The sequence below is a fragment of the Sus scrofa genome, chromosome 3 (genome assembly GCF_000003025.6).
Source record: "Sus scrofa isolate TJ Tabasco breed Duroc chromosome 3, Sscrofa11.1, whole genome shotgun sequence".
NCBI classification, from domain to species: domain Eukaryota; kingdom Metazoa; phylum Chordata; class Mammalia; order Artiodactyla; family Suidae; genus Sus; species Sus scrofa.
In genome coordinates this window covers 71279871-71535267 of record NC_010445.4, presented here as the reverse complement: position 1 = coordinate 71535267, position 255397 = coordinate 71279871, and the positions used below count along the sequence as shown (strand labels likewise).

The window sequence follows — 255397 nt, the reverse complement described above, 5'->3', positions numbered from 1 at the left end:
ACAGGTAAGTCCAGCAACCTTGGAAAACATGACCTGGCCACCCCTCACTCGCTTAATAGGGGAGCTCCATGATTAGATCTTTTCTACTGGGGCGTTTGTATTTGAGTCACAGAGGCATCAGAGGGTAGAAGCACAATAAAATCTCAGTTGGTCTTAGTTTTTCCTAAATATCATTCTCCCAAGGAGGGAGGAAAATGTGAAAGCATTCCCCCATCCCCTCCCCAAGATTGGAGATGAGGCTCATTCAGATGACTGATCCAGGACTATTATTCCAGAGCTGGGCACTTTCAGTTCCCCATAGTTTTAGAGCCAAAATTGACCCCCGGGGAACCAAGGCTGAGGATTGATGTTTCCTCTGGAGAGCAGGCAGGAAGCAGCCATGATTTCCTGAGTGTGGTGAGAGGCCAGCCAGAGGCACTGGCTCCCATCTGCTTGATGGACCCAACAAGGTGGGGCAGGGCTCAGGGAGGTAGGGGCTCTGGGCCCTGTGCTTAGGCAGGGGGTCACAAGGATGAAAAAACAAACAAACAAACAAAAAAACAGCCTCTTTGGAAGAAGGGATGGGAAGGAGCAGGAGGGCTCTGGTGTTCAAGGGTCTCAAGAGTGAAAAGATATGTAGATTCAAAGGTTTGTTGATTGACATATTGACAGGTCTCAGTAACTGCATACACTGACACCAATGTTACACCTACTCCTTTAATTTTACTGATCCACACACTTATGTGTTACCATTAGATGCCTCTGTGTGTGTGCAGAAACCAGTTCCCATTTATCTTTCTTTTTCTTTTTCTTTTTTGGCCACCCCATAGCATATGGAGTTTGGGGCCAGGGATCAAATCTGAGCCAGAGCTGCAATCTATGCCACAACTGTGGCAACACCAGATCCTTAACACATTGCTCGGGGCCAGGATACCCTGGATCTCATTGTGCCACAGTGGGAACTCCTCTCATATATCCTATGAGAATGTTCCAGGGAAGCTAACACTTTCCACATCATATTGATCTCTTCCTCAGAAACCAATAACTGCTTTTTGTTTCTTTTTATAGTATTTCCGTAACTGTACCCTCATGCATGTATAATGTTCTTACTCTGTACCAGACACTGTTCTAAGAGATCTGTAAGTTTTAACCCATTTAATACTCACATCTAGCATAGGAAATAGTTATTGCCATCTCCAGTTCACAGATAAGAAACTGAGGCTCAAAGAGATTCAGTACCTCATCTAAGGTCACACAGCTGGTACATGAGAAGCTGGGGTTTGAATCTGGACAGTCTGGCTCCAGAGCCACGTGGTTTTCTCTGGTCTCTTAGAGTCACCTGACTTGGCTATCAGGGTGATCCTGCCTTCTTGGTCATCATAAAGTGGGCTGGGCCCTGCTTTATCTCCCTGAAGGCTACTGAGTCCTCTAGCTCTTACTCTTATCCCTCTACCTTGATCCTTATAGGAGCTAATGAACACACCTCAGGGTTCTGGCTTTGGCCGCCTCTGTTCCCTCCCCTAGCTAATCTCACACTCTCACAGACTTACTCCTTCACTGCACCCAAGGCCAGAGACAGTTGGTTCTGTGGTCCTGGTGGCCATGAGGTTGAGGCCTGAGCATCCCTAGACTCTGGGAAGGGCTGGAAAGCTGGCATGAAAAGTCTTGGGGAGTGTTCCCCCAAGTCCCTCCCTGCCCCTGTGGCTATGTCCGCTGCCACCCTCTAGTGGTGGACAGAGGAGCTGAAGCCACCCAAAGCCAGAGCCCGTTCAAGGCTTACCCAAGGAGTTTCCAGGGACATTTGGGGGCTCCACTGCCAGTGTTAAAGTGAAGACCAGGAGGGTAGGCCCTGGCCTGGCCTGGCTACAAATGATTGTTGTGTGAGAGAGACACCATTAAGTCAGAGACAGGCGGGGACAGGCATAGACGGGAGACCCAGGCCCATCTTCCCGCCTCTTCCTCTCCTTCTGCTGTGTAGCTGTAGCCTTGTGGCTCTTTCCCAGCTCCCTCCCCAGCCGCAGGAGATGCACAATGTTGGGGCTGGAAGATTTAAGAACAACCCCCCTCCCCAACTCTACCCCAACCCTACCCCAACACATATGATATCATCACACCATGTCCCCTCTCTAAGGTGCCTGCACCCTAGAGGGAAGCTTTTCCTGTGACGGTTCCTGCAGTCCGCAGGTTTCTTGTTTGGCACCCTATCTCTCAGGCCTTGGGTCTGCAGCAGGTCAGCCATAGAAAAATTCTAGAAAGATGCAAACCACCAGCAATGAAAAACAGTGGCTCCTCCTATGTCCACATAATCTACAGACCCATGCAGGCTGATGAGACTAAGTCAAAAGACTAAGAAATGTAGGGGCCAAAGGAAGTTCTGCCTCCCACTTCACGAAGCAGGCCCAGGAGCAGCCTTTATCTAAACACCTTGGCAATTCACAACCCCATGATCTGTGAGGAAATATTTCCTTGTACGGAACAGAGTGGTTTAGTTTTCCCCTTTGGGGTTATCCAGAAAAGCCCTGCAAGGTGCCCCCCTCACAGAGGAGGGAGCACAGTCGCACACAGGAGAGAGGTCGTGTGGCACCATCTCCATGCTACAAATGGGGAAACAGACTCCAGCCTAGCCATGTGCCCAAGGTCACACAGCCAGTGGATGGAGGGGCTGGGACTTGAACTCAGATCCACTGGACACCAGACCTGGGCTCTTTCCTGTCCCCAACCCCCCTATATATCTGATATAATATCATTATTAATGGCTATTATTTTCTGAACATGTCCTTACTTCAGGCACTGAGCTGGGCCCCTTTATACAAATTCTCTCATTTAATCTTCACAAAAAATTTTTAAAGTAGTTATTAATTATTATTACTACTGTTATTATTATTGCTTTTCAGGGCCACACCCGCAGCATGTGAAAGTTCCCAGGAGAGGGATCCAATGGGAGCTGTAGATGCCGGACTACACCACAGCCACAGCAATGTGGGATCCAAGCCACATCTATGACCTACACCACAGCTCACGGCAATGCCGGATCCTTAACCCACTGAGTGAGGATCCTAGTTGGGCTCATTACAGCTGAGCTGCAATGGGAACTTCCACTAGGTATGAATTTTATGCCCATTTTACAGAGGAGGAACCTGGGGCAGAGAGAGATTAGGTAACTTGATCAAGTTCATGCAGCTAGTAAGCCCCAGATTGGGTGGCCAGCCCTGCTGGTCTGCCCAGGATGCAGGTTTCTCTGGGCCGCAACCAGGAAAGTCAGGGGCCAGCTGAGGTGAATTCATCACCCCAGTACCCAGTCTTCCTGGCACTGATACCTACATGCTTAACCACAGGACACCATGTCACAGTCACCAGTGCCACAGAGGACTCCAACTACACAGAGCACAGCAAAGGCCCCAGAACAGCAGTCCCAACACTTCTGCCCACTGCATCTTGGCATTGGAGTCACCAAGGAAAACACAGCACAGTCAAGCACTGAAGAGACCACGCTTTACTCACGTTGTGAAAGGACAGAGCACCACGGGCAGTGGGCCGCTGTCGTCCCTCCTGGCCAGTGGTTGGCGCTGATGACGTGTGCAGCTGACGCGGGGCAATTGGCCTGTGCACCCCCTCTTGTGCTGCAGCAGAAGGACCCCAACACTTCCTCCCTGGAGTTTGAAATCCTGAAATCGGGGCGGGGGGGGGCGTGCTGGGTGTGGGGAGGGGGGACCGACGGATGTACAGGTATAAACAGAGCAAAGGAGTGCACCCTGAGCTGGAAACAGGGACAGCGACTCCCACAGGAGGCCATATGCCCGGCACAGGCTGTGCGGGCCCTTTACCTCGGGATGAGAAAATGTTCCAGGCCCAAGGCCCATCCTCATACGGCCCAGGGAAGGTAGAAAGGCCACACAGGAGCATGCCATTCCCAACAGATACACTGCCTCATCGTAGCCTCTCTTCAGATCGTGCTCTCTCTCTCTCCCACACACACACAAGCCTCTCCTTGCTGTTGTTCGTTTTCATTCTCACATGAAACCCTTTGGCCTCCCCATGCCAGCCTCCTCCGCTTCTGCAAACTTCTCATGGTCTGCGCCCGTGGAGGGCAGAATCAGGGGTTGAATCTGTGGAGGCTGCTGGCTGCTGCCACATCTCCCTCGTTTCCTCTTTCCTTCCTAACAGAACTCCTGTTTTGTCTAGGGCAGCGCTGTGCCCTGCTTTTCAAACACAACACAACAGCGCTTTCTATTATCAGCCTCAGCCCAAACGCCGCCGGGGGACCGGCTGGTGGCAGTAGGCAGAGGAAGTCTGATGCATATCCAACCCGAACAAGGCGTGAGCCTGATGCCCCATCATGGATCCTGCCCTGCTCTGTTGTTCGTTCACACAGAGACTGCAGAGTTGGGAGGTTCCCTCTCTTTCTGTGATGTTCCTGCCTCAGATGCAGGCTCCTCAGTCTCACTCGTTTCACCCTGCCCCACCTTTCCACCTGGCAAACTCCTACTCATTCTTCAAGACCCAGCTCGAATGTTTCCTGAGAAAGCCGGGAGCATGTGCTCATTTCTGTGTTCCTCGGGCTCAGCACAGGGCCTACCATGCAAGAACCATCCCACCTACACGGCTGGCCCTTGCAGCCATATTTAGCCAGATCACACTACACCCTCAGAGGGGTGGATCTAGCCAGATTCTCTTTCCCAGAACTAGAAAGGTGCCCTGAGAGAAAGCTGGATCATCCTGTGGGTAGTATGTGGCACTTGGCCATTGAGATGTCAACTTGACAAGGGGAAGGGGGAGGGAGTGGGATGGACTGGGAATTTGGGGTTAACAGATGCACACTATTGCCTTTGGAATGGATAAGCAATGAGAGCCTGCTGTATAGCACTGGGAATTATATCTAGTCACTTGTGATGGAGCATGACAATGTGAGAAAAAGATTGTACACAAGTTAAAAAAAAAAAAAAAAAGATGTCCACATGAGAAACCATTATGTGGATGACAAATGAAGCCAGGCTGAGTTGAGAAGGCCCTGAGCTGATGTGTGGGTCAATACAGGTCAGTGCGGGAGTGACCTAGGCCTTTCAGATCCCAGTTCTGGGCCAATCCCATCCCAGCTTCCTCCCCACCCTTGAAAATTGCAGTTTCTTATAACTCAAGAGTTCTAACTGCCACTAAGTTTCTGTTTCTTGCAACTCACGAGTCCTAACTGTACCAGGAGAGGAGGTTACCAGGGTTCAACGGATGCTGATGCAAAGTTTGGGCCCTGCTGGTCCCTTGTCGGCTACATCAGCATTTCTCCCCATTCCCCCCCCCCCCCCCCGCTCCCGTTCAGTGTTTAACCCTGAGTCAGGGGGTTCTTTGTTCTGGCTGCACAGGGTAATGACTTCAGACCAACAGAATCAGACTCTGCAGCAGCTTTTCGAGGTCCCTCTTTGCACAGAACACCCCTCTGTTTGCATAGGGCTTCCACAGGCAGACAGCATGGGAACCCCTGCCCTGGGGGAGACTGCACAGGAGAGAACACGATACTGAGTCCTGAGTGCATGCCCATCCCCCACCCTCTGTCAGACGGAGCAGATGTTGGCTGTGGCAGGTCCTGCAGGTGTGGCCGGCCCTCCTGTCTACCTTTCTTCTTTCTCCCCTTCCTTCCAGCCCCTACTCAGCAAAGGGCAACTCCCTGAGGCTTTCCTAGCCCTACCCTCCTGGCCCCCAGACAAGACCCTGAGTCATGACTCTGGAACCCGAAGAACCCTGCTTGTTCCTCCTGGCCTCTCCCCTGCTCCCCCCCACCACAGTGTTCCTTCCTGCCCCTTCTCTCTGCCCATCCACTTCCTACTGGTCTTTCAAGACCCACTTAATATTCCTCCTCCAGGAAGTCTTCCTGAATGCTCCAGCCAGTTCTAGCCCCACACCTCCTCTGGCCTCCTGACTGCAGGCGGAGTCCATGGTCTTCACTGGGCTCATTACTGCCTCCTGGTGACTCTTACAGAAGTGGACACCTTGCCTCCGCAGCCGGTCAGTGAGACCCACATCTGCCCTGGTAGGGCCTGGTAGGGCCCCAGTGAGGCACGTGGAGAGGCTCAGACACCAGTGCCCTGGTTGCCATTCCCAGCCCCTTCCTCTCACCTCCCCAATCCCGTGAGTGCCCACCCTTTGGAGGGTCCTGAGAGAGCCCAGATAGTGGCACACAAAGATGCAACTGCAGCTGCCGGAACTGATAAATTAGGGATTTTTTCTTCTTTTAATTTTTAAGGTCAAATCAGAGCTGCAGCTGCCAGCCTACACCACAGCCACAACAAGGTGGGATCCCAGCCACATCTGCGACCTATACCACAGCTCACGGTAACACCAGATCCTTAACCCATTGAGCGAGGCCAGGGATCGAACCCGAGTCCTCATGGATGTTAGTCAGGTTCGTTAACCACTGAGCTACAACAGGAACTCCTGGGATGGATAAACTAGGGAGGGGCTGGATTACCTTTTAATTCCCTCCCAAATCTGAACTTTCTGAGCCCCACACACCAGTTGAACTGTTTGCCCAGCCAACCCACCTCCTTTCCTCGCTACCATGCTCCACGGCCCTGCAGGGTAAGGGCAGCAGCAGTGATGAGAGTCTGAAACCACAGCCAGAGGTCAGTAAGAGGTCAGGATCAGCATGGGACTTGTTTTAGGGACAGCAGCCATGCAGCAGTGGGTGACAGTGACAGCGAATGCAGAACTAAGTGCCGATCTCTGCCAAACAGCCCAGCACTCCGGCGTCTCCCAAGAGCGGCTGTCTCCCATCACCCCAGCCTTCACCTTGACGAGAATGGAGCCGGCAGCTTCTCCCCGAGAGCCTCAGAGTCACGCTGGGGAACAGGGTGTTACAGTTTCAGAGGCTGACAGGCGACAAACCTCAGGACACCTCACGCACTCACACCCAGAGTGGCCCCCCAAGGCCAGCAGTGCAAGGGCCACGGAGGTGTCTTCAAGCTGACATGCAGCTGCAGAGGCACAGGGGATGCACTCACAGACACACAACCAGGAAGGACCCAGGCAGACCCAGACACCTCACACACACACACACACACACACACACACACACACACGCAGACCCACAGACACAGGCTCCACACCTACTGTCACCCTGAGACAGCCCAGTCAATCTGGCAAAGTCGAAGGAGGCCTTTGGCTGGTTTGGCATGGTGACAGCTGTTCTCCACCCAACCACCCCCTTTCCTTGCATCCGCCCAACCTCTCCTGGGGACCAGTTAAGTTTCCCCTCCGGGGGTTGTGGGGCTCTCTGTCCAGGGCTGCGGGGTTTGGGGAATGGAGCACAAGATCCGAAACCAGCTTTCACCACCTTTGCCGGGGTCTAGAACCTGTCCCTCTGGGGAGGGGAGGAGCCTGGGGTAGCGAGGCCTCCAGCTTTCCCAAGGCCCAGTCCTGGCTGCTGCACCCTGCCAGCCCTCCCAAGGGAGAGCCTAGGCTGGGAGAGCCTGGTCCCATCTAGCCTTTTAGCGGTCCCACCACGCCATCTGCCAGTGGGACTCCTGCATCTTGTCTCTGGTCACTAGAAGGCAGCTTTGAGGCTTTCCAGCTCTGGTTCCCTGGTTGAGCCTGGCTAGGAGAGCCCTGTTCTCTGTCCCTGGGCAGTGGCCTCTCTTGTTGCTGGCCACACAGACACACTGGCAGAGCTGAGGGGAAGCCACTCTGTGCTGGACAGGGGGATTGGATTTGGGGAGCTGCCCTCAGGAGCCGAGCTGGGCAGGTAGGTTCTCACTGAGGGTTGTCCCCAGGTCTGGCTGTCGATGTCACCCCACTGTGGGATCTCCCTTTCCCTCCTGTCACACCACACATGCCGGCAGCAGGGTGGAATTCCAGCTCCCTCACTCTGGTCCTGCAGCCTGCCCTGTCTGCAGCCCTCCTTGTCCAGATACTCAGAAGCTGCCTCCTCTTGTAGGTCAAGATCACCTCCTCAGAGGGCCCCTCCCAGATCATAGTCTAAAATAGCAATGAAGTTCCCCTTGTGGTTCAGCAGGTTAAGAACCTGACTGGTATCCATGAGGATGCCCATTCGATCCCTGACCCTGGTGTAAGGATCTGGTGTTGCCATGAGCTGTGGTCCAGGTCACAGATGTGGCTTGGATCTGGCGTGGCTGCGGCTGTGGCGTAGGCCAGCAGCTGTAGCTCCAATTCCACCTGTAGCCTGGGAACTTCCATATGCCATGGGTATGGCCCTAAAAATAAAACAAACAAACTGAATGTAAAATGTAAAACAAACATCCCGTTTCCTGTTTTGCCTTTCCTCCTAGCTCTGTCCACGACTCGTCAATATGAGATGTTCACTCATTCTTTTCTGTCTCTCGCACTAGACTGGAAGCCCCGTGAGGGCAGGGACTTTGGCCTGCCCAGGCCTAGAATTAATTCCCAGCTGACATGAAGTAGGCACACAAAGGACCAAACATGCTAAGGGAACACAAACAGGCATGCACACACTCACTGACACATGAGCCCTGGATGATGACTGTATCACACGCACCATGCACGTGTACACACACCCGAGTTCTTAAGCAGAGGTGCACGTGCTCACACGCTCACATGGCCCGGCTCCCCCGAGCCCAGGGGAGGTGTTTTCACCCGCGTTCCCCCATGCAGGCAGCCTCCAGCCAGACTCCACTCAGCCCTCCCGGTGCTAACTCGGCCTGACGCGCCGCTTGCACGTGGGGCTTCTCGTGGAAGCCACGGCAAGCCCACGACCACTGTGGTGGCTGCTAATTGGCTCTGTGTTGGGCCTCGGGTCACCGTTCGGTCAGCCATGGCTGATACCTTCTTCCCACTTGTCTCAGGAAAGGCTCTGCTGTCCCCTCGGCTTAGGCCTCAGACAGCCGCTGAACCGCACATGCCCGGCCACATGGGACCAGCTGGGCCCGCCAGCCCCTCGGAGGGTGGCCCCCGCCCCTGTCACTCTTGCAAGAGAGCAGAGATGGCTCAATGCACAGGATCGGCCACGGGAGGCAGGGGTATCTGTCCAAGGTGTGGGCTGTGATGGCAAAGGTGCGAGGGAGGCGCCAAGCCCAAATAGCTCTGCAGGATGGCCTGTACCAGTGCCTTGCCAGCCACAGTGAGAGGGACAGTCCTCAAGGTCCAACTTTGCTCGCCCTCAGGGTTTCTCTTAAATTGCACATGCCCCGGAGTTCCCATTGTGACTCAGCAGGTTACAAACCCAACTAGTGTCCATGAGGATACGGGTTTGTCCCCTGGCCTCACTCAGTGGATTGAGGATCTGGCATTGCTGTGAGCTGTGGTGTGGGTCGCAGATATGGCTTGGACCCCCTGTTGCTGTGGCTCTGGTGTAGGCCAGCAGCTGTATTCGACGCCTAGCCTGGGAACATCCATACACCGTGGGTGCAGCCCTAAAAAGAAAAAGAAAAAAAAGTTGCAGATGCCCTAACAGGGTTGGGTGGGGAGAGAAAACACCTCTAACTGGAATGTTACCATCGGTCCTTGTTTATGTCCATCCATCTGCCAGCCTCTAAGCCTGATGCTGTTATGCCTGCAGCACCCCGTTTCCAGGGGTTTTCTGCTTCAAGTAGAAGCCGCTGCCCTGGCTTATAGCCATCTCTAGGTATTAGGGTTCTGGAGAATTTGAAATGGCTTTTCCTCCGCCAAGATTGGGGTCCCCAGTGGGTACTGGTTTATCTGACTTTCTTCCCAGTAAGGCTTGTGTGTGGCGGTTGGGACAGTGCTGGGGGCCATGCAAAAGCTTAAGACCTGGCCTCCTGCAAAGGGTGCCCACCTCGCACCCACATGTCTCTGGAGCCTAACTTGTCCTCCTTCACAGTTTTTCCAGGGTGTAAGCCTCCTCCCAGTTTGGAACTAGGATACCTCTCACTCTCTAAGCCACCCTCAAATCCTGCCTCCTCCAGGAAGGCCCCCTCCTACTGCTCTGGCTTAATCTTTGTTGGTTTGGTTTTGGCCACACCCATGGCATGGGGAAGTTCCCAGGCCAGGGATCTAACCTGCCCTACAGCTGTAGCCACAGCAGTGACACAGCAGTGACAATGCCAGATCCTTAACACACAGAGTCACAAGGGAAATTCTGCTCTGGCTTGGTCTTGTGACCTATTTCTACATCCTTGTCCCATCTTGCCTGCAGAGCTCTGGGCAAATTTGGCTGTAGTGTGTCTCTCCCGCCTTTTGTTCCTCATTGCCCCAGCTCGGGAGTTCATGACTGCAAAAAACCCATCTGGTCAACACCTCCAATGGCCTCCTTTGATATATTCCACCACTCAGAGAGAGGCAGGAGGCTAGAAAAGGGCCCCAAAAGGCTCTGGACAACACACTTCCCAAGCCAGATCTGCTTTGGGTCTAGAGGGCTGAAAGCCACCTTGCCCTTCCTCCTTAGGGGTCAGAAAAGGGGAAGGGGGGCAGCCAAGGCCTTCCTGAGCCAGTATCTGGGGGAGGATTCTGGGCTGCCTCAGGGAAGGAGCAAGAGGAAAGAGTGGAGGAGGCCTAGCCCCATCCTCTCGCCCCGCCGGGGCCTGGCTTTGTCCATCTTCTCCAGCCCTTGGGCCTCCAGCAGAGATGACCTGGCTCCAGGAAATGGTCTGGGGCTGCTGGGGCTTCCAATCCAGCGGGACACAAAGTCCAGACCTGAGGCTTTAAGATGAGGCATCTTGAATAGGTGAAAAATCCAGCTGCTTTTTTTTTTTTTAATTTAAAATATAGTCAATTTACCATGTGTCAATTTTTGCTGTACAGCAAAGTGACCCAGTTTTATATATCTATATATCTATGTATCTGTATATCTCCAGTTTTTATATATATCTACATATATATGTAGATACATGTAAATATATATACACATTCCTTAAAAGTCCAGCTTTAAAAGCCAGTGGATGATGAAAGAAAAAATAATAAAAGAAAAGAAAGAAATTGAACAAGAATAGAAATTACACTTCCAGCTGGATTATCCTTTAAGCCTGTCCATGGAATGGATTATTGAGCTGGTATAGGACCCCCAGGACCACAAAGTAGATAACCCTGTAGCTCTATATTCTCTTTCAGAGTTTTTCAAACTGGAAATAAGAGAAAGTGTGTGTGTGTGTGTGTGTGTGTGTGTGTGTGTGTGTGTGTGCGCGCGCGGCACCCATGTGTGTTGGGGAAAAGCAGCTGTACTGGGGACTTCATATCGCTTGAAAGACTAGACTCCCATGGGGCAAATAACCTTGTTTATTGAGCCATTAAACAGGATGAAGTGGGTTTCTCTCCTTTGGGGCTTTTCTGAGCTTTAATGTATTGATGGGCAATGAGACTCAGCAAGATAGGGGTGGAGAGGACTGGTTATTTCCAGGGGCCACAGGAACCCTTTGTTCTGGAAGCACCAATTAACATCTCTGGAAGAAACACCATTCAGGAGACCCTGCCCAACTGATCTCTGGGATAATAACTTGTTCTGTTATTTGCAGTGACACGTAAATTCTGCACTCCTGAAGACAATTTGATAGAACTGAAAACTGTTCATTTCTCCTCCTAAAAACACTTGAGCTTGAGCCATATAATCTGTCATGGGCCAGAGGGGTGCGCGACTCCCTCAGACTTGCCCTAGGACTCCTCTGCAAAAGTGCTTTTTTCCCACAGGGTAACCAACTCAGCCTGTTTTTATTTTATTTTATTTTTATTTATTTTTTCGTTTTTATAGCCACACCTGCAGCATATGGAAATTCCCAGGCTAGGGGTTGAATTGGAGCTGCAACTGCTGGCCTACATCACAGCCACACCAGATCCAAGCGCATCTGCGACCTAAGGCTTATAGCTTGCTGCAACACTGGATCCTTAACCCACTGAGCAAGGCCAGGGATCGAACCCACATCCTTACAGATACTACGTTGGGTTCTCAACCCGCTGAACCACAATGGGAACTCCTCATCCTATTTTTAAAGCTGAAAGTCCCATGTCTCAGGAACCCCCTCAGTCTTGAGCAAACCAGATCCGTGGTCTGCCTATTTCTTAGCAGGTATTGAAACAGCAAGGACTGGCTCCAAGAAGTGCAAGGAGCCCTTTGAGACCAGCAGGGCACCATGAAAGGGACTGTTTTAATTCATTAAGCTACCAGCCAGCCCTTCCTCTTCCATCTGTCCAGTCTCCCGCCCTGCAGGTCACACTGGCTGGCTCTCCTGGGCAGGTGGAAAAGGGAAGGGGAGCTGCCTGGCTCTACCCCTGGCCCCCACACAGGGCACTCTGAGTCATGGCTCTGGAACCCTAAAGGACCCTGCTCAACCTGGCCCCCTGCCCTGCACAGACCTTCCTCCCCCAACTCACAGTCTTCCCTCTGCCCAGTCTTTCAAGACCCACTCAACATCCCTCCTCCAGGAAGCCTTCCTGGGTGCTCCAGCCAGTTCTAGCCCCACATCTCCTCTGGCCTCCTGACTGCAGGCGGAGTCCTCAACACTCACTGGACTCCTTTGCTGCCTCCCTGTGACTTCTGGGCTTAGTGAACTCTCCAGAAGTGGACACCTTGCCTCCCCAACCAGTCTGTGAGATCCATGTCTGTCCTCCCCCGGCCTGGCTAGTCGCCAGGTGAGGCATGTGGAGAAGCTCAGAAGCCAGGGCCCTGTTTGCCACTCCCAGCCGCTCCCTCTCACCTCCCCACTCCCGAGTTGCAGTGAAACCCCACCCTTAGGAGGATCCTTCTGGCAGGAGGGAGCTTAGGCTGGAAGGTGAGGGTTTGGGGCAGGAGTGGCCAAGCCGGCAGGGACAGTGGTGCTCTGAGAAGTCTCCCAGCCTCTGCTTTCCTCCCACACCTCAACTCCCCCAAGCTCCACGTCCCTTCTCTCAGCTGGGCTCTCCCAGAGGCCCCGACCAGTCTAAGAATTGAGCTGCCACTATGCCAAAGGCAGAGACCGAGTGCTTGCTAAGGAAGTTCTAGCCAGGCTCAGCTCTAGGAACTGAGGAAAAATCTTCAGAGCTGTTTGTCCTGATTGTCCATCTCCTCCAGGGAGTCCTCCTGGCAGAGACCTATCTGATCCTGGGACTGCCCCTGTACTCATCCTGTCCCTGGGTAACAGAAGGTGATAGAACAGGTGGTGACTTGCTATGAGAAGGGTCTCTGCCCAGCCCCTACCGGCAGGGGTCTGCTCTGGCAGCGGTCTGCTCCAGACTTTTTTTTTTTTTTTTTTTGGCTTTTTAGGGTCACACCCATGGTATATGGAGGTTCCCAGGCTAGGGGTCAAATTGGAGCTGCACTTGCCAGCCTATGCCACAGCCATAGCATTACCAGGTCCTAGACACATCTGCAACCTACACCACAACTCACAGCAATGCTGGATCCCTAACCCACTGAGTAGGGCCAGGGATCAAACCTGCATCATTTTGGATACTAGTCAGATTTGTTTCTGCTGAGTCACGCTGGGAACTCCTGCTCCAGCCTCTTCCTACAACTTTAGGTCTGAGCATTAAAGGAGGGCCTAGTCTAGAAAGGGTCTAGTCCGGGGCTCAGGCCTGGTTTACCTCCTCTCTTAATCCTGAGGCTCTTATCAGCCCTCTCTCCCAGCAGAGAGTCCCTCCAGGCCCAGGAAGGGCTACTCAGGCACAAGGGCCTGAGGGCTGGTTCCAAAAAAGAGTTTATCCTCATTTCCAGGTTTTTCTGTCAGGCTCAAGGGTTTGGAGATAAGGAGCCATGACTTTATAACCTATGTACATTACATAGATTTCTGTACAAGTGAACTATTTAACTAAAAAGAAATATAATAGCACTATTACAATAGCTAAGATGTGGAAGCAACCTAAATCTCCATTGACAGATGAATGGCTAAAGAAGATGCATATATACATATGTACAATGGACTATTACTCAGCCATTAAAAATGCAATAATGCCATTTGCAGCAACATATAAGGACCTAGAGATTATCACACTAAGTGAAAGACAGAGAAAGACATACATAATACCACTTATATTTGGAATCTAAAAATGATACAAAAGAACTTACTTACAAGACAGAAGTACCAAAGACATTGAAAACAAACTTATGGTTACCAAAGGGGAATGAGGGGGGTGGATAAATTAGGAGTGTGGGATCAACAGATAAACACCACTGTATATAAAATAGATAAACAAAAAGGACCTACTGTATAACACAGGGAGCGATAGTCAATATCTTGTAATAAATTATAATGGAAAGAACCTGAAATAAATATATATATTTGTGTGTGTGTGTGTGTGTGTGTGTATATATATATATATATATATATATATATCACTTTACTGTTCATCTGACTCTAACACAAAATTGTAAATCAACTATACTTCAATAAAAATATAACAACAATGAAAAGAAATACACAACATCCATGCAGTGGAATACTACTCAGCAATCAAAAGGGACTATCACGCAGGACATGCCACAGCTTGGAAGAACCTCCAAGGAATTATGCTGTGTGAGAAAATGTTGCACACCATATGGTTCCATTTTATTTTCTGTTCTTGAAATGGCTAAACTTTGGAACTGGATAACAAATGAGTAGTTGTCAGAGATTAGGGGCAGGGGTGAGGTGAGGAGAGGGAGGGCAGGTACAGAAAGATGACTTAAGGTATCCTTGGATGGGACTGTTGAGTATCACAACTGAAGTGGTGGATACATGAACCTATACATGTGATAAAACTGCAGAACTAAACACACACACACGAACACACAGTTGTGAAAATGGGTACAAGTGAAATGGGAAATTAGACAGATTGATGTATTTATTTGTCAATGTAGGTGGTGATACACTATAATTGTGCAAGATGTTACCTTTGAGGGAAAATGGACTCTCTCTGCCAAATTCTTACAAGGGCGTGTGAATCTACAATTGTCTCAATAAAAACAATTATTTATTTATTTATTTATTTTTCTCTTTTAAGGCTGCCCCTGTGGCATATGGAAGTTCCCAGGCTAGGGGTCAAATTGGAGGAGCAGCTGCCAGCCTACACCACAGCAACCCCAGATCCGATCCCCATCTGCAACCTACTGAGCCCAAACAGGAACTCCTATTTATTTATTTATTTATTTTTTCTTTTGTCTTTTTTGTTTTTGTTGTTGTTGTTGTTGTTGTTGCTATTTCTTGGGCCGCTCCCGCGGCATATGGAGGTTCCCAGGCTAGGGGTTGAATCAGAGCTGTAGCCACCCGCCTACGCCAGAGCCACAGCAACGCGGGATCCGAGCCACGTCTGCAACCTACACCACAGCTCATGGCAACGCCGGATCATTAACCCACTGAGCAAGGACAGGGACCGAACCCACAACCTCATGGTTCCTAGTCGGATTCGTTAACCACTGCGCCACGACGGGAACTCCCTATTTATTTTTTAAAAACGAATAAAGGTTATAAAAGAGGAGGTCTGGGTTCCTCATACTCGTTAAGGTGCAAGACAGAAGTCGGGGAAAGAAGAGGCTCCCTGTTTACACATCTGCCCATCCTCCATCCAGAGGAGGATTCTGGGAGAATCCCATCTCTGGACTGGGTCACATAACCCGCCCCACCCTGAGTCCTTTGTCCCTCTTCTTAGGACAGAGAATGTTGGTGGCTCATAAAGTTCTGTGTCCAGGGCTCCAGCTAGGTAGGTGCCAAGGAACAAATCCTGCTGATGGAATGGGACAGGCTGGGGAGTACAAGCTGGTGAAACATGCTGCTGGCTTTACCTGTCACGGACATCCTAGAGGAGTTTCAGCTCACAGCCCACCCTCCACACACACTTATTTCTGGAGTTCTTGTTGTACTACAGTGTCGGGAGATGTACCAGCTGCTGCAGCATCAAATGATGGAACTGGAAAATCTATGATTATTTGGGTACCAGTGGCCTAGCCCATCATGACCTTTATACATATATGTGTGTATGTATATATATATATTTATATGTGTGCGTTTTTGTGTGTGTGTGTGACTGGGTCACTTTGCTGTACAGCAGAAATTGGCACAACATTGTAAATCAACTATACTTTAACAACAACAACAACAAAAATACGCTCAAGAAAAAAAATGGCAACTGGATGCTTCACGGGGCTGAGTGAATCGCAGGAGATGTCAGGAGACTGGATGCGAACGAGCAAAAGCCCTGATGGGAAAACTGCACATTTTGGCAGGTGCCTGGAGCTGCCCCTCCTCCCTGCTGCTGCAGTGCCCTGGCCCCCAGATGCAAACACATGGGCAAACCAAGAGAAGGATGGGTTCTAAAACTGAAACCTGAGATGACTGTGTTCCCCTCTAAGTGACTAGATTAAGTAAGAGGGAAGGATTGGGACAAATTGAGCTTAGTTGTTGGAAAATACTTTGTTGCATTTTTTGCATCCCTGAGTCTGTGTTCTATAAACATTTGACCCATTACACAGATACGCACTTTCTATACGTACCTCTACACTGATATACACAGACCATGGAAGCTCTCACATTCTCCTGCCTGGAAAACATCTATCCAGTGTGTGCCGGCAAATGTTCAACAGCCAGCTTTCTGGAAAACAGCATGATTTGTAGTAGTTGCTGATTCTGTGCTTTAAATACTCCCACCATGGTAATTGAGAGCAACCAACACCAAATCACTAAACAGAAGTTAGAAAGATGTGTGCAATGAGCTCTTCGTGAGCTGGTGCGGGCGAGCTCCCGCACAACCTGCAAGTTCCATTTGTACATCTGGGCATCTGCTCAAAGCTGCAGATGCTGTTGAGATCCAGTGTTGCTATGGCTGTGGCATAGGCCGGCAACTGCAGCTCCCCTAGCCCAGGAAATTTCATATGCTGTGGGTGCGGCCCTAAAATGAAAAAAAAAAAAAAAAAAGAAAAGAATTACAATGCTAATTCTAGATCTGTACATACACTAGGTATATTATCACAAATACATGTCCTTGTAGACACAGCCACTTAGAAACACATACAAAGACAAAATCAAATATAGAAATAAATATATACACATCCACATGTAGATCAACAAAAGCCAAAACATGCATATAAATAGACACGTAAATGCCCACACACCCAGGAAGAGGGAATGTACCAACCAGGTTTTCTGGGGTTGCTGCCTTGACCTAAGATCCCCCCGCCTCTTTCAGAATCATTTGAGATCAAGGCAGAGGAGACTTGAAGGGCAGACTGTGTACAGTCGGTCATCTACACCTGCTTCCTTGTATAGCCTGCCCCTTCTGGGTTGTCCCTGGTGGCCCTGCAGGTCTGGATGAGCTCTTGCCTTAGAGCTACCAGCCTCAGAGGCCCACATCCACCCCTAGTAAGGAAGCCCCTCACCCGTCTCTCTTTCACTGAGAAGAAGCCAGCTCCAGCCCCTGTCCCTGCCCTCATCCCAGATCAATAGAGGATGAGGTTGGCATGATCGCTGCTGCCCCCCACCACCACCCCGACTTCGATCTGTCCCCATGACTTCTGCCCTGTCGCTTATTTCTTCCTTGTTCATCTCTTGCCTGGACCATTGCCCCAGGCTTCTAAATGGCTCCCTGCTCCAGGCTCTTCCTCCCAGGTGTCCTGCTATAAGGAACCTGCCAGATTAATTCTCCTAAAGGTCAGTGCTGGGATCACATGTGGACTGGTGACTTGGTAGTGCAGGACAGATTAGAGGCCCCCTGACCACTAGTCCAGCTCCTGCTTCCCCAAGTCACAGTTTCTGTTCTATTTTCTCCAAACGTCTTTCTCTCTCCAGTCGGCTTTGCAGCTGGAACACAGAATCTGCTTCCTTCCTTCTTCTGTTCACAGTGGGGCATTTAGTACTTATGTTTGCAATACAGTGCTTTATAGCTTATAAGCACTCTTTTTTTTTTCTTTCTTTTTCAGCTGCATCCACTGTATATGGAAGTTCCCAGGCCAGGGATCAAATCTGAGCTGTAGCTGTGACCTATGCCACAGCCGTGCCAGGCTGGGGATCAAACCTGTACTGCTGCAGAGACAATGCTGGGTCCTTAACAAGCTGCAGCACAGTAGGAACTCCTTTAAACAGTCTTATAACCATTCACGGACTTCCTATCATGGGGCTGGTACTGAGATTAGCCATGGAAATACAATGTTGTGCTTTCATGAACCAATTCAACATAAGCTGTTGAATATCTTGGGCTCCAAAGTCCACTTCCCCAAACCATAAGTGGCTTTGGGAAGGAAGATATTTCCCGACTGTCCCTCTTATCTGCTCTCCCTCCCCTAGGAAATAAGGCTTTCTGGGGTCATGAGGACAAAATAGAGAAGACAAAGGGAATGAAAAGGTGGCTTGCAGATTCTTAGAGGACTTTACCAGCATCACAGGAGCAACGGTTCAGGTGTTGCAAACCAAGTACAAAAGGGCATTAAACTTTTACAAACCACACAGTGGTTTACACTTGTCTGTATTGCAACATCTTTATTTCCTTCCCATGACAGTAACAACTCACACGCATTATAAGCAACATCTCTTATTTGTGTGAGCCTGGGCTAATTGCTTTGATTTCAGGGTTTCCTCACTTGTAACATGTGGTTTGAAATCTGATGTTTTCATGGGATTATTAGAATGATCAAATGAGATAATGGTACATAAAAGAGCTTTAGAGAACTATAATGTACAGCACAAATGTATGTCTGCTTTCTTCTTTAAATCAATCATCTTTCATAAATAGGCACTTAATGACTTTGAAATATTCTGGCCCAGACAGCTAGGAGACAAAGCTGTGCAAAAAGAAATGTGCAAAAGAAATGTGTGAGCCACATGTGTCATTTATTATTTAAATTTTTTAAAGTTTTATTGAATTACAGTTGATTTAAAATGTTGTGATAATTTCTGCTGTACAACAAAGTGATTCAGTTATACATATACACATTCTTCATTAGTCAATTAATTTATTACACTTATAGTTGTACAATGATCATCACAATCCAGTTTTATAGGATTTGCATCCCACAACCCCAGTGCATCCCTCCACCCCCCGAACTGTCTCATTTGGAGACCATAAATTTTTCAAAGTCTGTGAGTCAGGACCTGTTCTGCAAAGAATTTCATTCTGTCCTTTTTTCAGATTCCACATATCAGTGAAAACATTTGATATTGGTGTCTCATTGTCTGACTGACTTCACTTAGCATGATCATTTCTAGGTCCATCCATGTTGCTAAAAATGCTGGTATTTCATTCCTTTTAATGACTGAGTAATATTCCATTGTGTATATTCACCACATCTTCTTCTTCTTCTTCTTTTTTTTTTTTTTTTGTCTTTTTGCCATTTTCGTGGGCCGCTCCAGCGGCATATGGAGGTTCCCAGGCTAGGCGTTGAATTGGAGCAGCAGCCACCAGCCTACACCAGAGCCACAGCAACGTGGGATCCAATCTGTGTCTGCAACCTACAGCACAGCTCATGGCAACGCCGGATCCTTAACCCACTGAGCAAGGCCAGGGATTGAACCCGCAACCTCATGGTTCCTAGTCGGATGCGTTAACCACTGCACCACGACAGGAACTCCATGTATATGTACCACCTCTTCTTGATCCACTCCTCTGTCGATGGACATTTAGGTTGTTTCCATATCTTGGCTATTGCAAATAGTGCTGCAATGAACATTGGAGTACATGTGTCTTTGCAAGTCATGGTTTTCTCTGGATAGATGCCCAGGAGTGGGATTGCTGGATCAAATGGTAATTCTATTTTTAGTTTTCTGAGGAATCTCCATACTGTTTTCCACAGTGGTTGCACCATATACACATTCTTTTTCAGATTCTTTCCCCATGTAAATTATCACAGAATATTGGGTAGAGTTCCCTGTGCTGTACAACAGGTCCCCATTGATCCTTCATTCCATGTACAATAGGCCACATGTGTAATTTGAAACTTTCTAGTAACTGCATTAAAAAAAAAATAAGATAGGAGTTCCTGTTGTGGCGCGGTGGTTAACGAATCCGACTAGGAACCATGAGGTTGCGGGTTCGGTCCCTGCCCTTGCTCAGTGGGTTAACGATCCGGCGTTGCCATGAGCTGTGGTGTCAGTTGCAGACGCAGCTTGAATCCTGCGTTGCTATGGCCCTGGCGTAGGCCGGTGGCTACAGCTCCAATTTAACCCCTAGCCTGGGAATCTCCATATGCCACTGCAGCGGCCCAAGAAATAGCAAAAAGACAAAAAAAAAAAAAAAAAAAAAAAAAAAGACAAGATAGATGGGAAAATTCGACTTTAATATAAAATGTTTACCCACTATCCCCAAAACAATATCATTTAAACATGTAATTCATATACAAATTTCATTGGAGATACTTCCATTATTCTAAAAATACGTGTGTTGAATTAAGGACTTTCCAGCTCTGACGTGTTTTGGATGTAAATTACACAGGTGGGCATTAAAAAAATCCTACCCTTGGAAGTTCTCTAGTGGAGCAGTGGGTTAAGGATGTGGTGTTGCAGCAGCTGTGGGGAAGGTTGCAAATATGGCATGGGTTTGATCCCTGGCCTGAGACTATCCACATGTCCTAGGTACATCAAAAAAAAAAAAAAAAAAAAAAAAAAAACCCGCCCCTCCACCTGATATTCTCTATCATGTAGTGTTTTACTTTTTAATTACTCTTGGGAGTCAAACTGAAGTGTTTCAATGTCCCAAATAGGTAAGAAATGAAAAGACTCCTCTCTTCTAATTTAAAAAGCACATATAGCAGTTCCCTTATGGCACTGCAGGTTAAGGATCCAGTGTTGTCACTGCAGTGGCCCAGGATCCCTGGCCTGGGAAATTCCATGCCTTGGGCGTAGAAAAAAGAAAAGAAAAGCACATATACACCAAATGTTCACACCAAAGCATAACCAGACCCAGCTGGCTATCAGAAAAGATGATTTCTCTCTAGCACAGGGTTTCCCTATAAAAAGATGGCAGGCACATCAGGGAGATGGAGATGGGGAGTGGGGAAAGGCCACCTTAAGAATGGCCCTGTGAAGGGCCCCCTCACTAGGCTGATGTTCCTGAAGAGAGGCCAGAGGCAGTGATTGCCCTCCTAGCTCAAGCTGCTGCCCTTCACAGGCCCACAACGATCGGAGTTGCTTTCAGAGGCCTGCAGGAGCCCCACCTTGACTCCCAGGCAGGGCTACTATTTTTCCCCTTCACACTCCCTTTCCCAGTCGGGCCTCTGTGTAAGAGAAAGAGAGTGCAGTGGCGCCTGGAGGGCAACAAAAGCTTGTAAAACCTGTGGACTAAAAATGAGTCGCTCTAAAAAAGAAATGGAAACTTTTATTTGAGCTAAATTTGAGGATTATAACCCGAGAAGAGCATCTCAGAAAGCTCTGTTCACTAGAGGTCAAGGGATAGCTATATATAAGCTTTTTGAGGCTGAACATTAAATAATGTATCATTAAGTTTACATAATCCAGATCTAAGTGCTATGTGACCCTCTAATCAAGAAAGAATGTTATCTTTTAGGAGCTGTCTCACAGATGCTAGGAGACTGTTGCTCTTTATGGTTCAGGAAGTATTTCTTCTGATGGGAAGGTTTGGCCGTTGCGTAATGCATGATTGCGTAATGCCAAAGGGCAGACAAAAAAATTTTTTTTCAGACAAAAATTTTTATGTTTAAATTTTTGTCTTACCAAAAAATGTGAATTTTTATTTCACACACTGAATCTGCTACTTGGTTCAGCAGTCTACAGCCTGCAAATATCCTCCACAGAGAACGGAATTTTCTTTGTAACGTAGTAAAAGCTGAACGCTCCCTACTCTGGGCTTACAAGCACAGCCTCCTCAAGTGGTCTCCTTTCCCATCCCACTTCTAGTTACTCCTGGTTACGCATATTCACAAGAGAGCACCATGAAGTCTGCATAGATGCTCGGGTATGCACGTGTGACTTTGTCATCGCTGCGCAGGTGTTGGATTGAAAAGTGCAATAATTTTTTTTAACAGTCCCAGGGGTCTCCTGGCTTGCGTAAGCGTCTTCCTGACCCCACACCCGGGTGGAGGTCTTGTTTTGGTCCTGCGTCAAGGTCTCATCCACAGTCTACGTGGCTCACAAGCACTGCGCACGCGCGAGGAGGGGTGGCCAGCAACTTCCGGGCAGCCAGGGGTGGGCGGGGCAGTGACATACCTAGCGGGTCGGACCCCAATACCATTTTCTGGCTCTTCGGCTTGGGATCCCACGTCCAACTCCAGAAGCAGGGCCCAGGAGGTGGGAAGGTGGTCCGGAGGAGCCGCTGAGGACCGCCCTCAGCCAGCCTGAGTCACTTTCCCGAGCCACAACCCTTGAGCAGGGGGTGGGGTGGCGGCAGGGGGTGGGGCGTGGCGGCAGGGGGTGGGCCACGACGCCACGCCCCGCGCTTGCGCACTGGGGTCAGCTGGACAGCGCAGGCGTTCACGTGACTCGGGGCGGTGCCGAGCGGCAGTAGGGAGGGGAGCGCCAGCGGGAGGGAAGCAAACGGCGGGACCAGCGGCGGCGGTAGCAGCAGTATGGCCGCGCTCTACGGGGGTGTGGAGGGGTGAGTGCGGTCCGGAGGAGGGAGGCCGGAACGGCTGGCCTGGAGGCGGTCTGGGCTACTCCCTGTCCCGAGGGCGGGCGGAAGGAAGACTGTAGCCAGTCCGGCAGGCTGGTGGTTTCCCACCTCAGTCAGGGTCCGGCCACTTTAGGCTCTTGGGCTGCGGGGCCTTGTGAAGGAGGAGTGTGTGCGCGCGCCGCGGTGCCCTTGCGCGTGCGGTCGTGTGTTTTGCAGACACTGTGTGTGTGTGTGCCATGGCCACACCCGGAGGGGTGTCCTTTGTGTTTTGCGGCAGAACCACGCCCCTTTCTCCCACTAAAGACCCAGTTTACCCAGCCACTCTAGGGAAGCTCCCCCTTTCCGTTCCAGCTTCCGGGAGAGAGTTTTGCAGAACAGGTGTCAGGTGTGAAGTTGCTGGGGTGGGGAGTGTCAGTGTGGTGGAATTCGGGACAAAGATCTTTGCTGGAGGGTATCTGGGATCTGAAGCTGGGGCAGTTCGGAGTGGTAGCCAGTTCTGACGCCCTCCATTCTTGTCGGCCCTCCAGGCTCCTCACACTACATCTTACTTTCTGTTATTGCTTATTTTCTGTTCGGAAGCTTGGCTACTGGACTTTTTATAATAGCTCTTCCCTTCGATATGACTATGGGCAAGACTTTTGCCATGTCTGGGCTTCAGTTACACACGTGTGGAGTGAGAAGAGGGGGGAACGGAATGATCGCCAGGTTCCCCCCAGTGACAACATTCTCTGAATCTGGGTGTGTCAGATCTGGGTGACTGTTGTCGCAGCCAGGGCACGCACTTTTGAATCTGAGATTGGATTAGTTCTATGAAAGTCTTTTTTCACTACTGATCGATGAACCCCAACGTCTTTTTTTCACCTACATTGTTATGATTGATTTCCCCTGCCCTGTTATCTACTATAAAAAAAAAAAAAAACTTAAGTACAGAAATTTGCATTTGCATTCACCCCAGTTACATTCATGGGTAAGATATGACCCATTTTTCTGGTTTGTCAAGAGATTCTTTGGGACAGTTAACCTCATGTATTACCTATCTTGTGAAACTTGTCATCTTTGAGTTTGATCAGCAGGTCTTCAGTGACCTCTTTCTGATATTCCTGAAAATGCTGATCAGTGAAGAAGCACTCATCACAACACCACAGACCTCGCTCCAAGCTACCATTTCCCCAGGTGATAAGCATTTGACTGTTTAGTAGCTTAAGCAGGTATTAACACTCTCCCTGCCAGCTGGTCAGCATTTCTCACAAGGATGTCTTGACCTCCGCAACTGGAACTGCTCAAGGCAGCTTCTAGCTATTGTGAGAGAAGTGGAGAGGCTTGCCATTCTTTTTAGTCACATTTACTGAGTGTTGCCTGTACCAGGCATGAGGGTAAATGAGTGATCCAGAGCTTGACCCGATGAAGTCCATAGTCTAGGGAGAGGCAGATAGAAAAACAGCTTAACACACTTTTAATATGGAGGAGTCCGTGGGGGCACTGACGGAGCTGAACTAATGGAGCTCTGGTGGTGGCTTTCAAGGACTAGGTGGTGGATAGGGTCTTGCAGGGTAAGTGAGACACCCCTAAGGGAAGCTGAATGGAAACTACATTTTGGAAGGCCAAGAGCACAGCAAACACCCGACCACAGAGGAAGGTTTGGGATGGTGATCTGGTTTGCTGAAGCTGTCTCCGTCACCCTGGGCTCTGCCTATGACAAGGACTACACAAGCTGAGCTGTATCTGCAGGTTTTTCCAAGCAAGACTGAGTGCCCCCTTGTGTTCTGTAGGGGAGGCACACGGTCCAAGGTCCTTTTACTCTCAGAGGATGGGCAGATCCTGGCAGAAGCGGATGGACTCAGCACAAACCACTGGGTAAAGGCCACACTGAGGGGACCAGTGGGCTTGATTGTGGTTCTGTTCTCTGTAACTCCTGTTAAGGTGGTGGCTGGGGGTTCACTTAGCAGCCTTTAGGGGCAGCGCAGGTCCTGCAAACCTTTGTAACTCCTCCTTCCCTTGATTGGGGCCAGCTGATCGGGACGGACAAGTGTGTGGAGAGGATCAACGAGATGGTGAACAGGGCCAAACGGAAAGCAGGGGTGGATCCTCTGGTACCTCTACGAAGCTTGGTGAGTCTGGGTAGAGCTTGGGAATTAGGTCACAGCAACACTGAGACAGCAAGTTTGAATTTGATGAGTCTAATGACTGCAGAGGGAGAGGCCTTGGGGCTTAGTCTCTGGTCTAGAAACTCCCTTGATCACATCCATTCTTGTGGCTGCAGTTGTCACCTCTAAGCCACAAGGGTTGGAAGAGCACCGGGCTTTGTTTTGAATCCCAGCCTTGTCACGCAACATCTGTATGACCCTAAGCAGACTGCTTATCTTCTCTAAGCCTCAGTGTCCTCATTTGGAAAATGCAGATAACAGTAGTTACCTCAGAGTCCCTGGGAAAGTAAAATGACAGGATGCATCCCAAAGCAGTTCGCATAGAGCCTGACCCCTGAGCACCAACTGAGTGTCAGCTGTCATTCCTGGCTCTGAGCTTTCTCCCAAGTTGCCGTAGCGCCAGCTGCTCCCTAGACACCTCCTCAGTGGGATGTCCTGCAAGTATAGCCAAAACCCACGCATTCCAAACCAAGCTTATCACTTCTCAACTTGCTCCTCTGCCTGATTTTTTTTTTTTTTTTTTTTTTTTTTTTTTTTGCTGAGGGCACTCCTGTCCTTCCCAGCTCCCAGGCTGGCATCGTTGAGTCCCTTCTCCCATCCAAGTTCTTCCTGCTGAGGCACTGTGAGGGGTGGAAAGAGTTTTGGGGCTGCATGAGCAGGCCAGGCCCAGCTGCAGGGGTCAGGGGGCAGACATCAGGAGGGGCGGGGGTGGAGAAAGGAGCTGGGTCTGGGGCCCTGCTCGGTCGCTCGCTCGCTCACCTCCCGCGTGGCCTAGGGCCTATCCCTGAGCGGTGGGGATCAGGAGGACGCGGTGAGGATCCTGATGGAGGAGCTGAGGGACCGATTTCCCTACCTGAGTGAAAGCTACTTAATCACCACCGACGCGGCCGGCTCCATCGCCACAGCTACGCCGGATGGTGAGGAGGTGGAGGGAGGGGTGAGGTCGAGAACTGGTTCTCTTGGGGAAGCCCCTGAGATAGAGCTGGCAGAACTGGACTTGCAAATAGCTGGGAGGCAGCCTCCATCATAACCCCCACTCCTTTCATTAACTGAAGTCTGCCGGAGCAAGGACTGCATAGGAGGCGGGAGGGCAGGAAGGGTTCCTTCATGGGAAACAAAGAATGGAGCCAAGCCTAAGACTCCATTCCAGAGGGCGCCCCTGGGCAGCGTGGTGAGGATGCCGGCCGGGAAAGCAGCAAGTGCCAAAAAGAAAACTGGAGGGAACTCTGGCCGGAGTGTACAAAGCGATGGCATTGTGAGACTGGCATTTGAATCTCAGCTCCCATTTTGCCAACTGTACCATCTTGGCAGAGTTACAGAACTCACTGAGTTTCGATTTTCTCATCTACAGAATGGGGATAATTGTACTCACAAGGTGGTTTAGGGTAGTGACTGAGTGTCGCTGTGTGAACAGGGTCTAATACCGTCCCTGGCACATGGTAGAGACTTTGGAGGGCGGGTAGTCACTTGAAGACGAGCTGGGCGAGGAGGCACAGACCCATTGTCCTCTTTGTCCCCCACCAACAGGCTCTATCAGATTGGAGTTTCTCAGAGACCCAGGTTCTCCACCTTCAGGCAGGAAGCTAGTTGGGCTTGGTTTTCTCTACAGAGCTGGGTGGTGATCCCTAGGTCAGAAGCTGTATGCTTTGTGTGAGGCCTCAGTCACACTGAGCCTCCTGTGCCCTTTCCCCAGGTGGCATCGTGCTCATCTCTGGGACAGGCTCCAACTGTAGGCTTATCAACCCCGATGGCTCTGAGAGTGGCTGTGGCGGCTGGGGCCACATGATGGGAGATGAAGGCTCAGGTGAGCTCACGCCAACTGGGTCTGGCTCAGGGTCCCAGATCTGCCCCTTCCTGCAGCTCCCCATCTTCCTTGCCCTCCCCTCAGCCTGCTGACCCCTGGGGGCTCTCTGGGAACCCTCCTGAATCAGTGTAGGATGGTGACTGAGAGATCATAGTGATGCCAGTGCTGGACTAGTGGCTGGCCTTGCTCTTCAGCAGTGATTGCCCCCAGGACTCAGATTCATGCCTTGGCGTCATAGCCATTGCCCGCCTGTGTTGACTTTTAGAGTCAGAAGTTGGCACTGTGAAGGTTCAGGCCATAGCTGTCAGGAGGTGCCGCGGCAGTCTGCTAGTGGGGAAGGCGTATAGAAGCTCCTACCACCATCACCTTTTGACAGGGAGCAGGTGTACATTTTCCTAAGGGGCCCTGGGGGTCCAGCTCCTGGCGGTAACTTTAGGTTCGTGTGACAGTTGACCGACCTTGTCTTTATCTGGGGAAGGGAGCTGCTGGGACACAGCTCTACCTGTTCGGCCTTCCCCCTCCAGCTTTCCCTTAAGTGAGTCAATCTGATACAGTTTAATTAGAGGACCCCAGGCTGGGAAGTGGGGCACTTGATTCTCTGTAATACCCAACCCTGTCTAGGTCTGAGTTTCCTTCCCTGTGACCTCAGGGAGGTTGCCCTATCCTCTTAGCCCTCTCTGCTCTCTGCAGCCTACTGGATTGCACACCAAGCAGTGAAAATAGTGTTTGACTCTATTGACAACCTAGAGGCGGCGCCTCACGACATTGGCTACGTCAAACAGGCCATGTTCAACTATTTCCAGGTAAACACGCACCCGTGGACTAAGGCAGTGGGAGGCCCGGAGGAGTGACTGCAGGAGAGGGTCTGGGTGGGTCCGAGGGAAGTGGGGGTGAATTGTGGGTCAGAGCTGGAGGACGGAGAAGTTGCCAGCGAGGACAGGATTCAGAATGAGGTGGGTGGTGCATTCCAGGAGGGTGTCGAGCATGGGGGTAGGTTGGGGACAAGCTAGACCTCATTCTTGGACAGCTAGACTCTGTGGGAAGAAGGCAGATGCCCTTTTAGGCTAGAACGAGAAGTGCAGGGGGAGATCAGAGGCAGTGCCCACAGACGCATGAACAGCAGGTAAAGTCTGAGCAGGTGCGTTGGACACCTGAATAACTGCCTCTGGCCTATGCAGGACAGGGAGGAGCGCCCGTTGAAGAGGTGGGCAGGGAGAGTTCTGGGGAAAGTCCAGCCTCCTCCCCAGGGCATCAAGGGATAGACTGCCTTTCCTGTCTGGGCTGTGCTCGTTTGTAGGTGTTTAGGACACAGCTGCCTTTAGCTGAACCAGAGGTGACAGGTGGGAGAGGAGAAGGGAGGTGAGCTTATTTGATAGATGTGTCTCCAGATGAAGGCCACTCAGGTGAGCTGGGGCTGGAGCCAAGGATGATTCAAGCTGCTGGAAAGTAAGGTTTGTGTTCTCTTGTGTTCTCAAGGCTTAGGGATTGATGATGAAAGAGGGATTCTGGCCTGGGCCAAAGAAAGGAATGGGGAGGGACCAGGAAGAGAACTCACTTCCTAGAGCGTTGCTGTTGCGAGTGGAGTTAAGCTGTCCAGACTCAGCAGATTGGATCTGAACTCCACTAATATGTCTACTACTGCTTCTCTTATCTTTCAACCATGAAGTTGTTAGAGGTTAGATGACATAGTGCGTCTAACACAATATGTTGCTGTAGATGCTCCAATTTTAGCCCCCTACTCCCTCTTCCATTTTGGTAATTATTCTAGGGAGTCTCTGCTTCCTGAGGACCTTCAAAGGCATTACAGGTGTGTTAACTTGTTGAAGTGGAAGATGGACCTTCGTGGTCAAATAAGTGTGAGGGGAACAGATGGATTTCTTGGGGAGTTCCCATCGTGGCTCAGCGGACACAAATCGGACTAGTATCCATGAAGCTCAGATCTGGCATGGCTGTGGCTGTGGTGTAGGCTGGCAGCTACAGCTCCGATTCTACCCCTAGCCTGGGAACCTCCATATGCTGTGGGTGCTGCCCCATAAAAAGATAAAACAAACAAATAGAAACAAAGAAACCAAATGGATTTCTTAGTTAGGACTCCTCTGAGCCCTTGGTCTGTACCATGACTCTTCAGGGAGAGGTGCAGTGAGCGTAGCCCCCTGACATTCCTTCACCAAAGAAACCTTTCCCAGAGCACATCAGGGAACCGCAGACCACTCTGGTGAGCTTAGATGTGTGCTCTTTTGCGCCCAAGCTAACCTCAAAAGCAGTAGAAGCCATGCTGGGGAAACAGAACTCTTCTCACATGAAAACTCAACTCCTTGGACTCCAGAGCTTCAACAAAATCCAAACGTTATTCCAGCTTTTCAAATAGCAGAGGCATCGGGAAGGTCATCTGGGTGGGCAGACGGGGACATTTGCTTTGCTCCTGATGACTGTCTTGTGCCCTTTCTCTGTCTCTCAGGTGCCAGATCGGCTAGGAATCCTCACCCACCTGTATAGGGACTTCGATAAATGCAGGTTTGCTGGCTTCTGCCGGAAAGTTGCAGAAGGTACTGGCGATGGGGCAGGGTTTTCTCTGGCTTTGTTCTGCAAAGACCCCTAATTGCAGGGTGAGGTGGCATTCAGGTGGGATTGGAAGCCAATTTCCCTTTGACCAAGTGACCTCAGTTCTCTGCCACCAGAGGCCCTAGTACTGAGGGACCTTGGGGTGACAGCAGCAGGACACACGGTTGTATGGACAGTTGTTTTATATCTGTTTCTCTTCCTGACAACTCTTACGGCTTGTGCAGGCTATATGTCTACTTCTAAGAGATTTATGAAGCCCTTATCCTTTGGGCAAATCTTTCTTTTTTAACCACTGATACCCAGAGGATAGGGAGTCGCGGAGAGGTTAGGCATATTTGGTTGGCTATCAGGCGAAGCTGAACCGTAGGGCTTGCTTGTCAGCATGTTGCACTTTCTCCCCTATTCCATTCTCCTTCCCTTTATTTGGACTTCAGGACCTTGGAGGGCCGGCCCCCTTAGATGCTGCTGGTCTGAGGCTCTTTCAGAGCAGAGCCGGGAAGGGGCTAGGCTGACCAACAGCTGCAACTGCTGGAGGTGGGTGGGGGTTCTGACAGGAGTGCCAGCCAGCTACTCCAGTAGGGTCCTGGGTCCCCAGAGCTGAAGAGATCTTCAGGGACAGACTGAATAACTCAGTTTTAAGTTGGAGGACAGGCCAGGTGCCATTGTGCTTCCCAGGGGGCGCCACCCTTTCTCAGTGCCTGGAGCAAGCCACCTCTCTACAGGCAGGATGCCTTTCCTAGAGTGGGAGCATCAGGCCGGGGGTGGGGGGATGTAAGGCTGAGAGGCGAGCATCTAGTCCTGACTGAGACCTCTGCCAGCCACGGCTGCTCCCACGGCTGCTGCCCTGGGAATAGGTGAGGGCTTCCGAGACGCTCACCAGCTCCATTCCCTCCACCACCCCAGGTGCTCAGCAGGGAGACCCCCTCTCCCGCTATATCTTCAGGAAGGCAGGGGAGATGCTGGGCAGACACGTTGTGGCAGTGCTGCCTGAGATCGACCCGGTGAGTTGAGGTGGGAAGTGGAGGTTGGGAGCTGCAGGGCCAGACCTGGCCCTTTTCCAGCAGGGATGGGACCACCCCATCCAGCTCTGTGTCAGTGGGATGCGATTTTAAAGGGACTTAGTGATCTGAGAAAAATTCCACAGGAAGTCTCTAGCACAAAAAAGTCCTTGGGCACAGTGCATCCCCTCTGTGGCTGGTCCCTCATCGGTATTTCTGCAGAGCATATTGGCTAAGTGTGGTGTGTGCGTCCCCTTCCTTTTCATCATGTTTCTGTCCGTTCCTCCGCGCCCCCCACTTCCTCTGTGTTGTTGCTTGACCCCCTCTGCCTTTCCCTTCTCTCCCTTGCCTTTATGAATCTCCCTGTTTTCCTCCCTTTTTTTCTTTTCTTGACCTCCCCATCTGGTTCTTGGCTAGAGGCAGAGTAGCTGGGGAAGGGCGGGCTGGTCTTAAGAGACTAACCCCCGGGCACTGGAGAGGTTTGGCTGCCCTCAATAGCCATTTCTTCTCTCCACCAGGTCTTGTTCCAAGGGGAGATTGGCCTCCCCATCCTGTGTGTGGGCTCTGTGTGGAAGAGCTGGGAGCTGCTGAAGGAAGGTGAGTATAGTGGGGGGGACAGGTAGGGATGGGGGGCAGGAAGGGGCTGGAAAGGGGGTGGCCTGAGAAAACTGCCTGCTCTGGGGAGGACTTGGAAACTGGGCCCTGAGGCCTAGACGAGCCACTGATGTCTCAGACCGAAATCCCTCCATTGGAGTTCCCCGGTGGCCAGCATTAAGGATCCAGCATTGTCACTGCTGTGGTTCGGGGTTGATACCTGGCCTAGGAACTTCTGCATGCTGTGGGCATGGCCATAAAACAAACAAAAAAGGACCCTTAACCTTCACTCCTCCAGCGAGCCCTTTACAGTGTCCCAGCCAGCTCCGTTGAAGTCTTAAAAAGATGATCTTTTCCAAAGGATTTATTAGATAAGCACCACCTTAAAAAAGTTAAGGACAAATCTAACTTGAAATCGGAGCTTCTGGACTTCCCCTGTGGCCTACAGCATAACTACGCAGTGTTGACTGCAGTGGCTCAGATTCTGGGTTCTGGCCTTGGAACTTCTATGTGTCACAGTGCAGCCAAGCATTAAAAAACAAAGAAAGGAGTTCCCCTTGTGGCTCAGCAGTTAATGAACCCCACTAGGATCCATGAGGATGCAGGTTTGATCCCTGGTCTTGCTCAGTGGGTTAAGGATCCGGCGTTGCTATGAGCTGTGGTGTAGGTCACAGACGTGGCTCAGATCTGGCGTGGCTGTGGCTGTGGTGTAGGCCAGCAGCTGTAGCTCTGAGTCAACCCCTAGCCTGGGAACCTCCATATGCTGTGGGTATGGCCCAAAAAAGCGAGAAAAAAAAAAAAAAAAAAAAAAAAAAGCAGAGCTTTTGATCAGCATGTGGTGCTATCCTAGTCACCATATTCCTAGCTAGAAGGAAAGAAATGTGCCTTCTGCACCCTTGCAGCTTGTTTCGGGTGGCCAAGTGGCTCTGTTATACACTCAGAAGCGGCTCAGGGACCCCTGATGCTGCCTTGGGTGTTGGGGGCTGCCTGCTCTAGAGCGCATAGCCATTACTAGGCTCACACACCCTGTGCCCCACCTGTTAGGGTTTGGCATGGGGCATCTCTACAGAATGCCTCAGGGCCTGGGCCTCTTCCATCTCTGTCCCCACCTTCTCCCAGGTCCCTCACCTCTGTCCTCTGCCTTCTTTCCCCCAGGTTTCCTTTTGGCGCTGACCCAGGGCAGAGAAATCCAGGCTCAGAACTCCTTCTCCAGCTTCACCCTGATGAAGCTGCGGCACTCGTCCGCCCTGGGCGGGGCCAGCCTAGGCGCCAGGCACATTGGGCACCTCCTCCCCATGGACTACAGTGTCAATGCCGTTGCCTTCTACTCCTATGCCTTCTCCTAGGGGGTGGCCCCGGCTCCACCCGCTCCAAGCCCAGGGGACATTGGGTGCCGGAAGACAGGAGGGTTTTTCTCCTTTTCCTTTTTTTTTTTTTTTTAAAGAAACATAGAGAAAATAAATGCACTTTACCCACTCCCCAGTTGGATTATGTTATCAAGCACATCTGCTGTGTACATCCCCAGCTCACCCACCAACAGGCATCCCAGAAGGCTCAGAAATGGGTTTAGCCCAGGGTTTACAGCCCTGCTCCCAGGCGCTTGGCCTGTGGTCTGTAATCTGCTCACCAGGCAGGTAGGCAGATAATTTATCTATATGCTGCCCCTGCCCCCCACATTAGGTACTTCTGCGCCTTGTGGCTGCCTGTGATCTCAATTTTCTCTTATCAAAGTGGGTTAAGAACCCTGCCTGACCATTTTCAGTGGAACTAAGTGTTCTCCATGTAAAACATGACCAGGAGTAACCTTAGATGTATCATGCCATCTCTGGATCGTCCCAGTAGGATTTAGGGAACAGGGTACAGTTCTAATCTGGAAGAATTTTTACCTCACTGGATTTGGTACTTACAGGTCAACAGCATATTTTGCAGTTTTTCTGCTTGAATGAGTTCTGAAGAGGCTGAGACCCAAGAAGTCCAACTAGGCACAAGTAGGTGACTTCCTTCTTCCTGGTGCCTGCCAGCCTGGCTCTGGTTACAGGATAACACTGTTGTGTGGCACCGGGAATGATGAACATCCCTGAAGAGCAGACCTGATTCCCGTCCTCTGGATCCTGCAGTTGGATCAGTGAAGATGAGCCCAAAGCTTCCTGTTCTGCTCATGCTACTTGGCAAAGACTGAAGACAGAGTTCTTGATCCACAGTGGCTGCCTCTCCAGGTGTCTGGAGTGTAAGCCTTTAGAAGGCATGTTCTAAACATCAGTTCTCAGACTTCTGTCAGTCACTTATAGGCTTGTTTTAAACTCAGATTTCTATTTTTCCCCCTTCCATAAGGTGTTTAATTCAGATGGGTCAAGGATGAGATGAGACAGGGAATTTTCACTTCTGCTAAATACCTTGGGTAATTTCTCCTGCAGATGTCCAGGATCTGCACTTGAGGGAGCTCTGCCCAGTCACTTCGGAGTTCGGATTAGGCTCTCAAGAGGGTTTGAATGTGTTTCCCAAGTCAGAGGACGCTGTTAATTCACTGTCTAAAACAGAATGGTAGCAGCTCTCCCATCAGCTCTAGCACAACACAGCAATGGGAACTCAAGCCAAGTCCCTTCTGAAGGAACAATCAGCCCTCTTCACATCTAGGTGTGGTCCAGACCGCTGGGGTCCAGCTCTCCGCAAGTCTCCAGTACGTCACCTGCTAAAAAGCCGCAGAACAGGAACACAGCAGAGTGCTTTGCTCTGTCTCACAGTCCTGGTAACACTTACTAATGAGCAGTGAGTTTTACAGGTCTCTACATGATCTCAGGACCAGGATCAAGCAGCATTTTATTTATTTTTTGTCTCTGCCATTTCTTGGGCTGCTCCCGTGGCATATGGAGGTTCCCAGGCTAGGGGTCTAATCGGAGCTGTAGCCACCAGCCTATGCCAAAGCCACAGCAACATGGGATCCGAGCCGCGTCTGCAACCTACACCACAGCTCATGACAACGCCGGATCCTTAACCCGCTGAGCAAGGCCAGGGATCGAACCCGCAACCTCATGGTTCCTAGTCTGGTTCGTTAACCACTGCGCCATGATGGGAACTCCTCAAACAGCATTAGATTTAGAATCTGAAACTATTGATGGAGTTCCCATTGTGGCTCAGCAGGTTAAGGACCCAACATTTGTCTCCATGAGGATATGGATTCAATCCCTGGCCTCACTCAGTAGGTTAAGGATCTGGCATTGCCACAGGCCAAGGCATAGGTCACAGATGTGGCGTCGAGCTGCTGTGGCTGTGGCTGTGGCGCAGGCCTCAGCTGTAGCTCCGTTTTGACCCCTAGCCCAGAAACTTCCATATGCTGCAGGTGTGGCCCTAAAAAGCAGAAAAAGAAAAAACAAAAAAACCCTGAAAAACAACAAACTATTGATGAAGAATTTATAAATAAGAGACATTTATGCTTTTCGGGGTGCAGCTGTCACTTCCATTGTCCAGGCTCTACTAGTCAATTGGACAATGGAGGTTTTAGAGCACAGAAAGGAGCACAGCTTGATTGATTTTTTTCAGTGCCAGCGAGGAAGTGTTCACTAAATATTCGTTGAAAAAATGACAGTTTTTTTTTTTTTTTAATCTTTTTGCCTTTTCTGGGGCCGCTCCTGCGGCATATGGAGGTTCCCAGGCTAGGTGTTTAATCGGAGCTGTTGCTGCCGGCCTACGCCAGAGCCACAGCAACACCAGATCCGAGCTGCGTCTGCGACCTACACCAGCTCAGAGCAACGCGGGATCCTTAACCCACTGAGCAAGGCCAGGGATCGAACCCGCAACCTCATGGTTCCTAGCCGGATTTGTTAACCACTGAGCCAGGACAGGAACTCCAAATGAAGACAGTATTAAAGCACACAAGGTCAGATGTGTTCCTGTTTCCTTTGGCTAATGGAGATGTGATGGGGTAGTTTATTCAGTTAGTCAGGCTCTGTTACACAGAGGTTGCAGTGCAGAAGGTCATAAGTGATTTTTGATGAGATTCTCCACCTTTCATTTTAAATTTATAATCTTCCCTAATAAGAGATCAGGAGCGATTAATGGGATTCTGTCCTACCATGGCATTGGATATGTATATAGTCATCTCATCTGAGCTTATAACAGCCTTTTGACACACAGGAGAGCTTGGGACAAGAAGTGGACTTGGAGAGGCCGGCGCTGCCTTCGATCTACCCGTGTGATCTTTGGACAGCACAACCTCATCTGTGCCATCCACTCAGCAAACATTTATTGAATGTCTTCTGTGATGCGTGTTCTATGGATTTTTAATCTAAGGATTAAAAATGAGTATATATCCTTACATATACCAACAGAAAGTTGGTGAAAATTTATGGAACTGCACTGTTTACAATAGCTACACTTTTCTGTAATGTGCTGTACTTAAGTTTAAATTTTAAATGAATGAATACACCACATCTTCAAAGCTGTGAATAGTTCTGGCCCTGTATACACCTAGCTGTCATATCTCAAAAAGCTATAAACTGGCAAGTCAGCTCAGATTTTTTCCTAAAACCTGATTATAGGAAGGAAATAAGGGAATGGCAGCACTCAAAGCAAAAACCCATAGGCTATGGTCTGGTCCTATGACTTTTTTTTTTTTTTTTTTTTTTTTTAACCATGTAATAAAGTCCCTCAGAGAATCGTTGGTAGGTTCAAACTAGGTGTAAACTGAATAAGCAGGAGTTACCAAACTGACCTCCACAAGACCAAAGATGATGCCTGCTTGCTAACCCCAGCAGTTCTGGTACCCACGACAGTGCTTGGTACCTAGCAGGCTTGCCAGCTTGTTCAGTAGTTGAAAGGCAGATACAGAATCCCTTTCCTTATGTTCATGATAGGAGGCGGTTTTGCCCAGGAACAGGAAATAACAGCTATCCAGTCTCCCTTCAAGCCCAAGGATACACACATTATTGCCACTATTACCACCATGAATTAAGTGCTTATTATATGCCAGGCAGTATTTTGAAGTTAAATTTGGTCTCCTTTTCTTAATAGCCCCAGGAGGAAGGTGTCACCCTTTTACAAATAAACAGGTTCAGGACAAAGGCACAAAAGAAATGGTGGAGGTGGGATTCACTCAGATCTGTGACTTTCAAGACAATGCTTTTACTACTTTGCAACACTGTTTAGAATGGGAAACTATGCAACTAAAACTAATCCATACAGAGACCAAAACAATCTCTCAAATATCCACCACATATTCACCCACTTGTAACATGAAACAATGACCCAACCATAGGAAAAGATACCACTGCTGGCAAGTGCATTTTATTCTCATTTTAATGAGATTTTCAACAGCTGCCATTTGGTTTGTATAGCAAATTTTTAAAAAAGTAACCTTGTTTCCATTTTTGATATTTTTATGAAAATTATTTAATTTGAAAGCCCTGCCCCATCCCCCAAAGAAGTATTAATAACTACCATGTAATGTGTATTTAGGAAAAAGAAGAAACGAAAACAGCTTTAAACACTTGAAAAATAGGGATGAAGGGCCGAAGTCCAGACCTGGGCCTGTTGGAGGTGCTAAAGCTGCCTGGCACCATCCACACCTCACCATCAGCCACACCAGCAGATGTGTCAGCCGTGCACAGACCCACTGGGATGACCACAAAGTCCACTCCCTCTCTCCTCTTGACCTCTGCTGGCTGGCCTCTTTTCTTCCAAATCGGTCTGACAAAGGCAGCATCACCTTTAATACATGTTCAGCTTTGTCATGGAGATGACAGAGAAGAGCGTTCAGAGATTCCTCCATAATCAGGGAGGAAAAAGTGTCCAACACAGTACTGATGGTTTCACTTTCTTCTCTGCTCAAACACATGCTCATTAACTTTTTAAATTATCAGAGGCTTCAGAAGCCCTGACAGGTAGACAGCACAAAAGTTTCATATAAAAAAGAAGTTGCAAAATTATAAAAATTTCTGCAGCGATTCTGGAGGTTCTGATGAGCAGTTCTTCTGAAACGCACAGCAGCTTCCCCATGAGTCCTATGTTCTGAGGGTTTCATTTAGAACACAAGAGCTTGAAATCCAAGTTTAAAAAACTCCCTGCTGACAAATGTGGTGTATTGATGGAACATTATTCACAATAAAAAAGGAGAAAGCTACTAACACAAGTTAGACATCATGGATGAACCTTGAAAATATGCCAAGTGAAAAAAGCCAGATACAAGAGACCACATTTTGTATGATTCCATTAAGATGATGTCCAGAAAAGGCAGACATAGATACAAATTAGTCGTTGCCTAGAGCTAGGAACAGGTATTATGTAAAGATGCATGAAAGATCTTATTGGAGGGAATGAAAGTGTCCTAAAACTGAGAACTGCATGGTTGCACCACTCAGGAAAGTTACTAAAATCACTGAACTGTACACTTGAAATGGGTGAATTTTATATGTAAGATGTGCCTCAATAAAGTTGCTGAAAAAAAAAGTCCCTGCTTCCCAAACCACCCATTAAGCATTAAACATTTCTCAAGGTTCATAATCAATAGGACAGGATTATCACTTAGCGTTGAGTTATGGAGTGAACATAGTACATAGTCTAGTATGTTACTTCATTATTTATAATATTAAAATGAAAGGAAGTCAGTGAGAAGGTAAGATTGGCAGAAAAAGCTCAGCGGGCTCCACAAATGAGACTCCAATAACGAAATCTAAAGGGGCTTTTTTTTTTTTTTTTTTTTAAGGCTGCATGTGCGGCACATGGAGGTTCCCAGGCTAGGGGTCGAACTGGCCTACACCAGAGCCACAGCAATGCCAGATCCAAGTTGCATCTGCGACCTACACCATAGCTCACGGCAGTGCAGAATCCTTAACCCACTAAGCGAGACCAGGGATTGAACCCCAGTCCTCATGAATACTAGTGGGGTTCGTTACCACTGCACCACAATAGAAATTCTAAAGGGAGCTTTTTCTTTTAGAATAAAGATGGCATGTCTGTCCCTTTGTAGATTTCTCTTCTGTCCCCCAAGGGTAGGGTGGTGAATCTCTTGGCTAACACGCTATTGAGATCACTGACCTATTGTATGACCCTCCTCTCCCTGCAAATCCAGACTGGGGACAACAGTAGGGGGTTGGGCAGTGAGGGCAGAGGCCAAACAGCAAGCAGAAAACTTGAGTGTTTCCTTGGTCAGCCTCCTGTCCCCTGTCCTTTGTCACTAAGTGCACCTTCAAGATGGAAGAAATAAAGACAGAAGATTAAAAACAAAGGCAAAAAAAAAAAAAAAAAAGAAAAGAAAAAGCCTTCAAGATTGTGACTAACCACGTCTGTGGGTGAAATTCACAAAGCAGTAGAGCAGTGGCTACAGAAAGTACTCTGCTACTGACTACCCACGTGCCAGAATTAATGATCTCTGTGTGCAATGAGAGGGGAAATGATTCACATGGGGGTGCTGGAGGCAGAGGCAGGAGGAGATCAAGGTTCCCAAGGTTCACCAGATCCTTGTCAACCCTGTTCTCTTTACCCGCTTCCCAAACTACTGAGGGCTGCGATTAGACCAGGGGAGGGTGGCTGGGGATAGAGCCTTTCCCAAAAGGTGCATGTCTCCAAATCCTGCTCAGATCTGTCAGGTCTCTGCCTAATCTCAGAACTCAGCATATCCTAAACCAAGCAACGTTATTAACTTGTGACGCCGGGACCCTTATCCAAGAACACCTGTCCCCTCCAATCCCAGCAGTGCAGATTCCTCGGCTCTTGATGTGTGTAAATGGGCTCTGCAGCAGCACTAATGCAAGAAGATCCAAGACGCAGTCAAGCTGTTTGCTTTGGCTGCCTCTTCACACAACTTCCCTCTCTTGACATGTACTAAATTCCACTCTGAGGTCAGAGTGTTTGACTGACCTTACTTCCCAGCCTCTCCAAAATCAAGACAGAACTTTGACATTACGGCAATACACAATTTGAAAAATGCTGATTATTTCACTAAAGACATTTAGTACTGTAACTGTAATTAAAGAGATCCTGGCTGTTTTGATTTGGGAAACTAAAGGTGTTGCAAAAGTCGAGCCTTTTTCTTACCATCTTTTTGGGTCTGACCTTATAGGATCCCCAAAATCAAATGCTGTGGTGGAAAACTTGTCCAAAGACCCAGAGCTGCAGGTGCCTAGGCTGTATCCATCAAGTGTTCTGCTACAGTTCAAAGGGCTGGAGAAACTGAAAACGTATTTCTTTTTTTCCTCCCCCTTGAAGAGCAAGAGATAAAAATGATTTTCATTTTGGAGTTTTAGAGTCCAGTAATCACAAAAGTCAGAAATCAATCACTAACAAAGTTGACACTTGGACCAGCCAGAATTGGCAACTGGCAATATTCTCTTTTTTTTTTTAAGGGCCTCACCTACGGCATATAGAAGTTCCCAGGCCAGGGGTCAAATCGGAGCTGCAGCTGCTGGCCTATGCCATAGCCACAGCAACGTGGGATCCAAGCCTCGTCTGCAACCTACACTACCACTCACGACAACACTGGATCCTTAACCCACTGAGCGAGGCCAGGGATTGACCCCACTTGGATACTAGTCGGATTCATTTCCACTGTACCACAATGGGAACTCCAGCAATATTGTTTCAAAATTCCAGTTGCCAGCTAAAAAAAAAAAAAAAAAAATTAGCTTAAACAGAGTAGTGGTTTAAATTCAACATTAAAATGATCACTTATAATACCAGCCTCACCCTTAAAGGGTGAAGATGCCTAGCGTGGCTTGTACCCAGAACCTCTCTTCTGAGGAAAAGTCTGAGACAGAGGTTCCCAGCCTTTCCCCCAGGAAGATCCAGTAAGATCTCCATGCATTTTCTGCTAGGGAGCTGATAAACTGACTAGAGCTGAGCCTGTGTCCTGGGTGACAATTCTGCTCCCACCCTACCATATAAAATAGATGGAGAAAAGAGTCAGGCTACAAGAGGAACAGCTGAAAGCACAAACCTGCACATTAAAAAGGGGTCACACTGCTTCCTGATCCTACAGTCAGCACACTGAGTCTGAACAGGACTGGAAAGGCCAGCCCTCAGCTTCCATTGCTCAGTTCCATTGCTCAACGACTGAAATTCAAGATGGAACCCCACAGCAGATGGAAAAACAAGCCCTGAGGACGATACCTCACACCTTAGCCTATCCTGGTGTCCGAAGAGCAAGCCTTCCTCAGGATAAAGAGACGGCTCCATCTGGATCCCTGTAGGACTTCCCAGTCCAGGAGCCACACAAGAATCCATGATGCTCTTTGTGATGGAGACAACATGGTCTAGAAAAAGGCTCTTCTGCAATCCCAACACATTTATAGAAGTCTTTAGAATTCTGAGCTTGGGCAAGATAATGGAGATGGAAAGGAGGAAAAGCAGTCCTGGAAGAGGACCTCTATTTCTGCACTTCCAGGGCCCTCTCCTTATTAGAGGCAACAATTCCGGGTGAAAGCTGAAGCCAGAATTAAGCTGTTTCTTTATTTACAGTCCACCCTGAAAACAAGAGTTTCATTCTCTCCAGGTAGAGGCTTTGGGAATTCAGGAGCACAAGTGGCAATATAAGCTCCCTAAGCTACCCTCCTATGACACGTGACCCAGCAAGGAAGGGCATTTTTTAAAAATGATGTCATCCTAAGGACTCCAATGAGGAAAAGATGTGGATTTGTATTTTCAACCTGACATTAACCTGTGGCTGTCCAAAACGTCAACAAGGGAGCTCATGAGAAAAAAGGAGAAACTCTTAAACCTTCCAAATCCTCATTCTTTTCTTTCAACCTCTGTCCCACATCCACATACTGAATTTACACAGACTTTATTTCAAGTTACATGATCTCCTCCTGATATAGGCCTATCCCACAGGACAGTGGCAGTCATACAGGAGCCACTGTCCCCCTCAGGTCCCTGCAAGTCCTTGCCTGTTCTGTGGGGATGGCCAGGACTGGACACACTCTCTTTTAAACCTGACTCTGCCACCGACATCTCTATCACTCAAAGGCAGCTGCTGGCGCCCGGTTTAGGTCCTTATGAGGATCGACAACAGCTAAAAAACTTCCTGTGACCTGTAGGCAGTAAAGACAAAAGGAATGTACCCAGAAGGTCCAACCTAGAAAAATGGGTGTGTGGGAACAGCAAAATTTTATAACTGCCAAAACTGTCCCAGTGGGTCACACAGTCACAGGGTCAAAAGCAGAACTCACTCGCCTAGGCTTTTTTGGAGTTCTTTTGCCTAATTCTGTAAAGTGGGGAGAAACATCCAAATTGTGAGTTCAGCTTCATGCTACCGTCCTGAAAAATACAATGACTTGTAAAAGTGCACAAACCAGTTTAAGGAAAAGAAGATACCAGGTGGACCAAGTTTTCATGGGGCTAATGAAAAACTGTCAAAATAAACTTAAGCCATAACTAAAAGGATTCAGGATGACTTCTCCAGAATGAAGCTGATGGCCAGCACAGCATGCCTCTTGTACACTTTTGCTAACGATATCTTTTTTAAAAAAACAGTAGAGTTGGGGTAGAAAAGAAACAAGGGACTAGACACCATGAGGGACTAAGTGGCAAATCCACCCTGGTGCTCTTTTGCCTGGTAAACGACGAGTCCGATGGTAGCTGTACCCACAGGTTTAAGAGCAGGCCAGCGGTAACTGGATGAACTGAAGGACTCGAGGGACAATCACCACCCCAGTCCTCTCCTTGAGTTACAACTCTTATCGACCATCTGAAGTTCATCTACCATCGAAAGTAATGGGGATTAGTACTTTAAGCCTGTGTTTTCTTGAATGGGGCTCAGGTAGGGACGTGGGCTCTGCAGGACACTGGTAATCCCAGTTCATCGTGGGAAAGCCCCAGGGGTTGGGGCGTTGGGTGCTCTGCTTTGCAATCCCTGCTTCTTCTACTCATCCCTCTTCTCTTCCAGCTTAAGAGACTGAATAAGTAGTTTTCCAGGTGTTCTCTGCCCTTGGTAAGTATACAGCAGGGTGAGAAGGGCATTCTTAAACACCCGGATTTTCTTGGTCAGCTTATTTTCTTTAAACACACACAGCAGAACATTCCTGATGAAGGGGGAAAAAAGACTGCAATCTTCCTAAGTCAAAAAGCTAACAACAACAACAACAATAATAATAGTTGAAATGAAAGTCAGTAGAACCAATGAAAAGTCAGTAGAACAAAAGGAAATACTCAGAGGCTGTAGAGAAAAACTGAGCACATAAGCTATGCCAGTCACAGTGTCAAGTTAAACCACTGTTCCCCTTCCCCCCTGTGCACCCCTCACCCACCCACCCCCCTCTTCGGCTCCGCCTTGTTGTGCAGCCCTGTCCCCAGATGTGGGGACATACAAGTCCTCCTCAAAGCTTTCTGTCAGCTCAGTACTTCACTCCTGGAATAAATTCCTTGGCATCCGGGTTCAGGTTACTTTTGCTCTGAAATAAAAACCAAGAGACAATAAATCCCAAGGCAAGCTGCGCTTTAAAACGTATTTCCTCCCTGCTTCCTTTATGACCAGTACCTTCCTCTCCACCTCAAGGAGGAAAAAAAAAACAGAATTTCATGCAACTCAGGCTATTATTGCTGGGCTATTCTGAAGCCCTGCTAACCTCATTTTCTCCTTCCGGCTTTAGTCTCCTGTTCTTTTCATGATGCTTTCATCAGGAGGCTTGTGAAATCTGGCTCCAAAAATCATTTTTCAATTCATTAGTACCTTAACTCAATGAAAATCACAGGACTCCATCAAGCCAGCTTGGTGGCCATGATCTCTATTTCTTTTTTTCTTTTTTCATCTTGCTGTACTCTCTGTGGTTGTCCACTCTCTTGTGACTAAAACCCCGGCAGCCGGCAGCACACCATCGTTCAGAACACAAGCTGTGTGAGGACTGTATCACTTACAGAATTCTGACATTAAGTAAACATGGAAGGCAGGGAATTCATTTATCCAGTGTTCTAATTAGAAGTGGAAAATGGTCTCTCAGGAGTATATTCCTTCCAAAATGAATAGGCAACTTTTAAAACAGCATCATCCAAAACTATAAATACGGATGTGAGGGACAGTAAAAGAAAAGGACAGCAGCAAGTGAAAATGTGAAACTGAACCTTTTCCGTGTTCAAATTTTTATCCTTAATCCCAATTCTGCTTTAAAAGCCCTTTGGAGAAAATGGAAGCTGGTGATGTTTTCACAGTAGTTTAAGAGGCCCAATGCAACTTCAGTGTTCCCTCTTATTAATTCCCAGGTGATGAGTAACGAAACAGCAGCTCAAAGGGCTCCAGAGCTTGCCCAAAGTTGCAGAGCCAAAGAGAGAGTCTGGGACTCCAAATCCTATATTCTTTTTACTATGTCACATGTGGAACTACATATGCTCTTACCAAAATATCTTCAGAATCATGACCATCACTGACCGACAGTCCGTTGAACTGCTGTTGCAACTGTCCCATGGCCTGAGGCAGGTCTCGAGATGGAATAAACCAGTCTTGGTCTTCCTCATCCAGCATCTCCTGGAAGCAGTGGTCCAAGAATTCTTGCTCCTGCAGCTCCTCCTCCACCTAGCAAGCAAGGGGGAAGAGCTCAGACCTATTGCCTGGTGGGACTCACACCTTTCAGTTTTTTCTCCACCTCTTTCTTTCAGAGGTTATTATTCTGTGATTAAGAATGGTCTTATAGGAGCTCCTGTCTGGCTCAACGGTAACAAACCCGACTAGTATCCATGAGGATGCAGGTTCGAGCCCAGGCCTTGCTCAGTAGGTTAAGGATCTGGCGTTGCCATGAGCTGTGGTGTGGGTCCCAGACGCAGCTCAGATCTGGCATTGCTGTGGCTGTGGTGTAGGCCGGCGGCTGCAGCTCCAATTTGACCCCCTAGTCTGGGAACTTCCTTATGCTACAGGTATGACCCTGAAAAAAAAAAAAAAAAGAATGGTTTTGTATGAGCTCTACTAAGAGTTATGATGTTTCTAATGACAGGCTAGAGAAAATACAATTTTTAATTTTTTCAACCAATTTTCATCAAAAATAAGACTGAGGGAGTTCCCGTCGTGGCGCAGTGGTTAACGAATCCGACTAGGAACCATAAGGTTGCGGGTTCGGTCCCTGCCCTTGCTCAGTGGGTTAACGGTCCGGCGTTGCCGTGAGCTGTGGTGTAGGTTGCAGACGCGGCTCGGATCCCGCGTTGCTGTGGCTCTGGCGTAGGCCGGTGGCTACAGCTCCGATTAGACCCCTAGCCTGGGAACCTCCATATGCCGCGGGAGCGGCCCAAAAAATAGCAACAACAACAACAAAAGACAAAAAAAAAAAAACAAAAAAACAAACAAACAAAAAAAAAGAAAAAAAAAATAAGACTGAGGAAGTAGTTACTCAAAATAGCAGAAATTCCACGTCTTCACAGATTTCCCAAGATCTAATATATGACTCAGATATTTTCTACTAATATGGCACCTACAAAAAATAATTTTAAAGCTTGAAATTCCTTTCTCAACCTTATTGACAAGCAGTTCTTCTTAAGTTTCCCATTTTAGAAGGACGAAAAAGGTAGAGGAACTAAGTAACTAGACCACTACCTGGATAGTGGGGATTAAATGAAAACCAACTCTCAGCTTCTGGCTTGCTTTTCTGGTAATGAGGCCTCTACAGGAGAAAAATACTCTCAAAACCTTAGAAATATATAAAGAACACTTTTTGGCATACCAACGGGCAATGATGTTATCAACATAGTGCTCTTTCAAAAGAAGAAGAAATAAAATGAATATTTAAACAACTGTGTAGTTCTTAAAGACTGCTTTAAACTAAAGCAATATATAGCTAGGATATTTTAGATTTCTTTGCAGATACTGTTAGCTCTTAGTGAAGCCCGTGCTTCACTCTGGAGATTAAGTGTGATTTTACGAGCCTCCCACTTCACATTTGACCATCCCTTTCCTGCAGGCAGCCTGTGACACATTCACAGCTCACTCACACCACCACCAGAGGGCCGGTCAAGCAAAAATAATTACCCAAACTAGCAAAGTCATGAGTTCAAAGGAAAAGTCACTGGTAGCAAGACTTCAACATACCATTTTAACATACAATTAGCCATACTCAGGTAAATGAATTATAAAGTACCTAAAATAGCAACTGGAAAACATTTCCAAGCCATAAGATTTAACATGACTGCTCAAGATCCGCCCTGACTCTCCCCAAGAGCATATCAACTCCCTGGTATGAAATCTACCCTCAGTCACAGGCACAACCCACAAAAAAGGTTTTACGTAGGCCTGGGTGGGGTTATGTGTGACAGTAAGAACGATCTATGTACTATTCCCACAGGCCATAACACAGAGAGCCCCGTGGGTGGAAACTGCTGGCTGCCCCCTAAACTTGCTTCCTTCTCCCTAAGCACCAGGCTGTTCCCTTAAAACCACATTTCCCATCTCCCATGCTGGATACTGCCATGCCACGGATCACACAATGTCTCCTGAAGGGATGTGAGTGCTTAGGCATTACTTGGTTAAAAGGAGATCCCCAGCCCTGACATTTGGCTCTCTCGCTTTCCTAGTGGCTAGACTTTCGGTTATCCTTCAGCTGCTCTGCTGAAAAAATGCCCTGGGATGGCAGAGCGACATCATGGAGGGAACCGTGTGATCACAGGATCACCTGTCTACTTGGAATGCTTACTTTGGGCTGTTAGCATCACAGAGATATGACAATGAATTACTGCTGGATCTCTGTGGAAGCAGGCCAGCCTTCCCCCACCTAATACACGCCTCTATCTCAGACCTGCATTCTGCCAGTCCTTGAGTTCCTATCTGGGACATGCCAGGTTGGCCATCTGCACACAGCTGCTAAATAAAATCCACACCAGAACACCACGGCATTAGACCTTCTTTTAATTATTGTGGTAGAAAGATCTCGATATCTTTCTCTAAGGTATCTTCAATCTGGTCTTTTACCAGGTGAAGTTGCTTTTCGGTCAGCCGAGACCAGGCTTCTATGTATTTTTGTTATTCTAAAGCCAATGAGGGAGTTCCTGTTGTGGCTCAGCAGGGTTATGAACCTGGCTAATATCCATGAGGATATGGGTTCAATCCCTGGCCTCGCTCAGTGCGTTAAGAATCCGGCATTGCCATGAGCTGTGGTTTAGGTGGCAGACTCGGCTCGGAAATGGCATTGCTGAGGCTATGGCTGTGGCCATAGCTGTAGCTCTGATTCGACCCCTAGCCTGGAACTTCCATATGCCTCAGGTGTGGCCCTAAAAAGCAAATAAACAGACAGACAAAGTCAATAAGCCCATTTCTCTTGTAGCAGACAGATGGTAAAATGTTAGAGCTGGTGGATTACATCTATCATTAGCTTTCCACTTCTTTACCTGTCTGTTGAAGTCCTCTTCATTCTCCATCCACATGTACTCTGCAAATGGGTTTTCCTTCTCATCGTGCCCACTTAAGCCCTGGTCCTCTTTGGATTTTATACTGGGTGATGTATTGGCCACACTGGATCCATTCATTATGACAGAGCCTAGACAGGAGCAAAAGAAAGGGTAAAATGATAAAGATTAAGGAAACGAAAAATTCTTGCAGATCAAAATGATGAACAGAAAGTGCTCGTCTGTAACTTTTACAAAACTAGCCATATCCTCTAGTGACCAACTATAAAGATGTACAATTCTTTAAGGGTTAAAAGAAAAAACATCTAGGCTTAGTTAGATGTTTCTAGGTAAATGGGTTGGGGTTGTGGGGGGTGGGGGAGGGGGAGGACTCCCTTCAAGCCAGATTTCTATAGGTTCTAGAACCTAACCAAGATCACTCAATTTCCTTAACATTATTAAGTAGAGAAAAATGCATTCTTTTATTTTTCTTTTATGGCCGCACCTATGGCATATGGAAGCTCCTAGGCTAGGGGTTGAATTGGAGCTGCAGCTGCTGACCTATGCCACAGCCACAGTAACACTGGATCTGAGCTGCATCTGCAACCTACACTGCAGCTTGTGGCAACATGGGATCTTCAACCCACTGAGTGAGGCCAGGGATAGAACCCGCATCCTCGCGGAGACTGCGTCAGGTCCTCAACCTACTGACCTGCAATTGGGAACTCCAAGAAAATGCATTCTTTTTTTTTTTTTTTTGTGCGGCATACAGGAGGTTCCCAGGCTAGGGGTCTAATAAGAGCTGTTATTGGCCTATACCACAGCCACAGCAACGTGGGATCCAAGCCACATATGCAACCTACACCACAGCTCACAGCAATGCTGGATCCCTAACCCACTGAGTGAGGGCAGGGATTGAACCCGCAACCTCACGGTTCCTAGTCAGATTCATTTCTGCTGCGCCATGATGGGAACTCCAGAAAATTCATTCTTAATAAACACTGTAAACAACTGCCCCTTATTCTGATTGTTAAGCTCTGTTTTTCTTTAAAACATATTTCAAAAAAGTATGCATGTTCATTATATTGAAAAGCAAAAAGGAGAAAAGGTCACCAGTTGTCTAATCATCCATAGTTAAAAATGGTTAACCATGTGGTTGATAGAAGTTTTCTGACTGCCCCTATGTTTGTACAGATACATACATGCACATCCATTCCCCAAGGACCCATTTTTATACTAACAGCATGAAGCGCCATCATTTGATTTGTCTCATTTCTTTGTTAATATAACCATACTATCATTTGGTGTGTTTCCAATCTTTTAAACATTGAAGGAACTTCTCCTCATTTTCCTAATGATTTCCTTAGAATAACTCCTAGAAATAGAAATGTTATATAGGAAAGAATGTCTGTGTCTTTTTAAACCTCTTGATTTATTGCCATGCTACCATAAGCATTTAAATTTCCACCAATAGCATGTAAGTGCCTGATTCTCTGCATGTATGAGTACTATAATCTTTCAAACCATTGCCAATTTCATAGGAGAGAACTTGAAAGTTACTGTTCACATTTACATTTCTTTGATTTTTTACTGAAGCTAAGGATTTTGAGATAAGGTTACTGCCATTCTATTTATTATTTTGTACTTTTTCTGCTAAAGTACTTCACCCATTTTTCTCTGAGTATATATGACTTATTTATCTTTTGTAAGAATTTTTATTATGTCATAATTTTTATTTTTCATAAACTAATTATAAATAAAAATTACTTATTCTATTTGCTTAATTTTTTGGTGGCAGTTTTGGCTGGCTTAATTTTCAACTCAGCTTGTGTTTCTGTCTGTCTATGGCTTTTAAAGTATATACATATTGTTAACAATGTTTGCTTGGCCTCCAAATCCATTTTGATGTGTTTGCTGTCATCTGGAAAGTGTCTTTTTTCTGCTCATTTAAATCTTAAACATTGTTAAAAATCACTGCAGTCCTTGTTCACTCTATACTATTTCCCCTAAATTCTTCTATGTAATGAACATGGTGTTAATACCACTTGTTCTGTTTCATATATATAATTTTTCTTTTTCCAATTAGATTCTTGACTCCTAAAACGCTAGATTTATATAAGTTCATGTATTTTGTAACCTACCTCAATATTAAGAACTCCATAAGTACTGTGGATCTTCATGTTTAGGTAACTTTCCCTTTCTAGCCTCTCCTCTTTTTCAATCTCAACTCAATCCCCTCCCCAACCCTGCCTGAAGCATAAATTATTTCCTCACTCATTTCTATCTTGGCAATATGCATGAAAAAGTCCTTCTCTGCTGCTGGGTACGCTAAAAAATTATTGCTTACTCCCCTTTAAAGTTTTTGCAATTTTCTAACCTGTTAGACATTAGAAAAGCTAATCTTCTTAAAAGACAAAGTAAAATTGGGAAGAGTAATGAGAATAGATGGAAAATAATTCATTGTTCAAAAAGAATTTAAGGAGTTCCCGTCGTGGTGCAGTGGTTAACAAATCCGACTAGGAACCATGTGGTTGCAGGTTCGATCCCTGGCCTTGCTCAGTGGGTTAAAGATCCAGCTTTGCCATGAGCTGTGGTGTAGGTTGCAGATGCGGCTCGGATCCCGCATTGCTGTGGCTCTGGCATAGGCTGGAGGCCACAGCTCTGATTGGACCCCTAGCCTGGGAACCTCCATATGCCAAGGGAGCGGCCCTAGAAAAGGTAAAAACAAACAAACAAACAAAAAGAATTTAAGGCAGAATCCATTTAATTCACTGCTGGTTTAATAGGGCACCTGGTATGAAATGCATCGGTTAAACGTATTTTAGATAGAGACAAAATACATCAATGATTATTCTAAATACTGTGCCAAAATAATCATTCTGTAAGGCAATAAAAGGGAGGAGAGGAGTTCTTTATTTTTACTGCTTCCATTTGTAGCATAACAATGATAGAAGCAAGTCTGCTCTAAATGCCAGGGCAACTGTATAAGCAGGTATTCCTAATCACAGAGACTTAGAGGTCTTGAGCCTTACTGGGCAGCAGATCACACAGTCCTCTATCTCCAAAGACTCATCTGGCAGTCGTTTACCACCAACACAGTGATTTCTCACCACCTTTATGGAAATCATCCACAGAGCATCAGAGTTCAGTTTTCTAAAACATCTGCCTTTGCCCAAAATATAAATCCTGAGTGCACGTGAGCATAAGGAAAAAGGGAAGGTGGAGCAAGAAAGAACAGAATAACCTTGCTAATTCAAGAGCACGGCCGAGCACAGAGAACAGACTGCAGGATTCACTTGTTCATGAGAAAGGGAATGGGAAATTACCACAAACTCAATATGGGGATATCACCTAGTTCAATGCAAACACTTTAGAAAAGTTGAAAACGATGCGATACAGGACTGTCAACACTAGGCAAGTGGTTCTTTCCACAGTAGGCTATATAGTGTGGATTTGTATCTTATACCATTCTACCTGTACCTTCCACACAATTGGGCAGTTTGGTTTCTCTAAATCACCACAATCCAACAACTTAATTAGTATTGTGTTTAACGATTTACAAAGTAAGTTTCATATCTATGCTGTAACTTAAGACACATAATCTGTCCAACCTCATTTAAAAAACAACAACAACAACGACCCAGACAATGCTACAGTAAGACCAAAGAGGTATTGGCTCAGGGGTTGAGCACACTGAGTTGCTGGGTTAGCTTAACAACAATACTGGTCTGTGGATCTACTGCGAGACAATGAACTAGTGTTTAACTCTCTATATTAGTTAGCAGTAGGGTGGGAATGGGCAAATTGTGCTGGCAAATGGTAACTCCTAGGTAAAGATGTTTGGGGAATGCCTTCCAACACGGGGAAGACACCAGGTAAGAAAGGACCATGGTCTGTAACTTCCATGACTTTCACGCTTTCAGAGTCACATGCAACATTCTCTTGTTTCCAGCTCCTCTCCAGCTCACCATCCATCATGCTTGCCCTCCCAGAGCACAGTGTTTCTCTAACCATCTCTTTTTGACATTTCCATTCTTTATTTCATTGGTCTTCCCACATCAAGGTACATCACCGTGAAATTCTAGTGTAGTGGAGGTAAAGAAAATACCCTCAAAGCTTCCAGAGATGGAGAAATGGTTGGTTACATAAGTGGAATCACAAATCAGAATGGCTACCATGTTGTCAGCTATAATATGGAGAAGTGCATGAGACAAGGAATTCAATCTGGTTAACAACCATGTGAGTGAGTTTATCTTCCCCCAATCAATCCTTCAGATGAGACAGCCATTCCAGTTGACAGCTTGCCTGTAACTTCATGAGAGAGAGACTCTGAGGTAGAGGCACCCAGTTAAGCTGCTCCTGCTCTGAGATTCCTGACCCACTGGAACTATGAGACAATAAATGCTTGTTGTTTTAACCCGATAAACTTTGGGGTAAGTTGTTATATAATGAAAACAACATAGGTAGTCAATAAACACTGACAACTAGCTTTGCCATACAAACCACCAGTTGCTAATTCTTTCCACTTATCTATCAAGAGAAAAAAAATGGGCAGTCTGAAGGAGGTCATTGCTCAAGAAGTTCTTCAAGAATTCAAGCATTAGACCTCAATAGTACATAAAGGAGTTGATGTCTGGTCTGTGTCTATACTGCATTATGAAATCTAATAACTATTTGAAACTTATTCCCCTTCCAATTCACTTTCACTCTTATACACATGACAAACATGCTGAAAATGGAAAATAACAATTGTTCATTTGGCAGAAGATGGGAAAGCATGTAGTGCTATCAAAACAGGAGTGCTAAGCTTCTGCCAAGCATTTGATTTAGCACTATACCACAGTCAAGGCTTTGTGTTTAAGATACCTGGCTTGAAATAGGGGCTGCAGTTCCCAGCCACAAAGACATTTATTCATGGCTTTTGTTCGTTTGTTTTGTTTTTTAGGGCCGCACTTGTGGCATATGGAGGTTCTTAGGCTAGGGGTTGAATTGGAGCTATAGATACCAGCCTACACCACAGCCACAACAATGTGGGATCCAAGCCATATCTGCAACCTACACCACAGCTTGCAGCAACACCAGATCCTTAACCCACTGATCAATGCCAGGGATCAAACCTGCATCGTCATGGATACTAGTTGGATTCGTTTCTGTTAAGCCACAGCAGGAACTCCCCCTTCACGGCTTTTAACATATCTAGGATACTTCTAGAATACATACTTCAGCAGTTCAATGCTTTGAAAAACCACAACTTTCAGATCCAACAAGCTCAGGCCAAAAACTGCTTATTTCTGAACATGAGATTTTTTTTTTTCCAGAAAAAACTAGTTTGTGCCCAGGAATAATAGTTTGACTGTCAAGAATACTTGTGGTTTTGACTGAAAAAGTCTACTGAGTAGTTGACATAAAAACTAGTTTCGGAACTCCTGTCATGGCTCAGCACAAGTGAACCTGACTAGTATCCATGAGGACGCAGGTTCAATCCCTGACCTCACTCAGTGGGTTAAGGATCCAGCATTGCTGTGAGCTGTGGTATAGGTTGCAGACTCGGCTCAGATCTGGAGTTGCTGTGGCTGTGGTGAAGGCCGGCAGCAGTAGCTCCGACTGGACCCCTAGCCTGGGAATCTCCATACACCATGGGTGCGGCCCTAAAAAGACAAAGACAAACAAAAAACAAAAAAAACTAGTCTCTACTCCTCTATTTCCTACAGTTCTGTTAATGTTATTCAGTCTGATTAATTCTATTTTAAAAATTAAATACTGTGGTAACAGTTTTATATTTTATTTTACTTCAAATATGCTGCAACTAGATTGAAGATCTGTCTTTTCCCAGTTACATCTTAGCAACTCAGGTAATTAGATGCACTCACTCACTAATATTCTGCATGCCTGTCTACCCTTGGCACTGTGCTCCACTGGCACTTAGATGGGGTGCACAGACTTTCTCTGGTGATATTTACATTCTCTCATGAGAGAGAAAACCACACAATTAAGAATAAGTATTACTGAATTGAAAGAAGTAAAAGGATTATTAGAGAACAACAGGAAGACCCAATCTGCTCTAGGAGTGGGGAAATAGTTAGAAAAGGAAAAGTTTCCTTAAACAACACTTAGGTTGATACCTGAAGAATTTCTTTCTTTCTTTCTTTCTTTCTTTCTTTCTTCCTTTCTCTCTTTCTCTCTTTCTCTCTTTCTTTCTCTTTCTTTCTTTCTTTCTTTCTTTTTTTTTCTTTCTTTCTTTCTTTCTTTCTTTCTTTCTTTCTTTCTTTCTTTCTTTCTTTCTCTCTTTCTCTCTTTCTTTCTTTCTTTCTTTTTTTTTTTTTTTTAAGGCTGCACCTGGGGCTTATGGAAGTTCCTGGACTAGGGGTTGAATCAGAGCTGCAGCTGCCAGCCTACACCACAGACACAGCAACACAGGATCTGAGCCACATCTGTGGCCTATGCCACAGCCTGCAGCAATGGCAGATCCTTAACCCATTAAGGGAAGCCAGGGATTGAACCTGCATCTGTATGGATATTATGTCAGGTTCTTAACCCACTGAGCCACAAAAGGAACTCCTGATAGGTGAAGAATTTAAGTTAGCTAGCAATGGGGAGGAGGGTGAAAGCATCTGGAGAGACTAAGAAGCAAGAGGGAACTTTCAAGAACTAAAAGAAGGTAGGTACGCATATAACTGGAGGGTCAAAGATGAACCAATGAGAAAATTGGCAAGGAAAAGAGTTGAGGTTGCAGAGGTAGATGGGGCCAGACCACACAGGACATTAGAGGCTACACGAAGGATTTTGGATATCATCCTAAAAGCAATGAAAGCCATTAAAAAGGGTTCTCAGTAGCATAGTGACAAGACTTGAATTATATTTTGAGATCGTGCAAGCTGCCATATGGAAAATGGGTTGGAGAGACCTAGTGTGGATAATGGGAGACCAGGAAGGCAGCTATGCACTCAGGTGAAAAGAAGAAAAAGGTAGCTTCTTGAACTAAGATAGCAGTAAGAAGAGAGTAGGCAGATACCAAAACTATCTTAGTTTGTTTTGGCGAGGAATTGGCTGTGGGGAGACAGGATGAGGGAAAGATCAAGGATAACTTTGGCACAAGCAGCGGGGTGGGTAGTAATGTCATTCACTGAGCTAATAAGGAACCCTGCGGGATGGACAAACATTTCTAGGGTGGTGGCGGAGGGGAGGTATAAAGGGTGACAAGTTCTGTTTTGGACACATTAAATGCATAAGGCCTCTGATACACTTCAATGGTGATGTAAGTAGGTGCTCTATATGCACAAATAGGGGAGGTATGGTTCAATGTAGAAATCTGGAGTCGCTGTTTATATAAATAGTAACAGAGGTCATGGGACTAGAAAATACTGCCTAGGAGAAAGGGCAGCATTGAGATGAGAAGAGGGTCTAAGACCCAGACCTAACACATGAGAACATTTAAAAAAATCAATTATAGAAGACGGATAATACAGAAAAGGAGACTGAGAAGGAAACTAGAAAAGTGTGCCATCACACAAATCAAGGAAAGACAGAATCCTAGCGTAGTGAGTTGAATGGTAGCCCCTGCAAAAGATATGTCCACACCCTCATCTCTAGAATGTGTGAAGCCTACATTAATTGAAACAGGGGTCTTTGTAGATATAACTCAATTAAGGTCTTTGAGATAAGTAGATCATCCTGGATTATCCCAGTAGGCTCTAAATCCAATGATAAATGTCCTTATAAGAGAGAAGCAGAGGGAGATTTGAGACAGAAAGGGAGGCAGAGATTGCAGTGATGTGGCTGCAAGTCAAGGAATGCCTACAGGCACCAGAAGTTGAAAAGGCAAGGAACAGATTCTTCCCCACAGCCTCCAGGGAAAGAGTGCAGCCCTGCTGATGTCTTTATTTTCTACTTTTGGCCTCCAGAATTGTAAGATAATAAATTTATGTTGTTTTAAGCCATCAGTTTGTGGTAATCTATTACAGTAGCCACAGGGAATGGATACACCCAGTAAGGTGAATGTGTTGAAGGCTGAGGTGTGTTGAAGGTCAAAAAGAAGGCTGAGGAGTATCCACAGAATTTAGGACCATGGAGGTCTCTGATGACCTTAATGAAAGCAGTATCCATGATGGAGAAAATCAAATGACTGAAGTATGAATTGCAAGTGACAAGAAGTATCAGATATTCTTTCAAGGAGTCCATCTGCCAAGGAAAGGAATAGGAATGAATAGGGACTTGAGGGCTGAGAGGTTCCTGGATACTTTATTTTTAAAGACTGGAGAGTGTAGAACATGTTTGAATCTCCATAGAAAGACTCTAGTGGAGATGAAGAGGCTACAAATAAAGGATAAAGAAGGAATAACTCAGTGTAGGCCATGAGAAGGTAGGAAGGGACACATTTATTTTTTAAAATAGTAATACATCCCCATAATTCAAAATTTAAATGTCTGGGATTCTTAATTAGTAACATATAGTTGCCTGGTGAGCATGAAGTGGGAACTGAGGGAAGGGCCTTGGGAGAGAGATTTTATCCATTTCAAAGCCTTATTCCATGAAATACCTTAACTCCATGGCAGGAGATTTTCACCTCCCTCGTGGCAGAAATGTAAGTCTCCTTGCCCAGACAGTTGCTTGATAAACCTACCAAACTCTAACTTTGTGACTTTTTGTTTTCTCTTCTAATTTTTTACAATCATATATGCATGTGTGTTTATACTGTTTAAAGCTATATGAGCAATACAGAAAATAATTTTATAAAGCCTCTTTTTCTTTTTTTCTTTCTTTTTTTTTTTTTTGTCTTTTTAGGGCCACACCCATGGCATATGAAAGTTCCCAGGCTAGGAGTTGAATCAGAGCTACAGCTAATGGCCTATGCCACGGCCACAGCAACTCCAGATCTGAGCTGCATCTGTGACCCACACCACAGCTCATGGCAACAGTGGATCCTTAGCCCAATGAGCAACGCCAGGGATCGAACCCATGTCCTCATGGATACTAGTCGCAATCATTAACCGCTGAGCCACAAAAGGAAGTCCCAAAGCTTCTTAAATTTATGTTGTCCACCAAAAAATAATGCAGGAGGCTGCAAATAGGAAGACTTTATTTGGAGTCTTAGGAATTGCAATTCAGGAGCTACGGATTCAGGTAACCAAAAAACTGTGTTCCAAGAAAAAGATAGAGTCAGGGGCTTATAAAGACAAAAAAGCATGAGGTTGTTACAAGTTGCCAGGGGAGGGGGGTGGAGAACATATTTGAAGACATAATAGCTGAAAATGTCCTTAACCTGGAAAAGGAAAGATATCTAGGTCCAAGAAACACAGATAGGCCAAAGCAGAATCAATCCAAAAGACACACTGTCATTAAAGTGGCAAAAATTAAAGATACGGTGGAAATATTAAAAGCAGCAAGGGAAGAAGCAATTAATTATGTATAAGGAAACTTCCATAAAGCTGTCAGCTGACTTTTCAGCAGAAACTCTGTAGGTTAGAAGGAAATAGCATAATATATTTAAAGTGCTAGAGGAAAAAACCTACAACCAAGAATACTCCACCTGGCAAGGCTTTCATTCAGATTTGATAGATGAAAAGTTTTACAGAGAAGCAAAAGCTAAAGAGTTTAGCAGCACCAAATCAGCTTTACAAGAAATGATAGAGGGACGTCTCTTAGCAAAAAATAAAAGGTCACAACTGGAAGCATGAAAATTACAAAAGGAAAAAGCTCACTGGTAAAATCAAATATATAGTAAAGGCAGTAAATTAACCACATATAGCAGTAAAATCACCTACATCTGCAATAACAGTTAAAGGATACCTAAAGTAAAAAGATGTAAAATATGATGTCGAAATCAGTAATTGTGAAGGAAAGGGATTTAAAATGCACAGTTGTTAAAAATGTGTTTGAAATTAAGAGATCAGAAACTTTAAACATGCGCGCGCACACGCACAACACACACACACAGCTAGATATGTCTCCTTGTAACCACAACCCAAAAATGCATAATATGTAATATTATGTAAACACACAAGAAAGAGGAATGCAAATATAACACTAAATATAGTCATCGAATCGCAAGAGAACAAAAGAACAAAAAAGAACCACAAAAACAATTAACAAAATGGCGATCAATGCGTAACTATCGATAATTACTTTAAATGTAAATAGACTAAATTCTCCAATCAAAAGACAAAGAGTAGCTGAATATATACAAAGCAAAACCCATACATATGCTGCCTACAAGAGATTCACTTCAGATATAAAGAACACATAGACTGAAAAAAAAATAGACGGAAAAAGGTATTCAGTGCAAATGGAAATCAAAATAAAGCCAGGATAGCAATACTTATATCAGACAAAATAGACTTTAAAGCAAAGACTGTAATAAGAGACAAAGAAGGATATTACAGAATGATCATAGGGTCAACCCAAGAAGATATAACAACTGTAAATATATATGGCACCCAACAAAGGAATACCTAAATACATAAAGCAAATATTAACAGACACAATGGGAGAAATCAACAGTAATGCAATAATAGCAGGGGACTTTACTTATATAGATGGACAGATCACCCAGACAGAAAGTCAACAAAGAAACATTAACCCATGACACATTCTACTAGATGGACTTAATAGGTATATATAGAACATTCCATCCAAAAGCAGTAGAATATATTCTTTTCAAATGCATATAGAACACTCTCCAAGACAGACCACATGCCAAGCCACAAAACAAACTTCAGTAAATTTAAGAAAACTGAAATCATATCAAGCATTTTTTTCAGACCACAATGCTATGAGACCAAAATCAACTACAAGAAAAAAACCGCAAAAAAACACAAATACGTGGAGGCTAAAAAAAAATACGCTACTAAACAACTAATGGAACATTGAAGAAATTTTAAAAAATATCTAGAGACAAATGAAAACAAAAACACAATGATCCAAAATCTTTGGAATGCAGCATGAGCAGGAAAGTTTATAGTTATAGAAACCAACCTTGGGAAATAAGGAAAAATCTCAAATGAAAAACCTAAACTCGGAGTTTGCATCGTGGCTCAGCAGAAACAAATCTGACTAGTATCCATAAAGATACAGGTTTGACCCCTGGTCTCACTCAGTGGGTTAAGGATCTGGTATTGCTGTGAGCTGTGGTGTAGATTGCAGATGCGGCTTGGATCTGGCTTTGCCCTGGCTGTGGTGTAGGCCAGCAACTGCAGCTCAGATTCGACCTGTAGCCTGGGAACCTCCATATGCCACATGTGCAGCCCTAAAAGACCAAATAAAATAAAATAAAGGAACTACAAAAAGAACAAACAAAACCCAAAGTTAGTAGAAGGAAAAACATCATAAAGATCAGCAAAAATAAATAAAACAGAGACTAAAAAAAAAAAAAATAGAAAACATCAGTGAAACTAAGAACTGGTTGTTTGAAAACATAATCAAAATTGATAAATCTTTAGCCAGACTCACCAAGGAAAAAATGGGGGGGGGCCAATAAAATCAAAAATCAAAAAGGGGAGTTCTCTTGTGGCGCAGTGGGTTAAGGATCTGGCATAGTCACTGCAGTAGCTTGGGTCGGTACTATGGCACAGGTTTGATCCCTGGCCTGGGAACTTCCATATGCTGCAAGCATAGTAAAAAAAAAAAAAAAAAAAGAAAAAAAAAGGAGTTCCCATTGTGGCTCAGCAGAAACGAATCCAACTAGTATCCATGAGGATGCAGGTTCAATCCGTGGCCTCGCTCAGTGAGTTTGGGATCTGGCACTGCCGTGAGCTGTGGTGTAGGTTTCAGACATGGCTCAGATCCCATATTGCTGTGGCCATGGTGTAGACCAGGAGCTGTAGCTCCAATTGGCCCCCTAGCCTGAAAACTTCCATATCCTGTGGGTGTGGCCCTAAAAAAAAAGAAAAAAAAAAGAAAAAGGAGAAGTGGAGAGGTTACTTCCAACACCGCAGAAATATAAAGGATCATAAGATATTACTACAAACTAGCTATATGCAAATAAAATGGCCAATCTAGAAGAAATGGACAAATTCCTAGAAATGCACAATCTCCCAAGACTAAACAAGGAAGACAGAAAATAGGTGGGAGAGGTGGGAGGGATGGACTGGGTATTTGGGATTGGCACATGCAAACTCAAGTATATGGAAAAACTGGCCAAAGGGGTCCTGCTGTATAGCACAGAGACTCTACCCAGCATTCTGTGTTAATCTATGCGGGGGTGGGGGGGGAATCAGAGAGAATGGATATGAGTATATATATGACTAGGTCACTTTGTTGTATGGCAGAAAAGATCATAGCCTTGTAAATTAGCTATATTTCAACAAAACTTTAAAAATTTTATGCAACAAATAATAAAAAAAAAAAGGGGGAGATGTTGAAGACCATGGAACAGTAGAACTCTGCAGAAGGCAAATATCTGGGGACTCAGAGTTTTAAAGTACAGTTTCCTTCAAAGACAAGATGAAGGACTTATGCATCAACCATGTTATTCTACTAACAGCTGCACTATGTCCTAGATACCCCCTTTTGATATTACCAAGAAGATAGTCTCATCATTGCCCATGCCTGTCCCTGCCCACTAATCTTGTCACCTTCATCAATCCATCAATAATAATTTCATCACCTTCCTTAATAAAAAGATGTGGGCTAAAGCCTAGGCCTTTGTTCTGCAGAACAGAGTGCCTCCTGGTCTCCTACTTTCTAAATGTAAAATAAATAAATAAGTAAATAAATAAAATAAAAAATAAATAAACAAAAGTTAGGAAAAAAGAAACTATGAATAGACTAATTGCCAGTAGTAATATTAAGTCAGTAATTTAAAAACTCAATAAACAAAAGTCTAGGACCAGATAGCTTCAAAGGTGAACTCTACGAAACATTTAAAGAATGTTCCCTTTCAAATTATTCCAAAAAAAGTGGCAGAGGGAGTTCCTGTTGTGGCGCAGTGGAAACAAATCCGACTAGGAACCATGAGGTTGTGGTTTGATCCCTAGCCTCGCTCAGTGGGTTAAGGATCTGGCATTGCCATCAGCTGTGGTGTAGGTTGCAGACATAGCTCAGATCTGGCGTCAATATGGCTCTGGCATAGGCTGGCAGCTACAGCTCCAATTAGACCTGGGAGCCTCCATATGCTATGGCTGTGGTCATAAAAAGAAAAAAAAAAAAAATTCATCCTATGAACCAGCATCACCCTAACACTAAAAATTGACAAAGATAATAAACACACAAAAATTACACGCCAATATCACTGATAAACACAGAGGCAAAAATCCTCAATAAAACATTAGCAAACTGAATCCAACAATATATTAAAAGGATCATATACTATGATCAAGTGGGATTTATCCCAGTGATACGAGGATGGTTCAATATCTGCAAATCAATGTGGTATACCACATTAATAAACTGAAGACTAAAAATCATCTGATCATCTCAGAAAAAGATTCTGACAAAATTGAACTTAAGCTTAAATTCTGGATGAGATTAAAATGGCAGAATAGAAGGACTGGAGCTCAACTTTTCTCCTAAAAAGAACAAAATTTACAACTAAATGCTGAGCAATCTTCAGCCAAATGGATCGGACTTTCAAAAAGATATCCTACTCCAGAAGACAAAGAGGAGGCCACATCAAGAGGTAGGAGGGGTGATTATGTGATATAAGCAACCCCATACCTCCTGGGTGGGAAGCCCCACAGACTGGAAACTAACTGATTCACAGAGACTCACCTGGAGGAGTGAGAGTTCTGAACCCCACATCAAACTCCCACGTGTGGGGATCTGGCACTGGGAGAAAGAGCCCCTGGAACATCTGGATTGAAGGCCAGTGGGGCTTGTGTGCAGGAGCTCCATGGGACTGGCGGAAATGGAGACCCCTTTCTTAAAAGGCGCACACAGACTTTCACATGCACTGGGTCCCAGGGCAAAGCAAAGTCTCCATAGGAGTCTAGGTCAAACCTGACTGCAGTTCTTGGATGACCTCCTAGGAAAACAGGGGTAAATGTGGCTTGTTGTGGGGGAAGGACATTGGAAGCAAAGCTCTCAGGAATATTTAGCAGCTGCCTCTCTCTGGAGGTGGCCATTTTGGGAAAATCTGGCCCCACCCGCCAATGCTGAGAAGCCCCAGGGCAAACAACAATCCAGGTGGGATCACACCCAACTCATCAATAAACAGGCTGCCTAAAGACCACCCAGGCACACAGCTGCCTCTAATCTCATCCAGAGACAAAGCCCCAGAGGGTTAGGAATCAGCCCACCTACCAGTGGGCAGGCAACAGTCCCTCCCAGCAGGAAGCCTACAGCAAGCCCCCCCACCCCCACCAACTTCAGCCACAAGGGGGGCAGACGCCAGAAGTAAGAGAGGCTACAACTCTGTTATCTATAAAAAGGTCACCACACCAAATACCAATAAAAATGAAAAGACAGAGAACTATAACTCAGATGAGGGAGAAAGGAAAAAACCCCAGAAATTCAGCTAAGTGATAAGGAGATTCTCAGCCTCCAGGAAAAAGACCTTAGACTGTTTATGCTGAAGATGATGCAAGACATTGGAAATAAACTGGAGGCAAAGATGGATAACTTACAGGAAACACTGAGCAAAGAGATACAAGATATAAAACTTAGGCAAGAAGAGATGCAAAATAAAATAACTGAAATAAAAAATTCACTAGAAGCAGCTAACAGCAGAATACTGGAGGCAGAAGAACGAATAAGCGAGGTGGAGGACAGATGAGTGGAAATTACAGATGTGGAACAGAAAAGAGAAAAAAGACTGAAAAGAAATGAAGAGAGTCTCAGAGAATTCTGGGACGAGGTTAAATGCACCAACATCCGTGCATTTAAATGCACCAACATTATAGGGGTGCCAGAAGGAGAAGAGAGAGAGAAGGGGACAGAAAAAATATTCCGAGATAATAGCCAAAAACATCCCTAACTTGGAATCACTCACTCAAATCCAGGAAGTGCAACGAGTACCATATAAAATAAACTCAAGGAAGAACACCCCAAGACACATATTAATCAAATTGACCAAAATTAAAGACAAAGAGAAAATTTTGAAAGCAGCTAGAGAAAAGAAATAAATAACATACAAGAGAACCCCAATAAGGTTATCAGCAGATTTTTCAGCAGAAACTCTGCAGGCCAGAAGGGAGTGGCATGATATACTTAACATGATGAAAGGAAAAAAACCTCCAACCAAGATTACTCTACCCAGCAAGGCTCTCATTCAGATTTGAAGGAGAAGTCAAAAGCTTCACAGATAAGCAAAAGCTAAGAGAATTTAGTAACACTAAACCAGCTTTACAATAAATACTAAAGGAACTTCTCTAGGCAGAAAAGAAAAGGCCACAATCAGAAACAAAAATACCACAAACGACAAGGCTCACCAGTAAAGGTATATATACAGTAAAGATACGAAATCATTCATGCACAACTATGCCACCAAAATCAGAAATCATGAGAAGAGGTGGGTACAAATGCAGGACACTGGAGATGCACTTGCAATTAAGAGACCAACAACTTAAAACAATCTCTTTTATATATATAAACTCTTATATCAAAACATCAGAATAACTGCAAACCAAAAATCTACAATGGATACACAAACAAATAAGAAAAATCAACTCAAATACCACACTAAAGATAATCATCAAACTACACAAGGAGAGAACAAGAGAAGGGAAGAAAAAAGAGCAACAAAAACAAATCCAAAGCAATTAATAAAATGGCAATAAGAACATACATATCAATAATTACCTTAAATGTTAATGGACTAAATGCCCCAACCAAAAGACATAGACTGGCTGAATGGATACAAAAACAAGATCCATATATACGCTGTCTTCAAGACCCACTTCACTTCTAGAGACACATACAAATTGAAAGTGAGAGGATGGAAAAAATATTTCATGCAAACAGGGATCGAAAGAAAGCTGGAGTAGCAATACTCATATCAGACAAAATAGACTTCAAAATGAAGAATATTTTAAGGGACAAGGAAGGTCACTACATAATGATCAAAGGATCAATCCAAAAAGAAGATATAACAATTTTAAATATCTATGCACCCAACAGAGGTTCACCACAATATATAAGGCAACTGCTAACAACCTTAAAAGGACAAATTGACAATAACACAATCACAGTTGGGGACTGTAACACCCCACTTACAGCAATGGACAGATCATCCAGACAGAAAATCAATAAGGAAACATAGGCCCTGAATGAAGCATTACACCAGATGGACTTAATAGATATTTCTAGGACATTCCATCCAAAAGAAACAGAATACACATTCTTCTCAATTGCATATGGAACACTCTCTAAGATTGATCACATCCTGGGCTACAAGTCCAACCTTGGTAACTATAAGAAAATTGAAATCATATCAAGCATCTTTTCCGACCACAACACTATACGAGTAGAAATCAACAATGAGAAAAAAACTGCAAAAAACACAAATACATGGAGACTAAACAACATGCTACTAAACAACCAATGGATCACTGAAGAAATCAAAGAGTAAATTAAAAAATACCTAGAAGCAAATGACAACAAAGATACAACACTCCAAAACCTATGGGATGCAGCAAAAGCCGTTCTAAGAGGAGAGTTTACAGCAATACAAGCCCATCTCAGGAAACAATAAAAAGCTCAAATAAACAAGCTAACTTTACATCAAAAGCAGCTAGAGAGAGAACAGACAAGACCTAAATTAAGCAGAAGGAAAAAAATCATAAAGATCAGAGCAGAAATCAATGAAATAGAAACAAAGAAAACCATAGAAAAAGATCAATGAAATGAAAAGCTGGTTCTTTGAAAAGATCAACAAAATTGAAAAACCCTTAGCCAGACATAAAAAAAAAAAAGAGAGAGAGGACTCAAATCAATAAAATTAGAAATGTAAAAGGAGAAGTAACAACAGACATCACAGAAATGCAAAGATCATAAGAGACTACTATATGCAACTATACACCAATAACCTAGAAGAAATGGACAAATTCTTAGAAAAGTACAATCTTCCAAGACTAAACCAAGATGAAATAAAAAAGATGAAAGGACCAATCACAAGAACTGAAATTGAAACTGTGATTTAAAAACTTCCAACAAACCAAAGTCCAGGACCAGATGGCTTCACAGGTGAATTCTATCAAACATTTAGAGAAGAGCTAACACCTATCCTTCTGAAACTATTCCCAAAAATTGCAGAGGAAGCAATACTCCCAAACTCATTCTATGAGGCCACTGTCACCCTGATACCAAAACCAGACAAAGATACCACAAAAAAAAGAAAACTACAGGCCAATTTTACTGATGAACATTGATGCAAAAATCCTCAACAAAACACTAGCAAACTGCATCCTACAAGACATTAAAAGGATTGTACATCATGATCAAGTGGGATTTATCCCAGGATGCAGTGGTTCTTCAATATCCACATATCCATCAGTGTGATACACCACATTAACAAACTGAAGAATAAAAACCATATGATCCTCTCAATAGACGTGGAAAAAGCCTCTGACAAAATCCAACACCCATTTCTGATAAAAACCCTTCAGAAAGTGGGCATAGAGGGAACCTACCTCAACATAATAAAGGCCATATATGACAAAACCACAGCCAACATCATTCTCAATGGTGAAAAGCTGAAAGAATTCCTGCTGAGATCAGGAACAAGACAAGGATGTCTGCTCTTGCCACTACTCTTCAACACAGTTTTGGAAGTCCTAGCCACAGCAATCAGAGAAGTAAAAGAGATAGAAGGAATCCAAATTGGAAAGGAAGAAGTAAAACTATCACTATTTGCAGATGACATAATACTATACCTACCTAAGGTATAGTAGCCTAAGGACTCTACCAGAAAACTGTTAGAGCTCATCCATGAATTTGGCAAAGTTGCAGGATACAAAATTAATACACAGAAATCAACAGCATTTCTACACACTAACAACAAAAGAGCAGAAAGAGAAACTAGGGAAGCAATCCCCTTTACCATCACATCCAAGAGAATAAAATACCTAGGAGCAAACCTACCTAAACAGACAAAAGACCTGTACTCTGAGAACTGTAAGACACTGATGAAAGAAATCAAAGATGACACAAATAGATGGAAAGATATACCATGCTCTTGGATTGGAAGAATTAATATTATCCAAATGACTATACTACCCAAGGCAATCTACAGATTCAATGCAATCCCTATCAAATCACCAAGGACTTTTTTCACAGAACTCAAACAAAATATTTTAAAGTTTGTTTGGAAGCACTAAAGACCCAGAACAGCCAAAGACATCCTGAAAAAGAAAAATGGAGCTGGAGGAATCAGGCTCCCTGACTTCAGACTCTACTACAAAGCAACAATCATCAAAACTGTATGGTACTGGCACAAAGACAGAAGTATAGATCCGTGGAAGAGGACAGAAAGCCCAGAATTAAACCCATGCACCTACAGCCAACTCGTCTATGACAAAGGAGGCAAGGATATACAATGGAGAAAAGACAGCCTGTTCAATAAGTGGTGTGGGAAAACTCGACAGCCACATGGAAAAGAATGAAACTAGAACACTCCCTACCACCATACACAAAAATACACTCAAAATGGACTAAAGACCTACATATAAGACCAGACACTATAAAACTCTTAGAGGAAAACATAGGCCAAACACTCTGTGACATAAAAGACAGCAACATCTTCTCAGAGCCACCTCTTACAGTCATGACAGTAAAAACAAAAATAAACAGATGGGACCTAACTAAACTTAAAAGTTTCTGCACAGCAAAGGAAACCCTAAACAAAACGAAAAGACAACCCACAGAATGGGAGAAAATCTTTGCAAATGAATCGACTGACAAGGGATTCATCTCCAAAATTTATAAATACCTTCTGCAGATCAATACCCAAAAAACAAACAACTCCATCAAAAATGGGCAGAAGATCCAAACAGACAATTCTCCAAAGAAGACATACAGATGGCCAAAAAACACATGAAAAGATGTTCAACATGGCTCATCATTAGAGAAATGCAAATCAAAACCACTATGGGGTTACACCAGCCAGAATGGCCATCATCCAAACATCTACAAACAATAAGTGCTGGAGAGGGTGTGGAGAAAAAAGAACCCTAGTACACTGTTGGTGAGATTGTAAATGGGTGCAACCACTGTGGAAAACAGTATGGAGATGCCTCAGAAAACTAAAAATAGAACTACCATTTGATCCAGCAATCCCACTCCTGGGCATCTATCCAGAGAACACCAGGACTCGCAAAGACACATGTAGCACTATTTGCAATAGCCAAGACATGGAAACAACCTAAATGTCCATCGACAGAGGAGTGGATCAAGAAGATGTGGTACATATACACAATGGAATATTACTCAGCCATTAAAAGGAAAGAAATACTGGCATTTTTAGCAACACGGATGGACCTAGAAACTATCATGCTAAGTGAAGTCCGTCAGACAATGAGACACCAACATCAAATGCTTTCACTGACACGTGGAATCTGAAAACAGGACAGAATGAACTTCTTTGCAGAACAGATCCTGACTCACAGACTTTGAAAAACTTATGGTTTCCAAAGGAGACAGTTTGGGGGGGTGGGGGGATGCACTGGGGTTGTGGGATGGAAATCCTATAAAACTGGATTGTGATGATCGTTGTACAACCATAAATGTAATAAATTCATGGAGTAATAAAAAAAAGCTTAAATTCTATTTTCATCATTATCTACCTATGTAAACATTGGCAATTTCTGCTCCTTGAGCTTCACTTTCCTCATTTGTAAAATAATATCAATACCTATTTGTTAGAGTTGTTGGGAGCATTAATTAAAATAACTAAGACATGGGGAAAAAAAAGATTCTGACAAAATTCTACATCCATTTATAACAAAAACTCTTCACAAAGTGGGTATAGAGGGAATATACTGCAACATAATCTAGGCTATATGAAGTAAGCCCAGGAGTTTCTGTTGTGGTGCAGCAGAAACGAATCCAATGAGTATCCATGAGGATGAGGGTTAGATCCCTGGCCTCACTCAGTGGGCTGGGGATCAGGCGTTGTTGTGAGATATGGTGTGGGTCACAGACACAGCTTGGATCCTTCTTTGCTGTGGCTGTGGTATAGGTCAGAAGTTGCAGCTCCAATTCGACCCTTAGACTGGGAAGTTCCATGTGCCGTGTATGCAGCCCCAAAAGGCAAAATAAATAAATAAATGAAAGAAAGAAGCATACAGTTAACATCATACTTAGTGAAAAGTTGAAAGCATTTTCTCTAAGATCAGGAACAAGACAAGGATCCCCATTCTTGTGACTTTTTATTCACCATAGTCTGATTATTCACCATTGTCTGATTGCTTGGAAGTCCCAGCATAGCAATCAGACAAGAAAAGGAGATAAAAGGAATACAAATTGGAAAGGAAAAGGTGAAATTATCACTCTTTGCAGATGACATGCACTATACATAAAAATTCTAAAGATATCACCAAAAAACTATCAGAGCTCACCAACGAATTTGTTAAAAGTTGCAGGATACAAAATTAATATACAGAAATCTGTTGCCTTTCCATATGCTAAAAGCAAACTATGAGAAAGAGAAATTAAGGAAATAATCTCATTTATAATTGCTTCAAAAAGAATAAAATACCTAGGAATAAATCTAACTAAAGAGGTAAAAGACTTGTACTTGGAAAACTATAAAACAGTGATGATAAGACCCTGAATAGCAAAAATGATCTTGAGAAAGAAGAACAGAACAAGAGGTATCACACTTCATGACTTCAAACTATACTACAAAGCCAGAGTAATCAAAACAGTATGGTTACTGTCACAAAAACAGACACACAACAGAAGAGAGAACCCAAAAATAAACCCATGCACTTATCATCAATTAATACATGACAAAGGAGGCAAGAATGTATAATGAAGGAAAGACAGTCTGTTCAATAGGTGGTACTGGGAAAACTAGACATACATGTAAAAGAATAAAATTAAAGAAGTTCCCGTCATGGCGCAGTGGAAATGGATCCTACTAGGAACCATGAGGTTTTGGCCTCGCTCAGTGGGTTAAGGATCCGACGTTGCTGTGAGCTGTGGTGTACTTCACAGATGCGGCTTGGATCTGGCATTGCTGTGGCTCTGGCATAGGTAAGCAGTTGTAGCTCTGATTAGACCCCTAGCCTGGGAACCTCCATATGCTGCAGGTGTCGCCCTAAAAAGACAAAAAAAGAAGACAAAAAAAAAAGAATGAAATTAGAAAAAGCTCTCACACTATATACAAAAATAAAATGAATTAAAGACCTAAATGTAAGACCAGAAACCATAGACTCCTAGAAGAAAACCTGGCAAAACACCCTTTAAACATAAATCATAGCAGTATTTTTTTGGACCTGTCTCCTAGGGCAAAGAAACCAAACAAAAATAAACTAATAGGACTTAATTAAACTTTTGCACAGCAAAGGAAACCACTGACATAACAAAAAGACAAACTACTGAATAGAAGATACTTGCAAATGACATGACCTACAGGGGTTAATATCCAACTCATACAACTCAACATCAAAAAAACAAACAAACAAAACAAAACCAACAAAGCCATTCCAATTAGACATTTTGGATACCCAAATAGACATTTTGCCAAATAAGACAAATAGATGTCCAACAGGCACATGAAAAGATGCCCAGCATCACTGGTCATCACAGAAATGCAAATCAAAAACCACAGTGAGATATCACTTCACACCTATCAGAATGGCTATGATCAAAAAGATCATAAATAAAAAAAGTTGACAAGAATATGAGAAAAGGAATCTTGGTACACTGTTGATGGGAATGTAAATTGGTGGGGCCACTGTGGCCACAGCTCCAACAACATATTATATGCTATTGACAAGGGAAATACCACAAACTGAAGACTTCAGCAGATAACATTAATCAAAACATTCCTATAGGAAATTATTACCTATGAAATATATGTAACTTTCTGAATAACAAAGGCTTCTAAATGTCTTAGAGTGATCTGTTGACAGTTTAACTTGTTTTTTAAATGAATAATGTTAGAAATGCCACTAGAGCAGCCTAAATACAATCTCTGCCTAAGGTCTCCCCCATCTCCAACCCCATTTTACATTTGATTAAACATACATTCAAGGAGTTCCCATCGTGGCGCAGCAGTTAACAAATCCGACTAGGAACCATGAGGTTGCAGGTTCAATCTCTGGCCTCACTCAGTGGGTTAAGGATCTGGTGTTGCCGTGTGCTGGGGTGTGGGTCAGACTCAGCTCGGATCCCACGCTGCTGTGGCTGTGGCATAGGCTGGCGGCTACAGCTTCAATTCGACCCCTAGCCTGAGAACCTCCATATGCCACGAATGTGGCCCTAGAAATGACGAAAAGACAAAAAAATAAAAAATAAACATATATTCAAGTGAGCATTACTATTTATTTTGGACGCAGTCTATTTATAACCTTAGAAGTTTCTCGAGGGCAAGAATCAAGTCTTTTATACTTTCTAACATGCTTTTATAGCTTCAATAAATAAGTTGTTGATGAACTGCCATTTCTCGAATGCTATATTTTACATCTAGGAAGGAAAGCCCATGCCCTTAGGGCCTAGATGTGGGCTGAGCATTCTTCACTGAGCATTAACAATTATCCCCCATAGGAGTTCCCATCATGGCGCAGCGGAAATGAATACGGCTAGGAACCATGAGGTTGCGGGTTCGATCCCTGGCCTCGCTCAGTGGGTTAAGGATCCAGAGTTGCCGTGAGCTGTGGTGTAGGTCACAGACATGGCTCAGATCTGGCGTTGCTGTGGCTGTGCCGTAGGCCGGCAGCTGCAGCTCCAATTAGACCCCTAGCCTGGGAACCTCCCTATGCCGCAGATGCTGCCCTAAAAAGACAATAGACAAAAGACAAAACAAAACAAAACAAAACAAAACAATTATCCCTCATAGCCAGCAACAATATCACTCAGGAATCTGTTTCTGACAGGTTAAATTACTCTTGAGGGGAAAAAAACCTCCTACTCCTACTCTTCAAAAATATTTTACATGTACTTGTTTACTATTGTAGGGTTTAATAATACCAAGTGGCTATAACATCATTTTCGGAAGCAGCAGGCTAGGTATAAAATCTTGCCAGAGAGGATGATCTAAATCAGAAGAAATCCACACCATGGATTTCAACCAAAATCACCAAAAAGGACCACGTGCTCAATTTCATTTGATGTATTTCTGGAAAAAAGAATTGTCTTTCAAAGCAAAGTGAGAGAAAAGCAGCTAAACGGTCTAAACAAACACATGTGTGATCCTATTGAGGTAAATGCGGGTTTTCCAGATGAATTCTGACTTTCAGAGATATGTCAAAGCAAGGTGCAATCTAGTGAGTGCCAGAAGAGGCTGAAGCATAGGTCTTTCTGTCCCCAAAGCCCATGCTCTTAGCCACTACTCTATACTCCCATGCTTCCTCGTGTTAGTTCCAGAATGGCTATGACCTAAAACTCTGATTTTTCTCACATAATGCAAATGGGAGTGGGGGAACCAAGCTGGAAGAAAAATGCTGCTCTTCTCAAAGGACCAAGTCTTTGGCAAGAAAATACAAATAAGATCTCATAACACACTAGTGTGTTAAATCAAAATAAATTATTCCCTGTCATAAACATACAAAGCTCCATTTCATGTGAAGCTTGTTGGTACTTTTAGGATGAGAAAAAGACCCCAAACAGGTCTATCCTATCCCATGTGCACAATTCAAAATCCAAAAAGCTCTAAAAACTAAAAATTTTCCATATGCTTCATGTCAAAACTCAGCTGATAGTAAAACTTGGCCTGAACTGATGTGAAACTATATATAGCCTTCATTTATCTTACTTAGTGTGAAGACTCTTGGTTTGCTCAGAAATATGTATGTGTGTGAGTGAGGACCAGATCCCTGAGGCATTATATAACATACAGAGAAATCACCTCTCTAAAATCTGAAAAATTCTGAATTCTACAACTTATCTAGCCAAAGATTTTGGACTCTCTGTGGACCTGTATTCCAAAGTATTTAAAAAACAATTTCCAGGAGTTCCTGTTGTGGCTCAGTGGTAACGAACCCAACTAGTATCCATGAGGATGTGGGTTCACTCCCTGGCCTCACTCAGAGGGTTAAGGGTCCAGCATTGCTGAGAGCTGTGGTGAAGGTCACAGACATGGCTCGGATCTGGCACTGCTGTGGCTGTGGTGTAGGCCACAGCTGCAGCTCTGATTCAACCCCTAGCCCCAGCACCTTTTACGGCCCAAGTGCAGCTTAAAAAGCAATTAATTAATTAAAAATGAAAATTTTAAAAATTTCCAAAAATGGGTAGATCAGAGGTACTCAATCTTTAGGATTTCACAGACCAGTAAATTTTTATAAGTATTTTAAGGACCACATAGATTAAAATGTTTTAACCTAAGGGTGATTAAAAACATCTTTATCGGAGTTCCCGTCGTGGCGCAGTGGTTAACGAATCCGACTAGGAACCATGAGGTTGCGGGTTCGGTCCCTGCCCTTGCTCAGTGGGTTAACGATCCGGCGTTGCCGTGAGCTGTGGTGTAGGTTGCAGACGCGGCTCGGATCCCACGTTGCTGTGGCTCTGGCGTAGGCCAGTGGCTACAGCTCCGATTTGACCCCTAGCCTGGGAACCTCCATATGCCGCGGGAGCGGCCCAAGAAATAGCAACAACAACAACAACAACAAAGGACAAAAAGACAAAAAAAAAAAAAAAAAAAAAAAAAAACTTTATCAACATAATTTTATAGAAGGATATTTTAACATTCTAAAGCATAGGAAAGCCTTATCTCAATGCAAAAAAACCCCAACTATTTGTATTGAATAAATGTAATTTTATGAGAAATACTATGTGATCCTACTTTTTCTTATTTTACCAGAGCTGGTAAAAATTCCCCTAGGACTGGTCTGGTCTGAGGCATAGAGCCCAGCTGTCTACATAAAATTACTTCAGAAAGTTGTTAAAAATGCAGCCCCCAAGCTCTGTTCTAGCAGATCAGAAATTCAGAAGGTCTCCCAAATCTATACTGTGCATTAGAAAGTTTGTAGCTTGTTTCTCTTGTTGCAACAAGCTTCAGAAACACTTGGTCTAGTCTGTAGGACCCAGTTCTACCCTCCTTTTCCTCACCCTAATTCTTCTCTCTGAGGGGCGGTCAGGGGAGTAAAACAGGAATGTTTCCAAGTAGGGAGTCTAGGCAACCTGCTGTCCATAATACCAGTTATTCCTCCAAGAGACAATGCTGAACCAGCTGGTCAACCTGCAAACCGAGGGTGTCAGCAGTGGAACAATAGAATTTAGGTAGCAGGCAAGTGAGAAAAACTTGTTGAAGCTAAACTCCTTCACACAAAGGTGTGGCTTCTAGAGGAGGCCTAAATTCAGCACAGGTATCTTGTCCTTAGCTAAAATAATAGTAATTTTAAAAGACATATGTGTATGTATGTAATTCTGTGTGTAAATGTCGTGCATGTATCTATCTATTCCTTCATAGCTGTGTCCTGCATCTAACTTCTGTGCCAGCACTATGATTTTGGTTTTCATTTTCATCCTCCGAGGGATTACAAAAATTACTGGTATTATCTCAAACAATGCAATGAGAAATCACTAAAAAAAAAAAAGAAAGAAAGAAAATCCATAGTGCTTGATGTTTTAGGAAGCAGACTACATTCCCCAACATATTATGATAAGATAAAATAATTCCAGTAATTTCTCCCTTTTTAAAAGGTAGTTCCAGAGTTCCCTTCCTGGCCCAGTGGTTAATGAACCTGACTAGGATCCATGAGGATGCGGGTTCCATCCTTGGCCTCGCTCAGTGGGTTAAGAATCCGTCATTGCGGTGAGCTGTGGTGTAGATCGTAGAGGTGGCTTGGATCCAGCGTTGCTGTGGCTGTGGCGTAGGCCAGCGGCTTCAGCTCTGATTTGTCCCCTAGCCTGGGAACTTCCATATGCCTCGGGTGCGGCCCTAAAAAGCCAAGAAAAAAAAAAAAAAAGATAGCGGATTTTATTCTCTTAAATTACTCATTTAAAAATCTTAAGAATAAATATGGCTATAATATCTTTAAAAACACACAAAACTTTCTGTTTAATAAGCACTCAAAGTTCTTTCTTGGTTAAAAAAAAAATCAGGCCCTTCTAAGGCAAGGCTAAATGTTAAGCAAGGAAGACAAAAGGGACAGATAAATAACCCTCCATTCTCATGGGATTAATCACTTAATCCTTTTTTAACCAGAATCCCTTGGTCTCTAAGCAGTGCAAATGAAACATAATTTCTCACTTGATGTTTGGCTAGGGCTTCCAATCATGAGACAAGAATTGTGTCACATCACTGAATATTGCTCATTACCTGAACTCAAACCCTATGATTCGCAGCAGCAGAGAGTTGAATCTTGATGATCTGCTCTGTAACCTGTGCACTTCTTATACTCCGTAATAATAATTCCTCTAATACAGTGGTAAGTTCAATGTAGAATACCCTATACTCCCAGATCATATCTAGCTTCTAGAACCAGATTTCTAGAATTTACATTTAGTACACAGCGATGAGCCTCAGAATTTAGTCCCTGGCCCAGTAGCATCAGTATCACCTGGGAACTTGTTAGACTCACAAATTATCAGGCCCCACCGCAGACCTGTGGAATCAGAAACTCTGGGTGGGGCCCAGCAATGTGTGCGGCAATAAGCTCTTTAGGGGATTCTGAAGCACCACCAGGTACACAGCAAGCAGAAAAACGTGTTTCCTTCTGTAGGTCCAAAGCTAGGGGTACTGTACATTCTATCTTGATATGAAATAAAGACATCCAATTAAAAGACATACTCTCCTCACAATTCCCACTCTCAATCCAATGTTTTATTTTGTTAATTTATTTATTTTTCTTTTTCCAGCCACACCTGTGAAATATGGACATTCCCAGGCCAGGGGTTGAATCAGAGCTGCAGCTGAGGCCTACACCACAGCCATGGCAACACCAGATCCAAGCCACATCTACAACACAGCGACCTACAACACAGCTTGCAGTCCTGGATCCTTAGCACACTGAGGGAGGCCAGGGATGGAACCCCCCTCTTCATAGACAATGCTGGGCCCTTAACCCACTGAGCCACAATGGGAACTCCCCAAACGTGTTTTATTTGAATGAGCTAAATAAGAAAACATACTGCAGTCAAAGATCTAGTCTGAAATAGATACTGAAACGGGCATCAGTTCCATCCAGCCTGATTTCATGCAATACCATTTACATCATCCTACATCTAAAGTTCTAAAAAAGGATCCTCATAATGTGTGCCTCACATACTTTATAGATTCTATAATAAAACATCAGCTAGGTCTGAAGATATCAAACTTACTAAAGAAGAAAAGTGGAATTATTTGCTATGTACTAAGAATCACATTCAACAGGGAGTTGAAATTTAGGATTTTTTTCACCTTCATACTTCCCAAGTTAATAGAATTAAACCAGAATACCCCATTCTTCACAAGCTTCCAGCTAGGTGGAGTTTTACTACAATACTTCTTGCTTTCAGTGGGGATAAAGCAGAGCCTTTGTAAGCCCAATTAGTGCATGTGTGCAACACTTCAGAATTGACAGTTACCTCTGTCCAATATTAAAACGAAGGTCCCATAAACCCTCAGACGGTAAGTGTAATAACGCCAGCACCAGCCTAGGTAAAAAAAGACACTGAGAACACCACTATCAAACAAAAGTCAGCTCTCATTGGATAATTAGATTCTCTCCTGCTCCTGTTTACACTAAAACCACTATGTTAAAACTTCACTTCCCTTGATATTAATGCATTTTAAAAGGGGGGCAAAACCAATCTATAGCCTACAAAGTACCTGCTTTCAAAAAGCAGGTCATTCCCATGCAACTGTTTCAGAACACAAGCAAATGAAGAGAGCATTCTAATGATTAGCATACAGGTAGCTCAACATATTAAACAGAACAAAAATAACAAAAAAGAAAATCACAGACCAGTTTCTATGCTACAAACATATAATTTCAAATAAAATGATCCAATAAAATCAAGCAGTTTAAAATTTAAAATAAAGCAAAACAAAATCACTTTGTTCAAATAAGAGTTCAGCCCAGAAATGTAAGAATGGTTTAAAATTAAGAAATATGAAAATGAATTTTATCATTTGCCTCAACAGGCAAAGTGGAAAAAACCACACAGGCATCTCAATAGTTACCAGAAACATACATAATTCTATTTTCTTTTCAATTTTAGGAGTTCCCACTGTGGCACAACGGCATTGGTGGTGCCTCTCTGCAGCTCTGGGATACAGGTTCAATCCCCAGTCCAGCACGGTGGATCTGATGTTGCCACAACTGTGGCATAGGTTGCAAATTCAGCTCAGATCTGATCCCTGGCTGGGGAACTCCATATGCCCCGGGGTGGCCAAAAAAATAAAAAGGAGTTCCCTGGTGGCTTAGTGGTTAAGGATCTGGTGTGGACACCACTGTGGTTAAGGCTCAATCCCTGGCCCAGGAACTTCTGCATGCCATGGGCATGGCCAAAATAAATAAATAAATAAAAAAGGTCTAAAAAGCAAAACACGGGAGTTCCCATTGTGGTGCAGTGGAAACAAATCCGACTAGGAACCATGAGGTTGTGGGTTCAATCCTGGCCTTGCTCAGTGGGCTAAGGATCTGGCATTGCCATGAGCTGTGGTGTAGGTTGCAGATGCAGCTCAGATCTTGCATTGCTGGGGCTGTGGTGTAAGCCAGTGGCTACAGCTCCAATTCGACCCCTAGCCTGGGAAGAACCTCCATAGGCTGTGGGTACGGCCCTAAAAAGACAATAAATAAACAAACATTTCCTTTTCCCTATTTTTTTCTCATGTATGTACATCACATATGATTAGAGGGCTTGAATTTTCCGCCTCTTGAGGTGGATCAGACCACTTTGGTGACATGCACTAGACAAAACTGCCCTACCTTCATTTTTTTAAAGGGTCCTCCTACAGCAACATAGAAAAAATACAATTAAGTTTAAAAAATATTAAAAGAGTAATTACAATAAAAAATAATATGTATGGATATGAAAAATACAAGTGAATATGAAAAAAGAGCAGCTACTGATGCAATAGGCAGTGCCATCTGGAAGTTTTAAATCATTTCATCTCTTTCTCTTATCTCCATATCATCCATTCATTCACTCATTTTTTGAAAAGGTAATACAAACACATGATTCAAAAATTTTTTTAATATATAAACATATAAAGGCATATGGTGAAATCCCATTCCCACTATTTCTTTTTTTTTTTTTTTTTTTTGTCTTTTGTCTTTTTGTTGTTGTTGCTGTTGCTATTTCTTGGGCCGCTCCCGCGGCATATGGAGGTTCCCAGGCTAGGGGTTGAATCGGAGCTGTAGCCACCGGCCTACGCCAGAGCCACAGCAACTCGGGATCCGAGCCGCGTCTGCAACCTACACCACAGCTCACGGCAACGCCGGATCGTTAACCCACATGAGCAAGGGCAGGGACCGAACCCGCAACCTCATGGTTCCTAGTCGGATTCGCTAACCACTGCGCCACAACGGGAACTCCCCCACTATTTCTTTCAATGGTCTCTTATATACCATTTCAGAATTTCGTTTTGCAATTACTAGCAATATATATTCTTGTTCTACCCTTCTATTTTCCTCACTCTTTTCAAAACTATGTAATATTCCATGGGTTGGATATACCATGGTTAACGAGCTCCTCACGGACACACTGGAGTCATCCTTAAGCTATTACCAACAATGCCAATCATAGCCACATACCCACATCAAGTCCATTTCTGAATGTGCCATTCATGAAGCTTTGGAAATGGTTTAGGATATTAGATTACCACAAGGTCACACGTTCACCAGGCTGAGAAGTTAGCTCTTTCTCATTATAGTTCTCATTATATACAAGAAATATGTAGCAAAAGATGGAATAATTCCTTGAATCAAGTAAATGTACTCTTAGGGGACTTACAAAAATAAAGTGACTAAACAAACCAACCAAGATGAGCCCATTTCTATTACACAATGCATACACATATACATACACAAATATGCATAGAAACTATATATATCCATCAAAATGGTAACCACTGTCTCACTATGGCAGATGTAGGAAGTTCTTTGTAGCCCCCTCCCTTGCCTATCTATGCTTTCTAATTTTATAATGGTACATATGCACTATTTCTATAATATAAAATTAAAAACTAAAAGTAAAATGTTAATTCAAATTAAGCTCAGCCTCAGCATATTCCTTCAGCCTTTTATTTGTACAGTGCTTCAGAGCTCATAAAGCATGCTTATAAGCATCATTTAATTCTTACACTAACCCTATGTATTTGCATTTGGTTAAAATGGAAAAGGAAGAAGTACTGGAAAAGGAGGCTAGAGATGGTTAGGCAGTTGTGTCCAAGGTCATCCAAATAGAAAGCTGGCCAAGATGAATTTCAAATGTAGATCTTCTCACTTCAAATTCAGTGAACTGTCAAAAGCATGACCATTGCTTCTTTAATTTTAACAATGCCTAGGAATTTAATCACACAATCAGAATTTGACAGATAATTAAAATTACACAGTAAGGCCTCAGTCATTATTTTCTCTTATTGAAAAGAGAACGCACAATTCCAAAGTCAGAAGAGGGTGTGGATTTCTGTTATGCTCTTAAATAAAATACCCAACAGCGAAATATATGCCTAATATGGCCTAAAATGAATGCATAATAAAAGTAGCATCCTCTCAGGTTGGAAGAGTCTCACTTCCAAGATGACCTTTGCCTTGGTCACCACTGTTCACTCCTGCTCTGTTTCTGCCACACCGCAGGGTGTCTCTGATCACCTTACAGAATTTCAAAATATGAATAAGCCATAGTTTTCAAGGGAGAGTGTGATCATATAAGAATTTTTATAAGTTTGGGATTTAATGACCAAGATGATAATAACTTGGCTAGAACGTATTTTTTCTCTCCAAATGTCCTTTCTTCTTTGCTCTAAGATTATGCAATTATACATTATTTTACAATGTACCTGGAGACTACTGATAAATTTTGGCTTGATAAAAATATGTTTTAATTCATCATCTCTCAAACTATGTCTTTTTGTTTGTCTTGGCCTTGCCTGCAGCATGAAGAATTTTGTAGAGAAGGGATCAAACTTGCACCACAGCAATGATTTGAGCCACAGCAGTGACAATGCTGGATCCTGTACCCACTGAGCCACCAGGGAACTCCTCAAACTGTATCTTATGTAATTTTGTTTCAAAAGATGTTTAGGTATGTTGCAAAGGGAGAAGGAGGAGAAGCCATAGTTAAATATAATGTAGTCCTTTTGGAGAGCCACAATTGACAAAGGATATTAACATAATAAAGGCTCTTGAGAAGACCTGCATTTCAGAAACCTTTGTTTAACCCAGTTTATTTTGACACAAAGTTCTACTGTAGCATAACTATTCACATTCATATGCTCAGAGAAACTGCTTGAATAAACAAAACTATTAACTGAGTGCCCAAAACAGAAATGGCAAACTGGATAATTCTTAAATCTCTCCTACCACAAATAGTCCCCATAAATCCTTACTTTCGGTCTAGTGAACTCCTACTTCTTTACCTACCAAGGCCTAGCTCAAACACCACCTCATTTGAGTAATCTCCTCCATTGCTCCATATTACTAAATACTCCTTTCTCCTGGTTTAGACAGCTTTTTTTTTTTCATATCTTTATTACCTTACATGACAAACCAGTTCCTCCATCTACTTGTGAGCTTGTGAGCCTTCTGAGAATAAGTTTCATTACATTTTTAGCACCTTGAACAGTACAAGATACACGTGAGCTTCATGATGAAGTAAATAATTTCACTACAGTGTAATGGTTCCCAAAAGTCAATACTTGTATTTCTAAACTCTATTTATTATTGATACCCTGCTAACACCTTGAGAGTATTACACTTTCTCCCTAAAATTTGCATCTGTTACTGGTCATGGTTATCTTCTTCTATCTCTGTTCTTTTGCACCTGCTGGTCCCTATTTGGAATGCTGCCACAAGGTTTTATTCACCTGGAAAACATTCTACTCATTCTTTAAGAACCAGTTTAAACTATACCTTCTCTGAAAAGCTTTCACATTATTCTACCCTTTCAGGACAAGTTAGGGAATGCTTCAATTCAGACATGTGTATATTTATTACAATGTATCAGGCACTGCACTCAATGCCAAGGTTAGAAGGATGAAGATGTTGACTCTCCCTCATGGAGCTCATAGTCTAGGAAGGAAGACAGCCACATGAACAAACAATCACACTATAATGTTAACGGCAACATCAAAAGGGAGCTCTATGCAATATTTGACATGTGTCAATTACTTTGTTAGGTGCTTTATTAAACATTGTCTATGAGCGTATCAGATAGGTTATTGAATTGGCATCCTAAGGACTGCTCTATCCTTGGTTGCTTTTGGAAGAATCTCTCTCCAAGGGGTTCTTTTTATATATGCTACAGTCTTTGCCACATATAATACATGAAACTAATCCTACTTCTTTGGCCACAAACTCCTGGACCAGACTCAGAGCCCTAATTAAGGGCTGAACTTGAGGGAGATCACCTAGGATACGGCTTTGGTTAAAAATTCTGCTCAATAGGGGTCCTCCATTTTAGAAGGTGGCAAACCAATCCAATCAGATGCTCTCTCCTAGGAAACACAAAGCTTGAGTGAACAAAGTAATAGAGGGCGGGTCTCCAGAGCTCAAATCCTATCCTAAACACTACTAAGTTAGTGCTCTTTAAGGTTTTTTTATTAAAAAGTTTTATTAAAGTATAGTCGATTTACAAAGTTGTGATAATTTCTGCTGTACAACAAAGTGATTCAGTTATACATATACACACATCCATTCTCTTTCAGATTCTTTTCCCACACAGATTATCATAGACTAGTGGGTAGAGTTCTCTGTGCTATACAGCAGATTCTGTTTTAAAAAGCACTAGGGCTAAGGGACAGTACGGTGGCTGAGATGATATCCCGTTCATGTTTACATTAAATCCTTGTCATCAAAGGTAATATGTGTGTGCCTCTCCCTTGCAATCCACAGGGGCTAGAACATCATATTACTACTTCTGACATCAGGAAACAGGTTTAAAAAGTTCAACAGTGTGACCAAAGTCACTCAGTTGGGAGGTGGCAAAGGCAGAAATCAAAGACCACATTAGCCTGTTTCTTCTACAATATCCTGCCAGTTTTATGGGTAAACAGCCTCAAAATAAACTAGTGACAAGTAAAGAGTTGCTCAAAAGAGAGGGTTTATGCAAAGAGCAAAACTGAAATGTTCTGGAAATCAACATGCTAAGGAATATGAAGTGGGAAGGACCACACAAGGTTGGTCAAGTCACGTTGGTCAAGTTACCCTCTAATTACAAACTAGATCTCTCCCCTGAGCTCCAGGCTTTTAGCTGGCTTATTCAAATTTAACATGCATAAGGACAGCAGCTTAATTTCCAGTTTGGTCACCACAGCCTAAAACGGCCTGGCTTATAGTAAGTGCTTAATGAATATCTGTTGGATAAAACAGCACATTCCACTGTTGATTGCAGGGACGGGTTACCATGAAACAGACTCCAGGGCTCATTCACAAATACAGTTGATCCTCATTATTTGTGGATCCTGTATTTGGAAATTTGCCTGCTTGCCAAAATTTATTTGTAACCACCAAATGAATACTGACGGTGCTTCCATAGTCATTCACGGACATGCACAGAGTGGGAAAAATTCTGAGTCACCCCTTAGCGCATGGTTCCCATCCAAGAAGTTTGAACTAGGCACTGCTCTGCTCATTTAAGCACTCATAGAGATAATTCAGGGCACAGCCAGGAGAGGGCAGTGCAGTGTAGTGCAAGAAGCTCTGGCTCAAGGGCCAGTAAGACAGGATTTGAATTCTAACTGGAACCTGTTACGGGGTTGGTTGGCCTCAGGCACGTCGCTTAACACTTCTGAATCTCATTTTCTTTTTTGTTAAATAAAGAAAATAGAATTTACCAGGATGAGTTGAATTTAAAATTTAAGATTAAAATGTATATGAGAAACATACCTATTTTCCCTAGGAGCAACTGTTCAGTATTTGCTAATTTAGTGTTCTGTGTGATTTTATGGACCATAATCACTGTGAATAATGAAAATCACTGTAATTATTCATAGCGAGATAACAGAAGAATATAGAAAACAATTATTTGGGTGGAGCGTAGGCAGTGGCAGACTTCAAGAAGATTTTGAAATTGGGACCTCACCAGGCACATAAGGTACGGAAAAGGCTTTCAAGAAGAGAGAAGAGCACCTATAGGGAGAGGACCAGGTTGTGAAACGAACAGTTAGTTAGGAAATGGCATTCTAGAAGGCCTAGAGCAGCAGGAGATGAAGCCAGAATACTGGGCCACAGAGCTTCTCCGGGCTCTGTACACAACTTATACTGCAGAACCTCTCCTGCATCTAATTCTTGGTTTACAGGTGTCTCTCCCATGATACTATGAGCTCTTTAAAAGTAAAGTATCTATGAAGAAATCAATAGCTACAGTGCTCTAAATTTGCAAACAAGAACTTTCTAAACAAAACCACAAACAAAAAGGCTGTACAAAAATAACTTTGTTTTCAACTGCAGCCTTATAATATCCCACAATAGTGACCAACTCATAGGTTTGAAATTTGTCTAGGACTCTTATTTGATGACTGCTAATAGTTCTGTCATAAATTCTTTTTATTGTTCTATACACCTGGGCATTTGTTAGAACAGTTTTAAGACCTTCCTCTTTTCAGTGTGATTTCCTGTATTAACAAGGATCAAACATATGGTCCATTAGACAATGCTGCCTCCTCAAAGATTCCTTTTAATTCACTCTATTAGACTTATTTCTCTATATACAAGATACAATCTTACCATAGTAAAATACAAGGAAGCATATTGATATATATGTCACAAATAGTGTAAGGAAAAAATAAGAATTTTTCACAAAAGCTTGCAAAATTCTGGCCAAAACACAGTGGAGATGATGTTAAACTCACTGCTTACATCGCCCCACTAAAAACTAGAAAAACCAATTTCAATTCACATAAAGTCATGGAACTAAGCACTGTTAGAATCTACAAGGTTTTGTACACGTGTGTGTTCTTTCTCCCTCACCCCATCCCCACGCACACAGGCTAAAGGACCCATCAGGCTTAACCCAATACTTCAATTTCCTCCATCCCTACCAACAAAATCCTCACTGTCAAACAAATACACTAATATTTTCAAAACTCTAAAGTCTCAATCAAAACTGAGTACAATAAGTTACCTTTTCCTCATAAAATTCTTGGCATATTTTATTTAGGCACAACATAATTGGTACTTCTATCTAGAAACATATGGATAGAACCAACACTATTGAAATCCAAACTGATAACTATGAAGGTGAACACAAATTGTGAAAGGGGAATAAACAATGCTGTTTTTAAACAGAGTCAATGCTATATTATCCACAGGCTGAGTGAGATCAAATCACATTGTGCAATACAGCTAATGTGTATCCTATATGTTATGACAAAGTAGGATGGTCAAGTCCTTACTTACCCTGCAAACTCTAGAAGCGCCGTTAAGCTGTTTCAAGTATAATCCAATTCTATCTACTTAAAAATAACATTTAAAATTTCTTGCTGCCAATAACCCTTCTCGTCTGCATGTTCAAAAATTATTACCAAAACAACTGTAATGGGACAAAGATTCCGGCAAGGATATAATGATCAGATGCCTTTTTAAGAAAGGCAAGAATGGTTTACCATTAACAAAACCGATTAAAAGTTCCCAACCTTGCAAAGTTCCCTGTACAGTGTATTCTTCCTCTCTCGCGTTCACCTTCCAGCTGCCTGTAAGGGGCGAGTGGAAAATGTTAGTTTCCATGAAAGGTGAGAATGAAATTTAGGGGGGTGGGAAGGAGTAAAGGACTTACTGGCTGAAAGGAAGAGAAGTGGCCAAGGTTCCTAACTCAAATTAGGTGTCAAGAAAGAGGACTAGAGTAGCAGAGGAAGCAGAAGGAGTTTAAGAAAAGCAAATAATGCGGGGGGGGGGGTCCGGGGGCGCCTTGAATGGGGGAGGGGCGAACGTGCGCGACTCCTCCCCCTTCCTATCTCTGGGAAGAGGACGCGAGGAGGCAGTACTAGCCAATTTGCTTAGCAGTGTAGCACCGGGGCAGTTAAGAGGACTCGCAAGACAGAGATTTTAGTCCGTTAGAAGGGGATTAAGAGGGTTCAGGGAAGTTGAGGGTGGAAGACTAGTGCGCCTGTTGGGGGAGAAAGGGACTAAAGACCGCCCAGCACCCCCGAGGAACAGGGGCTGATCCCAGCGACCGCCCCTTCTCGCCGATGACTGCGACATGGGACCTGTCTGCTAACCCTCCCCTCAGGAGCTCAGGAAGCCGCGCGCAGCCCCTCACAATCCCGACGGCGGCGGAAAAGGAGGCGCAGGGCACCCCCAGAGTCGACAGAACGGCGCTTCCCTCAGGTTTCCTCCCCGGCAGCCCGGGCGACCGAGCCCACCTGGGCAGACCAGAAGCCTCTCCTCCAGACCGTACTCCGATACTCCTCCGAGAACTTCAGCCGTTGCCGCAGAGGTCGCGGTCGCCAGAACAGTCCGGCCTCTAGTACCAAAGCGTGAGCCACAGGACCCGAGGAGCGCTGCTGCCACTCGCCAGGTTACCTCTTACACCACACTAGCTCCTCACCCCGCCCCCGAACCGAAGCCATTGGTTGCTGGGCACCGCCCCATTCGTCTATTGGACGTAGGAGGATGCCGCTCAGTCGCCTAGAACGGCACGTGTGCTTCTTATTGGTCTAAACGTGAAGCAATTCCCGCCCCCTCCCTCAGAAGTTCCAGCTTCCGATTGGTATTAATGTCTGTCTTTTCGCTCCCTTGGTTCTTTCCCTAGGGATGGAGCGTCGCCTTGCGAGAGACATGAGCTCTGATTGGCTGAAAAGACGCTACGCTAGTCCAGGATCGGCCCTGGGCCAGGGATCCCTCTGGCCCCCACGTGGGGGAGGAGCCCAAGGCGCAGCACCTCTGGGTTTGTTTACACAAGCTCTTGCTCCGGTTTCCTTCCATTGGCTGAGCCAGCAGCTCCTCCCACCGGTTGCGCCACTCAGTCTAGCGAAGAGGGGCCTGTGGGCGGACCTCAGTGGGATTTCCCCAGCTGTCAATTACCAAGGGAGGTGCCTTGAGCAAAACTGACTTAAAACTGAAGCAGCCTCTGTTGTGGAAATTTGGGGAGTAGGGCTCCTTGGAAAGGCTGGAGGGAAGCAGAAGGACTCCCACATTTCTAGAGACAAATCCTGCTTCTTGAGTGTTTTAAAAAATAAAACCTTACTTTCCCTTTGGACTTAAGTTGTCCAATCGTTGCTTCTAAGGACTTTGAATTTTATTCTTCTGGAAATGGGAATTTCTCCTTTTTCTTTTTTTGTAACTTGAGCCACAGCAGTGACAATGAGTTCTCCCTCCTCGAAGCGTATCTCTTTTATTTTTACTGTGGTAAGATACACATAACATAAATTTTTACTGTTTTAGATATTTTAACTACACGTTTCAGGGGCATTAAGTATATTCACATTATTGTGCAACCGTCCCCACTCTCTACCTCCAGAATGATTTCATCATCCCAAACTGAAATTCTGCACCCATTAAACAATAACGTCCCATCTCCTCTTCCCTCATCCCCTGGAAATCACCATTCTATGTTTTGAGTCTATGAGTTTGACTCTTGTAGATACTTTATATAAGTGGAGTTATGCAATATTTGTCCTTTTGTGTATGACATTTCACTAAATATAATATCTTCAAGGTTCACCCATGTTAGAGCACTATAGCATGTATCAGAATTTCATTGCTTTTTAAAGCTGAATATTTAATTGTGTACCACCTTTTATTTATCCATTAACCTGCCAATAGAGTTTGAGTATTGTGAGTAATGCTATTATGGTTGTATATGTTTATATCCTTTCATTCCTTCAGTTCTTTTAGGTATATACTCAGAAGAAGAATTGTTGGGTCATATGGTAATTCTATGTTTAATTTTTGGAGGAACCACTGTTTTCTACAGAGGCTACAACATTTTACATTCTCACTGTTAGTGAACAAGTTTCCCAATTTCTCCACATCCTGCCAACCCTTGCTATTTCCTGATTTTTTTTTTTTGAATAGTAGCTATTCTAATGAATGTGAAGTGGTATCTCATTATAGTTTGGGTTTACATTTTTCCAATTACTAGTGATGTTGAGCACATTTTCATGTGCTTTTTGGACATTTGTATATCTTCTCTGGAGAAATATCTATACAAATCCTTTGCACATTTTAAAATCAGGTTGGTTTTGTTGTTGTTTGCTTTTGAATTGCATGAGTTCTGTGTATATCTGAATAGTAATCCTTTATCAGATATATGATTTGCAAATACCTTCTTCCCTTCTGTGGGTTGCCTTTCTCTGTTGATAGTGTCCTTTGATGATCAAAGAGTAATTCTGATCGTGCAAAGATACTATGTGAACCTGAAGATCTGTTTTCCAAAGCTATATCATGTAAGCCCCTCTCGCACGGTGCACCTGAAGGATACCTTAGGAAAAGAAACCATGGAGGGTAAAGGGGAGGCTATCATGCAGACAGGCTTTTTTTTTTCTCTGAAAAAACTAAGCATTTCTTGCATGTTCGCTTTAGATTACTTAATCAGACAAAACTTCAAACCAGAGAGGATATTTATTTTGTTCTCTCTCTTCACAATCCAGAGACATTCCTGGGAGAAAACTAGATCAGCTAAAGTAATTACTGTACACACCAGCTGGATCTTGTACCAGCTGAAGCCACCCAAGAGGCCATCCTGGATATCTTTTGGGGTCCCAAGAATACATGGCTCAGGGAGTTCCCATCATGGCTCAGCAGAAATGAATCCAACTAGTATCTGTGAGGATGCAGGTTCGATACCAGGTCTCACTCAATGGCTTAAGGACCGGCGTTGCCATGAGCTGTGGTGAAGGTCACACATGTGGCTTGGATCCTGTGTTGCTGTGACTGTGGTGTAGGCTGGCAGATGTAGCTCTGATTGGACACCTCCCCCCCGAAGCCTGGGAACTTCCAAATGCTGACATTGTGGCCCTAAAAAAAAAAAAAAAGAAAAGAAAAGACTACTTGGCTCAGCATCGGGCTCAAGGGTAAGGGCTCTTTGCTTCTCCTCTCAAGATAATTGTACTATCCATTCATGGTAGAAACAAGAAGGGCGAGAAGATGCTACCCTGCTGGCTTCGAAGATGGAGGAAGGGGCCATGAGCCATGAGGAATGCTAGTGGCCTCTAGAAGATAGAAAAAGCCAGGAAATTAAGAGGGAATTATAAGTGCCAGAAAAAGACAAAAGAAAAGGCACGTAATCATACTACTCTTGGTGGCTTAGCTACAAACAATAATAGCAAACATATATATGGCCCTTACTGTGTGTGAGGCACTGTTCTACATGTTTTACATTTGTTTACTCATTTCATCCTCAATAACTCATTTTGCAGATAAGAATTCTTTGGTGAAGAGGTTAAAGCCTTGTCGAAGGTCACACAGTGTATTCATTCCCTCTTCTTGCTATAACAAATTGCCACCAACTTGTTTAAAAGAACAGCGGTTTATTATCTTACAGTTCTGGAGGCTGGAAGTCCAAAATTATTTCCATGAGCTAAAATCAAGACATTGGCAGTCCTAGAGTTCCCACTGTGGCTCAGTGGTTATCGAATCCAACTAGGAACCATGAGGTTGCGGGTTCGATCCCTGGCCTTGCTCAGTGGGTTAAGGATCTGGCGGTGCTGTGAGCTGTGGTGTAGGTCGAAGATGCGGCTCGGATCTGGCATTGCTGTGACTCTGGTGTAGGCCCGCAGCTACAGCTCCGATTAGACCCCTAGCCTGGGAACCTCCATATGCTGCAGGTGCTGCCCTAGAAAAGGCAAAAAGACAAAAGACAAAAAAAAAAAAAAAAAAAAAAAAGACATTGGCAGTCCTGTGTTCTACCTGGAGGCTCTAAGGGAGACTCCAATTTCCTGGCTTTTTCTATCTTCTAGAGGCCACTAGCATTCCTCATGGCTCATGGCCCCTTCCTCCATCTTCGAAGCCAGCAGGGTAGCATCTTCTCTCCCTCTGACCTCTGCTTCCATCCTTACATCTTCTCTCTCTGACTCTAATTCTTCAACCTTCTTTTTAACAGGATCCTGGTGATTACACTGGGCCCACCTGGTAATTCAAAAGAATTTTTCCATCTCTAAATCCTTAAGCACATCCACAAAGTCCCTTTTACCATGTAAAGTAAAATACTCACAGATTCTGGAAACCAGGGCGTAGGCATCTTTGAGGAAACATTATTTCGCCTATTACACACAACTAGGGGTGGAGGCAGGAATCAAATCCAGATAATCTCTCTCCAGAGGTCTTACTCTCACTCTGTTCTGTTGTCTCTATGAAAATATTTACACAGTTAGAATCATGTTGACACTGAATATGGCTTAACACTGGGAGGATAGGGAGAGGGAAAGTATGCAGTGGCATAGAAGAGTCACTTGCTTTTATTTCATAGCAGAAAGGCACTAGATAGACTAAACAGATAGTCTAAACCTAAAAAAAAAATCAAGGATATATATATAACCCAATGATTAATATATGAGGATACGTATATCAAAAGTTAAAAAGTTTAAAAAAAAAGTTTGCCTCAAGGATGGAGGAGGGGACTGGTAATTTTCATGGAAAACCTTGGAAAACCAAATGATTTTATAAAACATGTGTAGGCATTACTTTGATTAAAGAGATTTAATTAGAAAACCCTAAGGTGTGAATATGGGACCTTGTTTACGGAGTTTCTATTTGCGGCATCTGCCCGGCTGGCTTTTACTCTCATGTTCCCCTGCTCCCTGACCTTGTCTCAGGATCCTGTTTCTTTGCCTCTGGCTCCTTGCATGATGACTAGATGTGGCGGAGTTCCTCAGCCCTGGCACCCTTCCTTGGACACAGCTTTGGTATTTGTCCTCCAGCTGTAAATCTGGGCCTCTGGGTATCTAAATCTCCGCTTTCAGAAGGGGAGCAGGCAAGGACTGATTCAGGAGACTCATGGTAGTTTGCGGTTTTCTTCCACTTTTAAAGTTAGGCATGGACATGTGATTTGCTTTGGCCAGTGAAAGGTGATTGGAGGCAGTATGTGTTATTTCTGGGTATCTTAAGAGCCAGCACATTATATGCCACATTTTCCTACCACGGTGATCATGTAACAGGTGTTGAGATGGAGCCGCCATCCCCTTGGATCTCCTGAGTAACAACAATGAGCGGCGCCCCCTGGTGCATCATCCTGGACATATAGAATGAGTGGCAAACTTTTGTTGTCTTAAGGCTCTGTGATCTTGGAATTGTCTGTCACCACAGTCGGACCTCACCCATGGTCGCCGGTGTTCCAGAGCAGGGAGGACAAAGCAGAGTCTTTAAGAACTCGATGGGTCAAACTCAGAAAGCCAAGTTCATTCATTGATTCCAAAGGGAAAGCACAGAGCCTCAAATGGGAGTAAAGTCAAGAGTCAAAGCTGAGGGGGGCAAGGATGGAAACAGTTTGAAAGTAAAATTCAGAGGGTGCTATAGTTGATTCCCAAGGAAGGAATCAAATGAAAGTGAACAATCCTTGTCTCAATTATTGTCTCCGTTCTGAACCACAGGCTGATCTGGTGGGTTTGAAGGCTCTAGGTCGTGGCTATGAGGGTTGTTGCGGCATCATGACTATGCAGGTTAGTAGTTCAGGGGGATGTGGGAACATGGTGGGGGTGCCCTGATTGGAGCGAGGGAATAAACTGCTAAACACAAACCCTGCAGTGATGAGGAGCTCTGCAGAGGCAAAGAAACTCTGATGGTCAATTCTCCTTGAATCTCTGAATGAGATGCTCTGTTTGGTCATCACTGTGTGGCGGACAGTGTTCAGGTGGACGAAGATGTACTGGGAGGCAAACTTGGAGCTAGGGCATGAGTCACGTGACTCTGGAGTTCCTGTCGTGGCGCAGTGGAAACAAATACGACTAGGAACCATGAGGTTGCGGGTTCGATCCCTGGCCTCGCTCAGTGGTTAAGGCTCTGATGTTGCCATGAGATGTGATGTAGGTCACAGATGCGGCTCGGGATCTGATGTTGCTGTGGCTGTGGTACAGGCTGGCAGCTGTGGTTCTGGTTGGACCCTTCCGGTGTGGCCCTGAAAAGCCAAAAAAAAAAAAAAAAAAAAAAAACGAAGTCAAGTGACTCTGAAGGGAGATGACCTCACTGATTAACAAATTGGCTGTGGAGGCACAGATAGGGGCTAAGATGGAAAACATCCTTGACAGGAGGTTGGGTCAGAAACATGCAAGGAAGCACTGGGAGTTGGAGAGAATGCATTAATTCCTAACACTTCCCATGCATTCCTTGACTTCCAAATGGAAGTCTCAGGTAGCAGTAATGCACAGGGTGTCACTTTTGATTTTGTACTTTCTAGACTACATTTTAGGGTGAGTTCAAACTAGTCAAGAGAAATTCCCTTGTGCCGCAGCAGGTTAAGGATTGGTGTTGTCACTGCAGAGGTTTGGGTCACTTCTGTGGTGCAGGTACAATCCCTGGCCCAGAATCCTCCACATGCCATGAGCAAAGACAAAAAAAAAAACCTAGTCAAGAAACATGGTGACAGGTGTTCCCATTGAGCCTGCAGATGTGGGTTCAATCCCTTGCTTTGCTCAGTGGGTTAAGGATCTGGCATTGCTGTGACTTGAGGTATAGGTCACAGATGAGACTTGGATCCGTGTTGCTGTGGCTGTGGTGTAGGCTGGCAGATGTAGCTCTGATTCAACCTCTAGCCTGGGAACCTCCACATGCTTCGGCTGCAGCCCTAAAACTTGATGACAGAGCAAGTCACCACCCTGAATACATGCTCCCTGAACACAGGCAGTTTTCAGTGTGTATAAGAGTGAAAACTCAGAACATTAAAAAGAGGCGGCCTGCCTGGTGTGAACAGAACTTCCCTGCATGTGGCAGCTGCTACAGGCGATAATGGGATATGTGCCCTAGCGTCAGATGTGGGGCCGTTAGGAAACCATGACTAAAGCTGACTGTAGGCTGGAATTCCCATTTCCTGGGATAATATTTGACCTTCACTGGGTCATCTCCCCTGAGAAATGGGCACAGGGTCAAGGTTACCAGACCTGACATTCCCCCGAGATAGTCACCCCCATAACTTTGTTAGAAGCAAAGAGTCTATAAAATACCAAAATGAGGAGTTCCCGTAGTGGCCCAGTGGTTAATGAATCTGACTAGGAACCATGAGGTTTCGGGTTCCATCCCTGGCCTTGCTCAGTGGGTTAAGGATCCAGCATTGCCGTGAGCTGTGGTGTAGGTTGCAGATGGGGCTTGGATCCCACGTTGCTGTGGGGCTGTGGCGTAGGCCGACTGCTACAACTCCAATTAAACCCCCAGCCTGGGAACCTCCATATGCTGAGAGTGCGGCCCTAGAAAAGGCAAAAAGACCAAAATAAATAAATAAAATAAAACAAAATAAAATAAAATACCAAAATGGCTCAGTTAAGGTCAGAGCAGAGATAAAACCTGCAGCCTTTGGGTTAGAGGGCAACTTTCAGGGACCTAACAAATCACCTTGCCCTCTGAAAGGGTCCACTGCAGCGCTTTCAGAGTAGGAAAGAAGTGAACGAACAATAGTGGTATCAATGCCCAGATATGGTGATAAACTATGTCGAGGCCCGTAGTCGTGGTGGGAGTTTCTTACAAAGATCATTGGGGTCTCGCTGGAAAATCGTTGTCCTGGTTTGTGAGAAGGGTTTTAGCTTCAGGCTAGAAGAGGAAATGCAGCTGCTTGGCAAAAACTCAGGCTGGGCACACGTTCAACTGGGCACTTGAATTAGGGAGGGGAGTGATAACAGGCAGCTCCTCAGCCTCCCAGTAGGAGTTTCTGGCATTGAAGAGGCAGGGCAGCTGGGGTGCCACGGGTCCAAGCAAAGCTGGTGGCCAGCAGGCATGCATCCCTCAGGAGATGCTCTGGTTGTTGGTCTTGCCTGGAGAGGCCTAGGAACTCAGACAGTGTGGGCCACATGGGACAACACTGGCTGGCTTTGGACATATTGGCTCCAGGAACAGCTAGAAAAAAGTGGTCTTTTGGGTCACTGTCCTCTTTCCCTGCCCCTCCCTCCACTTCAACCTCAGCAATATTGCCTCCTCTCTTCTCAACTATTTCTAAAGATTGGGTCTAGTTAACTGCAAACCTTTGTTTTGTTGAGTCAAGTATGCAAGTGGTATGTGATACTAGGTCCTTATTTAGGACTCTCCACACAGTGCTTAACTCCTCCTCTAAAGAAACAGTGAAGAAGTTCCCATGAGGTGCAGTGGGTTAAGGATCAGGCATGACTGTAGCTGTGGCACAGTTTACACAACTGTGGCATGGGTACAATCCCTGGCCCAGGAACTTCCACATGCTGTGGGTGTGGCCAAAAAGAAACAAAAAACAAAGAAGCATTGAACAAAGTATTCCATAAGCATTGAATTAATGGAGCATCAAATCGTTAGTTTCCTCAGGCACCCGTGTGTCTTGAGTCAGCCTCTCTCTACTTACCCTAAGAAGGAAGACTCTGCCCAAGTACAAATGGAATGGAGAAAAATCCTTCTTATAGTTGAGGCTGGAGCATAGCACCAAACATATAGTTCAATGAAGTATCAATCTGAAGATGACAGGTGGAGAGATGAGAGCAGGAATGGGGCTATGGAAGAGTGGTTAGCCACAGCAAAAACAGGGCAAGACTGGCAGGCATGGCTGTACTATGATCGTCAGATCCTCCGTGGTGCTTGAAATCCCCTTCCACCCCCCTCACCATGAACTAAATGCAAGAGTCCCATTCCCCCTAGATGGCAACCTGGTAGACCGGAAGGACATAGTTAGGCTGATGCTGGCATCGGTTCGCTCAAGTAAAGCAGAACAGCCGAGGGAAAAAAAATCCAGACGCAGGGTCCAAAACCTGTCCAGAAGAGAGTCAAAGCCAAGACTGAAGAGGGCAGTGGTGTCAGGTCTAAGAGATGACAGAAAAAGGCAAAGTTAAAGATTTTGAAGCCAGGTGAAAGGCAGGTGAGGAACAAAGGCAAAAAATAGGGAAAGAGGTCTAGCCAGGACTTGTAAAAAGGGCTGAGATAGCCAAAGTTCTTTTGTGTTAAGTGTCAACCAAACAGAGGACACGAGGGACATTATGTAATTAAGAATATACTTGAGGAGTTCCCGCTGGGGTGCAATGGGATCGGTGGCGTTTTGGGAGTGCTGGGATGCAAGTTCTATCCCTGGCCCAACACAGTGGTTTAAGAATCAGGTGTTGCTGCAGCTGCTGCTCGGATCTGATCCCTGACCTGGGAACTCCATATGCAGTGGGGCAGCCAAAAAAAAGAAGAAGGTATGTGATACTAACAGTAGTAATTGAATGGTAATAATGAAGTCAATGATCATTTTTTTAATAAAAAGCTAAAATAGCTGTAAAATACATTTGTAATAGCTGGGGGGGAAATATGAATGTTACCAGATGTTAGCATTAGGGAATTATTGTTCATTTTGGTGGTGTAATGGTGGTATTGTGGTTAATAGGGAGAATGTTAATTTTTTAAGAGCAACAAGGTGAAATATTTAAGGATGAACTTTCATAACTGGATTAACTTTGAAATGATTTAGCAATACACACATATATACATAGATAAAGTCAATATGACAAAATGTTAACTAGTTTTGGACCCAAATAATGAGAATATGACAATCTAGTATACTCTTTTTTCTACTTTTCAGTTTGTTTAAATATTTTTTCTTAATAAAAGGTAAAAATAAGAAGACTAAAATACTAGCTTTAATAAATGGATCGATCAGGAGTTCCCATCGTGGCTCAGTGGTTAACGGATCCAACTAGGAACCATGAGGCTGCGGGTTCGATCCCTGGCCTCGCTCAGTGGGTTAAGGATCCCACGTTGCCATGAGCTGTGGTGTAGGTCCCAGACTCGGGTCTCAGATCCTGTGTTGCTGTGGCTGTGGTGTGGGCTGGTGGCTATAGCTCCGATTAGACCCCTAGCCTGGGAACTTCTATATGCTGTGGGTGTGGCCCTAGAAAAGACAATAAATAAATAAATAAATAAATAAATAAATAAATAAATGGATCGATCAGAAATGAAAATACAATTATGTAATAAATGATTATTCTAATGAGAAATCAAGACAATGTGGGTGAAAAATACCAGTTATTAGTGTTGACCAAAAACATTTGGCCAAAGGTCTTTTTTTCAGGGCAGGGGGTTCAGGGCCACACCCACAGCATATGGAAGTTCCCAGTCTAGGGGTCGAATTGGAGCTGCAGCTGCCAACTTAGGTCATAGCCACAACAATGTAGGATCCAAGCCTCATCTGCAATATATACGATAGCTCATGGCAATGCCTGATCCTCAACCCACTGAGCAAGGCAAAGGATCAAACACACATTCTCATGGATACTAGTCAGATTTGCTTCTGCTGCACCACCATAAAGAGACTTTGTAAACGTGAGGTTAGAGCCAACGGATAAAATTGTTTCCAAATTTCTCCGGCAGTTGCTTAGGTCTGTCCTGATTTCAATGATCCAAATATTCATTTGCAAATTCATCATTTTAAGGACATTGGGGGTAATGGGTTTTTTTTCTCCTGAGTGCTTGTCTCTGTTTTGTGACCCTTAGCATTTTTTTGTCTGGCATTGTGAGTGTGTGTGTGTGTGTGTGTGTGTGTGTGTGTGTGTGTGTGTGTGGCATTTTTAATCATGTGTTCTGACTGCCTGATTTATTCCTCAATAAAATTGCCACCTCTTTAAGGATCAGGTTTTAAAATTCTTGATTTCTCTACCCTGCACGTACATGCCCAACAAGTCTCTATTTATGGATGAACTTTAAAGATTCATGTTGTGAATACATGTGCAGAGCCCATAAACTCCACCACTACCCAATTTATCTTTTGCAAACCATTATGTTTATGTCGTAGCTTGCATTCTGAAAGCAAATTCACCCACATTCCCAATGATCAGAAGGGTTTCACTATACTCTGGGACCCCAAATTCCAAGAATGCCTCTAGGTTCCAAATTTACCCCTCCTGTAATGGAAAATCCAGAGCCGACCTCTCCTGCTGAGGTGGTGGTTTCTGATTGCACAATATTATGTCCCTGCCCTGAGGTTGCAGGAGCCCAAACACCCTTTTGAGAATCTCTCTTGTCACTCGAAACACAGACTGTTCATTTAGCAATTAGAGCTGTCAGCACAGCAAGCTGGCAAGAGAGGGAGCAGCTTCCGACCCTGGGCAGGGAGCCCTTGGCAGAACCAGGACTCCAGGGCCTAGGGAAATAGGTAGGACAGTGACTCTAATTTGTCACTTCCCCAGCACTTATTTCCATCTTGTATTTTGGCAAACGACAAATGAATTAAGCATACCTACATGGTAGAGAAGTAAATTAGGAAGCGTAGGAAGGAGGTAAGAACAGGGATGGTCTGTGGGTCTCGGAAAGCTTGTATCTACATGATGCCACCCCATCCATTCATCCCTTCATTCAGCACCCACCTCTGACCATTCATTCTATACCAGCTGTGAAGCTTGGCGCTGGGGACTCACTGGGAAATGTGACTGGGTTCTTATCTTTAAGGGACACACCGTGAATGGAAAAGACCAAAATATAAGAGCAACAACAGGTTTCAGAATTTACGGGGCGTAGAGAGGACATACAATTGGGACCAGAGTAAACTATAGGTCTCTACAGTTTCCGTCTGTCCCTTTGCCCCAGGGATCCAAATTCCTAACTGTTTTAGCATGTTGATACTTTCCAAGAGTCCTCTTTGAGGTTTTTCTATCATGTGAACAGAAAATCTTGAAATTCCTCAAATTTTTATGGTCCATGCTCTCTGTGCATTTTATTTTGTCCTGTGAGATGTGTTGAGCCTGGGATGGCTATTTAGGTGTTACAGGAATATAAATTTTGTCTCCCCGAGATCCCTTACTTGAGAGTGGTAATTATCCTGTACTCTCAGGTAATGGCAAACATAGCACTAATTGTATAATAGCTACTCAATATACATTTTGAATTGATTAGTTACTAGATTATCAAAAGGCCCCTCCTAAAACAGAATGGAAACAGAAGTTACCCATTCTCTTAGAACTTGGTTCAGAAGTCCCAGAATATCACATCCCCCTTGTTCTATTGATAAAAGTAGTCACAGGCTAGCTCAGATTCAGTAAGCGGTAAATAAACTTCACCTCTCGTTTGTTGTAAGGAGCACATGGAAAGAAAGAAGGAATTTCGTTACTGTTGGAGGCCATCGTTGGACACCACACACTGGCTACCACAAACATTTGGGCATTACCCTCATGTAATAACGTCACATATTTTTAATCTTTTAAAATATTTCCCAGTTGAGAGTCAAACGATATAATCTTATTTAAATTTACATACCTGGAGTTCCCACTGTGGCTCATTGGTTAACAAACCCAACTAGCATCCATGAGGATGTGGGCTTGATTCCTGGCCTTGCTCAGTGGGTTAAGGATCCAGCATTGCTGTGGCTGTGGTGTAGGCCGGCAGCTATAGCTCCGATTCGACCCCTAGCCTGGGAACCTCCATATGCCTAGGGTGCAGCCCTAAAAAGACAAAAAAAATTAAAATAAAATAAAATAAAAATTTTTTTACATACCCATAATTACCAGGGAGGTTATGAAATATATACATGCATATATAAACCCTAGAGCCGTGCACGCAGAGCAGCAACCCTGGCTGCTGTGGATGAACTGTCCAAAGCAGAACTAGAAGAAAGTGAGCCAGTAGTGAGGTCAGTGTAATTACCCAGGTGGGAGAAGAGAAGCATACGAGCTGGTTGGGAACATTTCAGAAAGCTCTCAGAGGCACATCTGGCAGAACCCTGAGGCAGACCCTAAGCCCGAGGTAGCACAAGGCCGGAGTGCCTCCCACGCATTTGGCTCGGCTTGTGGACGATGGTGGGATAACTACCCAGGTCAGGGACCACGGGAGAAGCAGCCCGTGTGAGGGGAGAGATAATGGTTAGGATTTGGATGTGTGACGTTTGAGGCATCTGAGGAAGGTCTGGGCATCTTTTGGACACATGACAGAGGGCTGGGCTGTAAATAATGCCTTTAGGTAACAATGGCTTATATTTAGTAATTAAAGCCAAAGAAGGGAATGATGTGGCAGTTGGAGAAGTTACACAATGAGAAGAAAGAAGGGCCTAGGACTGAACACTGAGGAATGAAGATATATAAGGGACCAGCCAAGAAAGAGGACCTCGAATGAGTAGTAAAAGAAATAGAAGAATCTGGGTCAGAAAAACCAATAGAGGGGAGAATTTTAATATGAAAGAAAACGGTCAATAATATGCCACAGAGCAAGGAGGGTGAACACTGAAAATTGGCCACTGAATCTGGCAATTATCAGGCCTCACGAGAAGGCAGTTTCTGTGGAGTGGTAGGAATAATGAACAACGGGCAGTGGACAAGGACTGACTGCAGAGTGAAAAGAAACACGAGTTCCCTAAACAGGCAGGCGCAGAGAAAAGAGCATTGACAGGGAAAATGGCAGGGAGAGGAGGGAGTAGGGGTGGCTGAGTGGGATGACTCAACCCTTTGTCATTTATCCTGCAGGCCTTTGTCTGTTGGAGAGGCAGGATGGGGCTGTGGTAAGGATAGGCTTTGGAGCCAGGCTGCCTGCATTTGTATCTCAGCTTCACCACCACTTACAAGCTACCTATACTTAGGCGAGTTCTGTAATTACTTTGCCCTTAGTCTCCTCATCTGGGAAGTATAATTGCAACCACTTTTTAGGATTTTTTTTTTTTCCCTGTCTTTTCTAGGGCCGAACCCGCAGCATATGGAGGTTCCCAGGCTAGGGGTCCAATTGGAGCTGTAGCCACCAGCCTGCACCACAGCCACAGCAGCTTGGGCGAGATCCGAGCTGCGTCTGCGACCGACACAACAGCTTGTGGCAACGCCGGTTCCTTAACCCACTGAGCAAGGCCAGGGATCAAACCCACAACCTCGTGGTTCCTAGTCGGGTTCATTAACCACTGCACCACGACGGGAACTCCGCTTCTTAGGATTTTTGTTTTGAGTGCTGAGAAAGCACCTAGTGGAGTTCCCGTTGTGGCTCAGCAGGCTAAGAACCCAACATAGTCTGTGAGCGTGCTGGTTCAATCCCTGGCCTTGCTCAGTGGGTTAAGGATCTGGTTTTGCTGCAAGCTACAGTGTAAAGCTGAAGATGCAGCTCAGATCTGGTGTTGCTGTGGCTGTAGTGTACGCTGGCAGCTGCAGCTCCAATTCAACTCCTAGCCTGGGAATTTCCATGTGCGGCAAGCACGGCTGTAAAAAGGAAAACCAAACCAAACAAAACAAAACAGAAAAGAAAAAAGAAAGCACATAGTAAGCACTCAATAAATATTAGCTATCCGTGATATTGTCACTATTATCATCATCATTACTGCATTTGCAAATTTTGGCTTTTTCCTCTCAGGAAGAGTTCTGGGTCAGTGATTTTCAACGTGTGGTCCAGGGACCTCTATGGGTCCCTGAAACTCTTTCAGGGGGTCTGAGAGATAAAATTATTTTTATTTTTATTATTTATTAATTAATTTATTTATTTCCTTTTTAGGGCTGCACCCTAGGCATATGGAAGTTCCCAGGCTAGGGGTCCAATTAGCGCTGCAGCTGCTGGCCTAGGTCACAGCCACAGCAATGAGGGATCCGAGCTGCATCTTTGAGCTACACCACAGCTCATGGCAATGCCGGATCCCCAACCCACTGAGCAAGGCAAGGGGTCGAACCCTCATCCTCAGTTTTGTTTCCACTGTGCCACAGTGGGAACTCCCTATTATTATTTATTTATTTAGTCTTTCCAGGGCCACACCCAAGGCATATGGAAGTTCCCAGGCCAGGGGTCTAATCAGAGCTGCAGCTGCCGGCCTACACAACAGCCACAGCAATGCCAGATCTGAGCTGCATCTGCAACCTACACCACAGCTCGTGGCAATGCCAGATCCTTAACCCACTAACCAAGGCCAGGGATTGAAATCGTGTCCTCATGGATACTAGTCCAGTTTGTTACCACTGGGCCACAAAGGGAACTCCTCAAAATTATTTTCATAATACGAGAAAACATGATTTGCCTTTTTTACTCTCATTCTCTCACAGTTTTCCAGAGGCAATGTGATGTGTGATACTGCAATGGATTGATGCAGAAACAAATATGAAAACCCAGCTGCCTTCCATTAAGCTAGACATAAAAAAAGATTTTCAAAAATACAAAAGAATGCCACTCTTCTCACTTATTTTTGTTGCATTTTGGAAAGTACAGTTAATTTTCATAAAAATATGCAATTTACGTTAACATATTATTATTTTTTTTATTTTTTTTTTATTTTTTTTTGTCTTTTGTCTTTTGTCTTTTGCTGTTGTTGCTATTTCTTGGGCCGCTCCCGCGGCACATGGAGGTTCCCAGGCTAGGGGTCGAATCGGAACTGTAGCCACCAGCCTACGCCAGAGCCACAGCAACGCGGGATCTGAGCCGCGTCTGCAACCTACACCACAGCTCACGGCAATGCCGGATCGTTAACCCACTGAGCAAGGGCAGGGACCGAACCCGCAACCTCATGGTTCCTAGTCGGATTCGTTAACCACTGCGCCACGACGGGAACTCCATATTATTATTATTTTAGATCATTTCAAACTAAATATTTTAAAACTTACCCATTTAAATTTCTAATAGAGTAAATATCCAAAATATGTTGTCTGGGAGTTCCCGTCATGGCTCAGTGATTAATGAACCGGACCAGGATCCATGAGGATTCAGGTTTGATCCCTGGCCTTGATCAGTGGGTTAGGGATCTGGCGTTGCCGTGAGCTGTGGTGTAGGTTGCAGAAATGGCTCGGATCCCACGTTGCTGTGGCTCTGGTGCAGACCGGCGGCTACAGCTCCAATTGGACCCCTAGCCTGGGAACCTCCACATGCCATGGGTGTGGCCCTAAAAGACAAATAAACAAACAAACAAAAATATGTAGTCCACATAAATAAAAGCTCTTTGAGATCTCCAATAACTTTTGAGTGTAAAGGGAAACTGACATTAGAAAGTTTGGGAATCATTGCTCTGGGGACTAAATCAGAATCAGAATAGGAAATGTTAACTAGTTTGTACACATTTGGTCACACGAGACTACCTGCTTCTCCCTAAAGAAATGACTTACGTTCATAGTTCTGAATTTCTGCTTGTGCTGATGACTCAGTTTAGAATGTCTCTTCAGTTCCCATTGTGGCTAGGCGGGTTAAGAACTGGACATGGTGTCCATGAGGATTTGCTCCCTGTCCTTGCTCAGTGGGTTAAGGATCAGGCCTTGCTGTAGCTGTGGTGTAGGCCGGTAGCTGCAGCTCCAATTCAGCCCCTGGCCTGGGAACTTCCACGTGCCACAGGTACAGCCCTCCAAAGGAAAAAACAACAAACAAAAACCCCCAAATGTATCATATTGGATTTCTCTAGTGGCTTAGCCGTTAAGGTGTCACCATTGTCACTGCTGTGGCTTGCTTTTGATCCCTGGCCCAGAAACTTCTGCATGCTGTGGGCCTGGCCAAAAAAAAAAAAAAAAAAAGAATATCTGTTTACCTTTCTGTCTTTCTTCTGCATGCTGTGGGCTTGGGCAAAAAAAAAAAAAAAAAAAAAAAAAAAAAAACCAACAAAAAAAAACTTGAAGCTTGAGGTTTTATACCTCAAGTTTCATTGGTTTATGAAGATGTAGGTCCTCAGCTGTCCTTCTCAGAAACTGCCCAGAATGGGCTCCCACACATCCTCCTAGTCTCTTTCTTGCTGTTCACCAGCCCCAGACACAGAAACAGCTAAACACCAGTCTCAGCAGAGGCGGGGGTGGGGGGGTCTTGTCACCTCCACTGTGGCCGGTGTCCTCCTCAAGAACCATTCCTCAGAGTTCCCGTTGTGGCGCAGTGGTTAACGAATCCGATTAGGAACCGTGTGGTTGTGGGTTCGATCCCTGGCCTTGCTCAGTGGGTTAAAGATCCGGTGTTGCGGTGAGCTGTGGTGTAGGTTGCAGAAATGGCTCGGATTCCACGTTGCTGTGGCTCTGGTGTTGGACGGCAGCTACAGCTCCGATTGGACCCCTAACTTGGGAACCTCCATATGCCGCAGGAGCGGCTCAAGAAAAGGCGAAGAAGACCAAAAAAAAAAAAAAAAAAAAAAAAAAAAAACCATTCCTCCCAGCCAGAGGTGCTGCTCCCTGTGCTCCCAAGGCAGGAAACCCTTCCCTTGAACAACCGTACTGTCCTGAAAGATTCTCGCTTTTCAGCTGGAGTCACATTCCAACCTAATCAGAAGTGGGCAAATGGCCCTCTCCCCAGTTCTTGGCTAAACTGCGTCGCCTGGGCCCCCCAAACACCATTTCTTGTTTGCCGACTTTCACAAACCTGCTACTTTCGTTTTCTCACAAGCCCGTTTCCATCAGTCAGACATAGTCTGGGCCTGAACGAGAAACACGACACCTTGTTCTCCATACCTTCATCTTGCTTGCACTCCTCCAGGGCTCAAGCACTAAAAATATCTTCTTCATGTTAGTAGCATTTCTGCCAGGTTATGAATTTTTTTTTTTAATTCTTTTCTTTTTACAGCCTGCGGTATATGGAAGTTCTTTCTTCTTCCTGCGGCATAAGGAAGTTCCCAGGCTAGGGGTCAAATCAGAGCTTCAGCTGCCAGCCTCCGCCACAGCCACAGAACGTGGGATCTAAGCCGCATCTGCGACCTACCCCACAGCTCACAGCAATGCTGGATCCTTAACCCACTGATCGAGACCAGGGATCAAACCCACATCTTCATGGACACTGTGTCGGGTTCTTAACCCTCTGAGCCACAATGGGAACTCCTATCATAATTTAAGTTTAGTTGGATCCCCTCTTGTCGTCATCATCATCTTGATCATCATCTCAATCTTCATATATATTCTGATCCTCACAATAATGCTGCAAGGAACATGTCGTTCATCCGATTGTATTAGTTATCTATTGCTATGTAACAAATTATCACCCAAACATAGTGTCTTTAAATAACATTCATTATCTCCTAGTGTCTGTGGGTCAGGCATCTGAACTGGTTTAGTTGAGTCCCCTGCTTCACAGGCTGTAATCAAGGTATGGAACAGGGCTGTGGTCATCACCAGCCTCAACGGGGAAACGATTTGCTTCCAGGCTGACTCACATGGTTGTTGGCTGATTCTGTTCCTCATGGGCTTCTGGCTGGAGGCCTCCCTCAGTCCTTTGCCATGTGGGGCTCCCTATCATGGCAGCTTACTTCATTAAAGCTACAAACGCAGTAGAGAAAATCCAGTAAGTGAAAGTCAGCTTTTTGAATCCCCTTCATTGAAGGAACATTGCATCACTTTTGCAGTTTTCTGTTTGTTAGAAGAAAAGTCACGATGTCCAGACCGCATTCAAGGTAAGAAGATTACACAAGGTCATAAATACTAGGATCATTGAGGGTTATCATGTTTTTGTGTTTTATTTTTATTTTTTTTGCTTTTTAGGGCTGCACCCGTGGCATATGGAAGTTCCCAGGCCAGGGGTCGAATCAGAGCCACAGTTACTAGCCTACACCACAGCCATAGCAACATGGGATCCGAGTTGGATCCACAAACTGTACTGCAGCTCACCACAATGCAGGATCCTTAACCCACTGAGAGGGGCTGGGGATTGAACCTGTGTCCTCATGGATACTAGTCCGGTTCGTTACTGCTAAACTACAATGGGAACCCATTTTTTTATTTTTGACTGTGCCCATGGCATGCGGAAATTCCTGAGCCAGGGATTGAATCTGTGCCACAGCAGTAACCTGAGCTGCAGCAGTGACAATGCTGGATCCTTAATTCACTGAGCCACCTAGGAACCCCATGAGGGCCACCTTGAAAGATAGCTGTCACAAGCATCTTCCTAGATAGTGCTGAAACTGAAACTCAGTGAGGTTCAATCATTTGACCAAGGTCACTCAGTAATTTCATATAGCACATCCTTATATTTTGTTTGTCACTTGGTCTTGTCCTTTATTCAACTGCAGCCTTATTAACAGCAAAAGAGGAGTTCACATTGTGGCGCAGTGGTTAACGAATCTGACTAGGAACCATGAGGTTGTGGGTTCGATCCCTGACCTTGCTCAGTGGGTTAAGGATCTGGCGTTGCCGTGAGCTGTGGTGTAGGTTGCAGACGTGGCTCGGATCCTGCATTGCTGTGGCTCTGGCGTAGGCTGGTGGCTACGCCTCCGATTGGACCCCTAGTCTGGGAACCTCCATATGCCATGAGAGTGGCCCCAAAAAAGGCAAAAAGACCAAAAAAAAAAAAAAAACCTAAAAAAAAAGAGCAGAAGATGTTCATGTTCCTTACAGTAGCAAAAATGTTGGTAAGGACATGGATGGATAAATACATGAATCAGTTAAAATAATCCATATGTTGGAACTGTGCAGATAGAAACTTCTAAGCCAGGGTTCAAAATAAAACAGAACATGAGTTCCCATTGTGGCTCAGCAGGTTAAGAATCCAACATAGGGCCCATGAGGATGTGGGTCTGATCTCTGGCCTTGCTCAGTGGGTTAGTGATCCATTGTTGCCCTTAGCCGCGGTGTAGGTTGTATTTGTGGCTTAGATGTGATGTGGCCGTGGCTGTGGTATAGACCGGCAGCTGTAGCTCTGATTCAACCTCAAGCCTGGGAACTTCCATATGCCACAGGTGTGGCTGTAAAAAGAAAAGAGAAAAAGCATAAAACAGCATGAGAATAGAGGAGTGGATGCAAGCAAAGGAGCAACCAGATACATTGCTGACCACTTGAAGTGTTTCACATTTTCTACCTTTTTTGTGAAACACAGCCTATGTTTTGGTGAACAGACACAAATCCTTCATACTGCCAGAATTTAGATGAAATGGCCAAGAATGTTCCAAAGGCATTCTGAATAAAGCTGGATCTACTTCCTACCTTTAACCAGTGTATTTATGTGTATTTAACCCAGAAAGTCCTCACCTATGTCACTGTGCTGCTTAAAAGGAAAGCAATGGTAGCAGCCAAAATATTTATGCCAAAAGAGACTGAAGGGAGTTCCTGTTGTGGCTCAGTGGTTAATGAATCTGACTAGGAACTATGAGGTTGTGGGTTTGATCCTTGGCCTAGCTCAGTGGGTTAAGGATCCAGCATTGCCGTGAGCTGTGGTGTAGGTCACAGATGTGGCTCAGATCTGGCATTGCTGTGGCTGTGGTGTAGACCAACAGCTGCAGCTCCAATTCCACCCTTAGCCTGGGAACTTCCATATGCCTCGGGTGTGGCCCTAGAAAAGATAAAAAAAAAAAAAAACAAAAAAAAGAGAGACCGAAGGAGCAAAACATTTCATGCAAATTTGAGTGTTTGGATTATGTAGTCACCTCACAAGAATTGTTATTAATATAGGGATAAAATATTGCTTGCATAAGGTAAGAGTTCTAATAACCCTGATTCTGTTGGTGGATATTTTGATATATATATTTTATCCATGTAGTTCCATTGTTCCTGCTCTTCATGGAGCCTCTCTGAGAGGCTTTCAAATATGATGTTAGGCTATGGAAAGGGGATTGGCTTCCACCACTCTTACCAGTTAAGTGAGAGCTCTGAGAAATAATTGTCAGACCTATCACTTCCTTTCTTCTACTATACAATTAGATTTTATGTTTTTGGTCAGGGTCCTGTAGAAAACACAACTGAAGAACTGAGCAGAAGCAGTAATGTTGCAGCGTCTTATATGAAGGGAAGGAAACTAGCCGTCAAGAAGCCCAGAGTCTGTGATTGTGATATTTCCACTTAGAGCTGGACTGAAAATATTCACCCGCTTTACATAGCAATCATCACACAGAACCTTTTTCTGAAAAGCAGGAATGGGATTGACAACACTCCCCAAGGAAACTTAAAATTTTAAAGCCTTCTGTTGACTAGATCAGTGTAATATAGAATATACCCTAGAGAACAGACACTTAACCAGTGGTACTAGTTTTTGGTGTTTGCCTCAAAAGATGGGCATCACACAGATAGAGCATAGCAGCTAGCTGGACAATTCCTTCATGGTCTGGGTAGTGAAACACAAAAATTGGCTGGCTAGGCCCTGGGGCTGTTAACCATCTGAGTGTCCAATTCTACTTTCTGGTTCTGTTAATTCAGTAAGGAAACTTACAGAACATTATCACTGAGGATCTGTCTCCAGAAAATCCTGCACTTACACCCTTCTGCCAGAATATAAGCTTGCTGGTATTACGGTGTTGAGAGTCATTCTTTGGAAGTTTAGTTTTTAGGGGAAAGGATCAAAGGTGACACTCTCTGCAGCTTAAACATTCCAAGTAGTGGCTTCATGATGGTGGAGCTGTGCATTTAAAAAAATTTTCAATTGTCAAAAAGAAATTTGTTTTTTTCTGAAACTTTTGCTTAAGTGCTCGGGTTGTTACTGTTTATAGGATTAGGTAGGTCATTTGCTGTTGGCAAGTTGCATTTGCAATTGTTGAGCAAGACTCCTTTAGCCATAAACCTATGCTAACCTCTCCAGGACATTCATTCCTCAAGTCTTTGCTGACAGTACACAAGTTATCGTATAGCCTGCGTGGGAGTGTGAGGTACAGTTCTATTTTCAGCTCACCCTCTGGCTTGCTCTATAACCTTGGGAAAATCACTTCTAGGCTGTGTGCCATAGACCTGCCATCTGTAAATTTGGGCTGGTTAGAAACTCTCCTCTGGCTAACTCAGTGGAAGTCATGAATTCTGGAGTTGGGCAATTAAGAACCTCAGTGTGATCACTGAGAGTCTTTTACATATTAATCCTTTTTTAAAAATTAAAAAAAAATTTTTATTTTTAAGGCCAAACCTCGTGGCTTATGGAAGTTTCCAGGCTAGGGGTCAAATCGGAGCTACAGCTGCCGGCCTATGCCACAACCACAGCAATGTGGGATCTGAGCCATGTCTGCGACCCACACCACAGCTCAGGTTAACACCGGATCCTTAACCCACTGACCAAGGCCAGGGGTCAAACACAGATACTGTGGATTGTTTCCACTTCACCACGATGGGAACTCCCATTTACATATCAATTCTTTTCTCCAGGAAATTTTCTCACAGATTGGTTCTTGGACATTTGACCAATGTCTTTGCTGTAATGAACATAGAGAACAATTTTTCTAGAATTGGACAACCCAACTGCATTCCTTCCAGCCCTGTCACCAAGAGAGAGTAGGTGTTAATTTCTTCATATTAATACTCATTTCCATTCCCCCCAGCCATAAGCCAGGGTGTACCCAAATGTCACCTCCACCAGATTTTGCTGTGGCCGGGGCTTAGCCAGGATCCATTCATTCTGTTTAGTCAGTGGATGGGCATCAATATTGTTAGAACAAATGAGAATTTTTTTTTTTTTTGGTCTTTTTGTCTTTTTCTAGGGCTGCACCCACGGCATATGGAAGTTTCCAGGCCAGGGGCCTAATCAGAGCTGTAGCCACTGGCCTATACCAGAGCCACAACAACACAGGATCTGAGCTGCATTTGCGACCATGAGCTGCCATGAGCTGAGTTGCCACAGCTCATGGCAACACCGGATCCTTAACCCACCAAGTGAGGCCAGGGATGGAACCCGCATCCTCATGGTTCCTAGACAGGTTCGTTAGCCACTGAGCCATGATGGGAACTCCCAAATGAGAATCTTTTATTTATTTATTTAACAAAATTTTTTTATTAGTCAATGAATTTATTACACTTATGCAATGATCATCACAATCCAGTTTTTTAGGATTTCCATCCCACAATCCCAGTGCATCCCCCCACCCCCCCAAACTGTCTCCTTTGGAAATCATAAGTTTTTCAGAGTCTGTGAGTCAGGATCTGTTCTGCAAAGAAGTTCATTCTGTCCTGTTTTCAGATTCCACATGTCAGTGAAAGCATTTGATGTTGGTGTCTCATTGTCTGACGGACTTCACCTAGCATGATAATTTCTAGGTCCATCTATGTTGCTAAAAATGCCAGTATTTCGTTCCTTTTAATGGCTGAGTAATATTCCATTGTGTATATGTACTACCTCTTCTTGATCCACTCCTCTGTCAATGGACATTTAGGTTGTTTCCATGTCTTGGCTATTGCAAATAGTGCTGCAGTGAACATCGGAGTACATGTGTCTTTGTGAGTCATGGTTTTCTCTGGATAGATGCCCAGGAGTGGGATTGCTGGATCAAATGGTAGTTCTATTTTTAGTTTTCTGAGGCATCTCCATACTGTTTTCCACAGTGGTTGCACCCATTTACAGTCTCACCAACAGTGTACTAGGGTTCTTTTTTCTCCACACCCTCTCCAGCACTTATTGTTTGTAGATGTTTGGATGATGGCCATTCTGGCTGGTGTAACCCCATAGTGGTTTTGATTTGCATTTCTCTAATGATGAGCCATGTTGAACATCTTTTCATGTGTTTTTTGGCCATCTGTATGTCTTCTTTGGAGAATTGTCTGTTTAATCTTCTGCCCATTTTTGATGGAGTTGTTTGTTTTTTGGGTATTGATCTGCAGAAGGTATTTATAAATTTTGGAGATGAATCCCTTGTCAGTCGATTCATTTGCAAAGATTTTCTCCCATTCTGTGGGTTGTCTTTTCGTTTTGTTTAGGGTTTCCTTTGCTGTGCAGAAACTTTTAAGTTTAGTTAGGTCCCATCTGTTTATTTTTGTTTTTACTGTCATGACTGTAAGAGGTGGCTCTGAGAAGATGTTGCTGTCTTTTATGTCACAGAGTGTTTGGCCTATGTTTTCCTCTAAGAGTTTTATAGTGTCTGGTCTTATATGTAGGTCTTTAGTCCATTTTGAGTGTATTTTTGTGTATGGTGGTAGGGAGTGTTCTAGTTTCATTCTTTTCCATGTGGCTGTCGAGTTTTCCCACACCACTTATTGAACAGGCTGTCTTTTCTCCATTGTATATCCTTGCCTCCTTTGTCATAGACGAGTTGGCTGTAGGTGCATGGGTTTAATTCTGGGCTTTCTGTCCTCTTCCACGGATCTATACTTCTGTCTTTGTGCCAGTACCATACAGTTTTGATGACTGTTGCTTTGTAGTAGAGTCTGAAGTCAGGGAGCCTGATTCCTCCAGCTCCATTTTTCTTTTTCAGGATGTCTTTGGCTGTTCTGGGTCTTTAGTGCTTCCAAACAAACTTTAAAATATTTTGTTTGAGTTCTGTGAAAAAAGTCCTTGGTGATTTGATAGGGATTGCATTGAATCTGTAGATTGCCTTGGGTAGTATAGTCATTTGGATAATATTAATTCTTCCAATCCAAGAGCATGGTATATCTTTCCATCTATTTGTGTCATCTTTGATTTCTTTCATCAGTGTCTTACAGTTCTCAGAGTACAGGTCTTTTGTCTGTTTAGGTAGGTTTGCTCCTAGGTATTTTATTCTCTAGGATGTGATGGTAAATGGGATTGCTTCCCTAATTTCTCTTTCTGCTCTTTTGTTGTTAGTGTATAGAAATGCCGTCGATTTCTGTGTATTAATTTTGTATCCTGCAACTTTGCCAAATTCATGGATGAGCTCTAACAGTTTTCTGGTAGAGTCCTTAGGCTTCTGTAGGTATAGTATTATGTCATCTGCAAATAGTGATAGTTTTACTTCTTCTTTTCCAATTTGGATTCCTTCTATCTCTTTTACTTCTTTGATTGCTGTGGCTGGGACTGCCAAAACTATATTGAAGAGTAGTGGTGAGAGTGGGCATCCTTGTCTTGGGAACTCCCAAATGAGAATCTTTTAAAAAAATTCATAATTTAAGCCTCTCATAATTTCAAAACAGCTGCATCTACTACATGTTATCTTTTCATCATTATGTAAGGCAAATGCCAACAAGAGCTTCCCTTCCCTTTGTAATCTACGTAAGATCCCCCCAAACATCATTTGGGTGTCTAGAGCCCTTTCCAAGATCACTAACTTCTTTTTTTTTTTTTTTTTTTTTTTTTTTTTTTGTCTTTTTGCTATTTCTTGGGCTGCTCCCACGGCATATGGAGGTTCCCAGGCTAGGGGTCGAATCGGAGCTGTAGCCACCCGCCTACGCCAGAGCCACAGCAACGCGGGATCCGAGCCGAGTCTGCAACTCACGGCAACGCCGGATCGTTAACCCACTGAGCAAGGGCAGGGACTGAACCCTCAACCTCATGGTTCCTAGTCGGATTCGTTAACCACTGCGCCACGATGGGAACTCCAAGATCTCTAATTTCTGAAGGGCTTTTTTGTCCATCTTTTTAGGGACGCACCCACAGCATATGGATGTTCCCAGGTTAGGGGTTGAATCAGAGTCGCAGCTGCTGGCCTGTGCCACTGCCACAGCCACAGCCATAGCAACGCCAGATCCAAGCCAAGTCTGTTACCTACAATGCAGCTCACAGCAATGCTGGATCTTTTAACCCTCTGAGAGGGCTGGGGATCAAACCCTTGTCCACATGGATACTAGTCAGGTGTGTTACTGCTGAGCCACAGCAGGAACTCCTGAGGGACTCATTTTCCTGTTTTCCCTGGCTCTGAGCCCCTGTATTAGCGGTGCTGTCTTTTTACCATTTCAACTGCTTCAACTTCAGTGTCTTCCTGTTTCTACAAATCTAAACTCCATTCACACGGAGCTTTAGTGAGACTTTGAGGTTTGAGAAAAAAGCTTAAAATGTATATATTAGACACTCCTATTCCTTGGAAGTCTAATTTCTGACCCAGTCACCAGAGATTTCTCACCAGCTTTCAGTCTACCCAGCAACCCAGACATCTCCTCTCAGCTCCCCTCCCCCATCCCTACCTGGCTTGGCTCATCTCTTCTCCCTACTCTCTCCCTTTCTCTCAGGAGCAAAAATAAATTCCTCTCATGCTTTCCTTTAAAGCAGCTTTTCTTGTGTTGCTAGGGCTGCTGCTTATGCCCCTGTTTTTAGTCTCATCTTATACCAGAAAGAGCTTATTAGGGTATTTTCCCAAACACAGATAGTTTTTCTTTCAAAGAAGAATTCTGGTACCATTTACCCCTAAATGTCCTCCTCTTTATACTCAGCCGTGTACAAGTATTTATGTATAGTCATCAGAATTTAGAAACCAATTTTCCACCTTCTCATTATTTTACATGTTCTCTTTCCCATTTATGAATATAGTCCATGTTTTCTACTTTCTTAAATACTCTTCTAATGATCAAGTATTTGAGTTGGCTCTAGTTTTATTTAGTTTTGCATTATGAATAGCATTGCTATAAACATTTAGTGAAACTTGATTTTTCTCATTTGGATTATTTTGAGGAAGTATATCCCCAAATGTGGATTATGGAAGAAATATGAATAATTTCATAGATCTTGTGTTTTGCCTCAGTGTTTTCAATAACATTTGTCTTGATACATAATGTTATCAGTTTAAGATTTTTGCCACTTTTCTTAGCTCTGCTAATATCCTCCTTTGTAATTTTCAAATAGCCTTGCAGCCAAATTAACTTCTCCGAATTTCTTCATGTATGAAATATTTGGTCATATGCTGTGACTTCTTGTTTAGTGAAGTATAAGTATTGATTCTGTTTTAACTTTTTTTTTTTTTTTGCTTTTCAGGTCTGTACCTGCAGCATATGGAGGTTCCTAGGCTAGGGGTTGAATTGGAGCTGCAGCTGCCACCCTACACCACAGCCACAGCAATGTGGGATCCAAGCTGTGTCTGCAACCTATACCACAGCTCACAGTAACGCCAGATCCTTTACCCACTGAGAGAGGCCAGGGATCCAACCCGCATCCTCACGGATGCTAGTTGGATTTGTTAACCACTGAGCCGAGACAGGAACTCCTGTTTTAACACTTTTATTGAGATATAATTCACATATCATATGATTCATCCATCCAAAATGTACAATTCAATGAATTTTAGTATACTTACAGAACTATGAAACCATCACAATAAATTTTAGAACATTTCATTACCCCCCCCCAAAAAAGAAACCCCGCACTTCTAGCCAATCCCTTCATCCCACCTCCAGCCCTGGGTAGCCACTAATCTTTCTATCTCTATAAATTTGGATATTTCACATAAATGGAATCATATAATATGAGGTCTTTAATGACTGGCTTCTTTCACTTAATATTTCCCAGATTTTTCCATGTTGTAGCATGTATTAGTCCTTCATTTCTTTTTATTGCTGAATAATATTCCATTATATGGATATATCATATTTCTTTATCCATTCACCAATTGACAGGCATGTGGGTTGTCTCTGCTTTTTGCCTGCTATGAATAATGTTGCTGTAATCATTGAGATACAAGTTTTTGTGTATACTTTTGTTTGGGGATATATATGTAGGAGTGTAACTGCTGCGTCATTTGGTAACTCTGTGTTTAACTCTTTGAGGAGCTACCAGACTGGTTTCCAAAGTGGGTGTGCCATTTTGCATTCCCACCAATAGTGTAAGAGGGGTCAAATTTCTCCACATTCTTGCTCTATGAGTTTGCTAGGGCTGCCAAACTAACCAAACAGACAGGGTAGCCTAAGCAGTAGAAATTTATTTTCTCACAGTTCTAGAAGCTAGAAGTCCCAGATCAAGATTATGAGCAGGTTTGGTTTCTTCTGAAGTCTAATTGGCTTGAAGATGGTTACAATCTTGCTGTGTCCTCACATGGCCTTTTCTGTGTGCATGCATATCCCTGGACACCAGGCGCATTAGGTTATGGCCCCACCTTTACGACTTCATGTCACCTTAGTTACCTCTCTAAAGGCCCCATCTCCAAATACATATATATAATCTCCAACAATTAAGACAAAAGACTAGAGCTCTTCCATTGTGGCACAACAGGGTCGGCAGCCTCTTGGGAGAGCTGGGACTTGGGTTCAATCTCTGGACTGGCCCAGTGGGTTAAAGGATCTGGCATTGCAGCAGCTGTGGCTCAGTTTGAGGCTGCAGCCAGGATCTGACCCCTGGCCTGGGAGCTCCATATGCCATGGGGAGGCCAAAACAAAACAAACAAACAAACAAAAAAAAAAACAAAACAAAGAAAGAAAAAAGAAAAAGAAAAGAAAAAAGACTAACATTACTGAATAGAAAAATGGGCAGAATGTTCGCAAAAAGGAAATTTCAAAGTTAAGTTTGAAGTGTATAGAGAGATGTGGTGAAACAGGCACCCTAATAAACTGGTGCAGGAGCATAATTGAAACAATAACTTGATGGAATACTATGCACTCCTTCAAAAGAATGAAAGTTGTCCAAGATATAGTGTTAAGTGAAGGAAAAGCAAAGTGGCAAAACTGCATAGAGTACAGTGTGTCTGTGTGAGATCCAGAGCAGGAGAGAGGAAGAGTTAAAAATAAACACAACCATGTGAAATGCAGAGAAATCTTTGAAAAGATATGCAAGGAATTTGTTAACAGTGTAGCGTAAAAGGAAAGAAAACTAGTAGCAGTGCCTGATGGAAACTTTCTTTTCAGTGCATATCATATATTCTTGACACTATTGGAAAATTTAACTGTCACACACAAGATCTAGTAGTCTTTAAGGAAAAAAGAAAAAGAAATATGTGTGGACTGTTCTCCACTGTGAATCATGGCCACTAGGATCCAGGGTAATATGCCTTTTGGTTCTCTCCCCTCTGTCATTGCAAAATGTGACTTTTGTTATTGGAATGCATCTTACCCGAGCTCCACTAGTTAACCTGTTTCCTTATCTACTGCATTTGACTGGGAGATCCTCTAAAGTAGGGGCAGTTTCCCATTGCCATGCGTCCCCAAGCACTGTGGCTGGCCATCCATAAACAGCACATGAAGAAATGTTTACCTAAAAAGGGAAAGAGACCTTGCAAAATTAGAAGTCTGTCTCGCACATCTTAGACGCTCACAGATCTTTTATTGGCGAAATGTGTTTTCCCTCCCCACTCCTCGTTCACTGAAACTCACTGTTCCAAACGGGGCCACACGTAAATCTGGACGCTAAGACCTCCAAGCCAGAGGCGTAGCTGGGAGTCAGGCCCGGCCCGGCCCGGCCCGGCCCGGCCCGGCCCGGCCCCGCCCCGCCCCGCCCCGCCCCGCCCCGCCCCGCCCCGCCCCGCCCCGCCCCGCCCCTGGCTTCCCGCGCTCCGCGCCCATTGGCCGTTTGGGACGGGGGGGCGAGTCCAAACGCGCGGTGCCGGGAGCGGGAGGAGCGGAAGGTTAGAGGTGTGGGGAGTGCGGAGATCCTGTGCGGATGCTGCCGGAGAGCCGCTGGCTATGCCCCGGGACTGCGTTCCTGCCGGGGCTACAACCCCCGCTGCAGCAGGGGCTGCGGCGCCGAGCTCCGTCTCCGCGACAGCCTCGGCGCCCCGGGCTACGGACCCGCTGAAGCGGTGAGAGCTCCTTGGGCTCCCTGCCCTCTCCCTTGCTGAGGGGCGGTTGGCACTGGGTGGGCAGGCAGGGGCGGGCTGGCCGGCAGGGTCCGAGCCAAGGTATCATTGCGTCGCGCGGTTGGGGCCTCACCCCCCTCGCCCCAACCCGGTGACTGTTACTCCCCAGTCGTCTGGTCTTTAGCGCTAACCAAGTTGTGTGTGCTGAAGCGCTCGGCGGGTCAGCTCGCGGTGGAACGCCTCACCGGCAGTTGTCGCTTGACTTCGCGGTCCCGGTCTTCTTGGGTTCTGGACAGGCTCCGTGGACGCGGCGCTGTGCGGACAGGTCTTGGGATTAAGTAAATGATCGATACGCTGCAGGTTATTGGTGTGGTGGGGTGATGAGGGGTGGGGTTCGTTTCGAAGTCAGTGAAATAGCTTGGATAACTCGAACTCTTTCTAAAGATTGCTCTTAAAAAAAAGTACATTATAGAATTTCATAATATGCTGTATCCCAGTAGTCGATGTCAGGGTAGTCATTTGAAGGAAACACTGACACTTTGGTTTCCTAAATAATACATTTTGAATTTTCCTATTTTAGGTAACAGATTTCTTTCTTTAATGGAATTTCTCAAAGTACAGGAAAATAAAAGAAGCTATGCATTTCAAAGTACAGAAAAGTAAAAGAAACCATGCGTACCCTTTTGAATCATCAGTATTTATTTTCCCCCTTCAGTTTGCTTAAGCTTGTTTTCACCCATTTCTGCACACCCGGGTTCCAGATTTTGGAAAGATGTAAAAAGCGCATGCGCCGGTCCCCCCCCCCCCCCGTCCCCGCCCCCGCACACCCAGATCCCACTGGATAGAGGAAGGAATTCGGTCATGCCCCCCGAAGCTGGTTCGGCTGCAGACTCGTGTCTGTCCTCAGGCGCCGAAAAGGATAGCTGTTGATTGCAGCGAATTGCATTTTCCAAGAGTCCCCAGGAAGCCGAGCTGCACACCTGTTAGGACACTGCTCAAGTTTCTGTCTGGGGGGCACTTCGTAGCAGCATCGGCTCTTTCTTTTCACTTTTGTGGCCTGAATCTGTCTCCAGTTCTTTTTTGGGGGTCCTGTAGAACCGACACTTAGAGTAATTAAGTGAATTGCTCTGACAACCCAATACCAGTACTGCACTGCCCTCTCTCAATCTCTGTGGATTTTGTTGCGAGTTGTTGGGAGCCAGGAGTGAAGAGAATGATACACATTTTGCAGACCGGAATCCTGTGATATCGTGTCATGCTTCTTGGCTCTGGTTTCCCGGTTCAAGTTCTGGTGGCATTGTTTCGGTCTGCTTTGCCCTTTTCCAAGCCCCCGTGGGTTGATTTGAGTCAAAAAGGAATGTTTATTGCCTTATCCCCTAAGGATTAGGAAAAGGGATTGCAGGATTGAGAAAAATGTGCTGGAATTTAGTCTGCCTCTTTCCGAGATTCAGATTATAGATATTTTTAAATGAAGGCATATTGGAGATTGTGGAATACTGTAGTTATTGTTCTTATTAGGGAGTTGGAAAATAGAAATGCTACTCTCTTTTATGTAGTAATTATGAAAAGTGTAAATGTTTTAAACACCTTTTAAAATTGCTTCTGTAGATTCTCTTGTAAAATCAAAATGGATCTTTTCTGTTTTTTTGTAAAAGGACTTGGGTTTTGTTAGTTGTCTGGATTCTTTTTTTTTTTTTTTTTTGGTTTTTGGTTTTTGGTTTTTGTCTTTTCAGGGCTGCACTCACGGCATATGGAGTTAGTTTTCCAGGCTAGGGGTCTAATCCGAGCTGTTGCTGCCGACCTACGCTACAGCCACAGGAACGCCAGATCGGAGCTGCGTCTGTGACCTACACCACAGCTCATGGCAACGCAGGATCCTTAACCTCCTGAGCGAGGCTAGGGATCGAACCCCGCAACCTCATGGCTCCTAGTCGGGTTCGTTTCCGCTGCACCAAGACGGGAAGTCTTTTTCTTTTTTTTCTTTTCTTTTTTTTTTTTTGGTTGTCTGGATTCTGAATGACTTCTTATTTGAACTTTAAGTGTATTTTAGGGAGGGGAGTTGAGGCAGCTGTAAAATACAGTGACTCTTTACCTTTTGCTTCTGGGAATATTTTACGGCTGACCAGAACTTACTTAGTACTGATCTATGAGAATAGAATGGTTTAAAGAATGTGTGGGAAAATTTATGGTCTCCAGAGGAGGCAGTTGGGGGGTGGGGTGGGGGGATGTGCTTGGGCTGTGGGATGGAAATCCTGTGAAATTAGATTTTTATGATCATTATACAACTACAGATGTGATAAATTCATTTGAGTAATAAAAAAATAAAAAAAGGAATGTGTGGGGATTGCTCTTTAGTTGATTTACAATGTTGTGCCATGGACTGTTCTTTTTTTAAAGTTATATTATTTTCATTATGATGTGTAGAATTGTATAGTGTGTTGGATCTCACCCAAAAATAGTTTGGGATGTCAATGGAGTCCTTGGAATGCAACAATGATGTTTGTTTTTAAAAATTTTGAACTTTCTAAATAACAAGGTCCTAGTGTATAGCACAGGGAACTATATCTAATCTGCTGGGATAGACTGTGATGAAAAAGAATATAAACAAAAGAATGTATATATGTGTACATTATATATATATACATATACGTATAACTGAATCACCATGCTGTACAGCAGAATTGGCACAACATTGTAGATCAACTACAATGTTATTTTTTACACTCTAGTAAAAAATAAAAAAAAGCTAAACAAAAACATTTGAGCTTTTTTTATTTTATGGTTATTAATATTACTATAAAGAAATTTTACCAAATACAGAAAAAATGTATATTGTTTAGATCATCAGCTTTTTGAAAGGTTATTTTTTTACTAATCTACTTAGGTCTGCTTTCACCCACAACTAAATAGGTTCCAGATTTGGAATGGTGTTAATAGTGTTGAGTATGTAATTTGGGAGAGTAGGGGCTTATTAAAAAAATGTTGTTTTTCTCCATTGAACTGTCAGCACCAGCAGAGATTATTAAGACATTTTCTCCTTCAAGAAAGGGATCTGGTGCTAAAATGCTTCAATAATTTTGAATATTGTAACCACTAACATTAAATGCTGCAGTTTTTGGTTTTTTTTCTTAATTTATCTTTTTGCTATTTCTTTGGGCCGCTCCCGCGGCATATGGAGGTTCCCAGGCTAGGGGTCTAATCGGAGCTGTAGCCACCGGCATACGCCAGAGCCACAGCAACGCGGGATCCGAGCCATGTCTGCGACCTACACCACAGCTCACGGCAATGCCGGATCGTTAACCCACTGAGCAAGGGCAGGGACTGAACCCGCAACCTCATGGTTCCTAGTCGGATTCGTTAACCACTGCGCCGCGACGGGAACTCCTGCAGTTTTTTTTATAATAGCCTTAAGTTGGAAGACTCTGAGAACTTGTATTTTCTGTCATCCCTCAGTGACATGTCACTGCTAAAAGAGTTTGTCATAGAGACCTCTCTTTGCGGCCTCAAGATTTTACTTGCAGCATTCATGTAAAAGCTGTGGTTTTGATATCAAGGTTTGTCACCTTTTTTTTTGACATGTTTTACATGAGCAAAATTTTGCAGTTTGAGTTTTGGGGATTTACTTGGTACTTGAGGCCTCACAGATGGAATTAGTAAAGGATCCTTTGTCATTTCCCCTAAGTATCTTATATTTACTTTCCCATTTATAGTTAATTAGGTTTTTGGAAGGCATATCATTCATACTTATTAAAATTTTTTCAATATTTTAGATATGTTTGACCAGCAATTCCACTTCTAGGAATTAGTTCTAAGGAAATAGTAATGGATATGTACACAGGATTAGTTACAGGAATGTTTGTTGCACTGTTGTTTATGATGATGAAACTTTGAGAAAACTAAATGCCTCTAAAAAGGGACATGGTAAAATAGTTTAACTCATAGAATATAATAACTCATACTGTATATGAATACAATGTAAATCTATACAACCATGATAAATCACGTTGTGGAAGAAATCTGACAAAACGAGAAGGTGATCAAAATAGAATATCAGGGTAAAAAAATAAATTCTTTAAAATTATGACTATTATCACACTTTGGCTAAAAGAAGCATCAAAAGAGTTAATTGTAGTAAAGATTAGACTTGATTCAGGTTTGCCGCTTTGAGAAATTCTTCTGCATGTAAAGTTTAAAAACCCTTGAGCTAGATTGTAAGAAGGAAAAAGGAAAGGTTATATTCATGCATCTGGGCAATGAAACCATTCCACCTTTGAAATAATCCTGGAATCCTTAGAGATGAATGGGAGTTTTCAGCTGTCCCTGCTTATCTACAAGGTTTACTCCTTTCTATGTTATTTGAACCTTTATAATCTTATTACAGATTAATAGATTATTGTGAGGATTAATAGACTGCTAGGTAGGTTCTTAGGTTGGCATGTAAGTGTGCAAGTTCAAATATGTGATGAGATTACACAAGTATATACATGAGAATGTTAAAAGTTGTTATCTCTGGAGAGATGGGATTTGGGGGTATTTTCCTTATTTTTACTATTTCCTAAAATATTGACGATAATTTTTTTTTTTTTTTTGCTTTTAAGGCTGCACCTGTGGCGTATGCAAGTTCCCAGGCTAGTGGTTAAATCAGAGCCACAGCTGCCTGTCTATGCCACAGCAATGTGGGATCCAAGCTACATATTCGACCTACAGTACACCACAACTCATGGCAATGCTGGATCCTTAACCCACTGAGCAAGGCCAGGACTCCAACCTTTATCCTCATGGATACTAGTTGGATTTGTGACTACTGAGCCATGATGGGAACTCTGAAAGTAATTATATTTTGATTTTACACCAAGATAAAGAGGTATAACAAAGTTAAAAATTTTTTTTTTGTCTTTTTCTAGGGCCTCACCTGCAGCATATGGGGGTTGCCAGGCTAGGGGTCTAATCGGAGCTGTAGCCACTGGCCTACATCACAGCTCATGGCAACGCCGGATCCTTAACCCACTAAGTTAGGCCAGGGATTCAACTGGTAACCTCATGGTTCCTAGTTGGATTCGTTAACCACTGAGCCACGACGGGAACTCCTTAAAAAAAACATCTATAGCCCAGTCACAATATATGAAGGTTCTCAGGCCAGAGATGGAACCCATGCCTTTGCAGCAACCTGAGCTGCTGCAGTTGGATTCTTAAGCCACTGCATCACAGTGGGAATTCCTAAAAAATGCTTTTTGAGTAGGCCATCATTTCACAGGGTTAAAGAGCAAAAAGTTAAAAACTGTGCAATGGAAAGCCTCCCTCTTTCCCCTGTTCCTCATCTCCTCAATTCCCATTCCTTCAATTTCACCTGCCCTGGGTAATCATTATTAGTGATTTATTGCTTGTTCTCCACAGATATTTCATGCATTTACATATCAAGCAGACTTTGTAGATATATTTGCAGTTTCTTCCATTGCTTTTCCACGTTGCAGTGTATCATAGAGATCTTTTCATATCAGTACATAGAGAGTATCCTCCATAAATTTTTTTTCTAGAAAATGATTAGCAACAGAAAGAGAGAATAAAGTCAGAAGATGGACCTGATCAAAACGTTGAAGAGACAATTAAAGAGTTTTCTTGGAATTCCTGTCATGGCTCAGCGGTTAATGAACCTGACTGGCATCCATGAGGACACAGGTTCAATCCCTGGCCTTGCTCAGTCGGTCGAGGATTTGGCATTGTGGTGAGCTGTGGTGTAGGTTGCAGATGCGGCTCGGATCCTGAGTTGCTGTGACCCTGGCATAGGCTGGCAGCTACTGCTCCCATTGGACCCCTCGCCTGGGAACCTCCATATGCCGAAGGTGTGGCTCTAAGAAAAAGAGAGAAAAAAAACCCCACACACACGAAAAAAGAGTTTTCTTAATGGTTGTTGGGTGTTGCATACAAGGCTCTCTTGCTGAGTGAAGAGGAAATCACTTGGAATATTGATGTAAGAAATTGTAAGAGTTCTCGTCCTGGCACAGTGGAAATGAATCTGACTAGGAACCATGCTGTTGCGGGTTTGATCCCTGGCTTTGATCCCTGACCTCGCTCAGTTGGTTAAGGATCTGGTGTTGCCATGAGCAGTGGTGTAGGCCGGCAGCTGTAGCTCTGATTGGACCCCTAGCCTGGGAACCTCCATATGCCGCAAGTGCGGGCCTAAAAAAGGCAAAAAAAAAAAAAAAAAAAAAAGGAATTGTAAAATCTTCCAGTTTAATTAATCATTACATTGTTTTTAAAATATTACTTCAAAGTAATAGGATACATCATTGAAAAAATAGCTATTCTTAAAAGTTTATCATAGAGATATGAGACACATTCCTCTTGAGTCCTTTTTTCTTTTCCAGAAGGCAACTACTTTCAGCTCTTATAATTTTTTCATCTAATATTTCCCTCTATTTTTCTAAAAAGTATATTTTATAACTACTTCTTGACTTAAATGATTTAGGTATTATTGATTAACTCTTTTGAGAAATTGAGAACTGATCAATCAAGATGAGGGTTTAGCTCTTTTTATCTCTATTTTGACTTCTTCCATCTTTTAGTTGAGATTTTATCTCAATATTTAGTTAAATCAGTAGTTAGGTTTTATACTATTATTATGATGAGGTAAATATGATTAGCCTTTCAGACAAAAGATCCGTTAACCCACTACACCAGGCCAGGCATCAAACCGGAGCCCTCACAGCCACTGGAGCCACTGCAGTGGCATTCTTAACCCACTGCGCCACAGCGGGATCTCTTAAGATTATTTCTTTCATTTACCTTATTTTCTATTAGTGTCTGGTTAATTTTTCCAGTTGCTCAGGTGCCTTCAAATGAATGCAAGAATCTATCAATTTCATTTTTTTTCTCAAAACTTCCATTCTCTAGATTTCGTTCTTCTTTTCCTATTATTTATTTAATAGATAATATTTAATTATAGGTTATACAAACTGTTGGGTATAAATCTCTGTGCTGTACAGTAATCCCTGTTGCTTATCTGTTTTATGAATAGTAGCTTCTAACTGTTAATCCCATACTTATAAGTTTTTTTCTCTAAGAATCTGTTTGTTTTGTATATAGACTCATTTATATTACTTTTAGATTCCACATATAAGTGATATCGTATAGTGCTTATTTTCTCCATCTGACCTGTTTCATTACCTGTAATATTCTCTAGGTCTGTCCATATTGCTGCAAGTGACAAAATTTCATTCTGTTTTATGGCTGAACAATATTCCATTGTATATATGTACCACATCCTTTTAAGCCAGTAGTCCTGCTGATGGGCACTTAAGTTGCTTCCATATCTTGGCTATTGTAAATAATGCCACTGTGAACACGGGGGGTGCATGTATTTTTTCAAATTAGAGTTTTCTTTTTTTTTTCTGGATCTATATTCAGGAGTGGAATTGCTGGCTCATCATTCTATTTTTAGTTTTTTAAGGGTCCTCCATACTGTTTTCCATAGTGGCTAAACCAATTTGCGTTTTCACCAACAGTGTAGGAGTGTTCCCTTTTCTCCACATCCCCTCCAGCATTTAATATTTGTAGACTTCTTGATTTGGCCATTCTGACCTGTGTGAAGTGATACCTCATTGTGGTTTTGATTTGCATTTCTCTAAAAATTAGCAAGGTCGAACATGTTTTCATGTGCCTGTTAGCTGTCTGTATATATGTTTTCTTTGCAAAATGTGTGTTTAGGTCTTCTGCCCAATTTTTAAATTTTTTTTTTTTTTTACAATATTGAGTTGTATGAGTGTTTATGTATTTTGGATATTAACATCTGGTTAGCTGTGTTGTATGCAAATATTTTCCTCCAACCTGTAGGTTGTTTTTTCATTTTGTTAATGGTTTCCTGTGCTGTGCAAAAGCTTTTAAGTTGATTAGGTCCCATTTGTTTATTTTTTGCTTTTATTTCTTTTGCCATGGGAGACTGATCTATGAAAATACTGCTATATTTAAGTCAAAGAATGTTTCACCTATGTTCTCTTCTAGGAGTTTTGTGGTGTCATGTCTTGCATTTGGGTCTTTAAACCATTTGAGTTTATTTTTGTGTATGGTATGAGGGAATGTTTTCATTTCCTTGTATTATATTTACCTATCCAGCTTTCCCAACACTACTTTTTGAAAAGCCTGTCTTTTCTCCATTGTATATTCTTGCCTTTTTGTCATAGCTTAATTGAACATGGACTTATTTCTGGCTTCCCTTTTGTGTTCCATTGACCTATGTTTCTGCTTTTGTACCAGTATTTTGCTTCTTTGATTACTGTGGCTTTGTAGTATAGTCTAGAAGGGTCTGGAGTGTTATACCTCCAGCTTTGTCCTTTTGTCTCAGGACTGTTTGGGGAATTCTGGGTCTTTTGTGGTTCCACAAAAATTTTAGGATTATTTTTCTAATTCTGTGAAAAATGTCATGGGTGTTTTGATATGGATTGCATTAAATCTGTAGACTGCTTTGGGTAGTATGGCCAATTTAACAATATTAATTCTGGGAGTTCCCTGGTGGCTCTGCAGGTTGAAGATCTGGCATTGTCACTTGTCTGATTGCTGTGGCTCTGGTTACAGGTATTGTACAGTTTCGATCCCCAGCCTGGGAACTTCTGCATGCCACGGGCATGGCCAAAAAAACCCAAACCAGTATAAATTTCTTCAATCCGCAAACATGGGATATTTTTCCTTTTCTTTGTATCATCTTCAATTTCCTTTATCTGTGTTTTATAGTTTTTAGTGCATAGGTCTTTCACCTCCTTGGGTAAATTTATTTTTAGGTCTTTTTTTAATGTGATTTTTTTTTTCCCCTTTTTACAGCTGCACCTGTGGCTTATGGAAACTCCCAGGATGGGGGTTGAATTGGAGCTGTGGCTGAGGCCTATGACACAGCCATGGCAACACCAGATCCAAGCTGCATCTACAACCTATGCCACAGCTTATGGCTACACTAGATCCGTAGCCCAATGAGCGAGGCCAGGGATTGAATCTGCATCCTCATATAGACTATCGTGGGTTCTTAACCCACTGAACTACAACAGGAACTCCCGGAAATGATTTTAAATAGGACTTTTTTTTTTTTTTTTTTTTTTACTTTCTCTTTTTCATATTTCATTATTAGTGTATAGAAATGCAATATATTTCTGTATATTAATCTTGTATCCCGCTACCTTGATGAAATCATTTATTAGTTTGTGTAGAGACTTTAGGGTTCTCTATAGAGTATCATGTCATCTGCAGATAGTAACAATTTTACCTCTTCCCTTTCAATTTGGATACCTTTTATATCTTTTTTCTTGTCTGATTGCCATGGCTAGGACTTCCAGTACCATGCTAAATAAAAGCAGTGAGAGTGGGCATCCTTGCCTTGTTCTGAATTTAGTGGGGAAGCTTTCAGCTTTTCACTGTTGAGTATTATGTTGGCTGTGGATTTGTCATAAATGACTTTTATTATGTTGAGTTATGTTCCCTTTAGAGAGTTTTTATCATAAATAGATGTTGAATTTTCTCAAATGTGTTTTCAGTGTCTTTCGAAATGATCATGTAGTTTTTGTCTTTCCCTTTGTTAGATCTCATTCTTCTCATTCTAATCTGGTCTGGTTCTAGGTTTGCACCCAACCTAAAGATTAGGGTCTTTAAAGAGATAACAAAGGAGACTGTACTCATAAAGTAAGAATTGGATACTATGGGAAGAAAAATCAGAGAATGGGAAAGTGCTCTATGAAATTAGAAATATGATAGCCAAGATAGGAGTTGCTGCTGTGGTGCAGTGGGTTAAGAATCAACTGCAGTGGCTTGGGTCACTATGGAGGTGCCAGTCCATCCCAGGCCTGGGGCAGTGGGTTAAAGGATCCCATGTTGCCACAGCTGTGGCTTGGATTCAGTCCCTAACCCTGGAACTTGCATATGCCATAGGTGGGGAGATTAAAAAAAAAAAAAAAAAAAAAAGGAAATATGATAGCCAAGATGGAATTCTGAACAGAAGTGAGAAGATAAAAGTTCTCTCTGTTTGGTGCACAGCTAGAGTTCTGGAACTTTCCTTCATGTCTCCTAGTTTGGATCCTTTGTTACTTAGGTCCTGGTTTGGTTTACTTACCACTTTGGTCAAACACTTACTAAGAAAGGATAAGTGGTGTTCCTGTCGTGGCTCAGCAGAAACGAATCTGAGTAGGAACCGTGAGGTTGCAGGTTTGATCCCTGGCGTTGCTCAGTGGGTTAAGGATCCGGCGTTGCCGTGAGCTGTGGTGTAGGCCAGCAGCTGTAGCTCTGATGTGACCCCTAGCCTGGAAACCTCACCATATGCCTTGGTGTGGCCCTAAAAAGCAAAAAAAAAAAAAAAAAAAAAAAAAAAAAAAAAAAAAAAAGAATAAGTTTTCTAAGTCCTTGCGTGTCTCAGAACTAGCTGAGTCTAGGTGTTTCCTCAGAGTTTTAAAGATGCAGTGTTAGTGTATCTACTGTCAGTATTACTAGTAAAAGTATGATGTTAAATTTTGTATGCTTTAAAAAAATGGGTTTTTTTCCTTTCTGATAGCTTTTTAGAGTCTTCTCTTGGGTATTCTGAAATGTTATGGTTATGTGACCTTAACATATTTATTTTTTCATTCATTGTGCTTTGTACTTGGAGGACCCTTTCAACCTGAGGCCTTTTTTTTTCTTAGTCTGGTTGTTTATTTCAATAAGTTCTTTTCTTCTCTCTTCTGTTTTTTTAATCTTTCTCTTTTTTCCTTTTTCACTTTCTCCAGGCAATTTTTTTAACTCTGTCTTCTAGCGCTTCTATTCAGTATTTAATTTTGATGTTTTTTTTTTTTTGTCTTTTCTAGGGCCACTCTCACGGCATATGGAGGTTCCCAGGCTAGGGATCCAATCGGAGCTGTAGCTGCCGGCCTACGCCAGAGCCATAGCAATGCGGGATCCGAGCCGAGTCTGCAACCTACACCACAGCTCACTGAAACGCCAGGTCCTCGACCCACTGAGCAAGGCCGGGAATCGAACCCTCAACCTCATGGTTCCTAGTCGGATTCATTAACCACTGTGCCACGATGGGAACTCCTTGATGATCATTTTTTAATTTTAATCTTTCTTGTTCTCTATTTGCGTCTCTTCATAGCATCCTTTTCTTGTTTTATGGATGCAATATATTTTCTTACCTTTTTAAAGATATTCATGGTAGTTTTATTTTTGGAGTTTTCTTTTGCTTTTTTCGTTGTTCCTGCCCTTTGTGGTCCTTTTTCCTGTTTGGATTTCCAGTTTCTTCAGGAAGAATCTTCCAATCCTTTGTCGTGTGTGATGTAATCCTGGGTGTTGACATTCTGGGAGCAGGGCCAATGAAGGGGAATATGTTGAAATTACCCAACACTACCCCCAGGTTCAGTGATGCACTAAGAGCCCTCACAGGACTGAGCGTGTAAGTCGTACTCACAGCTCTGATTTAATACAGAGGAAGGATATAAAGCAAAATCAGCCAAAGGAAAAGGAGTGTAGGGCAAAGTCCAGGGAAAGCAGGCACAAGCTTCCAGAGTCCTCTCCCACTAGAGTCACACAGACCGTGTGGAATTTCTCCAGCACTGAATTGTGACAACCTATGTGAAGTGTTGTCCATCAGGGCATCTCATTAGCAACTCAGTGCCCAAGCTTTTTACTTGGTACTGCTCTTATAGGTACCTTCCCCCTAGCACATATCAAAAAGCCAAACTCCCAGAAGGAAAGCAGGTGTTCGGCACAAACCGAATTGTTTGTGTTTATGCACATTGAGGTACTCTTATCAGGTAGGGAATGGTGGAAACTTTTCTGAAATCAGAGTTCCCAGTCATCAGCCAAGGGCTAGCCTTGCAAGTAGGCTGTTTAAAGGATAGCAGTCTCAGGCCCACTATGTGAATTCCTTGAGGGCCCCATGGTTTACTATACAGTTGATACTTGAACAACGTGGATTTAAACTATGCAGGTCCACTTATACAAGGAATTTTTTCAAGAAATATATTGGAAAAATATTTAGAGATTTATGACAATTTGAAAAACTTAGAAACTCTGTAGACTAGAAACATGGAAAAAATTAAGAAAAAGCTATGGTGTGAATGCTACATATATGTAGATACTGTTTATCCTTAGACAGGCATAAGGTGAGTGATAGTTAATGTAAAATTAATAGTGTGTTGGTTTTCTTACGTTTCTATAACTTTGATTTCAAAGAATTATATTACTGTATAGTTTGCCTCTCTCTCTCTCTCCTAATTGGAGAAACTGTGTATCAGCCTATCATCACAGTTAAGTCTTTTTTTTTAAGGTAACAATGTTTCCAATACTGTATTATGAATATGACTGTAAGACTGTATGCCATAAACATTTTATAATGATTTATTTATTAGTGTATAGGCTAGGCTACCGTGAAGTGATCATATTGATTGCACTAGGCTACCATAAAACAATCATGTTGCTGCTTCTTCATTATTAATACATAAATCATTATGCCTGTAAATAAATATGAATTTCTTTTTCACATCATCCTTTCATTTTTGATGTCTGGTATTAGTAATATATATAATATCTACAGTGTTTTACCATAGAAGACAATATGATGCTGTACTGACAGACGATTCTTCTAAACAGATGTAAATGTATAGTATCAGTAAATACAGTACTATAAATGTATTTTCCCTTCCTTATAATTTTCTTAATAACATTTTGTGTTCTCTAACTACTTTATGGTAAAAATACAATATATAATACATATGACATACGTATGTGTTAATCAGCTATGTTATTGATAAGGTTTCTGGTCAATAGCAGGCTATTAGTGGTTAAGTTTGGGGAGAGTCAAAAGTTATAGAAGGGGAGCGCCCTTCACGGCTCAGCAGTTAATGAGTCCGACTAGGATCCATGAGGACTCGGGGAGTTCGATCCCTGGCCTTGCTCAGTGGGTTAAGGATCCGACGAGCTGTGGTGTAGGTTGCAGACATGGTTTGGATCTGACATTGCTGCGACTGTGGCATAGGCTGGCAGCTGTAGCTCCAATTAGACCCCTAGCCTGGGAACTTCCATATGCCTCAGGTGCAGCCCTAAAAAGCAAAAAAAAAAAAAAAAGAAGAAGAAGAAGAAGTTATAGGTGGATTTTCCTTTGCAACGGGACAGGCGGTCTGTGCCTCTAACCCCATGTTGTTCAGGGATCACCTGTATAGGCTTTTTCTTAACTTGCTTATCTCTGCCTTGTCCCTTATCCTGGCCCTTGACTGGTAACCTGGAGGCCAGAGACTTACCTGCTGTGAGGCTGACAGAGTCACCTGTTTGCAATAGGGTAAGAGAGCAGCCCTAGGTGAGGGGGTATCCAACATTTTGCTGTTTACTTGTCCTATAACTAGGTGAGTGTTTCTCAAAGTGCACTCTTAGAAGTTCCCTTTGTGGCTCAGTGGTAATGAACCCAACTGATATCCGTAAGGACTCGGGTTTGATCCCTGGCCTCGTTCAGTGGGCTAAGGATCTGGCGTTTTGGTGAGCTATGGTGTAGGTCGCAGACGCGGCTCAGATTCCATGTTGCTGTCGCTGTGGCTGTGATGTAGGCTGGCAGTTTTAGCTCCAATTCGCCCCCAGCCTGGGAACTTCCATATGACGAGGGTGCAGCCCTAAAAAAAAAAAAAAAAAAAATAGTCTTAGGGGGTTCCTTAGACCCTTTTTTGTAATAATACTTACATGATATTTGCCTTTTTCTTATAAGCATATAATGGAGTAGCTATATACTATTGCAGTAGATTGGTTGCAGAAATATAAAGCAGTGCCATTGTTCCAATTTTTTGTTTTGGAAAATAGTTATTTTTTCATAAAAATTATGAGATTATTTTTAAATGGGCCAATAGGAGTCTTACTAAAATTTCTGTTTTTCTTAAGACAATAAATCTAGATAGATATGATCCACATAAGCAAAATTCTCTGGAGTCTCAAAGTTTTTTATTTTTTAAATATTTTATTAGTATTATTTGACTGTGCATTTTGGATGCAGAAGTTCCTTGGCCCTCACCAGAGCAGTTATCCAAGCCACAGCAGTGACAATGCCAGATCCTTAACTGCTAGGTCACCAGAAACTCCTCAGTGCTTTTTTTTTTTTTTTTTTTGTCTTTTTAGGGCCGCACCCAAGGTTCCCAGGCTAGGGGTGGACTTGGAGCAGCAGCTGCTGGCCTACACCACAGCCACAGCAACGCCAGATCCAAACCGCATCTTTGACCTATACCACAGCTCATGGCAATGCCAGATCCTTAACCCATGGAGTGAGGCCTCATGGATACTAGTTGGGTTTGTTAACTGCTGAGCCATGACGGGAACTCTTCCTCGGTGCTTTTCAAATATGTAGGTCCTTGTGTTGCGGAAACCGCAAAAACCGTGGCAATGGAAGGAGACAAACAGCACTCGGAGATATGGAAAAGCAAGGTTTATTCAGCACCGGTGAGGGCTCAGAGGAGTCACCTCCAGAGTCTGAGCACCAGGTCTTTGTTCCCAGTAACTTTTATACACTACAAGGTCTTGATTTTTCCATGTAAGCATCCCGGACCTCCCCCATCCCCAAGCAGACAGTGTTCCTCCCCAAGAAACTGAGCAAGCAAGGTTACAGAAGCGGAACTGATAAGCAATGCTGGGTACCTGATTAGCAGGGCTGCTGGCTTGGACAGAGGGCACACAGTTGTTACATTATTACAAGAAGGGTGGCATAGTGATGAGCACAGCTGGAAAGGCTTGTAGCTGCCTTCTTAGCCAAGGCGGGGTTGTTCTTGTTAAAACTCCATTTCACTTGGACCAAAAAGCTTGAGAAGCCTATGTTTCCTATTTTTCTGAGTCTAGCAATTTGTCCTTTTACTAGTTGTCTATACCTGTGTCGTCAGGTATGGTAGCCACTAGCCACATGTAGCTATTTAAATATAAGCTAATTAAAATAAAATTTAAAAATTCTGTTTCTCAGTCATGCCACCAACATTTCAGTGGTTCAGTAACCACATGTGGGTTGTGGTTACTGGGTAGGGCAGCACAGATGGAGAACATTTCCATCATTGCAAAAAGTTCTGTTGAACTGTGGTGAACAAAGCCATTAACATTTAGAAGCTGCTCTTGTCTCTTGCTTTTATCCTTTTCTACCCCCATGCTCTTTGCTCACATCATCATAGCTAAGCACATATATATCTTATTGGTTCATAAAACATTTCATCATCACCAAGGCAGAGGGGGCAGGACAGGCTTTACTAGTGCACACACCCCTGCATGCTCAGATTGCTTATGAAGTGGAGGTGGCGTTGCCCTGCACGCAATGCAGACCTGTGCAAAGCACTATGCAGTGAAGCACCTTTACAAAATCTGCCATGTGAATGGCTCCCACTGGAGGTGTGTGGTGCAGTGCAGTGCAGTGGTCCTGAGTGCCTCAAAGAACCAGGATTTGAATCCAAGTTTGTGTAATTCTAAGGGTCTGCTTTTTAAAAATTTGGAGTTAGGGGAGTTCCCATCATGGCACCGTAGTTAACGAATCTGACTAGGAACCATGAGGTTTCGAGTTCGGTCGCTGGCCTTGCTCAGTGGGTTAACGATCCAGCGTTGCCGTGAGCTGTGGTGTAGGTTGCAGACTCGGCTCGGATCCCGCATTGCTGTGGCTCTGGCGTAGGCCGGCAGCTACAGCTCCGATTAGACCCCCAGCCTGGGAACCTCCAGGTGCTGTGGGAGCAGCTCAAGAAAAGGCAAAAAGACAAAAAACAAAACAAAACAAAACTTGGAGTTAGCCTCTGTGGAGCATCACCCCAGAACTTCATATGCCACGGGACAGCCAAAAAATGAAAAGAAAAGCAAACAAACAAAACCTAGGTTAAGATTACCAATCAATCCTCTTGTCCTAGATATATATGCTGTTGGAGGAAAAATTTTCAAAAACAGGTAAAATCATGATTTTCATACAGATATAAAACAAACAAATGTTAAACATTTTATGTGACTCATTAATTAAATAAGGCAACTAGTAAGATGTTATAACTTAATTCAAAGGGAGAGTCAGAAGAATAGATCCATCTACAGATACATATTATGATAAAGGTACAGAAGATGGCAGAACTGGCTTCTTCTCCAGTAGAGGGAAGTCAATTGAACCTCCCCCAGATGGAATTTACATGCCTGGAGGCAAGGGATGTTTTGCATCACTATCAGTTTTCCGTAGAAACTAAGATACTAAAATAACTCCTGGGCGAAGGCTGGAATTAGATCATCTGGGAGGGTGTGATTTAAATGCAGCATAGCTTTCCTCTGAAACAAAGAATGCAGCTTACAAAACTCATCCAGCAAAGTTTTGATTTTAATTTGCCTGCCCAGGTAAAACGATTTATACGAAAATTCTGGATGACAGAGAAGTTACATCTACCATCGAAATGAGTAAATTCGTATTCTGGGTTTGTTTTGTTTGCTAGATTACTTGCTTGTTTTAAGCAAGTTGCTTAGGTTTGTAAGACAAATTAGTGATGAACTAAAGGTATTCTTTAGAAGACTTTTCACTTTGGTCCCAATTGGTTTCCCTACTGATCAATGAGAGTGACTGGCATTTTTTTTTTTTTTCTTCTGTGTTCAACACTGTCTGGAGCTTGGAGGGCAGCAAACTTAGTAAGCCTCAGTCCTGTATTTTCACTGGTGAGACAGCCTTTGTACATAGTGAACCATTAGACAGTGAGATAGGTACTGCACAGAGGTGGGAATAGTGTATTGTAAAATCACAAAGGAGGAAGCGATGAAATCTGGCTAGGGAGTTAACAACTTGTCAGTGCCTTGAAGGACAACTAGAATTGAACCAGAATGCTCTTCCCATTTATGAGAAATAAATATGAGAACCTGCGATTATACTTCCAAGTAAAAAGCTAATCTTCTAGGTGATCCCCAACCTAGTCTCCTGGTATTCTCAGCCTGTGAGCTTCTCTCAGCACTGTATTGGGATTGGTCTATACCTTCATAGATGGTGATGGAAGTGGCAGTGCATGGATTCCAAAACTTGTTCATAAGACATTGCTGCTTCCATTGTGGTCTTGTGGCTTGCTTGCTGAGTGCAAACAACTGTTAGATTGTGGGACAATTAAGCAGTACTATGAATAGGCTCATGTGGGAAGAAACCAAGTTTACTCTGGGCCAGCGGCCACCCAGCCAAAGAGTATTTCCTTTCTTCCCTGACATCTAGCTTTATCTCTCTGTGACTAAGTTCTTGGGAGTAGAAGAGATAGATGCAACTTCTGGTACCTGCCTTTAAAACATAGTTTCTTGGAGTTCCTGCTGTGGTGCTATGGATTAAGAATCCAACTATAGTGACTTGGGTTGCTGCTGCAGAGGCATGGGTTCGATCCCCATTTCTGGCACAGTGGGTTAAGGATCTAGTGTTGCTATGGCTTGGGTCTCATCGGTGGCTTGAATTCTGTCTCTGGCCCAGGAACTTCCATATTTCTCGGGTGTGGCCATAGAAAAAAAACACAAAAATATAGTCTCTCAATCTTTTGTTCATTATCATTTCCGTAAGGAGGCTCTTTAGGAGTTCCCGTCATGGCTCAGGGGAAGCAAATCTGACTAGTATCCATGAGGATGCAGGTTCCATCCCTGGCCCTGCTTAGTGGGTTAAGGATCCAGCATTGCCACGAGCTGTGGTGTAGGTCAAAGATGTGGCTCAGATCTGACATTGCTATGGCTCTGGTGCAGGCCGGCTGCTATAGCTCCGGCTTGACCCCTAGCCTGGGAACCTCCAAAAACCACGAGTGCAGCCCTGGAAAAAAAAAAAAAAAGACATAAGGAGGCTTCTTTCCTAATTGCCCCCGTGAAAATTTAATACTACAGATGTATTATTGTATACCTGTTTATGCGTTGTGTTTAAATATCTGTCCTTTATCTGTAAAAAGACTACATTTTTTTTCCCCTTCCACCTCACGTGAACCAGCTTTTGCCTCTTGGGGGTAATATGTCCTTGCTGAGAATGCATGCTTTCACTGGCTGGGTTTGCTGTCTCCCTCTCTTTCTTCCGCCATGTGGGCAGAATTGTGCAGTGAGCTAACTTCAACTAGGCAGACAAAAAGAGAATGTAAACAGCAAGGTAGAAGGAACCCGGAGGCTTAGGCACCATTGATACCAGAAAGATGATACCGGAAACCGGGTTCTGTTCACGGCAGTCGAAGAATGAACGCCCAAAACACACAGACAGCAAGCAAGCAAAGTCTTTATTAAAGGAAAGCAAATAGCTCCCAGGGCTGCTGGAAGGAGGAAGAAGAGCCCCCCTTCTCTATTGCCCTAGACGGGTTTTTATTCCTTAAAGATGGGGAGGGTACCAACTGTGGGGTCCCGAAAGATGTGGTTTTCTCCCACTGGCCTTGTTCTATTACCTGTATCAGTCCTTGTCCAGTAGGGTCTTAGGGGTGGAAATGTCCCATAAATCCCATAGTTTCTGTGTCTTTTTCTTCCCGTAAATGGAGTCACAGGGGATTAGGGATTAATGTCCATCTGGGCGTAGGTACACTCTCTATAGTAAACAAGGCCTGTGGGGATGTTACTCCCTGGAGCCCTTAAGCTTCAAATGTTAATCAATGGCCCATCAAATAATGCATCAAAGCCCATGCTCCTACACTGACTATCTGAGTTAATATTCTGCCTCACCATTACAGAACAAACCTACCAGCCTCTGTCTAGACAGTTGACTGAGAAAGAACCATACTCTGATCTTGTTTGAACCATTTTATTTGGGACCCTTTATTGCAGCAGCTTAGTCTGTGTACTAACAAATATGCATCCCATATCCTCAAAATTGCTTTAGAAATGTAAAAAAAAAAAAGTCTCTTCTGAGTTCCCTGGCAGCCTAGTGGTTAAGGATTCAGCATTGTCACTGCTAAGGCTCATTGTCACTCCTGTGACTTGACTCCAATCCCTGGCCTGGGAACTTCTGCGTGGCATGGGCACTGTCAGAAAAAGATTTAAAAAAATAATAAATTGAAAAAATAAAAGTTTCTCTTCTGTTAGTCCATATCATCAATCTACTTACCTATGATGTAGAAATATTATTTACCCTTCTGCCATCTGCAGGCATCTAATGATTACCAGTCTTGCAAACTGATACATACTTACATTATTTATTCAAAATTTGGGCATTTCTAAGTGATATCTCATAACCAATGAACCAAGGTATTAACCATGCTTCATCTCATAACATGTATTGCTAGTTTGCTCTAGTTTTATTTTGTTGGCTTCTTTAACCATAAGTTTTGAAGCAGTAGAGTGTATGAGGACCACATACAGGACTTTCATGAACTTTTTTTTTTTGCTTTTTAGGGCCACACCCTCGGCATATGGAGGTTCCCAGGCTAGGGGTCTAATTGGAGCTGCAGCTTCCAGCCTACACCACAGCCGCACCAGATCTGAGCCAAGTCTGCCACCTACACCACAGCTCAAGGCAACGCCGGATCCTTAACCCACTGAGCGAGGCCAGCGATCGAACCGCAACCTCATGGTACCTAGTCGGATTCGTTAACCACTGGGCCATGACAGGAACTCATTTCATGAACATTTTTAGGGCATATTTCAGAAATTTGGAAAGATAATATTTAATTCCCTAAACTTCAATAAAAGAGTAGAATAGGAGACCGCATTACTTTCAACCGATCTTTTAGAATATTGAAGTTGGGTTTTTTTTTTTTTTTTTTTTTTTTGTCTTTTTGCCATTTCTTGGGCCGCTCCCGCGGCATATGGGAGGTTCCCAGGCTAGGGGTCTAATCGGAGCTGTAGCCGCCAGCCTACGCCAGAGCCACAGCAACGCTGGATCCAAGTCGAGTCTGCAACCTACACCACAGCTCACGGCAACACCGGATTGCTAGCCCACTGAGCAAGGGCAGGGATCGAACCTGCAACCTGATGGTTCCTGCTCGGATTCATTAACCACTGTGCCACTTTGGGAACTCCCATATTAAAGTTGTTTTAGGAGAGTGATTCCCAAAGTGTGGTCCCTGCCCTGGGGCAGCAGCATCAGTGTCCCTAAGAGTTCCCTGGGAACTTATTGGAAATGCAAATCCTTGGGCCTCACCTCATACCTACTAAATCAGAAACCCTAAGGGTGGAGCCCAGTAATCTGGTTTAAAACCTCTCCAGGGGATTCTGATTTGTGTTCAAAGTTTGAGCAGCACTTCCTTAGAAGAATGGCGATAACCTTGAAAAGTAAGCCATTTCACCAGTAGTGTCCTTCCTCACCCTTCATGCTCAGTGTTTATTGGCACCATGGCAACAAGATGTGCAAGATCCCTTCATCTTGGGGTGGCTACCATTAACGTTCTGGTTACCGTCCTTTCGTGCAGCTCTGTAGGTACATATATGTGCATATATTTAATTGTACACATATGAGATCATATTGATTTTGTTTGTTTGCTTTTTAGAGCTGCACCAGCAGCATATGGAGGTTCCCAGGCTAGGGGTCAAATCGGAGTTGCAGCTGCCAGCCTCTGCCACAGCCACAGCAAGATGGGATCCGAGCCGTGTCTGTGACCTACACCACAGCTCATGGCAACATTGGATACTTAACCCATGGAGTAGGCGTCAGGCATGGAACCAAATCCTCATGGACACTGGTCAGGTTTGTTACTGCTGAGCCGCAGTGGAAACTCCATATTTATATTTTTTAGTAGTCACTTTTTGGTTAATCTTTCCCTTCTTATATTCCACATTTTAGCAATGTAATCTTAAAACGAGGAAATATATACATTTCCGCTATATGTATGTGTGTGTGTATATATATATAATAAATATAGCTACATTTTCTTTATGCTCATATATATACCACATAAAGATACAACACATGAGTTTTTCTCTTTTGAAGTAATTCATATAATTAAATTTTTTATTACTTCCTGAGTCTTTTTTTTTTTTTTTTTTAAGGGCCACAACTGTGGCATATGGAAGTTTCCTGGTAGGGGTCAAAACAGAGCTATAGCTGTTGGCCTATGCCACAGCCATAGCAACACTCGATCTGAGTCTCATCTGTGACCTATAGCACAGCTCACGGCAATGCTGGATCCTTAAACCACTGAGCGAGGCCGGGGATTGAACCTGCATCCTCATAGATACTAGTTGGGTTTGTAACCCACTGAGCCACAATACGAACTCCCTGAGTCAATTTTTATAACTTACCTTTTGCTAAGAAGTCATTTGTTTTCTTGGGGTTTTAAATTTGTTGTCAGGGGGTTGCATGTGATACTCCCTTACAGATTATTTAAGCTCTTTGATATCTTCTTTCTTATTTCTGATCTTGTGCATTTTTGTTCAGTTCTCTCCCTCCTTCCCCACTCTTTGCCAGAATCAATGTTTTGTTTTTCCAAAGACCAAGCTTTTGGATTTATATATCCTAGCTATTATTTCTTATATTTACTCTTAGGTTTATTTTTATTAATTCCTTCTTCCTAATGTATTCTGCTTTTTATCCATTTTCCTTTATTTTTTTTTTTAAAGCAAAGTGATTTTATTTATGCTATTGCAACAAGGAGAGCAATCCAGATCTGAAGTCCTTTTTCCTTATTTTGAATAATAATTTCTTTACATTTTGTTAAACCCTGTTTAATGATGAAGGTGCTAAAATTTCCTTTGAGGACCGTTTTTTTTTTTCTTTCTTTCTTTTTTTTTTTTTTCATGAGGTCCGTTTTAGCTCCTAGAATGGTATCTCATTGGTCTGAATTTTTCTCCTTTTCATCACCTTCTAAATGGTTTGCAATTTCACTTCTGATTTCTTTGATCCACAACATTTAGTAGTATGTTTGTTAATTTCCAAATATTTGTGATTTTCGAAAATCTTTTTACTGTTTGGAATTGTATTGAATGATCAGAGAATATGATGTGCATAATCCCTACTTCTTTACATTTTTTTCATCCATCGTTTATTTTATTTTATTTATTTATTTATTTATTTTTTGGGTCTTTTTGCTATTTATTGGGCCGCTCCCGCTGCATATGGAGGTTCCCAGGCTAGGGGTCGAATTGGAGCTGTAGCCGCTGGCCTACGCCAGAGCCACAGCAACGCTGGATCCAAGCCGCGTCTGCAACCTACACCACAGCTCACAGCAATGCCGGATCCTTCACCCACTGAGCAAGGGCAGGGACTGAACCCTCAACCTCATGGTTCCTAGTCGAATTCGTTAACCACTGCGCCACGCCCAGGATGGGAACTCCCATAGTTGATTTTAAATGGCAGAGTTGTTTGAACATTTTTGCCCTGTAGGTTTTTTCACTTTTCATAGAGAAGGATAGAATTACTAGTTGCTTCTCAGGTAGACAGAGTATGTGCCATGTATTTAAGAGTTTTTGGCATGAACTGTCTACAGAAATGGAACAAGAATTTCTCATCCCAGGAGTTTTCTTACTTGTTTGTTTATTTTTCTCTACAGGTTTAGTTTAGAAGAGCTAATCACCTCCATTTTGAACTCAGTTTTCTTAGAACAAGGGCCATTTAGATGACAAAAAAGTAGAAGGCGAGGCCATTAAAAAAAGCAAAACCAAAAAAACCTTAGGCTTTTTACATGCAACTGGGTGTTCCGGGCAGTTAACCAAGATTTAGTAGAAGACTGTTAAGCTCTAGAGAAAGAAAGGAAGCCTTTTTTATGTATAAAGACTACTGTATGCTTTGCTGATTTTACTAAGAATATACATGGGTGTTGATAGGAGTTAAATGTTATGATGGGTTGTCAGGGGGTGTGTGGGGGGGGGAAGGTGTCCCAAATCGATTGCATGTGGACCATTTGTTGGGCCTTTACAGTGTTTTACATGTTTTGAATTAGTTGCCAACACTTTAAAACAAGGTAGCTTCACAGCCCCCTCCCCCACCAGCATTTCCAGTGTTTAAAGACTCTGAAAACATTGAGACTACATTAGAACGCTGCTGCAATAGGCTGGACCTGGGGCATGCGTGCCTGTCCCTTTTAGAAAGGCATGTGCTCTCCACTTCTATGTCCCCCCCGTCATTCCCTCTTGCACCCAATATCTAGGCTAAGTGACAGTAATCATTTATCCTTTGTACTTGTGTTGCTTTTTTTCCACAGTAGCTTTAAAAAGCAAGGGCAGTATTGTCTGAGTCCACTTTTCTCTCAAATATGGGGAAAGAAAAGGGCCTTTTCATTTTTTTTTTGGTCTTTTTGCCATTTCTTGGGCCGCTCCCGCGGCATATGGAAGTTCCCAGGCTAGGGGTCTAATCGGAGCTGAAGCCGCTGGCCTACACCAGGGCCACAGCAATGCTGGATCTGAGCCGCATCTGCAACCTACACCACAGCTCACGGCGACGCCGGATCGTTAACCCACTGAGCAAGGGCAGGGATCGAACCCGCAACCTCATGGTTCCTAGTTGGATTTGTTAACCACTGCACCACGACGGGAACTCCAGGGCCTTTTCATTATTAAAAAAATTTTTAAGATATTTTTTGTTTGTGGAAATAAAGAATATTCCTGTTTTAGTATGCAAAGTGTATGTGTCAAAAGAATGCAAAGTAAGATGCCGTTTTTTTAAAACCAAGCACCGTAACTGGTGTATAGAAAAGATACATTAGGGTTTGAATGGGAATTGAATAAGGGGCACTACTATGATATGTAGTTATTTATTTGGTAAGAAAAAATTCCTGGTCATCAATACTTTATATTGATGTTTAAGTTCCCAAAGCAGAACCTTTCAAATAGATTAATACCTCAAATAGAAAAAGACAAAATAAATATAATTGGAAATACTATTTTATAGCATACTGAAGATATATGACTAAGAACTTAAAAGGCAGGTTACATTACAAATTTAAATTATTTGTGGCATCGTCAAAGCTCATGCAAATCCATACAGAGATAATATCATGTTTAGCAAAATTCGTGGTATGTGAAAATTTTAATGAGTTGAGAACTTCTGGATTTGTTGCCCATGAAAAGGCCAGTATCAGGTGACTCATTTATGTATGTTGGAAAAGTCTATCAAAATTTAATGAAAATGGGTAAAAATATATTAGTTTGATTATAGATAGTGTTCTTGGAATAGTGAATAGTTGGAGTTAACATTGGACCATGTTGGAAAGACAAGTCATGGATTTAATAATTTGTTTACTGCAGATTTTACTAGGAATAATTTTAGGACAAAAGTCCCCAAATGCAACTACTCTCGTAACTATCACCAACTAATATAACTATCACAATAAATTAGATACTGATTCATGAACTTCGGATATTTAAAGGCTTTGCAGGATTTATAATATGTACAACTCTAGTCTCCAATATGTAGTTTTGGGCTAATAATGCTTTTTAACTGTTATAAGAAATTAATCTGTGCTTGTCATCCAAAGGAAAATCTTTGCCCTCAGTGTACCAGGATGAGTGGCTCAATGATTGGCTTTTTTAGTTGAACCTACAGCTCATCTAACTACTGTAAATATTTTTTTACAGTGGCATTGGCAAGAAGTGCCACGTTTGTATGATTCATTTTTCCCATTTGTAATAAATATATGTGGTTTTTGGCAAACATTTTTTTTTTTTTTAAGGAATAGTCTGGATCACTTCATATGCTGAAGTTGGTTTCCAGAAATGAAAATTATGGCCTTACCTTTATTCCCCAAATTATGGAATTTAAGACTGAATTCCAAGTAGGCTCTTTGATTTTACACTTTGTGAAAATGAAATTTTTTTTTGTTAGTAGCAATTAACATGAATGGATAGCTACAAATGAAAGTATTAAAAACTGAGTACTAGAACATCAGAGCATCAGAATTATGCAAATACCTTTCCATTATCCTAAACTCAAAACTCACCAAAATTTCATCTTTGTTTGAAAATACCTGTGTATAAGAGGAGTTATTTTCTCTTATGAAGCTAAAAAACAACAACAAAAACAAAACAAAACAAAAACCCATACCACTCTTAGTTCAAGGATTCAGGGCTGAATTCTCTTTTACACATTGCATGGGACTCTAACTACATTGACATCTTGGTACAGGGGAAAGCGTCTCAAGGTTTTGTTTTCATGTAAAAAAAATACGAATTACAAGAAAAATTTAATAATTAAGTTCCTATTTTTTAATTTATATTTTTTGAATTTAAAATTTATAATCTCTAATATTATACATGCTTGCACTATGTTACATGCCTAAATCATTGTTCTTTTTAAATAATGCTGTTTTATTTTTTTGTTTTTTTAGGGCTGCACCCAAGGCATATGGAAGTTCCCAGGAGAGGGGTCAAATCGGAGTTGTAGCCGCTGGCCTACGCCACAGCCACAGCAACTCGGGATCTGAGACACATCTTCGACCTACACCACAGCTCACGGCAGCTTCGGATCCTTAACCCACTGAGCGAGGCCACGGATTTAATCTGTGTCCTCATGGATGCTAGTCAGATTTGTTTCCGCTGAGCTATGATGGGAACTCCTAAAATAATGTTTGATTCTAGTTCTGGCATTGAATTTTCTGTTATCTTGATCACTTCAATTATTTATGTGACTAGCTTGTCCCAAGTATTTGAGTTTGTGACCCTTGTCAGAGTTGAAAGGTAAAATCTTAGCAACGTCCTTGGGGAAGATGCCTATGAAAATACATCATCTAATTACTTTTACACTGTTGACACTTTTCCTTAACTTAGACATTAATTATATTTTCATGGTGGTTTGTTTCATGGTGGCAGTCATAGGAAATGAAAATTGAACATTTCTGCTGATTTCTTCAGACGTTGTAAGGACATATTAGACATGTTTCATGGTGCCAGTTACAGGATATAAAAATTTAGCATTTCTGCTGATTTCTTTACATGTTGTAAGTACATATTAGACAGCTCAGGATCATGTGACAAGAGCTTTTCCCTTCATTCTTCCCTCACCCCCCTGCTGAATCTTCAGTGAGAATTCCTTGTGAAATTCTCACTGAAGAGAACCATTGAAAAATAACATCCCTAAGCTTTGATAGGATCAGAGACTCCACCCAGACTGTTTAGACGGGTAATTTGTTCAGGTGAGCAATCAGAGGCTGTGCTGCGTTTGGTAATAACTCCTGAGTTTCTGTTGTTGCCTCATTGAAATTCCTTGGTTTACTACTCAGCCATAGAAAAGAAAAAAATAATTCCATTTGCAGCAACATGGGTAGAACTAGAGACTCTCGTACCAAGTAAAATAAGTCAGAAAGAGAAAGACAAATACCATATGATATCACTTATATCTGGAATCTAATATATGGCCTAAATGAACCTTTCCACAGAAAAGAAAATCATGGACAGACTTGTTGTCGCCAAGAGGGAGGGGGAGCGAGTGGAATGGGCTGGGAATTTGGGGTTAATAGATGAAAACCATTACCTTTGGACTGGACAAGCAATGAGATCCTGCTGTGTAGCACTGGGAACTATATCTAGTCACTTGTGATGGAGCATGATGGAGGATAATGTGAGAAAAGAATGTATATATGCATGTGTGACTGGGTCATCTTGCTGTACAGTAGCAAATTGACAGAACCCTGTAAACCAGCTATAATGGCAAAAATAAAAATCATTTAAAATAAAAAAACGAAATTCCTTGGTTTGGGATCAGATGTGTGCCGTCTGTGAGAGCCGCCTGGTACTCCTCTCTCCCTGGCAGTGCCATCCTCTTCTTGGCTCCAACGCAGCCATGGCTCTGCCTTCTCAATTGCTTGCTGTGTGTTGCCTTTTCATAGATTTATAGACTTCAGAGAGTGTAGTAAAGCTTTTGACCACAGAAGAAAAAGTTTTTGTCTGGTTTCTAAACTGGCCCAAGGAAAACAGAGAATAAGAGGATGGACAGAGTTTTTCTAAATCTTAAGTAATTTGTAGGCACTGAATTGTCACTATTCGTATTTCCTTTTTTCTTCCCTAATTTTCAGTGTCTATATGGGTGTTTAAGTTTTAATTTTGCTGAATGCTTAAGCATTTATTTTAAGGCGTAATAGTATCAAGGGGTAAATTAGCAATTCTCCACTCTTTACGATTCTCCTGCTCCCTTTTCATCCTTCTTTTGGGGTCAGATAGGTATAATAGGAGCTACATTTCTTTCTTTCTTTCTTTCTTTCTTTCTTTCTTTCTTTCTTTCTTTCTTTCTTTCTTTCTTTCTTTCTTTCTTTCTTTCTTTCTTTCTTTCTTTCCTTCCTTCCTTCCTTCCTTCCTTCCTTCCTTCCTTCCTTCTTTCTTTTTTTGCTTTTTAGGGCCGCACCCACGGCCTGTGGAGGTTCCCAGGCCAGGGTCTAATCGGAGCTGCAGCTGCTGATCTACACTCCAGCCATAGCAATGCCAGATCCGAGCCATACACCATAGCTCATGGCAACACCAGATCCTTAACCCGCTGATCGAGGGCAGGGATCGAACCTGTGACCTCATGGATACTAATCAGATTCATTTCCACTGAGCCACAACAGGAACTCCAGTTATTCTCATTTTGATTACTTAATGTAAGTAATTCACTGAAGAAAAAAAAAGTCTAAGTATATGACTCTGTATGTAAAATTGTGCATTTGGTTTCTTTTTATTGTGGTAAAATGTGCATCACATGAAATTTACCATTTTGACCATTTTTAAGTATATAATTTAGTGGCATTAAACACATTCACACTGTTGTGTTAACCATTACCACTGTTCATCTCCAGGACTTTTCCATCATCCCAAACTGAAATTCAGTACCTTTTAAGTGATAACTACCCATTCCTCCCTCCCCATCTAGAGCCCCAGATAACTACTACTCCACTTACTTTCTCTATGAATTGAATTATTCTAGGTTCCTCATATAAGGCGAATCATATAATTTTTGTCCTTTTGTGTCTGGCTTGTTTCACTTGGCATAATACCTCCAAATTTCCACCCATGTTGTAGCATGAGTCAGAATGTCATACTTTTATTTTCTTTTTTTCCTTTTTTGGTTGCCCCATGGCATATGGAGTTCCTAGGCCAGGGATCAGTTCCGAGCTGCACTTGCGACCTAAGCCGGAGCTGTGGCAATGCTGAATCCTTAGCCCACTGTGCCGGGCCAGGGAATCAAACCCTTGTCCCATTGTTCCCAAGAGGCTGCCAATCCCATTGTGCCACAGTAGGAACTCATGAATTTCATACTTTTCAAAGGCTAAATGCCATTGTATGTATATATGACATTTTGTTTATCCATTCACCTGTAGGTAAACATTTGGTTTGTTTCTACGTTTTGCTGGCTCTTGTGAATTGGTGTGCAAATACTTGTACAAATCCCTGCTTTCAGCTCTTTTGAGTATATACCTAGAAGTGGAATTACTAGATCCTGTGGTAATTCTATGTCTACTTTTTTGAGGAACTCCCATTTTCTTTTCCACAGTGACTACCTTTTTGCATTCCCACCAACAAGGCACAAAGGTTTCAATTTTTCCACATCCTCCCCACACTTGTTATTTTCTTTTTTTTTATAATGGCCATCCATTTGTGTGTGAAGTGGTATCTTATTGTGGTTTTGGTTTGTATTTTCCTAATGATTAGTAATATCGATTTCATGTGCTTATTTGTCATCTGTGTATCTTTTTGGAGTAATGGCTATTCAGGTCCTTTGCCCATTATTTTAATTGAGTTATTTTTTTTCCTTCTTTTTAGGGCCACACCTTTGGCATATGGAAGTTCCCAGGCTAGGGGTGGAATCAGAGCTACAGCTGCTGGCCTACACCACAGCCACAGCAACACCAGATGCTAGCCAAGGCTGTAACCTATAGCACAGCTCACGGCAATGCCGGATCCTTAACCCACTGATCAAGGCCAGGGATTGAACCCACATCCTCATGGTTACTAGTCAGCTTCGTTACCACTGAGCCAGGGCAGGAACTCCTTGAGTTATTTTTGTTTGTTTTTTGAGTTGTAGGAGTTCTTTGTATATTCTGAATATTAATACCTTTTTTTTTTTGTCTTTTTTTTGCCATTTCCAGGGCCGCTCCCCTGGCATATGGAGGTTCCTAGGCTTGGGTCCAGTGGCACAGCAACGAGGGATCTGAGCTGCGTCTGCGACCCACACCACAGCTCATGGCAATGCCAGATCCTTAACCTACTGAGCAAGGCCAAGGATCGAACCCGCAACCTCATAGTTCCTAGTCCGATTCATTAACCACTGTGCCACATTGGGAGCTCCTGGATATTAATACCTTATCAGATATACAGTTTGCAAATATTTTCCCCCATTCTATGGGTTGCCTTTTTGCTTTTTTCATATATATATATTTATTTTTTATGATTTGTTTGGGGCCCCAGGTGCGGCAAATGGAACTTCCTGGGCTAGGAGTCGAATTAGAACTATAGCTGCTGGCCTGTGCCACAGCCACAGCAACATCAGATGCTAGCCAAGGCTGTAACTACACCACAGCTCACGGCAGTGCTGCATCCTTAACCCACTGAGTGGGGCCAGGAATCAAACTCCCTACCTCATGGATACTAGTTGGGTTCACTACCACTGAGCCACTACGGGAACTCTGCCTTTTTACTTTTTATACTGTCCTTTGATGCACAAATGTTTTAATTTTAATAAAGTCCAATTTATAGGGAGTTCCTGTCGTGGCTCAGTGGTTAACGAATCTGACTAGGAACCATGAGGTTTCAGGTTCGATCCCTGGCCTTTCTCAGTGGGTCAAGGATCTGGCGTTGCCGTGAGCTGTGGTGTAGGTTGCAGCTCGGGTCCCGCGTGGCTGTGGCTCTGGCATAGGCTGGTGGTTACAGCTCCGATTAGACCCCTAGCCTGGGAACCTCCATATGCTGCGGGAGCAGCCCAGAAAAGGCAAAAGGACAAAAAAAAAAAGTCCAATTTATATGTATATATTTTCTTTTATTACCTCTGCATTGAATGTGTAGATCACTTTGGGTATTATTAAGATTTTATCAATTTTAAGTCTTCCAATTCATTTATTTGTTGAGTGTTTTTATCATGAAAGAATGTTGAATTTTGTGAAGTACTTTTTCTGTCAATTGAGATGATAATGTGTTTCCCCCTCTAATTTGTTTTATGAAGCTAGTATTACCCTGATACCAAAACTAGACAAAGAATTAAAAACAAGAAAAGTACAGGCCAATATCACTTATGATTTTGAAGATGCAAAATCCTTAGCAAAATATTAGTAATAGAAGTCAACAAGATATAAAAAGAGTTATACGCATGACCAGGTGGGGTTTATTCTGAGAATACAAGGCTGGTTTAATATCTGAAAATAAACCAGTATAATTAACCATATTAACAGAGTAAGAACAAAAATCACATGGTCATATTAATCGATGTATTAAAAAGTATTTGACAAAATGTAAACTCCATTCATAATAAACACTCGCAAGAAAATAGGAAGTGAGGAGAACTTTCTCAGCTTGGTAAAGAGCGTCTACAAAAAGCCTATGGCCAAAATCATACTTAATGGTGAAAGACTGAATGCTTTCTCTTTAAGACTGGAAACAAGAATGGTGATATAAAGCAGACGATAAAAGGCATACAGATCAGAGAACAAGAAATAGAACTGTCCCTATTTGCAAATGATAAAATAGTCTTCATACAAAATGCCAAGGAATCAAAAGAAAAACTAAGAGTTCCTATCGTGGCTCAGTGGTTAATGAACTCTACCAGTATCCATGAGGACTTGGGTTTGATCTTTGGCCTTGCTCAGTGGGTTAAGGATCTGGCATTGCTATGAGTTTCGGAACAGGTCACAGAAATAGCTCGGATCCTGTGTTGCTGCCTCTGTGGTATAGGCCAGCAGCTGTAGCTCTGATTTGACCCCTAGCCTGGGAATCTCCATATGCTGTGGGTGTGGCCTTAAAAAGACAAAAGATAAAGAAAGAGAGAAAGAAAGAAAAAAAGAGAAAGAAAGAAAAGCTAGAACTAAAACATGAGTTCAGCAAGGTTGCAGGATACAAGAAAAACATACAGAATTCAACTATATGTCTAAATGCTAGCAGTGAACACATGGACACCAAAACTAAGAATACAGTACCATTTATAGTTGCTTCAAAAATCTGAAATACCTAGGTGTAAATATAAAAAAAATGTGCTGGACTTGCTTGCCAAAAGCTTTACAACACTGATGAAAGAAATCAAAGATGATCTAAACATTTCTTTGGAAAGAAACTGTGGATTAGAAGGCTTTGTATAGTAAAGATGTTTCTTCTCCCCAAATTGATATAGAGGTTTAATGCAATTCCTATTAAAATCTCAGTAATTTTTTTGGAGATCCAGATAAGTTATTCTAAAATTTATATGGAGGAATTTCCGTAGGGGCTCAGTGGTTAACAAATCCGAATAGGAACCTTGTGGTTTCGGGTTCAATCCCTGGCCTCGCTCAGTGGGTTAAGGATCTGGCATTGCCATGAGCTGTAGTGTAGGTTTCAGACGCGGCTCAGATCCTGTGTTGCTATGGCTGTGGCGTAGGCCAGTGGCTACAGCTCCAATTGGACTCCTAGCCTGGGAACCTCCATATACCATGGGTGCAGCCCTAGAAAAAGACAAAAATAAAATAAAATAAAATAAAATTTATATGGAAAGGCAAAGGACGTAGAATAGTTACAGTTGTGAAGAATAAGATTAAAATGGGAAAAATCAGGCTATCTAATTTCAAATCTTACTATGTTTAGCTACATTAAGCAAGATTGTTGGTATTGCTGGAAGGAGAGACACATAGATTAATGAGACATAACAGAGAATCCAGTTATAGATGTACACAAATATACTCAACTGATTTTTGACAAGATGCAAAAGCAATTTAATGGGGGAAAGATAGCTTTTTCAACAATGGTGCTACAGCAAAGAGATATCCACTGGCAAAAATACGAACTTTGGCCCAAATCTCACATTTTATACAAAAATTAACTCAAAATGGATCACAGATTTAAACATAGAATGTAAAACTCTGAAACTTTTAGAAAAAAACCAAAGACGATGTTCAAGATCAGCGCTAGCCAAAAAGTTCTTAGAATTAATACCAACAGCACCATCTAGAAAAGGAAACATTGATAAATTGAAATCCGTTAAAATGAAAAACTTCTGGAATTCCTTAGTGGCCTAACAAGGATATGGTGTTGTCCCTGCTGTGTCTTGAGTCTCTGCTATGTCTTGAGTCACTGATGTGATGTGGGTTCAGTCCCTGGCCTAGGAACTTCCACATGACACAGGTGTAGCCAAAAAATAAAAAAATAAAAATAAAAACTTCTGCTCTGTGGAAGACCTTGTTAAGGGTATGAAAACAAGCTACAGAGTGAGAAAACATTTGCAAACCACATGTCATGTCATATATATTTAGAATATACAAAGAATTCTCAAAACTCACTAATTAAACCAACATCAACAGTCAAATTGGAAAGTGGACAAAAGGAGTTCTGCTGTGGCGCAACAGGATCAGTGGCGTCTTGGGGGTGCCAAGACACATGTTCAATCCCTGGCCTGGCACAGTGGGTTGAGGATCCGGTGGCTTAAGTCTCAACTGTGGCTGGATCTGATCCCTGGCCTGGGAATTCCATATGCCTCGGGTCGGGGTAGGAGGCAAAAAAGGAAAAAAAAAAAAAAGGGCAAAAGACATGAGACATTACAACAAAGAGGATATACAAGATGGCAAGTAAACACATGAAAAAGATGTTCAGCATTATTAGCCATTGGGGAAGTGCAATGTCTTAGTGGGTTAAGAAGCTGACCAGTATCCATGAGGATATGGGTTTGATTCCTGGTTTTGCACAATGGGTTAAGGATCTGGCATTGCCTCAAGCTACTGTGTAGGTTGCAGGTGCAGCTTGCTTAGTGTTGCCATGGCTGTGGTGTAGGCCTGCAGCTGCAGCTCCAATTCAACTCCTAGCTCTGGGAACTTCTACATGCGATGGGTTATGCCCTAAAAAGAAAAAAACAGAAGTTCCCATTGTGGCTTAGTGGTAATGAACCCGACTAGTATCCTCATATGAGGATGTGGGTATGATCCCTGGCCTCGCTTAGTGGGTTAACGATCTGGCATTGGCATGAGCTGCAGTGTGGGCTAGCAGCTCTTGCTCCAATTCGACCCCTAGCCTGGGGATTTCCATATGCTGCATTTGTGGCCCTAAAAAGCAAAACAAACAAACAAATAAAAACAAAAGACTGTGAGACATCACTATACAGTTACTAGAATGGCTGAAATAAAAAATAGTGAAAACACCAAATACTAGCAAGGATGTCAAGAAACTGGATCCTTCACATTTTGCTGGTGAGACTATAAAATGGTACAGTCACTCTGGAAAAGAGTTTGGTGATTTCTTGCCAAAATGAACCATGCATATAACCCAGCATTAGCACTTGGGTGTTTATGTACATGAACATTTTTCTACACAAAAACTTGTACTCTGATGTTCCTAGAAGCTGAATTCCTAATAATTAAAGATTGGAATCAACCAGGATGTTCTTCAAAGGGTGACTATTTAAACTGCAGTACATCCATACTATGGAAAACTATTCAGCAATAAAATGGACTGAATTATCGACACAAGCAACAACCTAGGTGGATCTCCAGACAATTCAGCTAAATGGAAAAAACCAATCCCAAAAGGTTACACAACATATGATTCATATATATAACATTCGTGAACTGATGAAATATTAAAATGGTGAACAAATTAGTGGTTGCCCACAATATGAAGTAGGTGATTGTGAGAGGGAGGTAGCTGTGGGTTAAAGGGCAACACAAGGGGTCCTTATGATGGAAATGCTCTGTAAGTCTTGTCAGTATCCTGGTTGTGATGTTGTGCTATAGTTCTGCAAGACATTACCATTAGGAAAAATGAAATAAAGTGAAGGGTCTTTAAGTATTATTTCTTACAACTACAATTATGAGAAGTTTAATTTAAAAATTAATCAGCAAAGTAGCAGGATACAAAGTCAACACACAAAAATCAGTTGCTTTTCTGTACACAAACAAAGAATGGTCTGAAAAGGAAATTACAAAAACAATTTCATTTACAATGGCATCAAAAAGAATAAAGCGCTTAGGAGTTAACCAAGGAGGCAAAAGACTAGTACAATGAAAACTACAAAACATTACTGAAAGAAATTAAAGACATAAATAAATGAATACATATTCCATGTTTGTGACTTGGAAGACTTTCCAATTTTTTTTTTTTTTTTTTTGGCCGTCCCATGGCATGCAGAAATTATGGGCCAGGGATTGAACCCATGCCACAGCAGTGACAATGCTAAATCCCTAACCGCTAGGCCAGCAGAGAACTCAAGACTTTCTATTTTTAAATGTCAGTGCTGCCCCAAATGATCACATTCAATGCAGTCCAAATCAAAATGCCATTTTTTTTTTCAGAAACCAAAAAACCCATCTTAATATTTATATGGACTATCAAGGGAACCCTGAATAGCCAAAATAATTTTGAAAAAGAAAAAATTGGAGGATTCAGACTTCTTGATTTTAAAACTTAGTACAAAACTACAGCAATCAAAAGTGTGGTATTGGCATAAAGACAAGTTATATAGATCAATGGAATAGAATAGAGAATTCAGAAACAAACCCTTGCATATATGATCAAATGATTTTTGACAAGGATGCCAAGGCCATTCAGTGGAGGAAGGGTAGGTGTTTTTTTTTTGGTTTTTTTTGTTTTTTTTTTAACAAATAGTGCTGGGAAAACTGGATGGCCACATTGCAAAAGAATGAAGTTGGACCCTTACTTAACACACCATATACAAAAGTAACTCAAAATGGATCAAGGACCTAAATGTAAGCCCTAAAGGAATAAAACTCTTAGAAGAAGCTTCACGACATTAAATTTGACAATGATTTCTTGGATATGACACCAAAAGCACAGGTAACAAAAGAAAAAAATAGGCTAATTTGGCTTGATCAACTTTTAAAAATTGTGTGCATCCAAAGATACTATCAGCTGAGTGAGAAGGCAACCCACAAAACGAGAGGAAATATTTACAGACTGTATATCTGATAAAGGGTTAATATCTAGAATACTTACAGAACTAAAACACAACAACAGAAGTACCCAATTCAAACTGGGCAAAGGACTTAAGTAAACATTTCTCCAAAGGTACACGAATGGCCAAAAAGCACATGAAAAATGCTCAACATCACTAAGCAGTAGGGAAATATATGTTAAAACTGCATTGCAATACCACCTCATAGGCATTAGGATGGCTACCATAAAAAAAGATCTTGGAGTTCCTGTCATGGCATAGGGGTTAACGAATCTGACTAGGAACCATGAGGTTTTGGGTTCGATCCCTGGCCTTGCTCAGTGGGTTAAGGATCCGGCGTTGCCGTGAGCTGTGGTGTAGGTCACAGACACGGCTTGGATCAGGTGTTGCTGTGGCTGTGGCATAGGCCGGTGCCTATGGCTCCAATTTGACCCCTAGCCTCGGGACCTCCATGTGCCGCGGTGCAGCCCCAGAAAAGACAAAAAAAAGAAAAAGTTAAAAAAACCAACAACTTTGTGTACTGTTGGTGGGAATGAAAATTGTATGGCTACTATGGGAAACATAGTGGGTCCTCAAAAATTTTTTAATTACCCATATGATCCAGCAATTCCACTTCTGGATATATGCCCAAACAAATTGAAGGTAGGGTCTTAAAGATATATTTGTAAACCCATTTTCAGGGCAGCTTTATTTTATCATAGCTAAAATGTGGAAGCAACCTTACTGTCTATCAGTAGATGAAGACAAACCAAATGTGACATATAGCGGAATATTATTTGGCCTGAAAAGGGAAGGAAACTGCAATGTGCTACAGTGTGGACGAATCTTGAGGACTTCATGCTAAGGGAAATAAGCTGTCACAAAACAGCAAATACTATATGATACCACTCATAAGAGGTACTTAAGAATTGCCAGAATCGGGAGTTCCCGTCATGGCGCAGTGGTTAATGAATCTGACTAGGAACCTTGAGGTTGCGGGTTCTGTCCCTGGCCTTGCTCAGGGGGTTAAGGATCCAGTGTTGCTGTGAGCTGTGGTGTAGGTTGCAGACGCGGCTCGGATCCTGCGTTGCTGTGGCTCTGGTGTAGTCCGGTGGCTACGGCTCTGATTAGACCCCTAGCCTGGGAACCTCCATATGCCGCGGGAGCGGCCCAAAGAAACAGCAAAAAAAGACAAAAAAAAAAAAAAAAAAAAAATTTCCTTCAAGAAGGCTTTAGGGCCAGATGGATTCCACAAGGAATTCTTCCGAGCATTTGAGAAGAGAATAACACCTATCTTTCATAAACCTTTCCAAAAAAAAAAAAAAAGAAAAAAGGGGATATTTCCCAACTGATTTTATGAGACCAGCATGACCTTGATACCAAAGCTTGTCAAAGATATTTTGAGAAGGGAAAATTATATATATGCAAAGCACAGGAATGTACATGGAAACATTGGAACATAGATGCAAAATCCCAAATTATTTGCAAACTGGATCTGGAAATATATAAAATCACAAATTGGTATTCCCTTCAACACCAGGAATGTTAGTTGATTTAACATTAATAAGTCAATTACTGTAATGTTCCACATCAACAAAGTAAAGAGAAAAATCATACGGCCATCTTAATAGTAAATGTATTTAGTGACGTTGAATACCCATTGATGAAAAGGTTCTTAGCAACTAAGAAATACAATTTCCCTGATCTTATAAAAGTGAAAGACAAACTCTACACAAACACCCTACTTACTGATGAAAGATTGAAAGCTTTCCTTTTAATTTTGGAGATGAGACAGTAATGTCCATTATCACCCCTGTGTTCAGTAATGTACTAATGATCCTAGGTTGTGCAGTAACCAAGAAAAACCAAACAAACCCAAACCTGAACTATACCAAATTTGGGAAGGGAGAAATAAAATTGTAATTACCATAGATCAAATGATTGTGTATGTAGAAAATAAAAAAGCATTTTATGTAGAGATAAAGCATCAGGAATATTTAATACCTAGGAATACACCTAACATAATATATATACTGTATCAATGCAGGAAGCTGCAGAATATTACTGTGAGAGATTAAAGTAGTTCTGATTAAATGGAGGGATATACCATGTTTATGGACTGGAAATCTCAGTATTATAAAGATTTCACTTTTTATCAAACTGGTCTAATGAGTCAATGCAATCTCAACCCAAAGTTGAGTAAGTCTTTTGAGCACTTGACAAGCTGATTCTAAAATGTACGTGGAAATACAAAGGGACAAGAATAGCCCAGAGAGTCGTGAAGAGTGGGAGGACTAGCAGTATTGGCTGTCATGACTTTATATAAAGCTGCAGTTGTTAAGAAAATAAAACACTTATGGAGAGAGAGGAAAATTAAGCAATAGACTAGAGTAGAATAGGATAAAATAGCATAGAAACAGACTCACATAAATCTGGATACTTGATATATGACAAAATTGACCCTAAAGAGAAGAGGGGAAAGAACTAATTCAGTTGTGGTGCTGAATTAGTTCCCCTATAGTCTTAGTGGGAATGTAAATTGATGTGGCCACTGCAGCAGTATTTACAATAGCCAAGAATGAAAGCATCCTGAATGCCCATTGACAGATGAATGGATAAAGAAGATGTAGTAAGGAGTTCCTGTTATGGTTCAGTGGTTAAAGAACCTGACCAGTAACCATGAGGTTGAAGGTTTGATCCCTGGCCTTGTTCAGTGGGTTAAGGATCTGGTGTTGCCATGAGCTGCGGTGTAGGTCGAAGATGCGGCTCAGATCTGGCATTGCTGTGGCTGTGGCATAGGCCGGCAGCTGTAGCTCCGATTAGACCCCCAGCCTGGGAACCTCCATGTTCTGCAGGAGTGGCCCTAAAAATGACAAAAAAAAAAAAAAAGAAAAGAAAAGAAAAGAAAAAGATGTAGTATGTATATATATCTACAACATTTTATATGTGTGTGTGTACACACAAATGGAATATTACTCAGCCATTAAAAGGATGAAATGATGCCATTTGCAGCAATATGGATGGACCTAGAGATTACCATACTGAGTGAAGTAAGTCAGACAGAACAAGACAAATATATGATATCAGATGCAGAATTTAAAAAATAATGCAAATAAATTTATTTACAAAACATAAGTAGACTCCCATACATAGAAAACAAATTTATGGTTACCAAAAGGGGAAGAGAGAAGGAATAAATTCAGAGAAGGAATAAATTAATGGAAACATACCACTGTATATAAAATAGATAAGCAATAAGGATTTACTGTATAGCACAGATAACTATATCGAATATGTTATAATAACCTATAATGGAAAAGAATCTGAAAAAATATGTATATATAACTGAATCACTTTGTTATATATCTGAAACTAGCACAATATTGTAAATTGCCTATACTTTGACCAAAAAAATATAATTTGGGGGGTCTTTTTAGGGTCACACCATCCACATGGAGGATCTCAGGCTAGGGGTTGAATAGGAGCCATAGCTGTCGGCCTACACCACAGCCACAGCAACGCATGATCCAAGCTGAATCCACAACCTACGCCACAACTTGCAGCAACGCTGGATCCTTTAACCCACTGAACGAGGCCAGGGATCCAACCTAAGTTCTCATGGATAGTAGTCAGGTTCTTAACCTGCTGAGCCACAACAGGAACTCCAAAAAATTTTAATTTTATAATAACTACAATCAAGGGATTTAAAACTGTAATGAGTGGATTATAGTTTCGTTTTATTTTATTTTATTATTTTACTTTACTTTATTTTGTTTTATTTTATTTTATTTTTTTGTCCTTTTAGGGCAGCACCAGCAGCATATGGAGGTTCCCAGGCTAGGTGTCAAATTGGAGCTACAGCTGCTGGCCTACACCACATCCACAGCAAAGCCAGATCTGAGCCGTGTCTGCGACCTACACCACAGCTCACAGCAACGCTGGATCCTTAACCCACTGATCGAGGCCAGGGATCGAACTTGCAACCTCATCATTCTTAGTTGGATTTGTTAACCACTGCACCACAAGGATGAAAACTCTAGTTTGAAAAGTACATGTATCCCAGTGTTCATAGCAGCACTATTTACAATAGCCAAGACATGGAAGGAACCTAAATGTCCATTGGCAGATGGATGAATAAAAAAGAAAAATACATAAGATGCAATATTAGCGTAAAAAGAATGAATTAATGCCATCTGCAGCAACATGGACGGACCTAGAGATTACCATACAAGTCAGACAAAGACAAATATCATATGATATCACTTATATGTGGAATCTAAAAAAAAAAAAAACATATTCACAAAACAGAAATAGATTCCCAGACATGGAAAACAAACTTATGGTTATCAAAGAGGAAACATGGGGGGAGGGATAAATTAGGAATTTGGGCTTAACAGATATACACCACTGTATGTAAACTAGATGGCCAAAGAGTTAAGAACCCGACTGCATTAGCTTGAGTGTCTGTGAAGGGGTAGGTTTAATCCCCACTGGACACAATGGGATAAAGGATCTGGTCTGGTGTTGCTGCAGCTTGGACTCAATCCCTAGCCTGGGAACTTCCATATGCCATGAATTCAACCATTAAAAAAAAAAAAAAAAGATAATCAACAAGGACCTATCGTATAACACAGGGAACTATATTAATTATCTTGTAATAACCTTTAATGAAAAAGAATTGAAAGTTTTTTTTTTTTTTTGGTGTGTGTATAAAACTTTCAGGATACATACAAATATATATATGTATATGTATAAATGCATACATTCCTATAAATTTACATGTATATATATAAATAACTGAATCAGTTTTCTATACAAATAATTTTAAGAGTTTTCCTGATCACTTATAAAGAAGAATTATGCATATTTCAGGAGGCCACCCAGGAGAGCAGCCAAGTTTTTTAAACTGTTGTGTAGGGTTATTAGCATTAAGAAAGTGTCTCACCCATTGCAGGATTTTAGTATATCTGGCCCTCAACCAGTAAATACCAGTAGTTCCTAAGTTATTGGGTAATCAAAGCATCACCCCCATAGGAGTTCCTGTTGTGGCTCAGCAGGTTAAGAACCTGACTAGTATCCATGGGGATTCGGGTTCTATCTCTGGCCTCTGCTCAGTGGGTTAAGGATCCGGCGTTGTCATGAGCTATGGTGTAGGTCGCAGATGCCGCTTGGATCCCACGTTGCTGTGGCTGGCAGCTGTAGCTCCAATTCAACCCCTAGCCTGGGAACGTCCAGGCTACAGATCTTCAAACATTAGTGGGTGGGGCAGGATAAGGAGCATGCCGTTTTAAGTTGAGCACCCTAGAAGAACGAGAAAGAGTGTAAGGTCATAGAGAAAGAAAGCTGAGTGAAGAATTAGAGGAAATGACCACCTGGTTTTTAGGATTGGACACCCAGAACTGTGAATGCTGTATTTGCATAAGAAATTTTCAGAGGTGATTTTGACCATAAGCAATGCAGAAAGGCAGGTAAGGTGGGTGTGCTCAAATTGGGCTGTCAGTTGCCAACACCAGGGGGCTACCAGGGAATGGACATTTGCCTTGGGACTGGCCAGCCTTCCTCCTGACCCTCACCCAGGAGTGCTTCTCTGGGACCTGCACTGGCCGGGTCTCCCTGGTCCCAGAGGAAGGGAAGAAGAAATACCCCTGACAGGGGAGACCAGCCTGAGGTGAATTAGGATAGTGACTAGTCTAAGAATTCTAATTTGATACAAAGTGTTGCTGGAGTAGACTGAGCCAACCCAGAATGATTTCAGCATAAAGACTGTTTTGAGACTGTTGACAACTGTGGAAAGTCACTCAGACTTCCCCTCCGTAGGGCCTTGGGGAGACAGCTTTCCTTTCTGGTTTTGGGCTTGGCCAGCCTTGATCTAGCATTTCAGTAACAAGACTGGATGATGCCCACTAAGGATCTCCACACTTTATAAAATATGTAGAGGCCTTCATGAGCCCAAAGAATGTGATCAGAATGATCAAAAGCAGGCAAGACATCAGCCCTAAAATTGTCATTGAAATTTTTTCCAGAACCCAGTTCAAAGATGTTCAGTAGCAATACTATAAAAGACCACAAGATGGCAACAAAAGAGCTCTAAAGGCTGCTTTTTCTCCCCTTCTTTTTTAAAGCTGTATTTGGGAGAGGCAATGATCTGATCAGATGTACCTCGATGAAAAGAAAAAGTTGAAGAATGTCTATACTTTAAAACTTATGGAATGATTAAAATCCTTGCTCGGCTAAATTTTTGCAATGTTTGCTTCTTGTTTAGGCGAAGGATTTCATACATGTTAAAGGACAAAATTGTGGTATCACTTACATGTGAATCTAAAAAAAAAACCCCTCAAACTCATACAACCAGAGAGGAGAAAATTGATTTCCAGGGATGGGGGGGGGAGGGAGGTGAGGGAAATATGTTGATAAAAGGGTACATACAAACTTTTAGATATAAGGGGAATAAGTTCTAAGAATCTAATATAAAACCTGACTATAGTTGATAACATTATATTATATAATTGAAATTTACCAAGAGAGTGAAACTTAAATGCTGTCACAAAAAAAATATATATGTGTATGTGTGTATTTAGTATATCTAACTTTTTTTTTTTTTTGTCTTTTTGCTATTTCTTTGGGCTGCTCCCTCGGCATATGGAGGTTCCCAGGCTAGGGGTCGAATCCGAGCTGTAGCTGCCGGCCTATGCCCAGAGCCACAGCAACGCGGGATCCGAGCTGCGTCTGCAACCTACACTACAACTCACGGCAACGCCGGATCATTAACCCACTGAGCAAGGGCAGGGACCAAACCTGCAACCTCATGGTTCCTAGTCGGATTTGTTAACCACTGCGCCACGACGAGAACTCCTAGTATATCTAACATTTTTATATAGTATATATAAAGTACTATATCCATCACTATATATAAATATCTGGAGTATAATATAAAGTTCTTAGTATTATATTTATGTATGTAAATGAGTTGGATATTATGTCTCAGACTTTAACAGACATCGGTATTGCCTCCTTAGCTTTCTACCCTACTTTTCTCTTTTCTCTGACCTCTGTCCCTCTCTCTGCTTCCACCGAGACATTACAATATGAGAAGCGCAATATACTGTAGTGGTTGAGGGCGTGGGTTACGGAGCCCCACCGTTTGTATTCTACTACCTTTCCCCACTGGAAGCGCAACTGCCCAAGGGTAGGGATTTTGTATGTCTTGTCCACTGTGGCATCAGCCCTAGCGCTTAAAGCAGTGTCTTATGTAACTTCAACAAAATCTTTACTGAACAGTATGAATCTCATGGAGGTTTCATTTGTATTTCCTTGATTATTAATGAAATTCAATAGATTTCTATTGGCTATTTGTTTCCCATCTGTGAAATGCCTCATCAAATCTTTTGCTTGTTTTTTGATTTTTTTTTGATTTTTTAATATTTTTTGATTTTTTTGATTTTCCTGAGTTCTTTATGAATTCAGATTATAAACCTTTGTTAATTACTTGTCTGATAGGCTTCCACTTTGTGACTTAATTTTTACCTTTTTGGAAATATTGATATCTTTTTTTTTTTTTTGCCTTTCTAGCGCCGCACCTGCAACATATGGAGGTTCCCAGGCTAGAGGTTGAGTCAGAGCTACAGCTGCTGGCCTATGCCACAGCCACAGCTACAAGGGATCTGAGACGTGTCTGCGAACTACGCCACAGTTTATGGCAATGCCGGATCCTTAACCCACTGAGTGAGGCCAGGGATCGAATCCGCGTCCTCATGGATATCAGTTGGATTTGTTAACTGCTGAGCCACAATGGGAACTCCTGATAAGCCGTTTTTAATTCTAAGAGGCAAAGTTCTTTATTATTTTCCTTTATAGCTATGTAAGCGGTTCTTTTCTCCTGATTTTAAAGCTTTTGATTTTAAAGCTTTCTCGATTTCAGCATCTAAGCTACCTGGAATGAATTTTGGGATATGCTGTTGGATAGGAGTCCTTTTTTTTTTTTTTTTTTTTTCATATGTAGAGATATCCTTCCCTCCACTGATCTGCATGCTACCTTATATATACATACATACTTACATATATATATATATATATATAAAATCCATAAACATAGAGTTTCTGTTTAGCTCAATGGAAATGAACCTGACTAGTATCCATGAGGATGCAGGTTTGATCCCTGGCCCCACTCAGTTCGTTAAGGATCCAGCATTGCCATGAGCTGTGGTGTAGGTTGCAGACATGGCTAGGATCCTGTGTGGCTGTGGCTGTGGCTGTGTTATAGGCTGGCAGCTGTAGCTCCTATTCGACCCCTAGCCTGGGAACCTCCATATGCCGCAGGTGTGGCCCTTTAAAAAAAAAATCTGTAAATGCTTAGGTCTTTTTCTAAGCTCTCTTTTTTGTTCCATTAATTTTTTGTCTACTTTTGCATAATGCCACATTTTCCTATATACCTTTAATACATCTTAATATCTTGTTTTTCCATAGGAGAGTCTTAGCTATTCTTGGCTCATTATTCTTCCATATAGATTTTAGAATTAGCTTACCAAATTCCAAGAAAATGTGCACTTGAGGTTTTTATTGAAATTCAATTAAATTTATACATGTCTTTGAGGGAGAATTGCTGTGTATATGATATTGAATGTTACTATGTATAAACATAGTAAATAGCTCATATTTATTTAGATCTTTAATATCTTTCAATAAAGTTTTATAATTTTTTTCTACATAGAATATTGCATGTAATTTTTTTTTAATGGCCACACCTGCAGTATATGGAAGTTCCTGGGCCAGGGATTGAATCTGAGTCACAGCTGTGACTTGCGCTGCAACAGTGACAGCATTGGATCCTTTAACCCACTGTGCTGGGCCAAGGATTGAATCTGGGTCCCCACAGTGACCTGAGCTACAGTCAGATTCTTCACCCATTGTTCCACAGCAGAAACTCCTTGCATGTCATTTTAAAAATTAACTCTTGGTAGCTTAATTTTTCTCACTACCATAAATAATTATTTTGATTACATTTTCTGACTTTGGTTGATGTAAAGACATACGGTTGATTTTGTGATTTGATCTTATATTGTTACTCTGATGAACAGTCTCATTAATTCTGGTTTAGCATCTATAGATTTTTTGGAGTTTTTTTAATATACACAGTCATATCTATCTTCACAGAGTGATCATTCTACTTCTTTTTCATCTTTTTTTTGCCATTTCTTGGGCTGCTCCCGCGGCGTATGGAGGTTCCCAGGCTGGGGGTCTAATCGGAGCTGTAGCTGCCAGCCTACGCCAGAGCCACAGCAACTCGGGATCCGAGCCGAGTCTGCAACCTACACCACAGCTCACAGCAACGCCAGATCGTTAACCCACTGAGCAAGGGCAGGGACCGAACCTGCAACCTCATGGTTCCTAGTCGGATTCGTTGACCACTGCGCCATGACGGGGAACTCCTCTTTTTCATCTTTATACTGTTTTTTTCCCCTTGTCTTAACTCATTAACTAGGACCTCCAACATAATGTCAAAAGAGCAGGGGAAATGGGTACACTAACTGAATACATCCCTCAAAATTCATGTCCATCTAGAAACTTAGCATGTAAACTCATTTGAAAATTAGGTCTTTGCAGCTATAACTAAGGATCTCAGTGAGATCCTACTGGATTAGGTTGGGGCCAAAACCCAATGAAAGCGTTCTGATAAGAGGCAGAAAAGGACACACATGGTTGAGTTCCCGTTGTGGCTCAGTAGGTTAAGAATGCACTGTAGGAGTTCCTATTGTGGCTCAGTGATAATGAACCTGACTAATATCCATGAGGATGCGGGTTTGATCCCTGGCTTTGCCCATTGAGTTAATGATTCAGAGTTGCTTTGAGCTGTGTATGGTGTAGGTCTCAGACACAGCTTGGATTCCATGTTGCTATGACTGTGGCGTAGGCTGGCAGATGCAGCTCCAGTTCTACCCCTAGCCTGGGAACTTCCATATGCTGCAGGCGTGGCCCTAAAAAGAAAAAAAAAATGATTTGAATAGGCAATGTATTCACATGGTTCAAATTTAAATGGTATAAAAGGTTCACCCAGCTACCCACTGTACACAGGATTCTGCCTCTTATTTTTTTATTGTCACTAAATATAGCTCAGTGATTATTCTTTATTACTATACATACAGATTCCTTGCTCATTTCTTCACATTGTAGTATTTTTGTCAGTTTTCTATACCATAGTTTAACTAATTCCTGATTGTTGGGACATTTAGGATGTTCTCTCTCTCTCTTTTTTTTTTTTTTTTTTTGCAATTACAAATAGTGCTCAGTGAGTGCTTTTGTGTTTGTACAATTAGGAGTACATCTGCAAGATAAATTCCTAATAGTGGAATTCCTAGGAATTGCTGTTTCAAAGAGTATATGCTTTTGTAATTTTGAATAGATTTGGCCAAATTGTCTTCCTTAGAGATCACAACAATTTACACTCCAAATAGGAATATATAGGGGTGCTGATCACCCACACTCTAACCAACATAGTCATATTTTTTGATCTATGCTAATCTGATAACAGGAGCAAAAGGGGTTATTTTCTTCCTTATCGATTTCTAGCTGCTATGTAGGGAAACTAGTCCTTTGTAATATATGTTACAAATATTTTCCTAGATACATTTAACTCTTTAATAATGTTCTTCACATTTTCTGATTTTGTGAATTTTTTTTTGGTAAATCATTTCTCCCCTTGGTGTTAGTTTATAATTATGGTAGGTGCCAGGCTAGAAAAAAAAAAAAACAAAAAAAACCAAAAAACCCACAAATTTAGCGTGCTTGAGAGACTGTGGTTTCAAAGAATCCTTATGCGACTTTGGCCATTTTTAGTCAAAACTTGAGGACTCTTATCCTCAATTGTTTCTGCAAGCTCATGCTTTTCTTCACAGTTATTCAATATTGCCCGTTCTCAACACCTGGCCTTGATCATCTCTTCTCAGTATTATCTCCCCGGGTAACCTCATCAATGGACTCACAGCTTTAATTATTAGATATAGGCCAGTAACTTCCAAATTTACGTGTCATAAGCCTCTCTTGAGCTGCCACCTAGGTACCTAACTGCCTATTTAGCATTTCTGCTTGTGTCAAAGACACCTCAAACTGTAGGTTTCAAGTTAGACAGAACTAATGCTTCCTCCTCCTCCTAAACCTGGCATCTTCCAGTGTTCCAAGATCATCCATCCCACTGAATAAGCCATAAACTTAGGAATTCATTCATTTTTCACGTCTTCCCCATGTCTGCTGTATTACCAAATCATACCCATTTTTCCTTCTAAATAACTCAAGTCTTTCCATTTCTTACTGTCTTCATTGCCATCATCTTAGTCTATGCTCTGATCTTTGGTCAGACTAATGGGTTTCCTGCACCCAATCAGGCTCGCTCTCATCTTATACATTCTCTGCATCAGTGCTTCTTAAGTCTCTGTAGTGAAGGTCCAGTTTTTTTTTTTTTTTAACATTTTACACCTGTTACAGACCAATATTTTTAGAAAATACAATAAAAATAAATTACTAGGAAAAATGAAATAAAAACCAAAGATATGCAAAATATAAGCCTCACATTTTTATTGGATTTAACAGATGTAAAACTGCTCTGTCAAATTGGTATAAAAGTTTTTGAACACTGTTATTGTTTTTCACTTAATTAGATGTGTTGTATCCCTAGAGCTTAGCATAATGCCTGGCATATAGAAGACATTTAATGTTTGTAAAATTCCCACTGCGGTGCAATCGGATGGGCGGCATCTCTGGAGCACTGGGACCCAAGTTTGATCCCTGGCTCAGCATAGTGAATTAAGGATCTGTTGCCAGCATATGGAAGTTCCCTGGCTAGGGGTCAAATTGGAGCTGTAGCTGCTGGCTTACACCACAGCCACAGAAATGAGGGAACCGAGTCTCATCTGCAACCTACACTGCTCCTTATAGCAACACCGGATTCCTAAGCCACTGGGTGGGGCCAGGGATTGAACCCAAGTCCTCATGCATACTCAGTTGGGTTCATTACTGCTGAGCCAAAATAGAAACTTCTTTCAGTTGACGTATTAGTCAGGACTCTGGTTTGCAAGTGACAAATACTCAACTCAAACTGGTTTAAAGAAAATGGGAATTGATGCATGGAACTGAAAAGGCTGTGGAATAGTCTGGGTTTGGACATGTCTGGATGTAAGACCTCAAGTGATGTCCTCCACATCCCACATCCTTTTCTAAGATTTTCTCCGTTTGGTAGTCATTAGGGAGGTCTCCAAGACTCACATCCTATCAGCTTAGACTCCTTGGCAGAAAGAGAGCATCTTCTCTGACAACACTGGCAGAAAAATCCCAGAGAAGATTCTGATTGGCTACATCCTCATTCCTGAATCAATTGCTATGACCATAGGAATGGACTGTTCTGACTGGTTATATGTCTAGAATGGTCAGGGGTGGCGGATCAGCCAAGCCTACACTACTTAGAAGTGGTTCCCTTCTGGAAAAGGGTTTGTTTACTGGAAGAAGGCAGGATGAATTCCGGGAAGGCGAAAACAACAGCTGCTCACTGTAATGGTATTTTAGTAGTTCCAAAGAGGCCAATTTGGTGAGAACAGTAGCTCTTGAATTTTGGTCCCCAGACCTACTAAATCTGAAACTCTGGGAATGGGACTAGCAATCTGTGTTTTAATAAACCCACCAGGTGATTCTAACACAGGTTGAAATATGAGATCCAGTGATAGACATTTCCCTTGGGGGCTGTGGATGTGCACTATAGCTACCAGTTAATTCTGGCCATGGGGGGATTCCTTAGTGGAGATGGAATTTTGGGTCCTAAAGCAGGAGATGGACCTCACTGTGTGAAGAGATTTCCATTTCTTACTCTCTTACTTCCTACTTTCCTCTTTCATTGAAGACTGGCTGATGCCAATTTACCATATTTATCCTGCCTCTTCAGCCCTTGTGTCTCATGTTGTCTTTCCTCTAGAATATTTTTCTCTCTCTCCCTCTCTTTAATGATTCAAACGCTAGCCATCCTTGAAAGTTCAGCTCAAACCCCCTTCTCTTCCAGGAAATCTTTCCTGGTAATCTCAATTTTCACACACTACTGATTCCTTATATACCGGGTACCATGGTAAGTACTAGAATTGTGTAAAAGATCTTTATTATCTGATTTAAAGTATATATGCATATTTTAAAGATGCCATCAGAATGTCCTCTAAGAAAGGCTCTACAGTTTACATATACCAGCAGCATGTGAGGTTGCTTAGTTTCCCGCATCCTCACCATCACTGTAGACACTATCAATCAGTCTTTCTCAGTTTTGCCAGACTGAGAGATGAACAATATCTTGTTGCTGTTTTAATTGCATTCTTTGATTTTTTTCTTTTTTCTTTTCTTTTGTTTTTCTTTTTTTGACTTTTTAGGGCCTCACCCACAACATATGGAAGTTCCCAGGCTAGACGTTGAATCCGAGCTGCAGCTGCCGGTCTACGTCACAGCCACAGCAACGCTGGATCCTTAAACCACAGAGCAAGGCCAGAGATTGAACCTGCATCCTCATGGACACTGTGTTGGGTTTTCAACCCAGTGAGTGAGCCACAACAGGAACTCCTCTTTGATTTTTAGTACATTGGAAGGTCTTATTGGCTATTTGTGTTTCCTCTATAATTTGTTTGTTAATAGTTCAGTTTGGGCTGCTTTGGCAGAATATCATAGAATGAGTGACTTACAAACAACAGAAATTTATTCCTCGTGCTTCTGGAGTCTGAAGTCCGAGATCAGGGTGCCAACATGATTGGATCTGGTGAGAACCCTGTTCCGAGTTGCAGACTTCTGCCTTCTTGTTTTTTCCCCACTGGCAGCAGAAAAGCTTAGAGCTCTCTGGGGTCTCTTTTGTAAGGACACTAATCCCATTCATCAGGGTTCCACCCTCATGACCTAATTGCCTGTCAAAGGCCCCACCTCCAAATACCATCACATTTGGGATTAAGAATTAAATTGCAAAATTTTGGGCAGGGCTGGGGAGGAAAGAAGGGAGTGGGAAGTACCAACATTCAGTCCATGACAACAGTCTTTTTTTTTTTTTTTTTTGCCTTTTTAGGGCCGCATGATGTGCGGCATATGGAAGTTCCCAGAATAGGGGTCTAATCAGAGCTACAGTCGCAGGCCTTTGCCACAGCCAAAGTAACGTGGGATCTGAACCAAGTCTTCAAACTACACCACTGCTCACAGCAATGCCGGATCCTTAACCCACTGAGTGAGGCCAGGGATCGAACCCAAAACCTCATGGTTCCTAGTCAGATTTGTTTCTGTTTCGACACAACAGGAACTCCCTCTTTTTCTTTTTTTCTTTTTGGCCTCACCTGTGGCATGCAAAAGGTCCTAGGCCAGGGATCAAACACGTGCCACAGCAGTAACCAGAGCCACAGCAGTTTCAACACTGGGTCCTTAACCCTGCTGAGCCACCAGGGAACTCCAACAATAGTCTAATCCTGTTAATTTTTAGTCTTTTGATTATCATACAGAAAAACTGATTTTTCTTTTTTGTGTACAGGCTTTTTTTTTTTTTTGCCTTTTAACACATGTATAGATTTGTGTAACTGCTACCATAATCAGAATAAAGAACAGTGTCATCATTCCAAAAAATTCCCATGTGCTAACCTTTTGTAGTCATACTTTCCCTTGACCCATAACTTCTGACAATTACCGATCTACTCTCTATCACTATAGTTTTGTGGTTTTGAGAATGTCAAATAAATGGAATCGTGTATTTTATAACCTCTTAAGACTGGATTCTTTCACTCAGCATAATGTTTTGAGATTCATTGAAGTTGTTGCACGAATCAATAATTTGTTCCTTTTTATTGCTGAGTGGTGTTCATTGTATAGATGTACCAAAGTTTGTTTATCCATTCACCTTTTGAAGAACATCGGGTTGTTTCCACTTTGGGGCCATTACAGATGAATTTGATAGGGACATTTGTGTGCAGGTTTTAGTGTGAACATAAGTTTTATTTCTCTAGGGTAGATACTCAGGCGTGGGATTGTTGGGTTATATAGTAAATGCATTTAGCTTTATAAGAAGTTGGCAAACCATTTCATAGAGTGGCTATATCATTTTGCAGTCCCATCAGCAATGTATCATATTACCTTACTCTCTTTGCCACAGCTAATTAAATCAGGGTTATGTGCCTTAGCAAAAGGTACATTATATTAGCTAGACTCGTGGCTTAGGAGAACTAATGAGAACTCTACAGAAAGGGGAAAAAGAAGACCCCAAAAATTTGAATTTGAGACTCTGAAAGCAATGCAGAAGCCAAGATTAGAAGTGAAGCAGAAACCTAGAAATATTGAGTCACCTGTGTGGTGGGCTTATTAAAAGTAGGGGACAACAATTTCCTATATTCAGAGGTGGTGATGAGGTAAGCCAGCAGGGCTGTTGTTGGATCACGAATGATGAAAAGTTCATATCCTATTGTTCCTTGAAAACTGGCCTTCAGGCAGCTGAGCTGAAAACTTGTACTTTTTTCTCTCTTATGCAGCCTTAAATAGTTATGAAAGGAATCTTTTTATTATAAAAGCTTTATTGAGATATAATTCATATACCATACAGTTCATTCATTGAAAGAATATCATTCAATCATTTTTTATTATAGTCATGGAGTCGTATACCCATAACCACAAGCAATATTAGAAAAATTTTCATCACTCCAAAAAGAAGCTCTATATCCATAGCTAAACAACCTTTCTTATCGTGGGAACCAGGTATAGTTGCTGCTTATCCCTGAGTAACAGGTTTCCATTTCTTGCAAGTCTGCAAAAGTATCAAATACAACCATCACAACTTACTGTAGGAACCAGATATTATCAACCCACCTTCTTTTTCTTTTTCTTTCCCTTTTTTTTTTTTTTTTTTTTTTTTTTGTCTTTTCAGGACCGTACTCGCAGCATATGAAGGTTCCCAGGCTAGGGGTCTAATCAGAGCTGTAGCTGCTGGCCTACACCACAGCCACAGCAACATGGGATCTGAGCCGCATCTGCGACCTACACCACAGCTCACGGCAATGCCGGATCCTTAACCCACTGAGCGAGGCCAGGGATCAAACCCGAAACCTCATGGTTCCTAGTCAGATTTGTTTTCACTGCGCCACGACAGGAACTCCGTCACCCCACCTTCTTTAAATTATAAAGCCTACCTCCCACATGTGATTGTCCACTCTGCTCTTGAGTACAATTCCCACGGGGCCCTGTGTGCTATATGATGTCTTCCTCCCCCAGGCTGTAAGTATATGTAATAAAAACTACTCTCAACCTCATTTTTCCAATGTTGGTTGTCATGTGTTCAGCCATGCCCTTAATCTTAGAATGGGAGCCCTATCCTCACTAATTAAAACAAGGTGTCTAGAAGTTCCCATCGTGGCTCAGTGACAACGAATCTGACTTGGACCATGAGTTGCAGGTTTAATCTCTGGCCTCGATCAGTGGGTTAAGGATCTGGTGTTGCAGTGAGCTGTGATGTAGGTCACAGATGTGGCTCGGATCTGGTGTTGCTGTGGCTGTGGTATAGGCCGGCAGCTGTAGCTCTGATTAGACTCCTAGCCCGGGAACCTCCATATGTTGAAGGTGCGGCCTGCAAAAAAAAACAGAAATAAAACCCCCAAAAAAACCCCCAAAAAACAAAGTGTCTAATAGCAGATTTGAGCAACTAAATCAGCAAACTTTAAAAGAGTTAATTGTGAAGTTACCTGTGGCTAGGGATCCACAAGGATCCAGCGTTATCACTGCTATGGCTCAGGTCACTGCTGTGGTATGGATTCGATCCCTGACCTGGGAACTTCCACATGCCATAGATGCGACCAAAAAATAAAAACAAAATTAAATAGTTAATGGAGATTATCCAGTCTGAGGAGCAGGAAGAAAAAAGAATCAAAACATGACAAAACAATGTCTAAGAGGTATATGGGACAGCATCGCATATAACAACATATAAAATAGGAATCCCAGAGGAAGAAGAGAGAGGAAACAGGGCAGAAAGACTTTCTGTTTTCTATTACTGTATAGTTTATAATGTTATTCCAATTTCTGCTCTACAGCAAAGTGACTCAGTTTATATATATATAAATATATATATATATATATGCTTTTTTAATACACACTTCTTTTTTATCCATATTACTTTCCATCATGGTCTATCCAAGGAGATTGGATAGTGTTCCCTGTGCTATGCAGTAGGACCTTATTGTTTATCCATTCTAAATGTTTGCATCTATTAACCCCAAATTCCCAGACCATCCTTCTCCCTCTCCCCTCCCTCTTGACAACCACAAATCTGTTTCTATGTCTGTGAGTTTGTTTCTATTGTGTTCATTTGTGCCATGTTTTAGATTCCACATATAAATGACATCACATGGTATTCGTCCTTCTCTTTCTGCCTTACCTCACTTAGTATAATACTCTCTAGCTGAATTCATGTTGCTGCAAATGGCATTATTTCATTATTTTTTATGGATCAGTAGTATGCTATTATATGTACGTACCACATCTTGAGCCATTCATCTGTTGATGGTCATTTAGTTTGCTTCCATGTCTTGGCTAGGTTGCTTCACAGTATGTATAATTCAATACATTGAATTATATTATTATAATTATATTAAACATAATTATTATTATAATTATATTGAGTATAAAATTCAATACATTGAATTATAGTTTTGTCTGGATATATGGCCAGGAGTATGATTGCTGAATGATACGGTAGTTCTATATTTAATTTTCTGAGGAACCTCCATACTGTTTTCCATAGTGGTTGTACCAGTTTATACTCCCACCAACAGTGTAGGAGGGTTCCCTTTTCTCCACATCCTCTCCAGCATTTATTTGTAGACTGATTAATGATGGCCATTCTGATAGGTGTGAGGTGGTGCTTTATTACAGTTTTGATTTGCATTTCTCTAATAATTAGTGATGTTGAGCATCTTTTCATGTGCCTCCTGAGGGCAGAAAGACTTTCTGAAGAAATAATATAGGAAAACTTCCCAGATTTGGTGAAAGCCATGAAACTACACATCCAAAAAGTTCAATGAACTCCAAGCAGGATAAATTCAAAGAGATCCACATGACAATTCAATATAGTTAAACTGTTAGAAGATGAAGAGAGAATCTTGAAAGCAGAATGGGGGAAAGGACTTATCTTGTGCAAGGAAGCCTCAAAAACATTGATTTTACTTCAGAAACCGTGTTGGGGAGCTCCTGTTGTGGCTCAGTGGGTTAAGAACCCACCTAGTATCCATGAGGATGTGACCTCACTCAGTGGATTAATGACCCAGCATTGCTGCAAGCTGTGGTGTAGGTTGCAGATGCAGCTCAGATCCCACATTACTGTGGCTGTGGGATAGGCCGGCATCTGCAGTTCTGAATCGACCGACCCCTAACCTGGGAACTCCCATATGCCACAGGTGTGGCCCTAAAAAGAAAAAGAAAAAAAAAAACAAAAAAAAAACGTGTTGGTTAGAAGGCAATGGGATGACATTTAAAGTGCTAGAAGAGGAGTTCCAATTGTCGTGCAATGGGTTAGGAACCCAACTAGTATCCATGAGGAGGTGGGTTTGATCCCTGGACTAGCTCAGTAGGTTAAGGATCTGGTGTTGCCATGAGCGGTGGTATAGGTCGAAGATGCGGCTCAGATCCCATGTCGTTGTGGCTGTGGTGTAGGCCAGCAGCTATAGCTCTGATTCAACCCCTAGCCTGGGAACTTCCATATGTCGTGGATGTGGCCCTAAAAAAAAAAAAGTGCTGAAAGAAAAAATTGTCAACCAAGAATTCTATATATGGGAGGTTTCAGAAGCTTTCAGCTTCCTCACCATTTCTATTTTTTTTTATTTTTATTTTTTTGTCTTTTGTCTTTGTTGTTGTTGTTGTTATTGTTGCTATTTCTTGGGCCGCTCCCGCGGCATATGGAGGTTCCCAGGCTAGGGGTTGAATCGGAGCTGTAGCCACCGGCCTACACCAGAGCCACAGCAACGCGGCATCCGAGCCGCGTCTGCAACCCACACCACAGCTCACGGCAACGCCGGATCGTTAACCCACTGAGCAAGGGCAGGGATCGAACCCGCAACCTCATGGTTCCTAGTCGGATTCGTTAACCACTGCGCCACGACGGGAACTCCTCTCACCATTTCTTATCCAATTTCTTTATTGTTCCTGAGATGTCCCTCAAGCTTGAACTTCCCTATACTTAAAATAAAGTTGCTTCCTCTGGGGAGAGCTTTAGAGCTCTGTGTTGTTATGGCCTGCCTTTCTCCCTGGGCAAAATCTCTGAGCCTCTGCTCCAGAGCAGACATTAGGGAGTGTGGCCCAGTTCTTTTGGAATGACAACCTTGCTCATGAGCAGGACTGGGTGGGGGCAGCTACTGGTCTTCTTGGCTTGACTTTCCTGGAGTAGAATCTCTGCCCTACCAACAGCTTGAGACAAAGCCAGTCACAGCCATGGTATTTGGGGCCTGTCACATCTGGGATAGAGCCTTCCATTTATAAGTGTGACTGGGTTTAAGAAGGGAGCCCTAAATCTCTCTGCTGTACTTGTCTGAAACTTAGCCTCTATAACACAGAGCTGGAAGGGAAAGAAAATGTTGTTGGCTCATCCTTCTAGGAAGGATAGCATATCCTTTGGGAGCTGGGAAGGGGGAGCCCCATCTTATCAACAGCATCTGGGGTAGAGCTTCCATCACCCGAGATCACTGGGAGTGGCAAGTGAGTGGGTCATGGGTCAAGTGCCACAAACTCTCATGTCTTACTAAGATTGAATAGATTTTCTTGAATAAATGTTTCTTCGTTTGCCATGTGCCCTTAGGACAATTTTCAGAGACTTTCAGTTGTTGTTTTCTTTTCTTTTTTTTTGTCTTTCTGCACCCTTGGCAGATGAAGTTTCCCATGCTGGGGGTCTAATCAGAGCTGTAGCCACTGGCCTACACCACAGCCACAGCAACACCAGATCTGAGCCGCATCTGCCACCTACACCACAGCTCATGGCAATGCCAGATCCTTAACCCACTGAGCGAGGCCAGGGATCGAACCTGAAACCTCATGGTTCCTAGTCAGATTTGTTAACCACTGAGCCATGATGGGAACTCCAATGGTTGTTTTCTTTAAAAAACTTTTCATCCGTATGTTTGGTTTACTGTGGAGTGTGTCTGTAGAACTCTCTGTGCTTCCACCCTTGAGATGGATCTGTTTCTCAAATTGCTTTTGTGGCTAGTATGTTTACTCTATACATGCGGTGAGGAATTCATAAGATGAAACTCCTGATGGTAAAGGATTATTCTCATTTTATGCTTGAGGAAACTATTTATTAATATTGCTTAAATTAGAGATCAAGTCAAAATTCTGTTGTGTCTATATCCCATGTTTTTGCTCACTGATTGATGTATCATGCTTTTGATTTGTATTTTTAGTAAACTGAGACCCTAATCTTCAGATAACAAATGCATTGGTTATGTACTACTACATTAAAAATTACTCTAGGACTTCCTGTTGTGACTCAGTGGGTTAAGAATCTGACTTAACCCCCATGAGGATGTGGGTTCGATCCCTGGCATTGCTCAGTGGGTTAAGGATCCAGGGTTGCTGCAAGCTTGCAGGTACTGCGCTGATCTGGCCTTGCTCTGTTGGAGGCAGAGGTTGGCAGCTGCAGCTCTAATTTGACCCCTAGCCTGGGAACTTCCACATGCTGCGGTTGGGACCCTAAAAAGAAAAAAAAAATTACTCCAAAACCTAATGGCTCAAAACAACAATATGCAGTTTTTATTACCATTTCCATGGGTCGGGAATTCAAAACTGGGCAGTTCTTCCTCAGGGTCCACCATGAGGCTGCTTTCAGGATGTTGACTTAAGCTGCAATCATTTATGCTTAATGAGGCTTAAGTTCTGTCTCCCAAGTGCTTCACTGAAATGGCTGCCAATTTTGGTGGTAGTTGTTGGCTGGAGGCTTTAATTTCTCTCCTTATGGGCTACTCAACAGGCTGTTTGGATGTCCATGACATCACGGCTGGCTTTCCCTATTGTGAGTAATCCAAGAGTGAGAAGGGAAAGTCAGTAACATGCTACTCTCTTCATAACCAAGCTTTGGAAGCTTTGGAAGCATCACTAGCACCCCATTCTATTCATTAGAAACAATTTGCCAAGTCTGATCTACCTTCAGGGAAAGTGGAATTAAGCTCCATCTTGTGAAGTGAAAGGTATCAAAGAACTTGTGGACAGATTTAGAAACCACCTTTTTTTTTTTTTTTGCGCTTTTTTTATGGCTGCACTCACAGCACATAGAAGTTCCTAGGCTAGGGGTTGAATTAGAGCTGCAGCTGCGGGCCTATAATCCAAGCAGTGTCTGCAACTTACACCTCAGCTCGAGGCAATGCCAGATCCTTAAACCGCTGAGTGAGGCCAAGGATTGAACCTGCATCCTCATGGATACTAGTCAGATTCTTAACTTGCTGAGCCGCAACGGGAGCTCCCCTAGAAACCACTTTTAGAAGAAGAGGCAAACTGATGTCTGGTCACTGATGTACTAGCTTTGAAAAAAATCTCAGAAAAATAACTGCCTGTTTTCTTGAGTTAGTTTCTAAAATTCTATATATGTTGTACCCAAGTAGTCTGGCACAAATGCTGCAAAATTCAAATATCAGTAAGAACCAAGTTTGAAATGGCTGGGGGATTTCTCAGACTTTTGATCATGGTCCTGTGTCTTTCCCAATAGTTAGGTTTGAATTCTAAAGACAGAAGTGCGATGCCTGCCCCCAAATCCCATTTATTAGGACAGTTGCAATTGAGATGAAATGGTGACAAGAGTCTTTATGTCATTGAAACAAAGCCTCATTTGTTTTAACAAATCACAGGGCAAAGTTTGTGATGACTATTCTTTTTCTAATATGTTTAGGCATTGAGCTGTGACTTTGCTGAACAAGCAGAAGCTGAGCTCTGGATAGAGCTGCTCAGTGACTGTCTAGCCAATCAGAAAACAGAATGGGTAAAAGAAGAGGATAGAGATAGTGATGGTGTGATGAGGATACGGGGTTGGATAGTTTTTTTTTCCATCAAGAATATTGACATTTTTTTGGAGTTCCATGGTGGCCTAGAGGTTAAGCATCTGACATTGTCACTGCTGTGGCATGGGTGGTTTTGATCTCTGGCCTGGGAACGCCTGCATACTGTGGGTATGACAAAAAAAAAAAAAAAAAAAAAGGCCAGCTCAGTTGAGGTGAAGGACAAGATGAGGATGAAGAGGAAGCAAGGAACTAGGTCATACAAAGCCTTATAAACCACTGAAGGTTACATAGGACACTGAATAAAACACTGGACTATCTTTCTAGCCCCTGATCTGACACTAACCTCACCAATTTCAATTTCTTATAAGGGAAGGGACTAGATTAGCTTGCCCGTAAGATGTGAGTCTGGAAATCTCCTGTAAACTGAATCATGCTCAGTGGTATTTATGGCATTCCAAAGAAAAATATTTTTTGAATCTTAGAGTCTACTATATTCGTGTAACTCCAAACTTTAATGTCATCTAGTCTCCTTGGGCCACTAACAGAAATTCTCATTCCCATCAAAAAAGGTCAATATTCTTTTTTTTTTTTTTTTTTTTTTGGCCAGCCTTCTTGTTATTCCTCAGACACATCTGACATGCTCCAGTCCCAGGGCCTTTGCACTCGTGTCCTCTGTTGGAAGGCTCTTCTTCCAAATGACTTTCCCCCTTTCTTCCTTTATACCTCTGCTTAGCTGTCACACCAGGGAGGACTTCCGGATTACCCTTTCTAAGGTGTTACCCAGCCCCTCCTTCATCATTTTCCCCTTGCTTTTTTTTCCTTTAAAGAAATGATTACCAGTTAAATGAGGTCATGTGGGTGGGTCGTAATCCAATGACCAGTGTCCTTATATGAAGAGGGAGAGCCCGCAGGGTTGTGCACGCATGCGGAAAAGCCCACATGAGGACAGAGCAGAAGGTGGCCGAGTGCCAAGGAGAGAAGCCTGAGGAGAAACCAAACCTGTCCACACCTTGGTCTTGGACTTCCAGCCTCTGCAGCTGTGAGAAGATAAATTCCTATTGTTGAAGCCACTCAGCCAGTGGTAGATTGTTAGGCAGCCCAAGTTGACTGACACAGCCGTACGTGTTCCCTTCCACCTCATCTCCTATGTCCCCTCTCACACACACGGTTACAGCCTCTTTGACTTTCTTGCTATTGCTCAAATATGCCAAGCTGACTTTCACCTCAGCGCTTTTATATTTTATGTTTCCTTCTGCCTAATACTCTTCCTCCTGGTTATCTCTACTGCTTATGCACACGTTTCAGTCACATTTCAGCAACTGTAGCAACACCAGATCCTTTAACCCACTGCGCTGGGCTGGGGATCGAACCCACACCTCTGCAGCAGCAACCTGAGCCGTGGCAGCTGGATTCTTAACCCACTGCGGCAACACCCATGCTGTCTTCTTAATGATGCCTTTCTTGACCATCCTATTTGAATTGGAGCATCCGTCACCTCCTTGTTCCCTGCATTAGATCCCTATGTTTGTTTTTCTTCATAGCACTTAACAATATCTGATATACGATGTATTGTTTATTGTCTGTTTCCCCCATCAAGGCTGTGTGTGTCATGAGGGCAGGATTAGTGTTGCTTTTTGGTTTGCCATTGATTCTTTGGTGCCCAGAAGAGTTCCTGGCACTGAATAGACCCTTGAGTAATATTTATTGGATCAGTTAATGAATGGTACTGGCCCATGGGCAGACAAATTGATTGGTAGGACAGCCTAGAGAGTCCATAAATCCATTTATATATATATAGGAGCTTAATAATTTGTTGTTGTTTGAAGGAAAGAAGCATTTCAATGAAGGGGGAAATGTTGGTTTATTTAATATCTGGAAACTTCACAATTGATTTAATACATTTGGGAGAAGATATTAGACAACTATTTCATATCACAAAAAGAATACATCTTAGATTAACCTGACAGCTAACTAAAAAATAAAATTATATAACTGTAAGCAAATTTTGGAAATTTTAGAATTTTGGGGTAAGCTCTGGGTGCATATGCTTCTGGAGGGTGAGATGAGTCTTCTTAGACAAAAAAAATTCAGAGGTCATAAAGGAATAGCTGACAAATTTGATTACATTTAAATTTTAATGGCAAAAGAAACTCAGAAGCAAAATTGCTGAAAAAATTTCAACATATTTGACAAAGGGTTATATTCTTTCTGTACAAACGCTATCTCCTGATAAAAAAGAGACAATTTGCTCATTAAAAATGCAAACAAAGAATATTAAACATTTTTTTAAAGGAATAAATGCGTGTGGCCAGTAGATATGAAAGGATGCTCAACAATTTAACATATACACACCTGCTCGTGTACTCACAGCCCACTTTTTTTTTTAATGTTCTTTCATCAAATATACACTGATTTTCTATTGTGTGCCAAGCATCATTCTAGGCATTGAAGATAAAGCAGCGAAGAAAACAAACGAATATCCTCGACATCACATAACTCATGTTCTAGGGGAAAGAGATTAAATAATAATAGATAAACCAAATGATATTTAGAAGGTGGTAAGTCCTATAGAAATAAAGCCATATAAGGGGGCAACATAAATAAAGAAAATGAAAAGATTTTAAGAGGTTAGTTTGCCCAACTGTAGGAAAATGAACTTGAAAACCTAGATAAAATGGGTGCTTTTCTGGGAGAATGTAAGTTACAAAAATGATTGTGGAGGGGAGAGAGAAATTCTAATCAAATTATATGTCATAAAATATCTACAGAGAGTTTTTCAAGGGAAGATCCTAGAAAAAGAGGAGATGTTTAAAAGGTGAGTTTTACCTAACTTAAAGAGCAGACATGATCCAATGAGTTTTAAGTTATTTCAGAGTTGAAAGAAGTGAGGTTGTAGAGAAATGGTCATTCTATTTCATATTTAGTGACAGTGGAAATCTGTATAAACTTTTGGGAAAGTATTCTGACAATATCTAGTGAAATTAAAGCTTTTGGGAAAGTATCCCGACAATATTTAGTGAAATTAAATATATACATATATATATGAATATATATATTGTCTCATTATTGGGATTCTTGCCTTTGGAAAGGAAAAATATCAGTTGGTAAGGCTGTTTGTATAAAGCAATGTTTGTAGTATCAAAAAGACTAAACAACTGTGGTGTTCAGTAACAGGTTAGAAGTTGCCGTGATGGCTCAGTGGTTAATGAACCCGACTAGTATCCATTAGATGGGGTTTAATCCCCGACCTTGCTCGGTGGTTTAAGGATCCGGGTTGCTGTGAGCTGTGGTACAGGTCGCAGACAGGGCTCAGATCTGATGTTGCTGTGGCTGCAGTGTGGGCGGGCAGCTGTAGCTCCAATTGGACCCTTAGCCTGGGAACTTCCATGTGCAGAGGTGAGGCCCTAAAAACATACACACACCAACCCCACCCCCAAAACCCCCAAAACAGTTTAAATTGATGATGGAACCATACTGTGAATATTATGCGACTATTTTAAAAAAAGGATGGTTTACTTGGACGAATGTCAGTAATCAGGAAAGCAAATAGAAGGTTAATGTGTAAATCTTTGGGGAAAAAAGTGTAAAGAATGTTTACTATTACAGGCAAATAACACATTTGTGTATATTTGTATGAATATAAAGAAGGAAATAATATGGAAGGAAAGAACCAAACTTTAACGTTGGTTATTTGGCTTTTTCTTTGTTGTTTTTGGCATGTTGCCTCTAGCAGGACTTTTAGCTTGAAATGAAAATCTGGTAAGATACATTTTATAAAAGACTTTCTTTCAGCCTTTTCTATGCTTATTTTAATGTGAATAAAAGAAATACATCCGCTTGGGTACTAGGTAAAGCTGTTGCTTGAGACTCAATGTAGGTGATGTGAATTGTGTGGAATCCACAAGGCAGAACTTGTGAGTTTTACCAGATTTTGCCTAATGATTGAATTTTTACGTTGGTGTGGTAACCTTGAGAAGTTACTGAAATTCTCTCCACCTAAGGTTTTTAATCAGTAAAATAAAGGTTTAAAGTATTTACCACATTAAGTAGGTGTTTTTATTGTGAAACGAATCAAGAAAGGATTTTCGATCCTTTTAGCTCAATAAGCCTTAATTGTATTTAAATATCCTGAACCTTGTCACTGCTTATGATACACCTCGCATCATTGCTAAAGGGATGCAAATCTATATATCTGTATCTAGAGGATAAAGACAGGCAAGATCTTAACAGTACAAAACAATAAGATACCCAGTGCCAGATGGAATATACGTATTTTAATGTATTATTGAAGGCAAAAATGATCAGGGAAGACTTCATGGAGGAGGTGAGACAAAGCAGATGTTAAAAATGCGCTTGATTTGGACAAGACAATTCAAATCTTGCACTGTACCGTCAGACGCACTGTTACCTGTGCCCGAGTTTTCCCCGGGGAGGCCTGGAACACCGCACGGGAGAGCGCCCCCTTCCGGAACCAAGTTCCCCCGGCGCCTTTCTCCTGTGCCTCCGGGCGAGCGCGGTGCCGACGGTACGCAGGCGCCGGGAGCAGATGAGGGCTCGCAGAGGCTCGACAGGCGCGCATGCGTGCAGCTCTTCGGAGGCGGTAGCTTCTTCGGCGTCGAGACTGGAGGCTGAGTGCTAAACTGTGTGGGGCGCAAATGGGATCCGGCTGTTAGTCGGGTAGGCATAGGTAGGACAGCTGCCTTGCGGGGAGCAGGGGGCTGGAAGGCGGGAGCCCATAGCGTGGGGGTCCTGAGCCTTTCCTGTGCGATCCGGGCCGACTATTGTATCTGTGTCGCAGCGGCTGCGCACAAAATGGCGGCGGGCAGACGGCGGGGGCGGGAGGAGGTTGGGGGACCCCCGGGATGGGAAGGTAGCTCGGCTGCCCCGCCAGCGCGTCGGCTCACCGCACTACCCCGGAGGGCCGGGTCGGGCGCCGGTGCTAGGACCCTGCTTCAGGAAGAGCCGCCTGACGCCGTTGCACTGGGCCGAGGAACGAAAACAGCCCTTTGGCAAGGCCGTAGCGGCCCCTTCCCCATCGGCGCGGGGCCTGCGGAGACCGCGCCAGGCCTGACAGGCGGAGGAAGCGGTGGTTGAGGGAGCGTCGCGGAGGGAGGACCCATTCCCGTCGGGCCTGGAAAAGAGGCGGCGGAGCTCGAGCTGAGCGCTTTGGCAAGCGACATTGTGCAAGAAGCGTGGAGAGAAGAGCGTGTTTGGGGTTGGGGAAGGGGGAGTTGGGGTGAACGGGGACGGTTACGGTCGAGCGGCTTTTGCTGGTCGGTGTTTCCTCTGCCAGCCCGGCGCGAGCGTGAAAGCAAAGAAAATGTCACCTCTGTGCGGGATACAGAGGGCGCGTGAACTGCTCTGATACTTATTTCCAAATTTCTCAGAGGAATCGAGAACGCGGATCGTTAGGGATTTCGTTGTGTGTGGTTCCTAGCTTGGGCCCCGTTCTGTTAAAGGGGGGGGGAGGAAGAATGTACCACGTACTAGAATCCTTGACATCTGAATCAGATCTTCCGTTGTTTTGAGATAACTGTGAATGAGGGAGACTTATATTGTTACAAACTCTTTAACTGAACTAGACAATGAAGGCTGCCTCAAGCTGTTTTTTTTCTTAATCTTAAAAATTTGCTCTTAGGCGAAATTTGGGACGAAATACCTCTTTTAATCTGGAGGAGTTCTCAAGAAAAATTAGTAGCAGGATCCGGCTGCTTATGTGGATTCAAATGCTTTTTCTAACCAGCTTTGGAATTGTGCATACACACAGTTATTTTTCTTTATGTGTTGTAAAGGGTTAAAATTTTCATGGATGTTTGCTGGTTCTGTTTTGCAGTTAATATCTATAAATGAAAAAATTTACCAAAAAAATGAGTTTAATGAACTTATTCGGGAAAATGAACGCATAATTTATAGTATTTCAAGGTAACTTTAAATATTGTTGATGATTAGGTAGTCTCGACTTAGTGGGCTTATGTTGCATTCTTTTTCTTTTTTCGACAGCATTTCATATACACATTATTTTGTATTCTCATTCTGTAATATACATTTTTAAATAATTATGTGGAGTCAGCATGTTAATACACTAAAATATGCCAGGCCATTCCCTTCTTGATTGTGTTGGAACCAAGTGATGGTAAAGATAAAACAATGGGAAGAAACCACAAAATCTCATTTGTTTTTATTAACTGGTTTTCAGAATGTATTTATTCACGTCACACATATCTATTACCTTGAGTATTGGTTATATTTTAGTTTTGTAATCTCTTGTGTTTTGTTATGAAGGGTGTATACAGCAGATACCCCCTGCCTGCTTATGGCATCAGACTCTTTTTTTTCTTTTCTTTTTCTTCTTTTACAGCATATCTGCTGTAACGCTTCTTACAGTCGCTGATCATTTTGTACTTTCATGGCAGTTGTAAAGATTTTCTCTTGGGTGCTCTTAGGGTGATGTCTGGAAATTTTGTTTTTATGTAGTGAAAAAGAATGTGAGACAAATAGTTTAGTGGAAAGAGAATAGACTTTGGAATCAGAAGATTTGGCTTCTAATCCCTGTTTTCCTCTTATTGTATGAGTGAGATTTTGGGTTTTTATGAACTTTTCTTAGGATTATTATGAGGATTAAGTGAGACAGTGTATGAAAAGCCCCTGTCCCTTGACACATACTAAGTGCTTAGTAAATATTAGCTGTTACTGCTGTTGCAAATTTTTAAGTGCTTAGGTAGCATCTTTTGATAGAAAATTGCAACTGTGGATACTCCCTTTTAATGAAAAAGAAGAGGCTTTTTGATTAAATCAGGGATTTTGATTAAATTGGAGTTGTAAGGTCATCTAATCTCATTAAAATATTTAGTTCATCTATAAACTTTATGCCTCTCGTAGTAGCACTTATCAAAATACATTGTGACCATTTATTTATATGATTGTGTCCTTCATCTTTGTACCTGTCCCAGCACCTGGTGTGTATTAGATGCTCACATGTTGAGTGGATGAACTCAGCTTCTGGTTCCCAGAGTCTGAATAAGAATAGAGGCCTTTGGAGTCCAAATTGTGCATTTTCTACTGTAACTTAATATATACTGATCAAAGTTTAAAAATTATCTGTCCAGGAGTTCCCGTCTTGGCGCAGTGGTTAACGAATCTGACTAGGAACCATGAGGTTGCAGGTTCGGTCCCTGCCCTTGCTCAGTGGGTTAACGATCTGGCGTTGCCGTGAGCTGTGGTGTAGGTTGCAGACTCGGCTCGGATCCCGCGTTGCTGTGGCTCTGGCTTAGGCTGGTGGCTATGGCTCCGATTAGACCCCTAGCCTGGGACCCTCCATATGCCACGGGAGTGGCCCAAGAAATAGCAAAAAAACAAAACAAAACAAAACAAAATTATCTGTCCAAATAGTTAATAAAATGCTTATATACTAAGAAACAGTGTTTCCAGTATGGGTATTCAAAAATATATTTGGCTGTTTTGAGAGGAAACAACCTACTGAATGTTGAAGTGTGGTGGTTTAGAGATCCTCCAAATTGAAAGTAATTATATTTGTGGTTAAAGCCAATAAGCCCTCTTTGTATCCAACTTTACCTACTCTGTCATTGCTTCAAGTTTATTTACTGTAGTTTGAAATTTGTGGTGGAAATGAAGATGGAAGGAAGATAGGTATGTCGAAAATAAGAGAATAATGGAAAAGAAGAAATAATGGTAGGGAAAAAGTGAGGTATAGAAATAAGACACAACTCTAAGAATAATCAGTGAGAATCAAGAATAATGGGTTTTGTATTGAAAAGAAACATTTGGCGAGAATAGGAGAAGGATTTTTTTGTTTGTTTGTTTTTTGTCTTTTTGCCTTTTCTAGGGCCGCTCCCAAGGCATATAGAGATTTCCAGGCTAAGGGTCTAATCGGAGCTGTAGCTGCTGGCCTACACCGCAGCCACACGGGATCTGAGCCACATCTGCAACCTACACCACAGCTCACAGCAATGCCGGATCCTCTACCCACTGAGCAATGCCAGGGATCGAACCCACAACCTCCTGGTTCCTAGTCGGATTCGTTAACCACGGAGCCACAATGGGAACTCCAGCAGGAGAAGGGGTTTTAAGATAACCCATGTTGATATTTTCTTAGTGCTTATTTGGGGTACACATATTTTGAATTATTTTTTAACTTGGTATTGAGCCCCTCAGATACCACAATATATTTATGCTGCAGTCATTCTTACCTTTTTATACGTTTTTCCTGCCTTATTTCCACAGTCTTCATTTTGTTAAACTTTCAGCTGATCTCCGTGTTGTATCTGCTAATGAGTAAATGTTGCCAACTTTTTTCCTTTTGAATTTCTTCACTTAAAAAAATTTTTTTATTCATTATGGAAAATTTTAAACATATACCGAAGCAGCTTATTAGATAATGATTCACCCATGTACCTGTCACTGAGCTTCAGCAGCTACAACCAGTGATCAGTCTTTACCTTCTACCCTGTTTTTAAGCAAATTCCATATCATATTATTCATCTATCATTCAGAATTTTTTTCTAAAATATTTTAGGAAAAAACATGCTTATCATACCTAAAATAGTAATAGCTCCTTAATGTCAGATACTCAGTCAATACTCAGATTTCCCCATTTTTATATACCACAAATGTGTGTATATATGTATTAATTTAATTTTTATTCCTACTATCATTTTGACATTTTCAGATATTACCCAAGACTTAATAAAAGGAAAGAATAACTACCTGCTTCTTAAGTAAAGCGTTTTGTTTACTAACATTTTTTGAGCATCTATTGCATGTCGGGGGTATGATTTTAATCAGTCTTTACATCAGTATGTTGTGTGGTACTGAGGCTTGGGATAATCAGCTTGCCCAGGCTCACATTTTTAGCAAGCAGCAGGGTCTGAATTAAAACACTGATTCTAGGGTCTAAGATCTTAAAAACACTATGCAACATTAGTGTTAAATTTTACTTACGGGAGTTGCCCAATTTTGCATGAAGTCACTTGCTGGCACCCCTCCTAGCAGGGTGGATATCTTCAGATCAGTGGAAATTTCCCCAAAGATCAGATTATTATGGATTGCATAATGGCCTAACAGTCAATAGTTAGGGAGTAAACATGATACGGAGAGACAATAACCAAATCCAAAAATGTGCTTAAGTCTGGTGCTCTTTATCATATTGCCAGCTTTCTGCATGTCACCTTACTTGCTTATAGTCCTCTTTTGACTTAGTATATGAAAGAGGTTAGATAGTACGGTGTTGGGTCATTAACGATTTTTTTTTAAATGAATTAAAGTGCTGGCTGACAGGAATTCCCTGTTTCACTTCCCTCTATCCTTTTGTGTGCTGAAATGCATACACACACCCCTATTTTTTTTCCTGAACTATCTTGAAAATGTTGTATGTATTGTGCTCCTTTACCCTTTATTAGTTGTTAATTAGTTTAATAGTTGATTTCCTTAAAATTAGGTATTTTTTATAGTGCAGTTATCAGTCTCAGTAAATTTAATATTCATCAAATTTTTTTACAATATTCTGGGAGTTCCTGTTGTGACTTAGCAGGTTAAGTAAGGTGAGGATGAAGGTTCCATCCCTGGCCTCTCTCTTCCAGTGGGTTAAGTAAGGATCTGGTGTTGCTGTAAGGTGCAGTGTAGAGGTTGAAGATGCGGCTCGGGTCTGATGTGGCTGTGTAGGCCTCACTCAGATGCAGCTCTGATTTGACCCCTAGTCTGGGAACTTCCATATGTCACAGGTGCGGTCGTAAAAAAGAAAAAAAAATGTTTTTAAACCATATTCTGATTTTGTCATTTGGCCTAGAAATGTTTCTTAACCCCCACTCCAGTACGGCATCAGTCTAGGATTAGGTAATTGCATTTCTTTAGTCTTCCTTACTCTGGAATATTTCTATTGTCTTTTTTATGAGGTTGACATTTTTGAAGAAAACTATCTGCTTTTTTAAAAAAAATTAGAAAAGTTCTCATTTTAGATTATTATTTGTGTGTGTGTGTTGTTGGGGGGATGTTTCTTCTTGAATAGATTCAGATTGTGCATCCCTGGCCAGAAAAATTAAATTGCAGTGTCCCCCATGGTATCAGACAGATTTGGAGATGCACAAAGACCATATGCCCCTCATGGGTAATATGATGTTTGATTCCAAGGCCATGCCAGTGTGTATTCCTCATTAAAATTTCACTGTGGACTTAACATGTATGGTTGATTCTTGCCTGAACCAATCTTTATATTACTATGATGGCTACAAAATGATTTTCCCACTTAGCAGTTTCTCTGCGTTTATAATGGTTGGTATGTAGTTATGGACGCCTAGTTTTCTCTGTGGTCCAGTTCTTACTTATCGCTGTCCAGTTCTTACTTGCTTTCTCCCATTACATTTTTTCCCCACAGTGAGAGCCCTGTTTTTGCACACTATCAAAATATTTATTTCTTTACTCACAGGAATATCTAAAGTAATTTAAGAATTGCTTCACCCATACCACTACCAAAAAAGCAAAAAAACAAAACAAACTACTGAAGAGAGTAAGAATTTGTAGTTCTCCCTTTCTAGCTCCACCAAAGTTGAGGGTGAATCAGTCAAGTATGAATTTATAAATTACTTGCAATGGTTTTCTTTTTCCCCATCAGTGAGTTATGGTATTTGTGTGCAGAGCAATTTAGTTTGCTTTCAGTTTTAGCTTTTTTCCCGTCTTCCCATCCTTCTTTTAATTTATTAAAAAAATATAGGTTATTAACATGCTTCTAAAAGTCAAAACTGTATAGTAAGATGTACTCTATGAAACATAGTTCCCATTTTCTTCGTTTCAGTCCTCTATTATCCCTTATAGATAACCAGCTTCATTGTTTTCTGTTATCCTACCTGTATTTCTTTTTGTAACTGTAAGCAGGTATATGTGTTTTCTTATTTCTAGTTTTTATGTAAAATAACATAAGGCTTTAAGGTATTTGGCCAGATTAGGTATGCTTAATTGAAGATTTTGAAAACCCATTTAAGGCAGATTGGAAACATTTTTTGGCTCATGGCAACTTCATGAAAAAAGTGAACAACCAGATGTCAGGGAGGGCAAGTATATAGTTTGATCTCAAGAACATTTGGAACTAGGTGGTGAATTACTGTATTTATCTCTTAGTCCTGCTTACCTGCTGTATTGGCTTTATTTTGTATCAGTGTTTGTGCTTTCCCACTTAAGCAGTAAGTTTTATCACCCGCATTTGAGTCTTATTAACATTCACCACTTTCTCAATTCTAGTTTAAAAAAAAATCGCAGAAAAGATTTCTTTATTCCAACTTGGATCTGGTGGTTTCTCTTGGACTAATGCTTCGTATTTCTTGAGGATAGCAAAGTAATAAGCTGGACCACTTGTGAACATCTCAGGGGAGTATCATTTACTCTGAATACTGTTGTCTCTGGAGACCCATTTATGTATTTTATTTATGCAGTGCACATAATCCTAAACAACGAAAAAGCAACTGATTATACATCACATATCTTGTTTATCAGAAAAAAATATTTTCCTGGAAATATTAATTATTAAATCATTGTATATAAGGTTGTTAGTGGTTCTCATGGTGATTTGTTCCTGGTACTGTGCATTGTTAGCAAGTTGATCTTCATTTTCTTTCAGATCTGAAGTCATGGTAGTTACCAATCCTTTGAGGTAGCAGTGAAGTTCGTGATGCCCTTCATGATAAAAGTGTCTGATTTTCTTCTAGTTTTTTCATTCTGTTTCTTTGACAATTTCATTGAAGTACCACATTTTGGACCTTTTTAACATCTAGCATGATACTCTCTGTCCACACTTGTGGCACCTTCAGAATTATGACTTGCATACCTTTTGAGAAATAAGGGGATAAAACAAATGGTAGAAAAGAGTTGGCTGAGTAGATCTAGCTATATACTAGCGGAAATTAGAAGACTCGGTACCAGGAATTCCTGTTGTGGCGCAGTGGAAACAAATCTGACTAGTGTCCATGAGGATGCGGGTTGGATCCCTGGCCCTGCTCAGTGGGTTAAGGATCTGGCATTGCCATGAGCTGTGGTGTAGGTCGTAGACTCCACTCAGATCCTGCCTTACTGTGGCTGTGGTGTAGGCCAACAGCTATAGCTCCGATTCAGCTGCTATCTTGGAAACTTTCATATGCCATGGGTGTGACCCTAAAAAGCAAAAATAAAGAAAACTCAGTACCACTTAAATTGAGAAAAGCACAGAATGATATGTACTCACTCAGTAGATTGACTGACCAGTGTAAAACTTGCATTCTTAGGTGTGAAACTGTTCTGAGACAGTTTCTCTAACAGAGTATCAGATGAGGTATGTAGGTACCTCGAAAAGTAATGTTAATGGTACTTTTCCCTTTGTGGTAAGATTATAGAAAATTTTTTTCTTTTCTGCATGTCACGAGCAATGATTTTTCTTTCTGTTGGGAAGGGTGGAAATGAACAGGTATTGCTTTTTTTTTAATAATTAGAAGAAACAGTTTATATTTTATATACATTTAAATTTTATATATCTAGAATAAAACATGGAAAGAACACCAAGGTGGGGGGGAGTTCCCCTGGTGGTGTAATGGTTAGGATTCATCACTTTGACCACTGCGGTCCGGGTTTAATTCCTGGTCTGGGAACTGAGATCTCAGATTAAGTTGCTGCTTGCTGTGGCCAAAAAAGAAAAAAAAAAAGAAAAAGAAATCAACTTAACAGCAACAAAAGAGATACCATTTCTTGGAGTTTCCTTGTGGTGCAATAGCTTAAGGATCTGGCATTGTCACTGTAGCGGCTTGAGTTGCTGCTGTGGTGTCGATTTGATCCTGGTTCCTGGTTTGGGAACTTTCCACATGCCGTGGGCACAGCCAAAAAAAAAAAACCCCAACAAAAAAAACAGCAAGAGGAATTGTGGGTTCTATTTGTGATCTTGCCACTTAGTTTTAAGGTTTTACTTATCTGTAAACTTGGATTCCCTTGCTCACAGGGTTGTTGTAAGGCTCAAATGAGATAATGAGTATCAAAGCTTTTGAACCATGAAATGCTGTAAAGTGCAAGTATGGAGTTTGATATAAGTCTTTTCATTATGAATCTAATGGAGCAGTTTTGATCTGGCTGACCAATTTTTGATGATGCTTTTGTATTTTTAGATTTCAGATTTTTTTTTTATCAATATCTGTAAAGAAAATTAAGGATTCTCTTCCTCTCCAAGACTTGATTTTAAATAGCAGACGGGTTTTGATTGTCAGTGGTAGTGGACATCTCAGAAATACCTCGGGATGTAATGGCAATATCTTCATGTGTGCCTTAAGAACTCAGTTTCTGTTAGATGCTTCTAAAAGAATTTTTATGGTTGACATTTTGTTTAATTTCTTGCTTTTAGAGTGGCATATTTTAGTTCTTAATAGGACATAGAAGAGTTTTTAACTGCTACTTGTCAAAATAATAATTCTTCAGGAGTTCAGAATGTTTTGTGATCATTAATATTCTGTTTTTGAAAAATATTAAACATAGGAAAATAAAATATTGATTGAAAATAGCAAATAGGATAGTTCATACAATAAAGTTTGGTATACTGTCTTCCCCTTCCCATCCATGTATGAATGTACATATACAAAACTAGAAATAGAGCAAAACATTAGTCCACTGTAAGTGATGGTTTTATTGGTAAGGATTTCATTTTCTACTTTTTATTGTTTTCTTTAACAAGCATATGTTATTTTTATAATCAGGAATAAATATTTGTTTTAAAAATTTAGTGTTATTTAACTGCAGTTTTCAAAGAAGTAACTGAGAGCTCAGATCTCAACTCAGATTTTTGCAAGTCAGTCTAATGATAAGTTAGATAATGATAAGTTTGCTCTCTGTAAGTTCCATTAGGTAAATGAACTTCTTTATGGCCAGAACTCCTGGAGATAAATGAGAAAGACTTTATAATTGTTGTCTTTATTTATTCAGTTATTTTCCAGGTGTTAATGCCAAATTTACCCTTGTTTTATTGGTTCTTATTTTTTAATCACATTGTTCTTAGGCTATATCAATTCCATTCTCAAAAGACCGAAGTGGTATAACTTGATTCTTAATGGGGTTTTGTATTAAGAGCCATTTGCTTATTTTGCTTAATTTTACTTTCTTCATCTCACAGATAGTTTTTTCCCCCACCAAAATGTATAATGAAACAGAGAAAGAGTGAAATACGAAACTACTTAATAATTGATAGTTGTGTCAGCTGGGAAGGAAAGATGTGGGGTTAAATGAACTAAAGTGAGATTTTAGATTTATATCTGCATGTTATTTGTATATTGCCTCTTAGTCATAACAAATTAGCTCATGTTGGCTTATGTTAGACCTTGGTGTGATAATGATAGATTGAGAAGTATAAAATTATGTTGGTTTTAATATTCTCCTATTCCTCCTTTTTGTTTAAAATGCCACACTTAATAATATTAGCACTCTGATTTTTTTGGGGGGGCGGGTAGTGTTCAAGTATGTGAAAAAGTAGAGAGGAAAGGAAATAAATTCTTATGGACCCGTCACTCAGCTTCCACAACAAGTATTTTGGCCAGTTGAACTTCATCAAACTTCTCTCATCCACCAGACTCCACCCCACCTCTACCAACATGCACCCTTTGTTTTCTAGATTATTTTAATGAAAATCCCAAATTCATCATTTTGCTTGTTAGATACTGAGTCAATAGCATTTGATTCTTTAAATGTCAATGCAGCCATGACTCTGGGTATATTTAACTGTAGGTTTTCAGTTTATAATAGACAAGGAAAAAGTGTTAACTGTTGTGTAATTGGGGAGCTTGCCTTTTTCTAATCTTTTTACAGTTTTTAAAAGACTTTTGCATTATTAGGATTAATTGCTTCAAAACACTGTTTTATAAAGCACAACTGGGATTTTTCCATACATTGCAGGCACAGCCAAAAAAAAAAAAACTTAAAAAAAAAAAGGGAAGTATTTAAAGGTTTTTAATCAGTAATGACAGAATGAATTGGGATGGAGGCCAACTGTGGTATAGAATGGCGAGAACTTGTAGTAGGATGGTGATGTTGGTGAAAGGAAAAAGAAAAGTAGGTATTATTAGAGATATAGACAAGAATACATGGACTTTTAAGATTAGTTAGAAATGGAGAATAAAGTGTTTTTGAGCCTTATTGAAATTGATAGTTTCAGAGGGAAAGTTCGTAAGTCAGTAAAAACAGTAGCTAAGGGAGATAGGTTCTTGGCAAATTTTTTTTTTCTGTCTTCCAAGATGATTTTATTAAATAGTCCTGAGGTTATTGAAGATTGAAATGTTTTCACTTAAGCTATATTTTGTCTTGGTCCAGAATTTTATAGTTTTGTCAGAAACATGCAGTTAATAAGTTTAATTATGTATACATTTTAAAATCATTTCCAGCAAGCTGTTTTCATTGTATTATAGTAATCAGAAACCTTAACTTAAGATATTCTACATTTTCTAAAATTCTATAAACACATTTAGTAAGACTTTGTTATCTGGAATTGCTCTTCTCCCAGTTGCCTTAAAACTCTAGAAGATACTTATCCTATAAAACTCAACTTAATCATTCATGACCTCTTCCAGAAATCTTTTCCTGATACTTTTTAGCATTGTTGTAATACTGACAAACTACTACAGTTGATTTATTTTGTTTTCTTTGTTAGATTGCTTGCATTTTGGCTATAGTAATTGTTTTATTCTTTAAAACTCCAGAGACTAGTGTGACTGTCAATATTAGACAATAAATATTTAATAAATTGAATGAATGATTCCGAACTCATTCCTTTCCATTAAAATCAAAAAGAAGGGGGGAAAAGATCTATGGTGATAAAGAAACAACTTCTGAGAACTTACTGACCACAGCAACTGAATGTATATCCTCACCCCATCCCCCAGTGGCATGCAGGATTTGGACACTTCTAAGAAGTTTTAAAAGGAGTTGTTAATTTCTGCTCAGCACCTAGGACAGCACCCAGTGCAACACAGTGTACATGAACTCTGGCTTGAGGTTTGGGGTTTGTGTTCTGGATTCAGGAAAGAAAAGAAGATAAAATTTTTGGGAAAGTTTGAAATCCTCATAAGCACTTACTCTAAAAATTTATGAAATGCAGAATGGTTTCATGGCTTTGTTTCAAAATGTTTTACACTGGCTGTAGAACCCACTTCATGAAGTAGTTTGAGTTAAAATGATCTAATATTTGTGTTTTAACTTTCAGCTTTGTGTTATTCTTGGAAAATTTCGCACCACTTGTGAATTCCTTGAACCTGGGCATTGCAAACCCACTTCTGTTGGGCCCATCTCCTTTACACTTTGCTCAGATTAAGACTCAGTTGGCGCTTCAGCAGCTGAATGCCGTTGCCTCACATAGTTCAACACCACCTTATACTTTATTAAATCAGGCTTTCTTGAAAATAGCCATGTCGAGACCCAGGTTTAATCCTCGAGGAAACTTTCCACTTCAGAGGCCACGAGCACCTAACCCTTCTGGGATGAGGCCTCCAGGACCATTTATGAGGCCTGGATCTATGGGTCTTCCAAGATTTTACCCAGCAGGGAGAGCCCGTGGAATTCCACACAGATTTGCTGGCCATGAATCCTATCAGAACATGGGACCACAGAGAATGAATGTTCAGGTAACGCAACACCGAACTGACCCAAGATTGACCAAAGAAAAACTGGATTTTCATGAAGCACAGCAAAAGAAGGGGAAGCCTCATGGTAGCCGGTGGGATGATGAACCTCATATATCTGCATCAGTGGGAGTGAAACAGAGTTCTGTACCACAGGTTACAGAGCAGAGTCCTAAAGTACAGAGTCGCTATACAAAAGAGAGTGCCTCAAGTATCTTAGCAAGTTTTGGATTATCTAATGAAGACCTAGAAGAACTCAGTCGCTATCCTGATGAACAGCTAACTCCTGAAAATATGCCATTAATTTTGAGGGATATAAGAATGCGAAAAATGGGGCGCCGGTTACCTAATTTACCTTCTCAGAGCAGAAATAAAGAAACACTTGGTAGTGAGGCAGTTTCAAGTAATGTGATTGATTATGGGCATGCAAGCAAATATGGCTACACAGAAGATCCACTGGAAGTACGTATTTATGATCCTGAAATTCCAACTGATGAGGTCAAGAATGAATTTCGGTCACAACCAAGCATTTCTGCATCTGTTCCCACTCCAAATGTGATATGTAATTCTATGTTTCCTATTGAAGATGTGTTTCGACAGATGGACTTCCCCAGTGAATCCTCCAGTAATCAGTCCTTTTTCCCAGTTGAGAGTGGAACCAAGATGTCAGGCTTACACATTTCAGGAGGACAGTCAGTCCTTGAACCTGTAAAACCTGTCAGCCAATCCATTAGCCAGACGGTTAACCAGACAATGAATCAGTCTCTGATTCCTCCATCTATGAACCAGCAACCTTTTTCATCAGAATTAATTTCAGCTGTAAGCCAACAAGAGCGGATCCCACATGAACCTGTCATAAATTCATCTAATGTCCATGGATCAGGAGGAGGTAAAAAGAGTTACCAGTCAGAGGCTGACATTCCCATTCAGTCTCCCTTTGGGATTGTGAAAGCATCATGGCTACCAAAGTTTTCACATGCTGATGCCCAGAAGATGAAGAGACTTCCAACTCCTTCTATGATGAATGATTATTATGCAGCGTCTCCAAGAATATTTCCACATTTGTGTTCTCTGTGTAACGTAGAATGTAGTCATTTGAAGGTGAGTGTTTTTAAAAGATCACTGTATCATGATGCTCAGCGCCCAAGTTTCCTCTAAATTCTCATATGTATGCCGGTGTTAACTAGTCATTAAGGAAATGACAAAATAATTTTGATTGCAACATCAACACTTAGTTGTAATATAAGTAGCCTGGCCTAAGTACTCAATTGAGTGTTAGGCTTCCTGTATTCCTGTGATTGGGCACACTACATGGATTTATCCATTTGTTTTGAAGTTTGATGAGTTATCCCAGAAAAATGCAACATAAAATTTATATGACATAAACTGTGTATTTGTAAGACAATGACACATGGGTTACTTTTATCTAAGTAAGAGAATGTATTAGTATAAAAATAAAAAGTTGGAATAAAACATTTAAAAGAGACAGTGTATTGTAGCCTGGCATGTATCTACCAGTCTTGGGCTAAAGATAGTTAATGTTGATTTAAATATTTTCTGGCTCTATCTTGAATAGGATTTTTAGTGTTCCTGAGAAGGCGGTTCCTAAGATAACTTACTCCATAGCAAAATTGAGTCAAGATGAATTTTTAGGTGTTCATCTGTGGGCTCAGAGCATAGCATATACAACTTTAAAGAGTCTTTAAAAAGCGAAGAAGCCTCAGGTGTCTTCATAGTTAGTATAGTTAGAGGGAAGTATTTTACGGAGATGCCAAAAAGTAATATAGATTATACTCTTTCATAGTAATCATTTGGTGGATTTGAATAGAAATTTCTAAGTGTGTTTTATTTACTTATGTATGTTTGGAAAAACCACTGTTCCTTATATTTACTAATGTGATTTTAAGATTTATATTACAAATGGTCAGAAAGGAATGTACTTCCCATGGGAACAAGCTTTGATTCAAGGCCATAGCATTGGTTGTATACTTGGAATAGGCTTAAATGTCTAAGGGTGTTAATTCTCTTCGTTTTTTTTTTTTTTTTTTTTTTCCCCCTCTTTCCAGTGCTCCCCTTTTATTGTCTATTACGCACTCACCAGCTTTCAGCCAACAAAAATCTAATACCTAGAACTGATGTTTTTGTCATAAAGGTTAACTGCAGCAAAGGAAAGCCGCATTCTACCTCATTTTAGCCAGATATGCTGAGTTCTAATAAAATAATTATTGCTTTCCCCCATCAAAGGGGATCACATAGCCTTGGAAAACCTAGAATAATTCATAATGCTTAATTAAAATCTGTAAATAGCCCTAGCCTAATCACTGAATTGAGTGTTAGGCTCTCTGTATTCCAGTGATTTTGAACTTTCAAGTAGTCATGATGAAGCCAGGAAAAATATCTTTAAGAGTTTTAACTTTTAGTCTGTAGAATAGAAATGATATACATTTTTTTCAGTAGTTGTTTACTGGCTTTGTACATGACTGTATTAGGTGCAGGGATGGAAATGAACTGTATAAAACTGTTCTTCTACATAGTTATTAACAGTCTCATTGAAGAGAAAAATTACACACCTAGAAAATTTTTTAAATATTGGAGGGGAACAAATGATTCAGTGATCGTAATTAACTTGTTTGGGTATGCTATAGGGGGAGAGAGATTTAATATTTTTATCCTGATTACAGGCTTATATCAGTCCAGGCCAGCATTATCAATTTATTAACATCTCTTGTGTATTTAGCAGTATATAATTAAAAGTGTATTATACTTTCTGACACCAGAAGACTTCTGTAGTCTAGTTAAAGAAGACTGAGTGACGAGCTGCACTAAGTCTGTCTGGAGTGATGTGGGGGGGAAGACTTCATGGAGTAGGTTGAAGATGGGTCTTGAATGATGAGTAAGCTTAGATATACTCAAGGGAGGAGGGATGACATTTCAGATAAGAGCAACAATAAGTATGAAGGGCCCTGAAGAGCTAGCCTAAGGAGTTTAGACTTGAAGTGGAAGGCATTAGGAAGGTAATTAAGGTTCTTAATCTGTGAAGTGACACGTTAAAAATTATTTTAGGGAGGTAAATCTGGCTGATGTATTCCGGATGCATAGGAAATGAGAATTGATAGGTTAGGCACCTGACTGGAGGCTACCTTAGTTATTCATGTGTAAGTTGGGGAAAATATGGGTTAATATGGTAAAAGTAAAAATTAGGGAAAAAAGTGCATCATCATTAGAGTTCGCAGAGATTGTCATTTAAAACAGACCTTTTAACAGAACAGCTCATTTTACCTAACTAATGAATTCTTCACTACTGGATGACAAATTATAGGGATTTGTGGATGTGGATTTAGGTGGTACAAACTACCTCTCTTTTTTCTGTGACGTATATTGCTGCCTTGTAAGTGTGCATGTATTCAACATTATACATATGTAACCAATAAATATAAATTACCAATTGGAGATTTTTTTCTTGCTAAGTAACATGTGACAATATGTTCCTCACCTCTGAGTCTCTAAAACTATAGCCTGAAAAAGACTACAATGGAATGTGAAATTATTTATTTTCTAAATTGAGGTTCAAACAGAGGAGGAGCAGTCCCTTGATTTAGAAGTTATGTCTTTTTGACTGTTCCCACTTGGTTTAGAAGCATGTCCTTGGATAGAACCATACCTTTTGACAGAAATAATTCAGTTTGAGAAAATAGTGACTAATGTAAAAGATTTTTGAAGTAATTGAAGGATAGAGAGCTCTGATAGGGTAGGTATTTTTCACAGTTTGATTCTGGGCCCACTTAAGTCTACAGTCCTTGCATCTCCTGCTTTGTAGGTAATTATCACTTTTTCTCTGGAGAGGCAGCACTGCTTTTGGACCCTTTTCTTACTGGAGAGTCTAGAAATTGAAGTGGCGTAGATATATTTACTGAGCTTAAAACAAGTAATGTCAGTGAGTGCAGTGGGCCTGTTAAGACACAAAGAAAGTAGGTGTGTGTATGTAGATAGAACTGGAGGAGTATGCCTCAAATAAGTTGTCAGCATCAGCTGATAGCTGCTGTATCAAATACATGTACGGTATTATTTCTTCATATTTTTTCAAGAAAAGCTGGAAATCTTTGGGATTTTATATGTTGGCAACTTATTCAAATGAAACATCTTATGGTCCAAGTAAATCATGCCCAGCTCAGTACCTGCCAGTGTGTCTGTTTGATGTAAACAGTATCCAGTTAATGTCAAAGACATGGGTTTAGTATTACTAGAGACTCCTTAACTGCCAATCTCTTCTAGACTTCTACTTGTATCACTGAGCAGGATGTGCAGACATTTCTTTTTTGCAATCCACAATCAGTTCCATGGCTTAATGAAATAGTTTAGGGTTTGTCATAACCTGCTGCTGAGTACTGCAAGTAGTGTGCACTTATTTTCAGGTAGTTCTTGACAAGGCAGATTCCAAAATTAGTGTCAACTCTGGTTTTTAACTGTGAATATTTCTAGTTCGTCTTTAGCAATGACAGACTGAAATGTTTTTGAAATGGAAATGAGTAACATTTTCCTCTAGGAAAGTTATAAAACACAAAACTGTTCAGTAATTTTTTTGCCTTTGCAAATGCTGGAGAAACAGTAAAACTTTGAGTAATATACATGTTGCTTTTAAGTAATTATTTTACTTGGGGGACTGTATCTTTGAAAACTGTATTATTGCCTTAAAAGAAAAATCAGATGTATCTTCCAGGAGAAATTTATGGGTACAGAATGTAATTTTAGGGCAAATTTGTGAATGAAGTTATGTACAATAAAGTATTTTGTTCATTGTAAAGTTCTAAACTTAAGGGACATCATGTCTTTGAAATGGTGTTACTTTCCATTATACCCTGAAAATAAATTAGATTCAATCAGCAGAATTTTTTCATATTTTTACTAATCTTGTCCTTTGCCAATATAGTGAGTACCTTGTTTGGAATGGTATTGGTCTAAGAGGTAGGATTTTTTGTTGTTAATGTTGTTAGCTTGAATTTGAGAGGTGTAGGGCATTGAGACTATATTTTGAAGATGCCGTTTCAGATACCTTTCTATTTATAGAGTTTTTAGTGTTCTCTAGAGTGTTGTTTTATATTTGGGATGAGTTATTTCTGATCCATGCTTTTATTTTTTCCAAGTTTAAATATATATTTGACTTCAAAATGGGTATCCATGGGTATGATTTTTTTAAATGTTTTCTATACTAAGATGTTTTAAAATGGTATCAATGAGGTATGGTATTAAGTGCTTTTGTTTGGAGGCCTTTTATTTTTGTTTGTGAAAATTTGAGTAGCCAAATGGCATTTATAACTAGATTTGTTTGAGTCTGAAAAAACAAAGTATACCGTGTAATTTTAATAAGCCTAATTTCATTAGTCAGCCGAAGAATATTCTAATTTGTGCAATTGTCTTCTTTACAATAGGATTGGATTCAGCATCAAAACACATCTACTCATATTGAGAGCTGCCGACAGTTACGTCAACAGTAAGAACAATTTTTTTCTTTTTCATAGGTAGTAAATTTATACAGTATTTCAGGTATGATTGGTTAATACCTTTAGTGTGGCACTTTGGAGATAAATATTTTTAGAAAGCTATTGCCTATTCGAAATATTAATTTTATACAAATAATATTTAGTCTCTTTCCAAAAGGAGAATTAAATATGATCCTTTCTTTTTTTTTTTTTTTTTGCTATTTCTTTGGGCCGCTCCCGCGGCATATGGAGGTTCCCAGGCTAGAGGTCGTATCAGAGCTGTAGCCACCGGCCTACGCCAGAGCCACAGCAACGCGGCATCCGAGCCGCGTCTGCAACCTACACCACAGCTCACGGCAACGCCGGATCGTTAACCCACTGAGCAAGGGCAGGGACCGAACCCGCAGCCTCATGGTTCCTAGTCAGATTCGTTAACCACTGCGCCACGACGGGAACTCCTGATCCTTTCTTTTGACTCTTCCTAATTTAATCCCAGTAGGTCAGTTTTTCCCTCCTTGGGATGGTTATCTGTTTCAGAGCACATAGTCTTCCCTTCCTCCTCGCCCCTTTCCCAAAGGATAAATAACTAAAAACCACCCAAACAAAACACTAGTATCTAATTTCACGTGTAAACCTCCTCTGGTTTAAAACCTATTTTCAGAATAAACCTTAAGTAGGAGATGAACAATCTAGATATGGTGCTTACTCTCCATTGTTTCTTCCAGTTCTTTTCCTTCTTTAAGACAGGGCACTGAGAGTTCCCGTCGTAGTGCTGCGAAAACAATCCGACTAGGAACCATGAGGTTGCAGGTTCTATCCCTGGCCTCACTCAGTGGGTTAAGGATCCGGTGTTGCAGTGAGCTGTGGTGTAGTTCACAGACGCAGCTTGGATCTGATGTTGCTGTGGCTGTGGTGTAGGCCAGTGGTTATAGTTCTTTAACCCACTGAGCAAGGCCAGGGGTTGAACCCGAAACCTCATGATTCCTAGTCAGATTCATTAACCACTGAGCCACGACGGGAACTCCTCTTATTCCTTTTCTTAAGGCTTACTATCTCTTCCCTCTCTTTGTCTTGTTGGATCTTTCTGGATTATGACACAAGAGTAGTTGGTCTTGAGAAAAGATACAGTACACAGAGTTAGTATTAAAGATAATAATAAGTGCTATAAACTTACTGTGTTCTGGACATTCTTCTAAGTGTTTTATGTGGTTTCTTTAATGTTCAAAGCAACCCTGTGAGATACATGTTTAATGATTATTTGTGATTTTACGAGTGAGGAAATTAGAGAATTCTCACTATCACACAGCAAATAATTGGCACAACTAATCTGTCTAGCTCATGGATCTTTGCTCCTTTTTCCCTCCTCAACATTTTATTCTGAATAAAGTTTCTAAGCTGCAAAAAAGTTGAAGGGATTTTAACCATTCATATATTCTTCATCTTTATTAAGCAATTATTAACATTTGCTACATCTGTTTTATTACATCTTTATATACACATTTTAAAAAACCATTTGGGAGTTCCTGTCGTGGTGCAGTGGAAATGAATCCTACTAGGAACCACGAGGTTGTGGGTTTGATCCCTAGCCTCGCTCAGCGGGTTAAGGATCCAGCGTTGCTGTGAGCTGTGGTATAGGTCGCAGACATCAGATCTGGCATTGCTGTGGCTCTGGCGTAGGCCGGTGTCTATAGCTCCAATTGAACCCCTAGCCTGGGACCCTCCATATGCGGCGGGTGTGGCCCTAAAAAGACAAAAAGACCAAAAAAAAAAAATTTGAAAGTTAATTGCAGACATTTTACATTTCTTAATTAAACATCTGTCTCTTAAGAATAAGGAAATTTTTCTATAGTGGTTATCTGTTATAACCACAGTATAACACAGTGATTAATAATTTCATAATGCCTTCTAATACATAGGCCAAGTTCACATTTTCCCTTGCCTACCCAAACCCCAACACCTTTTTTGGGGGGGTTGGGTGGGAGGGGGATATATTCACAATGGTTGACTTCTGAAATGTCCACGAAAGTTGTCTTGTAGAATATTCCATGTTTTATACTTTTCTGTTTTTTTTCCCCTCTCATTAAATTCAGATTGAACATTTGTGTCACAATAACTTTATAGGTGATAGGTTTGCTTATTGCATCACATTGGGACACAGATAATGTCTTTTTACTTAGGGCCTTTTCTTAACCTTTGTGTTATACGGCCCATGTATCATGCTTCTGAAACACATTTTTAAAAACTAGTTAGGCAATATACAGGCAGTTGACACTCTAATTACAGAATAGTATATATGTTTTATCTTTCTGCTCTGGACAGCAGAGACAAGAACATGTTTTCTAGCAGTTAACCTAGATCTGAAACATTATTACCCATTCTTGAATTGGAGAGCTCTGGAAATTTAATAACTTCTATGTATTGACAACAAGTTATATTTCTAGCATTGTACCTAAGAGAAAGCTAAGGCTTACTCATATTAAGTAACTAGCTTTCAGATAAAGTGGCCATTAAATGGCAGCACTTACATTTTAGACACAGCTGTCTAAAGGTTAAACACAGTACAAGTACCTTGAGACTGGAAATGTATCTTCTTTGATGGTGCAGAGTAATGAAATCTTTAAAAAATGTAGTAGATGAAACAAAATTTTTTACCTTTTGATAATTCCTGTTGCTAAGTGATAGATATATTGAATTGAAGTTTTTTGCCTTCAAAAAAATAGTTCGTCGCCTTATATAGTTATAAGATGCTCCAGGCATAATGTGTGCTCTCAAAGCAGGAAGAAGGGGGCAGATCTTTCTCAGAAGTCGGCCAGTGGTTTTACACCTATGTCTCATTGGTTTGAACCTATCACTGGCAATCTTCTAAGGAAGCTGGGAAAGCAGATATTTAGCTTTCTAGCCTTTGTATTAGAGGGAGGCATAGGAAGAGGGAGTTGAGAATTGCTTTTGAGTAAACTTGCTAACAGTATCTGAGACAAATAGCAACAAATAAAAACCACTTTACCTTTAGTAAGGTTTTGACCTCACTTTATTTACTTTATTTTCCTGCCAGGTGACATGTTGAAAGCGTTTGCTGCCTCCATTTCCTTACCTGGCTCTCCTCTTGGTTACTGAAATTGTGTTTTTGAACAGCAGTGATTTGATTGTTTAATTTAATCACCATTTCCTAGAGTTCAGATTCTCTAAAAAAGTTGAGGATAAAGATGTGTTTTCTTTTTTTTCTTTTTCTTTTCTTTTTTTTTTTTTTTGGTCTTTTTAGGGCTGCACCCATGGCATATGGAAGTTTCCAGGCCCTATAGGGGTTGAATCAGAACTGTAGCTGCCACAGCTATAGCAAGCTGGATCTGAGCCTCATTTGCAACCTACATCACAGCTCACGGCAATGCTGGCTCCTCAACCCACTGAGCAAGGCCAGGGATCTAACCTGTGTCCTCAGGGATACTAGTTGGGTTCGTTACTGCTGAGCCACAATAGGAACTCCCTCCCTTTTTTTTAATGTTTGCACCTGTGCCACATGGAAGTTCCTGGGCCAGGGATTGCATCCAAGGCGCCACAGCAACCTATGCTGCACCTGTGGCAGTGCTGGATCCTTTAACCCACTGCACCAGGCTAGGGATTGAACCCGCACTTCCACAGCAGCCTGAGCCACTGCAGTTGGATTCTTCACCTGCTGCACCACATCAGGAATGTCTTCGTAGGCTTCTGTGATGTTACTGTTCCCCCTAATGTTTCTTTCTGTGGCTATCCCGTAATCTCTTTCATTGGTTAATCTTTGTCTCCTTTACTCCTGAGAGTTAGATTATCCTCAGCCCTCTTTTTTTTCTCTCTCCAAACTCCATTCTCTGTTCATCTCTGTTACTCTCAGTGGCTTCTACATGCCTGATTTCTAAATATCTTAGCCCTCATCTTTTTCTCTTATCTAAATATTTTCAGTTGTTCTGAAAACATTGCTGTGTTCCCCTCACTTCAGAATATTTATTGATTCTCCACTACCTTTTACTTATGTGGTCTCCTTAACCTGATTTCAAAGACCTTCATAGTTTGTTTCTGAGCTGCTTTTCCAGGATTTCCCCCTCATAATTCCTTTAATCATTTCCGTGCTGTACTGGTTCCTGGTATAGAACACCTCTTTTGACCCTCAGTTCTTCTTTTATGTATTGCAACTGTATGATACCTCACCTGATCCATGGCCATTGATAGACCTTTTTAAGGGCTATTTGAAAAGCAACCTTTTCTCTGAATTCTCCCCTGATTCCTTTGACTAGATCCTTTTTGAGGACCAGTAAGTACAGTGTAAGGAACACCATTCATGTCTTATTCTTTTGAATAGTGTCCCCTGGAATTCTGCAAAGTGGGTGAACTATCTTTAACCATCACTAAGCTTGTGTTTTATACCTCTTCTATAAACTCTTAACGCTTTTATGTGTACTGCTTGTTTTACCTATATAAATGTTGAGAACTTTAAAGTGTGGGGCATATGGAGTTCCCGTCATGGCTCAGTGGTTAACGAATCCGACTAGGAATGATGAGGTTGTGGGTTCGGTCCCTGGCCTTGCTCAGTGGGTTAAAGGATCCGGCGTTGCGGTGAGCTGTGGTGTAGGTCGCAGACGCGGCTCGGGTCCCACGTTGCTGTGGCTGTAGTGTAGGCTGGCGGCTATAGCTCCGATTCGACCCCTAGTCTGGGAATCTCCACATGCCGCGGGAGCGGCCCTAGAAAAGGCAAAAAGACAAAAAAATAAATAAATAAAGTATGGGGCATAATGTTTCTTTTTCCTAAATTGCCTGCTAGTATAATACTTCAATTATTTATTGAATTAGATACTCAAAATATTTTACTTTGAATAAAATTTTTCATATGTTAATATACCAATAAACTACTATGTTAACTTTGGGTTGTTTTTTGTTTTGTTTTTGTTTTTGTTTTTTGGTTTTTGTCTTTTGTCTTTTTAGGGCTGCACCTGCGGCATATGGAGGTTCCCAGGCTAGGGGTCTAGTTGGAGCTGTTGCTGCCGTCACAGCAACACCAGATCCTTAACCTACTGAGCAAGGCCAGGGATCGAACCCACAACCTCATGGTTCCTAGTTGGATTCATTTCCGCTGTGCCACGACAGGAACTCCTGTTTTTTATTTTTGTTTTGTTTTTTGGTTTTTTTTTGTCTTTTTAGGGTTGCACCTGCGGCATATGGAGGTTCCCAGGTTAGGGGTCCAATCAGAGCTGTTGCCGCCGGCCTTCTCCATAGCCACAGCAACGTGGGATCCAAGCCTCATCTGTGACCTTCGCCACAGCTCAAGGCAATGCCAGATCCTTAACCCACTGAGTGAGGCCAGGGATCGAACCTGAGTCCTCATGGATGCTAGTCGGGTTCACTAACTGCTGAGCCACGATGGGAACTCCCTAACTTTGGTTTTGAACAGTCGTCTTGATGTATTGCAGGGAAAGATTGATTGAGCCATATCATATTATTTTAACTCTTCATTAGTATTATTTATTTTCAAAATAGGTATCCTGATTGGAATCCTGAGATCCTCCCATCAAGAAGGTAATTATTTTATTTAAATAGTGGTATTATTAAAACTTGATTTTTTTTTTAAAGTAAACAAGGACTTTTTTAAAAAAAGGTTGTGTTTTGATCACTTTTAATTTTAAACAACAGGTAAGTGCAGCCATTACTGTGAAACCTCTTTAATTACCCAGCTTAAATGTGATAGCTCCCTTCAGTGAACTTTTTTTTTTTTTTAAGTCTTTTCTTAAAATACTGTATACTTTTGGAAGTTTCCATGGTGGCTCAGCGGTAACGAACCCGACTAGTATCCATGAGGCCTCAGGTTCAGTCTCTGGCCTTGCTCAGTGGGTTAAGGATCCTGAGTTGCCGTGAGCTGTGGTGTAGGTTGTAGATGCAGCTTGGATCCCCTGTTGCTATGGTTGTGGTGTAGGCTGGCAGCTGCAGCTCCAGTTTGACCCCTAGTCTGGGAACTCCCATATGCCATGGGTGTGGACCTAAAAGAGACCAAAAAATATTGTCTACTTTTATTATTTTATGTTTGTGGGATCTTAGATTATGAATTCCTTGAAGGCTGGGAATGCTTTTATTAAGCTTTGTATCCCCTGGTAGTGAGGCTCACTATTCATGGTATATATATATATATATATATATATATATATATAGAGAGAGAGAGAGAGAGAGAGAGAGAGAGAGAGAGAGAGAGAGAGAGAGAGAGAGAGGTACAGCAGTCAAAGAAATACTTGTGGATGGCGTAGTCTTTTGAGGAAAAATTATTAAAAATATCTGTTTATATAAGTCATCTTCTAAATTCTTTATGTAACTTAGTACTTTCAAAACATAATTGGATGTAATAGCGGTATAAGGGAAGTACAAGAAATAGATGATTTTTTTTTGTAAATTAACAGAACAGAGGGGTGATGTGCTCTGATTGTTTCTTATTTATCTACAAGGCTGAATTGCATCATAACAAACAGGTTCTTGCTCTAAGTAAATACACGGTATCAAAGTTTCGCATTGTTAATAGTATGTTTAAGAAGGTCAATCTGTCATTTAATACAAATTTAAATTTATATCAAGTTGATGAATCTTGTGGGTTTTTTTTCTCCTACACTTTGTAGAAATGAAGGCAATAGAAAAGAAAATGAAACTCCAAGAAGACGATCTCATTCCCCCAGTCCTAGACGTTGTAGGAGATCAAGTTCAAGTCACAGATTCCGTCGATCTCGAAGCCCAATACGATCTATGTATAGACCAAGAAGTCGAAGTCCAAGAATTTGCCATCGTTTCATCTCTAGATACAGATCCAGATCCCGTTCACCATATCGAATGAGAAATCCATTTAGAGGTAGTCCAAAATGCTATCGATCAGTTAGCCCTGAACGGACAGCGAGGAGATCAGTGAGATCATTAGGTACACTTATAGTTATGTATAATAAGTACTTATTTTGACCAAATTTTTTTTTTTTTTAGGGTCGCACTTGCAGCATATTGAAGTTCCCAGGCTAGGGTTGAACTGGAGCTGCTCACCTGCACCACAGCCACAGCAACACGGGATCCGAGCCATATCTGCGATTTACACTACAGCTCGAGGCAACGCCGGATCTTTGACCCCCAGTGATCAAACCCGAAACCTCATGGTTCCTAGTCAGGTTCATTAACCACTGAGCCACACCGGGAACTCCTGCCTCAGCTTTTTAAAAACTTTTAAGGTTGTTAAGTTTAGAATTGCTTATGAAATCTGCCCCACGTCCCAACCCAGTGCATTCTTCCATTTACTGTATATCAGAATAAATGTGGGAAACTCTATCCATCCACCCAACATCAAACTTGAAAACCAAGGATATACAAGCATCTTAGTTTGGCTTATTAATTACTTATAGACTTGTCTTCCATGAATTAATTTAAAACATTTTAAAAATCATTCTGGGAGTTCCCGTCGTGGTGCAGTGGTTAACGAATCCGACTAGGAACCATGAGGCTGCGGGTTCGGTCCCTGCCCTTGCTCAGTGGGTTAACGGTCCGGCGTTGCCGTGAGCTGTGGTGTAGGTTGCAGACGTGGCTCGGATCCCGCGCTTCTGTGGCCCTGGTGTAGGCCGGTGGCTACAGCTCCGATTCAACCCCTAGCCTGGGAACCTCCATATGCCGCGGGAGCGGCCCAAGAAATAGCAACAACAACAACAAAAGACAGAAGACAAAAAAAAAAAAAAAAAAAAAATCATTTTGTTTTTAACCTATGTCTTAATATTGGTTTACTAACCTTTCCAGAAATGGCTCTTAGATAATTCTTCTCTGTGGTCTTTTCAGAGGTCTGTGAAGTCATTCCTTTTCTGACTACATGTCTCTGTGAAACTGGATATTTCTTTAAAGATTTCAGCCAAAATATATCCAGCAGATTGGATGCAGAAGCAGATATGAGAATTCAGATGTCTTCTTTTAAGCCCAGAATTAAAGTGTTTGGGGAAATATAAAGTGATGCTACTCATCGAGCTAATTTTTGTTTGAAATTACAATTACAGCAGTTGCTTTTCATAAAAATATTTATGTTAATATAGGAGTTTATTATTAAATGAATTAATTTTTAAAATTCTATTTTAATTTCTTTTTTTTTTTTTTTTTTTTTTTTGTCTTTTGTCTTTTTTGTTGTTGTTGTTGCTATTTCTTGGGCCGCTCCGGCGGCATATGGAGGTTCCCAGGCTAGGGGTTGAATCGGAGCTGTAGCCACCGGCCTACACCAGGGCCACAGAAGCGCGGGATCCGAGCCACGTCTGCAACCTACACCACAGCTCACGGCAACGCCGGACCGTTAACCCACTGAGCAAGGGCAGGGACCGAACCCGCAGCCTCATGGTTCCTAGTCGGATTCGTTAACCACTGCGCCACGACGGGAACTCCTATATGTACATTTTTTTAATATTATTTTTTATCATTGTCTATCCCAGGAGATTGAATATACTTCCCTGTTGCTATACAACAGGACCTTGTTTATCCATTCTGAATGTAATAGTTTGTACCTACTAACCCCAAACTCCCCATTCATCCCACTCCCTGTCTCTTCCACGTTGGCAACCACAAATCTGTTCTCTATGTCTGTAAGTCTGTTTCTGATTTGTAGATAGGTTCATTTGTGCCATATTTTAGATTCCACATGTAAGGGATATCATATGATACTTTCTCTTTTTGACTTATTTTACTTAGTATAATGAATTCTAGTTGCATCCATGTTACTGCAAATGGCATTATTTCATTCTTTTTAGTTGCTGAGTAGTATTCCATTGTATATGTGTACTACATCTTGGATTCTTCTTTTTTTTTTTTTTTTAAATGATGCGATGAGATATTTCCTACCTTAAGTTCTTTTTAAATGAAGTATTTATGTCCTTATTACTAGATAGAAAAAAAGCATTAGAAGATGAACTACAACGATCTGGGCATGGGTCAGAATCCATCAAACTGAAGCATCTTGAAGCAGTTGATAAAGGACACTCACCAGCACAAAAACTTAAAACTGGCAGTGGATCAAAGCCATCAGTTAAATCTATAAGCTCTACAAAGAGTGATTCAAATATAGGAGGACATTGTACTCGTTACAAATCAAAGAATCTTGAAGATGACACCTCACCAGAAAATAAACAGGTGTCTGATAAAACTGTTTGTCTGCAACGTAAGGTCAGTACTTATTTGTTAGTGAAAGTGTATGCATACATTTATTAATGTGACAAAGAGAAAGCAAAGTTCTTCATTTTCAATTTTCATACTTCACAAAGTTTTAAATCATGACTTGTTAAATTATGTTGATGTGGAATGTTTTTATTGGTTTCTCTTCTGACTATAATAGACGTGCAAGTAATTAAAATCTTGTAACTTACAAATCCTAGAGGTTTGGCATTTGATATATCAAAAGTGAGAATATTTTGACGGTTTGGTGTTTTTGGCTAGAAACAAGCAGATCCTTGTGATGAGTTTTGCTTACTGATTGGGAAGTTGATGTAACCAGTAGCATTGATGAGTTTTTATAATCTGTTAGTAAGCTATAAGAGTGAGTCTCTAATGAGAATTGGTCATTTTTTATCTGTTTTATACTTTTTGTGGTACAGTTCAGAAGTCAAATAGGTCATTGTACAGTGTAGAGTACTAGTCTGTTTTTTGGGAACTGACTTATTGGTGTATTTTGATGGTATTCTTTTATTTCATATGTTAATATTATAGCAAATATATAAAGCATCCTTAGACTATCAAAGTAACTCCTGATAGGCCAGACTTTCAAATGCTTAATACTTTATAATATTAAGAAGGATTAAGTATCATTGCTCTTTTTTTTTTTTTTTTTGTCGTTTTGAAGGCTATCCCCGCAGCATATGGAAGTTCCCAGGCCAGGGGCTGAATCCGAGCTGTAGTTGCTAGCCTACACCACAGCCACAGCAATGCCGCATCCAGGCCATGCCTGAGACCTATACCACAGCTCATGGCAGTGCCAGATCCTTAACCCACTGAGTAAGGCCAGAGATTGAACCTGCATCCTCATGGTTACTAGTCGAGTTCGTTACCACTGAGCCACAGTGGGAACTCTTTAAGTATATATTGCTCTTATCACGTCTTTTCTTCTTTCTTCTTTCTTTTTTTTCTTTTGTCTTTTGTCTTTTGTCTTTTGTCTTTTGTCTTTTTAGGGCAGCACCCACAGCATATGGAAGTTCCCTGGCTAGGGGTTGAAGCTACAGCTGCCGGCCTACACCACAGCCACAGCAATGCTGGGTCCTTAACCCACTGAGCGAGGCCAGGGATCAAACCTTCAACCTCATGGTTCCTAGTTGGATTTGTTTCCGCTGTGCCACTATAGGAACTCCACCATGTCATAATTTTCAACTACAGTTCCCTGCCTCCAAAGAGCTTATATTTAGGATAAACTTAAAATAATCGTCCTGCAATTGTACGATTTTGAAGAGCATTAGAAGAAATGTAGGGTATAGAGAATTAATTTTGAAGTGTCTGGATTATTTTGTAACATTCTTTCATTCTGTTTGAGGGCTTCTAGATGGTAGCAATAGAACTCTTTAGAAGTTGTTTTTGAGTCAATTCTTAACATGAGTGGTAAATTTGATACTAAAATATATTCAAATTGTATATAGTATATGTGAATCTTTAAAAATATAATGCTTATACTAGGTATCATTTTTAGTAATGAGAACACAGAGCAAGCAAAGATGTCATTTCAGCTTCACTAGTGATATGCTATGCTGATTCATATAGAAAAATACCGTTTGATAGTTTTGGGCCATTTCACAGGTTTTGTTTGTTACTTAATGCATCTAAACAGAAAAGAGCATCTGTGATTGGTTACTTAGAACTCTGCTGTTGGGTTTAAGTGGTAAAATATAAAACATATTTCTTACCACTTTAGCATTTAACATTTTTTTCACATTGTGCTAAAATATTTAGAAAAGACTCTTTAAAGGATTGAGATTAATGGTAGAAAAAAATTATGTTGGGGATTATTATTACTGTACTTTGTCACTTAATTTGGCTGAATTTCCTTTCATCCCAAAAATAGCTTCGGAAGGATCAGTCATCGCCTTATGGTTCTGTTCTTCTTATATCTGAATTACCAGAGGATGGCTGTACTGAGGAAGAGATTAGAAAAATATTTCAGCCATTTGGGAAAGTTAATGATGTCCTGATTGTTCCATATAGAAAGGAGGTGAGTCATTTAGTCTTTTCTAAAAATTCATACAAAGTCATTATTTTATAAAGACTTGTTGTTGGGTCTTTTAGCTTTTTCTACATATGTAATTGTTAATTGAAAGTTATGTAAATATTTGGATTTAAACGAACAAGGTCCCCACAATACTGCTTTATATCTTTAAGAATTGCTAAATTCTAAAAGCACACTGTTTTTTAGAAGAGCATACTTTTTCTGTTAAGGGTTAGATAATATTTTGGGTTTTGTGTGTCATAGGATTTCAACTACTCTAGTGCAAATGCAATCATAGATAATATATAAATGAGTGAACATATCTGTGTTAAAAAAGGAAAATATTTTCAAAAGCAGGTGGCAGGGCTATTTTGCCATCCATTGCTTTATTAGCATACCAGTAAGGTTATATTAAAAAAATATTTTTTACATATAAGTTATATTTCTATAACTCACATAATAAGATTCACCAAAACTACAAACCCTAGACTAAGCAGAACATCAAATTATTAGATAAGACAAGTGAACAAGGGAACATAGTTGGTATTGTTTTCTTTGCTCCAAGAAGCCTTAAAAAATGTCAGACTGAAAGCAGCTAGACCAGATCCTGCCTTCTCTCTGATTGTTCAGTGAGTCCTCCCTTCCAGTTTCTTATTATTCCACGATCCAGCTGGGAACCCCTGCTTTTCCTTTTGGTAATGTTACAGAAATTCTATAAGGTTAAATGTCCATTTCATGTGTGAAAAAAAATCCTAAAGATCAAATCATACTTTAGCGATACAGAAAGAAGTAAAAGCAACCAAGACTTGGGATAATTTCATAGTTTCCTGTTCCACAAAGAAGTATTAAGTCATACAGAGACTTTTAAGCTAGATTTTTGACTAAAAATGGAATACATTTCATTTTAGGCATACTTAGAAATGGAATTTAAAGAGGCAATTACTGCAGTCATGAAGTACATTGAAACAACCCCTCTTCTGATAAAGGGGAAAAGTGTGAAAGTATGTGTTCCAGGAAAGAAGAAATCACAGGTAAACTGGATTTACATTTTATGTGATTCATTGTTGATGAGTTTATTTTTTTTAAAGTATGACCCCTACAGAAAAATGCATAAAACATAAATATTTATTTCACAGATTGTGTATAAATTCAAATACACCGAACTTAGTAACTTCTTTATATATACATACATATCACATTATAAACACTATTAAATGGTAAGCAGTAGACTAAGAGAAATTAGTCAACAGAATTAGCAGACACGTGTGAAATCTCTACCTAGGTCACAAACTATAACATTGACAACATCTTGGAAGCCCCTTGCATGTTTCGTCCAAAAATCTTAGACCCTCCCTTCTGCCCCAGAGTAACCCCAGCTTGGTTTCTAAAGCCATAATTAAATTTTGTCTGTTTTGAGCTTTATACAATCAGAATCATAGAGTATATATTCTTTTGGGACTTTTGCTTCCAAAAGCAGTCAGTGTTGATGAGTTTTTAGTCTTTGTAGATCATTTTCTATGATTTAGTTTATATATCCCTAGATGATGTCTATGGAAGTACTTAAAAATACCCAGTAAGTTTTGCTTTGTGTGTTCTTTTTATTTTCCTACTTGCTGAAGAATGCCTGCTTTGCAGCACACTTTGTGTGTGTGTGTGTGTGTGTGTGTGTGTGTGTTTTGTCCTTTTAGGGCTGCACCCACGGCATATGGAGGTTTCCAGGCTAGGGGTCTAATTAGAGCTTCAGCCGCCGGCCTACGCCAGAGCCAAAGCAATGCCAGATCCTCCAAAGCGACACCAGATCCGAGCCATCTGTGACCTACTCCACAGTTGATGCAATGCCAGATCCTTAACCCACTGAGCGAAGCCAGGGATCCGAACCCTCATCCTCATGGTTCCTAGTCGGATTCGTTTCCACTGTGCCACGACGGGAACTCCCATCAGCACACATTTTTTTGATCAATAATTTGATTTGGAGACCCAGCCATTTTAGTACATAAAGATTTTCCTCATTCTTTTAAAGTTGTATGTATTATTTGTATGAATGTACCAGTTATTTTACCAGTTCCTTATGGATTGATATTCACATTATTTCTAATTTTTCGTTACTCTAAACAAGACTTTAGTTAACTTTCTTGTATATGCACTTATGATAATGTGTTTTTTTGGGTTTTGTTTGTTTGTTTGTTTTGTCTTTTTAGGGCTGCACCCACAACGCATTGGAAGTTCCTAGGCTAGGGGTTGAATTGGCGCTATGGCTGCCGGCCTATGCCACAGCCATAGCAATGAGGGATCCAAACTGCGTCTGGGACCTCCACCACAGCTCATGGTGATGCTGGATCCCTGACCCACTGAGTGAGGCCAGGGATCAAACCCGCATCCCCATGGATACTGGTTGAATTTGTTTCCACTGTGCCACAGTGGGAACTCCCCAGTTATTTGCCTTTAAAAATTTTTTTTTCTTCTGATGGAGTTCCCATTGTGGCTCATTGGGTTGAGAACCTGACATAGTGTCCATGAGGATGCATGTTCAAGCACTCGTTTTGCTCAGTAGGTTAAGGATCCAGCGATGCCACAAGCTGAGGCATAGACTACAGTCTTGGCTTAGATTTGGTGTGGCTGTGGTGTAGGTGGGCAGCTGCAGCTCCATTTTGACCCCTAGCCTGGGAACTTCCAAATGCCACAGGTGTGGCCATAAAAAGAAAAAAAAATTTTTTTTCATTTGAAGGTGTTCATTATCCTAGATTCTAATTTTGTGTTATGCGTGGGAAGTATTTTAGTCTGTTGCTTGTATGTATACATATATAAAAGTTTTAATTTCAGTATGCTCAAGTTTATTTTTTTTTCCCCTCTTAATGGCTTTAGCTTTTTTTTTTGTCTTCTTTTAGAAGGTCTTTATTATACCAATGCCAAAAAGATATGCTTCCATTATTTTTTAAATCTGTTGTGGTAGATGGTATAATATGAATTGAATGGGATCAATACTGTTTCCAAAGTGGGTAACCAATTAACCCAACACCATTTATGCCTAGTTTGTCTGTCCTTATTGATTCGAAAAGCTGTCTTTATATGTGTAAGTTATCTTATGAAAAATAGATCTGTTTCAGTCTGGTTTTATATAAATACTATGTGGTTTCAATTATTATAACAAAAATTTTATACTTTATAATATTTGCCTATTTTTCTAATAGACTCCTTTTTCTTTGTTCTTTAAATTTATTTTGGTTTATCTTAAACATTGACTCCTACATACTAGTTTTAGAATCAGTTTAAATTCTCTGAAAAATCTTTTTTTTTTTTTTTTTTTTTAAAGGGTCACAGGTGCAGCATATGGAAGTTCCCAGGCTAGGAGTTGAATCGGAGCTACAGTTTTCAGCCTGTGCCAGATCTGAGCTGTATCTATGACCTGCACCACAGCTCATAGCAATGCTGGATCCTTAACCTGCTGAATAAGGTCAGGGATCGAACCTGTATCCTCATGGATATCAGTAAGGTTCATTTCTGCTGAACCACAACGGGAACTCCTTCTCTGAAAAATCTTAATGGAGTTTGATTCTGCATTGAATTTGTATTGATGTCTTTAAAAAGTTTTTCTATCCGAAAACATGCCTTATTTCTCCATTTAGATTTCATTTAGTGTTCCTCAGCAAGTTTCCTCAGCAAGTTTTATGTTTTTTACCCATAAAATTCTTTTGTGATGTTTTCTTGATGTACAATTTGGAGTATTAAGTTTCTGTCTTATTTATATTTATTTTTATATATCATAAATATTATTGCAGTTTCCAGTCTCTTATGTTTTCTGGTTAGTTTCTTCGAGTAACCTATCATTCTTGTTTACTAACACCTGCCATGTATGTACCTGCCCTGTTGTCCTCATCTGAATAGTGAAGTATAAGTTGACCCTAGTTATTACAAATTTAGAACTTCTTTCATTTTCAACTGAAGAAAACTTTGTCAGTAATTTATTAAACAAATAAGAGGTTATTTATTTCATAACAGGAAATCTGCAGGTACGTGATCCATGGTTGGCGCATCAGCTCTGTTGTACCTTCAGGAATGAGTCTTTTTTTGTTTTTCTTTTCTACTGTCTTTAGCATGTACTTTTCATCCTCGGTTGTAGGAGAAGGAAAGGAATCAAAATCAAGAGCAGACTGGATTCCCCCCCCACCCCCAAAGAAATTCCTCAGCAACTTTTATCTACATTTGATTTACCAGTACTGTGAGACATAGCCACTAGTACTTGCAGAGGAATATAAGAGGAAGCAAGAATTGAATGCATGATTTAAGAATTTAAACTTTATCTTATAGACAGTTAAATGTTAAGGTTTTCAGCAAAGGTGTGACATAATGAAATGGTTGAATTAGAAAGATTCATCAGGAAGTGATCTGCAGAATGAATTAGTTGGGCAAATGACTCTGAAGGCAAAGAAAACTTAGATTGATTAAATGAGAGAACAGAAGGTATAGTTAGAAGGCTCACCTAGCCAGCCAGACTGTTACAATAATAATAACAGTTTGGTATAGATCAGTTACCTTTTAGAATAGAAAGGAGAAATAGCTTAAATAGCTTATACCAGTTATTTATTTATTTATTTATTGTCTTTTTGCCTTTTCTAGGGCCGCTTCCCGCGGCATATGGAGGGTCCCAGGCTAGGGGTCCAATCGGAGCTGCAGCCACCGGCCTATGCCAGAGCCCACAGCAACGAGGGATCTGAGCCGCGTCTGCGACCTACACCACAGCTCATGGCAATGCCGGATCCTTCACCCACTGAGCAAGGCCAGGGATCAAACCTGAAACCTCCTGGTTCCTAGTTGGATTCGTTAACCACTGAGCCACGATGGGAACTCCACCAGTGATTCCTAAACAAGATCTGGCTAATCATTAAATTTGGAGAATTGAGGAGATCAGTCTTCTTTAATTCTAAAAAGTTTAATCTGGAAAAATGGGTGAGTCCGGATACAAGTAGGGTACTAGAGTATTCCACACAGATTAAAATAATTCTCTTGGATGACTTCTTGGAAATATTGGTAAGGCAGCAACCTAAGTTGAATAGCCCAATCGTATTTACTACTTTTTCATAGTAATGAATGGGGTAAGTATCAGCACTGGAATCTAGAAAACATGCCATCTACTTGTCAGAAACATTGGTGTTCGTCAATAAAATATGTTTTGGATGGTGCTGAATTGAATCAGTCTTAGAAAGGATAACTTATGACTTCTCTGTTGTGATGTTGCAACATTCCTCAGTATTGACTGGAGAGGACCCCCAGTAGAACTCTGATTATGGCTTCTTCAGATTAGAAATTTATGGGACAATCTTTTTGGCCTGTTATCACAGGGAGAGACATCAAGTTTTCCTATCAGAGCAAGGATAAAATTGGCTTGAAACTCAGTCTAGGAACATGAAGGCAGTGAAAGAGCTTTCTTGGCCCACATCTCATCTTTGGCATGAATAGTCCAAACCATGACAAAATTTTTCTCCCCGCATTTGATATTTCATGTTAGGACTGTCTTTTACTCTGGCTCTAATTCATAGAGCATTCTCATTATTTAGCTACTTCTCGGAATCAATAATGAAATGTTGGAGAAAAGGTTAAAATTTCCCACATTCCTTATTTAAGCCTGAAGGGTGTGCACAACTCTGACAAACTTAGTAACCTTGTCCTTAATTGTAAGCCAACATAGACCTCGGTCCTTAACAGTGATTCTTAACGTTTTTTGAGCTACTCTTTTCACTACCACTACCTGTAATCTGCTGAAAGCAAGCATTCTTTTCCAGAGAAATGGACACATGTTTATACTCACAAAATTTTCCTTAAAGGTACATGAGCCCTTGATACAGGAAAAAAAGTATAATCAGATTTTTTAAAAAAAAGAACGCTTTTTTTCAACTATAAAATAATGATATAGCTTAGCTCAACCCTTTGGAAAAACAAAAAGACTTTAAAAATTTGATTTTTTTTTTTAATTTTAGTATAATGTTTTCAGCAAGATTCACAGGGACATTACATCTGAAACCTAGAGCAAGCAGTCAGCTTAGCTTTCAAGAAGACTGCGTAGAGACAAAAACAGTGCTGGGAAGCAGTGAACAGTGGTTTGAGCGTTAAGGACAACCTGATGAATAACAAAGATGTGAAAGAAACGATAACAGTCAATTCAGAAGACTTTAATTTCATTTTAATTCAAAAATGATTTCTTGGAGTTCCCGTCGTGGCGCAGCGGTTAATGAATCCGACTAGGAACCATGAGGTTGCGGGTTCAATCCCTGCCCTTACTCAGTGGGTTAACGACCTGGCGTTGCCGTGAGCTGTGGTGTAGGTTGCAGACGCGGCTCGGATCCCGCATTGCTGTGGCTCTGGTGGTGTAGGCCGGCGGCTACAGCTCCAATTAGACCCCTAGCCTGGGAATCTCCATATGCCGCAGAAGCTGCCCAAGAAATGGCAAAAAGACCCAAAAAAAAAAAAAAAAATGGTTTCTTAAACATCTGTTATGTGTTAGGCATTGTGATACCTGCAGAAGATATAGTGATGAACAAGGCAGATGTTCTTCTATCCTTAGAAATTATAGCCTAGTAGTGAAGGTTTAAAAGTCTAAAATGATGAAGAGGAAGGGCATGGTGGATATGTTGATACATCTAGGGAACCCAATCTGCGTATAGCTGGAATTCCAGAAAGAGGACACCACTTAAAATCAACTGGGAATATTTTAAGTTTCATAGTTATAAAGGTACAAACTATAATGATCCAAGTATAAATGTAAAAAGGAGTTAGTACAGCCTTAGATAAACAAGCAACACATTCTGAAGGCTGAATGGAAGGAAAAGATTGATTTATTGTTATTCAGTATGTGCATTTCAAGTCAGATACTAAGTTGTGTGCTAGGGCAGTATTCTCAGACATATATGGGCTCGGAGAATGTTTCGTCTGTATACCTTTCCTAAAATATTACTGTCAAGATATATATATATATTACTGTCTATATATATATATTACTGTCAAGATATATATATATATTACTGTCTATATATATTACTGTCAAGAAGAGTTAAAGAAATGGAGACGTTATGATATAAAATAGTTGGCAATGAGTAATGAAACTGTTTAAACATAGACTTAAATCCAAACAATTGCATCTTTATAAAATATGTAAATAGTAAAAAAAAAGTTACTTAAAATTAAAAAACAATAATAATTTTGGTCTAAAATATGTCATCAAGGAGGTCCCTGGTGGCATAGCAGGTTAAGGATCTAGTGTTGTGACTGCTGTGGCTTGGGTCATGGCTGTTGCACGGGTTCAGTTCCTGGCCCAGGAACTTCCACAACCTGCAGGTGCAGCCAGAAAAAGAAAAAATTGGCAAGTAAGCCAAGAGGTAAGGGCTTTTAAATTTATACAGAAGAAACTGACAGTTTCAAATTAAAAAAAAAAAAAAAACTCCTTAAGATACCCATTATAGAATAAGAGCAGGAGGATGAATATCTTCCAAACAATTGGGGTAAGGGAGATTGTGGGATAAAATCCATATAGCACAAAAGAAAATTGCATGGATGCCCCAGAAGAACAGAAAACTAACGTAACATGACAGCAATCACTATTAAGTTCAGATCAATTTATATCTACTTCTTGAATGTTCACTAACTGCTAAGCATGATTTTAGGCACTGGAGATAACAATAGTGAAGAGGAGAAAAACCACAAGGAAATTAAAAATACATACATACTATGTCTGTTAGCAATAGGTGCTGAGGAGAAAAAGAACAGAATAGGGAAATGGAAGTTCTCTTGTTGGGGAATGAAGAGCTGTGCAACTTTGAATAAAGTAGTTGGGGAAGGTCTGATTGAAAAGGTGGTATTTGAGCAAAAACCTAAAGGAGGTGAGAGAGTAAACTGTTTCTTGGATTGAGAGCATACCAGAGAGAAGGAACAGCAACTGCAAAAGACTTCTCAGATTTGTACCTCTGTAGTTTGTTTGAGGAGTATAAAGGATGCTTGCTATTGGAAATAGATCAGGATAGGAAGAGGTACATTTGGTGGTTTGGGGGTAGAGAGTGGGTGGAATGTGTAGTGTAAACTCTTTAAGTATTGGATTTTTCTCTCAATGTGATGAAAGGTTTTAGTCTAGGAATGGTAAGATCAATCTGTTTTGTGTGGAATGGAATGGAATGACAGTGGATGAAAAGGCAGAAAAAACAGAAATGGAGACTATTATGAGTCTATTCAGTAATTAAAGCAAAAGATGGTGGTAGATTGGACCAGGGGGATGGCAGTTAGACATCAGAAATGTTATAGCACTATTTGAAATAATGTTTTTGAAAGATAGTGATAAGAAAATGTAGCTAGGAGTTCTCATTATGACTCAGCAGAAACGAATCCCACTAGGAACCATGAGGTGGCGGCTTCGATCCTTGGCCTCACTCGGTGGGTTAAGGATCCAGTGTTGCCCTGAACTGTGGTGTAGGTTGCAAATGTGGCTCGGATCCTGAGTTCCTGTGGCTGTGGCGTAGGCCAGAAGCTATAGCTCTGATTGAGGCTCTGGCCTGGGAACCTCCATATGCCATGGGTGCAGCCCTGAAAAGACAAAAAAAAAGAAAAGGAAAATGTAAATAAGTGACAGGATGATGCAGATAATTGCAGATAAGTGGCAGGATGTAAAATTACACTGTATGATCAGAAATTGAAGGAAGTATTTTTATTCTGCCTATAAATAGGAAAAGGTAATTAGCACTTATAATTACAATAGGAAAATTTTAAATTTTGTGTGTGTTTCTTAAGCTTTTATGTATTTTCTGAATTGCCTTTTATAGTTGGGGAAGAAACTAAAAATTTCAAAATATTTTTCCTTCATAGAACAAAGAGGTGAAGAAAAAGATGTCAGACTCAAAGAAAATATCTACATCTACTTTAAAGTACGTAATTCCATGATTTCCTGTGTGAGAATGAATATGCATACGATTTAGAAGTTTTTAATTTTTACAACTACATTTTTATATTCTATTCTCTTGACTCCAGTTTAAATGGGACATCATTCAAATTGAGTTATTTTAAACTTTTTTAGATTTAAGCTTTGCATCTTTAGAAGTTTTAGATATTAGAAGTTTATTCTTTGCCAAATGTTTTTTTCTTTTAATAGAAAAGATACAGATGCTTCCAAAGCTGTTGAAACTGTGACTTTGGCTTCTGCCAGTAAGTTATTACTTTTAATACTCCTCCAAATGAGTATATCTTGTCAGTGTACTAGAACCTTTAGGAAAACATTATTTATTGTGCTTGTAGAAGGAACTTACATCAGCCCCTGTGTTAAGCTAGTGGTTAATATTTAGTACTGTTTAATTATGAAATTTCTTCTGGAATAACTGTAAGGACTCAATGAGATAATGTATATAAAATGCCTATCATAATTCCATAGTTAATAGCTATAAAGGTTAATTTTGCGATATTTCCCATTTCCTCCTGATTAACTGGTGAGATAAAACATAAAGAAAGGTATGTTAAGATTGCTTATGTGGTCCTTTTTGATTTATTTTAAAAGTCTGTTGAGAACCAAAAAGTAAAAAACACTAAATGGCAATAGATGTTACTACACTCATGTGTTATCTCTTTATGCACAGGAAAACACTTCAGGTTTTTATTATGAATCTAGCTAAATGAATTTTGCATACAATTTTAATAAACTGGGTTATGAAACCCAATTTTTTTTTCTCCGATCATTTAGCAATAGAAATGTTGAGAGGAAGAAATTATTGCCAAAATATATACTCTTGAGTCTAAAGAACAGTGTGATAGTGAAGGACAAGATAGAATAGCTGAAATAAACAAGTGTATTAGGAAAGTTAAATTGTATTTTATATGTTATCTTTTCAAAAGGTAGGTTTATACTGTGTTCTGGATTTCTTATTCAAAGTAGATTAAATAAGTTTTGGGTATTAAAACTAATAATTCAGGTAACTGGAAATTGGGTTAGAATAGCTTATTTTCCCTATTTAGTTGGATAGTGTCCTGAAGTTATGGGAAGTTAGTGGAGGTGACTTTGGGTGGCTTTTGGAAGGCAGTAAATTTTGACTGAAGTTTTAAACGCTTACACATAAACAGATAATATTTAGAGGCAGAAGATTACTTCAGTTAGGGAGGTGGCATAACGAAAGTAACATTAATTGGGGAATCACTTTGTAGAAGGCCTTGAGTCATGCTGGGATGTTTTTGAATTTAACCCCATTAAAAGCATTTCTGAAAATGTGTTGTGTGCAAGACTTATTCTTAGAACATGTTTTGGATCAGATAAAGTTTCGGATATGTATTATACCACTTTCTTCTTTCTTTTTAAAAAATAATCCATAAACATTTACGTTTTTAAAAATTTTTAAAAATTTTAAAAATTGATGTATAGTTGATTTACAATGTTGTTTTAATTTCTGGTGCACAGCAAAGTGATTCATTTATACATGTATACGTTTTTTAAAAAATATTCTTTTCCATTATGGTTTATCATAGGATATTGAATATAGTTCTCTGTGCTAAAATTGGTCTAGCTCTATTCTTCTTTCTCAAGATTGCTTTGGCTATTTGGGGTCTTTTGTGTTCCTATACATATTTAAAATTTTTTTGTTCTAGTTCTGTGAAAAATGCCATTGGTAGTTTGATACAATTGTGTTGAACCTATAGATTGCCTTGTGTAGTAATCATTTTGATAATGTTGGTTCCTCCAGTCCAGGAGCATGATATATCTGTCTGTCTGTTTGTGTTATTTTTTATTTCCTTCATCAGTGTCTTAAGAGTTTTCAAGTTACAGGTCTTTTGCCTCTTTAGATAGGTTTATTCCTGGGTATTTTATTGTCTTTGATGTGATGGTAAATGGGATTATTTCCTTAATTTCTCTTTCTTATCTTTCATTGTAGGTGTATAGGAATGCAAAAGATTTCTGTGTATTAATTTTGTATCCTACAACTTTACCAAGTTCATTGATGAGCTCTAGTAGTTTTCTGGTAATATTTTCAGGATTTTCTTTTCTTTTTTTAAAAAATTACTCAATGAATTTTACATTTATAGGTGTACAATAATCATCACAACCAAATTTTATAGCATTTCCACCCCAAACCCTCAGTGCATCCCCCCACCCCCAGCCTGTCTCATTTGGAAACCATAAGTTTTTCAAAGTCTGTGAGTCAGCATCTGTGCTGCAAAGAAGTTCATTCTGTCCTTTTCTTAGATTCCACATGTCAGTGATAGCCTTTGATGTTGGTGTCTCATTGACTGACTTCACTTAGAATGATAAATTTCTAGGTCCATCCATGTTGCTACAAATGCCTTTATTTTTTTCCTTTTAATGGCTGAGAATATTCCATTGTGTATATGTACCACATCTTGATCCACTCCTCTGTCGATGGACACTTAGGTTGTTTCTATGTCTTGGCCATTGCAAATAGTGCTGCAATGAACATCGGAGTACATGTGTCTTTGCGAGTCCTGGTGTTCTCTGGATAGATGCTCAGGAGTAGGATTGCTGGATCAAATGGTAGTTCTATTTTTAGTTTTCTGAGGAATCTCCATACTGTTTTCCACAGTGGTTGCACCCATTTACAATCTCACCAACAGTGTACTAGGGTTCCTTTTTCTCCACACCCTCTCCAGCTCTTATTGTTTGTAGACGTTTGGATGATGGCCATTCTGGCTGGTGTAAAGTGGCACCTCATAGTGGTTTTGATTTGCATTTCTCTAATGATGAGCCATGTTGAACATCTTTTCATGTGTTTTTTGGCCATCTGTATGTCTTCTTTGGAGAATTGTCTGTTTGGATCTTCTGCCCATTTTTTGATGGGGTTGTTTGTTTTTTTGGTATGGAGCTGCAGGAGGTGTTTATAAATTTTGGAGATGAATCCCTTGTCAGTCGATTCATTTGCAAAGATTTTCTCCCATTCTGTGGGTTGTCTTTTCATTTTGTTTAGGGTTTCCTTTGTTGTGCAGAATTTTTCAAGTTTAATGAAGTCCCATTTGTTAATTTTTGTTTTTATTGTCAATACTCTAAGAGGTGGGTCTGAGAAGATGTTGCTGTCTTTTATGTCACAGAGTGTTTGGCCTATGTTTTCCTCTGAGAATTTTGTAGTGTCTGGTCTTATATGTAGGTCTTTAGTCCATTTTGAGTTTATTTTTGTTTATGGTGGTAGGGAGTGTTCTAGTTTCATTCTTTTCCATGTGGCTGTCCAGTTTTCCCAGCACCACTTATTGAATAGGCTGTCTTTTCTCCATTGTATATCCTTTACTCCTTTGTCATAGATTATTTGGCTGTAGGTGTGTGGGTTTAATTCTGGGCTTTCTATCCTGTTCCACTTATCTCTATTTCTGTCTTTGTGCCAGTACCATACAGTTTTGATGACTACATTTTTGATGATTAGCTTTGTAGTATAGTCTGAAGTCAGAAGCAAATGACAACAAAGATATGACACTCCAAAACCTATGGGATGCAGCAAAAGCAGTTCTAAGAGGAAAGTTTATAGCAATACAAGCCTACCTCAGGAAGCAAGAAAAAGCTCAAATAAACAACCTAACTTTACAGCTAAAGCAACTATAGAGAGAAGAATAGACGAGACCTAAAGTTAGTAGAAGGAAAGAAATCATAAAGATCAGAGTAGAAATCAATGAAATAGAAACGAAGAGAATCATGGAAAAGATTAGTGAAATGAAAAGCTAGTTCTTTGAAAAGATCAACAAAATTGATAAACCTTTAGCCAAACTTATCAAGAAAAAAAGAGAGAGGACTCAAATCAATAAAATTAGAAAATGAAAAAGGAGGAGTAACAACAGACATCACAGAAATACAAAGGATAATAAACTACTATACACAGCTATATGTCAATAAAACAGAAAAACTAGAATAAATGGACAAATTCTTAGAAAAGTACAATCTTCCAAGACTAAACCAAGATGAAATAGAAAAGATGAACGGATCAGTCACAAGTACTGTATTTGAAACTGTGATTTAAAAACTGCTAACAAACAAAAGTCCAGGACCAGATGGCTTCACAGGTGAATTCTATCAAACATTTAGAGAATAGCTAACCCCTATCCTTCTCAAACTCCTCCAAAAATTTGCAGAGGGAGGGACACTCCCAAACTCATTCTGTGAGACCACCATCACCTTGGTACCAAAACCAGACAAAGATAACACATACATAAGAAAACTACAGGCCAGTTTCACTGATGAACATAGATGCAAAAATCCTCAACAAAATACTAGGATTTTCTATGTGTAGTATCATGTCATCTGCAAACAATGACAGTTTTACTTCATCTTTTCCAGTTTCCATTCCTTTTTATGTATTTATTTATTTTTCGCTGATTGTTGTGGCTAGTACTTCCAAAAACTATGTTGAATAAAAAAATAAAAGTGGTAGAAGTGGACATCTTTGTCTTGTTCCTGATCTTAGTGGGAAAGCTTTCAGCTTTTCACCATTGAGAGTGATGTTTGCTGTGGGTTTGTCATGTATGGCCTTCACTATGTTGAGGTAGGGTCCCTCTGTGCCCACTTTATGGACAGATTTTATCAGAAGTGGGTGTTGAATTTTGTCAGAAGCTTTTTCTGCATCTATTGAGATGATCATATGATTTTTATTCTTCAGTTTGTTGATGTGGTGTATCATACTGATTGATTTGTGTCTATTGAAGAATCCTTGTATCCTTGGATAAATCCCACTTGAGCATGGTGTGTGATCCTTTTAATATATTGTCGGATTCAGTTTCCTAATATTTTGTTGGAAGATTTTTACATCTACGTTCGTCAGTGATGTTGGCCAGTAATTTTCTTTTTTTGTGGTGTCTTTGTCTGGTTTAGGTATCTGGGTGCTGATGGCTTCATAGAATGTGCTTGGGAGTATTCCTTCTTCTGTAATTTTTTAGAAGAGTTTCAAAAGGATAGGTCTTAACTCTTCTCTAAATGTTATCATCTTGGACTTTTATTTTTCTTGATGTTTTTTAATCACAGTTTCAATTTCAGAACTTGTAATTGGCTTATTCATACTTTCTATTTCTTCCTGGTTCAGTCTTGGAAGATTGTACCTTCCTAAGAATTTGTCTATTTAAAAGAACACAATTTTAAAATTTCAAGATTTTGGGTTGGTTGGAGTTTACTAGAAGAGTGTGGTCATGTTGATTATAATAAAATTTCCTTGCAGTTTCTTTTCTTTTAACCTGGGTCGGGGTAGGGGGAGAACATTGCTAAATATCAGCTATCAAAGAATACCTATTGGTGATTATTTAGTGGTCGTGTTGCATTGAACGTGGGATACTTAGGAAAATTTTTTGTTAAGTTTAAGGTCTGAATTTTGCAAATGGTCCTTCATAATAAAAGTAATGGGTAGAGGGAGAAGTGCCTTCAAATATAAATGTAGAAAGAAAGAGGGGAGCCTTTAAATAAGACTAAGAAAATGTCATTGAGAAAGATAAGATTGCTTTTTGAGGCCAGTAATGTCAAATTGAAGAGGGGGATAGGAAGTCAGTCAGGGTAGTTTTAAAAGAGAGTTTTGATTATAAGCACAACTCAAAAAAGCATGAAGGAAGCAAAAGCTGTTAGTTTGTCAGAAGGGGAAACTTTAGAACTCTTACCCAGTACAAATTTCTTACTGAGCATCCTGCTATGTGCCCACAATTGGAGGTGCTTTATAAAGTAGTTAGGCTATATCAGGGGACCAAATAGACAGGATCTTTATTTTATTTCTACGTAATAGCTTATACTTTAACTTGTGCCAGAAGACAGAAAACAAAGGAAAGAAACCTGCCATGATTAGACTGTTTATAGTAGGCAGTTTATCTCAAAACCATCCTATGAGTATATTTATTACTGTTCTCATTTATTAAATGAGGAAACAGTTCAGAGATTCAAGAGTTAGGATTCAAACCCCAACTGTATTCTTCCAAAGCTTTTCACCTATTCTAAGGTACCTCTCTGAGAATGAAAGCTTGTTCTGTATCTCCTTTGATTACTCTTATTTTCCTTTAATCCTTTCTGTAGATGTCTGTTTCTCTTCTCAATGTCCTACTTTTCTTGCTGGTTGATTTCATTTTTTCCCATATTTTTAAGGACCAATGACATCTCCTATACATACTTGAACCTCTTCTTTTTTTTTTTTTTTTTTTTTTTTTGTTTTGTCTTTTTGCTATTTCTTTGGCCGCTCCCACGGCATATGGAGGTTCCCAGGCTAGGGGTCGAATCGGAGCTGTAGCCACTGGCCTTCGCCAGAGCCATAGCAACGCGGGATCCGAGCCGCGTCTGACCTACACCACAGCTCACGGCAACGCCAGATCCAGATTGTCAAACCCACGGAGCAAGGGCAGGAACCGAATCCGCAACCTCGTGGTTCCTAGTCGGATTCCTTAACCACTGCGCCACATGAACCTCTTCTATCTCCTCCTTTTCTCATATTATCTAACAATCATTACTAGTCATCTGGTTTAGAAACTCATGAGTAACCTTTACCCTGTCTTCTCTCTTACCCAGTTCAAATGTAAATAACATTCTTTCTTTTCTTGTCCAATCAGTGGCTGATTCAAAACAATCCCATATACCACAGGGTGTGGCCCTAAAAAGCAAAAAGCAAAAAACAAACCAAAAAACCCCACTACACAAATACTTTATTTTATTTTATTTACTTATTCATTTTTGCTTTTTAGCACCGCACATGTGGCATATGGAAGTTCCCAGGCTAGGGGTCAAATTGGAGCTGTAGTGGCTGGCCTGTGCCACAGCCACAGCAGTGCAGGATCTAAGCCACATCTGGGACTTAAACCACTCACCGCACCACCCTATTGCTGACCCACTGAGTGAGGCCAGGGATTAAACCTGCATTCTCAAGGGTACAAGTCATATTGTTTCTGCTTCATCACAATGGGAACTCCTACAAATACCTTATAGGCTCTTTATTAATTGCCAAAACCTGAGAACAACCCTAATGTCCTTCAGTGGGTGGTATGTCTAAAGTATGGGATACCAACCACTCAACAATAGAAAGGAATGAATTATTGGCACATGGAACAACTTGGATCGCAGAGGAATTATGCTTATTGAAAAAAAATCAGTCTAAAAAAAGCTTCTACTTACATAACATTCTAGAAATGATAAAATTAAAGAGATAGAGAACTGATTATTGGTTGTCAGAGACTGAGGGAGAGGGAGGGCAGTGGCTCTTTCTAAAATGTGTAGTAGGAAAAATCCTTGTGATAGGACTGTTTTATATCTTGACTGATAGTAATCTACATGTACACAATTTCATAAAACTAAACATACATTGCGTGCATGCAGTCTGGGGAAATTGAAATGTTTGTAAATTGCATCAATGTCAATTTCTTATTTGTAATATAGTGCTTAGTTATATAAGACATTACCATTAGAAAAAACTTCATGAAAGGTTTTTGGGATTTTTTTCCTATTATTTCTTACAACTCCATGTGAATTTATAATAATCACAAAATTATAAGTTAGAGATGTTTTAAAATGCTGTTAAAGCTATCATGATAAAGCTATAGTCTGGTTTCACATCTGAATATTTGATGTAACATTTTAAAATTTTAGCATGTCTGGAAGCACATTAAATAAATAATGTACTATGCCCATCAGAAATAAAAAGATGGTTCAAAATTAGGAAATCTATCAATTCAGTTTACTGTATTAAGTAGAGATAAATGCTGAGAAATTCTTAAAGTAGATGACTACTTCCTTAATACGATAGTGTGCTTGTGTATAGATACTGTTATTTTTATACCATCAAATATACACATATATCAAGTCAAAAGCCAACATATGCTTAAAAGTAAAATAGTAGGAGCATTGCTATTAAGATTGGGACAAACAAGGGATACCAATCATCATTCCTGTGAGTTAACATAAATGTTGTTCTAAAACTAATGGCCATTATCCAGTGCACTGTAGGTCAGGAGGCATTAAAACTGGAAAGAGAGTTCCCATCGTGGCTCAGTGGTTAACGAATCCGACTAGGAACCAGGAGGTTTCGTGTTTGATCCCTGTCCTTGCTCAATGGGTTAAGGATCTGGTGTTGCCGTGAGCTGTGGTGCAGGTCGCAGACGCGGCTCAGATCCCATGCTGCTGTGGCTCTGGTTGTAGGCCAACGGCTACAGCTCCAATTTGACCCTTAGCCTGGGAACCTCTATATGCCATGGGAGTGGCCCTAGAAAAGGCAAAAAGACAAAAAAAAACCCAAAAAACAAAAAACAAACTGGAAAGTATAAAACATTATTATTCGCAAATATATGTGTCTGATGGAAAATCCAGTAGAATCTTTTGAAATGATATTAAATGTAATTAGCCATCTTCTCTAAATTACTATAAAGTTTTAATTGCTTCATTACATAAAAAAGAACCATTTAAGAGTTCCCCTCATGGCTCAGCAATAACGAACCTGCCTAGTATCCATGAGGACATGGGTTCAATCCCTGTCCTCACCAGTGGGTTAAGATCTGGTGTTGCCGTGAGCTGTGGTGTAGGTCACAGACGTGGCTCAGATCTGGCATTGCTGTGGCTGTGCTGTGGGCCAACAGCTGTAGCTCCAGTTCGACCCCTAGCCTGGGAACTTCCATATGCCACAGTGCGGCCCTAAAAAAAAAAAAAATTTAACGTGAGGAGTTCTCATCATGGCTCAGTGGAAACGAATCTGACTCAACACCCATGAGGATGCAGGTTTGATCCCTGACCTCACTTAGTGGGTTAAGGATCCTGTGTTGCTGTGAGCTATAGTGTAGGTCACAGATGTGGCTTGCATCCCACATTGCTGTGGCTGTGGCATAGGCCGATGGCTACAGCTCTTATTCGACCCCTAGCCTGGGAACCACCATATGCTGCAGTTATAGCCCTAATGAGACAAAAATAAAAAAGAAAGGATTTAACATGATATATAGATGGCAATTAAAAGTATGGAAAGAAAATGCGGTGATATTTTTGGTTAGTTTTTAATTTCAGAATGAGAAAGTCCTCCCCTATCAGGAAGACATTGACAAATGAAAAGTATTTTTATATAAGTATTTTGTATAATTTTAAAAAAAATTGTTAAAGTAGGCAGATAACAAAGATATAGAGATGAACTTACACATACGAAAATTGGCACAGCCTCACTTGTAACTTAAGAAACAAAGATTAAATCAAACTAGTTTCCATATCAGGTTGGCGTGTAATAACTTCTTACATACTATGTTTATATAGAAATGGGGAAGCCTCCCTCTTATGTACTATTGATGGCAAATTTAATTGGTACAAATTTTCTGGAGGATAATTTGATGTTAGTTGTTGAAATTTAAATCTATATCCTTTTATCTCCACAAGTCTTGTGTCCAAGAACTTACCTATAGTTACAGTTCCATGGGTGTACAAATATGAGGATATTTCTTTTAGTGTTTTTTTACCAGAATTGTTGCCAGGTTTTTCCTAAATTTAAATGATGTCATTTGTAATGTGTTATTGCTATATATTTCTTGTTATTTTAGCCAAAACTGGACAAGCCAAGACATCTGCAGCCAAAGTGAATAAATCTTCAGGTATGTTTTTTATATCAGGATTCTGGACATACTAGTTAACTTTAAATTACTTTTATCAGTAGTCTTGGATTTCATATGACATAGTGTGTGCTCAGTGTATACAGTCTTTGAAATTTATGGTCATCTAGAAATTTTGAGAAAGGTTTAGGAGATAATGTTCTTTCCTTGGAGTAATTAACAAAATAAAATAATTTAACTAGGATGTTTCTCATGGTGAGTATATTAGAGATATTTCTTTCTTTCTCATTTATTGATGTCTTTCCTGTGTTTACTTTCTTTTGTGAAATAGTCTAGATAACAGACTTACAGCAAATTACATTCTCTTTATAATTTTATGGGCTATCATGGATTTCAAGTAATTATTAGTTCTTTCTCCTTCCCCTAGCATTACCCCCTTGCTTTTTCTTCACATTTCTTCTAAGTGCTGGTTAACTCATGGTTGTCTTTTTTTTTTTTTTTTTTTTTTGGTCTTTTTGCCATTTCTTGGGCTGCTCCCGCGGCATGTGGAGGAGGTTCCCAGGCTAGGGGTCTAATTGCAGCTGTAGCCACCGGCCTACGCCGGAGCCACAGCAACGCGGGATCCGAGCCACGACCTACACCACAGCTCACCGCAACACCAGATCGTTAACCCACTGAGCAAGGTCAGGGATTGAAGCCGCAACCTTATGGTTCCTAGTCGGATTCATTAACCACTGAGCCACAACGGGAACTCCCTCATGGTTGACTTTTAAAGTAGATAGAGATTGATGTATTAAACTATCTTCCCTATAATGGGAGGAAGGAAAGGAAGTAGTCTTGAATTAGCAGACACCATTGTTAGTAGTAGACCCACAATTTTCATATAGTAATTTTTTAGAAGCAGTAATCTGTGGGAATCAGGGGAAGCTAGAAAACTTTTTTGAAGATGTGTTTATTTAGCAAACAGTTTGATATTGCTTTAATAGTTAAGTTTATGGGAGTCATTAGGAGAAATTTGGAGGAGCTGGTACTAAAGCAACTAGTTATACCTTAAGTGTGGGAAATTAATTCTAGATTTTTTTTCCCTTAGGTTCTGGTACCCACCTAGAAGTAGTAAAGTGAATTGACTTGTAATAACATAGGATAGTGAAAGAAACACCTGACAGGCCCATTGGGGCTAAGGTTACTGCCGTTTGACAAAGCTTGGGAATGGCTAAGAAGTGACTGGTTTAGTGACAGTCTATAAGGATTAGTATTTGTCTTTTTGACCAAAAATTAAGAACTGTGTTTGGATATAAAGGGTGGATTTATAAACTTTTTCAGTTGTTTTTGTAGGTGTCAATATTTTTATCTGTTTGATAACTTTTCAAAAGCATGGTCATATTCTCCTAGGTATTTAGGGCAGTTGCCACCCTTGTTTATAAACTGGGAAATGGCAGTTCCCATTGTGGCTCAGCAGGTTAGGAACTGACTAGTATCCGTGAAGATGTGGGTTCAATTCCTGGCCTCACTCAGTGGGATAAGTATCCGGCATAGTCTTAAGCTGCCTCCTAGGTCACAAATAAGGCTTGGATCTGGCATTGCTGTGGCTGTGGCTCCAATTTGACCCCTAGTCTGGGAACTTCCATGTGCTGTGGGTGCAGCCTTAAAAAGAAAATAAAGAAATAAAATAGGAAACGTGCACGGAAATCAGTAAATTCTCTAAGATTCACAGCTTAACTTGGAATTCAACTTGGATTTATTGTCTGTCTGATCCTGGGTTTTTTTCCTCATACAACCTTGCTAGTTGTTGGGATCTTAATTTTCAGAGCTAAACCTGCTGTTGCTCCCTGAATGAAAAGGGTTTTGGCATTCTGGCAGTCTTTTTAGTGACACTTAGATAATCACAGTCTTTATAAACAATATCATCTTGGTAGATAAGCAGTAGTAATATCTACGTTATATACAAAGTAGAATCAGAGCAGTTTAAATACAGAGTCTGTTCAGATAGGACCCATTAGGAATGAATTGAAATAATTTTTACGAGGCCTGACCATGTTGTAGGACTGAGAGGTCCTAAATATAACTGCTTTTGGAACCATTAAGGGCATCATAGGATTATTTTTATATCCTTGTAGTCAGTAATTTTGCTTCTTGTTAAATCATACATTTGGAAATTTAACTTACCTGAGTGCTATTTTTAGTAACCCAGTATTGAGGTGAATTCTTATTTCAGTGGTATTTTACTTGCTAAAGAATCGTCATTGCTAGTATAGCAAATGACCAGTGTCCCTAAAGATTATAGCATTTTATTTTAAGTAAAATATAGTCTGTTGCTTTTACATTCTTTGTGAGGGTCTTTGGGAATTGTTGACCATGCTTTTGTGATTTAGGGAAATCAACGGGTTCTGTAAAATCTGTGGTGACAGTAGCTGCTAAAGGAAATAAAGCTTCAATCAAAACAGGTAAGACTCTTGGAAAGGAGAGGTTATATTAAATTTATTCTTAATTCTGTCCTAAAGAATGTAATATCAATGGCAGGTTTTAAATTCATATGATTTATAGTATCTAATAACATCTTGAAAAGTGGTAGATACTTTCTTGTTATTTAAAAACCTGACATAACAGAGGACTTATATTTTGGTGCTTTGGTCTATGACACTGTCTGCCATTGCAGATAGATTTTTGTTTAGGAAAGATTTCTGACACCTATATAGTCACAGATTGCTCTGCCACTTCCCACCTACAAATTGTTTACTCTTTGTTTTCCTCATTTTTTTAGAGCTGTCACTTCATATTACCTTCCCCAGTTTGTACAATTCTTCTCATATTTGTTAACTTTAAAGATTTTCTTTCCATGTTGTAATAATATATCCTCCATAAAGAAATGGAACACTAAATTGTAACATAATGAAACATGATTTTTTAATATATTTTTCTGATAGACTAATGTAATGTTATACTTGATCTTAGCCAAAAGACCGAGAAGTGGTAGATACTTTTGTAAAAATTATGAAGTAGGATTTTGTGTGTGTGACTATGATGTGCTTCTGCCATATAAGGATTAAATTTGCGAAGCACTGTTGGCCCTCGACAAAAATTGTGTCTCAGTTTGAATTTACTTTTAATCTTATTGGTAAACAGATGTTGAAAATAAATGGAAATAAATATGTGTAGAAAAGCTGCTTTTATAATAAAGTTGGACACCTTACTTACTAATGTATTAGTGTGAAACATGCTAAATTACTGAATAGACCCATAGAGTAATGATTCAATTCTACTTTTAAAAGCAAAATCTGGTGGAAAGAAATCTTTAGAAGTCAAGAAGTCTGGAATTGTCAAAAACAAAGATGTCAGTAAACCTGTGATTGTAACAGGTAAGCTCGAAATATGATCATTCAGTGCTTTCTTTTCTTTAAATCTGATTGGCATGTATTTGAGATATATTTTGAAATCTTTGCTTAAAAAATCTTTAAAGTGATTATTTTGTATTTCAAAGGAAAACTTGTATTATCTTTGACTTAAATCTGGTCAGCCTAAGGAGACCTGAAGTAACAATAAACTAGCTCAAGTTTCTGTTTAGATTCATTAGTTTAATTATACTAGTGTGTTTTTCTAGACTATTAAAGTAGACTATTTCCTACAGAAAACTCTGAAATAAAGACAAATATGGAAGTCAAAGCCACTGAAAATGGTGCTAAAGAAACTATTTCAGGTAGGTCAATAGAAATTTTATTTTGTTCTCTTATGTTTAAAGGTAGAAAATTCAATTTTAAGAAAATAAGGTATTTATTTTTGTGTGTTTTATATATATATATTTATTTATTTATTTATTTATTTTTCTTTTTTCAATACCAGGGTCATTCAGTGAAATTAAGAATATTATGATTCAGGAGTTCCCGTTGTGGCTCAGCAGGTTACAAACCCGACTAGTATCCATGAGAATACGGGTTTGATCCCTGGCCCCACTCATTTGGGTTAAGGATCTGATTTTCCTGTGAGCTATGGTCTAGGGCGCAGATATGGCTCGGATCCTGTGTGGCTGTGGTGTAGGCTTGAGGCTGCAGCTCAGATTTGACCCCTAGCCTGGAAGCTTCCATATGCTGTGGGTGCAGCCCTATAAAAAAAGACACACACACACAAAAGAATATTGTGATTCAGATCTTCAGCCTGTCTCTTGATTAGTCCAAAATTTTACTCTTGGAAAGAATAAAACTAAATGTATTATTAAGAGCCAGTGTTACTTCTATAGCTATTTCCTACTTAAATTCTCTAGTCTTTTGCCCATTGTACACATTTTCATGTAGTAGCTACTGTTTAATCCATTGTGGAATAAAGTGGCATCTTAATAGAAGTTCTTATTGTGGCTCACTGGGTTAAGAACCTGGCTATTATCCCTGAGGATGCAGGTTCGATCCCTGGTCTCAGTATATTAAGGATCTGGTGTGGCCGTGAGCATAGGTTGCTGTCGTGGTTTGGACCCCACATTGCTGTGGCTGTGGCTTAGGCCAGCAACTGCAGGTCCATTTCAGCCCTTAGCCTGGGAACTTCCATATGCTTCAAGTACGGACCTAAAAAAAAAGGAAAAAAGAAGTGCGATCTTGATAAATAAAATATATATGCATGAATTCTTATTTTATTTTGTATCTTAAGAAGCTGCTTCGGAGGCCACAGAAAATGAACCAGTTAACAAGGTCAGTTTTTATATCTTACTTATTTTTTAAAAGCTTAAGAAATTTTGACACAACATATTTTTCTAACTGTAAACCCAGGGGGAAATTCTCAGGATTTGGCATGAAAAATCCTGGTCACTTGTGATTTTGTAAATACAGTTTGAATTCAGAAACCTTGAGTTGCAGGTTAAGTCACCAAAATTTAGGACAGATTATTAGTAAATGTACATGCTATTGAGGATTACTTTTCACTGAGAAGAAAATGTTAGGGCAGTTCGGTTTTTGAGTAGATAACAGTTTGTCATGAGAATGAACAGGATTTTGTGAAACCTCTTTACTTTTTTCTCAGAGGCAAATGGGAGATTTGTTAATATTTAGAATATAAGTTTTTTGTGTGTTTTTAGAGGAACAAGTGAAGTTTGCAAAGGCATAAAGTAGGATTGAAAGGCATAAAGTTCACTTTGCTGGTTTCTATGGTTATTTCTATCTTATAAATGTATTAAAATTTTATTAATTTATATTTTACTGGTTAAAATCTTGAGATCCTCCAGGAGATAAGAATAAGTTTATTTTAGACTGGTTACCTCATTCAAGTAAAAACTAAGTAGTATGTGTTAACTTACTATTTTGTTTTAGGAAGAATATTTCAAAGCACCAATAGAATATTTCAGAAGGAACCACTTATGAACACAATTGACATGGTAGCTAAAAATCATTCTCAATTGGCTTATGAAAATTATAATTTCTCACCTTTTTCCTCCCAAAGAGAAAAGTCATATGTTGCCAGGTTTACTGTAGAACACCTTTGGGGATTTTCCCTGACATCCAATAAAGGAAAAGTTGGCATTAATGAGAGTCATCTTGAAGAATAAAGTAGGTCTGAGAGAGAAAATGGCAGAAATGGAAGTATTTACTTTGTAGTGGGCATTGGGTTATGGGGTAAGGATCCTAAGAGACTAAGTGAGCTTTTTATATTGTCTAAAAAGGATTATTTTACTCAGTAAAATAAAACGATAAGCAATGATTTGGAGTTTGGGGATGTTAATATCCCAAGGCACAGGAATGGCAGCTATATGCGAAAGGAAGGAGTTGTAGTCAGAGATGAACAAACTTGTGGTTTTAAACTTGTTTTTTAGCAGTGGTTGCAAAAGAGAGCTAAAGACCTTCACTAGATGACAGTTAGTATGACTAAAATTATTCTGTGTACTTGAAGAGAGGAAATTTGCATTTTGTTTTGTTTTTAATTTGTAATTCAGACTAACCTTTTGAACTAATCAGATTTAGTATTAAATGCAATTTAAATACTAACATAATATACAGTCTGCAGTGTAAATTTAAGTAAATATAATACCAGTTAATTTTTAATATCAGTTCTTAAATTTGTTTTGAAGGAAACAGAAGAAATGTGTGTGGTACTTATTTCTGACTTGCCCAATAAAGGATATTCTATTGAAGAAGTTCACAGCCTAGTAAAACCATTTGGTAGTTTAAAGGATATTTTGGTTTTATCATCTCATAAAAAGGTAAGAGTTGAAAATCGTTGTGAATTCTTGTTCACAAGTACATTTTGAAAAACGTTAATTTTATGTAACTAGGAAGAAAGAGTTTAAGAGCAGCATCTCAAAATAAGCTGTCTCAAGCTTTTTTAAAATATAAAACACTAGTTTCCGTCGTGGCACAGCAGAAACAAATCTGACTAGGAAACATGAGGTTGCGGGTTAGATCCCTGGCCTCACTCAGTGGGTTAAGGTTCTGGCGTTGCCATGAGCTGTGGTGTAGGTCGCAGACATGGCTTGGATCTGGCATTGCTGTGGTGTAGGCCGGCAGCTATAGCTTCATTTTGACCCCTAGCCTGGGAACCTCCATATGCCCTGGGTGCGGCCATAAAAGCAAATAAAAAATGAAAGATAAAATAAAATATAAAACACAGATAATCCCTTATTTTAAAAATACATTCTTTTTTTCTTCGGCCACGCCTATGACATGAAGAAGTTCCTGGGCCCAAGATCGAACCCAAGGCCACAGTAGTGACAATGCCAAATCCCTAACTGCTAGGCTACCAGGGAACTCCTAAAAATATATTGTTTACATCAGATATAGTTTTATAATGGGAAAGCTGGAGTTCCTCATCAATGTTTTGTTCAAATGTTTATTAGTTTAGTAGAAAATACATTGTTAATAAGTAAATACAGTTTTTTAAATAACTTGTGACATTTTGTAGAGCACTCTTACTAGTGTTTCTGTTTTACCAATTATGTTCAAATGCAAAGTAACCATTTTCAGACTCAGACTAGTGAAGCCATCAGTACTTACAACAACGTAGGTGGTTTGGTTTATTTCTATGTTTTCAGTTTTCTATAGTAAGTATATATTGCTTTTGTAATTTTATTTATTTATTTATTTATTTGTTTTCAGGGCCACACCTCTGGTATATCGAAGTTCCCATGCTAGGGGTTGAATCAGAGCTGCAGCCACCAGCCTACACCACAGCCACGGCAATGCCAGATCTGAGCTGCATCTGTGAGCCTACACCACAGCTCATGGCAACGCCAGGTCCTTAACCCAATGAGCGAGGCCAGGGATCGAACCTGTGTCCTCATGGATACTAGACAGGTTCATTACCACTGAGCCACAACAGGAACTCTGCTTTTGTAAATTTAAAACAAAATGTATTGTTAATAAAGAACAACTTGTGGAAGTTACTTTATAGGAGGTAAAAATTTCGGGGAAGTTTAAATAATGGAAACAACACTGTTAGAATGGTGGGAAGTAGTGTTCTTACAATAGAAGGGAGTTGGTGACCACTAGAAATTTTTGAGAGTTGAGCTAGTGTGCTTAAGAAAACAAAGTAGGAGGGGAGAGTAAGTGTTAAGTAGTTACATGCAATTTCATTTTATGTTAAAAGTAGATTATTTGAATGGTTGAAAAACCTATAAATATATTAAAAACTATTGAATTTACACTTAAACAAGTGGACTGTATGATATATAAACTATATTTCAGTAAAGCTGGTTTTTTAAAAAGCGCATTATTTGTATTGTTTAGAAGTGAACAAGAATGAAAAAGAATGCTTTTGTTTTTTTGGCCGTGCCCACAGCATGCAAAAGTTCCAGGCCGGGGATCAAATCCAAGCCACAGCAGTGACAATGCTGAATCTTAAACTATTAGACCTTCAGAGAACTCCAAGAATGTAGTTTTTAATCAAAGAATTTTATGTGACAGTACACTGAAATGGGGGAAATTGTGGGAATTTGAGGGTGAATCATTCAAATTTTGTATCATATACCAAAATAGATGTGTATGTAGATAAATGTAAAATCCAAATACAGAAAATCTAGGTTATTATATGCCCAGTTTTTATTAAAAATTGAGTAGTAGTATTAAGTATTTGGAGATTTAATATTTTCTATATGTTATATGGAAAAAATATCTGATTGAGTCATATAAACATTTAAAACGTGAAACTAAAATTAACAAAACAAAATGGACATAAATAATTTAAAATATTTGTGTAAAATAGGAAACAAGATTCATATAAGCATGCTATGAAATATTAAAAGTGACAAATAAATTGGAAAATAAAATGACAGATAATTCACTTTTTAAAATTATAACAATATAAACAAAAATATGGAATATTTCCACCTCATTAATTATCAGACATGTGGAAGAATGTTCAATCTTTTTGCTTACCCAGGCATGAAAATTAAAACCAAAATATTTGGAGCTACGCTTTTATACTCATAAAAACAACAAAATAAAAAATAGCTTGTCAGTCATTACACATTTCTTTGGTTTTTTCATTTCACATATTTCTCATATTTTGTCAGTCATTAAATTAATTTACTTAATAGATGTTCATTGAATGTCTGCTACATGCTAGATACTGCTCTAGGTACTAAGGGTACAATGATGAATAAGATAGATAAGATTTTCCTTAATGTCATTTACTACAAAGTCCCTTCTTATTTCTCTCTAGTATTTCCTTATGAGTTCATTCATTCATTATTTCTTGGTTATGGTTGTAATGCTCTGAGTCTATTGACTTCACCTTTCTAAGGAATGCATTTTTTATTTTAAAATATTTTCTAGGTTATTCAGTTCATTTGACTCTTGAGTATTAAATTTTTTCAAGAAAAAGTAACTTAAATAAGACATTTATTTTTTCGTTCTTGTAATTTCTATTTTAAAAGGCATTTATAGAAATAAATAGAAAATCTGCAGATTCTATGGTAAAATTTTATACCTGCTTCCCAATATCAATGGATGGAAATCAACTCTCAATAAGTATGGCTCCTGAAAACATGAATTTAAAAGACGAGGTAAATAATAGACTTACCGTCATATTTACTAGAATATTACTTAAATTTTAAACTCAGATATATTATAGTTGGTTACGTTTTCTAGTTTTCTTCTTTGTGTGACATATTTCTCTCAAACACTGAGAAAGCATCTTCCTTTTTCTCCATGGTCTCCCATCTCATGTTTGAGAGTTACTTCCAAATTGAGGGAATCCACTCCCACATGTATGTTGGAATGGAAATAAGAGTTGAAAACTACAGTCTTTAGAGAACCCTATTCTTATCTCACTGCCATTATGTATCTGAACTGGAATCCCAGAGGTTATCTTTAATTTTTTCCTCTCATTTCTCACAACCAGTTGGTCACTAGCTCTTGTCTGTTTTAACTTCTAAATATTTCTGGAGTTTGTTCCCTCTTCATCCCATTCACCATTTGCTTCACCTCTTAAATATTCCTACTAAAATAGTTTTTCTTTATATCTTCTACCTTCAGTTTTGTCTCCCTCAAACCTTTTCCACAGAGTCATAAGACTGGCATAAAATTAGAATCTATTCATGTTCAATTGATTTAGAAACCCTTCATTTTTTCTGTGTGGCTGATAAACATTTACTGCTAGGAGCCATGGAGCAGAGATATTAGAATCTCCAAGAGGAGGTGGAAGTGCATGTATTTTGACAAAGCCTACCATTGAGAATCATTCTAATGTGATGTAATTGCTGGGGATGGTTTATATATGTTAGTAGTGTTGAAAAGAAAAAAAATTAAGAACCATAGTCTCATAGATGAAGTTCCTTTTCTATACATTTAACCCTTCCATCAGCTAGCTTCTCCCAGCTTTGACATCCTTATCTCATGCCACTCTTGGCCTCTATAATTCAGCAGCACCAAATCGCTGTACACTCAATCAATACCTTGTGGGGTTTTTTTGTTTGTTTGTTTGTTTTAACTAGCCTATATCTCTCTTCTTCCTCATCCTCTATTTTCCTAGGTAAATTTCTTAGTAATTAGAATTTTCTTACTGTCTACTAAATTAAATTTCTTATTCTTTGTATGTGAATTTGAGTGTCTTTCCCCTAAATGGTACCACTTCATTAGTCTTTCTTTAATGCACTTGGGGACGAGGAAGGATTAAAGTCTATGGGTAGGGTGGGACTTAGGTATCTTGTTTAGGAAGAGGGAGAGATTTTTGATGGAATAGAACTTTGTTTACTCCTTATCATAAGGAATAATTCTTAAATGCTTATTCATATGGGTTACTTTATCACAAATCTTGATTAAATATGTAAATTAAAAAGAGCTTATATATCTTCAATTTTCTTCTATTTTTTGCCTTTCTAGGAAGCTATATTTACAACCCTGATTAGAGAAAATGACCCAGAGGTGAGTTGGGCATTTAAGTGCCTTTGTGTACTTGTTTAATTGATAAAAACATTTTGTTGTTTTATTGTTCATCTGTTAAGAATTAAGGAAAAATCGGAAAAATCTTAGCACTAATTTTTAAATATTGTAGTAACAGAAATGTCAGGTGAGCAGCCTTCTCTTGGTAAAAATAAGAAAGTGTAAAGTAGTCCATAATGTGAACTGTTTTTTAGATACTGGAGCCATTAACTGGCTTGAGTAATGTTGGGTATATTAAGTGTTTGGGATAAATATTATGTTAAAAGAAAAAAGATTATACTTCCTTTTTTATACTGTATATTGTTTCACTGATTACTTAAATTTAAAGCTAAGAACTCATCCGTACTCATATCAATAAGTCATTTTCTTAGTCTTGGGAGAGGATATCACCTGACATCTGAAAAATTAAATTGTTGTTAATCTATGCTTAGTTTGGTATTTCAGCTGTGTTTCTCTTTTTCTATGCTATCTCTTAAAAAACAAATGCAGGCAAATGTAGATACAATTTATAATAGATTTGTTCATCTCGATAACTTACCAGAAGATGGACTTCAGTGTGTACTTTGTATTGGACTTCAGTTTGGAAGAGTGGACCACCACATGTACATGAGTAATAAAAACAAGGTAACAAGGTCCCTCCTATTTGATGTTATGTTTATTTTATGTTCTATTGGGGATATATACTGAACCGTGTATTCTTATGGTCTGCAACTTTTAATTCAGCTTCTGAACTGAAGCACCTATCTATAAACATTATTCAGCCTCTTAGCAGAGTTATGTTATACTATCATATTTTCTCCTGGGCTATGATGGGAAGGAAGAAATGAACTTCTTGTTTTAAGGGGAAATAAAACTTGCATAAGAGAAGGGTGATATGTGCAAAGAGCATTATCATGTTTAGAAGTTTAGATTTAAGTTCATCTAACCTTAACTACCTTTGTGACCTTAGCTAAGTTGGTTTACACTTTTAGTTCTTATTTGTAAGTGAAAGCTTGTTAACCAGGTTTTTCTGAAGTCCTTTCCAGCCATAAAACACATAGAGATAACTCTTAACTCTGTTAGGTTATAAGTGAAAGATGTAGAAAATGACCGTTCCTTATTACTTTGATGATTTGGCTTCTTTCTTTAAAAGAAATTGTTATCCTCTCTACATTTGCTATGCCCTGTCTTTTCTATTTAATTTAGATATGTGTCCATTAAAATTAGATTTTTATCAATCACATATATTACCTAGAAAGATAGGAAGGATTTTATAGCAAGGTGACAGTATTTGCTTCATTAAAAAATACCTAGTTAACCAAGAAGCATGATTTCTTTCACATGCTTCTAACTGATATATAGAACATCTTTGGTACTTCAGAAGTAGTGTGATATAGGATGGAAGGGAAATAACACATGGTTAAGGAATTTGCAGCCTTTACTTTAGACATATTTAATCCCTCTGTTTTTAAAAATACCGACTATTTCTTTCAGTTTTGCCTTGACTTGGCGGTATTTTAAGGATGTTTTCTCTTGTTTACTTTGAAATGAGTACTAACCATTTTGTAGTCACATATTTGAAATCTGGAAGAAAAATGTATTATTTTTAAAAATTAAAGAAATTATTGTGGAAAAATATACATAGCAAAACTTACCATTTTAACTAAGTTTGTCCGTTCAGTGACATTAAGTATATTCACATTGTTATGTAGCCATCACCACTACCCATCTCCAGAACTTTTTTCATTTTCACAAACTGAAAGTCCCTGCCTATTAAACAGTAACTCTCCATCCTCCTTTTTCCTAGCTCCTGACAGGCACCATTCTACTATTTGACTTTCTGTCTCTATGAATTTGACTACTTTAGAAACCTCATATATGTAGAATCATACAACTTTTGTCCTTTTGTGTCTGGGTTATTTCACTTAGCATAATGTTTTCCAGCATGCATTGTAGAATATGTCAGAATTTCCTTCCTTTTTGAGGCTGTGTAATATTCCATTGTATGCATATACTACATTTTGTTTATCCACTTATCTGTTGATTGACAGGTGGGTTGCTTCCACCTTTTAGCTGTTTAAATAATACTGATATGAACATGGGTGTACAGATACTTGACTGAGTCCTAGCTTTAGTTCTTTTGGGAATATATCAACCAGTGAAATTGCTGGATCATATAGTAATTTTACTTTGAATTTTTTAAAGAGCTATTAATACTTTTTTGTTTTCTCCAAAGGCAATTCTTCAGTTAGATAGTCCTGAATCTGCTCAGTCAATGTACAGTTTTCTGAAACAAAATCCGCAGAACATAGGTGACCATGTATTGACTTGCACATTATCTCCAAAGATGGACTCATCAGAGGTAAGATCATTTTGTGCCATTTTTTGTGCTTTTGTGAAATGAAGGAAACATATAGGTCATTCTCCCATAGCTGGAAGATATACACTGAAAGTAATTTCGAGAATTATTCTTGGGCAGTAGTCAAACTGGTTCTGAGTTTAGATACTCTTTTCTTTAAAAAATTTATTTTTCAATTACTATTGCCGTTTTCATGGTTTAGAGAACAGTATAAATTTGTCTAAATGAGAATAAATGGAGGTAATTTTGGGAAAGGTAGCATATTCACTTTGATACTTAAAATGGACATATGCTCAGCATGATTCTGTATATATAACATGGTTACTTCCAGGATGCAGAATCTACATTAAGTCCATTTTGACTTCCTCCTGCTGAACTCTCTTCTTTTATAAGAAATAAGATTTTACAGGTTCTTGGCTCACACAGCAATAATCTTTATAAAAACTATGAATAGTTCACCTTTGAAAGAATTAGATTCAAATTCAGATATTTTATCTAATTGTTTTATTTTATCTTAATAGCAGGAGGTAAATAGAGTCTTATGATTGGTGTTGGCATGGTTTTTGTTAATTGGCCAAAAATCTTGTGCTAGCTCAAGAAAAAGAAAAATCCACTTTCTAAATCCAAATTAAATAAAGCACGTATAAGTAAATGCATCATGACAGGTACTGATTTAAGCATAAATTTGAATGGCTTGTTTAACCTGATAACAGAAAAATTTGTAAAGTTTTTAGCAATTTTTCTCAGCAGAACATTGTATTTTAAAAATTTTTTTTGGTTTTGATATGTTTCAAGTTATTACTTTCAACTCTGCAGAATTACAGTAAACACTGACTGTTTAGAAATTTTTCTTCCAGAAACAGTCCCAATTTTTTTTTTTTAATGGCTGCACCCAGGGCATATGGAAGTTCCTGGGCCAGGGATTGATCCGCAGCTGTGACAGCACTGGATCCTTTAACCCACTGCGCTGAGCTGGAAATCAAACTTGAGCCTCCTCAGGGACTTGAGCCACTGCATTCAGATTCTCAATCCTTTGTGCCACAGCGGGAGCTCCCCAAATTCTTATAAATGAGACAAGTGGAAATTATATGAAACCTCTGTCTGAATTATTGCTCTACTTCAAAAGTCCTTACCTAACCTTATTGTTACAGCAAATTAATTTGGAGAGCACATTTGGCTTATTGTTGAAGTCTAATTAGCACCACCACTGATAACCTAGCTTGTTATCTTGAGTATGTCACTTAAGTCCATTATATCCATTCAACAAGTAATAAATTGGATAGTACAGGCAGGTAAACTAATTTCAAGATATTATAATGGTCTATATGAGAAGTAATGAAAGCCTCAGCTAGACTATGAATGGAATACTGCCCCCAGATTTTTTTTTTTCTTTTTAGGGCCATACCCACGGCTTATGGAAGTTCCCAGACCCAGGTTGAATAGCTGGGGCCTATGCCACAGCCATACCAGCACTGGATCCAAGCCACATCTGCAAGCTATGCTGCTGTAATGCTGGATCCTTAACCCACTGAGTGAGGCCAGGGATCGAACCTTTGCCCTCGTGGATACTAGTCATACTGGTTTCTGTTGAGCCATGACAGGAAGTCCTAAATTTACCGTGTTTATAATGACTTAATTAACATCTTATGTTGCCCTCTCTTCAATACTCTCCCCTCATTTTTGTTAATTCCACATGTATAGTACATTAAAACCTAATTCTGTAACTAGAAATATGCATGTATAGTATGAAGGCTTAATTCTAAGTACTGAAAATCAATACTTGCGTTTTTGATATCTTGATTATGAAGTCACTGCAGAATTCAGTAATGAGAGTGAGTCCGTAAGTAGGGTAGTATGTGTGTAACTTGCACATTTGGACATGACTTTCTTAAATCCCTAATCTTTTCTCACAATGATGCTGTGTTTTTGTTTTTTCAGTATTTAGATATGGCTTTTTCCTATACAGTTTAGGAATTGTTTTTTTTTCTTGTTGAGAGGAAAAAAGAAGATTTGTCTTCATGTTACTCAGGCCATATAACTTAATTACTATTTGTTGAATAGAATCTGCTCTTTTCTTAGAGCTATTCTTCCGACACCCTATTTTAAATGTATGGCCATTTGCTTTGTAAAGCACCTATATACCTTTAATTTTCTTTTTATTGCTCTTCTGAGTTACTTTTGTTATTTCTTGGATTCTGTATTTCCCACTCTCTTGGATTACTTTTTGTTTGCTAGAATACATTGTCAAAATAATTTTCCCAGAAAATATGTATGGACAGTAAACTTTCTGAATACATACTGAAAAAAGTCATTTGGAAATGACTTTATTTTGCTCTTATGTATTTCATTGATAGTGTGTCTAGACATATTAGTCAATTTCTTTATAGTACAATTCTCAGTTTTTAATTTAACAAAATCTAGAGAAAGGTAATTCTCAACATGGCACACATGATTCCTACAGAAAAAGCCTTCAGCTAGCATATGTAAGTTCTAAAGGGCAGATATTTTTGTTCTTTTGTCCAGTGATGTATCCTAGCATGGTATGTAAGCATTGAATTTTAATTCCTCCTTTCATTTTGGGCCCCAGGACATTCTTGGTGTTTAAGGTATGTGTTTAAAAGGATTATTATTAAGTTTTGTCTAGCATTTCTACATGTTTTGAGGTAAAGCTTTTTAAGTCAACTAGTCTCCCTTATAAATAGAAATATTTTAAAATAATAATTACACAAAAAAGATGTTGATATTTCAGGTTATTTTTATCCTTAGCAAAAGGTGGTATTCCCAGGCTTTTAAAGTTTAAAAGGTTCTTATTTATGTCAACATTATGAAAACTTATTTTTCTTATTAATTGCTGCATGTCATTTATTCTGTATAATCTTACTTAAAGGTCTTTAAAAATGAGAAAAATATTCTGGAACCTGATAATTATGTGGACACAGAAAACTAGCTGTTTTGATATCTTTTTAAGGTGTGGATCTGTTTTTGTAGCTCATTTTAAGAACTGAAAATATACTGCATTAATGGGTTAAATATTTTAAATCCAGTAGAATAGCCTCTAATAAAATGTGGAATTGTTATTAACAGGCTGAAGCTGAGAAAGACCCAGAACTAGGAAATAAAAGGTATGTGGCAAGTTTGCTAATATTTTTATGGTATGTGGTCAGTTACTGAATTTTATTTCTACATGTAATGGAACTTGTTCATTTGTAACAAAAAGTTCGTATCTTTCATGATCCTTTCGTTTGTATATGAGTATTATAAGTTTTGTTCGTGTGTATATGAGTATTATAAATTTTGTTTTGGGAACTTTTTTGGCTCTTTTTGACCTGGGGCTTTCATTGTTGTGGTTGTTTTTGGTCTCTTTCAGTGTTTACTGATTTTGTTATAAAAAGTGAGTGTATAAACTCAGTTTGAATTAAATATATAAATTTGACTTTATGAAATGTTTTGCTAAGACTTGAACAGGTTGACTCTGTTATCTGTGTTCTATTCTTCTAGTAGATTTTTCTATTCCAGCATAAGCACAGTAGTAAATTTTAATATTTTTGTGTAATCTTTTTAATTTTTAGTGACTTTTTAGAACCAGAAAGATAATATTTAGTATATATTTTTTGTATAAAACAAAATAATATTTACACTGTGTTATGTTTTCAGAGGTTGAAAGCTTGTTCTTCAGAGTCTATACAAACTAGTAACTTACAACCTTGTTTTGACCACAAATAGTGTATCTTCTGGTCAGTGACTTTCTCATCTTGATGAATACCACCTTCAATACCAGCCTTGCCCCACCAGTGAATAAACTCCCTTTTACTGCTCTTCATTGGGCATTACAGATTGAGAATTCTTTCCCCTCTTTTATTCTAAGTGGTTTACCTTATTTCTTAGTCAGTGTGGTGAGAGCTTATCAATTTGAAAGCGGAATTTGGAAGTTTGTTTAAATATGGAAAGTTCAATTATTTTATTTAACTCACTGCCTAATTAAACAGGATGTCTTAACTGATTTTTCTTCTCAGTAACTAATGTTTATAGACTCTTAAATGATAAAGATGATTATGAGTACATTAAAATATATTGGTAACTTTAAGCAATAGGTTTGTTGTATGTGCACAGATTTTTTTAAGTGGCACATCATCATAACAAGTGTATTTACATGCTTAAGAAATAATACTAACAGCAGAGTTTGATACAAAAGCTCACAAAGGGCCGAATAAGTAATAGTGCCACATGTAGTAGTATAGATGGACCTACAGTTTGGCCACAATAACTGGCTGGTGAGTAAGTAGGCTCTTCCAAAAATCCATTTTTTATATTTCTTGTGACAGTTTTCTTTCACATCTGAAAGAATAGTTACTGTCTGTGTTTTGATCATTTTCTCTCATTGTTTTGACCTAACTGAATGTACAGATAGTTATCTAATCTTATAAAATTAATTTTTAAAATTCTAGTGCTAATAATTTCAATTCCCATTTTGCAATCAGTTTTTTTCTGTCATGTGTGACATCAGAGAAAAAAGATGTGGGATTTGGCAAAATACTTCACTTTTCTTTGTTAGAGTAAACTAATCCTGAGAAAATATTAGTGCTGGGTGGGTGTATGTCTGTGTGTGTGTTTTAAGGCAGTTGCGGGTGCTATTTCGCCAGAATATGAACCTCTTGTTTATAATTAATGTGAAGTATTTCCTTTTTAAAAGAAATCTCACATGGATATATTAATAATTTAATAAAATTCTACGTGTTGCCTGTTTTCATTGTCGTGTTCCCCCCCCCCCGCCATGTGAACATTATTTATCATGTGATTAAGGCTCTAAATAAGGATGCAAGATAAAATTTTCAGCAGTTTATTAATAATGTTGGGAAGTATTCAGTGACCCTCTGAAATAAATGCTAATTTTCGGTGTAATGTCTCAGTCTAAAGTTTCTCAGAGAGAGTTTGGTATGGTGTTAATCTTTCTTCCCATGGGCAGCTTTTATTGTATACCTTCTCTAAAAGCTTTGAAACCCTGGTTATTATGGAGGGATGGGAGTAGGACAGGTGAGTGGGAAATTAAATACCTGTATCTTGAAACTAGCCTTCCTGGAATCCTTTTTTTGTGCCATTTCTCAGAATATGATTATGTTTTCTTTGATCTTTTAAGACTTTTTTTTTTTTTTTTTTTGACTCTGGTGTTAATAATTTCATTTATTTGACATTTCAAACTGGCTTTCCAAGCTAACTTGATAAACACTGAAGCTTTCTAGCCAGAAATCTAGACATTAATTTTTGGAAAATGAATCCTATGGGGAAAGCACTGTAATTTTAAAAGGTTGACGCACAAGAACAAATATGGAATTAAGCCATTTTTCCAAGTAGGTTCATGCTCTCTGAGTTGTGGAACTGCATACTGATTGAAGTTGTATAAAAGATAATAGCTTTTAAAATTTAATGACAAACTTTAAATGTGGTAAAGGGAACAAACTTACCATGTCCTAGAACCACAAATCAAATTCTCCATTATTATCCTTCTAGCCCAATAAATTGGTATTTTTGTATAGCTCTAATTTGTAAAGCATTTAGGGTTAATGGGCAGTTCTGTAACAAGGCAGGAATTTGAATTTAATTTTTATTATTGGAAATGAGTCTTATAACTTAACGATGAAAGCTTATTTTCTGGGAAATAGTGTTTACATGATTGCTGTAACTGAATTTCACAACTTATTCTTACCTTTCTCATATTTGTGCTTGGCAGCAAGTTTTATTTTGATTTGTCCTAAGAATTTGGAACACCAAAAATCAGCCATTGGTGTTTAAGTTTCCTGCTTTGGAAGTTTAAAGTTACCATCTTTGGGGGAGGGAGGAATAGTTTATTGGCTCTTAGATTAGACCGTGATGTTGTAGCACTTACTTTTTCAAAACTTCTGAAATATTACTAATGTCTCAGAACACAGATACAATTCTCTTGCATTAACTAAAGAGTATATGGCCACCTTTTGAGAAGCGTATCAAAGGGGATATCTCATCCCCTCCTTACATGAAAAGTAGGAGAAAAAAGTACTGAGATACTGATATGGCATGATCACTTTCTGGTGTCTTTTTCTAACTGCTGCTTCTAATGTAATTAAATGAATGTATTTGTTAACCTTTAATTTGTATTGATAGCATGCTGTATATTGACTTCAGAAGCTAAGATTTTCCTTGTTGCTCTTCAAGATGATGGGCTCCAGAGCATTAATATATAAATGATTTATTCTATCTCTGTGTCAGTGAAAATAGTTGAATCACACACCTTTTTAAATGTTGGATTTGGGAGGACCATGATGAAATAAGATCAGTTGTATATACTTGCCATGTATTTCCTCTATTTCTTATCAATAATTTTTCTTAAAATTTTAATTTATACATTAGTCTTAAATTATTTTTTGTAACTTGAAAGATTTCCTTTAGCATATTTCTTCTCATAACCAAAATGCACATATTTTAAAATAAAACTACATGTTTATGTTAAGGTGATTCTCTCAGCTTTGCCTATATCTTTAAATCTCCAACAGAAGATTTACAAGATATTTCCAAAGAAAGTTTTCTTTTAGGTATTACCAATAAATCCAGTTCTTGGGAAATTGAAAACAAATATTTCTCAAATTGGGAAAAAAGTAGAGGTGATGTGGTTAAGAGTATGGCTTATGAGTTTCTGTTCCTTTTAGGTAAGGCTCACCTATAAACTTTTAAATAATAAGCATGGATCCTTAGTTTCATTTAAGAACCATAAACATATTTTATTACTCAGTTACAACTGTTGGGAAGATAGAACCTAATAATAATTTGAGATGTCTCCAATTCATATTTGGCCTTTTGATGTCAGGGGCAAAGTTGACACAGAAAGAAAAATTGGTTGTAACTCAGATGAGTAAAATGATCATATCAGTGGCCATCATACTGCCATTATTTCCTTTGAACTAAAAAGAAATCATCAATGCAATGGAGGCTCTTTTTAAAATTTTATATTGTTTATATATTTACATCAAAACTTCTGCACCATTTTTAATGCTGATTGGCTGGATTTCCCAATGCTTATTGCTAATGCATCAGGAAATCTTAACAATTAGCATTGATGGGATTATTTATGATGGTTGAATTCTCATCATAGTTTGATTTTTGTTTGTGTTTTTGTTTGTGTTCCTTTTGTTTTTAAATACTTTTAGCCCTGACTTGAAAAACAGTCCAGTTGATGAAAGTGAGGTGCAAACAGCAACTGATAGTCCCTCTGTTAAACCTAGTGAGGTTGAAGAAGAATCTATTCCCAACATTCGAACAGAAACTTTTGTACAGCAGGAAGAGCTTTGTGAGGAAGAACCTGAAAAAGCACTATGTGACTCTTACTTTGCTATTGAAATGTTGGAAGTTGAAACGCAAGGGGAGGAGGTCAAAGTGGAAATTCCTCTTGTGGCATCCACTCCAGCCAGTATTGACTTATTCACTGAAAATGTAGAGGAGTCTGTTTTAAATCAGCAGGTATATACCAGTGACCTTGAGAAGGAAGAAGCAGAAATTATTAACACTGAAACAGAATTATCAACGTCTGATAGCGCATTTATCGAAGAAAGGAACATCAAAGGAATTCTAGAAGACTCTCCATCTGAAGCAGAAGATTTCCTTTCTGGGATTACACAGTCTGTGATAGAAGCTGTAACTGAAGTAGACAAATATGAAACTGTTTCAGAATTAGTACCATCTACTTGTGTTGTGGCCTTAGTACCAGGAATTTCCACTGGGGAAGAGCAGGCAGTGAGCACAGTGGGAATTTCTGAAAAAAGTAACATGGATGAAAAGGAGGAGAATGAATTAAATACCAGGGAAACCAGAATGGATCTACAATTAGGAACAGAAAAGGCTGAAAAGAATGATGATAGGATGGTTGCAGAGAAGTTGGAGAAGATTTTGGCTGCAATGAAAGAAAAGCCTGTAGAAAACTCAGTGACCAAGGCATGCCCAAATAAAGGAGTGGGTCAGGCCAATAAGCCTGATGAGACTAGTAAAATTAGTGTGCTGGCTGCATCAAATGCATCTAGCAATAAATCAAGCATCAAGGCTGGTATGGCCTCTTCTACAAAGGCAAAAGCGACAGCTTCAAAATCTGAAAACCAGAAAAGTTTTCTAAAATCTGTACTCAGAGATGAAATAAATGCTGAAAAGAAACTTTCAGCCAAGGAACTGGGTCTACTTAAACCTACAAGTGCCAGGTCAGGCTTATCTGAAAACAGCAGTAAATTGAAATCCCCTCAGAGCGGTGTTACCAGAGGAGGCAGTGGAAGGATCTCAGCCCCTCAAGGCAAGGATTCTAAACTGGATTACAGGGATATTACAAAACAGTCTCAGGAAACAGAGGCTAAACCTTCCGTGATGAGACGAGATGACAGCAACAATAAGGTGAGGAGGGTAGGAAGAATGGCTCAGAGTATCTTTGGAGTGATTAGCTGTCTGTTGTAGCTGAGGAGTAGGAGGTGTAATCTTGTTTTGTACTTTCATCTCCTCATTCCCTTGACCCCCAGACTCCCATTTCCCTTTCTTAAGTGATTCTATCTGTCTAAACCAGCAGACACTTAGAATAATAAACTCGAGTTCATAATTTGTTAATAGGTTTGAAATTATTATTTGGATAAAATGTGATCAGAAATATAACTTTGTGTTTAAAAAAAGAAATTCTGCAGAGAATCTCCTGAGGTGATTGTGCAGTCTGCTTCTGAGTGTAAGGAAACCATTTTCTCTTTTAAATGGAAGCTTTCTTTATCAGCTTACTGATTGCCCAGCTTAGACATTGTGACTATAGAGAAGGAAAGATCAGTACACCTGAATTTATCTATAACTTATGGAGATGATACTGATATTAATTGCTGACTTAGCTTGATATACCTGTTAAATATTTGTATAATTGACTATGTTTGGTTAATATTTATTTGCTGTTTGAATTTGTTTGTTTGTTTTGAAAAACATTAATAACCTAATTGTGAATTGTTTTTCTACATTTCTTATTTAATATTTCAGACTTTGACTGGACAAAACACTAAGAATCCTAAAAGCACCACTGGTAGAAGTTCCAAATCCAAAGAGGTAAGAAATAGCCCACTAATATGGACCCATCTACTCCATCACTCCATAACAGGAGAGTTCTTCTATGTGGAACTTGTGTCTCTCTTCTAAGAATTAGTTTGATATAGAGCAAGAGACAAGAATGAGGTATTTTATTTTTGACCCCACCACCCATTCATTTCTTGACCTTGAGGTAGGCTAAATAGTTGGTGATCTTGGTGTGGAGCAAAATATTATGCAGGGGTGGGTAGAAAGGGAATTAGATTTGGAAGATACCACCAAAAATAAGGTTATAAACACAGAATAAAATCACCTGTGTAAAGGAGACTGGCATTTGACAGGAGTTCTTTCCATTTGTAGTCCTTTTGATATGACTCCATTTAACCTAACTTGATGGGCTCTAAGATTTACTTTCTTGGTACTGACTTTTACTGTCAAATAAACATACTACAATTTATATTGGGTTGTTTGGTATTTTAGATTTCTATTCTTCATAGAATATTTTTTCAGTTATTTTAATTTTTTCCCCCTGGTAAAGGATAAATTTGTTTTATTGGGGCATGGAGAAATGTTAATAGTGTAAGAAGTGGAAGTAAGGACTAAGTTCATTCCATGGCTCACTGTATTGGTAGTACAATTGCTTACAGATTCCACCTTCTGCCACAGAATTACTGAATATGTATTCTAATGCCCATTATTGAATTTAGTAGTAATTGACCATTGATAGTATACTAAATGTGTAGGAAGCCTGCCAAGAATTTATTTTCTTTAGTATTGGCACCATTTTTCAAATTACAGGTATAATTTTTTTTTCAAGTGCATTTATATTCGGCATAAAGTTAGTAATAAATTTTCCACATAACTTTCTCAAAATATAAGCTTTATATAGGCATATTTCCGAATTATCACAAGTTCAGTCCCAGCTCACTATAGTAAAGCAAATATTGCAGTAAAAGTGAGTCACATGAAATTTTGGTTTCTCAGTGCATATAAAAGTTGTTATTATTAGGAATTCCTCTCGTGGCTCAGCAGTTAACAAACCCGACTAGGATCCATAAGGATGTGGGTTCGATCCCTGGCCTCCCTCACGGGTTTGCCATGAACTGTGCTTTAGGTCACACATGCTGCTTGGATACCCCCTTGCTGTGGCTGTGGTGTAGGCTGGCAGCTTCAGCTCTGATTTGACCCTTAGGCTGGGAACTTCCATATGCCACGAGTATAGCCCTAAAACAGGAAAAAAAAATTATGTTTATACTATACTATATTAAGTGTGCAACAGCATTATGTCTTAAAAACCAATGTACGTACAAATATACAAGTTTTTATATATGAAATATATATATAAATAATGAAGAAGTTTGAAATATTGTGAGAATTACCAAAATGTGACAGAGACATGAAGTTAGTAAAAGCTATTAGAAAAATGGCACCAGTAGACTTGTTCTTTGCAGTTTCCACAAATGTTCAGTTTTTTAAAAAATGTAGTATGTTCCAAATGTCATAAAGCAAAGTGCAGTAAAATAAAGTATGTCTGTATTTTAGTATTACATGTCTTAACGTATGTATATTATATATATTAATTGATCAGTGAAATAACCTAGTTAGCTGTTAATTTTCTAGTTGCATTTGAGGTGCTTTTGGTAATCCATGAAGTCTCCAAAACACTTGCTAGATATCATTTAACATATGGAACAGTAAATTCTTTTTTTTTTTTTTTTTTTTTTTTTTGTCTTTTTCTAGGGTTGCACCTGCAGCATATGGAGGTTCCCAGGCTAGGGGTCTAATTGGAACTGTAGCTGCTGGCCTGTGCCAGAGCCACAGCAACGCCAGATCCGAGCTGTGTCTTCGACCTACACCACAGCTCATGGCAACACCGGATCCTTAACCCACTGAGCGAGACCAGGGATCAAACCATTATCCTCATGGTTCCTAGTCGGATTCATTAACCACTGAGCCACGACAGGAACTCCGTAAATTCTTTATACAAATTGTTTGATAAATGCTTTAAATGTATTTTTGTGCATCATTTCAAAACTTATATATTATTTAGGAAATAATTGTAAGCTTATTGAAGTTAAGTAAAGGTAAAATTAAATTGATATTGTTAGGATTTTCCTTTGGCTTTGTTTACTTTTTGGATTCATTTGTGGGGCTTTAAAAAATAACTCTAATTTCAGCTTTGGGAAACATCTCTACACTGAGATTCTAACAGATGATACGTTACGCACATTCGTTGAGACTGTTTAGAACCTACCTATTTATTAGTTGTTGATCACAATTCTTGGGTTTTTGTTTTTGTTTTTGTTTTTTTTTCCCCTTTCCAACAGGAGCATTTATTTCCATTTAATTTGGATGAATTTGTTACTGTGGATGAGGTTATAGAGGAGGTGAATCCTTTTCAAGTCAAGCAGAATCCACTAAAGGGAAAAAGGAAAGATGCCCTCAAAAATACCCCTTCCTCTGAACTTAATTTAAAGAAGAAGAAGGGGAAAATCTCTGCTCCTCGTGTTATGGAGGGAGAATTATCCTTTGTAACATTGGATGAGATTGGGGAAGAGGAAGATGCAGCTGCACATCTAGCACAAGCTCTAGTCACTGTGGATGAAGTAATTGATGATGAAGAAATAAATATGGAAGAGATGGTAAAAAACTCAAATTCACTTCTTACATTAGATGAGTTAATTGATCAAGATGATTGCATTTCCCATAGCGAACCTAAAGATGTTACTGTACTGTCAGTGGCTGAAGAGCAAGATCTTCTCAAACAGGAACGCTTGGTAACTGTGGATGAAATCGGAGAAGTAGAAGAACTACCTTTAAATGAGGCAGCAGACATAAATTTTGCCACTTTAAATGCTAAAGGAGATGAGGGAAATACTGGAAGGGATTCCATTGGGTTCATTTCTTCTCAGATGCCTGAAGACCCTTCTACTTTAGTTACTGTAGATGAAATTCAGGATGACAGTAGTGATTTGCATTTAGTGACCTTAGATGAAGTAACTGAAGAGGATGAAGACTCATTGGCAGATTTTAACAACCTTAAGGAAGAGCTTAATTTTGTTACTGTTGATGAAGTTGGAGAGGAGGAAGATGGAGACAATGATTTAAAAGTTGAATTAGCACAAAACAAAAATGACCATCCTGTCGATAAAAGAGGGGATAGAAAAAAAAGAGCTGTGGACACAAAGAAGACCAAACTTGAAGCTTTGTCCCACGTGGGTCCAGTAAATGAGAATGTTATGGAAGAAGATCTGAAAACCATGATTGAAAGACACTTAGCAGGTAGATACTTAGGAGTGGTAGTTTTTGTTTTATGAGGAGACTACATTAAAAGTTTTTAAACATATGTTGCAGTATTACTAATGATTTCACTGTATTGACATAAGAAGCCAGTAGTTAATTATGACCAAGTGATATTTTCCAAAGAAACATGTTCAAGGTTCACAAATTTTTCTTCGTTCAGAGCAGATCTTACCCCGAGTTACTTATCTCAAGAAAAGGTGACAAAACCAGAAAGCATACTAGAGTACCCACATTAGAATTGGAATGAAAATGGTATGTTTGTATTATTGGGGAAACACAGCTTTTGATAAATAGAAGGATGTTTATACCAAACTGCCTCCTAGTTTTTGCTTAGACTTAGGGCTTAGAAGGGGTGAAGGTACCATTTTAAGTAATATTTTGATGAAGTAGAATAAGAGGTCAGGGAATTCCCATGTGGCACAGTGTCTTAAGGACCTGGTGTTGTCACTGTAGTGGCCATGGTTGTTGCTGTGGTGTAGGTTTGATCCCTAGCCTGAGAACTTTTGTATGCCTCAGGCGCAGCCAGTAAAAAGAGTAATAATAATGTGTCAGATCACTTTCAGTACTTTAGGGAGATCAAAATAATTTCTGATACAAAAATCTTAAAAGATTTAAAAAAATACTGGAAAGATCCCATAGTCTTGTAGAACAAAACAGAAAAATATATGTATGCTCCTTGAGAAGAGCAGATAGGAAGGTGTAGTTGTGATCAAGATAAATGGGAAAATTAGAGGAGAATGCTTAGACTAATGCTGCATTTAAAAAATAGAATTCTCCTATTTTATATTAGAAATCAGTTTCCTTCCCAAATTTGAGTAATATCTATCTTATTTGCAAAAGTGTTAAGGTTGTTATTCAGAGTTAAAAGCAATTTAAATACTGTTGCTGTAACAATAAATTAGACTTTCTCTTTAAAGCTAAAGCGCCAACGAAGAGAGTGAGAATTGGGAAAACACCACCGTCAGAAAAAGCTGTTATGGCAGAAGCAGCGAAAGGTGAAGAAGGCTTCCAAATTAGTGAAGGTAAAGCAAGCTTGATAGAAGTTGGGGAGAGAGTACCACAACATGAGGTGGTGGTTAAAGTTCCAAAGATGTACTATCTAAGAAGAAAAGTAAAAAAACAGTGAACTGGGTAGGAGGTGGGAGTGAGGGAGTGGGGGCAGGCAGCCTTATAACGAACAGATCTGGATAAAGATTTTTATCCTTTTATAGAGATAATAGAACCATTTATTATCTAGCTCTTTTTCGTGGATGAGGTTCCTTGCTTTGTGGATGCTGCCAAGCAGTGAGCCAGTGAATTAAATAAGCTGTCTTAATAACCTTAATACAATTAATGTTGAAACAAATAGAGAGCAGTGTCTAATGAGGGAGAATACTCCAGGTACTTAACAAGTTTGTCTTTATATTCATTATATTCATAGCAAAATGCTAGAGGGGGTAGAAAAAAGAAAAAAAGCACACAGTTCCAGACCTCAAGTTTATTGATTCAGAGAGGTAACCAGACCTCAAGGTTATTGATTCAGAGAGGTAACACAAAAAATCAGCTACCACTGACTTAAACAGCAGTTATAAGCATATCTTTGTACCAATCTCTTTGCATCATTCTCATTGCTCTCTTGCTTCTATTAATCCTGTTTTCTCTTAAGGAAAAACTACCAACTGTGATTCAGTCCAGGCTCATTGACTCTGATATTAGCTGGGTCCTCAGTGCTGCTGTCCAGTTTATTTAGGCTCTTTCCTTTCCCATTTCCTAACCAGGTGTAATAAAACCCTAAAACTCCTCTGTTGTCAAACTGTATTTATTAAGGTTTTTTTCTCCTTATTGTTGACTTCTCTGAATCATTTGTTGCTGATGATCATATGCTCTTTCTTGACACTCTCTCTCTTGGCCAGGTGGATACCCTGCCTTTGTCTGTTCCTCTCCATTAACCCCACCTTGATGCCAAGCCATAGTCATAGTTTTACTGACAAATGCTTCCAGCATGATTTCACGGGAGTTTTGTTGTGATAGGGCAACTTTAGCTGTTGGCTTGCTCAGAACTGCTTCATCTCAATGGAAAAAATAGAGAAAGGATCATTTCTTTACTGCTTTTGTAACCATTTATTTCATTAATGGACAATATGTTTGACAAAAGAACCTAGCTTAAGAAAACATTTTTTAAACAATGACTTTTAAATATTAAAATATTTAAACTTTAAAACTTTAAAATACTATCTCAATTTAAATTATTACATAATTATATATAATGTATTATTATGATTAGATAAAGGTGCCTTTTAGTTGTAGGAACAGATGTGTTTGAGAATATCTGTTACTCTCTTGAGGTTATTTGAATAAATTTTTGTAGCAAGAGACTGGAGACTATTTTAACTAAACCAAGAAAAGGGAAACAGCCTTTTTAATTGACTCCTTGGGGACTTGATGACTGGTAAAATGCAAGGAATAAGAGAAGAGTAAATAATGGTTTCATAGTTTCTAGCCATCTCCTCAGATTTGATAAAGAGTAGCCAGTTACATGAAGAGAGCACTGAATTTGAAGTCGCAAGTTTCTGTCACTTACTAGCTGTGCATCCTTGGACAGGTCGATTTCTTATCTCTCCTGGTTTTATTTTCTCCATGTGAAGAAATAGGTATAACGATGAGTTGACCTGCCTTTGTCACCCAAGATATAGCTAAGTGACCCACATAAAAGTGAAAGAGATTTGTCAAGTACTATACAAGTTAGGTGTTTCAGCTACTGAGGGTAACCAGTTTTTGTCTTCCCCTCCAAATTATTTTATGCAGTCTGCTAATAACATTGTGTGCTTCTTGAATGTTAATTCACTTTGCTGGGCTTGAGTGTTTGTAATTTCACTCAGGATTCTAATAAGGGTCTTAGTCCATTAGTTTAGGCTCATGTTTTTCTTAGTTGGAAGGGCTTGGATATAGGGTATCAGAATTATTCTCTGCTCATGTCCTTTTCCCCTTAATCCACACTTTGTGTATACATTTGCGTATACACATTAACTCTTGCCAGTAACATAGAACCTGAATTTCTTCCATTATCTTTTCTCCAACTGTAAAGCTTTAGTCCTGTATCCTTAAATCGACTTAATTAGGTGAACAGATTTACCCATTTATTTCTTATATAAAGAATCTTGGGAAGAATAGTCAGGTAGGATTAACCAAGAAAGGTTTACTTAGAAAGATGCTCCATAAATTAATCTCAAGGCAGGGATTATCTGATACCAGCTTCACAAAATCTCCAAATCTACATTTTTTCCTTGAAAAATTTCTTAACTTTTAGTGGATGAAGAACCTGGATTAAAGGATTCAGAACCAGAGCGAAAACGCAAGAAGATTGAGGACTCTTCTTCGGGGAAATCAGTGGCACCTGATGTCCCTGAAGGTATGTGAAGTAAAAATTCAGTATTGTAGTATGTGTTTTGCTGTTTAGACAAGTAATGGGATGACTTTGCTTAGATGACTTATTTAGAGTGGTAATTAGCAAGTATTGCACATTGGCATTTCTAAGAACAGTTTATGAAGCTGTGTTTTTACCTGGCAGAAATTATTTTTATTGTATTCTCAAAGTCTGGATTATGTCTCTGATTTCATTCCTGGTACTTTCTTCACTGCTTCGGTAAGAAGTCTACTCAACCGGAATTTCTGCCTGGAAATTCTGGTTGAGTAGAAAGAACATACTGAAAAAGCTTAGCTAGCAGACTTTGTTCATGGCCAGCTAAGATGAGCTAAGGGTCACAGTATTTGTTTATGCTGTATATTCCTCAAGCAGACAGTTGCCTATCATTCTGCCTCTTCTTCCTGTTTTAACAGTAGATGCCTCAGAGGTTTATTTCAAAAACTTCAGATTCTTTTTCCAGTGAATTACTATTCTGGAGGAACTCCCAGGCATTCCTGGAGGCTCTGGAATGCTACAGAATATGTTAAAATATATATATATATATACACACACACGCAGACCTTGGTTTTGTAATTAAAGGCTTAATTGTTCTTAATCCCTGGATATATACCAGTGTACATTACATTTGTATATAAGTGTATACTGTGTTTAAGTATGTCATGTTTAGATAAATTGATTAACACCGCTACAGATAAATTGTCATTAGTTTTTTTTTTTCCTTCCTCTTCCCTCTCTCTCTCTACCTATCCTCTAGATTTAGACTTTCTTGTACCGAAGGCTGGATTCTTCTGTCCAATTTGTTCCCTCTTCTACTCAGGTGAAAAAGCAATGACAAATCACTGCAAGAGTACACGACATAAGCAAAATACAGAGGTAATTTTTTAAAATTCTTAACAGCTTATCAGGTGGTATTATAATCAAACTGGGTATACTGAAGTATATACCCAGAATGTACATTCTTTCCCTTTGGGAAAACTTTTTAAGGTTTGTGCTAGGTTAGTCCTCTTAAGTTCAAAGTCCTATTCATGTTCTTTACTGTACTTTGCCAGTAACTTCTAGTTTTTAATCCTTTTCCTCTGGCAGCATGTGCCAGAATAGATTCAGCATATCACCAGTCCCATGTGACACTCCATTAAAAAGTGTGAGAAACTATTTTGATGCTCTCTTGCAGAGTCGTGGACATGCAGCATATTAAACTCTCTGAATTGTCTAGCCAAAGAATCTGCTTAATTTTAATTATTTAACCCATTTCCTAAGCTGATTTAGTCACACCCCTCATCCCCTTAGTTGTACATTTCTTTGGGGGAAGCATTTGGATTAAAACTCTAGAGAATCATCATTAGCCGTAGTTGAAACAGTGGTTCCGATTGCTTCTGAGCATTTATATCTCCTCTGTATTAAATTTGTGGCACAGACACTCACCTAACATTCATTGAACTGTTATTTGCTAGAAACTTATTCAGTCCTCCACATAAACTTTATGAGGTAAATACTACTGTTCCAGTGGTCTAATTTTAAAGATGAGGAAAGAGGCTTAAAGAATATCAAATCCCAGGGTCATAATAGTGGCAGATTTAAGATTTAAATCTACTTTTATTTTATTCTAGGCTCATGCCCTTAAGCATTGTGCTATGCTACCTGTGCTCTTAAGTTTATCGTGTCATTTTCCATTTGAAATCTTCCACTAGCTTTATACTACATACGGAATAATATCCAAACTTCTTATTTTGTGTCTACAAGGTCCTGCACAATCTTATTCCTTTCTACTTCTCTGACCTCACTGCTTGTTATTGCTCACTATGTTCCTGCTTTTCTGGCTCTTTTTGTTTTATTTTTCATACGTGAAAGGTGCCTTTGCTGCCTTTGTGCCTTTTTATTGCTTTTCCTTTGCCCTCTCCCAACCCTCCTTGTATAGCTGGTTCTTCCTCTGCTTTTAGGTCTCAGTTCACCTAACAGTGTCCCTGAAAGGGCTTTGCCTAAGAAAGACCTAGCTAAAGTAGAGTACTCCTCTCACCCCCAGAAAAGGGTCATTCTCATTTACTTTATTGTATTTCTCCTTTGTAATGCTTACCACCACCCAAATTATCTTATTTATTTATTCTTTTTATTGTTTCTCTTCCCCCACTAGAATGTAAGCTCCATGAGGTAAAGGGCCTTACCTACTTGTTGACCACTGATTCCCCAAGCATCAAGCATAATGCCTAGTATATCATAAATATCAGATGATTCATGAATGGAAGGAAGGAATGTTAATGTAAGGCACTGTGTTTCTAATCTTTATTTTGTAGGATCAAGCTGTTTTAATTTATAAATACAATGAAATATATTAAATGTGTTTGTATCTACAGCAAAACAACATCTAATAAATATTTTTTTACTACAAATTGCTTTTAACAGAAGTTCATGGCCAAGCAAAGAAAGGAAAAGGAGCAGAATGAGGCTGAAGAAAGAAGCTCTAGGTGATTGGGGGAATGGGGAAAGAATTCATTAGAAATTTGTTTAGGGTCCAGTTGATTTGTGTATTTTTGTTATCACTTAATTTGTAATTTTTGTTTCAGAAGCAAATATTCATGTTGTACAAATTTCTGATTGCCCTTGATGTAGAGAGACTGATGGGGAAAGTATGATGGGTTTGATTTTTATATCAAATCATCAGGCATGGAGAAATATCTTTTAGAAGTGTTATAATAAATGTTCCTACTGTATATTTAAAATACCATCTTGTGTTTGTGGCTGATTATTAAAGACCTGCTTGCCTCTGATTGCAAATAGGCATCTCTACAACAGCTGTGATTTGGGATTTTTGGGGATTTTTCATGTATTTCTGCAAGTCATAGGCATGACAGTATTTTGACTTTACTTCAACCATCCTTGTATAGAGATTAAAAGATCTCTTTAAAACTCTCAGTTTGGGGGTTTTTTGTTTTTTGGGTTTTTTTGATAAAATTAGGTTACAGCATGTTTGGCCCAGGTAGGTTTGAGTAAAACGTTGCTTGATTTTTTTTTTTTTAATGGGTTATGAAAATGCTTTTTTGTGCTTCCTGTTTCTGCCAGGACCCACCTAAGTTACCTTCTAGCAATTCATGTAATATTAGCTTAAAAGTACAAAGACGAAGCAGCTTCAACTTCCTGTGGATTATAAGAATTACTTTTTAAACAGTTTGAGTTGGAGTTCCTGCTGTGGTATAGTAGGTTAAGGATCCAGTGTTGTTTCTGTGGTAGCTTGGGTTGGATCCCTGGCCTACCATAGTGGGTTAAGGATCCAGCATTGCTGCGGCTGTGGCATAGGTCGCAGCTGCATTTCAGATTCAGTCTCTGGCTTAGAAACTTCCATATACCATGGATGTGGCCAAAAAAAAAAAAAAAAAAAAAAAAGAGCAATTTGAATTATTATGTGTTGTATTTTAGGGAGTGGTAAAGGAACAAAAAAAATAATTTGCTGGACACAGCCCTGTACTGTAAGGTTGTAAATGAAGCCATGCTTTAAAAGTAGGCCTAGTGATTTGAATTTTTAGTATCTGATTCTTCAGCTCTTCCAAGATTAGAGTAAGCCAATTAATAAAGGATGAATGGAGGGAAATCAAAAATAGCTACTTTTTTAGATCTCATACTCCCCATCACAGCACAAGAGTTACTTCAGCAAGAATGGATTGAAGAACACCAGGCAGCATCTTTTGTTGTTGCTCATCAAACTCACTGCACACTCAGATCACATTTAGCCACAGCTTAAGCAAAATGACAAAGTACTATGTGCCACTGACCAAGAGGGTGGGAAGGGATTGTTTGTGAAAAACCAGAGTTTGTTGTAATTAAACCCATATAGATGAATGAAGTAATAAGAGGGAGAAGAGCTATTAAAATGTTGGAGCATAGGTGCCAGTAAATTCAAGAAGCAGAGTAAATAAGACTCTTGATTAATTTTTTGCGAGAGTGGTGGTGGGGTACATCTGCAGCATATGGAGGTCCCCAGGCTAGGGGTCAAATTGGAGCTGCAGCTGAGGCCTATACCACAGCCACAGCAGCACCAGATCCAAGCCACATCCACAACCTACAACACAGCTCACAGCAATGTCGGATCCTTAACTCACCAAGTGAGGCCAGGGATCTAGCCTCTGCCCTCTTGGATGCTAGTCAGATTTGTTTCCACTGAGCCACAACAGAAACCTCCTCTAAATTATTTTTAATGTGAAAACTCTCTTCTCTTGGAATTTGTTTTATGAAAATTTGAGATACTCAGTTTTGCAAAGTCATGCTACTCAAAATATGGTCTTTGGATCTAGTGCCAGTCCATGAACTGTTTGGTACTAGTTTGTGATGACTTAGAAATTAAGTGCTGAAAAACCTTATTGCAGTTTGATAGAGACTTATGTCTCTTCAGTCTAATAATTTAAAAAAAAAAATTGGGAGTTTGTATGTTTTTTGCATTTTTTTTTCATTTTTGAAAAAATTTCACAAGTGTTAATCTATGATGGGTTGGAAATTGGGGGATGGGGAATTTAAACTGACCTGTCACATGGTTTGAGAAGCATGGCTAAAGGTTTTCCCTAGTCTGGATTTTGTTGATTGCAAAATGTTGCGTGGATTCCAACTGTTCAGTGGAATTCTAACATATTCCTCTTATACATTGGTAGTTGAATATGAAATCATCATCAGAACTTGGTTATTTGTCTTTCTTTTTGGCAAAAACTGCTTCAGATGGTGGTGTGGTCTTCCTGAACAGGAGGCACAAAATATCTGAGTGTTTTCTTTGGGATTTTAGTAGCAGTTGATGCTTAGAACTTTGATTTGTTCATTAGGGATTAAAAAATGGTCATTTTTAAAGTATTTATTTGTTTTTCTTTTTAGGGCCACACATGGAAGTTCCCAGGCTAGGGGTCAAATCGGAGCTATAGCTCCTGGCCTACACCACAGCCATAGCAACACAGGATCCAGGCTGCATCTGCAACTTACACCACAGCTCTCAGCAATGCTGGATGCTTAATCCACTGAGTGAGGGCAGGGATTGAACCTGCATCCTCGTGGTTGCTAGTCAGGTTTGTTACTGCTGAGCCACAATGGGAACACCCCAGAATGGTGATATTTTAATTCTATATTTCTTCTTATATGAACTGGAATACTTATCTGAGTAGAAACTTCCCCTCATCTGCTGTTTGGTTATTCAGTGGTATGGTTTGTGTAAGAAAGACATGATAAATATATGATGCTTTTCCTTTATTCACCTTTTTTTCAAAAATAAGTTTTATCGGCATCCATCAATTGTGATAAATGCTTTTTATTTAAGCGTTAAATTGAATTTATGAAGTGTTAGTGCGGTGGCTTCCGGCCCGAAGCTGTGGTTGGTGACTCAGGATCTTTGGGGCGCATTTCTTATCCCGGAACTGAAAGGCAAAAAGATGTTGTAGTGGGAGATCAAGAATTTGTTGAGATGGGATTGAGATGGTGGAATAGGAGGACTGGAGCTCAACCTCTCTCGTTAAAAACAACAAAATTTACAACTAAAGACTGAGCGTTCTTCACCCAAATGGACCGGAAACCTTAAAAAAGATATCCTACTCCAGAAGAAAAAGAGGAGGCCACATCAAGAGGTAGGAGGGGTGATTACATGATATAAGCAACTCCATACCTCCCAGGTGGGAAGCCCCACAGACTGGAAACTAACTGGTTCACAGAGACTCACCTACACATCAAACTCTCACGTGTGGGGATCTGGCACTGGGAGAAAGAGCCCCTGGAGCATCTGGCATTGAAGGCCAGCAGGGCTTGTGGGCAGGAGCTCCATGGGACTGGGGGAAACAGAGACCCCATTCTTAAAAGGTTCACACAGACTTTCACGTGCACTGGGTCCCAGGGCAAAGCAGTTTCCATGGGAATCTGGGTCAAAACTGACTGCAGTTTTTGGAGGACATCCTGGGAAAACAAGGGTGAATGTGACTTGTTGTGAGCCAAGGATATTGAAAGCAAAGCTCTCAGGAATATTCAGCAGCTGCCTTTCTCTGGAGGTGACCATTTTGGGAAAACCTGGCCCCACCCATCAGTCGGTCCGGAGAAGCCCCAGGGCAAACAACAATCCAGGTGGGATCACAGCCCCACCCTTCAGTAAACAGGCTACCTAAAGACCCCTCAGGCACACAGCTGCCTCTAATCCCATCCAGTAAGAGAGGCTACAACTCTATTATCTGTAAAAACGTCACCGCAGCAAAAACCTGTAAAAATGAAAAGACAGAGAACTATAACTCAGATGAGGGAGAAAGGAAAAACCCCCAGAAATTCAGCTAAGTGATAAGGAGATTCTCAGCCTCCAGGAAAAAGACCTTAGACTGTTGATGCTGAAGATGATGCAAGACACTGGAAATAAACTGGAGGCAAAGATGGATAACTTACAGGAAACACTGAGCAAAGAGATACAAGATAGAAAACTTAGGCAAGAAGAGATGCAAAATACAATAACTGAAATAAAAAATTCACCAGAAGCAGCTAACAGCAGAATACAGGAGGCAGAAGAACGAATAAGCGAGGTGGAGGACAGATGAGTGGAAATTACAGATGTGGAACAGGAAAGAGAAAAAAGATTGAAAAGAAATGAAGAGAGTCTCAGAGAACTCTGGGACAAGGTTAAATGCACCAACATCCGTATTATACTGGTGCCAAAGGAGAAGAGAGAAAGAAGGAGACAGAAAGAATACTCGAAGAGATAATAGCCACAAACTTCCCTAACATGAGAAAGGAATCACTCAAATTCAGGAAGCACAACGAGTACCATTTAAAATAAACCCAAGGAGGAATACACTGAGACACATTAATCAAATTGACCAAAATTAAAGACAAAGAGAAAATTTTGAAAGCAGCTAGCGAAAAGAAACAAAAAACATACAAGGGAACCCCAATAAGGTTATCGGCAGGTTTTTCAGCAGAAACTCTACAGGCCAGAGGGAGTGGCATGATATACTTAACATGATGAAAGGAAAAAAACCTCCAACCAAGATTACTCTACCCAGCAAGGCTCTCATTCAGATTTGAAGGAGAAGTCAAAAGCTTCACAGATAAGCAAAAGCTAAGAGAATTTAGTAACACTAAACCAGCCTTACAGCAAATACTAAAGGAACTTCTATAGGCAGGAAAGAACA

General features: G+C 40.7%; 3 protein-coding genes across 22 annotated transcripts; 2 read left to right on the top strand and 1 right to left on the bottom strand.

The window, feature by feature from the left end:
- NAGK (N-acetylglucosamine kinase) lies at positions 22248 to 39077 on the top strand. 5 transcript variants are annotated; one of them, XR_002342578.1, is made up of 12 exons: positions 22279 to 22374; positions 23463 to 23562; positions 24159 to 24243; positions 24399 to 24497; positions 25309 to 25450; positions 26227 to 26337; positions 27028 to 27140; positions 27635 to 28144; positions 28796 to 28883; positions 29803 to 29900; positions 30416 to 30494; positions 31647 to 39077. XR_002342578.1 is itself a non-coding variant. In XM_005662480.3 (11 exons), exons 4-11 carry the CDS (start codon positions 24438 to 24440, stop codon positions 31835 to 31837), a joined length of 882 nt encoding a protein of 293 aa, XP_005662537.1. In that variant the 5' UTR covers positions 22290 to 22374; positions 23460 to 23562; positions 24159 to 24243; positions 24399 to 24437; the 3' UTR covers positions 31838 to 37731. The 5 variants fall into 5 exon arrangements, 4 of the variants coding, with proteins under 4 accessions (XP_003125091.3, XP_005662537.1, XP_005662536.1 ...); XM_005662480.3 differs by lacking the exon at positions 27635 to 28144 and having other exon boundaries at positions 22290 to 22374; positions 23460 to 23562; positions 31647 to 37731; XM_005662479.3 differs by lacking the exon at positions 27635 to 28144 and having other exon boundaries at positions 22291 to 22374; positions 31647 to 37731.
- On the bottom strand, positions 35092 to 82515 carry PAIP2B (poly(A) binding protein interacting protein 2B). Of its 2 annotated transcripts, XM_003481186.4 has the most exons (5): positions 82315 to 82513; positions 81589 to 81645; positions 45777 to 45925; positions 42808 to 42984; positions 35092 to 41869 (listed from the first exon to the last, which is right to left on the bottom strand). In XM_003481186.4, the coding sequence occupies exons 3-5, from the start codon at positions 45912 to 45914 to the stop codon at positions 41813 to 41815; spliced, it is 372 nt and encodes a 123-aa protein (XP_003481234.1). In that variant the 5' UTR covers positions 45915 to 45925; positions 81589 to 81645; positions 82315 to 82513; the 3' UTR covers positions 35092 to 41812. The 2 variants fall into 2 exon arrangements, with proteins under 2 accessions (XP_003481234.1, XP_013851515.1); XM_013996061.2 differs by lacking the exon at positions 81589 to 81645 and having other exon boundaries at positions 82315 to 82515.
- On the top strand, positions 110983 to 250992 carry ZNF638 (zinc finger protein 638). 15 transcript variants are annotated; one of them, XR_002342574.1, is made up of 29 exons: positions 111037 to 111203; positions 184255 to 185770; positions 190096 to 190157; positions 195628 to 195687; positions 196770 to 197062; positions 199040 to 199317; positions 201197 to 201343; positions 202246 to 202368; positions 210179 to 210237; positions 210462 to 210514; positions 219809 to 219859; positions 222190 to 222261; positions 223087 to 223173; positions 223443 to 223511; positions 224450 to 224490; positions 225861 to 225992; positions 228663 to 228791; positions 230110 to 230151; positions 230659 to 230793; positions 232385 to 232510; positions 235592 to 235629; positions 239683 to 240907; positions 241523 to 241588; positions 243895 to 244849; positions 245773 to 245892; positions 248157 to 248258; positions 249028 to 249146; positions 250402 to 250527; positions 250671 to 250992. XR_002342574.1 is itself a non-coding variant. In XM_013996059.2 (28 exons), the coding sequence occupies exons 1-28, from the start codon at positions 111088 to 111090 to the stop codon at positions 250734 to 250736; spliced, it is 6246 nt and encodes a 2081-aa protein (XP_013851513.1). In that variant the 5' UTR covers positions 110983 to 111087; the 3' UTR covers positions 250737 to 250992. The 15 variants fall into 15 exon arrangements, 11 of the variants coding, with proteins under 11 accessions (XP_013851513.1, XP_020943042.1, XP_005662532.1 ...); XR_002342575.1 differs by having other exon boundaries at positions 111041 to 111203; positions 195649 to 195687; positions 245788 to 245892; positions 250671 to 250982; XR_002342577.1 differs by lacking the exon at positions 111037 to 111203 and adding an exon at positions 172625 to 172727 and having other exon boundaries at positions 195649 to 195687; positions 245788 to 245892; positions 250671 to 250982.

What these genes read in the sequence shown, in the direction of transcription:
- ZNF638 (XM_021087382.1), top strand. Translation starts at nt 111,088, where the DNA reads ATGCCCCGGGACTGCGTTCCTGCCGGGGCTACAACCCCCGCTGCAGCA. An exon ending in TGCCGACAGTTACGTCAACA is followed by an intron (nt 190,158 to 195,627) that starts GTAAGAACAATT and finishes ACTCTTCATTAG; the next exon opens with TATTATTTATTTTCAAAATA. An exon ending in GAAGTTCCAAATCCAAAGAG is followed by an intron (nt 241,589 to 243,894) that starts GTAAGAAATAGC and finishes CCTTTCCAACAG; the next exon opens with GAGCATTTATTTCCATTTAA.
- NAGK (XM_003125043.6), top strand. Translation starts at nt 22,346, where the DNA reads ATGGCCGCGCTCTACGGGGGTGTGGAGGG. An exon ending in GATGGGAGATGAAGGCTCAG is followed by an intron (nt 26,338 to 27,027) that starts GTGAGCTCACGC and finishes TGCTCTCTGCAG; the next exon opens with CCTACTGGATTGCACACCAA. An exon ending in CCATGTTCAACTATTTCCAG is followed by an intron (nt 27,141 to 28,795) that starts GTAAACACGCAC and finishes TCTGTCTCTCAG; the next exon opens with GTGCCAGATCGGCTAGGAAT.
- PAIP2B (XM_013996061.2), bottom strand. Translation starts at nt 45,914, where the DNA reads ATGAATGGATCCAGTGTGGCCAATACATCACCCAGTATAAAATCCAAA. An exon ending in AAGAGGACTTCAACAGACAG is followed by an intron (nt 42,985 to 45,776) that starts GTAAAGAAGTGG and finishes CTTGCTTGCTAG; the next exon opens with GTGGAGGAGGAGCTGCAGGA. An exon ending in ATGATTCTGAAGATATTTTG is followed by an intron (nt 41,870 to 42,807) that starts GTAAGAGCATAT and finishes TTTTTATTTCAG; the next exon opens with AGCAAAAGTAACCTGAACCC.